The sequence below is a fragment of the Lissotriton vulgaris genome, chromosome 2_1 (genome assembly GCF_964263255.1).
Source record: "Lissotriton vulgaris chromosome 2_1, aLisVul1.2, whole genome shotgun sequence".
Lineage (NCBI taxonomy): Eukaryota > Metazoa > Chordata > Amphibia > Caudata > Salamandridae > Lissotriton > Lissotriton vulgaris.
Window position 1 is genome coordinate 632953628 of NC_141687.1, and position 257685 is coordinate 633211312.

A 257685-nucleotide genomic window follows, 5' to 3' on the forward strand; every position below is an offset into this window, starting at 1 on the left:
GCAAGGGACTCACGTCTGAGCATACCCTGCCACACTTATGGCGGCCAAAAGCGGTACAAAAGGGGGTGGTGATGGACGGAGCATCTGAATCAATCAAACACCAACACCCAGTCAAAAGATCTGGGTTTAATCCATCACCGTTCTTTAGCCCACTCTGCCATCCCAGTTCAGACATGGCTATATGCAAATCAGTCTGACCCTGTGCCTCATGGGAACAGTCCAGCCCGAACTTCCAAGCCATGTCTTCCCTGGACCGGAAACAAGCTTCCGAGGACCGGTTTCTGGCATTCCAGCCGTCTTCAGCCCAGCTTGCTTGAATCCAGTGGCAAAGTGAGCAAGGGACTCACGTCTGAGCATACCCTGCTACACTTATGGCGGCTAAAAGCGGTACAAAAGGGGGTGGTGATGGACGGAGCATCTGAATCAATCAAACACTCACACCCAGTCAAAAGATCTGGGTTTAATCCATCAACGTTCTTTAGCCCACTCTGCCACCCCAGTTCAGACATGGCTATATGCAAATCAGTCTGACCCTGTGCCTCATGGGAACAGTCCAGCCCGAACTGCCAAGCCATGTCTTCCCTGGACTGGGAACAAGCTTCCGAGGACCGGTTTCTGGCATTCCAGCCGTCTTCAGCCCGGCTTGCTTGAATCGAGTGGCAAAGTGAGCAAGGGACTCAAGTCTGAGCATACCCTGCCACACTTATGGCGGCCAAAAGCGGTACAAAAGGGGGTGGTGATGGACGGAGCATCTGAATCAATCAAACACTCACACCCAGTCAAAAGATCTGGGTTTAATCCATCACCGTTCTTTAGCCCACTCTGCCACCCCAGTTCAGACATGGCTACTCACTATGGGACTCACGTCTGAGCATATAGCCATATCTTTTGACTGGGTGTGAGTGTTTGATTGATTCAGATGCTCCGTCCATCACCACCCCCTTTTGTACCGCTTTTGGCCGCCATAAGTGTGGCAGGGTATGCTCAGACGTGAGTCCCTTGCTCACTTTGCCACTGGATTCAAGCAAGCTAGAATATTCCTCGGCCTGCGCAATGGTCTACAAGGGTCTTAAAACGCATAAGAGATCCACTAAGAGGTACATCTAACCAATGAAATCCATCCAGAGCTACAGCCTAATAGTAACTTAAATGCTCTTAAAGCAAGGAAGAAGAGAAAGAGGAAAGGAGATGAGAAAAGGAAGAACGAATCAGAGAAAAGTGAGAGACAGAAAGGAGGAGAGGGACAGAAATCAGTGACGAGAAGAAGAGGATTGGAGAACCAAAGGCAATAAGGCCAGGAAATGAGGATGAAGGAGGACCAAGAAAAGGAGGAACAAGGGACCGAAAAATAAAAGGAGGAAAGGAAAGAAGCACCAGAGAAGAGAAGGAACAAAGGTGATACTGCAGCAATTAAAGGCAATGGAAGTAAGAAGGAAATAGAGAATGCATGCAAGGAACAAGCTCGCACGGCTCGCTCTGAAAGTTAAAAAAAAAAAAAAGTGTGCAGGCTGCAGCAGGAGAGCGAAGCTGAGGGGTGCGCCCGTTAGAGGTGCACATGCGCTGGGGAGAGCTCTTTTTCAAAGCACCTTCTCCTGTTTGTTTCCTATTTCCTTGTGTGCTGCATTTTGCAGTACACATAGAAAGAGAAAAACACCTCCATGGATTATTTTTGTGCAGGAAGGTCTCCCTTACCACACAAAAACAATCCTGCCAACACCATAGGGGTGGCAGAGTGGATGAAAGGATAGGTATGCATCGTATCTCGTAAATATGGTGTATTGCTGTCCTTTCGATTTGGCGTAGGGCAGCACAGAAAAAAGACTTGCAACGCTGCCCTTCGCCAAATCATTGTAAACGAGGCCCCAGTTCTCCTGATTCTACAAACTCTTACAACTGTCCTCTACACAACTAAACCTAGGCATACAGGGTAAGTGAGATAAATATAAGTCCATCCCCCAGGAGGAATGGAATTTGATATGGAAATCGGTCGTCTCCTACAGAATTATCCCAGGACTCTTTCAGAGCAAATTCTGGCTCCTACATAGAATTTTTTGGACCCCCTCACGTCTCGATAAATTAGGCCGCAAAGACGACCCAACTTGCTGGAACTGTATTAAAGGAAAGGGTGACTTAACTCACATGATCTATCGCTGCAGTGCAGTTACCACGTTTTGGGATAGAATATTTAAATTTCTTTCGACGCTATTTGGCTTTTAGGTGAAATGCGAGTTTAACTACATGATTAAAGTTTTTTTCGACCCCTGAGTGGGTTCCACCAATGATGCATTACTTTTAGACATTCTACTAACGGATGCATGTAGGTCTTCAGTTACCAACTGGAAAAATGCTGCTTCCACCTCCTTAAAGTCATGGTTGAACTGGATAGCACATGTGAGAGGGGCAGACAATATCACATGCAACACAACCCATGGACACCACAACAATGACCCTTATGGGTAACTCTTGAATCCTAATTTGCTAACAGTACACCCCCCTGAAGCTTCACTCTTAATCTGCACCTTAGCCCTTCTACTGTGTGTTATTTAAACATTTGTAGATTAGCTTCCTGCTACACTATTCACACAGTGTGCCTACACCCATCTTTTGTCCAGCGAACGGAAATATTTCAAGAAGAATGAGCCATTGTCTTCAAATATTTTCTCATGGAAAGGCATATTGATCTCATATTAAGGTATATATTCAATTCAATTCAATCTTTATTTCGTTGCATTGCAACATAAAAGATAACAATAAAATATACAGTTCATAATAAAATATACAACAATATAACATTCATTATAAGGGCACCCTAGTACTGCATTACTTCTACATTTCATCAAATTTAACACGTTAGCTAGTATTTCATCAATAAAGCACATGATTTATAATTCAGTTTGACACAGTATCAAATAAATATTAAAATATTTTAAAAAGAGTAGAAAAGTTAAAAAAACATTAAACATTAAATTGAGTTTACAACCAGGATTAAAATGCAATGCATTGGCTTTGTTCATGGTTCCGGGGAGTCTGAATAACAACTTTCTTAGTTTAAAAAGAAAGAGATAATTTCCTTCTAACAAAATAAGTGGACAATAGAAGTTTGCTAATGCCGAACACGATTATTTGACTGGTGTCCATACTTAGGATTCTGCCTGCTTCCCTATGGGAAGTAGAGCCAATGTTACGGCACAAGGGGACTATCCACTTTTTTCTGGCTTTGTCATAACTAGGACAAAAAAACAATATGTGGAAAATGTCCTCCCTTTGGTTATTGGTGCACAGGGTGCAATGTTCTTTGTCAGTCTTCCCCCATCTTTTCTCAGTTACTTTTATCCTCAACGTTCCATACCTAAATTTTAGATATAAAGATTTTGCCAGTGGAGGTTGAATTTCATCTAAAAATTGTTCGAATAGAGCCTCATTTTTTGCCATAAGAAATTTTTCAGTAAGGGGGCCATGGGTTCTTGAATACACAGATTCATAATTCACATATGACCAGAAGCTTAATTTAACAATTTTTTTGGAATTTAGGTTTAGAGATTCAGGCTCGTTCCAAAAGTGTGATAATCCGAGCTTGGTAAGCCAGTTTTTTACATGCTTGAACCAAAAGATCTTATTATCTCTATCCAGCTCTAATACTTCCTTCAGCCCATTTCTATAGTCAGATAGTTCCAAGGTTGTCCATAATCTGACTCACATCAGCAATGGTCTCAGTATAGCGTGCTGATCTGTGTGTTTAATGTTAAGATCTAAGAATAGGGGTATCAGGGGGGTGTTGATTGGAACTTTTAATAGTCCCCTGACAAATTTGTTTTCCAGTACTGCAAAAGATTTTTTACATACTGGCCCCCAAATTTCTGCCCCATACAAGGAGGCAGATTGTACTTTGTATCTAAAGAGCTCTATCGCAGGAGTAACTGCTTTATTCACACTTTTGTTGTATCTCTGCGTTATTGGGAAGCAGTTTTGTTTAAACACCAATTTAGATTTTTCCAATTGTGGGCCCCATCCCATTGCAGAGTCCATCAAGACCCCCAGGTAAGTAAAACTGTGCTCGTAATCTAATCTTTGCCCATTTAACATTAAGTTCTTTTTAAAAGTTTCTGGCATTCCAGCCGTCTTCAGCCCGGCTTGCTTGAATCGAGTGGCAAAGTGAGCAAGGGACTCAAGTCTGAGCATACCCTGCCACACTTATGGCGGCCAAAAGCGGTACAAAAGGGGGTGGTGATGGACGGAGCATCTGAATCAATCAAACACTCACACCCAGTCAAAAGATCTGGGTTTAATCCATCACCGTTCTTTAGCCCACTCTGCCACCCCAGTTCAGACATGGCTACTCACTATGGGACTCACGTCTGAGCATATAGCCATATCTTTTGACTGGGTGTGAGTGTTTGATTGATTCAGATGCTCCGTCCATCACCACCCCCTTTTGTACCGCTTTTGGCCGCCATAAGTGTGGCAGGGTATGCTCAGACGTGAGTCCCTTGCTCACTTTGCCACTGGATTCAAGCAAGCTAGAATATTCCTCGGCCTGCGCAATGGTCTACAAGGGTCTTAAAACGCATAAGAGATCCACTAAGAGGTACATCTAACCAATGAAATCCATCCAGAGCTACAGCCTAATAGTAACTTAAATGCTCTTAAAGCAAGGAAGAAGAGAAAGAGGAAAGGAGATGAGAAAAGGAAGAACGAATCAGAGAAAAGTGAGAGACAGAAAGGAGGAGAGGGACAGAAATCAGTGACGAGAAGAAGAGGATTGGAGAACCAAAGGCAATAAGGCCAGGAAATGAGGATGAAGGAGGACCAAGAAAAGGAGGAACAAGGGACCGAAAAATAAAAGGAGGAAAGGAAAGAAGCACCAGAGAAGAGAAGGAACAAAGGTGATACTGCAGCAATTAAAGGCAATGGAAGTAAGAAGGAAATAGAGAATGCATGCAAGGAACAAGCTCGCACGGCTCGCTCTGAAAGTTAAAAAAAAAAAAAAGTGTGCAGGCTGCAGCAGGAGAGCGAAGCTGAGGGGTGCGCCCGTTAGAGGTGCACATGCGCTGGGGAGAGCTCTTTTTCAAAGCACCTTCTCCTGTTTGTTTCCTATTTCCTTGTGTGCTGCATTTTGCAGTACACATAGAAAGAGAAAAACACCTCCATGGATTATTTTTGTGCAGGAAGGTCTCCCTTACCACACAAAAACAATCCTGCCAACACCATAGGGGTGGCAGAGTGGATGAAAGGATAGGTATGCATCGTATCTCGTAAATATGGTGTATTGCTGTCCTTTCGATTTGGCGTAGGGCAGCACAGAAAAAAGACTTGCAACGCTGCCCTTCGCCAAATCATTGTAAACGAGGCCCCAGTTCTCCTGATTCTACAAACTCTTACAACTGTCCTCTACACAACTAAACCTAGGCATACAGGGTAAGTGAGATAAATATAAGTCCATCCCCCAGGAGGAATGGAATTTGATATGGAAATCGGTCGTCTCCTACAGAATTATCCCAGGACTCTTTCAGAGCAAATTCTGGCTCCTACATAGAATTTTTTGGACCCCCTCACGTCTCGATAAATTAGGCCGCAAAGACGACCCAACTTGCTGGAACTGTATTAAAGGAAAGGGTGACTTAACTCACATGATCTATCGCTGCAGTGCAGTTACCACGTTTTGGGATAGAATATTTAAATTTCTTTCGACGCTATTTGGCTTTTAGGTGAAATGCGAGTTTAACTACATGATTAAAGTTTTTTTCGACCCCTGAGTGGGTTCCACCAATGATGCATTACTTTTAGACATTCTACTAACGGATGCATGTAGGTCTTCAGTTACCAACTGGAAAAATGCTGCTTCCACCTCCTTAAAGTCATGGTTGAACTGGATAGCACATGTGAGAGGGGCAGACAATATCACATGCAACACAACCCATGGACACCACAACAATGACCCTTATGGGTAACTCTTGAATCCTAATTTGCTAACAGTACACCCCCCTGAAGCTTCACTCTTAATCTGCACCTTAGCCCTTCTACTGTGTGTTATTTAAACATTTGTAGATTAGCTTCCTGCTACACTATTCACACAGTGTGCCTACACCCATCTTTTGTCCAGCGAACGGAAATATTTCAAGAAGAATGAGCCATTGTCTTCAAATATTTTCTCATGGAAAGGCATATTGATCTCATATTAAGGTATATATTCAATTCAATTCAATCTTTATTTCGTTGCATTGCAACATAAAAGATAACAATAAAATATACAGTTCATAATAAAATATACAACAATATAACATTCATTATAAGGGCACCCTAGTACTGCATTACTTCTACATTTCATCAAATTTAACACGTTAGCTAGTATTTCATCAATAAAGCACATGATTTATAATTCAGTTTGACACAGTATCAAATAAATATTAAAATATTTTAAAAAGAGTAGAAAAGTTAAAAAAACATTAAACATTAAATTGAGTTTACAACCAGAATTAAAATGCAATGCATTGGCTTTGTTCATGGTTCCGGGGAGTCTGAATAACAACTTTCTTAGTTTAAAAAGAAAGAGATAATTTCCTTCTAACAAAATAAGTGGACAATAGAAGTTTGCTAATGCCGAACACGATTATTTGACTGGTGTCCATACTTAGGATTCTGCCTGCTTCCCTATGGGAAGTAGAGCCAATGTTACGGCACAAGGGGACTATCCACTTTTTTCTGGCTTTGTCATAACTAGGACAAAAAAACAATATGTGGAAAATGTCCTCCCTTTGGTTATTGGTGCACAGGGTGCAATGTTCTTTGTCAGTCTTCCCCCATCTTTTCTCAGTTACTTTTATCCTCAACGTTCCATACCTAAATTTTAGATATAAAGATTTTGCCAGTGGAGGTTGAATTTCATCTAAAAATTGTTCGAATAGAGCCTCATTTTTTGCCATAAGAAATTTTTCAGTAAGGGGGCCATGGGTTCTTGAATACACAGATTTATAATTCACATATGACCAGAAGCTTAATTTAACAATTTTTTTGGAATTTAGGTTTAGAGATTCAGGCTCGTTCCAAAAGTGTGATAATCCGAGCTTGGTAAGCCAGTTTTTTACATGCTTGAACCAAAAGATCTTATTATCTCTATCCAGCTCTAATACTTCCTTCAGCCCATTTCTATAGTCAGATAGTTCCAAGGTTGTCCATAATCTGACTCACATCAGCAATGGTCTCAGTATAGCGTGCTGATCTGTGTGTTTAATGTTAAGATCTAAGAATAGGGGTATCAGGGGGGTGTTGATTGGAACTTTTAATAGTCCCCTGACAAATTTGTTTTCCAGTACTGCAAAAGATTTTTTACATACTGGCCCCCAAATTTCTGCCCCATACAAGGAGGCAGATTGTACTTTGTATCTAAAGAGCTCTATCGCAGGAGTAACTGCTTTATTCACACTTTTGTTGTATCTCTGCGTTATTGGGAAGCAGTTTTGTTTAAACACCAATTTAGATTTTTCCAATTGTGGGCCCCATCCCATTGCAGAGTCCATCAAGACCCCCAGGTAAGTAAAACTGTGCTCGTAATCTAATCTTTGCCCATTTAACATTAAGTTCTTTTTAAAAGTTTTATGCGGGTTCAGTGCCATATATTTTGTTTTTTTTATATTGATTTCTAATCCTTTATTGATACAGTACTGTTGGAACCTGTCTAATAGGATCTGTAGGCCACGTGGCGTTTGCGATATTAGGATTGTATCATCCGCGAAGAGGAGGGACGCAACTCGTTCCCCTCCCAGTCGAGGAGAATCATTATCGCAATTTTCCATGTAGGTTGCAATGTCGTTTACATAAAGGGAGAATAGAGTAGGGGCCAGGACACAGCCCTGTCGCACTCCCCTTTTCATCGGGATCGGGTTTGTGAGTTCCCCATTTGGGCCCCATCTAACCTTAGCGTAATTCTCCCGATGCAATCCTATTACAAGTTTTAATAAGTCGCCAGGCAGCCCTTGCCTATTCAGGGTTTCCCAGAGTAGATCTCGTGGAATGAGATCAAATGCTGCTCGCAGGTCAACAAAGGTCACATACAAGTGACCTTTGCGAATGATGACATACTTCCAATACAAGCAGCATAACTTGAATACTTGATCAATAGTACTTGTTTTGCTTCGGAATCCCGCCTGGTATTTAGATAAAATTGACTCCTCCTCCAACCATGAATTTATTCTATTTAGAATATGCCTAGCATATATTTTTTGCGTGATATCTAAAAGGCTAATGGGGCGGTAATTTGCTGGATCACCACGATCCCCTTTTTTAAAAATGGTGATGATTTCTGCGCCATTCCAAGTATCCGGAATGTGCTCACTAGCCGCAACTATGTTAAATAAGTGATTTAAATAGGGTGCCCAGACATCAATATTATACAAATACAGGTCACCAGGGATTCTATCAAGCCCTGGCGCCTTCCCTTTCTTAATTGAGATAATTGCTGCCTCTGTTTCTTGTAAAGTAAACACTACCTGGTGAGTGTTAGCTGGTGGTGTGAGCGGGGGTACATCATTTGCTGCCTCGGTCGGGATTTTGGCTGCATACAATGACGAAAAGTGCTTAACCCAAGTATCTTCATCTAAGTAGACCTCCCTGGAACCTTTCTCTCGTTTATTTTCCTTAGCTGCCAATTCCCAGAATTGTTTCTGGTCCTTGCTTTTAGCGCCTATTAACATATTGAGCCACAATTCCTCATCCCATGAGGATTTAGCTCTTAATATTATTTTGTTATAAGCCTTTCTTTTCTCTCTGACTATTGACGGACTTTCCCCTTTAACAGCGTTAATCAGTGCAGTTTTGGCAAGGCGGCATTCCTTGTTATACCAAGGTTTGCCTACAGATTTTGCACTAGTCCTACCTGCACCTCTTTTAGGTTTTTTAGTAAGGATTTCTAATAATTGGCTGAAGAGGGATTTATGTAAATCAATAAATTCTTTAGGAGTGCAGCTAAGGGGGCAATATTGGTCCAGGGTATCTGCAAAGATGCAATAAATATTAGCTAGTAAATCCTCTTTTTCTAGGACAAATGCCCATTTGACCGCCCTACGATTGTTACTAAGAACAATATTATCAGCAGTGGTTGAGGTTGCTATACTATGACCTCCCTCCATGTTGTCAAGCTCCATAACCATGCTTAATAGAAAACTCATTTCTAAGGGGTAGTGGTCGCTTTCGTATCTTTCTTTGACCTTTAGGTCCACTGTGAAGGGCCAGAGATGAAGGGAGACTATAACATAGTCTATTTTACTCCCGTAATTGCCTCTCTTAAATGTAGGGGCTTTTGGGCTATCTGAAGGCATACGGCCATTACATGCTCTCAGACCGTGTGAGGTCAGGAACCGTGTGATTTGTAGCGCCAATGCTGTACCGGCAACCATACGATTCTCATTCAGGGCAGGTATTGCATTGGCGTTGTCCTCCTCCTCAAACAATATGGCTATCCCTGAGATTGGTTCAAAGTTACAGTTCAAGTCTCCACATAGAATAACACCTGACTCTGATTTTAGTGAATCCATGAGCGACTCCAACTTCCCTATACACATGGATTCCTTGTGGGAAGATTGGGGGCTGTTGTAAACATTGAATAAATAGAACGCCCTATTATCCACTGTTGTTATTTCTAGACAAAGAATGTCTAAAGAGTCGGTGTTGATCATTTTGATAGCTAATTTAATGGAAACATTGACCCATACTAAGAGGCCACCAGATGCACGACCTCTCAAGGAAGGGACAGCCTCTATTTGGTAGGTTTTATAGCCAACCCTGTGCAGTTGTACTGTAGCCCAAGTTTCCTGCAACACACAGATGTCAAAAGTATTTATGTATGCGTTCCAGTCGGGATCATTCAATTTTGCACGCACCCCCGCAGTGTTCCATGAGACGAGTGTAAATAGGGAAGATCACTCATTCGTATCATGGGGCACGGCAGGTACAGCTGCTGTTGGGCTCCTAATCACTTCATCTGGACCTGGAAAATGCTGCTTCCACCTCCTTAAAGTCATGGTTGAACTGGATAGCACATGTGAGAGGGGCAGACAATATCACATGCAACACAACCCATGGACACCACAACAATGACCCTTATGGGTAACTCTTGACTCCTAATTTGCTAACAGTACACCCCCCTGAAGCTTCACTCTTAATCTGCACCTTAGCCCTTCTACTGTGTGTTATTTAAACATTTGTAGATTAGCTTCCTGCTACACTATTCACACAGTGTGCCTACACCCATCTTTTGTCCAGCGAACGGAAATATTTCAAGAAGAATGAGCCATTTTCTTCAAATATTTTCTCATGGAAAGGCATATTGATCTCATGTTAAGGTATATATATTGGATGTATATTTCATAGCTAGTGCTTTAATCCTACACCATGACATTGCTTCACTACCCTGACAGTGTACATGGCTTCCCACAATCCTACTTCACCGATTTTCTTTTGTCATTTATATATTCCCACATGTATGATTTGTTTGGATTATGTAAAATCTCTTTGAAATAAAAAGGAAACTCGTCTGATGTATAGCAAATGTTCTGGCGGAGGTTATAAGCAGCTAAAATATCTATTTCTTAGGGACGTAACAGAATGCTAAGGCATCAAGGGTATTCAAATGTATTGGCTGAGTCCTATTACCGTGAAATATGTGGAGAACCATTTGTGTGAATGACTGGCTTTGATTTCTGTTTACTTTTCACTTCCACATTCTTTTTGTGTACTTCTCTTCTCAGCAGTCTGCTATACAATCTGCAGTAATAGTTATCTAGTAAAATAAATAAAGGCTCAGCTGCACTGAGGCTTATATAATTCACTGACGTTGCTTCCTCATGCTGCGCACCGGTGTTGGGTAGAGTATAAGGTAACTGGCTATTCTCTTTCTGGCAGAACCTGTTTTTCGGTTGGGATCTCCACATTGTGTACAATTTTCTGTCTTAAACCTTATGCTTTTAATTGCATTAAGTGGATAAGGAGTTGCGTATTTGCATATCTTTTTAAGTTGAATAAAGATATCATTTTATGTAGTATAATATATATTATAGCTATAGTTAAGGTACAACCCTCCCAGCCATACATCTCACTTATGCATCCATGAAAACTCCCCCCGCCTTTTGGCCCAACTGCTATGCATATAATATAAATATACAACCCACAATTTTTGTTGGTTTCTAAAAAATAAAACCTACTCCAAATGTTGCCACTAGACACATCCACAAAATAATTTCTTCAACTATTAAATATTGGCTACAAGTTATGCAGGGTTCTTATCATAAATAAATATGCCACAAGCTATTCTGAAAATAAACATAATACACCCACATTCTTGTCGACCTAACTATCACACCTACATACCTACGGGCTAAGGAAATCAAACCTAATCCATTTTATGTGAAAAAAGGTAGAGCATGTGAACGAAGTTTACGTGGGTAAAACTCCTCTGTCACAGCTCCCCAAATATTCCAGACCTGCCAGCTCACACAGTGCCATCATATGTCACACGATTTTGGCTCCCTTCGCATGTGTAGTACACCTGCTGTGCCCCATTGCGGCACTGCAGGCTTCAGCCCGCCATCCTCCGCCAAGTCTCCTGATGCAACGGACTAGCCAGTCAGCAGGGCTCGAGTCGGGGGTACACACAGGTACACGGTGTCCCCCCACTCTTTTCACAGGGTGGACTTGTCCCCCCTGCCAAGAAGCTGGGTCCCACAGAAATATGCTGAACGTGTCCCAGTGTAATTTTCAGTCACGGGGACACGTTCCGCACGTGACGTCATGAGGTCATTTGCATATTGTCAGTCCCCCCACTTCTTTTCATAGGACTGGGGCCCTGCCAGTCCTATGAAGCAGCTACCCACGAAACTGAAACGTCAGTGAGGGAGTCACCCAAGCAGTCTCCCCCTGAGCCTGGAACATTCTATCCCATAGCTCTCTTCTGGGGTACAGTTTAATCCTGGAACAGGCATGTGTAGCCATATGGTGAGCACGCTACTCGGATTCTCATATCCCTTGGTGCCTGCCATCGTCCACTCGCGCACGGTCAGCGCAGTGCTTCCAAAGTGGCGCGCTCTTTCGGTGACACGACCCAACAATGGCTGATGATCAGCAGCTGCCCTCAGCAGCCCAACACCCGCAACCCTCTGCAGCACTGCCCGTATTGCAGCAGTGCAGCGAGCTGATCAACCTGGCGATCATCAGCACCCAACTGGAAGACCTGGATCGGCAGGCTCTACAATTACTTTAATTTCACGCACACGCAAAACAGATGACGCAGTACAAAAATCCCTGCTTTGTAGGTAAGGAGATATACCTACTGTTTCAGAACCTCTCTAACAGAGGTGATGGACATGACTATGACACAGAAGTGGTGGCCCTGAATGCCCCATAAACTAAATCCAGACTATGAACACCTTAAATTGTGACAAGCCAGCCAGCAGAAAGTTGAAACAATTGATGGTTTTCATGCACGCCTGAGGGCTCTGGCTAGTACATGCGTTAACGACGACCAGAACTAGAAGGCCTGTGCACAGCTCATACAAGGTTGTCAGTCCACTGTCCTGCATTGCCTCATCCTTCTCCAGCCAGTGATCAAGTTGGAGGACATTTTGATCCTTGTGCACTCAAAAGAATTGCCCAACAGTCAGGCGGAGGCAATGGTACATGTTCTAGCCCAGCATCCAGCATTCTGCCCCCTAGCAGCCAAGCAAAGCAATGAAAATGAAGGCAGAGGTGGTGGATGTGATCTTCCGCCGACACCCACAAACCCAGGTGCAGAAGCCATTGGCTGCGTCACCAGCCAATCTCACAACTTTGGCCACAAACAACATGCCACTGACACGTGCCCGGCTCAGGGACACTCATGCTCCAAATGTGGTAAGCCCAACCACTTTGCCTGGGTCTGTTGCAGCAGGAACAAAAGAAAAATGACAGCCTGCTTCAAAGCCACATCCGGCCCTGAGAAAATTGTCGCTGGAAGATGTATGGCAATGGGTGGTAGAAACTGCAAGCGCTGGCCGGTGCCATTCATGCGGAGGAGACTAAGTCTGGAGACTAACCAAGTGCTATGTAACGAAAGAAGGTAGTGGTGCCCTGCTTGGCTGCCAAACCACAGAAGACCTGGAGCTGGTGTTCTTTTCCAGAGGCTTCCATGAGGCAGGAGCCCTGAAGGACTTTCTGCAGCTATTCGAAGGACTGGGGTGCTTCAAGGGCACCAAAGTAAAACTCCACTTCAACCCAACGGTGCAGCAAACTGCCCAATGCCACAGGAGGGTGCTGTTTCACCTCCACCCTTTGATGGAAGACAAGCTAAACATATTGGAAAAACAAGTAGTTATTGATAAAGTATTGGGGCCAATGCCGTGGGTCTCTCCCCTAGTGGTTGCACCAAAGCCAAATGTCCATCAGGCTATGTGTGGACATGAGGCTGCCCAATAAGGAGATCCAGCGGGAGAGCCATATAACACCAACCAGGGACGATATTGTTGCTGATCTCAACAGCGCCTGCTGGTTCTCCAAGCTTGAACTAAATGCAGGGTACCACCAACTAAACCCTGAAAGGGTGTGCATACGACTTTCTCTACACATGTCTGACTAAGGAGGTATCAGCGTCTCAACTTTGGCATCACCTCAGCCCTGGAGGTCTTTAAAAATGCTATCCACAGGGCGCTATCTGGACTGGATAGATCACTTAAAATAAGCAATGACATCCTCATCTAATCTGCGACCTTCACAAAGCACTGCAGTAGGTACTCAGCAACACTCCAGAGACTGATGGTTGACCCTACACAAGAACAAATGTTGCTTCTTTGAGCCCACCATTGAGTTTTTGTGGGTATGTCTTCTTGAGTGAAGGACTACGTGTCGATCCATGGAAGACAGTCGCCATCCAGCTTGCCCCCAAATTGCAGACACCAACGGATGTTTTAAGCTTCCTATGGATGGCGACATACTGTGGAAGGTTCATACCAAATATCACACAAGTAATTTAAGAGGCAAAAAGAACAGAAGAACATGCAGTGGAGGCACTGTTGCCAAGCAAACACAGATGAGCCAAGAGGTTGTCTTTGAAGAATGTTTCTTTTATTTCATGTCATTTGCTGGATTTTGCAATACAGCCAAAACGTTTCGCCCGTTTCTGGGCTTCTTCAGGGCATCCAAAAAGTAAAAACTCCTCGATATGTAGTTTCAATTTCAAGAAACTTTATTACTGTTGAAGGCCCAAAAGGCTGTGTTAGAAAGTTAACATTCGCATGCCACTATGTATAAGAGATCCGAAAATGTCAAAATGAGGAGCTGTAGCTTTGTGAAGTAATTCATCAACAAGCTAGAGATGTGGTGCCATCAGCCACATCTATGACCAAACCCGCATTTGGTTCTGGTATCCCATCTACAAGGAATTCTATTGGAGAACGCGTAGGCTGTATTGCAAAATCCAACAAATGACATGAAATGAAAGAAACATTCTTCAAAGACAACCTCTCGGCTCATCTGTGTTTGCTTGGCAACAGTGCCTCCACTACCTGTTCTTCTGTTATCTTTGCCTCTTAAAGTACTTTTGTGCTCTTTAGTTATTTGTGGTTCTAGGTGGTGGTGAACCATTATTTGAGGTGGGCAATTGTGAACTTTCTAATAACTTGTGAATACCCTATGCTACAGGCGATTGTGCGGCATCGGGTTCTCCTAGCCACCACGGTCTGCTTGACTTTTGAAGGTTCATACCAAACCTGGGAACCACCTCTGAGCCAATTCAGGCGCTGACAAAAGCAGATACAATGTGGATATTGACTGAACAGGATCAAAAGACCTTTGAAGAAGTAAAGAAGCCTCTGTTCAGAGATGCAACAATGTGCTACTTCGACCCACAATGCCCCACCAAGCTCGCAGTAGACAACAGCCCTGTAAGTGCCAAGGTAGTGCTCCTCCAAAAACAGACCCCAAGAACATGGGTACTGATCGCATACACCCGCTGAATGTTGTTGGGGACTGAGGCCAGCATTTCTTCCTATACCTATGCGGGTGAGAGTTTACAGTGGTGACAGATCATGTCACTCGAGACCCTGTTTGCAGGCACGTCCAGGAATCCCCTGCTCATGATTGAAAGGTGGGCAGTGCAGCTGCAGTGCTATGATTTTACTGGGGTCCACCAACCTGGTGCTGGCAACCCAGCGGATTTTCTCTTAGGCACCCTCCACGTGAGAAGGCCATAGAAGACCGAGACGATGAAGCAGCCAAAGGGTTTGCGAACATGCTTCTGCAGGCAGCCTGCCCAAAAAAGCTATCTGTAGAAGAGATCAATGAAGCCACCATAGAAGACAGCTGCCTACAGTAGGTAGCTCAGGCACTACAGAGTTACCAATGGAGGAGATTCCTAGAGGGTGTGAAACAGTGGAATTTGGTGGATCGGATGATAAAATTCCAGCTCCGGAGGATCAGCAATGACCTCTCATTAGGCGAGGATGGTGCATTATCGTGCCTCAGGCACTTTGGGAACAGGTTGCGGACCTGGCCCATCAAGGCCACTAAGGAGCAAGGCTACGTGAGAAAGTATGGTTACTGAGGATGGATTCCATGGTAAAGGAGAAAATCAAGGAGTGTCACCCATACCAAATCACTGGCACCCCGCTGGTATGATTCAAACAGAGGAAGCCAGCACTGTGCTGTGGAGCATGCTGTGCCTTAACTTCTGCAACTTCGCAGATGGGCAGCATATGGTGGTGATTATAGACAGCTACTCTTAGTACCCATTGGTGGAGGTGACCCCCTTCTCTGCGTTCTCTAGCCTTAGACCAATCTTGGAAATGGTTTGCCACATTTGAGCCACCCGCATGATTAAGGCTCACACAAATCCCTCATTTCAAATTCAAGAGATCTCAAAGGACTTCTAGTCCCTGGGGACATCCCACAGAAGAATAATGCCTGCAAGCTAATGACGAGGCAGAGCGATTCATGTGAACCCTAAACAAGACCCTAGGCATTGGGCTGTTCCAGAGCAGGGAAGTTGGAATAGTACCTGCACCAGTTTCAGGGAAGCTACCGAAACACTGCTCATAGCACAACATCCCGCCTGCCTATGGCCTTGCTATTCAGAAGATCAGTGAGAGACAGTATCTCAATTGGGACAGGGTGTAAGCCCGAACTCCTGGATGCTGCTGCCAGGCCGCTAATGATTGGGCCAGTCAGACCAGGTGGGCCACCCATCCCAAACGACAGGTGGGGTGCCACAGTGCTTCTATGAGACCAACGTCCTGGATGGAAGTTCAGAACCCCTTTCGAGAGGGGTCAGTGGTGGGTCATGGAGCAGAAAGGCACCATGATCACTGCTGCAAGAGGGCGGGAAGTAGTCGCCTGAAATGCATCTTGATTGAGCAGGTGCCAGTAGGAAACAATCCTGGTAAGGTGATGGAAGGAGGAGAGAATGTGGACTGGGCAGAAGGGCACGATTTGCCCAATCTACCCAACACAGAACTAGCTTTGCTGCGAATGAAGTAGGTCACTCAGGGAGTGCTGGCGGTGGAACAACATCTCCAGACATCCCACCTGCGACGCAAGTGAACAGTAAGGAGGACCTGAGCGGTCGGCTACCCAGCCAACGTTATTATCACCAATGGCACAACCCCGACCAAACTCTTGTTTTCATGACTTTGTTCAATAGGAGAAGGCACTGGTCTGGCGCACTGAAGTACCCATCCCATATATTATGATTACTATTGTTATCACTCTTTTGGTGGTCATGACTAACCACTAACATGGGGAGGGATGTAGTGTACCACTCAGCCCCGATGGGCAGGGTAATATTGTATGCACGCACCTCATGGTTGGCGCAGGTGAGAGTATAAATAAATGGTCCACCACCGATATACTTGGAGACTGTGTGGGCAATGCTTGGCAAGGCCTAGCCCCCCTGTTTTTCCACCAACCGTACCCGAGAGTCAGGGCTGCCGGAACGAGAGGTTGCAACCACACGGTCACCAGGTAAGAAGCCAAAATCACATGGAGGCAATGAAAAGGAGCTGAAACACCACAGTAAACATTGAATTTCTGGCTTGGTTTCTCTGCAGTCATGTCTATTATGAGGTGTGGGAAACTACCTCTGGACATCGGTAACAGCCTCAATGACCCTTTTATTTGTTTTTAGGAAGGGTGGGGGGCTTGGTGAGGGGCCTCTTCTGTAGCTCTCGGCACTAGGCCCTACCCCTTCCAAGGTCCCATCTCCCCCTCACATGGTGAAATTCATTTGTAAATTTGTAGGTATAATTCATTTGTTGAGTTCTAAAGTATCAAACTAAACTCATCAACAAAATCAGTGTGGACTTTTGTCTGTTTGTAGTGTGAACGTGGTCGAGATTCACAGGCTGTGTTATAGTGCCATCTAGTGGTTGGGTCTGGATTTTTTCCAAAAAGAAACACTTTTTAAACCACAGCCTACCAGAAAGCACAGCTGTCTTGTGTAAAATTCTTAATAAAATACGTTGAAATCAAAAAAGACATTTTGGAAGGATTTAGATAGTTGAACTAAGAATACATTCTGCCAGTTGCTTAACATTGGCTTTGTGGATTGTAACTCACATTTTCTGGATTTGTATTTGCTGGTTTTATTTGCTTTAGGCTGTCCAGCAAGAGTTTGTCCCTTCCGGTGCTCAAACATTGTTTACTACATTTTTGCATGAACCTGTTTTCTATAAATAGGTCTTTAACCCCTTAACTGCTGCCGTCGGCCAACGGTCGTCACGAGCACTACCTCCCCAGTGCTGCGCACGACCGTTGGCCAACGGGCCAGCATTCGTTCTTCGAACGTTCAGCACTGGGCGCTGAACGTTCGACGCTCTGATGAGGTTAAATCTTGTTTTTATTTTGTCACATTTGTTGTGCATTCAAAGACAGAGGTCAGATGTCAGGCTGTGTCTTCCAGGGAGCTTGGTGTTTACCTTTCTTTCTCTGACTTCAAAGTGAGAGGATTTATGTGACAATCATGCTGGCTAGTGGGGACCTGCTTGAGGAAGGGTGTACAGATGTTATTTTTTTTCTAACAGACAACTAAATTTAAATGTCTGTAAATGACTTGTGCTAACGATAAAATCAATACATTGGGTGAATACATTTCCACACATCATTTGTGCGCTGTATACTTTTATCAGTAAAACTATATGCGAGTGAAAATGTACTGGTTATTTTAGTTGAAGATGTGTTTTTTGTAATGGCAGTACACTACCACACCATGCATACTACACTCTACTCTGCACCACTCCACAACACTGCACTCTACTCTGCACCACTCCACACTGCATTGTTTTACCCCACACTACTATGCACCACTGCACTCTATACCACTCTGCTCTATGCCACCCTACTCTGCAACACTGCACTCTACGCCAGTTTACTCAAAACCATTGCACTCTACGCCAATCTACTCTGCATCAAATCACTCAATGCCACTCTACTCTGCACCACTCCACTCCACACCACTCTACTGTACACCACTGCATCATACGACAGCATACTCTGCAAAACTGCAGTCTGCCACTAAACTCTATGCCAATAAACTCTAAGCCACTCTAATCTACATCACTGCACTCTAAGACACTCTACTCTACGGCAGTTCACTTTACTTTGAAACAATCTACTCTACCACTGCAGTCTACACCACTCTACACCACTGCACTCTATGCCACTTCACTCAAAACCAATGCTCTCTACGCCACTGCACTTTATGCCAATCTACTCTGCACCACTGAACACCATTATACTCTACGCCATTGCACTCTACGTCACTTTAGTCTGCACCACTGTATGCCACTGCACTCCACACCATTGCACTCTACACCACTGCACTCTACGACACTCTACTCTGCAGCAATGCACTCTTTGCCACTGGACTCTGTGCCACTCTACTCTATGCCAGTATACTCTACCCCACTCTACTATGTACCACTGCACTCTAAACCAGCCCACACACACTCTGCAACACTGCACTCTTTACCACTCCACTCTACCCTGCACCATTCCACTCTATGCCGCTTCACTCTATTCTTAAACTCTCTACTCTATGCCACGCTACTCCACTCTGTGCCACTCAAGACCATTGCAATCAATACTGTGCCACTCTACTCTACCTCTCCGCCAACTCTATGCCACTGTACTCTACCCTTCACCACTCCATTTCACTGTACTCTGAAACAATCTACTCTACGCCACTGCCCTCTATGCAACTCTGCGTCACTCCACTCCATGCTGTGCCACTGTATGCCACTGCACTCTATGCTACGCCACCCTGCTCTAAACCAATGCACCCTATGCTAATTCACTCTACACCATATACTCAGAACCAATGCACCCTAAGCCACTGTACCTATGGCGACTACTATGTACCCCTGCACTTTACACCACTATCCCCTACAACATTCTACTCTATGCCACTGCACACTATGTCACACTGTACCATTGAACTCTACATCACTGCACTCTAAGCCACTCTATTCTACTCTCCACCACTGTACTGTACTTCACTGCTCTCTGCACCACTCTATGCCATTGCACTCGATGGTATTGCACCACTCTACTCTATGCCAATGCAGTCCTTTCTACCCTACTCTCCATCACTCAACTCTACTACCACTGCACTCTAACCTGCACCACTGCGCTCTCAGCCACTAAACTCTCCACCACTCTATTCTGCATCGCTCCAATCTACGCAATGTACTCCTCGGCAATCCACTCTAATCAACTCTACACCACTGTACACTCTGACAATATACTCTATACCACTACACTCTGCCACTTCACTCTACTCTGAAACAATCTACTCTAGGTCACTGAAGTCTACACCTCTCTATTCTACTCTGTGCCACTCCACACTACTCCACTAAATTATTTACCACTCTTTGTGCAACTGCAGTCTACAACAATGCTCTCTACACCACTTTACTGAAAACCAACACACTCTTCGCCAGTGCACTCTATACTAATCTACTCTGCGCCCCTACACTGTACGCCACTGAACACTATGCCACTCAACGCCAGTGCAATCTGTCACTTTACTCCGCACCAGTCTACGCCACTCTACTCTACACCATTGCACTCTACAACATTCTACTCTGCAGCACTGTACTCTCTGCCACTGAATTCTATGCCACTGTACTCTATGCCACTGCACTCTTCACCAGTCCAGTCTAGGTCACTTCACTCTGTACCACTCCACTCCACAACAGTGCACTCTATGCCAATAGACTCTACACCACTTCTCTATACTACTCCACTCTACCGTGCATCACCCCATTCTACACCACTTCACTCTACTCTGAAACAATCTAGTCTACGCCACTGCACTCTACATCAGTATACTCATCAATGCCCACTCCACTCTACGCCACTGCAATCACTGTACTCTGCGCCACATTACTCTATGCCACTGCACTATACTCTGCACCACTCTACTGCACTGTATGCCAATGCACTCTACGTCTCTCTAATCTACTGTGCACCACTACACTCTATGACACTTCACTCTACTCCTGTCTAAGTCACATCACTCTGTAACACTGCATTTTATACCACAACTCTATACCACTCCACTCTACCCTGTACCACTATACCATCTACTCTGAAACAATCTACTATATTCCACTGCACTCTACACCACTGCTGTCTACGCTATGCCTCTGTTCTAAACCATGATTCAGAAAAGGGGGTGGTGATGAACAGAGTGTCTGAATTAAGCAGACCACTCTTACCCAGTTCAAAGATCAGGGCTTGATCCATCACCGTTTTTTAGCTCACTGCACCATCCCAGCTCAGAACTTGGCTATATGCAAATTAGTCTGACCCTGGCCCAGTGCATCATGGGAACAGGGCAGACCAAACTACCAAGCCAATTCTTATACTGGGAAGGAGACAAGCTACCGGGGACCGGTTTCTGGCATTTCAGCCGTCTTCGGCACGGCTTGCTTGAATCCTGATGGTGCAATGAGCTAGGGACTCACATCTGAGTATACCCTTCCACGCTTATGGTGGACAAAAATGATTCAGAAAAGGGGGTGGTGATGAACAGAGTGTCTGAATTAAGCAGACCGCTCTTACCCAGTCCAAAGATCAGGGCTTGATCCATCACCGTTTTTTAGCTCACTGCACCATCCCAGCTCAGAACTTGGCTATATGCAAATTAGTCTGACCCTGGCCCAGTGCATCATGGGAACAGGGCAGACCAAACTACCAAGCCAATTCTTATACTGGGAAGGAGACAAGCTACCGGGGACCGGTTTCTGGCATTTCAGCCGTCTTCGGCCCGACTTGCTTGAATCCTGATGGTGCAATGAGCTAGGGACTCACATCTGAGTATACCCTTCCACGCTTATGGTGGACAAAAATGATTCAGGAAAGGGGGTGGTGATGAACAGAGTGTCTGAATTAAGCAGACCACTCTTACCCAGTCCAAAGATCAGGGCTTGATCCATCACCGTTTTTTAGCTCACTGCACCATCCCAGCTCAGAACTTGGCTATATGCAAATTAGTCTGACCCTGGCCCAGTGCATCATGGGAACAGGGCAGACCAAACTACCAAGCCAATTCTTATACTGGGAAGGAGACAAGCTACCGGGGATCGGTTTCTGGCATTTCAGCCGTCTTCGGCCCGGCTTGCTTGAATCCTGATGGTGTAATGAGCTAGGGACTCACATCTGAGTATACCCTTCCACGCTTATGGTGGACAAAAATGATTCAGAAAAGGGGGTGGTGATGAACAGAGTGTCTGAATTAAGCAGACCACTCTTACCCAGTCCAAAGATCAGGGCTTGATCCATCACCGTTATTTAGCTCACTGCACCATCCCAGCTCAGAACCTGGCTATATGCAAATCAGTCTGTCCCTGGCCCAGTGCATCATGGGAACTGGGCAGACTAAACTACCAAGCCAATTCTTCACCAGAAAGGAGACAAGCTTTCGGGGACCGGTTTCTGGCATTTCAGCCGTCGTCGGCCCGGCTTGCTTGAATCCTGATGGTGCAGTGAGCAAGGGACTCATGTCTGAGTGCCAATCCTAGGACTGAACTTTTAAATACAGTGTGGATTAATCCCGAGCTTAGTACAGGGGCTGTACACTGCACAATGGGAGGCGGTGCAGACGCCTTTTTAGGAACAGTTTCATTAAAAATGTTCCCCCACTATTCAGCATTAAAGGTTGTTATGCTCACTCGCGTACTAAAAATGTGTTATTTGGCACTGACTAAGCCCATTTCACCCTGCACAGTAAGATTTATACCTTGTTTTATTACCTGATCCCATTCTATGCTATTTCTGCACAGCAGAGCAACCGCAGAAACAAAAGGGACCTACGGCCAGATGTACAATCATTCACTTTTTCGAGTCTCAAATTGCGTCGAATTGCGACTTGCAATTTGCAACTCGCAAAAGTGAATGTACAACAGTGTCTAAGGGCCATATGTATCAAGAAAACGATTTGCGATTCTGAATTAGCGATTATTACCGAATCGCTAATTCAGAATCGCAAATCGGGATGTAACAACGCAATCGCAAATTTTTTGCGATTCGGAGAAAATCGCTAAAAATTTGCGCGATGCAAAACAGCGATTCCTTAAACGTAAAAAATCGCAATTTAGCGAGTTCGCAACCAGTATTTCGCAAAATTGCGCGATCGCAGCCCGAAAATCGCTAAATTACGATGTTCCCACGCGAAAGTATAAGAATTGGCTTGGTAGTTTGGTTTGCCCTGTTCCCATCATGCACTGGGACAGGAACAGACTAATTTGCATGTAGCCAGGTTCTGAGCTGGGATGGTGCAGTGAGCTAAAGAATAGTGATGGATCAAGCCCTGATCTTTGGACTGGGTAAGAGTGGTCTGCTTAATTCAGACACTCTGTTCATCACCACCCCCTTTCTGTATCGTTTTTGGCCACTATAGGTGTGGCAGGGTATACTCAGACATGAGTCCCTTACTCACTGCACCATCAGGATTCAAGCAAGCCGGGCCGAGGACGGCTGAAATGCCAGAAACAGGTCCCCGGAAGCTTGTTTCCTTCCCAGTATAAGAATTGGCTTGGTAGTTTGGTTTGCCCTGTTCCCATCATGCACTGGGACAGGAACAGACTAATTTGCATGTAGCCAGGTTCTGAGCTGGGATGGTGCAGTGAGCTAAAGAATGGTGATGGATCAAACCCTGATCTTTGGACTGGGTAAGAGTGGTCTGCTTAATTCAGACACTCTGTTCATCACCACCCCCTTTCTGTATCTGTTCTAAACCATTGCACTCTACGTGAATGCACCCTAACCTCTTTACTCAAAACCAACGCACCCTACGCCACTGCATCTACGCCAACTACTTGCACCACTGCACCAAAGACAACTATACTCTACAAAATTCAACTCTATGCCACTGCACGCTACTTCACTCTACACCAGAGCACTTGATGTCACTGCACTCTATGCCACTCTATTCTACTCTGCCCACCTGTACTTTACGTTACTGCTCTCTGCACCACTCTACAAACCTGGACTCTGATACTCTACTCTGCATGACTGCACTCTACTCTAAAACACTCAATTATTTGCCACTTTCCTGTGCTCTACACCATTACACTATGCATCTGGACTCTACCTTGCAGTACTCCACTATATGACACTTCACTATACGCCACTCTAGTTCACTCTGCACCACTTCACTCCACTCTGAGTCACACCACTCTATGCCACGGCAAAATACTCTGCACTGCTCTACTCTATGCCACTGCACTCTATGCTACTCTATCATAGCACTCTACGCCAATGCACTCTACACCACGTTACTAAAAACCAATGCACTCTAAGCCAATCTACTTTGCTCCACTGTACGTTATGCCACTTCATTGTAGGCCATTCTACTCAACTCTATTTAACTCTGCTCCACTTACATTCTATGAAACTTTACCCCACTCTATTCTATGACACACTAGTCCACTTTATGCTACTCCATTCTATGCCAATCCGCTCCGCTGTACGCCAGTCTACTCTACAACACTCTACTCCACTGTACACAGCACCCTCTACGCAATTCCACTCTACACTCCTCCATGACAGTCTATGCGATTCCTAACTACTCAATTCTGACACTGTGCTCCACTCTACACCACTTAACTCTGCCCCCTTCCATTTTACAACACTAAACTCCCTCCACAATACTGTACGCTACTCCATGATACTCCACTTCACGCCACTCAACTCTACTGTACGTCACTTCATAACACTCCACTGTACTTCACTTTACGATACTCCCCTTAATGCCACTCTCCTTTACCCTACTAACTGTAAGCCATGCTGAACAGCAGCCATTCTGAGGAATTTGGACCGTTTGCGACCGCAGAATTGGGTCTGCCCCATGCACAAACCATATTTTGCGAGTCGGTAACCTATTACAGGCTCACAAAATATTGTTTGCGGCTTGCTATTAGTAAGGGGCATGCCAAGGGGCATTTTACCAACTTCTTCAAGTAGGTGGTAAACCACTCGCAAATGGCAAGGGGTCCCTAGGAGACCCATTTCCCTTTCTGAATGGGTGCAAAAATATTTTTTAAGAGCAGGCAGAGGTGCTAGGGACCACTGCCTGCCCTTAAAAAATGTAACTGAAAAGTTTCATTTTTCTTTTTTAAATGCAGCCCGTTTTCTTCAAGGAAAATGGGCTGCAGTTAAAAAAAAATGCTTTATTTAAAAAGCCGTCACAGAGATGGTGGTCTGTTGACCCCAGCAAGCCACCATCACTGGGAGTGCTAGCCATTCCCAATGCGGTTGCAAATTGTGCTTGCCTCATGAATATTAATGAGACATGCAATTTGCGACCCCATTGGGAATCGCAAACAGTGTCTTCGGGCCATATGTATGTAGCCAAAAATGAGTCGCAAACGCTGCGAATCGGTAAAAAGTAGCGTTTGCGACTCAAAAGTCGCTAATCGCAATGTATGAAGCCAAAAACGCACGCATAGTAAGGAATCGCAAAATAGCGATTCCCAAGCGTAGCAAAAATGCTAAATAGCGATTACAATAGCGATTTCCAAATTAGCGATGAAACCTGTTAGCGAAAATCGCTAAAGTGGAAATCGCAATTTAGAAATCGCAATGGAATGTATCAAACAATCGCAAATAGCGAAATACTCAAAATCGCAAAATAAGGAATCGCAATTACCATCAAGTGGGAGCAGGTGGTAACCAGGTGCAAACTATAAATTGAAGCCCAGAATGCAACACACTCCCTACCACAATGTCCGGCCTGTACATGATAGTGAGGAGGCGAAGAGTGAGAGCTCTGGCGCAGAGGAGGAGACGGCAGGAGAGGATATTCCGGTTGCGCACCACCATCTTTCAACGCACTGAGGAGGATATCTACACTCATTACAGACTGGAGGAAGACAGCATACTTGATTTGATAGAGGAACTCAGGCCCCACCTGGAACACTCCACCCGCAGGACGCAAGCCATACCCACTCACATCCAGGTCCTCTGTTCACTACACCTGCTGGCCTCAGGTAGTTTCCAGGGGGTCATAGCCTCTGCAGGAGGGGTGTCACAAAGTGCCCTGTCGCGCTTTTTCCATGCGTTCCTCGACGCCATGACACATAGGATGCAACATCACATACACTTCCCCAGCACCCCACAGGAACTAGCACAGACCAAGCAGGAATTTTACAACATAGCCCAATTTCCCCACGTCATAGGATGTATAGATGGAACACATGTTGCCATTTCACCCCCCTCAAACATAGAGTATGTATTACGGAACAGGAAATGCTACCACTCACTGAACATACAGATGGTGTGTGATGCCAAAAACATTATCACCGATTTAGTGGCAAAGTACCCTGGAAGCACACATGACGCCTTCATATTCTGACACAGTGGGCTATACCGTAGACTCTCAAGAGGGGAATTCGGAGAGGGATACCTACTAGGTAACAGCACACACTGTCAGCCCACATTTGACATGGCCAGCATGTGCATCACAGTGACTGACCTTTACACATTTCCATCCACAGGGGACAGTGCCTATGCAGTCCGGGATTTCATCCTGACACCCTACCTGAATCCTGCCACTGCTGGGCAGCGGCGCTACAACCGGGCACACATTTCCACAAGAGGCACCATCGAGAGAACATTTGGGATTTTGAAGAGCAGATTCAGATGCATACACAAGAGTGGAGGAGCCGTCCAATACAGCCCTGAGGCGTGCTGCAAAATTGTTGTAGCTTGTGCCATGCTCCACAACATTGCAACCAGGAAAGGGACACCTATGGAGTTGAGTGACTCCGAATCCTCTGACGTGGAGGGACCTGGACCCATACACATGGAAGCTGGCGTAGCTGCTGCTGCAGCTGGCCGACAGAGGCGTGATGAGATCATGCGAAACTACTTCTAGGTGAGTGAAAATGATACACTGACAACTTCTTGCTTTGCAAACGTGTTTACTACCCAATTGCAACAATGTAACACATCCAAAACAAACATGGATGAAGTGTCCAAAACAAAAGCACATGTTTCCATCACAGTGCTACTCAATCAGTCATTAGTGCAGCAAGTGCTACACTGTTGCTGGCACCATAACTCCCCTGTGTGGTATTTGCTTTTTGAAACAGTCCCTATTGTAGTGTGGCAGGCCTGGTGCTCCGGCCACTACGGCGCCTCTCAACAGTGGGTGGTGGTGTGTTTGAGCTCCGCACCGACTGTGAGTCCTCCTCACTGGGGGTAAGCACCCCGGGTCCAGCAGTGCGCAGCGCACGCAGCTCGTCAAGGGTGGCAGTTGACTGCACCACTACAGTGGCTATGTCCTGGATACCATGGGAGAATTCACGCTGTGTCTCTATGGCACGCCTTGCCAGCATATTGATGGAGGAGGACAGGCGATTAATAGCACACGTGTAGTGGTCCATGCGGGCCATTTCTTTGCGCCTGGCTGCGCGTTCCGCTCTCAACTCTGCAGTCAGCTCCTGCACAGCCCCCCCTGATTTCCTCCCGTATTCCTCTATTCCCTGCCCTGATCTCCCTCTGAATGGCCTTCATGTGCTTCGCTTGCAGCCGGTGAACCTGCAGCATGTGCATCTCCAGGCCTGCGAACACAGATTCCTCTTGTTGGACATTGGAGCTGATGGCCGTGCGGGGTCTACGCCTGCCTCTGGACATTGGTCTGGACTCCTGCTGCTGGGGTACTGGTGCATCAGACTGCACATTATCATTTTCATCCTTATCCATAATCCTGAATGGCCTGACGTTCCTCCTACTTTGTCCCTGTGGCCGGTTGAAAGGACTGTCCTCCCCATCTGAATCATGGCCATGGCTGCCTTCTCCAGAGGCTTGGGGTCCTGTCTCAGGTGCAGTGGCTGTGGCCTTCCCACTTGCAGGTGCTGTGGATAGAACAGCACACGTTAATTTTTTTTACATTATATGTGATGTTCAAATACATTTTTCACAGTCTTCCCTGACTTTACTTGTGTCATTCACCTATCCTGACCTGAACATTTGTACTAAGTTAAAATCTGTAGCTACTTTCTACATTACAGTCTATGGTGACTACAACTCCCATAATGCATTTCTGTGTCTGCCTGTGTAAATGCTCTAGCCTGCCATGTGGTTCCCCTAATCCCTAGGTTGCTGCAGGGGGTTGCTGGGGGTGGTTTAGGGTGGGGAGGCATGCTTCTTACCTGGTCTTGCAGCAGGTTGTGCTGAGCTGTCGAGCACTTACACGCCTGCAACACTCTGTGGAGGCAGTGTGGCCTCTACCAGCTCCTCCAGTGGTGTAGAGTCAGGGATGTCGGAGGTTCCCCCACCGGTGACCTGGGACTGCTCCAGTCTGGCAGCCAACTTCTCCTTGGAGCGCTGTCTCAGGTCATACCAGCGCTTCCTCAACACTTCCACTGTCCTGTGGGTGACTCCTAGGGCATTCACTTTGGCTTGGATGCCCTCCCAAATCCTCCTTTTGCTGGCTTCTGGCACCTTGTGGGAACTCCTCCCAAATAATGCCTCATGGTGTCGCACCATTTCGGTGATGAGGGTCTCCAGTTCAGCCTCTGAAAACTTTAGTTTCCTCTTCCTGCCTGCTTCCCCTTCTTGCTGGTCCTGCTGGCTTGCTGGGACATCCTGGTTTCCACCTTCTGCCATTGCTCCTGACTTCCAAACAACACTCTCACACTCTCTGTCTCTGTCCTGAAGCACCTTGGGTAATCACTCACTTCCTGGATGGTGATGTCATCATTATGCATCAGGATTGCGATTGGATGTTTCCAGAAAATCGCTAAATTGCGATTTTTCGCGTGGGAACATCGTAATTTCGCGATTTTCGGGCTGCGATCGCGCAATTTTGCGAAATACTGGTTGCGAACTCGCTAAATTGCGATTTTTTACGTTTAAGGAATCGCTGTTTTGCATCGCGCAAATTTTTTCCGATTTTCTCCGAATCGCAAAAAATTTGCGATTGCGTTGTTACATCCCGATTTGCGATTCTGAATTAGCGATTCAGTAATAATCGCTAATTCAGAATCGCAAATCGTTTTCTTGATACATATGGCCCTTAGACACTGTTGTACATTCACTTTTGCGAGTTGCAAATTGCAAGTCGCAATTCGACGCAATTTGAGACTCGAAAAAGTGAATGATTGTACATCTGTCCGTAGGTCCCTTTTGTTTCTGCGGTTGCTCTGCTGTGCAGAAATAGCATAGAATGGGATCAGGTAATAAAACAAGGTATACATCTTACTGTGCAGGGTGAAATGGGCTTAGTCAGTGCCAAATAACACATTTTTAGTACGCGAGTGAGCATAACAACCTTTAATGCTGAATAGTGGGGGAACATTTTTAATGAAACTGTTCCTAAAAAGGCGTCTGCACCGCCTCCCATTGTGCAGTGTACAGCCCCTGTACTAAGCTCGGGATTAATCCACACTGTATTTAAAAGTTCAGTCCTAGGATTGGCACTCAGACATGAGTCCCTTGCTCACTGCACCATCAGGATTCAAGCAAGCCGGGCCGACGACGGCTGAAATGCCAGAAACCGGTCCCCGAAAGCTTGTCTCCTTTCTGGTGAAGAATTGGCTTGGTAGTTTAGTCTGCCCAGTTCCCATGATGCACTGGGCCAGGGACAGACTGATTTGCATATAGCCAGGTTCTGAGCTGGGATGGTGCAGTGAGCTAAATAACGGTGATGGATCAAGCCCTGATCTTTGGACTGGGTAAGAGTGGACTGCTTAATTCAGACACTCTGTTCATCACCATCCCCTTTCTGAATCGAATACTCAGACATGAGTCCCTTGCTCACTGCACCATCAGGATTCAAGCAAGCCGGGCCGACGACGGCTGAAATGCCAGAAACCGGTCCCCGAAAGCTTGTCTCCTTTCTGGTGAAGAATTGGCTTGGTAGTTTAGTCTGCCCTGTTCCCATGATGCACTGGGCCAGGGACAGACTGATTTGCATATAGCCAGGTTCTGAGCTGGGATGGTGCAGGGAGCTTAATAACGGTGATGGATCAAGCCCTGATATTTGGACTGGGTAAGAGTGGTCTGCTTAATTCAGACACTCTGTTCATCACCACCCCCTTTCTGAATCGCTAGGATTGGCACACAGCAGTCCTGGGCCTTTAAGATTTATACAATATCTATATTTGGAGTCGCATGTTTAAACTGTCTGCCCCAGACATCGAGCACTATAAATAACGTTTTTTCGTTCTGCAGCTTATATCCTCAGATTGTTTGCTGTCTCATAATACCTTCTCCCACAATACCTCTAAAACCCAGCATGAAAAAGAGTCTGACTTCTCATAGATTCTTCTCTTCTTTCTTCAGTGTCCCTTTCCTTACGTTACATCCTCTGCATGCTTTATATTTTGATAATAGCCTCCTCTTAGTCTCATGCCTTAATCTCTTTTATTGTAAAACTGCAAATAGCTCAAACCTAATTTCACAGATCACAACCTCTTCTCCTTTAAAACTCTATCCCCGCAACCTGAAAATACCCAATACCCACCAGTATATTTATCTCATCATTTGACTAAAACCACATATCAGTAACTAATGTTCACACCAAAATGGTATTAATTTTAATGTAGAAAATACAAAAAAGTATCTGTGGGTCTTATGAATCACTTGGCCCCTAGGTGTCCTATACACAAGCCTAAATAGCTGAAGACTTCAGTTTTGGTGCCAACATTTCTGAGTCAGAAAAAGCAGGATTTGGCAGCCACTAAGGTCAATTCACCACTAGGGTAACTTCGTTGCCTGGCCCCAGGCAAAAATACAACATTGAACTCACTCACTTTTTTGCTTCTCAAAATCATCCAGTGGGACAAGACTCTGAAAGACCAGATATCTTCACTGTAACACTCTCTAGAAGCCACCTTCTTTGCAGCAAAAACCTTTGAGCAGGACAAACCTGAAAGTCTTTCCCATCGAGAATAAGTCCCAACGTTTCTTTCTGCTAGGAATGTCACTCTTTGCTCCAACACTGCTACACCTCCCCAGGGGAGGCGTAACGAGAAGAAATAGGTTTATTTCTCCTAATTTTTACTCCGACTATGTATGCTGCATTCTGTAACACACACAGAAAGAGGAAATGCCTTAGGAGATTGTTTTTTGTTCACAAATGTGCCCTTTCCTGTACAAAAGCAACCCAGCTTTTACACAGTCAGACTTGCACCATGGTTCAAGATCGCCTGTGTAGGTGTTAGGCAGTTCATTGCGCCAGTGCCGGTAAAAGGCAGGAACGTGCCGTTTAATGTTAAGTATGGTGCATTCCTGCCCTTTCCCTATCACGCAGAGCAGCAGGATGTCTTGCTGCGCTGTGTGATATAATAATTCCTCTAAGCGCCTCATTTACAAGTCCCCTGCGCCGCAGGAACCTCACTTTTAGTACACTGCAGGGCCATATCTACAAGGCCACGTAAAGGCACCCTGCCTGGCTTTTCAAGGGCTTGTAGATATGGACTGAGGCAACGCAGCGCAAGTTGCTGCGTTGCCTTACCCTGCGTCAGGGAGGCGTGCCACGGGCATTATGGTGGGTGTTCACACGTAACACCCATGGGATTCGACACATTCCCAGATTTACGAGATTTGGTAAACCTGGGATCAAAAGCCTGCGGATCTACAGGGGTGGCATAGGAGAGGCACAACGAGGAGAAATGGCAAAACCAAATGATGCAAAGTGATTCAATAGCTGTAAAACTGCAATTTTTCAAGGACTGTCAAGGGATAGGTAATAGCCAAAACAAGAAAATAGCCAAAGCAAGAAAATACTGAAAACAAAAAGAACACAATCTGAAGTTTCTACATGATAAGCGATCCAAGACAGTAGCAGGACTGAAGAAAGCAGTCAAAAACCCAGTTAAAGAGCACAAAGCGAGCTAAGGTAGGAGCTAGTTTTTTGATTTCAGATCTCTGACAGAAACCATCAGAGCAGGCTGCTTTGTCACCCTGATCACGTAAGTTCTATTCCAGGAATGGCTTTGAACCTCAAACAATTCTAGGACTCCTTGGAGAGACTACCTTTTGCATGAAGGAGGAATCGTAGAAGGAACTATTATTGAGTTACTATTGATCTTCGCAGAGGCCCAAGTGAGGGTAAGGATATCAGCAATTGTATGTTTATTGGAATCGGCTGCTCATCGACTCATTCTTACTTAGTTTCCTCAGTGGTTGAAATTCCAGAGCCTTCGATGGCTCCTGAGACCCACTGGGTGCCAATGATAAAAGATTAAAAAAATAAAATAGAACAAAAATGACATCTCAGAACATCCGCCCATCGTACTATGATTCCTCCTCCATAGGTGACCGTCAACAAACATCAGCCACCACAGGGCGCCATTAGTAAGACCGACCTGCGTCTTTCTAATACAGCATTCTTACGACAATACTGAAAGGAGTGTGTTAATCTAGAGCAGATCAGTTCTCATATGAAAGATTAACCTATCCCCATAGATTCTTTGGCCTATTAAACAGAAGGAAAGCATGACGTTTTATACATATATTACCTCTCATAATTCTGAGCTCGGCTGGCTCCTGAAGGAACGTCTGATTCCAGCCGCTTACATGGAATTGATCATTTGTTTTAATTGCCACTTCTGTTTTACAATGTCTTTACAGAAGTCAGTTATCACGATGAGATGCTCATTTTTCACTCTCTTCCCTCCTCAGCTAATTCTACTGTGTGCATTAAGGGTAGGTACTGCACGCGATCTACCATAAACATCTTTAGTCACAATACCTGATCCCTTATTTCAAGCCATAAACCATCAAGGTATTGCGAAGATTCTGGTTCGAAAATTTAGCATATGCTGAAATACAATCTTAATATGCTGTACCAGTAACTAGGCAGCCTTTTTCAGTTTTGGCTTTGCCCTCTGAGCTGCTTGAAAGCATTTCTCCTTCCTGAAAGAAAGGATCAAATCATAGACGTCTGAGAGAGGAGGTTCATTTTCAGATGACCACCTGGAGCTCTTCGAAACAGACACCTGACTTGGCTGGGACAACTTAATTGGCACTTGACATTCAGACAAGGGATAGAACTATTCCCGTACGTCATTTATTAGGCTGCAAATTGACGAAAATCTAGAACGTACGTGCTTAAAGCCCGCATTTATCTCTCTGGAGTTACTATACTTGTAATTCACACCATCCAAGGAATTAATTTTCTTGTAAAAAAGATGCAGAAATTGTGTGATATATGGAACTTGGCTGAAATGTTATTTCACTTTCGGCCAATGGCCTTTCAAACCGGATATCACATATTAATACAGATAAGCAAACAATGAAATAGTATACTCTACTTCAATCAACAGTAAAGGTCGTTCTGCCAAAGGAGTGAGGGAGTTTGAGGAGGCGAGGTCTTTGGATGAGGATTTAAGAATAGTGTCAGATGCATGGAGCATGAAAGGATAACACTTTTAATAGTCACAGATGGAAAAAGTGACTAGGGGGTATCAACTGATGCTCATGACTTTTGATTTATTTCCACATACAAACAAAAATTAATCCATAACCTGCAATTTATCTGGGTTGGTCCTGAACGGGTTTCTTTCGCAGTCACATTCCACTGTATTGAGCTGAACCTGTAATGTGGTTTGTGTCCAAACCTGGAGGATGGATTCAGAGGCATAGAAGATAAGAGGGATCTTTATTCTGGGGAGGTCTTAAAGGATTACCAGTATCTACGTCTTCGTCACCAATGAATAAATTAAAAAGGAGTGGTGCCACGAATCCACCTGACTCGACTCACCAGTTGTTGATGACCAATTCGTTTCTTGCGCTGCTGATGCCCGATGTAACTAGTGCTTTGAGTAAGAGTAGAGGCTCTTTATGGTTCTCTAAAGTGGTGTATATAGTTTTACTAAAAGTACTGCCTTTTGATAAGGTTAAAGGCCTGTGAGAAGATCAAGAATGTGGAGAACTCATAGACTAAATAGAATAGACTAAAGATCAGAGTTCTTTAAATAAGACATAACTGCAGAGTTCTCGTATGAAATTTGCAGTCACTGAGTTGAGTCACTACCTGCTGCTTTTTTAGCAATCAATCAAGAACATCTCTTTTAAAATGGGGTTTAGCCTGAGCATGTGAAGACTTCCCCATGTTGTTGCCTGAGCTCACTAGGAGCCCTAATGGAAAAGGAGCAGTGCCCCTTCATAGAGTTTCTCTTCATGACCAGCAATTGCTGACCGCATTTAAGTAGGAGGTGGATAACATCCAAGCCTTAATTCCTGAAGGAATGCCAATAGACTAGTCGAGAATTACCACACAAAGGGCCTCTAAAGGAACATTTTATCCTACTTAAAACGTAAAGCTCCCAAAAGGCCAGTCTTACACACTATTTGTGCGTTTGGTAGCATACAGGAGGAGCATTTAGTAGTTAAGGGTTAGAACCCTAACTCACCCGAAGGTTACATGCTTCATCATAGGGCTCCCTCCTCACACAAGGATTGCAGGAGTTGTAGCCCATACAAGGTACCTTGTGGTCCTTGTGTGAGGAGGGAGCCCTATGATGAAGCAGGTCACCTTCTCGTGATTGAGGTTTCTCTCCCCTAACAGCTAAAGCTCCTCCTGATTACTACCAAACGTACATATAGTGTGTAAGACAATACACTACTAGAACCCCTGTTAAAGTTATGTTCTCCATTACTGACACTCAACTCTGGGTTTTTGTAAACAGAGTCAGTTCCACTCAGAGCCTCCGTTTACCAACTTTCCTATTTCCTACACCTATCACAAATGGTATTAGTTTCAGTGCTATTAGAGTATTCTTCGATGAGGTTAATATCTCCATGCTTGGTTTATTAACCCCTTCGGTGCGTTGGACGCACCAGTGCTCATGTGCGTAGGACGGCCCCCGGAGTCCTCGCACAGGGCATTTGAAATTCCTCTGGTGCAGGCACCAGAGGGATATCTCCATTCCACCTAACAGCCTCAGGAGCTGGGGAAGAGCTTCCCCAGCTCTCGATGCGGTGTGTGTGGTTTCCCTGAAATGACGATCAGTGCGCATATCACGCTGACATCATTTCAGTGAAAACAAAACTGAAATGTGCAGAGAGGCTCATTTCAGTTTCGCTTTATACGTGCTCAGGAGGCAGAAAGCCCACTAGATGCTAGTGATTTTTTACCCACTGCAATTAGGGGTGGGGGCTGCCCAAGATGGGCATGCCAATGCCCACCCCACAAATCTCACAGTCTTTCTGCCTCCCCCGCCTCGGAGGTAGATAGGGCATTAGCCCCTGATCGGCCCGGGGGAAGGGGGACAAAAGCCCACTAGGCAGTAGGGATTGTTTTTTTTTTTTAATACGAAGAGGTGGAGGCTGCCCAAAATGGGCATGCCAATGCCTCTACACCCCCCCCAAAAATTGTCACAGCTTTTATGCCTCCCCCGGGAGGTAGATGGGGGCAATAGTCCCTAATATGCCCCCGGGGGGGGGGGGGGAGAGGCAGAAAGCCCACTAGGAGCCAGGGATTTTGTTATTTTATTTATACGTAGGGGCGCTTGGCTGGCGGTGTGTGTGGATGGCTCTTGGCTGGCGGTGTGCGTGGATGGTGCTTGGCTGGCGGTGTGCGTGGATGGCGCTTGGCTGGCGGTGTGTGTGGATGGCTGTGTGCCTGTACTGACTCTTGGTTGGTGGTGCATTATCGGTCTCGGGTTCAGCGGCTACCTAAGGAAACCTACCAAACCCACACATTTCTGAAAACAAGACACTCAGGGGAGTCCATGGAGGTATGGCTTGTGTGGACCCACCAACGTTTCCCTACCCTGAATCCCCTGCAAACCTCTAACTAGCTAAACAAATCAACATTTTCCCAAATTTCCTTGTGGGAAAGTTGTGGGATCACAGGGCTAACACAAATTTCCTACCACCCAGCATTTCACCTGGTCTCCCGATAAAAATGGTATCTCACTTGTGTTGGTGGGCCAAGTACTCGTGACAGGCAAGGGCCCAAAATGTATTGAGGAGATATCAAAATTACCTATCACAAAACGATCTGGTTTTGCAAGGGGAGTCACCTAGGATTTTATCCCTGGGCTCGGCAGCCATCTGGAGAAACCTACAGAGCCCACGCATTTCTTAAAAACTAGACACCCTGGGTAGTCCAGGGAGGTATGGCTTGCGTGGACCCACCAAGGTTTTCCTACCCAGATTCCCCTGCAAACCTCAAATTTAGCTGAAAAGGGCAAATTTTTCTCAAATTTCTGTGTGGGTAAGTTGGGGGATGACCGGGCTGATACACATTTTCTACCATCCAGCGTTCCTACAGGTCTCTCAATAAAAATGATACCTCACTTGTGTGGGTGGCTCAAGTACCCGCAACAGGAAAGGGCCCTAAACGTATTGAGGAGACATCAAAATTACCTATCATAAAATGACCTGGTTTTGCAAAGGGCGTCACCTGGGTTTTTGGCCTAGTGTTCAGAAATGTGTGGGTGGGGCAAGGGCCTGTAACTGGGAAGAGCCCAAAACATAGGGATTAAGGGTATAGCACAGCGAATTCTAAGCGCTATATCTTTTAAAAAATAAGTTTTAGCCAATTCTGCATTGGACACCCACACAAGTGAGGTATCATTTTACTCGGGAGACTAAGGGGAAGGCTGTGTGGTACTTCATTTGTGCTGGCATGGTGACTGCACACAAAAATATGTGGAATATGTTTTTTCTTCAGCCAAAGTTGAGAATTCTGGGTAGGAAAACTTTGGGGGGTCCACGCAAGCCATACCTCCCTGGACTCCCCCATGTGTCTAGTTTTCAAAAATGTGTGGTTTTGGTAGGTTTCCCTAGATGGCCACTGAGCCCGGGGCCAAAAACCCAGGTGACCCCTCATGCAAAACCAGGTAGTTTTGTGATAGGTCATTTTGATGTCTCTTCAACACGTGTTGGGCCCTTGCCTGTACCGGGTACTTGGGCCACCCACACAAGTGAGGTACCATTTTTATAGGAAGACCTGGGGAATCCGGGGAGGGTGGAATTTTGTGGATCCACACAGATTCTAGAACGTTCCATCACTGGAATGTGAGGAAAATGTTTCTTTTTTTTTTTTTTTTTTACAAAGTTTGAGGTTTGCAGGGGAATCTGGGTAACAGGACCTTGTGAGATTAACACAAGTCACCCCTCCTGGATTCCCCTGGGTGTCTAGTGTTCAAAAATGTGTAGGTGTGCTAGGTTTTCCAGGGTGCCGGCAGAGCTAGGGTTCAAAATCTACAGCTAGGCACAAAAAGGGTCAGTTTTCACTACAAAAATGTGGTGTGTCCACGTTGCGTTTTGGGCCATTTCCTATTGCGGACGCTTGGCCTACTCACTCAAGGGATGTACAATTTTTAATCGAAAGACTTTGGGGAATGCAGGGTTTGTGGAATTTAGTGGACCCACGCAGAATCCAGAACTTTCCATCACAGAAATGTGAGGAAAATGTGTTTTCTTTTCTTTTTTTTTTTACAAAGTTTGGGGTTTGCAAGGGATTCTGGGTAACAGAACCTGGTGAGAGCCACAAAAGTTACACCTACTGGATTCCTCTGGGTGTCTAGTTTTCAACAATGTATAGGTGTGCTATGTTTCCCTAGGTACCGGCAGAGCTATGGTTCAAAATCCACAGCTAGGCACTTTACAAAAAAAGGGTCAGTTTTCACGGTAAAAATGTGGGGTGTCTATGTTGCGTTTTGGGCCATTTCCTGTCACAGGCACTAGGTCTACCCACACAAGTGAGGTATCATTTTTATCGGAAGACTTTGGGTAATGTGGGATGGGTTGAATTTTGTGGATGCACGCAGATTCTAGAACTTTCCATCACAGAAATGTGAGGAAAATGTGTTTTCTTTTTTGTTTTGTTTTACAAAGTTTGAGGTTTGCAAGGGATTCTGGGTAACAGAACCTGGTGAGAGCCACAAAAGTCACCCCCTACTGGATTTCAAAAATGTATAGGTGTGCTAGGTTTCCCTAGGTGCCGGCTGAGCTAGGGTTCAAAAGCCACAGCTAGGCACTCTGCAAAAAATGGGACAGTTTTCACTGTAAAAATGTGGTGTGTCCACATTGGGTTTTGGGCAGTTTCCCGTCATGAGCACTAGCCCTACCCACACAAGTGAGGTACCTTTTTTATCGGGAGACTTAGGGAAACTCAGAATTGTAGAGCAACTGTTATTACCTATTGATTTTCTATGCATTTCTGCCTTCCAAATGTAAGACAATGTGTGAAAAATAAGACACTGAATAATGTCCTACAATTCACAGGGTAGTATCGGTAACCACAATTTCGGAGATGTGCAAATAGCTACTGTTTCTAAGCTCTATATTTTGGTCCCATTTCGGAAATACATAGGTTTCTTTGATACCTATTTTTCACTCCAATTATTTGCTATATACCCAGTACGCAATAAAAAACACTGCAAGACGCTGCTGAGTTATTGGCTCTGGGTTCCTCGGGTTCTTGGTGAACCTACAAGTCCTATAAATCCCCACAACCAGAAGGGTCCAGCGGATGTAACAGTATATTGCCTTCAAACATGTCATACTTACAAGAAGGTACAGGTGAAAACGTTGGCACAAATGGCTGTCTTTTCAACTCATTTTCAAATTTTCTGATTTTCAATTGTTAGTTTCTATAAAACAAACCTTGAAGGATCTACACAAATGACCCCTTGATAAATTCAGAATTGTATCTACTTTTCAAAATGTATAGCTTTCTGGGATCCATCATTGCTTTCACACCAATTTCTACCACTAACTGGAAGGAGGTTGAAAGTACAAAAAGTAACAAAAATAGGCTATGTCCCAGTAAAATGCCCTAACTGTGTACAACGTTTTGGTTTTCTGATACAAGTCTGCTTGTCCCTGAAAGCTGGGAAGATGATGATTTCAGCATCACAAACCCTTTGTTGATACTATTGCAGGAGATAAACCAGACCCTTTCCTCAGCAGCACATTTTCCCCATTCCATCCCCTCAAAACCCCCAAATTTACATGTATTTTGCCTTATTGCTCGGTCCCCTCCAGAGGAATCCCCAAACCGAGAGTACCTTTAAAATCCCTATGATGTTGGAAGAAAAGGGCGCAAATTTGGCATGGACCTTATGTGGACAAAAAGTTACAGGGGCCGGAGTACAAACTACAACAAATAGCCAAAAACAAGGCTTAGCACATGCTGGGGAAAGGGGGGGGGGGGGGGGGGGTGGCGGCGGGGCAAGGGAGCTAGGCCGTACAGAAAAGGGTTAATACATGTGTTCCCTGCAAGGAAAACATTACATTCTTGGATAACTTGTAAATACTATGAGCAAAAGGTACTTGCTCAATGCAGTTTTGAAGAGCCACTATTATAAGTAGTAAATATAGGCAGGCCTTGCAGTTTTTATTTAGAATAGATTTATTTCTCAATTTAATGACACATTTTGCAAAGTGAGACATTTAAAATAAAAGGGTAAACAATCAACAATTACATGTAAAAATTACAAAAATAAGAGATGTATACTGTTGGCAGAATTAATATTAGCTAAGAAAATGGTATGAGACTGAGTAGGTAATTCTTGGTTCACATTCCAGATGCTATTCCAACACTAGGTCCACAAGATTTCATGTGACCTTATGCTCATTGTTTGGCTGGCATACTTTGTAATATCTGTGGGAAGTGCTCATTCATTTATGTGCACCAACCATCTTTTTTCAGTTATGCTGAAGTGCAGTTCAGAAATTACACTGCATCTTGAAATTGACCTGAATTATATAGGTACCAATTTTACAGTTTTTCTGCCTGTAGATGCACAAGATAAGTCAACATACATCAGCAAGTTGGCCCACATGCTTCTTACAGCCACTGTGACTTGCCACTCATAAATTTGTATCCCGACAAGATCAACTCAGCTTTTATCCTGCCAGTCAATAAACTGATGCCTATTAAAATAGGACACAGTAAAACTTGTCTTTAAAATGCTTAGAAATGTCAAAAACCTACATTATTTATAAAGCACAAAATAATATAAAATTACCATTATGATGCCACATTTGTTGTCTTATATTTTAATGACATCTTTTGGTGTCACACTTTCTTAGCTTCTTTATGTAAAACATGTGCATAGTTACTGGCACCTTAGGTTTCTACGGGTGGAGCAACTGATATTTTTTTCATTTTATTAGATTGCCCAGTTTTGTAGCAACTATTATTTTGTTAGTCAATTTTTTCAACATTATGTCTTTGATAAACCAAGGAAAAACAGCCTTTACAACGTGGAAAATACCACGCAGTACCTTTACCACACAGGTTTTTTTACCACGCATTGAGAGAGAGAGAGAGAGGTGAAGAGAGACAGACAAAGGGAGAGAAAGAGAGAGAGAGAGAGAGAGAGAGAGAGAGAGTGTATATTTAAGGTTCTAGGTATAGGATTGGGTTGGGATTGTAGGTTTAGGGTTGGATAGGGATTTAGGGACAAGGAGGGCTATAGGGCCGTAAGAGTATTTTTAGGATCATAGGGTGGGTAAGGGTATTGGGTGGCAAAGAAGTTTTTAGGGTTTAGGGGTGGGTTAGAGTATTTTATTGGAAAAGGAGTTTTTGGAGTTTAGGAGCGGGTAAGGAAATTGGGTGGTAAGCGTATTTTTAGTGTTAGGGTGGGTAGGGGTATTGTGTGGTAATGGTTTTTTGGGGATAGTCACTGGCATAATAAAACTTGAGGGCCTCCCCCCTCCCGAACCAGTCAGGAGCTTTAAGGCCAGGAGCTCCACCGCCCATCCACAGTGCCGGAGAGGGCCCCCTGGAGGTTGGGGCTCCCAGCAATGCGGGAGCAATTATTATGCCTCTGAGTTGGGAGTGGGTAGGGGTATTGGGTGGTAAGGGTATGTTTAGGGGTGGGTAGGAGTATTCGGCAGCAAGGGTATTTTTAGAGTTTTGGGGTGGGTAAATATATTGGGAGATTTTAGGATTTAGATGTGGGTAAATGTATTGGGTGGTAAGGGTATTTTTTTGCGTATAGGGGTGGGTAAAGGTACTGGGTGCAAGTGTGTTTTTAGGGGTTTGAGGGTGGTTAGGGTTATTGGGTTGTAAGGGCATTTTAAAAAGCTGTATATCTTTTACCTAATTAAAAAACATATATATATATAATCTGACCAAGGTCACAGTTCGTGTCCGAAACGTGTCTGAGGCTGGACCTTTTCACTTTGGAATAAAGCACGAATATTGGCAACAGCTATACACCGAGTCCGTGGTCCTGTGTGTGCGTGCTTGCACGGGGATACTGCTAGTGGAGATATTCGTTGGTTTGGAAATAGATTATATATATATATATATATATATATACACACAACTGTTATACGACCAAGACAAATTACCGAGTGGTCACGATCTAATAATAAACTGCTTGTCCACCTTTGTTCCTGCGCTGTGTTGGAGACCGGCTCTTAAGGAGAATGACAGGTTTTGGGCGTGATAAATATATATATATATATATATATATATATATATATATATATATATATATACATAATAATATTACCTTGAATAGACTTTCAATGCATGGTTAAAAAATTGCCGGGTAACAAATGTGTGGTAAAGGCATGCATGGTTTTTCACCACGTTGTAATGTCATACAACCAAATCAGAGTAGGCATCTGATTGCTACTGAATCTACATCTTTGCACTTCCCAGCAGCCATTCCCTTTTCTGATCCCAGTGGTCAGCATAGTTTTTACCAGTTCTGCAAATATGGTCCAAAGCTTATTAAATCTTGAAATAAAAAAAAATCCCATCTCGCTTAACTGAATGCCTTGTCGATATCCAGAGAATGTACCACCAGATTCTCTTAACTCTCTCCTGACACTTTCAAAATGTCATAAACGTTGTTGAACACATCACACTTGAAAAAGGTCAGGGGGAGGCTGAATACATTTTTTTCTAACTTACGCAATGAGAATTCTCGGTTCTATTAAGCATATGGAGGCGAGGATTATGCGTCTCTATCTTTACTGCATATTTTTAACAGCAGCCAAATACAGTTAAGAAAATAAACTATATTTCCAATTAACACTACAATCACATCAAGATCGCATGCTTCAATCACCATGAAGCCAGTACTTTAAGACTCAACACCACAATTTTGGATCCTCTTTCTTTGCCCATATAATGGAAAAACCAACATTTCAGAAAAAAGAACCATACTATGTTGTAACTGCATCCAGTCCACAACCTAAAAAGGAGTGCTAATTGACCTCCAACACAACATGTTAACTCCAACAGCCACATGATCCAGGACAGAACATGCCCTCTTAGGCGATCAAATTATACAAACCATCAAACAAGCGAAATTAGGGGCCCCCTCAGATCCATGTCCCCCTAAAATATTCCACTACTGTCCAGAAGAGGTCAGCGCTCAACTAAAAGATCTGTTCTTTGGAATCATACACCTGGGGAAGTTCCCCGTAGCTTGGAAAACAGCTTCCGTTCTTCCCTTGCTAAAAAAAAACCATCTGGATCCCCGATGATCCCAATAGTTATCGGCCCATCTCCAGAATTCCTTTTTTCTCTAAGGTTCTGGAGAAAATACTCAATATCCAGCTTTCCACCTTCATCACCACAAACAATCTGCTAGACCACTCTCAGAATGGATTCAGAGAAGGCCACGGGACTGAATCTGCCTTAATCACCGCAAGTGAAGAGCTTAGGAAATCTCTTGACGGAGGCGGGAAGGTCGCCTTGATATTATTAGACTTATCGGCGGCCTTCGATACCGTCAAACATAACATACTAATTGCGAGACTGACAGAGCTGGGTGTACACATTTCGGCTACAACGCTACTGTCATCTTATCTCTCTGAAAGATCTTTCAGAGTAGAAGTAGACGGAACAAGCTCACAAACCTTGAATCTTCATTGTGAGTACTGCAAGGCTCTTCCTTGAGCCCCACGCTCTTTAATGTTTACGTGGCCCCTCTGACCCCATTGATCAGACAGTTTGGGTTCTCAGTAATCAGCTATGCAGATGACACACAAATCGTAGTGTCAATCACCAACAACGAAGACGAGGTGGAAGAATGCTTCAACATCTGTGTGTCCCACGTCAACAACTGGATGCAATCCAATTGCCTAAAATTAAACGTCAGCAAAACAGAAGTCCTACTGCTGGGTACCAATTTCTAGGTTGGTCTCCGAAATTTTGGCCCACTGAGTTGGGCGAATACCCCCCACCAGTTTCCAAGGTCAAAAATCTAGGGGTGATTTTCGACTGTCGGCTAACCTTCGATAGCCAGATCAACTGCCTTAAAACTGATCCGAAAGATTCGGTCCTTTATCCCCCTAGATGCCCTGAAACCCGTGGTAACTGCCCTTGCAATCTCCAGGCTGGATTATGGTAAAGCTCTTTACCTAGGGATCCAAACTCAACATCTGAGTAAGCTCCAACACCTGCAGAATGCAGCAGCTAGACTGATCCGGAACATTCCCAGGCACTAATCAGTGTCCCAACGGCTAGCAGCTTTTCACTGGCTGCCGGTTCCGGGAAAGAATCGTAGTTAAGGCACTCTGTATTACGTTTAAGGCACTCCAAGGAAGAGGTCCCGCCTACCTGACCTCTAGAATAAAGTATTATGTCCCGTCCAGGAGCCTCAGATCTGCACAACTGAAGCTTCTCCAAGCACCTAGGTTTAAGCAGGTACGTTGGGGAGGAAGGAGTTTTCTGCTAAGAGCGGCAAAACTCTAGAATCTCCTACCTTTTTTAATCAAAAACAGCTCGAATCTTACCTCATTCAGAAAATCACTACAAACCTTGGTATTCCGAGCAGACCTTTAACTCGCCAGCACCCATCCTGACATGACCTTTTAGTTCTCAGCGCCAAGACGCCTCCGGGCATTCGTTGCGCTTTATAAATTTAAAAAGCAAATCAAATCAAATCAATCTCTTGCGGGTGGCAAGCGACACATCAGAAAGGATTGGACCCATCACCAGTCCATCGTCATTAACCGGCAAAAGCCTGGAACCGTCTTGCTTCAAGTATGCTTCTCCTAGTTTCCTGCAGATGAAAAACAACATGCCATAAACTCTGTACCCTCAGAATACATATACCATTAAGGAGGGTGGGCAAAACATAACAATGTAAGCAGATTGTTTAATCTTACAATAGCTACAAATAAAATCAATGAACATCCATATACAAACATGCCGGGTGGGCTAATCCTCACCTCTGTGTCCTTAATAGAATTGAACATTTTTACTCCGTAAGCTAAAAAAACTTCTATTCTCTGTCAGGTCGGGAGGCTCCGATTATGTTCCTTTAAAGCTGTGCTACCACCACTACTGACGCAACATCTTCAATAAGCTTACAATAAAACATCTTGAAAGTGGATGTGTTGGACCACTTGGCTGCTTTCATGAGGTCATCCAGAAAGGAGACCAAGGCAAATGACTTAGACGCCATCGCTCCCCTAGATGAGTGAGCACCGAAAACAGAAGTATCTATACATGCCTCTGACTAAGATCAGTGCATACATCTGGCTAAGGTGGCCTTTGTAAAGTGATCAGCAGTTGACTCCTAGGGTCTAATCTAAATTCGCTAGTACATGCTTCCTATGCTTTGAGACATTGAACAACACAACATTTTATGTTATTTGAAAAAGCCAGATATGAATCGAATTTGGAATTTGATTTTGTTACGCTAGAAACAGAAAAGAAAACCCTTTTTGGGGAAAAAACTCAAATAGAAAGATCAAGAGCTCGAATATCCAAAACTCTTTTGAATGAAACCAAGGAGAGTAGCATTGTGAGCTTAGCAGAAAGTTATTTGTGAGAAATAGACTTATTATCTGGGCAATTGTCAAGAAAAATGAGAACTACATTTAAGTCCCATAAGACTTAATACTGTGGTTGTCGAGGTTTGGACATCTTAATACCTCACACGAGTTTGCAAACCACCGGATGTTCGCCGACAGGTTTACCGTCAACAGTGAGATGACCAGCTGAAATTGCAGACCTGAAGTTATTTATTGGCCTGTATGCCAACCCAGAGGTTACAAAGGAAGATAAGAAATTGATCACTAGGCAACAATCCACCCTCAATGGATCAGCACTCCATTTGTTGCACCAACCCACACCACCTTCTCCATGCCAAAGCATAACATTTGTGGGTGCCAACAAACCAGGCTCATTTGATTTAGAAAGCAGCCTGCTGCAAAATGCCAGCCAAACTCCATCTCTCCCTCAAACATTCCATGCAATTAGCAATAAATGCTCCGACAGGATCAACAGGTGAGGTTGTCCCACTATCTCCTTGAGAAGAGGCCAAATCATTCAATTTCGGGTCCATAGGCATCAGAATGGATTGTCTGCATTCCCTAGAAATAGCACACTTAACATTCACTAATTGACAAACAGCATGTTGGGCCCAACTCACTAAAACATCTGGGCCTACGAGAGTATCGAAATCCTGAGCCTAATATGCAAGCTCAAGGTTTTTAGTCAAGGGACCTGACATATCTAGGAGTTTGTCTTGGCAGTTGTACCATGCTCTGTCTTCACTCTTTCTCGGGGTCTCTAGAATCTTTTTTGTAAACGTGACCATCGTAGGGTCTCCCTTCGGAGTCTCAGTCCTTGTAGCGATGTGCGCGCAGCTACCATGCATTTAAACTGAACTCCATGTTTCGCTGAGTCCATGGGCCATTTGCGCTCATGCGTGTATACAGCCCTCATGGAAACAGAAAAAGGAATTAAGCCCTTCTCAAAGGACCAGCATGTCCCACTCCCTAGTCCCACTCCACAATGAAACGGTGAATTCAATGTTGAGAGACAGTTTACAGGAGATGAAATGCACTCCCTCTGGAAGGCAATGGAGGTTAACATATGGCCAATAGCTCATTAAAGAGGCCTGCATTATAGGCATTTAGACATACACAAACCCTCAGTAGGATGCCTTAGAACAGGTGCAACAAAAGCCACCAGGACTCTCAAATAATATAAATTCGTATCATGGCCCCGAAAAATACACTCATAAGAATCATCACACTGAAAAGGTACTTAATGGCTGTGCAGCAGCAAAAAAGAGGATCCGAAATGGTAGTATCGACTCTTAAAGGACTGGCTTCATGACGATTGGAACATGAGATGCTGACGTGATCATACTGTTAATGAAAATGTAGTTTGAGTTTGCTTGACTGTAATTGGCTGCTGTTGAAAATATGCAGCAAAGATTGGGAAGCATAATGGGAGCCTCCGGTCCGAACACAAAATACAAACTAATCTGTGTACTTTTATGTAGCTAAGCATTGTTTCACAGGCAGTTGCAAAAGCTACATTCTCATCTTTCAAAAATATAATATAATTTGTGTCCATTTTTTAAAAACAAAATAGCATTTGGAAGTTAGTTAACATAAAGAGGATAAATTAACTTTCAACCCTGCATTCTTTTCAGTAGGTCTATTTTGTTTTATAGGTTTGTCTTAAGTGTCTCCTGGCTTCAGTGTTTGATGATCCACCGCTGTTGGAAGAGCAGACGGTCTCACATTTGAATCTGTGATAGCTTGGTAAAGATGATGATTGCTGTTCTTTTGAGGCATGTTCTTGAAGTATATTAACATAGTACAAGATCTATTCGATAAAACATTTCTGGAGAAACATGGCGGTCCGGTCACAGTTAGTCACAGCGGCCAAACAGATCTGTCTTGCTGCTTTAAAGCCCGCTGCAGTGCTCAAGCATATTTAGCGCCGTTCTCTAGTTTTCAGCCAGATCCCCCTGTCAGGGTAAGTATCTAGAGATTTAGAGATGTTTCTGCATCCTAGCTTGTAGTATTGAATCCTCTGGGTTTCAAGTTTGTTGTGACATTTGGAATTTCTTTTCATTTTTTTTTCCTCTCTCCAGTGTGTATTCTTCTGTGCTCATTGAGATTATCTTTCCTATTAAAGCTTTTATGGCAGTCACTACATGTATATGGTTTTTCACCTGTATGTGTCCTCTGATGCCTATTGAGATCACCCTTCAGACTGAAACTTTTCTCACAATATGGACATGCGTACGGTCTTTCTCGTGGTTTCAACGCTGCCTGTGTTTTCCTCAATCTAAGAAACTCTGATTGCTGATTAAAGTGCTTTTCGTACCCAGTACTTATGTATGGGCTCTGGTTTTGTGGGTTCTCGTGAAGGCCTGCCGTAAACATTACATTGCTCATATTCCGCTCACAGCTGTTTTTATTTGAGTCCCCAACTTTGTTGATGACATGATGTAAATCCACATGCGGTGCATTACTGATACCCACTTCCCATGAGGCACTTTTTGTGGCTTCCAGACTTTCCTGTGGCCACAGCTGGTTTGCAGAACATATTGCCTTTTCAGGGCTCTGGAGCACCTTTGGGTTTGTTTTTCTTAATGGTGCTTTAAGAGGCTGTGCTTTTTGTGTGCAAAGAGCAGAATTAAGATCTTTACTTTGTTTCTTTATGTTTTCGCCACCTGTAGATGTAAATGACATTTTTCTAGTTAGCCTTTTAATGCACACATAACAAAAATCAATATAATAACAATGAGCATTTATGCAGTGCACACTCAAATTAATTGTATCTTGTTGGGTTGAAAACTGTGACCATTTAATTGAAGCAGGGGGATGAAAAACAGTGGATTCTAACTTGCCGTTTTCTAGTTGCACTCTGATCTACATGTTGGGTACATCAATCCGATGAGGTAAATTTCTTCTAATCCACATAGATAATACAATATTTCCGAAAATAAATCTGAATGGAGTGAGAATAAAAGGGAAACACTTTTCTGTGCACATTATTAAAAAAGGAAGTCTCTTTTCTAAACTTGCATACATTCATATCAAAATACATTTAAAAAAACTGATAGGTTTGGCTTTAGGATATATAGATATATATATATATATATATATATATATATATATATCTATATATCCTAAAGCCAAACCTATCAGTTGATATATATATATATATATATATATACACACACACACCACACACACATACACATACACACACATACAGTGTACCACATCCCTCTCATACAGCCCAACTCGCCACTCATGCACACAGAAAAACATTGCAAACACAAGCACTCTGGTACACACAGGCATGCAAACAACAAATGATTGCATGAGCGTGTGGGTGAATGCTTAACAGAGGCACAAGTGTGGTTGGGTCTTGACCAATGAGTACACCACACAAGTCAAGTCATGAAGCTTTATGCGGTGCATAAAAAATGACCATAAAAGCACAAAACACATACATGGTATAATAATTACAGTGATTTACAGGATGGGGAGACTACCAAAATATAGTAGACACAAAGGTTTAAAAACACATACTTTTCCTGGCCTTAATAGATTGAATTAAAAACATAGCAGTTAAAAAACAGACATCGACATGTTGCAGGTTAAAAATAAGACTGAATGACTGTGCGTACACCATATTTAAGAAACATAGGTTTTAAATAGATTGTACGGAAATTCATATATAGTTTACAGATCAAAAGAAAGTGCAAAGTGCTTTGTTTGGCTACACCATCACACATACATGGCCCCTGCGGATATTTCTTAAGAGTTGGCAGAGCTACTAAGTGATGTGCTACACCAAACCTCAGCCTGGTTAGCACAAACTTGTGTGATGGCTTTGTCACCCATATTAAATAAATTGGAAAACCTTCAACAATAGTCTAACTATTGTAAAATGTGACAGTAGATAAGGATCTGTTAGCAACAGCTCACTTTCTCACAGAGAAGGCCAAAAACTTGGATTTCAGCTCATATTTTGAAATTAAGGCCGCTGCGCCAGGATCAACCAAGACATTTAAATTAAAAATCTCAGATAAACAGCTGATGACATATTTTAACCAGGGTATATTAGAATATTTATCCAACGAGAGACAGCACTCTATGATCGATCTGGTAAAAGATTTTTCCTCCTGGAGCTAGATTGACCGCCAAGTCATAAGTGGCCTCAGGGATAATTGATCGATCAGGAAATGAGTGTCCATTTCCCGATGGATTAACTCGGTAGAAGCAGAAGTTGGCAACGACAGGAGCTTTTTTAAAAAGGAATTTTCCTCCTGCTGCAACTTATGGTCACGTCTATGTCCCCAGGCACCAGGCCCATAGAGTGCGATACTGACGCACCTGGCTTGATAGATCTTAAGCATGTCTCTGGTACATCGGTCCCCGACCTTGTTGGCAAATCTAAAAACACCGTAGGCATTTTTTGCCATTTTAATACGGATGTTTTTAAATTTGTTGGACCATGATCTATCTTTGGAGAAGGTTATATCAAGATAACAAAATGTATCCACCTGATGCACCTTATCTTTATGAATAAAAAAACAGTTTGAAGCTTTACTTTCAGCCCCACAGGTCATGGTGAACGTTTTCCCCTTGTTAATAATTAATTTTCTATCACTGATAAAGGTAGAAAATCTATTAATCAGGCGCTGTAATCCTAACGGTGTTCTAGAGAGCAGGACAGCGTCATCGGCGTATAATAACACCGGCACAGGAGCTCCATTTATCTCGGGGGCATCCGCTTTAACACTTTTTAAAATTTCATCGATTCCGTTAATAAATAAAATGAAAAGGAGGGGGGCCAGTACACAGCCCTGCCTAATCCCTCTTTTAACTCCAAATTTTGGGGTGCATTCACCATTGGTGCCAAAACACACACAAGTTTTTAATTTCCTGTACAGCCTAGCCAGAAAGTAGATTATGCCCTCTGGTTCTCCTAGCTGTAACATGGTTGGCCATAGAATAGAGTGGTTAACCATGTCAAAAGCACTACTTAGGTCTGCGAAGCAGAGGTAAATTGAGCCAGATTTTGCTTCAGTGTATTTCCCGATCAATAAATCAAGGTTTTAACACTGATCGAGTGTACCCCGGCCCTTTCTAAATCCATACTGACTATCGGCAAGGATACCCTCATGCTCGGCCCATTCCTCTAACCTCGCTAACTTAACTCTACTCATAATCTTGACTTAGGAGTCAAGAAGAGAGATCGGACGGTAATTTCTCACCTTAGACCTACTGCCCTTTTTTATGTATCAGGATAATAATTGATTCCCCCCATGTTTCAGGGGCCTCGGTACATACTGCAGCATTAAAAACAATAGCCAAAAGAGGGCTCCACATCTCCAGCGCTACTTTATAGACGTCGATGGGCACTCCATCGGGTCCCTGGGCTCCCCCCCCTTACTTGCCCGTATGCCAAGTTCCACCTCACTAACTGTGATATCCAGGGGTAGAACTTCCCACCTTCTTTGGTCGGTATCCAAACAGCTGTTGGAATCAAAAATATTTGAAAAATGGGCTATCCAACCATCGCTCGGGACATTAGAAGTTAACTCTGGCAGATTTTCATCCTTAAGAAAAGGAGAGTTCACAGTAGCCCAAAACAGAGTACTATTGGAGCACTCGGCCGCCTGGTTGAGAGAATCCCACACCAACTGCTGTAGCTCACTCTTCCTCTGTTTTAAGGCACACTTATATTCTCGTCTTGATTTTATTACAGAGTCAGTGTTCCCTGGGTTTTTTGGCAAGGGCATGTTTTAATTCAGTTAAAAGCCTAGTACATGAGTGGTCAAACCAGGCCGGTTCATTTTTACGCTGACCCCCTTTAGGTTTAGTGAACCTGGCATCAATAGATTTATTAATATCATTAAAAGCAGATAAAACTGTTTATGGTCGGTAATGTTGTCAAGTATGAGAGTAATATCTCCCATACAATCCCTGACAATAGAGCCAATTAATTCAGTAGCTTTTTCCCCTACCCATCTTAAACGGACTCAGTTTGGTCTATGGGGTTCCAGATTAGAAACTGTAGTACCCACGGTAACAAAATGTTCACCCCAGAAAGTAGTTTCCAAGATAATACAATTGAGGTCACTTAGGGTAGATGATTCAATCCTAGGGAGAGCACAACAGGATGTAATATTAGAAGAAACAATCACATGATCAATAACTGAGCTGGTGTACCGGTTCTTAAAAGTAGGGATAATTTGACCATTTTCATCTTTTGGAAACCCCAAAATTTCCAGATCATAACATCCCAAGAAATTATTTAGAGCCTCTCCATATCGGTTATGTCCGAAATGTAGATCATCCAAACCGGTATCATTAATAGACCCACACACTTTCCCTGGTGGCAGTTCACATAATGGGGTATTAAAGTCACCAACCCAGATAAAATCAAATGAAACATTTACATCTGGGATTAGATTTTCGACAGTGCTAGCCAGGTTATTAACAACAACTACTGCCCTGGAGCTATCGAAAATATTATTGTAATAATTTACCAGAAGAATATTATGGTCTCGCCCCTCTAGTAACCAGAGAATCTGGGCATATGCTCCCACAGTTATATACTTTTTTACTGTAATCGGGCGGTGGATAGATACTAAAATCAGGAGACCACCTTTGGCTCTTCCTGGCCCAGTCCCCTGCGCCGGCAAATTATAAGAAACAAACCCCTCGTAATTAACTTCTTCCCTACACCATGTTCACTAGAAACAGTGGATGTCATAGCTATTAATAAAATTCAACCAGCCCAGGGCATTCCCCTTAGATTTCAGTCCTGCAACGTTCCAACTAGTAATAATTATCCCATTACCCCCTGTACTAGGCCGATCCGATGGCAAGGTTACATTGGGTCTATCGATTTCCCCTAGATTTCCAATAGGCAGGCCCTCACAATCATTTATCTGGTTGGAATTCTCCAGCCTAGTTACCATAGAGACTGTAGGACTTTCGATTATTCCAATTACCGGGGTATTAATATCCTCACAAATGGGGGATGGACTATCCAAGATAAGTCAATCATTAGAATCCAAGCTATTTAAAGCATGAAATCGATTGTGTAGTGGAATGGTTAAACCTGGCCTAGAAAAAGGTGGGAATGGCTTCGGCTGGTTAATATCTTTAGGTGGTGCATTACTGAGGTGGCTATAAAAAAAGCCGAGCGGGCGTGCACACACACTGTTGTCAGTAAACGGTAGGGAAGCTGCTCTAAGCAAAACTGTAGCAACGTGTTGGGGGTGCTTAAAATTGATAATGACCCAGTGCCCCATACTGTTCTTTCTAGAGTTACCAATCCAGTTAACCCTTCTGGTAGTTAATATATCATTGGATTCTTACTAATAACAAAACGATGGATGAGGGCTAGAGGGATGTTTAAAGACCTTGCCTAAGTATTATCCCCAGGGGAACTAATACATACAACAAAGACAACTTAGGGGTCTAGGTTAGAAATCTTTTAGTGATTTCTTGAAATTATCCTAATGTCTCAGAGTACACTGGGAAAGGCAAATTATATTATACCAACAAACCATATCACCAGAATGTGCAACACCCGTGATTGCCAGACAACAGCAATGAGGATTCCCATCAATGTCTTGTGATGATCAATATTATCATTTGGTAATCCTACCAGGGTATTGTGTCTCTTGATCATTGAGACAACCTGCATACCCCGTTAGTTGGCTCGGGGTAATTTTATTTGTTTGCATTTGTAAGGCGCACAGCTACCCAACAAAGGGTTTCCCGGCGCAAAGAACAGTAAATTTGTTTACACTGCGATCACCGTATTGCACTGTTCTTGTTTTTAAACAGGAAGGGGCTCACGCCTAATAAAACAGTTGTTGTTAAGTTCCCTATCCTTTTTTAATCACCACTTATACTTTTTGCACTGCACTTTCCCATTATATCAACATCATGTGGTAAAACCGAGTGATTGCGGGTCATTACCCCGAGCCAACTAACGGGGTATGCAGGTTGTCTCAATGGGGCACAGTCTGGGGGGAGATTAATAAAGCGTCTCCTCCTCACTTCCGTCCACCCCACTTTGTTCTCAACTACTGTGGATACTAGGTTTCCCTGGCTCACTTGGTTTCCCTGGCTCACTGTGGGTGGTTGATCTGGTATAACTGTTTGGTTAACCCTAGTCCCCCCCTCAGGTGGTATTACTACTTCCTTACTTACATTATTCCCAACCTTTGTGACCTTATTGGTTTCGGCCAGGTTAATATGAGTCTTCAAAAGGCCACCCAATCTAGTTATTTCATTAGGAACCTGATCAAATTTGGCTACTAGGGATTAGATAATCGTTTCAAATTTAGCTTCAATAATGCTAACCAACAAGTCAAATTGTTCAGGGTTCAATGTAGTCATCCCATCCTTTTCTAAGGCATCATTTTCCCCCACTAGATCACTAGATTTTTTGGGGGTATATCCACTCTTTTAGTTTTCCTATTGTCCTCCCGTTTGTTGGGTAACTTCCTACAGGCCCTTACTACTCTACGTACAGGGGAAGGTTGTTGTGAGGTGTCGGAGAGATCATCCAACACAACCGGACTTTGTATTCGGGATACTGGTATTTCATTATTAATTTCATTATTAATTGTAGCCTGGCTACCTTGATTACAGCTATTGTCTAGCGCTGGTATATCTAGAGAGGTAGACACATTAGAGGGGGAAGCGGGGGGACTACCCCGACTTAATGAAAGTCCCGGTCATTATTAATCTTATTTACTACTTTAACTAGGTAGTTATCCATCGTGGCTGTCGCTGAGGGAGTTTTCGCAGATCGAAGTTTAGACACAATTAAAGCTTAGTATAGAACCTGCAAAACAAGTATTTAAAACACCGTGGCTTTCACAAATCACTCACATTAAAATTAAAATACGAAAATGGCAACACAATACCCTTAAAATGTAGCGTAATAGTCGCACAATAATGGGGGTAAGTCTAATCCGCAGCTACCAGGGTCCGTGGCCCAGCCCAGCCTCGTTCAGCCCCGGACTGCCACAGACTGCCCCGCCCTTGTGCCGGGCTTCTCCCGGGACGCTCCCGCGACGCGGGTAGAGAGGCTGTTATTTATGTGCCTCCTGGCGCTCTTTTGCGGTAGGCGGCTTCCGGCCGCGATGAGAGCTGGGAACTGTAGTCCCCACCAGTCCAAGCTCTCCTCCACACAGCGGCCGCACAGGTCTGATGAAATGCGGAGGCGGGAGGTGAGCAAGGGCAAGGACGAGGCAGCAGGACCACGGAGGAAAAAGGGGAACAGGCGCAAGTTTGTAAATGCCCCCACAGGTATGCAATTTACAAAAGGGGGTGGTGATGAACAGAGTGTCTGAATTGAGCAGACCACTCTTACCCAGTCCAAAGATCAGGGCTTGATCCATCACCGTTATTTATCTCACTGCCCCATCCCAGCTCAGAACCTGGCTATATGCAAATCAGTCTGTCCCTGGCCCAGTGCATCATGGGAACAGGGCAGACTAAACTACCAAGCCAATTCTTTACCAGAAAGGAGACAAGCTACCGGGGACCGGTTTCTGGCATTTCAGCCTCTTCGGCCCGGCTTGATTGAATCCTGATGGAGCAGTGAGAAAGGGACTCATGTCTGAGTATACCCTGCCACACCTATAGTGGCCAAAATCGATTTACAAAAGGGGGTGGTGATGAACAGAGTGTCTGAATTGAGCAGACCACTCTTACCCAGTCCAAAGATCAGGGCTTGATCCATCACCGTTATTTATCTCACTGCCCCATCCCAGCTCAGAACCTGGCTATATGCAAATCAGTCTGTCCCTGGCCCAGTGCATCATGGGAACAGGGCAGACTAAACTACCAAGCCAATTCTTTACCAGAAAGGAGACAAGCTACCGGGGACCGGTTTCTGGCATTTCAGCCTCTTCGGCCCGGCTTGATTGAATCCTGATGGAGCAGTGAGAAAGGGACTCATGTCTGAGTATACCCTGCCACACCTATAGTGGCCAAAATCGATTTACAAAAGGGGGTGGTGATGAACAGAGTGTCTGAATTGAGCAGACCACTCTTACCCAGTCCAAAGATCAGGGCTTGATCCATCACCGTTATTTATCTCACTGCCCCATCCCAGCTCAGAACCTGGCTATATGCAAATCAGTCTGTCCCTGGCCCAGTGCATCATGGGAACAGGGCAGACTAAACTACCAAGCCAATTCTTTACCAGAAAGGAGACAAGCTACCGGGGACCGGTTTCTGGCATTTCAGCCTCTTCGGCCCGGCTTGATTGAATCCTGATGGAGCAGTGAGAAAGGGACTCATGTCTGAGTATACCCTGCCACACCTATAGTGGCCAAAATCGATTTACAAAAGGGGGTGGTGATGAACAGAGTGTCTGAATTGAGCAGACCACTCTTACCCAGTCCAAAGATCAGGGCTTGATCCATCACCGTTATTTATCTCACTGCCCCATCCCAGCTCAGAACCTGGCTATATGCAAATCAGTCTGTCCCTGGCCCAGTGCATCATGGGAACAGGGCAGACTAAACTACCAAGCCAATTCTTTACCAGAAAGGAGACAAGCTACCGGGGACCGGTTTCTGGCATTTCAGCCTCTTCGGCCCGGCTTGATTGAATCCTGATGGAGCAGTGAGAAAGGGACTCATGTCTGAGTATACCCTGCCACACCTATAGTGGCCAAAATCGATTTACAAAAGGGGGTGGTGATGAACAGAGTGTCTGAATTGAGCAGACCACTCTTACCCAGTCCAAAGATCAGGGCTTGATCCATCACCGTTATTTATCTCACTGCCCCATCCCAGCTCAGAACCTGGCTATATGCAAATCAGTCTGTCCCTGGCCCAGTGCATCATGGGAACAGGGCAGACTAAACTACCAAGCCAATTCTTTACCAGAAAGGAGACAAGCTACCGGGGACCGGTTTCTGGCATTTCAGCCTCTTCGGCCCGGCTTGATTGAATCCTGATGGAGCAGTGAGAAAGGGACTCATGTCTGAGTATACCCTGCCACACCTATAGTGGCCAAAATCGATTTACAAAAGGGGGTGGTGATGAACAGAGTGTCTGAATTGAGCAGACCACTCTTACCCAGTCCAAAGATCAGGGCTTGATCCATCACCGTTATTTATCTCACTGCCCCATCCCAGCTCAGAACCTGGCTATATGCAAATCAGTCTGTCCCTGGCCCAGTGCATCATGGGAACAGGGCAGACTAAACTACCAAGCCAATTCTTTACCAGAAAGGAGACAAGCTACCGGGGACCGGTTTCTGGCATTTCAGCCTCTTCGGCCCGGCTTGATTGAATCCTGATGGAGCAGTGAGAAAGGGACTCATGTCTGAGTATACCCTGCCACACCTATAGTGGCCAAAATCGATTTACAAAAGGGGGTGGTGATGAACAGAGTGTCTGAATTGAGCAGACCACTCTTACCCAGTCCAAAGATCAGGGCTTGATCCATCACCGTTATTTATCTCACTGCCCCATCCCAGCTCAGAACCTGGCTATATGCAAATCAGTCTGTCCCTGGCCCAGTGCATCATGGGAACAGGGCAGACTAAACTACCAAGCCAATTCTTTACCAGAAAGGAGACAAGCTACCGGGGACCGGTTTCTGGCATTTCAGCCTCTTCGGCCCGGCTTGATTGAATCCTGATGGAGCAGTGAGAAAGGGACTCATGTCTGAGTATACCCTGCCACACCTATAGTGGCCAAAATCGATTTACAAAAGGGGGTGGTGATGAACAGAGTGTCTGAATTGAGCAGACCACTCTTACCCAGTCCAAAGATCAGGGCTTGATCCATCACCGTTATTTATCTCACTGCCCCATCCCAGCTCAGAACCTGGCTATATGCAAATCAGTCTGTCCCTGGCCCAGTGCATCATGGGAACAGGGCAGACTAAACTACCAAGCCAATTCTTTACCAGAAAGGAGACAAGCTACCGGGGACCGGTTTCTGGCATTTCAGCCTCTTCGGCCCGGCTTGATTGAATCCTGATGGAGCAGTGAGAAAGGGACTCATGTCTGAGTATACCCTGCCACACCTATAGTGGCCAAAATCGATTTACAAAAGGGGGTGGTGATGAACAGAGTGTCTGAATTGAGCAGACCACTCTTACCCAGTCCAAAGATCAGGGCTTGATCCATCACCGTTATTTATCTCACTGCCCCATCCCAGCTCAGAACCTGGCTATATGCAAATCAGTCTGTCCCTGGCCCAGTGCATCATGGGAACAGGGCAGACTAAACTACCAAGCCAATTCTTTACCAGAAAGGAGACAAGCTACCGGGGACCGGTTTCTGGCATTTCAGCCTCTTCGGCCCGGCTTGATTGAATCCTGATGGAGCAGTGAGAAAGGGACTCATGTCTGAGTATACCCTGCCACACCTATAGTGGCCAAAATCGATTTACAAAAGGGGGTGGTGATGAACAGAGTGTCTGAATTGAGCAGACCACTCTTACCCAGTCCAAAGATCAGGGCTTGATCCATCACCGTTATTTATCTCACTGCCCCATCCCAGCTCAGAACCTGGCTATATGCAAATCAGTCTGTCCCTGGCCCAGTGCATCATGGGAACAGGGCAGACTAAACTACCAAGCCAATTCTTTACCAGAAAGGAGACAAGCTACCGGGGACCGGTTTCTGGCATTTCAGCCTCTTCGGCCCGGCTTGATTGAATCCTGATGGAGCAGTGAGAAAGGGACTCATGTCTGAGTATACCCTGCCACACCTATAGTGGCCAAAATCGATTTACAAAAGGGGTTCTGTAGTTTGGTTTGTCCTGTTCCCATCATGCACTGGGACAGGAACAGACTAATTTGCATACAGTCAGGTTCTGAAACTGGGATGGTGCAGTGAGCTAAAAAACGGTGTTGGATCTAGCCCTGATCTTCTGACTGGGTGAGAGCTTTCTGTTTAATTCAGAGACTCTGTCCCTCACCACCCCTTTTTGTAAATATTTTTGTCCACCCACAGGTATGCAGGCAGCTCCGGTAAGCGTACACCACACATTTGGTGTTTATAGTGCTGATAATTTGGCCTATTTTTCCTTCTTCCAAATTTTTTTCGTGTTTCTACAATTTGTATTGCAACACCGCACAATGCAAAGTAAACTTGCCATTTTTTGTCGAAGCAAGATTTTGAACAAAACCAATCACTGTGTGAACAGTGCCAACATAAAACAAATTCCTTCCATGTGATGGAGGATATACAATTTGAAAAAAAAAATATACACCTCTTATTTAAATCAGGCAACAGTAAAAACCACACAGCCAAGTGCAGCTTCTTGTGAGTTACCTTTCACTGAATGTGACGCAACGACCAGTTGAAACCTGTAGTATTCTGAATTTAGCTTTAAAGGAAATCTGACACAGAAACAGAGGAGGGCCTGATTTATATATTGGTGGTGAACATACTCTGTCATAATGGGGAAGGAGTAGCCTTACTGCCAATAGAATGGTCCGCTCGCCGAATTTTAATGCAGCGAGACGATCATTCCGCAATGGCAGAGGCTACATCATATACTCCATGGCCAACCTTCTCAGACAGCGTGATGGAGTAAGGGCTGTCGCAGAAATGGCTATATGTCCACCTGCCCATTTTAGATGGGTGGACATACAGCCATTTTTACTGCATGTTCCCTCCAGGAAAACCACAGCATGTAAGGGGCAATAAAAATGTAAAATTCCTACCTTGCCATGGGTGAGGACTCCCATGGCAAAAGGGGTATTGTTTTTTTATTAAAAAAAAAAAAACACTTTGGGGTTTTGTTTTTCAAAATTAAATTTAACGTTTTGAAACTTTACTGTACGGATCCCTCATGTTTGATGGAGGTGTACGGCAAAGTTTCAATATATTGTCACAGTGGTCCTGATAAACGGTAGAATTGTCCGTCAGGCTGAAAAACATTTCTAAATTTGGCAGGCGGGTACTCAGTGAGGGCGATAGAGTAATTTACTCCATCCGCCACATAATAAATCAGTCCCATAATATTTTTCTCATTTAATGTCAGTAAAACGAATGCAGAAAGCATTGTAGTGTCATGCCAGAATTTTCTGAATTTGTTATGAGATATATATATATATATATACACACAAATGTAATTGCCAATACATAATACCCATATTCATGATTGTCATCACATTTCAATAGGAAGGAAGAAGCGTCTCAGTCCAGTGCGTTGATGATCAAAGATCGAGCATCTGCTTATGGATAAGCCCCAACAAGAGAACTGGCAAACGCAGTGGACAAAGCAATCCATGAGGCGAACTCAGCACCTTTGGCTATGCCTGGCCAGAGCAGTCCTAGTTGTGGAGAACACAATACATTGACAGTGGTAATGACCTATGTACGATGAATATTTCACTCCTGTTTACTAACCGTTTGGACTGTTGATGCTTTCTACCCTCTCACTGTCCTCATAATCCATAGAGTAGGTGTCGACCTCTTTCTTTATGCGTAATGAAACAACCATAGGAACAGTTTTGTGTCCTGTAAGTGAAAGTAAAGTGTAACAATATTACATATAACATTCAAACACAGAAGGTTCAGCAGGGATTATTACGTCTGTTAAAAATAGGAAAGATAGGTATGATAATATGCCTAAACATTCGACAGAGGTATCGTCATAGTCAGCTGGGGGCCAAATGCTTGATCAGTCTGCAAAGGTTTATAAAACATCTCCACAAGAAGGTATCAAGGTACAAGTGAAATCTTTTGACAATATACTTGTTCTTTGAAATACTGAATAACGAAACAATAGACGCCATACCCAAGGAAGTCTGGATCTTTAGGTACACATCAGTGGCATAGCCTTTCAGAAGGCTTTAAGTAATGATAATAAATTATCAGGCACTGGGCGCCTTATTTAAAGAAATGAAACATTATGGTAAGGTGCCTGTGCTTAATTACTGTGCCTTGTTTTTTTTCTTTTAATTTCTTGTGAAAAAGCGTGTTAACTAATGTTCTTTTAGACATCCCCAAATTACCTTATACTGCCTAGTAACTTTTGGCTTGATTACAACAGCCTATGTGTGTTCTCTTTGAATGTTATGATGCTGACAGAGTTGACCAGGACTCAAATCTTTTTATTGGTTTATTTTCACTGCATACGTCACCTCATCTAGCTATCCGCTCCTTACAGACTTCCCAGCTGGGCCCTGTCTATGCTCACTGCTGTTGTCACTTCATGGATCCCTTCGCCTCACCCTATTGCCCCTTCCTGTGTCATGCCGTCTGGGTGGTCTTACTGGTGCTACTCTCACAGCAAATTAGTATTCAGCATAGCACTGAGGAGGACAAATAGAAGATAGGCGGAAAGTATGATTTAATCTTACCCACAGCTCAATAATTGTGGTAGAGTTCAAAGCATCATTTTTTGTCCACTATGCCACTTTAGACAGACTGGATATAAGCAAATCATGTTTGGTCCTGCTCCAAAAGTCCAACTTGAACTGCTAGGTCAGGACCACTACCAATGGGAACACAAACAACGCCAGTTTCGGCCTCGTTAGGCTCTATCATGGACATGTGGTTGGATTCCAGTGACTGTACTGAATGCTCCAAGTGTGACGGGTATTCCCAGATGTGGGTTGGATTCCAGTGACTGTACTGAATGCTCCAAGTGTGACGGGTATTCCCAGATGTGGGTTGGATTCCAGTGACTGTACTGAATGCTCCAAGTGTGACGGGTATTCCCAGATGTGGGCGTCGTACCTGCTTAACCACTCAACCTATACCTCACCGAGGTCTGTGGTTGCTTGTGGTTCTTGTCTGGAAGGGACCTGGCTGGGAGTTCTTTCCTGGACAATACTGATATGGCCTGGTCTCTAGTCAGAGAGGAACTATCCTGAGTGAAAAGCTAAGGACTGGACTATATTCTGAGAGATCGCTAGTGACAGAGATTCATTAAAGTGTACCTATCACCACTTTGTTGTTGGTAACTGCAGTTTAGAATAGACAGGAAAAATGTCTTGCAGGAAATTTATAATTCCCAAATAATCACAAGCCAATTTACTTCTATTGATCACCAAAGCATGGACTAGGGAGATAAAACTAGCGCAGTGAATGTTTAGGCGCCAATGCTAACGAAAGAAGGTGCAGACGCTGTCCAATGCCAGCTTCATGGCAACTTTGAAATATTTCTAGGATACCTGAGCTGGGACTCTTGTTTGCTTCTTTTCTTTTTTCATTAGGATGACTCGTCAAATTCAAGTTAAAGTCTTCTTTCCTCAAACCGGATTCAGTGTTGAGAAGTGAAAATCCTGGTGAGCAAGAAGAAACAGGACAGATTAATCACAGAACAAATCTTCCACTCCTGGAGCAGACTGTAGAAAATAAATTTTCCTTGGTGAGGAAAATCCAGGGAACCCACTGGTGAGGAGGGGAACCATGAAGGCAAGGGTTACAGACACCATCATGAAGGGCTTTGTGGTAGAATACAGACCTAAGGTGTGCGACTAAAGCAGTCATCAGTATGTTATGTACTTTTGTATACATAAAAATTTGCAAATGCTAACCCTCACTGACATCCTCTAGAGCCCCAGGGGTTCGTATCTTGTTGTATCTTGCTATTTCGTTTTGATCCCTGTCCCTTTAATGCCTGCATTCCTTTTAGATCTTTATGGCCTTTGGTGTTCTCTCTCTCTGCTGGGACTGGCAGTTGCTTGCTAGCCTGGAGAGGGACACCAGCTGATGTTAGTAGCTTGAAATAAATAACCTATTTACCACCTCTTTTATGTGGTCGTTGTAACTTCCTCAACACAACATTTTGGCGATGGAAGTCTAGCAAGCGTTGATGAAGAAGCTACTGTAAGGTGACTAAGCAGCTGGTGGAGAGAACTGCGCGTGCAACGAGAATTGTAAGGGTTTATTACTATGCCCAATTGGTAGTTAGTGTGACCAATGGAAATTTTGTCGAGACTGGGAAAAGCGAAGTATTGACCAAAGACTTGCCGCAAGAAAAGGAAGGAAAAGTAACTTCACTACAGAAGAGCCACAGGAAATGAACAACACCGTGTGAGAGCCACAGGAAATGAACAACACCGTGTGAGTACTGTTTACTCATTTTGCAAGCTGTAGTGTGTACGATGGTGCCAAGTTGCTTTAAGGGACACTCGGAAAAAAAGGAAGTATTTTGGTTTTTGGCCGTGTCTCTTACCAGCACGCACGAGGAGGAGTGTGCGACATTTGAAGGCCAGCAACGAATCTTCTGAGAACGCGGCAGAAAGGGAGGCTGCCATTGTTGCTTCGGTGGCGCGCATGACTAATCTCAAGCTCACCACGACTCACGCAGCGTGTTGACGTTGCGCGTTGACGTGCCGGCTGCCATATTTCCGCTTATTGAGTAACAAACGGTTGCTTGGTAACGCAGAGGAGCGCAGGAGAAGGCACAAGCCCTGAGAAAAAAAAATTAATAAAGCTGCAACGGTACGTGAGTAATTGGGATATTGAAACAAACAGTGCAACTTGTGGTGTAAGGGGATTACCGATTTAAAATCGGATAAGAGAAATTTTAATGTTTTTGGTCACGAGGAACATTTTGGGCAAAGAACACTTGTTGGTGTACAAAGGACAGTTCAGGTAGTCAAAGTACTATAAGTGGTGCAGCGAAGCAGAGGAAAGACTCACTGTGGTGGTACTACTTGTGTGTACAGGGAGTTGTGTTGAGACACAATTCACGTGTGGATACAGCGATGGAGAACAATAGTGTAGTTATGCCACCATTGTTCTTACAACAGAGTGGAGACCCTCCTATCGAATGGGAGGAGTGGATCGAGGTATTCGAAAATTATATTGAGGCGATTGATGGAAAAGACTTCAGCGCAGCAAGGAAAAAAGCGCTATTACTGAGTACTTTGGGGAAAGAAGGTCAGCATGCCTTCAAATTTTTGTCTCAGGGGACAAATGCAGAAGGGAGAGCTATTACAAACGTGTTTTTGGAAGCTAAAGCACGCTTAAAGAAAAGGTACTTGAAAGAAGTGAACATAGTAATGGCTAGACACAAGTTCTACATGCAGCCTCAGCGACAAGGGGAGAGTGTGGATCAATTTGTGACTCACCTCCGTGAGCTGTCATTGAAATGCAACTTTGAAAACATCAGGGATGAGATGATCAAGGACCAGCTCATCGTCCAATGTGGGAACAAGAAGATGCAAGAGAAGCTGTGGGCGGAGAAGAATCCCAGTTTGCAAAATGCCATTGACATTGCAAAGATTGTAGAAGAATCTGGTGCATGTATGAAGGAGATGGAACGAAAGGATGGTTTAAAAGAGAACGTGTCGTGTGTGGAAGTTGTTGAGGAAGTGGGAGCAGTTGGTGGAAAGAAATCCTATGAGAAGGGGAAAAGTCACTTGGAAGGAAAACATTTAATGTTAGTAACAATAGTGACTCGTATAGGGGTAGAGACAAGATGTGCTCAAGGTGTGGAAGCACCTACCATACTTCAGAATATAAAAAATGCTTTGCCATAGATAAGGATTGTTTGAAGTGTGGAAAGCGTGGACACTTTTCAAGAATGTGTAAATTTGCGAATAAAGGGAGGGATGCAGTTGTACAACGGGAACAACAGAAGTAGCAACTGTTGATAGTGTAGAAGGTGCAAATAAGATTTTGGTGGTGAGTGATGAAGAGTTGGATATGAATCCTAGAAGGAGGGTGAGACCGAAGGCAGTGTTTGAGATTGATGGTGTGATTGTTGAGTTGATGGTGGATTCGGGGTCCTTTTGGACAATCATTCCAATGTGTTTGTTTAGTGTGAATTGGCCGAAGGTTGTGCTTGAGGCAAAGGATATCAATCCTGGCGAGTTCCGGGGTGAAAGAATAGTGATTTTGGGGTTCATGTCTGCTGTCATTTCGTTCAGAGGAAGATCTGTGAGAGGTAAGGTATATGTGGCACAGTCTGGTCCAGCAATATTGGGGTGGGGACACCAGTATGATCTCCACATTGTTATGAACCCGAGGGCTGTGGATCAAGTGATGGTAGTGGACGAGGTGACTACTCTTTCTATTGTTGATGGGATGCCGGAGTTGTTTAAAGAAACGATTGGTGAGTTGAAAGGATATGTGCATAGGATCATGTTAAAGCCTGATGCTGTTCCCTTACAACACAAGGTCAGGAAGGTACCTATTATAGCCAGGGCTGAGGTTAAGAGAATGTTGAGTGAAATGTTGGAACAAGGAGTCATTGAGCAGATTGAGACTTCATCTTGGATTTCGCCAGTCGTGATTACGACCAAATGCGACTGCAAATACAGGTTCTGTGTGGATTTACGCACACTTAATTGTAACATTGTTGTGGATGGGTTTCCTCTTCCCAATATTAACGAGTTGGTGCTGTTGTTGAAAGGTGGTAGGTTTTTTTCAAAGCTTGACTTACGGAGTGCCTACCACCAGATCAGACTACATGAGGAGTCAAAGCATTTGACCGCATTTATCACGTCAGAGGGCATCTTCCAATTTACCAGGATGCCGTTTGGGTTGGCGTCGGCAGCAGGAGTATTCCAGCATATGATGGGTTCGGTGTTGAGTGGGGTGGAAAATGTTGTGCATTTTCAAGATGACGTATTATTGTTTGGCAAAACAAAGGAAGAGCATGATGTAATCTTGAAGACGGTCCTAAATAAGATGGAGTTGGCTTGTTTGACTTTGAGGAAGGATTAATGTAAGTTTGCGGTGGAGGAGGTGGAGTACCTTGGTTGCACTTTGTCCGCTGATGGTGTGAGGCCGAAGCGTGATTTGTTGGAATCAATACGGAAGACGCCGACACCAGGTGATAGAGATCAGTTGAGATCATTTCTCGGTCTCAGAGTATTACGCGAAATTTGTTCGGAATTTTGCGGACAAGACGGAGAAAATAAGGTTACTACTTAGGAAAGGTTGCAAGTTTAGTTGGGGTGAGGAACAGGAGAGTGCATTTGTGGGAATAAAAAAGATGTGAAGCTGGCATTTTAACACCGTTTGATACACAAAAAGAGTCTGTTTTGACTGTTGATGCAAGCGGTGTTGGCTTGGGTGCTGTGCTTGCACAGGTTCATTCTTCAGGTATGAAAACTGTTGCGTTCGCATCCAGGTCCCTCACTGTTTCAGAGAGGAATTACTCCATAATTGAGAAGGAGGCTCTGGCCGCTGCTTGGGGGTGTGCATATTTCAGGATGTATCTGTGGGGTTCTCTTTTCAGAATACAGACTGACCACAAACCCTTAGTTAGGATATTGTCCCCTGGTGGAGCAGGGAAAGGGTCTGCGAGATTGGCAAGGTTGGCTGCGAAACTCCAAGAGTATTTGTACAAAGTGGAGTATATTCCGGGTTGGAAGAACAATTTGGCAGATAGTTTGTCTAGACTTCCGTTACCCTGGCAAGAGGTTGATCGTACAGGCGTTGAGTCATCTTTGAGTGAAGGCTCTGTAGCGCCAGTGGGTGATGATGTGGAGTTTTTTTCAGGTGCAATTGGAAAGGAGAAGTGGGATGAATGCATGGCTACTGATGATGTGTTGAAGAAGGTGAAGGAGTTGATTGTTGGTGGGTCAAGGCGTGAGAGCACTCTTGACTGTGCTGTCAGACCATTCTTGAAGGTGCTAGATGAACTGTCTATTCTGGATCATGACAAGAATATAATAATGAAGGATGACAAGTTTATTCCCCCACAGGATTTGAGGTTCACTTTATTCAAGCTGGCACACGAAGGTCATCTGGGCCAGTCACTGACTAAAAAGAGATTGAGAGAGTGTTTTTGGTGGCCGTCAATGGATCAACATATTTCCGATTGGGTCAAGAGATGTTCTGAGTGTCTGGAAAGTGAGAAGAGGCTAAAACTGGGCAGTCAGATAACTCATGGGTCTATTGAGGATCCTCTTGCTCCTTGGTATTCTGTTTGCATGGATTTTGTTGGTCCATTCAATGGTCTTAATGAGGATTTGAGATTTGCCCTTGTCCTGATTGATTTTTATTCTAGGTGGTTAGTGGTAAAGTTCTGCAGGGAAATAACCACTAGGCTGACGATTCAGTTGTTATCTGAGATTTTTAGGGAGGAAGGGTTTCCTTTGAAGCTCATTACAGATAATGGGACTCAGTTAACTTCTGAGGAAATGAGAAAGTTCCTTTGTGCGTGTGGAATTGTGCATTCTAGGACGAGTTTTTACAACCCACAGGGCAATGGAATGGTTGAGAGGGCGAACCGCATGGTGAAAGGGGCAATCCAAATGGCTATGGAGACTGGTAGCTCTGTGAGAAGCATGGTGGAAGAGTTGGTCTGGGCGTACCGCACGACTGTAAATTATTCTTCTGGTATGGTTCCTTTTGCTGTTATGAGAGGTCGTTGTGCTGGCACAAAGTTGCTTCCTGCGTGGATGAAGGAGTGTATGAGTTTGGGTAATCCAGAAGGTGTAAAGGGTGCCGTGAAGTCCAGACAGGATTTTTCTCATAACATCAGGGTCAATGATCTTGTAAAAGTCAAGCCTGGACGGATTTCGGGTGGTTTGACCAAGTTTAGGGGACCATACAGGGTCAAGACAGTCCATGAAAGGTATGTTGTTTTGGATAATGGTGAACACTGGAACCTCAGAAGAGTTGCTCTTTACAAGAGACATACTGAGGTGGGTGCTGGTGACAAGGTTCAATCTGATGGGGGTTCCAGTGATGTGTGTGATGGTGGGAAAGCGGGGGACGGTGCGTGTGGTTCCTCGACCAGGACTAGGAGACCTCCATCATATTTGAGGGATTACTTTTGTGATGATCCTTAGTTTTTTTTCTTTTATTCAGTTTCTTTTCTTTTCTTTCTTTCTTTCTTTTCTTTATGGTGAAGGAATGAGGATATGTTGTATCTTGCTAATTCGTTTTGATCCCTGTCCCTTTAATGCCAGCATTCCTTTTAGATCTTTATTGCCTTTGGTGTTCTCTCTCTCTGCTGGGACTGGAAAGTTGCTTGCTAGCCTGGAGAGGGACACCAGCTGATGTTAGTAGCTTGAAATAAATGACCTATTTACCACCTCTTTTATGTGGTTGTTGTAACTTCCTCAACACAACATATCTCTAGGTGGAACTCAAGAGATACTCGATATTAAAATGGATGATGGCATGAATGGATGCCCTGCCCTAAGACTGACAAGGCCAAAGGGCCATAATTGACTTCCAATCCTGCATGATCCAAAAATTCCTCATCCGTAGGTGCTAACAGATCTTTGCAGGAGATGGGAGATCCCAAACATTAAGGGATCGGATGGCTACTTTCAGATCTTTGACAGAGTAGGGCAATCAAATCTGCTTTTTTTATTATTAGTTATGGTTGAGGCAAAGGAAACCTTGGGTTGTTGGGATATTCTCACAGGGATGCTCCTGCTTTTGCAAGAGTGCCAGGAAGTTACCTGGTGTACGCTGAGCTCGACATTACCAAATGTAGATATATACATACAAATACGGCTGCAAGAGAAGCACAGCATAAACAATATTTTTGCATAGGCATCTGGAAGCCTTTCAACATACTCCTTTAAAAGAAGATGCCAGTAAGTCTGTATTGGAACTTTTCCATAGGATTCGAAAAAATCAAGACAATCAGAACTAGTTGGCCTAAGGATGGATTACACATATATTACTGTAGGGATGCAAGACGCACCACCTGTTTCCTTAGTTGGGAAACAGTGATGTTCAATGCAGAAATCTTTTCAATATATTGCAATGCTAAGCTGGAAATTACTCGATACTCACCCATCGGACTGTGGATTTCTTTTCCTTGATTGCTGGCCTGGTGGTCCACAGTCAAATTATTTTCCTCCTCTTTTATGCGAAATGAAACAATTGAAGTGGAAATGGAATCCTCTGGTATTAAAATAAAAATTGAAGAATATTACAGCCAAGTGAGAGATGATTCGTATAGCATGGGCGGTAGTAGTGTAAGCTCCCTTCAGACACACAAGAGGTGCTGCAGAGCAGCCATGCAAGATTCCCACAAGTGCAAGATCCACTACTTCAGACACATAGCAGATTCAGTGTGTGGATCAGGAAAGAAAGGCCCCTTCACTTACAGGACAGGTTGAACACAGAAAAGCAATGCAAAATTCCCTGACGCACAGAACAATAACACTACAGGTAGCAAAACTCAGGTAAACGTACAGTAAAGCAGCGGTATTGCAAAGTCACTCCTTCAGCAACCAGCTCGTGCCCACTTCCCTCATACAAAAAAGTGTTTTCAGCACATGCAGTGGCAATTTAAGTCTTTCTTACAACATAGAACATATACGTAACAGTCAGCAGCACTGCAAGCTTCCCTTCCATACATAACACGGCCCTTCACAGGCTTTAGCAGTGCCCACCACCGGCACAAAGAGCAGGTAGCATTAGCAGGAGGGGGGCAGGCTTTTCTCACAGCAGGGAATGGGTATGGTACAACCATCAGCAGTGAAAACTTTTTTCTCATTCTCTCTCTCTTGGTTATATAGCAGCAGTGTAATCGCTTACACAGGTAACAGGCACAACACATGCTACAACAATGTAGACTTCCCTCACACACACAAACGTTACAACATGGGGAGACTGACTCTCCCCTCTGACCCTTCACCAAGTTTAAGCTCAAAAGGCTAGGGAGGGGAGATGAGGCGACGATCGGACTGTCACTGGAGCCGTAAGGTAAATACGTCAAAATGTTTGAAAGAGGCAGTGCAACAAAGCACTTTCAAACAAATCAGCAATCCTGGCACATGGGAAATTATACATACTTTCTATTCCAGACTTTTCTACTACCAAACAACTCAATCGGGCAGAAAACATTATACACGTACATTAATAGGTAGTTAAAGAACTGGCCATATTACAGTAACAGCTGCAGGTGAACAGCTAACACTTAAATTTAACAAAATGTTTGATGATTGAGTGTACTCTTTAGATTTAAAATAGTCCTTGGTGTTCTGCAATAGAAACAATTCCTAGAATGAGGAATAATACACCAAAGACCCAATAGATCATTGGTACTCGCAAACATTTTCCAATGGGACAAAAAGAATGGTCTGTGGTGTGAATGAGGGCCGCATTGTTGCCAGCAGAATTGGGTCGGGGAGTGAAACATGTACATGGTGTGGATAGTGAGCTGTGGAGTTACTTTGAGAGATTCATTCCGTACTTGCCTCTAAATTAGGTTTCTAGAAGATTTTACAATACCTTGTAATGCTGTATCTAAGTTGTTATCTCTCTACCGCACACTGCGGTAAGCTTTCTCCGATTGCTGTTGCTCCCTTTCATAAATTAAGTAAAAAAAGACACTTATCTGTAAACATTATGAATGCTGAGCAATGGGCCTAGTTAAGGTAGCGAGTGCTATCAAAAGTGCTTGACAAACAAACCACAAGGTGGGCAATTTTTTAAGGTGGGCAGATACAGACATCCAACCTACACTGCCAGACATGGTACAGTGGGTTTGTTTTAATCATGGCACTAGGAGACTTGACGTTCAATCCAGGCTATATCACTTTGTCAAAGTATGCTGCTTGTGAACTCTGCAAGTCTGGCCAGGTTCCACAACACAGTGCCATTTCCTTGGTCAGAACTACTCACATCTGTCATTGTTTAATGAGCAAGATGGAAACTGAGGAACAAAAATAAATGTTTTTTTTATTTAATCTCAGACTTTTCTCTTACAGTGAAAGGAATACATTAAACTAAACACTGGTAGCAAGTATGTGATGAGGAAAGAGGACTGTAATCACAACAATCATTTGATTTTATGCACGGGTTAAAAGAACACCCAGCCTCAAAGCCCACTCACTAAAATGTGGTGTGGGGGAAATGTATGGTCCTCGAAACAAGTAGACCTGCAATGAGGTGTTGATACTCCTGCTTCATCAGAGTGTTTGCTCATTAAAGGAGGCTGGCTAATTATATGGTGCACACTTATTTAACCCCTTACATGTGGCCGCGATTCTGTTGCTGTGCAGCAAAATCGCGAGTGGGCGGGTTCATGACAGCCCCCAGCCGTCATCAGCACACGAGCACCGCGGTGCATGACGGACGGGGGCCGTCATCAGCATGCAAGGGGTTAAGTGAAGCACTTTGCACTAATCCAGGCAACTCGTATGGTGATTTTAGTGATCTTAGACAACCATTGAAAGCCCTCTAAATGGTAGCTATGGAGAACAGCCTTCAGGCTTATCCAGAAGGAGTGTTAAGCAGCTTGTTTTACCAGTTCTAATCATATAATATAGGTTAAACGAAAAAGAACCACACAGTATACATATAAAAATATGTTTATTTATTACACAACACTTCCTAACACATTGGTATATCTCCTACCCGGAGATATAAACACAAATACACAATAATACTTCAATTATAAACAGGTAAGTAAGCACAAAATACAGTAGTATCCAGGGGGAGACCTTACTATAAACTAAAAAAGTGGAATGCAAATTGAGACCGAAGTAGGGACTTGGACCAGGAGACTCAGAGGAGCTGGGGATACTAAGAACCAGCCAATGTAAGTACCCAGGAACCCCACGGAGGCCGTGTGCAGAATGGAAACACAGCCGCGTTTCCAATAGAAGTCAACAGGAAAGTTGTGGTTGCAGTTTTGGAGAAGAAGGATCCTTCCCAGTGGATCCTGAAGAAACCCCGGGGAAGAGGGAAGGTTGGAGAGTCACCCCACCCGTAAATACCCCAGGAGCATGGATACCTACACCAGAGAAGCTGGGTGAATAGGTGCGTAGTGACGTCGGAAGCCGTCGTAGAACACAATGGAGGACTTCAGGAAAGATGGAGAGGACTGTCAAAGAGTCCAGTGGACTTCAAGGGTGACTTCTTGAAGTGAAGAACCTGCAAATAGAGAGGACAGAGTCTATGCCACTCGGAGATGACCAGGAAGCACGGAAGAGTAATGCCCAACAATGTTGGATGGTTTAGGAGAGTTGACGCTGCAGCTGCAGCTGTAGGTAACAGCCAACGCTGAGGAAGACCAGAAGCCGTGCATGAGATGTCCCACATCAGAAGTCGGGAAACAGGGTGTCTGTGTCTGGCAGGAGCACCAACAAGCCTTGGCAGCTGCACAGGAGTGGAAAGCGAAGAAGGAGAATCGTTGGGACCAGCAAGGTCAAAGGGACTCACCACAAGCAGGAGAGTCAGAGCAGGCCCTGAGCAAGCAGTGGAGTCCACTGGAGCAGGAGAAGACCCTCAGGCCGAAGGCACATGAGTTGCAAGAGGACCTCGAGCAGCTCACCAAAGATGAAGCCCAACAATGCAGAGAATAAGTGAGGATGCTGATCTTAGGAAGAGATGCTGGAGGCTGGAGATTCTTGTAGGCCGAAGATCTCTGGAGTGCAGAGCCAACAAGCCTTGGCAACGGTAAGTGGATGCGGTGCATAGGGGTTCAGTCCCAGCGGTTCTGACCACTGATACTGGCCTCAAAATTGCAGATAGGACAGATCAGGCCTCGAGGGAGTTGCTGAACCACCACCTGTGTTGCTGAGCCTTTCGAACTCCCTGGGACATCAGGATCAGCACACCCGTCAGCTTCATTGCGGTGCCTGCAGATGCAGGAGAGTGACTCCTTCACTCCAAGGGAGATTACTTTGGGTGCCCTTGATGCCCACAGGTCTGTTGATGACCCTGGAAGAAGACACTTGCAGAACAGCGAGACCAGGAGCAGCAGGAGTTTTCCTTGATGCAGTCTCGGTTCCAGGTAAAGTCCAGCAAAGTCCAAGTATCCAGATGGTCGAAGAGTGAAGCCCTTAAATACCCTCGGGGTGAAAATTGCAAAAAACACAGTTGATGGACAGAATGTAGAACAATGTCATACATTCACCCCAGTACAAGGATCTGGGCCTAAATCCATCGTTTTTTTGCACTCCACACCACGCTGGGTTAGACACTGGCTATATGCAAATCAGCTCTGACCCTGTGCCTCATGGGAACAGTCCAGTCCGAACTACCAAGCCATGTCTTCCCCAGACCGGAATCAAGCATCCAATGACCGGTTTCTGGCTATCAGCCTTCATCAGCCTGGATAGCTTGACTCGAGTGGTGTGGAGAGCCTGGGACTCACGTCTGAGTATACCCAGCACACTCGGGGTGAAAATTGCAAAAAACACAGTTGATAGACAGAATGTAGAACAATGTCATACATTCACCCCAGAACAAGGATCTGGGCCTAAATCCATCGTTTTTTGCACTCCATACCACCCTGGGTTAGACACTGGCTATATGCAAATCAGCTCTGACCCTGTGCCTCATGGGAACAGTCCAGTCCGAACTACCAAGCCATGTCTTTCCCAGACCGGAATCAAGCATCCAAGGACCGGTTTCTGGCTATCAGCCTTCATCAGCCTGGATAGCTTGACTCCAGTGGTATGGAGAGCCTGGGACTCACGTCTGAGTATACCCAGCACACTCGGGGTGAAAATTGCAAAAAACACAGTTAATGGACAGAATGTAGAACAATGTCATACATTCACCCCAGTAGAAGGATCTGGGCCTAAATCCATCGTTTTTTGCACTCCACACCACCCTGGGTTAGACACTGGCTTTATGCAAATCAGCTCTGACCCTGTGCCTCATGGGAACAGTCCAGTCCGAACTACCAAGCCATGTCTTTCCCAGACCGGAATCAAGCATCCAAGGACCGGTTTCTGGCTATCAGCCTTCATCAGCCTGGATAGCTTGACTTCAGTGGTGTGGAGAGCCTGGGACTCACGTCTGAGTATGGAGAGCCTGGGACTCACGTCTGAGTATACCCAGCACACTCGAGGTGAAAATTGCACAAAACACAGTTGATGGACAGAATGTAGAACAATGTCATACATTCACCCCAGAACAAGGATCTGGGCCTAAATCCATAGGTTTTTTGCACTCCACACCACCCTGGGTTAGACACTGGCTATATGCAAATCAGCTCTGACCCTGTGCCTTATGGGAACAATCCAGTCCGAACTGGGGTGAATGTATGACATTGTTCTGCATTCTGTCCATCAATTGTGGTGTTTGCATTTGTCACCCCGAATGGGATAGGTATGCTCAGACGTGAGTCCCATGCACTCCACACCACTGGATTCAAGCAAGCCAGGCTGAAGACGGCTGGAATGCCAGAAACCGGTCCTCGGAAGCTTGTTTCCGGTCCAGGGAAGGCATGGCTTGGCAGTTCGGGCTGGACTGTTCCCATGAGGCACAGGGTCAGACTGATTTGCATATGGCCATGTCTGAACGGAGGTGGTGTGGAGTGCAAAAAAACGATGGATTTAGGCCCAGATCTCTGTACTGGGGTGAATTTATGACATTGTTCTGCATTCTTTCCATCAATTGTGGTGTTTGCATTTGTCACCCCGAGTGGGATGGGTATGCTCAGACGTGAGTCCCATGCACTCCACACCACTGGATTCAAGCAAGCCGGGCTGAAGACGGCTGGAATGCCAGAAACCGGTCCTCGGAAGCTTGTTTCCGGTCCAGGGAAGGCATGGCTAGGCAGTTCAGGCTGGACTGTTCCCATGAGGCACAGGGTCAGACTGATTTGCATATGGCCATGTCTGAACTGGGGTGGTGTGGAGTGCAAAAAAACGATGGATTTAGGCCCAGATCTCTGTACTGGGGTGAATGTATGACATTGTTCTGCATTCTGTCTATCAATTGTGGTGTTTGCATTTGTCACCGCGAGTGGGATGGGTATGCTCGGACGTGAGTCCCATGCACTCCACACCACTGGATTCAAGCAAGCCAGGCTGAAGACGGCTGGAATGCCAGAAACCGGTCCTCGGAAGCTTGTTTCCGGTCCAGGGAAGACATGGCTTGGCAGTTCGGGCTGGACTGTTCACATGAGGCATAGGGTCAGACTGATTTGCATATGGCCATGTCTGAACTGGGGTGGTGTGGAGTGCAAAAAAACGATGGATTTAGGCCCAGATCTCTGTACTGGGGTGAATGTATGACATTGTTCTGCATTCTGTCCATCAGTTGTGGTGTTTGCATTTGTCACCCCGAGTGGGATGGGTATGCTCAGACGTGAGTCCCATGCACTCCACACCACTGGATTCAAGCAAGCCGGGCTGAAGACGGCTGGAATGCCAGAAACCGGTCCTCGGAAGCTTGTTTACGGTCCAGGGAAGGCATGGCTTGGCAGTTCGGGCTGGACTTTTCCCATGAGGCACAGGGTCAGACTGATTTGCATATGGCCATGTCTGAACTGGGGTGGTGTGGAGTGCAAAAAAACGATGGATTTAGGCCCAGATCTCTGTACTGGGATGAATGTATGACATTGTTCTGCATTCTGTCCATCAATTGTGGTGTTTGCTTAAATACCTTAGCAAAGGGGTTAGGATGACTCAGGGGTCCCTCCCAGAGGACGGGCTGGACAGAGGGGATGATACTTCCATGTGCTTTGTCCAGTTTTGCGCCAGAGTGGGGGCCAAAGTCTCCCTGAATTGGCTAAAACCAGAGTATGCAAGGAGGGCACAAAATGTGCCCTTCAAAGCAGTCTGGTGTCGCTGGCAAGTGCCCCCACCCAAGCCCAACACACTAAGTCCTGCCTGGAAGTTGGTCACACCTCCCTGTCACAGGAAGCTACTGTTCTACCTTACCCTGCTCGAGCTCAGATCAGCAGCAGGAGGGCAGAATTGTGTCTGGGGTATACAGCAGCTCTAGCTTGCTGGCAGACCCTGAAAGGCTGTTACCAGGAGTACTGGAGGATTCCCGGAGGAGCCCCCCCCAGTGCATGGAATCATACCTCCAACACCAGTAGCGGTGTTGGGGTATGATTCCAACGCACAAGTTACTACTTGTGTAACGATATATCTATAAGAGACATTAGTTAGTGATAGATTCCTTACCTTAGATTCCTTACCTTAGAATATCCCCAGGCGTTAGACTGGATCCGGAAAGTTTTGCGTAGCAGTACCCTTGCGCGTCGGTAGGCGTCGTCTGCGGCTCCGCGTCCGTCGTCGGCGTCGTGGGCGCCGTGATGACGTCGTCGGAGTACTTAGACGCCGCCTCCGCGTGCTGACGTCAGTTGTAGCCACAGCTTTTCCGCGCCAGAAGCGCAGAGCCATGACAAAAACCGACACTGGTGCCAAGAAACTAGGGCCCTGAAAGGGGATGACCTTAACCCTCGATATCGGTTCGCAGAACGGGGAGGATGGGTGGGTCGGTAAGGAATCTATCACTAACTAATGTCTCTTACAGATATATCGTTACACAAGTAGTAACTTGTGCATCTGAAAGAGACACGTTAGTGATAGATTCCTTACCTTAGAATAGATACCCCAGCAATACCATCCCCGTGGTGGTGGGTCTGCGAACCAATATTTACACCAGAAAGTCCTGGAGAACGGAACGGCCGAAGTAGCCGTCCCTCCGGACTTGACTGTCCAGGCAGTAGTGCCGCGCAAACGTATGCAACGAGGCCCACGTAGCTGCCTGGCAAATGTCCTGCAAGGGCACACCTCAGCCCAAGGCAGTTGTAGTGGCCGTGGCTCGAGTGGAATGAGCCCTCAGCCCAACGGGGGGTTCCTTCTTAGCCAAGGAGTAACACGCCTGGATGCACATGATAATCCATCTAGAGATGGTCCGTTTGTGCACCGCTTTCCCTTTCTTAGCGCCCGCGTACCCAACAAAGAGTTGATCATCCACCCGGAACTGGCGTGTGCGATCCAGATAGAACGAGAGCGCACGTTTTGGGTCCAGACGGTGGAGCCTCTCCTCCTCTCTCGAGGGGTGCGGAGGCGGAAAGAAGGTGGGCAATGTGATGGACTGCCCAATGTGGAAGGCCGTGACCACCTTAGGCAAGAAGGAGGGCCTAGTCCTCAAAACAACCTTGTCCGGATGGACTGAAAGGAAAGGAGGCTTACAAGAGAGAGCCTGGAGCTCACTCACTCTCCTGGCAGAGGTGATGGCTACCAGGAAGGCAGTCTTCAAAGAAAGAAGGCGAAGAGGACAGTTGTGAAGTGGCTCAAAGGGAGCGCACATCAGAAATGTTAGAACCAGGTTCAAGTCCCACTGAGGCATCACGAAGGGAACAGGAGGAAAGGTATGAGTGATGCCCTTCAGGAATCGATTTACGATAGGGGACTTGAACAAAGAAGGCTGGTCAGGCAGCCTCAGAAAGGCTGAAAGAGCCGAAAGATAGCCCTTGATAGTGCCCAGAGCAGAGCCCTGCTGGGCAAGAGAAAGAAGGAAGTGAAGAACCTCAGAGAGAGGGGCATTGAGGGGATCCACAGCCTTTGCTGTGCACCATGCCACAAATCTGTTCCACCTGCAGGCGTATACCGTCTTTGTGGAGGGACGCCTGGCTGCCAGAATGATGTTGCAAACCTCAGGAGGCAAGTCAAATGGCCTCAACTGTCGCCGCTCAATCTCCAAGCATGGAGGTGGAGACTGGACAGGTTTGGGTGGAGGACCGTTCCCTGCTGCTGCGACAGAAGGTCCTCCTGAAGAGGCAGACGAACCGGGGGATCGACTGACATACTGAGTAGCTCGGGATACCAGTACCTTCGTGCCCAGTCCGGAGGCCACAAGGATGACTTGTGCCCGGTCGTGCTTGATCTTCTGCAGCACTCTGGGCAGAAGAGGTATAGGCGGAAAGGCGTACAACAGACCGCAGCTCCACTCGCGACGAAAAGCGTCTCCGAGCGAGTGCCGCCTTGGAAATTCCAACGCGCAGAACTGATGCCATTGCGCGTTCTCTTCGGTGGCGAATAGATCTAACCAAGGCTCTCCCCATCGCAGAAAGAGGCCTTGCGCCACGTCCGAGTTCAGACGCCATTCGTGATCCATCGAGCACCGACGGCTGAGTTCGTCCGCCCTGGCGTTCAGAGAACCTGCCAGGTGTTGAACCACCAGAGTCACGCCCTGATGTTCCAGCCATTGCCAGAGACGCAGAGCCTCCTGGCAAAGGGTCCACGACCCCATTCCGCCCTGTTTGTTGCAGTACCACATGGCGGTGGTGTTGTCCGTGAACACCTGCACTGCACTCCCTCGGACAGACGGGAGGAATGCTTTCAGTGCCAGATGAATCGCCCGCAGCTCCAACAGATTCATATGGAGCCGGGACTCCGCCGGAGACCAGAGTCCTCTGATCTCCGCCTCTCCCAAGTGGCCTCCCCAGCCCTGGAGGGACACGTCCGTCACAACTACGTGCTCTGGTTGGGGAAGGGAGAGGGATCTGCCGTTTACCCAATCGCGGTCCGTGAGCCACCACTGCAGCTGTCTCGCAGTGCCCTCCGAGATCAGGACATGGTCGGACAGGTTGCCCCGGTGCTGGGCCCACTGAAACTTCAGGTCCCACTGCATAGCCCGCATCCGCCACCGTGCGAGATGCACCAGAACGATGCAGGAGGCCATCAGCCCCAGAAGCCGCAGCGTCAACCTGACCGAAACCCGGGATAACGGCCCGAAGATCGGAATCAGAGCCTGTATATCCCGAACCCGCTGTTCGGGCGGGTAAACCCGAAACTGCGCCGAGTCGAGAACCGCTCCGATGAAAAGGAGCTTCTGAGGGGGGCACAGGTGTGACTTCGGCACATTGATGGAAAATCCCAGCCGGTGCAGGAGATCCGCCGTAGTCTGGAGGTGGCTGACGACTGCCTGGGGCGAGCCCGCCTTCAACAACCAGTCGTCTAGGTAGGTGAAGACTAAGACCCCTAACCTGCGCAGATGAGCTGCGACCACTGCCATCACCTTCGTGAACACCCGTGGGGTGCTGGTAAGGCCGAAGGGGAGCACGGTGAACTGAAAGTGCTCGAGGCCTACCGTAAACCGCAGGTAATGCCGGTGGGCCGGCAGGACGGGGATGTGGAAATATGCGTCCTGCAAGTCCAACGCTACCATCCAGTCTCCTTGGTCTAGGGCAGCCAAGACCTGAGCCAGAGTCAGCATTTTGAACTTCTCCTTCCGGAGGAAGCCGTTGACGTTCCTCAGATCCAAGATAGGGCATAGGCCCCCTTTGCCCTTCTTGGGTACCAGGAAGTAGTGGGAGTAGCAACCACGTCCTACTTCTGGCCCAGGAACGCGCTCGATGGCCCCCTTGGCCAAGAGGGCCGAAACTTCCTCCTGCAGGAGCCGCAAGTAATCCCCCGATACGCGGTGGTGTTGCGGTGGCATGGCTTGAGGGGGCGTCTCGAAGGGGAGGGAGTAGCCCCTTCGGACGATCTGCAGCACCCACCTGTCCGAAGTGACTGTGCGCCAGTGAGAGTGGTGATGGCGAACCCTGCCTCCCACTGGCGTCACGTGGGCCGAAAAGCACGGACTAGGAGGGTTTAGAGGCGGATGCTGCGGTGGCAGGTGTGGACTGGCTCCGCTTGTTTCCCCGACCGCCTCCACGGCGGTTTCCGCGGCCGCCGCCACGCTGGACGACAGTTTGCGGCGAGTGGCTGGCGGCACATGTTGGGGCGCCCCTTCCTTGGCCACGAAAGAAGCGAAAGGCACCCATTTGCTGGCGCGGGGCCGAGAGGCCCAAGGACTTGGCCGTAGCCCTGGAGTCCTTAAAGCGCTCAAGCGCGTGGTCTGCCTTGTCGCCAAAGAGGCGACGGCCATCGAACGGCATGTCCATGAGTGTATTTTGGACGTCTGCCGAGAAGTTGGCGGATCTTAGCCAGGCGTGGCGTCGTATCGCCACCGTCGTAGCCATCGCTCTGCCCAGCGAGTCAGTAGTATCCAGTCCACACCTGATTGAATACTTTGCTGCGTCCCGGCCCTCCACTAGGGCTTGGCCGAGTTTGGCCCGTACCTCCAACGGACACTCTGGCAGCACTTCCGCCACCGTTTCCCACAGAGAGTGGGTGTAACGACCCAAGAGGCATGCGGTGTTGGAAGACCGCAGTCCCAAGCTAAGGGACGAGAATACCTTCTTGCCATAGGCCTCGTACCTCTTAAACTCCCTGTCCGGCGGGGCCGTCGGGAAGGCGGTCTGGGAGTTAGAGGCCTGGATAACCAAGCTCTCTGGGGTGGGGTGGGTGGACAGGAAACATGGGTCGCCCGGGGCCGGGCGGTGGTGTCTGGCCACGTTCCTATCTACAGGCGAACCTGTAGCGGGCCTGGACCAAGTGCCCAAAAGAACGTCCGTCAAGGCCTCATTAAATGGCAGCAGAAGCTCCATGGAGCATGACTGCGGCTTAAGGACCTCAGTGAGGAGGTTAGTCCTCACGGCCGCGACGGGGAGCTCAAGGCCCAAGGCCTTAGCAGCCCTCATCAACACCACACCATAAGTAGCACCCTCCTCCGAAGCCACGGTAGGAGGAGAGACAAATCCAGTGTCTGGAGAGGTGTCCAGGCCACTGGCCTCCCCAAGGTCTCCTGTCCAGTCCATGTTAGACTGACACTCCCTGGTCAGAGGGTCCTCAGACCCCTCCCAATTCTCCTCTTCCCCCATCTCCTGAGATTCAGGGTCGTAAGTGAATGGGGTCGGCTCATAGAAAGTAAAATCCCCAAACGGCGTAGAGAGCGGCGCCGATAGGCGTCGTCCCGACGTCGGAACCGATTGAGAGGAGGCATCGGGGACGGCGCCGCCCGAGGACGACGCCGGAGGGGACACCACACGGACCGACGCCGGGGGGGTCGTACCGTCCACCGGTGACGATCCATCGAGGAGGGTCCAGCGGCGCCCTGCGGCGCCGGGCCCGAAGGCGCCGACAACGCCGGGGCCGCTGTACCCTGCGGCGCCGGGCCCGAGGGCACCGGCGGTGTCGGGCCCAAAGGCGCCGGCGGCGTCGAGGCCGAAGCACCCGACGGCATCGGGGTCGTAGCCCCCGACCCACTAGGGCCCCCAAATGGGTTCACTGGGCCCGAAGGCGCCGCGGAACCCGTCGGAGGAGAAAGGGACCTCATGGCCATGAGGAAACGCTCGATCTCCTCCGGCGTCGCGTTCAGCCCAGGGGCCGAACGCGGCGCCCGCGACTCCCGAGGAGCCGCGTGGGCGGTGTCACCCGAACCCCCGGCCGCATCGCGCGAGCGTCGGGGGGAGTCAGAAGAGCGATGATGTCTCTTCGACTTCTTATGCTTCTTACCTGACGACTTGGACCCGGAGGAGTGGCGCCGACTCCCGGAGCTGTGACGGCTCCGCCCCCGCGACCTGTCCCTCGACCTCCCGTGGGACCGGGACCTCACACGGCGTGGGGCCGACTGGCGGATTTCGAGTCGCCTGCGGGACCGCTCCCGCCTGGCCTTCCTCGAAAGGGCTCGACAGTCGGAGCAGGCCTCGTCGTCATGGTCAACGCCCAAACACATCAGGCACAAGCGGTGGGGATCCGTGACCGACATGGTACGGTCGCACTCGTCGCAATGCTTGAATCTGGGCATCCCTAACGGCACCGTCGGAGTCGTAAAGACTTCGAAATGGATCAAAAGATCACAAAAGTTTAGTCAAAAAGTGACTAGGGAACTGCTCTTTCCAGATCTGCGCTGGCTGGCACGGAAAAAAGAAGAACTGACGTCATATTCAATATGTTGAGAAACAAGGTCTCTCGGGGGCTAACAACAGTACTGTAAGCTGTACACATTGATTGCTTACCTGAACCGGGACCAGTTCTGGTGTCTAGTTCTTCAGTCTCAAAGTGATCATTCAGAATTGCAGTTGACGCTGCATCCTTCCTCAAACAATTATCAGTATTAAGAAATGGGAATTCTAAAGAAAAGGTAAAAAACAAGGAACATTTTAAGGTGAGCCCAGTAAGTCAAAACCACACATGACACAACTGGAAAAAAGTATCAGGCGGTTTGAAGTACAGTCTGATTTGTATTGAACTGAAATGCCTAATTGGAGGTAACTAATCAACACCCTCTGATTTTCTCTGTTTCTCTGACGTACTGCAAGAATTACATTGTTGGCCCACCTAGTTGGTAGCTTGATGTGGTTTAGCATTTCAAAGGATTTCATTGCAACATAATCCTTAATTGTCATGACCTTTCCCAAGAGGCCATACCACAGAAAAAACAGCCCTCTACCTTGCACCCTTCTCCCCTCTGCCTTGCACCCTTCTCCTTTCTGCCTTGCATCCTTCTCCCCTCTGCCTTGCACCCTTCTCCTCTCCGCCTTGCACCCATCTCCTCTCCGCCTTGCACCCTTCTCCTCTCTACCTTGCACCCTTCTCCCATCTGCCTTGCATCCTTCTCGGCCCCCCCTTCCCCACCCCCTACCCCCGCAGACGCCCACATGGTGCTTCTAACAAGAGTGCTTACCTGAGGGCACAATTTTGCTGCCTCATCCCTTCTCATATGAGCTTTGCCCTGGAGAATGCTCTCTCTGGGGGCCCCCAGCCCCCAGCCCCCAGCCCCCCGTCCTTGTCAGGGTCCCGAGCAGTGCTCTGTGCTGCCTCCTGCTCTCTGGGACCCCAGCCCCCCTCTCTCCTAGTCAGGGTCCCTGCTCTGTGCTGCCTCCTGCTCTCTGGGTCCCCCAGCCCCCCCCTCTCCTTGTCAGGGTCCCTGCTCTGTGTTACCTTTTGCTCTCTGGGGCCCCCAGCCCCCCCTCCTCCCCCCTCTACTTGTCAGGGTCTTTGCTCTGTGCTGCCTCCTGCTCTCTGTGGCCCCCAGCACCCCCTTTCTCTCCTTGTCAGGGTCCCTGCTCTGTGCTACCTCCTGCTCTCTGGGGCCCCCAGCCCCCCTCTCCCCCCCCCCTCTGTCCTAGTCAGGGTCCCTGCTCTGTGCTACCTCCTGCTCTCTGGGGCCTCCAGCCCCCCCGTCAGGGTCCCTGCTCTGTGCTGCCTCAGAGGAGCAGTGGAGTGCTGTCTCTGGGGCCCCCCACCCTTGTCCTGGGCCTCTGACTGGAGAGAAACAATGTTGATACTTTGTTTCACTTCAGTCAGAGGGAGGGGCGGGGGGCTCAGAGCAGGCTGCAGACAGCCTGCACCTGCTACAGAGGGAGAGAGGCTTGCTTCAGCGCAAGCCTCTCACAGCTATCAGAAGAGCTGATGAGGGCCGGGGGTGGGGGGGCCCCTTCATTAACAGAGGAGAGTGGGCCCCCCTCGCACCGCGGGGCCTGCGGGGGCGTTTGTTACGCCCCTGATCGGAAAAGCTTTTCTCGTGAGGTGAGGTGAAGGGAAGCTGGGGCAATGAACAGTGTCTGGAAGTGACAGGCCTTCCCCGTGTTTGTAGAGCACACGCTCGCAGAATAATTAAAGGTGAGGATCTTTGGTGAGGAACGTAAAGGTTCTTCATGTGCGCTGTGTTTTTATTATTTTTTTAAATTAAATTTATGGTTGAAGGACAAACAAGACAGCGCATCTTATCTTCGGAAAAATCCTTTTGGTGTGCATCTCATTGCAGGCTTTCACAGAGTCTGATGTTTCCTGTGGTTATGGAGTCAGTGCTGTGACGTATTAGAGGAAAGGCTCTTGTAATCGTGTGAGAATCCTGCTGGCTGCTTTTAGCATCACAAGCCTGCAAATTTTACAATTTTATTAACGTTTTAAGTTTAAACAAAGCTAACGTGTATCTGCTTAGCCCCAGCTAGTCAACTTTAATCTGGCACTGTTCTTTGATTTTCGGAAATTGTTGGAGTAGTTTTCATTCACTTTGCTTATGTGCCTTTGATTTTACGTTCAATTTCAACATGGCAGTCTCATCCATAGTAATTCCTCTGTCCATCCTTGCCCAGCCAGGTCAACCGTCCATGCCATGAGAGGAGTGGTTTGACCTTTTTGAAAACTATATTGTTGTTCAAGATTGGCTTGAGTTTTCACCTGAAAGGAAAAAATCACTCCTTCTCGGAACAATAAGAAAAGAGGCACATCGCGTTTACAAGTATCTACCTCGGATGCTCGGGAGTAACAATCCACCTGTTGAAGATGTTTTCTCAGAAGCCAAGCAACGCCTTGAGAAAGATTTGCTAAAAAAGAAAACATTTTGTTATCACGTTACAAATTGTATACCAGACCACAAAAGGCAGACGAGTCCATGGATGAGTTTGTCTCCGTTTTGTGCGAATTTTTCATTAAGTGCAAATTTGGTCGAATGGCAGATGAACTCATTAGAGATCAGTTGATTGTTAACTGCCAGGCGCAAGAACAACTTTGGGCTGCAAAAAACCCCACTTTGAAGGATGCCATCTCTATTGCCAAAGTGGTTGAGGAGTCCGAGCGGTCCATGCTCGCCATGAGCAAGAAAGACTGTGCAATGGATGATGTGGCGGATGTTGAGAAAAAGGATATTACAAAGAAGTTTACAACTGACAAGTCTAATCCAAGGCTCCTGAGAGGTGCAAAGTCCAGGGGCTGCTTTAGGTGTGGCAGTTCATTCCATGCGAGTGATTCCAAGTAGTGTTTTGCGACCAAACAAGACTGCAGGAAGTGTGGACGCAAGGGACACTATGCCCGGATGTGCAAAGCTTCAGACAGGTCCATAGTTGCTGTTGCTGAGGACTGAAGCACAGACTGGGATGGAGAAGAACGGGTGTTAATGGTTCTTCCCTGTGGCAGTGCTGAAGGGAAAAAACGCCGATCAAAGGCTGTTTTCGGAATCCTGGGAAAACAAGTGGATCTGATTGTGGTCTGTGGTTCCCTCTACACCATCATACCGAAGTGGTTGTGGAAAAAAGTGGCCAGAGGTTACTCTCCTGCCTTGGCACATCAACCCAAGAGGGTACCAGGGCGAGTCTATTGATGTGCTTGGCTTCTTCACTACTCCCATCGTTTTCAAGTCAAGACAAGTGGAGTGTAAGGTTTATGTTGCGGAGGATGGGCCCCCCATCCTGGTTTGGGGGCATCAATTTGTCCTTCACATCGTCATCGATCCCCATGCTGAAGGTCAAGTCTTGTGCTTGGCAGACTCTTCCAAAGAAGTTTTGAGAGAGATGGATGAGGTTTTTGGAAGATGGCTAGGCGAATGCAGGGGTATACCCATAAAATCATCTTAAAGGAAGGTACCAGCCCAATCAAGCAAGAGTTGAGGAGGGTCTCTGTCATTGTGAGGGGTGAAGTAAAAAAAAATGTTGAATGACATGCTCAGAGATGGGGTCATAGAACCGTTTGAGGCGAGTGAATGGGTCTATCCGGTGGTCATCACCAAGAAGAATGATGGCAAGCTCAGGTTCTGTGTGGACCTTCACAGTTTGAACCAGCATGTTGTTACTGATGCTATTCTCCTTCCCAACATTAATGTGCAATTACCTTTGCTTAAGGGTGGTAAGTACTTTTCAAAACTTGATTTGAAAAGTGCTTATCACCAAATAAAGTTACATGATGAATCCAAAGACCTGTCCTGAGGACGTGTGCCCCATACCTCCATGCTACCCACGAGCGGTTGGATTGGCGCATGCACCCTATGGCTAGTAGGCCTGGACAGATGCAGTGAATTATTTTACCATTGATGGTTCCAACGGTGAACATACTGAACAGCAGAACCACTTGTTCAGTATAATACACCGTCGTTACTGTGCATTATCTTTCACATGCGCATGTACCTCATTTTACCTCACTTTGTTGCAGTAGCTGTATGTTCGACCCTGATGAATTATGTTTTAAGTATATGATATGCTAGCAATAAGTACAATTTTAGATTGTGTATAATTGAATGTGACTTTGAAGAATAAGGCAAGAAATCCTTTTTTTAAATATAAAATAAAAACAATACTTTTGTATGAATTTTGCTATGGTATTTTTAAATCTTATTAGTTACTGTTTAGAATCGAGATATTTCTAATTTGTTGGGCCAAGGGAAACCTCTCTTTTTCGACCCTGATGAAGGCCATGACACTCTGATAGGTCCTTAGGTCCTTAGGCCGAAACATGTTGGTCACACACTAATACAGAAGCCTCTAATGATGGCAGCTGTAATGTCAGTTACTTGTTTTTAATCCGGTCACAAGGTAGCAGATTAAAGTTGATACTTAGCTAACCTTGCAGCCAGTTTTAACCACCTACACTCTAGCACTGCACCTCGTATAACGCACACCATGCACACACAGGGTTTTAGTTCAACCTGCCTCGTCTACATTAAAATATCCCTGTTCTCCTCCTTCGCAGCGAGGGGGTTGTAGCCCGCGTAGAGACTAGGTCTTCTACGCGAGGAGACACCCCTATAATGAAAATGACACCTCTGGTGTGTGGGGGGAATCATCCTTAAAGGGATTCCCGTTCAGTACATGGTAGATCATATTTTGTTGCATCCCAAACCGCATTTTGTTGGACCCGTGGCCTCTTTTTTGTGTTTCAGAATCCAAAGTCCTCACAACGTTTATCACCATGGAGGGCGCATTTAAATTTAAAAGACTGCCTTCTGGGCTGTCTTCCGCTGCCAGTTTTTTTCAGCGAGGCCCTTGGGTTTTTGTTAAGGAAGGGGTGTTCCTTTGCCTGGGGTGATACTCAACAGTTTGCTTTTGACCTTATTAGGAAGGACATTTGTGAAGCTGGTGTTCTTGCACACTTTGACACCAACCTGTCTACTTTTCTTATTGTTGATGTCAGTGCTTGTGGACTGGGTGCTGTCCTGCATCAAGTCCATGCCGGGCTTGAGAGAACTGTGGCGTTTGCCTTCCGCTCCTTGAGTATGAGTGTAAATATTCGGTCATCAAGCGTGAAGTGCTGGCAGCTGCTTGGTCTGTCAAACATTTCAGGACCTTTTTGTGGGGCCTTGATATTTGCAATGCATCGACCACAAGCCCTTGGTTAAAGTGTTAAGTCCAGGAGAAGCCAGTAAAGGTTCAGCAGATTAGCCATCCTTATAACTCCCACTCAATAGGGCCCCCAGAGAAATGGTTGATGAGATGGTTTGGGTGCATCGCACCACTGTGCATAGTGTGACTGGTATTTCCCCGTTTGAGAAAATGCGTGGAAGGAAGCCTGGCACCAAACTCTTACCCATCAGGCTTTTTTCTCCTAAGTAAACAGCTACTAAGGGTTTTAGTGGCAGTCCTAACGCAAAGGGTGTATTCGCTGGTGACTGGGTAAAAATCAAACACGAATACCCAGCAAGGGGCTGTCCAAGTTCTGGGGGCCCTATAGAGTGAAGCAAGCTTTCAACAACTATGTCTTGATTGACAATGGCAACAAGTGGAGCAAGCGCAAGGTTGCATTGTATTGCAATGGAGGTGACTAGGGAGCAAAAGCAACTGGGCCCCTCAGCAGTAGTTCTGACAACAGTGCCATTGGGTTCTGGCTTATGAGCGATGCTGACCTCAGGGTCAACAATTCGGCTGGGAGTTGCGAGGCTGGCTCTGGGAGTAGCTCAGGCGTTGCTCCCAGATTGCTTCCTTGTAGTTCTTCCCCTCCTTTGGGGCCTGAGTTTTCCCCACCCTTGACCGGTCACGCAGACCGCCTTGCTATTTGGCTGATTACGTACTCACCTGATATTTTTCAACTTACTCATGATTTGTGTCTCTACTTCCTGTATTACTTTTCCTTCCATTCATTCACTGTTTTGTATCTTTGTTGTCTTTTGGGTAGAAGGGAGGGGGGGTGTTGAAACAGGCATAGTTCTTTCCTTGGGCTTGGCTGCATCCAGCCTCATGCTCTTTCCTTATGGAATATTCACAAGCGATGCTCCGTTACTGCCATGAAGAGCTTGTTGGAATAAAGCTTATATACACTCTGTGTCAGTGTCATTTCTACAAGCTGCTGCTGGAGACGCGTACTTTGATATTATGGTGATATATGTTTAGGTAAAGCACACTTGGCGTAGGATGTTTTCAGGGAGAAGAGCAACACGCACCTACGATGTAGAAATACCATCTATAGTCTAAGTTATGTGGCCTGCTGACAAAACCCAGAGATCTTCTATTATATAATAATACTTCTTCTTACCAAGGGTAGGGAGGTTAGGAACTATAGTCATTTCTCCATTATCTTTATATGATGAAATCTCCCTTTATAATATATGGCCTACCTGCAATGCTAACTATATTAGTGTTAGGCGTTTTTCTGCTTGTTGTGGCCAGTATACTGGATTTTAGCGCACAATGGTTAAAATAAACTATATTTGTGTCTTGGTCAGTTCTTATTGTGGACAAGTATGAGTGTGTGAGTGAAATGGTGTGTCTTGTTACCGCGATTCCGGAGAGATCCGGAAGCGTTGTGTGCTGAAGCGTCTAATCAATTGCTTCTTCGGGAGTGTGTAGGGAGAAAGTGAGACACTATAGCTAGTCGGTTCTGGGCACTAAGGTGGTGGAAGGCTTAGACCCTATACACTGAGGTCCCATAATCCTGCGCATAGTTCTGTGCATGTGCAGAATCCCTGCAACACTTTCAGTATCCCCAGCATCATCTCCTCTTTCGAGCTTGAAGACTTTGTTAACACAGAATCAGATCTGCCCATATTTCATTGCCTTTTTTCTCTTCCTCATACATCCCTTAAATCTCTATCATCTCATTGAATGATGCTGCCATAAGAGGATATGTGAAACCCTCTGGTTAGGGGATGGGTGATCAGCACCTTACATGCTGCAGAAGATTTCTTTGTTTGCACCGAAAAAGCATCAAGCTGTAGCTGTCTCAGGTTTAAAAAAAATACATGATTTGTGTAAACTGAACATGTTCCCCCGTAGAGAACAGAGCTTTAGCAGGCTCTGCCAATCCCGAAAAACCAACAGAGATCATGACAAACAGCGCACAATCTTTCTGTTTTTGAAATTAAAGAGTTTTTGCTGTAAACTTACTACATGTGTAACTTTTATTTCTTGAATATGCTTCTAAAGCACACTCTGGTCCTGGATATGATTTAGGGGTCGCCAGTGGTAACAGCTGTGACCTCTGCCGTGCCCTTGCGTCCTCTAGCACTGCATTTGCGACCCTTGGCTTCAGAGGTGGCAAAATAAGTGCCAGGAACACAGTCAGCTTGTCCTTATGGACGGCTCTTGATTTTCTCTTATTTTTTTAGGACACTCATCGTTAATTATATTACATTTTTCACTGTTAGTATAATAAAAATGGAGTGAGTACAATTAGCTGGCACATGACCTTCTCTGGCAGCTGTGCTAAGTAAAACATGCTTATAAATGTATGCAGTGTACATCCTTGCGGGCGAGTGTTTACATGAGAAAGAGTGTGAATGTTTGTTTATGTGTAAACGTGTGTGCGAGTGAAAGTGAAGGTCAAAGGGGGTGTTATGTCACTAGCGCTACCCCTGGCATTTTAGTGAATTGACGTCCATGACACTGGTTATGCACTTAGTGCTGATCTATACATTGACACTGCCAACGTATGTGTTTCAACATTATACAAGACCATAGCTTTGACAGAAAACATATGGAGAGGAAAAAAATCGGTTCCTGACATTCAAACTGCATTTTTTACCCTTTGCTCAGATGATAAACTGGACCTGATGGAGAAAAGGAAATCTTCTGGACTCCTGCTAAGAGTAAGTTCATGGAGAGTCCTACATGAATTAGTCCCCATAACAGCTCAGCTAATGTACAATTTGGTAAACTCCTCTTTTAAAATCGATTTAGAGTACAATATAGCTGAAAAAGCAAAAAGTATCTATCCACGCTCAAAATTAGTTACATTTTCTGCCTATTTCAAATCTACGAAACTTGGATGAATTATTAGAAAAATGCTGTAGCAAAAAAAAAAAAAAAATGATAAAAGCACAAATTGTGATCCATCACTACCAGGCTGGGTTATGACCAGAGCCTGAAAGGGCTATGTATTGGAGACTTTGACTGACAGCCTAGGTACAGCAGTGGATTCAGGTGGAATCTGTGCAATAATCTTCTTACACTCTTCTACAGCATTTCAACCCAGTAACAATACATTTATCCATTATGTCTAACTGATGTTGGTCTTATTCACAAGAAGTAGGTGTACCTCGTAAGGTGATCTTATAAATCTGATAGGTCTCCAGCCAACCTCACCTTCTGATGGAGATTCCTGATCTGAGGTGTCTTTTGAAGGTATCTAAAAATCTGCCTTTTTTCTGGTGATTAAGACCTTTGGTATATTTCTTTGGGATACCAACTTGAAACCTGATTGTGTCCCAATAAAGATGTTTCCTTTCCCCACAGATAACAGGACACCTCCTAAGTCAATTACTCTGTGAGGCCACTTTTACAGTTGAACCTTCTCTTTCTAGAACGAAAAACATAAACTTCCTCCTGAGCTGCTCCATCAAAACCTAATTACAGTGGCGTCATCCTCAAATCTAATCTCTAATGTCAACTCCCAACTAGGTGCACTGCACTACTTCACACTACAAGGCAACATTTACATCCACACACCCTTGAAAACAAGCATCCAGTGCCCAGAATTTAGCCTGCACTGAAGTACTCTCAAGAACTTGCAGACATAATATGATACAATCTCAGACAAACATTAGGCTGAAAAACTGGGCTCCAAAAAGACCTTACAAAACTAAACATTGTTAGCTCCATTAGTAGAAACCTTGTGTCATCAGCTAAAAAATAACTAGTCATTTGCCATCCATGATAATTCACATGGAAGGAGAGCACTCATCAAAGATGCAACACTTGGTTGAGACAGCCTAAATTCCACATCATTTCAAGACGTGGAATACAAACCATTGAATGCATACCAAAACTAACAATGCTGCCAGCATACTGACATCAATGGTACAATTTCACAGTACTGCTAATCCAGCCTTCACACCTCACCACACTGGACAGTCTTCAACTCACTCACTCTTACAGGCCTCCAAAACCTGCCCATGCCACCTCATGCATAATCATCATCAGGCCCTCTTCAACCATGAACCCCTCGCCGGAGACACAGTCACACATCTCCTGAACACAGAAAATGGTTTTCTCGCATCACACAGTAACGAAGATTGGACAGATTCTAACACCCCTACTAAAATTAACACAGTTGACCCGTTTGGTTATTTACAATTGACTAATATATCATTCATGGGCAAGTTAATCAAAAAGCAGTTCTAGATTAGATTAATGAAAACAAAAATCTATGTTTTAAGACACCATCCGTGTTAATGGCAGCAGCAACTGCTTAATCTTAGTCCTCTGGATTTGGAGAGCAACTTAAAGACCAGCCTATGGCAGTGGTCTTCAATGAGTAGGGAATGCCGAGTGCAGATGTTGCAAGGCCTCACATTTTTTTAACAAGCATTGAAAATGCAATAGGTCGCGCCCTTGTTTAAGTTAAAGCAATTCTATTTGTAATTAGGTGGTTTTTTAGCTTTGATTTTTTTAGTGTTTTTCAAACTTCCAGGTACATAACATGCATATATATATATATATATATATATATATATATATATATATATATATATATATATATATATATATATATATATATATATACACATATATATATATTCACAAACGCGTTTCGGGTTTCTCCCTTCTTCAGTGTGTTCACAACATGTGAACTGAGGCAGCGTTTATTTAAAACCACGAGTAACAGATGCGAAAGTGAGGTAGGACTACTCAACATCGCTATGTGGTGAGCGCCATCTTGTAATGTACAAAAGCCTCAATATACAAATAAATTATATATACACATCGATATTTACACAATATACAAATATATTTACATTATCCAAACTTGCATGATATTAATGCAACAGTCGGCTTGCATGCACTTTACTTGTTCAAGATCTAGCCGTGGATCGGCAAATGGCGATTCCTATGCCTGGAAGCGCCTAATGACCTCAAAAATAACGCTGTGTTATCGGCACATCGCTCATGTTACACAGTTACAAAAGAACACATATTTTTGGACATGTCTAAAGGAAGGCTGTAAGACTGGAATGTCCTAGCTCCCTATGTGAACTGCCAGTTCCTCCCCGCTGTTCAGACCTTTAGGACTCTTGGTTTGTAAATCTATTATGAATCTAGATTCCAATCTTCTAAGTTTCAGTACCCGGTCTCCTCCTCTCACATGCTGGGGTACATAGTCTAGTCCAAAGTATTGGAGTAGATCTCTATTGCTTTGATGTTTGATGGCAAAATGTCTTGCCACCGGGTAGCTCATGTCCTTGTTTACAATTGCCAGCATGTGTTCCAGGATTCTTACTTTGACACAATGGTTCGTGCTACCTATATATTTTAGTTTACAGGGGCAATTGCAAGTGGAAAATGCAAGGCCTGTGCATTTGGTAAGAGAGTTTTGGGCTATGAGGTTCCGGGACGGAAAGAACGGAAAACCATAAGTAAGTTCATAACATCTCAAACAACACATGTAGTTTATTTTCTAACTTGCTAAGAGTGTGTAGTAGAGAGTAGTAGAGTGAGTAGTAGAGTGAATAGTACAGTAGTAGAGAGTGTGTAGTAGAGAGAGAAGTAGAAAGTATGTAGTAGACAGTGTGTAGTAGGCAGTGTGTAGTAGAGAGTGAGAAGTAGAGAGTGAGAAGTAGAGAGTGAGAAGTAGAGAATAGTAGAGAGTGTGTAGTTGAGAGTAGTAGAGTGTGTAGTAGAGAATGTATAGTGGAGAGTGAGTAGTAGAGAATAGTAGAGTAGTAGAGAGTGTGTAGGAGTGTGTAGAAGAGAATAGTAGAGAGTAGCGAGTGTGTAGAAGAGAGTAGTAGAGAATATGTAGTAGAAAGAAAACATAACGTAGCGCTAAATAAAGCATACCTTTGCATCCCTGCGCTCCGCCATCTAACACTGGCTGTTCCTACTTGAAGACAGCTTTAACCTCTTCTGCGGCCACTTCCTTTCCTCGTAAACCACCACAGACTTTCAAATGTAAATTCCTCTGAGACGTGTCAATAGTGCAAGCTGTTGTTTACTCTCAGCTTTGCAAATATTACAAATTACGAGAAACTTCCATTTACTCTTATGCTAAGGCAGCTCAAACGTCTTCTCCCTTGGTCTAAATTAAGGAACTGCAGGGCATAAGTGATCATTAAATATGGCTCACTTATCCTGTCACTCGAGTGTGTCTAAAGGTCGCCAGCACATCCCTTTTTAAAGTAATTGAACAAATAAATAAATAACTCTTGATACAGGCACACGGCTGATTGAGCACCTTTTAATTACCAGCCCATAAATACGGCTTCTCATTGGCTCGGCGGGTGCCTTTGATTTTGGATAATGCGGACTGCTGACTCGGCCAAACTATTTTCCAATAAGGCGCGGGCAGCAGGGCAGGGGACAGGCCGGGGACCTCAGAGAGCATATCTGACAAAGTACCTATCGATCTTGGGCGCAGGCATGCTGCTCGCAGCATTAAAAGGACCGCTTGATTACTCTCATTCCGCTATGGACCTGTAACAATTAGGCAGATGTAATATTTTCTTGTATACACTAAAATCAATGGGTTTCCATGCTCAAGTGAAGCGGCGTGGTGAGGGATAAGCCGAGGGCCCGCGGAGGTCAGACCTCGTATCAGTCTCGCCCTGGTTAGAGCTCCTGTCACAGCACGGTGTGCATTCAAGTTGCACAAATAAATGCGCGTGTATGCATACAAATGACACACATCGTTAGAGACCGTGCAACAGGAAGCTGGGACCTAACACCAAATACCTACCAGGAACATGAGATGCAGAGACACCGGAGTGAAAATTGAGAGATGTTCTGAAGGTGGCTCTGAAAGGGCAGTAGGGCACAAGCCAGGCTAGTGCTTAGTGGAACAATGAAACACAAAGAGATACCATTTTGAAAATACAGCAACGCTGTAATAAAGAATGAATCTAAGAATGGAGCCACACACAGAAACCCAACAATTAACTAAGCAAGCATTCGCCAGGCAGCCACGGTCTATTTTTGCATCTTGCTTTCACTTTAAAGTGAAAGCCAGATGCAAAAATAAACACGCCGCGGAGCTTGTCTTTATGGGGCCATGTGTTTAAAACACATGGGCCCATAAAGATAAGATTCCTTTTGCAACGGGAGTAAGTCAAGTGAGCCCGTCCAAGTGGGACAGCTCAAAGAGAGAAAAGAATATGTCAGATAGAGCTCTTTCCAATGGCTGGCCACTGTGACGCCGGCCAATGGGAAAGAGGGGCGGGGCTTAAAGCCAGTTACCGAAACCTCCTGATAACACTAAATCTCACCAGCGAGACTGCGCATGTGCGCAGCTCTAGGCTTTGACCTAAAAACCTGGTGTTCACATTCCTGCAGTGTTGATGCAGATGCTACAAACTCCGCTTTGTGTTGATAAACAGAGCAGAAGTAAACAAAACAAAAGGGGAGCACCACCCCACCCCAATCTACACTGCAGTCCTTACGTATTCCAGAGGAGATGTCAAGGTTACACCAGCTGGTCATCATGTAAAAATATGACCTTGTCTCTTCATACACTGCCCAACACATCAGAGTTGTGAAAATCATTTTAGGAGCTCCCCTAGTAAAGGGAAATCACTTACCCAGAAAAAGTGCAGACATTTTGTTTGATTTCAAAAGAAGAAGGGGAAAACAGGTATTTAGTAATGTCTTCAATAAACACACAAGCTAAATGAAGCATGCCCATTCAATTGTACTTAAAGTATTTAAGAAAGAATACCAAACAACAATTTTGTTGCACTTAATAATATTGCCACTCCACTCAGTATCGTTCATTTACCTAGGTCCAAGGAATTAAGTCCTGTAAGAATTCAATTGGCTTGCTGGAGCTAGTAAGGGGATCAACCGGATACAAAGGAAACTGAGGAGGGGTTGTAGATCTCTGATGCACTAAGTGAGGAAATATGGGAGCAGTGAAGCTCTCCTCAGTTGGGTGATAGTCTTAACCAAGAGAGGAGTTTTGAGGGTGAAGTTGAGTGTTTGTGAGAGTTTCCAGAGTGAATGCAAGGGACAGCAAAGAACTTATCAGAGTAGGTAAGGATCCCTCAAGAGGTTTAATGACCACTTTGCACCGGACCAGAAGGGGGAGCCTCGGATGGCCTGAGTGCATAGTGAAGTATCTAAATATCATATTTGATGTTCTGTGTTAGACTTTAGCCCTCAACAAATAACTTGAATTTCAACAAGCTATGTATGCAGTAGTCATGAAACACTGTTAAAACAGTGTCTAGGGTTATGTCATTTGGAGGAAAGATGCATACATTGTTTTCTATAAGGAGGCTCTAAAGACTAAAGTCTAAATTACCCTGCCCTGAGGTACACTTACTTGACCGTTTGAAAAGTTGGCTGGACGGAATGTTAAAACCTTGCAGGAGGACAAAGAGGGTGCTAAAGGCACTGTCTTGAAAACTGTGTTCCACTGTTGAAGCACAGCAAGATTGCATCAATTTACTCCATTCACTACCCATCCCATATCCTGGTCAGATGTCAACATGTCCATCAATCAAAACGTTTAGAAAATAATACCATCTGCTGCAACACCAAAAAACAGTGGACATCGCCCCCACAATACATACGTTTTTTTCCAGGCATAGTTATGTTTGCAGGTCTCTGCAAATAGCAAAGAAATATCCCAACAACCTCAGATTTCCAACATCCATTCAAATATATATATTGTTTCAGAAAGGCATTGCCCAGAAAGGTTGTCTTATTGTTAACAAATATATACTTTTATTGCAAATTTGTAAAGGTCCAACATCATGACATTCGTTCCTTCCTTCACTATTGCAGTTCTCAAAATACTGAAATCTTCAAATTAAAACATCATATGGCCGGGATGCCTATCACCCCCTCCCAACACAATCCCCAAGGATGGGAAGACGGATGCAGTTCTGAACTTTTGGAAGGCGGGAGGGAGTTACCCTCCCGGCCGTATTTATTAAAATATGAAACAAAATGAAAACATAAAATTAACAGTTTCATATCATGTACAATTTTCATTTATACATACGATGCAGTCACGTTTATTGGCTAACCTTAACAAATCTCTAATACAAAGGTTATCCTAGCCGAGTCTAAACATCCTGCAAATGCATACTTTCTAAAAAATTGTACATCCTATCATTACGGGCCAACGGCAAGGTCGTAACCGGTGTCAGATCCCTACTACCAGAACTCCCCCCTCACGGTGTGAGGGGCGGGCGCACAGAGGACTGTACCTCTGTGCCAACTTCCAATTTCCCTTGTCTTAGCGGGGGCCCCTTATTTAACTCGACGCCATCTTAATGGTCGTCCGAGGACTCGTGTGAGGTGTCTAGAAGGTAGCGTGGACCCCCCTCCCACCCCACACTGCTCATCACATCCGCCGTCGCGGATATCTTTGGCCCCGGGAAATTCCTAGGAGGGGCATCGAGCCGCCTCCTCCCCTGGGAGGGGCCTATGACCGCCTTCCCTTCGGCGACCCCATACTTAGTGGGTGCCGCCTCCCCGTGTGAGGGGCCAATGGCCGCCTCCCCCCGGGCGCTCCCATCCATAATGGGTGGCGCCCTTCCTCTAGGGATCTTGAAATTACTGCTCACCGATCATGACCTTACCGCCCGACCAAAAATAAATACGACGTTTTTGAACCTAATGAAGAGAGTGATAAAAGCGGTTAAAGTGAACATTGTAATATTGATCCTCTTATCTACACATGCAACACATTGTCAATTAGACTGTGATACTCCGCTAAACTGAGTGAAAAACATGTTATGAAGCAAGTCATTTTATTGCCGTTCAAACTTGACATCTTTATTACATGCAAAAACCTTGGAGAAAAAAGACACTATCAAAGCAAATCAACTTCATTGCACTACTAACGTTGCCATAAGGGGCTGGTGGGTGGGTCAAAATTGCTCCTTGTTCCGTCGAGGGCTCACGTGCAACGAGAGGGTGCAGCTTCCAAGCACAGGAACAAGAGGATGCTTCTTTGGATCGTTGCTCCTTTTATTCCTCTTCGGGAGGGCGTGTACCCTCCTCTGGTACGCCTACGGGGCGTGGCCAACGGTGTAGGTGTCTAGGACCACCCTTCTTGGGCGGGAAAAGGCGTGCCCCGGCTACGCCGCTTCGGGCATACCAGCCGAGACACGCCCCCCGCCCCAAAAATGGTTTCCCGGGGGGATCCGGGCCCCCTACCATACGTTCGGGGGGACCGAGTGGTCGCCCCTTTCCATATGGCCGGGATGCCTATCACCCCCTCCCAACACAATCCCCAAGGATGGGAAGACGGATGCAGTTCTGAACTTTTGGAAGGCGGGAGGGAGTTACCCTCCCGGCCGTATTTATTAAAATATGAAACAAAATTAAAACATAAAATTAACAGTTTCATATCATGTACAATTTTCATATATACATACGATGCAGTCACGTTTATTGGCTAACCTTAACAAATCACTAATACAAAGGTTATCCTAGCCGAGTCTAAACATCCTGCAAATGCATACTTTCTAAAAAAATTGTACATCCTATCATTACGGGCCAACGGCAAGGTCGTAACCGGTGTCAGATCCCTACTACCAGAACTCCCCCCTCACGGTGTAAGGGGCGGGCGCACAGAGGACTGTACCTCTGTGCCAACTTCCAATTTCCCTCGTCTTAGCGGGGGCCCCTTATTTAACTCGACGCTATCTTAATGGTCGTCCGAGGACTCGTGTGAGGTGTCTAGAAGGTAGCGTGGACCCCCCTCCCACCCCACACTGCTCATCACATCCGCCGTCGCAGATATCTTTGGCCCCGGGAAATTCCTAGGAGGGGCATCGAGCCGCCTCTTCCCCTGCGAGGGGCCTATGACCGCCTTCCCTTCGGCGACCCCATACTTAGTGGGTGCCACCTCCCCATGTGAGGGGCCAATGGCCGCCTCCCCCCGGGCGCTCCCATCCATAATGGGTGGCGCCCTTCCTCTAGGGATCTTGAAATTACTGCTCACCGATCATGACCTTACCACCACAGGCCGGATAGTTGACCGGCTATCCGGACCCCCCACTCCTACTAAAGGTCATGCTTACACAAACCCCTTAACCATGCTATGAAGTCTCCTATGAGTAAGACATTCCCTTCCCGGGACAGATGAACCCCATCTTCGAGATACATGTGATCCCCCCGAATACATCCATGCGGAATACTGTGCAACTGTGCTGAACGACACAATCTACCAAGCTTGTTATTTACTTTCTTTACTGAATGATTCAAAGCCGACACAGAGAGGGCCCCCCGCCACACCTTCCTTGGAATCATGTGTGACCATGCTATCATGCACCCCGGAATCCTCTTTGCCAACCAGCTAACAGTGGATAGAACCCGCTCGAGGAGTACTCGCCGACCGAGCGCCACCAAATCATTGCCTCCCAGATGCACTATGATTATAGACGGCGGTGACCTTGTCCGCCCTAAGAGTCCCTCGACAAAACATTGAAACTGGTCAATACAGAGCCCGCCCCTTCCGTGGAAGGTCACCCTGTACCCGTATTCCCCAGCTGCGTGAATCATTTCACCTGCTTTGAATAAGTCCGCGGCACGCCTCACGTATGAGTGGCCCACGACCCACACCACTCTTTCCTCAGCCGGTGGTCTTTGACCGCTGGTCCCCAGGTGTTGGGTCGACTGCACAGTCTGCCCCGCCTCGCAAGCTCGCAAAACTGTAAACCAAACAAAAGACAAGAAGCGCGAGTGCATGACATTAGCTTCACAACATGTGCAACCGCACATACCTTTTATAACAGTTCGAGGACCATCGTCCCAATTGTTTCACCATTTCCACACTCTGACCCCTGGCTGTAGCTTCTGTAGTAGCCCCTATCCTGAAGGAATGGGTCCCAAAATCGCTCGGGTCCAAGCCCGCTGCCGCGATTGCCAACGTTAACACCCGCTGAAACTGAAACCTTGTCAGTGGGGTGGCGTAGGTGTGTCTCAGCAAGCTTCCCCCCCATGCTACCGCCCTTTGCGCCAGATATTCCTCAACGCACTGCACCGGGCACATGGGGGACCCTCGCATGCGCTGGACAAGAATACTGTCCCCCATCGCACCCTGATCGGTTTTAGACCTGACTATTATGATTACCATTGAATCACCCTTGATCTGAACGTGTTCCCGACACAGGCCTCCCCCCATATCCTTCTTATTTCTTGCCACCAGCTCGCTCACCCGCATAGCCCCATGGAATGCTAATGCGAAAGCGGCCCGGAATAGCACTGCTTCGGACTGGGAGGAACATATCGCGGGGAGCACCGACATCAACAGGGACAATCTCTCTAACCCAATCGGGCGCCTCTCGTCTACTCTATGACCCTCGAGGCGTTGCCCCCTCGCAGTGCCTTCTTTACCAAAAAGGACGATGTAGGGTCCCTGATGCCATACGCCTGCGCCATGAATGCAATGGCGGCCCGGTGCCTATTGGCCGTTGCTGCTGATCGGCCTGCCTTGTGGAGTGCTACTAAAAACTTCAGTACATACTCCTCCTGTCCCCACTTATCCCCTCCTAACGTTCAGTCTCATGCACAGTAGTACAATTTCCTTTAATAATCTCAAAATCCACATGCAGCGTGCTGCCTGGTTATTTATGCATTCAACCACGGTCATGTTATCGGACCAAAACACCACTGAACGATCACGGAAATTGTCCGGCCATGCCTTCAGGGCCACCCAAATGGGGAACAACTCAAGAAACCCAATGTTACCTGTGAGCCCACTGGCGTGCCACCACGTCGGCCATGTTTGCGCCGACCATCGATTACCAAAGATGGCGCCAAATCCTACGCTCCCTGCCGAGTCGGTCCACAAACCCAGCTCTTCCGAGGATGCTGGTGGTTTGCTCCATACCACTCGACCGTTGAAATCCGCCAGAAATGCCAACCATATGCGCATATCCTGGCGAACCTCTGCAGACAGTCTCGTGCGGTGGTGTCCTTCTTTGAGACCGACCATGGCTTGTGCAATAGAGCGGGAAAAGGGGCGGGCCATTGGTATCACTCTGAGGGCAAAGTTAAGCTGGCCCACCGCTTGTTGCAACTGATGGAGGGTTACCTTTTCTTTGCTAATGCACAATTCTAGTGAGGCCCTAAATTTCATTACTTTGTCCCTGGGCAAACGGAAGCATCCCTCCACTGAATCGAGCTCAATTCCAAGAAACTCGAGTGAAGTAGACGGCCCCACCGTTTTCCCCGGTGCCAATGGCACGCCGAACCGTTTCATGAGATTTCAAAATTCCAGCAAAGCCTGTGCACATTCCGTGTCACCGGCTGGCCCCAAGAACAAGAAATCATCTAGGTAGTGCATAACCTGTGAATAGCCCGTAGCTCTGGTGAACCCCATTGCAGAAAACAGCTGAATTTCTCAAAATAAGCACAAGAGATGGAGCAACCCATTGGCATACATCTATCCATGTAATAGCGTCCTTGAAACACAAAACCTAACAGACGCTGATCCTGAGGGTGTACCGGGAGCAACCGGAATGCTGATTCAATATCCGATTTAGCCATCAGCGCTCCGGGCCCCAGGCGATTCAACATGGCGACGGCCTCATCAAAGGATGCGTACCGCACCGAACAGACTCCTGGATCAATCGCATCGTTTACCGAAAGACCCCTAGGAGCCGACAAGTTATGAATTAACCTAAACTCACCTGGGTCCTTCTTGGGGACTACTCCCAATGGTGAACAAATGAAATTAGGAACTGGCGGGTGCCTATATGGGCCGGCGACCCGGCCCCGGGCAACTTCCTTCGCAATCTTGCTTTCTACTACCATCAGGTGCTGCTGAACGGACAGTTGATTTTTACACAGTGAGTCCCCCCGAAAATCCCCCGCCGGGATGCGGAAATCATACGAGAAGCCGTCCCGTAACACCCCAGCGGAGACATGATCAGGGTATTCGTTTAGCCAGGGGATCATTGCCATGATATCTACGGGGGTAAGTAGTGGTACCCCTTGGCCGATATTAGACCTGTTTGGCACCTCCTCTACCCCCGGTATCCCCATTCTTGGCTCTGCACGAACTCTCAGGGTGTGAAGATTTTCCGCATCCTGCACACTCATGCCTGAACTTACATGTCCCGTGTGGCCTCGTGCACTTGCCTCTGTTAAAATTCCAGCAAACCCCTTTCCTACCCCCATTCCCACCACTCCTGGGTTGGTGATCACCAGCGGGGTTTGCTCGAAAGGGCGCCGCCGATTGATGGCGGGAAGGCGCCGACCCATACTCGCCAAGCGAGGACGACTTCGTCGTGCCCGGCAGGAGCTGCTTCTGCCAAGAGACGGAGTCGAGACAGTCCCACGTCAGAGACGAATCGTGCTCCTTGGCCTTACGAAACTTACTGTCATAACCCCTCCATTGATCGCCCTCATATGTTTCATAGAAATCCATTATGCGTGTCTGATAACAGGCCAATTCAGACAAAATCTCTGGCTTACGTTCACCCATAATAGCAGTAAACATCCCAAAGGCCTTGGCCCAATTAGAGATCGTCTCATCTACCCTGAAGCCCGCCATTTTTGCGCGCCACACACTCGGATGCAACAAATCCTTCTGAGCCTTAACATACTCAATCTCGTGATGGTCAGTCAGGAGCGAAAACATATTTACATATTTATCAGCCCAAATCATTTCTTTCGTGGCCAGTGGAATATGCTGAACTACTTTCTCCCTTCTTGAGGGAAAAGACCCCCCATTTGCCATTGGCAATGGCTGCTTACCAGACTCCATAGCTGGTCCTGCTGATTTTCCACCGCCAGCCGCTGGTTCTTCTGAGGGAATCTGTGAGGGGACAAGAGAGAGATTCGCCTTCGCAGCATCTCGCGATTGCCGCAACTGCTTCATTAGCAACCTAGCCTCTTTGGCCGTGTCTCCGGGTGCCGCTGCACCCTCGGTATTCTTTCCAAGCCATGCGGCCAACTGGGCGGCCAACTCCGGAGGCATTTCCTCCTCGCTGGTGGGCGTAACTACAACCGGAATCGGTTGGCCTGCATCCGGGATCGGTACCGGGGCCTCGACTGGACTAACTGGGCTTGCCGGGGGTGACTCGGGAACTGGGGCCTCCCCCCCTGCCGCCCTATTCCTGGCCCTTTTACCTCTCCCTGTGGGGACTACTCCCGGCAATGCAGGTCCGATAACCTTCTTCGGTCTGCCCGTATTGTTCATTGCCGCCATCTGCTTTTTCATGCCCGCCATATCTTTCATCAGCATGCGGAGCATCTGCTCCGTCCCTGCCTTCTTTCCGGCCTTCTTGCCAGCCATCGTCGTCGGACACTCGACCCTTGCTGCTTAGCTGCTCGACGAGGTCCTGGATCCGGAGGCCCAAAGTCGCTGGAAGAGAAGGCTCCTGGAAGAGAAACACAAAAATTACAAGTTCTCAAAATTGCTCCTTGTTCCGTCGAGGGCTCACGTGCAACGAGAGGGTGCAGCTTCCAAGCACAGGAACAAGAGGATGCTTCTTTGGATCGTTGCTCCTTTTATTCCTCTTCGGGAGGGCGTGTACCCTCCTCTGGTACACCTACGGGGCGTGGCCAACGGTGTAGGTGTCTAGGACCACCCTTCTTGGGCGGGAAAAGGCGCGCCCCGGCTACGCCGCTTCGGGCATACCAGCCGAGACACGCCCCCCCGCCCCAAAAATGGTTTCCCGGGGGGATCCGGGCCCCCTACCATACGTTCGGGGGGACCGAGTGGTCGCCCCTTTCCATTCACCTTTACGAAGTTACAATAAAAAGATATATATGTGAATATTAAGACAAGTTCTGACCATGCATTTCTGAGACAATATGTATGTTTGAATAGATGTTGGATTTCATAGGTTGCCAGGGTATTTGTTTGCTATTTCTAGTGTTTTCCCTGCCCTAGGAACCGCATCAAAGCAGGAGGTCCCTTTTCACTTATTTGCAAGTCTCTGAAAGCTGTAACACCCTAGATTTTCCTGGATCTTTACTTTTCACAAAAGCCCAGGGTCGAAGTTTTACATGGCTGCTTACTGACCTCAGAACTGAATACTGCGGCTGATGATAGGCCTACCCAAACAAGAGGGTTATTATTTTTACTGGGAGACATAGTGTTATGCCGGGTGGCAGGTATTTGTTGCTCCCCACAGATTCCTGAACTTTCCCTTACAGAAATGTCGGAATTTTCTGTGATTTCATACAAAGTTTGATCAGCAGTTTGGCTACTGCAAAGTAGCAGGTTGCAGGCAAAAACCACAACCCCCCGAACTCCTTGACGTCTCTAGTTTTTAGAAGTGTCTGGGACTGTTAGTTTTCTTTGGGTGCCGCCTGCATCTAGTCCAAAAATAGGCGACAATAACCACAACAAAAGTCGGCCTTGGCCAAACGCTGTTTCCCATCTTCACATAATCAGGCTGTTAGGCCTCTTCAGTCCTGTGTGATAGACTGATTTATACATTTGCAGAAATGCAGAATGACAGGATATTTGTTATTATCAATTACATTTCTCTATAGGCTTGGCTTCCAATTATAAGTCAGTGTGCACAAAACATATATTTTTAAAAAACACATTCAAAAGCATATGGCTCTGTGGGTAAACTAAAACTTAAAGTGGTTTAACCTCCAACCCTAAATTCAGACTCTTGGGTAAATTTCAAAATACATAACTTTCCATCATACACATTTTGTATTCATCATTTTTTCTTTAGGACGTGATGCATGATAGTTACACATGGAAAAACCATTACAACCAAAAGTTCAGTTTTGGGCTGTAGGTATTGTAGGACTTTTGGCAATGTCGAACACCTATATGTTTATGACTGCAAGAGTCTCAGTCAGTCAAAATATCTTTATTAGGCTGACTTGTAGCCATAAAAGAATGCATCATAAAGGAAAAACATTTAAAACATGAGTTAAAAATATATATGATTACAGACAATGGGTAAAATACTACAAAGCAGTAATAATTCATAATCGGGATATAGTAAGAATGATTCAATAAATTTATATATCTATGAAATGGCATGAACAACTAAAAATAGTGTGTAATAAACTACATGAGGGACCCTCGTCCCGTGGGCCATAAAATCCAGAAATAAATCATTTATACAAGACAAAGAAGATAATTTCGCAACATCATTACGCAAACGAACAGCTGCAGAAATATATCTATATATATCATTAAACAGATCAATTCATTTAAAAGCTGAAGATGATCTAGAGCTGGCCGGCACTTTCTAAAATGTAAAAACTTTAGAAGAGGAATGATAATCTCAAGCCTTGGCTTGGTGTAGAAGAACAAGAAATGAAGCGTACTCTGCGTGGACTTGGAGTTGCAAGGGCACAAATCCAGTTTAGCATCACAATAAACTTTACGGGGATAAGAAACCAAAAAGTGCGAGATGCCAAACCTGAATATTTTAGTGTGACTGAAATAAAAAGAGAGATAAGGCTCAACATCTGGAGCACGTACTAGGAGCGTGTGTTCCAAGACTTTTTTATTTTGCCAACTCTAGGTGCTCCCTGGATAGCTTTAGACAAGTCAGGAGATCCTTTTTCAATTTAGTTTTTGGGGTCTTAGCAATATTAGCTGGATTATAAAAACAGTCCACTAGCCCCAAAGTCTCTAACTGTTAGGTGTCGCCTAGCGAACGCAGCGCATGTGCTGCTTTTCCTTGGCGAGAATCTATGGTCGTTGCTTTCGTTCGCGAAGGGAGACAAACTATGTGCGTGCCTGCCGCCGGACAGGCGACGTGCACGCGCATGGCGTCTCCCACCACGCGCTTGATTTATTACGGCTCGGCCGCCCGCTCCCTCCCTGCACGCACGCTGTTTGCCTGCTTACGGTTAACTTGTTTTTAACCCTGCTGCAGAAACGTACTTTAGCTTCGGTCTATATCTTGAAAGGGAAAACAAGCAGCTTGACATAACTCATGCAGCATTGCTTGTTGAACGGAGCATTCGTTCACCCCCTTCTCTGGGGCCAGCACTTCTGTGTTCATTCTTTCTCTGCCTCAAAATACATTTTTTTTGCACGTGGACTGTGCTTTCTGTCAGTAATTAGTATGTGAACCTGCTTGTATTGGCTGGCACGCCTCTAGAACGCAGGCATGCACTCTGCCTGCTTTCCATTGCCCTAAATCCGATTTTAGAAAGTGTGGATAGTATTGGAAGTTCTAGAACACCCCCCAGGGGAACGTTTGTCAGTGTCCTGTAATCTTCACCCTCTCCTTTCCGCTCTGGAAAGCATGGTCAATTTACTCCAGCACAAAACTGATCAATCCCCCGCCCCACGCCCCAATGTTAGCCAGAGCAGTGGTAGGGTGTGGGGCTTTCGTCACTGGAAATTGTTTTTGTCCCTATATATGAAAAAATGCACTTGCACACAGTCTTATTCCCACTGTGCTTAGTTTTTCACTATGGAGAACTCTTGTATGGTGGGAATTGGAGCTGCTTAGAAGCCCCATTACCTTAACTTGAATATACCCGGAAATCTGCATGTGGCACTGCCTTCCCGGCGTGCCCCTGTGGAATATTTTGTGCCTAGAAAAAAGGCGGGAACAATATGCTGAGATGGAGACATCTATCTGTGCCTTAACTTTTCCTACTTTTTCGTGATTCAGTCTCAAGTCAAGTCAAGTCATAAAATTTGTATAGCGCACTACATACCCAGAGGGTTTCAAGGCGCTTAGGGAGGGGAGGAGGATTATTTGTCAAATATCCACGTTTTAAGCTGCTTTCTGAACGCTAGGTGATTCTGGGTGAGGCGAAGGTAGGCGGGGAGTGAGTTCCATGTTTTGGCAGCCAAGTATGAAAAGGATCTGCCTCCCATGGTGGTCTTGTTGATGCGAGGTACAGTGGCGAAGGCTTGGCTGGAAGAGCGAAGTTGGCGGGAGGGGGTGTAGAAGGACAGTCGAGAGTTGAGGCAATCTGGACCGATGTCGTAGAGTGATTTGTGTGCGTGGGTAAGCAGTCGGAAAGTGATCCTCTTATTGACGGGTAGCCAGTGGAGGTCTTTAAGGTGACCAGAGATGTGTTCGTTTCGTGGGATGTCTAATATGAGTCTGGCTGAGGCGTTTTGGATTCGTTGTAGTTTCTTCTGGAGTTTAGCGGTGGTACCTGCGTAGAGGGTGTTTCCGTAGTCCAGTCGGCTCGTGACTAGAGCGTGGGTGACTGTTTTCCTTGTTTCGGAGGGGATCCAGCGAAATGTTTTTCTGAGCATGCGAAGAATGTTAAAGCAGGAAGAGGATACGGCGTTGACTTGTCTGTTCATTGAGAGTGAAGAATCCAGGATGACGCCAAGGTTCCGTGCGTGGTCTGTCGGGATGGGTGCTTTTCCGAGGGCTTCCGGCCACCAGGAGTCGTCCCATGCAGAGGGGGATGAACCTAAGATGAGCACTTCTGTTTTGTCTGAGTTCAGTTTCAGACGGCTTTGTTTCATCCATTCTGCGACTTCTTTCATTCCTTCGTGTAAGTTAGTTTTGGCGGTGCTGGGGTCCTTGGTGAGAGAAAGGATTAGTTGAGTGTCATCCGCGTAAGAGATGATGTTGAGGTTGTGTTGGCGGGCGATGGTCGCGAGGGGGCTCATGTATATGTTGAAGAGGGTGGGACTGAGTGAGGATCCTTGAGGTACGCCGCAGATGATTTCAGAGGCTTCGGACTTGAATGGTGGGAGGCGGACTCTCTGGGTTCTTCCTGTGAGGAACGAGGTGATCCATTCCAGTGCCTTTCCTTGAATTCCGATGTTTCTGAGGCGTTGTAAAAGGGTGCTGTGGCAGACTGTGTCGAAGGCTGCAGAGAGGTCGAGGAGGATGAGGGCGACTGTGTCTCCATTGTCCAGTAGAGTTCGAATGTCGTCTGTTGCTGCGATGAGGGCGGTCTCAGTGCTGTGTTTGGCTCGGAAGCCAGATTGTGAGGGGGTCGAGTGATTTGTTGGTTTCGAGGAAGGTGGCGAGCTGGTTGTTGACGGCTTTTTCGATGACTTTGGCCGGGAATGGAAGAAGCGAGATGGGGCGGTAGTTTTTGAGTTCGGTGGGGTCTGCTGTTGGTTTTTTCAGAAGGGCGGTGAGTTCAGCGTGTTTCCAGTCTTCCGGGAAGGTGGCGGAGTTGAGGGAGCAGTTGATGACGTCTCGGAGGTGCGGAGCTATGACAGAGTCTGCTTTGTTGAAGATGTGGTGAGGGCATGGGTCTGTGGGGGATCCAGAGTGGATGGAATTCATCAGGCGGATGGTGTCCTCCGTGGAGATTGGGTTCCAGGCGTTAAGGGTGTTTACGGGGGGAAGATGGTCAGCAGATGGTAGGGTGGGTTGGCTTCCGGGTTGGTTGTCAAAGCTGTTGTGGATGTCAGCAATCTTGTTGTGGAAAAAAGAGGCTAGGGAGTCGCAGAGGGTTTGAGAGGGGGTGATGTCGTTGGAGTTGGCCGAGGGGTTGGAAAATTCCTTGACGATGTTGAAAAGTTCCTTGCTGTTGTGGGCGTTGTTGTCAAGTCGATCCTTGAATGCTGTTTTCTTGGCTTTTCGGATCAGTTGGTGGTATGTACGGGTGGCGCTTTTGAAGGCGTCCTTGTTGGTGGATGGGTCTTTTTTCCAGGCCTTTTCAAGGGAGCGGCAGAGTTTCTTGGACTTCTTGAGATCATCGTTGAACCATGAGGCCTTCTTGTTGCCAAGTTTGTGTTGACGTTTTTTCAGTGGTGCTAAGGTGTCGGCGGTGTTGGATAGCCAAAGGGTGAGGTTGGAGGCGGCTTCGTTGGCGTTAGAAGAGAGGGCTGGGGAGGTTTGAAGGAGCGATGTGGAGATCTGATCCGTGGTGATTTTGTTCCAGTTTCTTTGTAGAGTTGGTTGGAGGTGGATGATGGGTTTCGGCTTGTTGTAGGTGAAGTGAACGCAGCTGTGGTCAGTCCAGATGAGATCCGTAGTGTGGCTGAAGGAGACATGGTTGCTGGAGGTGAAAATGGGGTCGAGTGTGTGACCTGCGATGTGGGTGGGGGAAGTGACCAGTTGTTTAAGTCCGAGGTTGGCGAGGTTGTCTAAGAGGGTGCCGGTGTTGCGGTCGTTGATCTTTTCAAGGTGGAAGTTGAGGTCTCCCAGAAGGATGTAGTCTTTGGAGGGGAGCGCGTGAGGGGTGATGAAGTCCGTGATGTCTTCACTGAATTTTGCGCGGGGTCCTGGTGGTCTGTAGAGGAGGGTGCCTCTAAGAGTTGTCTTGGGGTCGATGTGGATCTGGAAGTGGAGGTGTTCGGAGTTAGCGAGGTTGGCGTCGGAGCTGGTAGAGATGCGGATGGATTTCTTATGGACGATAGCGATTCCTCCTCCTGTATGGTCGGTGCGGTCCTTGCGTGTGATCTTATAGTCATCAGGGATAGCGATGGCGATGTCAGGGGCGGAGGAGGCGTTCATCCATGTTTCCGTTAGGAAGGCGATGTCTGGAGAGATGGTGTCTAGTAGGTTCCATAGGTCGATGGCGTGTCTGTGGACCGAGCGGGTGTTGAGCAGGATGCATTGTAGGTGGTTGGGGTCGGATATCTGTTGTGTGTTCGTAGATGAGGAGTTGTTCTTGTTCTTGGTGACGTCGAACTTGCAGGAGTAGCAGGAGAAGGGTCCATGGGTGTGTCCAGGAGCGGCTTGGACGCAGATGGGGGAGCGGCCGGGGTTGAGGGCTAGGAGGGTGGTGGCATCGTAAGTAATGCGGGGGAGGTGGGAGGTACGAGGAACAGGGGGTCTGGCGCTGGGCGCGGTCCAGGCGCGGACGGGCGTAGACGGGCTTACCTTTGGCGCACCTTCGGCGCGAATGGGGCGCGGTCGCTGCGCGTGAACGCTGCGCGCAAGAGCAACTGTCATATGTAGATAGTGAGAGGGGAGGGGCGAGGGAGGGTGAGCTGGGAAGGGGCGGAGACTCGGGGCGGAGACTCGGGCAGGGCCGACAACAATAATACTAACAACAAAATGGCCGGCGGGACGGAGCAAACAAACAGGCAAAGTAATGCAAAGTGCAGAAGTCAGTGAAGCCAACACAGCGAGGGCACAAATATCTCTGCAACTACTTAGCAGGCGAGGTGAAGCAGCGTTCTAAAGGCACATTAACTTACAGAGATAACAATCTTGCAATGTCAGTAGGTTACGTGATTTAAATCGATGTTTGCAATTAAAGCGTGCAGTGAAAGATGAAATGACAAATTAGCAGCGCTGTATACAAACAAATGGAGCGCTCCTACAATGCGAGCTAATTAAATAAACAAATCTGTTTGTTTGAGTTGGTTTTGTTTGCCCCTCTGTTTCTTAGGACATTGTTCACCCTCTTTCAGTGTTTTTCTGATATCTATTTTTCGGTGTTTCATTGTGGTGTTGTTTACTCAGCTGTGTTTGTGTTGTATTGTTTTGTTCTCAGAGAGTTTCAATTTGTATTGTTTGTTGCCCGTGTTTCAGTATGTTATGCATTACTCCCTCTGCTTGTTCTTTTTAAGTCAGCACGGGGGGTAACAGATCAAAGACCTGTCAGGAGTACTTAAGACATATGTTATTAGATCAAAAGATTACATATCCGAATCCGAAACTAATGTTCTCCACGGGGTCCCCACAAGGAGATGTTTTTGAAAACATTTAGCACAAAGTCATCATTATCAAATAATGTCTTAAAAGATCAATTTTCGTCAATGCAGCACAAAATTCCACATATTTCATGAAATACTTTCATGAAGCAACTGATGCTTATTACAGGGATGGGTGTCTGGTTGGAATGGTCTGCGCCACATGTGGGCCCAGACATGCATAGTTCAAAGAGAGAGAGCAATGTTTGAGGTCATTCTGATTTGTCGAAGGCTGTCCTAAGGGCTCATATTATGGATGCGCCACACAAAGTTCTAATTCAGGGACTCCTCTTGAGAACTAGTCCATCCCCACAAAGGGCTGGCATTATGCATCGAGTAAATCAGGTAGATTTTATGCGCTTAGCAGAAGTCAAACTTCTTCAATATGCAGATGTAACTAGATGGTTGTAAGCAGTTGTTACCAACCTGCACTTTCACTTTTTTGGATTAAACCGTGGATAACTCCAGGGGGCCCAATATGTGTACAGGAAGGCTGCATCCTTACCAGATTTTCAGGATAAATACTGACTATGTCGATAAATTCCCTTTTAGGCTAATTGTATGCACATTTTCCCCATTTGGGTTGCCAGTAAACCTGGTGTGCATTCTACCCTCTTATACCAACGTTGTTCACCCCTGTATTTGAGCATTCACCTACTCATGATCAGTTTGGGAGTAAAGAAATAAAAAGAAATAACTAAAAGAAAACAGATTGAATAAGAGGAAAAATTAAAAAAAATATCTGTTTATTTAGTAAATCATTTTAGTCTGTACACCCTTTTATAGTTGCAAGTTTTTGAGTAATTTTTATCAGTAGCTCAGAATGTGCATCTTGACAGGTAATATCCGTCCATATGATGCTTGTTCGTTCTGCCTCTACTTTTGCTTTGCTCCCTCACTGTCCCTCCTCACTGCCTCCTGTTATCTCTTTTTCTTCTGTTATTGCTCTCTTTCTTTCGCTCGTTTCCATGAGCCACTGGCGCTCTCTTGTCCTCCTCTCCCTTTATCGCCCGCTCTCTTTCTTTTTGTTTTTCCTTCTGTATTTCTTGTTCTCGTTTTCTCATTCCCTCCGGTATCAGCCCCTTGTTTTTCATGACGGCGGCTCCTTACTCTAATGCTATCCTTATCAGCAAAGCAGCCTTCACGTCAATTTAGGAAATTATATTCAACCCTACCTGACAGAGCCTTATTTAATAATTTAAATCAACAGCTGAGTTCCTTTAATTTCAGATGCATGTGTCCTCTTTCTCCGCTCTTTGCCTCCTTTTTTGTCAACCACATACAGGGCAACAGTATCTTCAGCGCCTTCCTATATTTTTAATGATTGAAACAAGGCTGAGCTTTTGAACATAGCTAGCCATTTTGACATCTTGGGCCCCATCTATCGTTTGTGGTCACATCCATGAGGTCCGAGGTAAAGTCCTTGTCCTTCTCCGGGCAGTAAACACATGGATGAGGTTTTATCATCATTGTCACCTTCCTGGATTATTATACTTTAACATGTCTCTGCATGATATTTTTTGTGCTTCCCACGCTGCAATAACAGCATGCCTGAGCTACATTTAGGGCCCTCTAACATCAATATTTTGGCACTGCATCTGTACAGTTTTCTTCCTTTTTTTGAACAGGTTTGTTACATTAGTGCTCACTTATTCTCTTTTATTCACAAACTTTGGTGTTTCACTCTTATATAATTTATCACGGTGACTGTGGAAGTTACTCTCGGCACCACACACCGACTGGTTTCCAATGGCTTCTTTCTGACTCTTGAAACAAGAATTTGCAATGCAATAGGTCTCGCATTTACACTAGTTTGAGCTAGTGGCAATGTAAATGACAATACCTTTCATTAATGTTTTGGTTTTTAAAACATAAATAAAACGCATTGTCATTTACAATGCCAATAGCTCAAGCTTGCCTAAATGCTAGACCGATTGCATTGCAAATGCTTGTCTTTTTATGTAGCTGAGCCAAGGTATCTTCAACATGTAGTAAAGTTTAAAACAATCTAAAATAATGGTGCAGTTAAGAGTTGGCTCTTCCTTCACCCAAATTGAGTGCCACAGTAAAATTCGTGCAATTTGTACGCAAAAAGACAAAGGGGTCAAACTAAGTTCACTATGACAGACAATGGTGGGAAGAATATTGGGAACTGTCAACAAACGTCTCATAAAGTTGTTCTCAACTGTTTGAATTCACTCAGGATTGCAAAAGCCCCATACTCGAGCCCCATACAAAGTAACAGAGCACGAGCGGGTCTTGGAAATGTTAATTATTGTGTTAATTGTTCTTGAGCCTAACTTCTTTGGGTACCTGAATATCGCCTGCAGATTTTGATTGAAACTACTGACTCTTGTTTCGATTAGATGGTGCCAGGTACTCTTCTGATCGAAAGGGATTCCCAGGAACGAGAAAGTAGGGACATAGGATAACTTTTAATTTTTGATAAAACAGGATTTTAAAATGGTTGGGGATTTACCAACCACCATGGCGAAAGATTTCTCTATGTTATTCCTTAAACCCAGTTCATTCATAAAATCATTAAACCTGGCCACTTACTTTTGTAGGTCCACACTGGTTCTAGACATTAGGACACAGTCATCGGCATAAAGTAATGCCGGGAGATTTCTGGTACCTATCTTGGGGGCATCGACATTCCCATGGTTAATATAGCTTTCTAAATCATTGGTATACAGACAAAATAAAAAGGGGGCAAGGATGCAGCCTTGAAGAACCCCATGATTCATTTTGATGGGAGCAGAGAGTTTCCCACCCACACCGTATCTTACCCGCCAGGTCACATCTTGATGCATTTCGGCTAAAAAGTGGAATGGTTCAATGCCCAGATCCAGCATTTTTTCCCATAATCTCCCTCTCTGCACCCAGTCAAAAGCTAACGTAAGGTTCATAAACCCGAGATAGAGTGATCCAAGCTTAGCTATCGAGTACTTGCTTATGACCAGGTCTAGATTAAGGCATTGTTCGATGGTTCCCAGGCCCCTCCTGAAACCGTATTGTACTTCTGAGAACTTCCCGCTTTCAGTTACCCAGGTCTCCAACCGTTCTATTATGACCCCACCCACCAATGTACATGTACTGTCAAATAATGAGATGGGCCGATAACATTTTGGGTCCGACCTATCCCCATTTTTAAAAATGGGGACTATTATCACAGAACCCCATGATTTGGGGGGCCCTGGAATGCTATACAACTTAAAATATTGGTCAGAAAAGGAAGCCATAGAGCGGGATTGGCCAAAAACAAGTCGGCGGAAACACCATCAGGGTCAGGTGCCTAAATCTTTACTGTTTGGTTTAATGCCCTATCAACTTCGTTGAGCGTTGGGTGAACCAGGTCTAAGGTCCCATAATTTAGAGTGGGGCACTACTCGCCATTAACACTATATAAACTGGAGAAGTGCTGTACCCAGACATCAGGCATAATTGTGACATCAATACTGCTATTAAGGGAGCTTTGGAAGAAGTCAGAGTTGACAGTTTTCCAAAAGAGTCTGGGATATTTATTTTGACATGCATTATGCAGTTGTTCCCAGGCCTCTTTTCTTATATCCAGTTTATGTCTCCCTAAAGCACTTTTGTAATTGCTTCGAAGATGTTTTACCGCTAAGTTATCCTGAGTTTTTTTTTCCAGTGCCTTCACAAGATTATTATGAGATTGTGAACAGTCACTGTTAAACCATTTACGTTGCTTCTGGGGTCTTGATAAATTATCACTTTGTAAAGGAGCATTAATAGTTTCAGTTATCACGTCAAAGGCCTTTAACATGGATGGGGAATTTACACTTTCATCCCGACACTCTAAAATTTGTCTCAAATTAGTGGTCAGAATTCGTTGGAGGATGGAATCTGGATCAACAGTAGACCACCTACGCAATAATCCCTTATTTTTGTAATGAATTATGGGGCATAGTTTATTTCTCCCTGAAGTAGTGGCAGTGAATTTCTAAATAAATGGGCAATGGGAAGTGGTCACTAAAACAAATCTTAACTTTGGAAAAAGCCACGGATTGGGGTTTAAAATATTCAGATAGTACAATGAAATCTATTAGAGTGCCTTGACCTCTGCCCATAAAGTAAAAAGATCCGGGGCTAGTGGTTGAATAAGATCTACTGTGAGAAAAAGAGAGAATTTTGTAAGTAGTGACTTAAAAATGTTCCCACATGGGTTATGATAAAAAACGGCAACCACCATCCCTAGACCCATCTGGTAAACACGCTTTGATAGTGGACATAACTTACAATTAAAGTCACCCCCCAGGGAACAATAAAGTGTGTGTTTAGCTCCTGAATATGACTACTCAATGAATTCCCCAAGTCTTCAGCAATGGCAGTATTATTGAGAATAAAATTATTATGATAAAAATTGACAACGACCAGGGTGACATTCTGTTCAAAAAGAATATTAATAATTTGAAAATGTGGTGAATGGAGCTAGGTCTTGCCTACTCTGTCTGAAAGTGTTGTTGCTACCAAAGTTAATAAGCCGCCCTTAAGATGGCCGCCCAGAGCTGCATTGGCCAGAGTGATGGGGGCATAGCCGTTAATATAAGTTGGCTCTCTCACCCCAGTTTATTGGAGGCATATGATACTATAGTCTTTTAAGAAATCAAGCCATGTTTTAGATTTCAGCTTGTTTGACAAGCCAGCAATATTCCAAAATAGGCTGCCATGAACAATTGTACTATTATGACTGAGAGGTGCTCCCTCGTTGCATGTATGAGCAATTATCTCACTGTCGCCCGAGAATACTGAACTATAGAAGGAAACAGTAAGTGTTGAGCCTGCTCGGTTGGTGAAGTATTATTAGATTCCACCAATACTATCCTAGCTGAATTAGAAAGGACAGGGCTACCTGCATGGGCCGTATCGTTAAGCACTGGTTTGACAAACCCACCAGTGCTACCTTCTGCATTTATCTTGTCTTGGTCACAATTAATAGTCAAAGCAGTTCCCAGCGCCCTATAATGGAGACAATCCACATGATCAAGAGTGGAAAAACGATTAAAGGTTGGAATACCAAAATTGTGCAAAGCATTACAGGTTATACGATGCGACTTCTGCTCTATGACTTCCCATTATACACATTTTTTTTTCAACATTTTTTCTTTAGGACTTGATGCATGATAGTTACACATGGAAAAAACATTAGAAGCAATAGTTTAGTTTTTGGCTGTAGGTATTGAAGGACTTTGGGCAATGTCAAACACCTATATGTTTATGACTGCAAGAGTCTGATGAACGTAACAGTATATTAGTTTTATACATTGGCCTTCAGTGCACAGATGAAAACCATGGTGCCCGTTTCTCTTTTTCCTATTTACTTTCACTGATTTTCGATGTAATCATTCTCATGCCAGTTTGTGTTACAAATTGCAAGCATGTAGAAACTTAATTGTGTCACTCTTTTTCTTGATGTCATTTTGAGGGGAAAAACACCCACATTTATTTCCATATTTGGCAAAAAGACGAACGTTTACCACATTTTGGCTATTTACTCAACCCCGCCAAGGGAAATCGCAAACTCCTGACACCTTTACAATACTCAACATTATTGGAAAAAAAACTATGTACATTTAGACTGGATATCATTTTTTGGAAAAAGGTTATGTAGGAATACCACACACTGGTCGAAATTAAAAAAACAGAAAGGGCTCAGCACCTCTGGGGGAGAGGGGCCCTCAGCCCTTATGCACTTTAAGTCAAAGTAAACCGAATCAATTGTACTTATTTCAACAAACTTGTAACTCTTCTTAAATACAATTGTTATTACATGATTTATTTTCCGAGGTTCTGTTTAATAGGTGATGTTCTTGTAGGGGCTGCCATATAATTAACATCACAACTTGTTTTACTTAATAGTATTTTATCTCTTCTTGAATCATAACAGTGCAAGCAACCCTCCAATTTCTCACCTGTGTTGATGCAATCATTTCTTTCTTGTACAGAAACTTCTCGCAGATTTCTTAGATGTACATTTTCGTTTTGGTTTGTCTCATATATTGCACCCAGATTGGTAACTGTATCACCTGCTATAGAAAGACAATAGGTCAAGAGTTAGTGTTTCACATGCAACGCGTTTATACTGTGTTTAACTTCATACACTCTTTTAAGAAATTCCATTTTGATTCCATTTAAACTTCTTAACTTTTTTTTGCATTTATAGGGGTAATCTTATGTCGGCATTTTAGATTTGTGCTATGGTAGAATTAGTCTGGAGAATAAAGTATGTTAAATGAGTGTTTAGAATTTAGTGCCAGTGAAGCGCAAAACACATATGGGTAATACAAATAGCACTAAAAAGCAAACAACTTAGGCACCATCCCACAAAATGACGTTAATGGGCGGTTATCATGTTTGGTTCCGAATGCTGTCACAAATGTGTCTCTGAGTCCTGTGTAAAAACACATCCTGAGCCAATAACCTGCCTCCCAAACAGGTGGATAAACAGCAGCTACCAGTGGCGGCCACCACAACACAAAGGTGGGGTGGGGAGTAGGGGGGGGGGGGACGGGCAAAGGTTTAAAGGGTGGGGGAGTAAGACGGGGAAGGAAAAATAATCATTTTTAAAAAGTATCTTTTCCTCGCAGCCTCCGACGGCCGCCTCTGAGAAAGCAGAGGCTGCTCAGACTATCCAGATGCTGCTCTCCTGCTAGAAGAGCAACACCAGGATTGGTCTGAGCGACCTGGTCTGCGGCTCAGACACTTGCCTGTGAGCCTGCGGCATTTCTTCAACTCGGCTGTGAACACAGCTGGGATGGAGAAATATAAGTGGGCATGTATGTTTGGCCAGCTTAAGACAGCCGACTTCGGAGTATCGCCACGTGCCTGTCATGGCCTGGCCCTGCCCCGTCCTGCATGCATAACTGAGCCGGCCCAAAAAAAATAAAAAAAAATAATGATATTGTTTCATTAGCATTTTATTTTTCTGTGACGGACTTTGACGAGTGGGTCGAAGCTCCTCCACCATAGTAGAGCCCCGGCAGCTACAGACACCAGAGGGGTAAAAGACAAAAACAGAAAGCACAGGCACGTTTGACGCACAACTAAAAACAAGAGATGGAAAGAAACAAAAGGGGAGAGACCAGGGTTAAATTTTAACAAGAGAAAATGCTGACAATCAACGAAACAGACAGAAACAAGCATTTGCAATGCAACAGGTCTCGCATTAATTACGTTTGAGCTATTGGCATTGCTAAATATTGCAACACCAATTGCAACAAAAGTCTATAAATTGTAGGCCAAAAAAAATTTGTATTTATTTTTGTAGCAATGGTGGCATGCTGTGCTTTAGATGAATATGTTTAAAAGTAAAGTGTGCCATACTGCAATTGCTACAATAGTTAATTGTGGATGCGTTAACAATTGATGTGTGCACTGTTGGCTGGTGGTGTGTGTGCGCGCCTGGTGAAAGCGTGCAAAGACGGCTTGTGGTGTGTATGTGCCTGGTGAAATCATGCACTGATGGCTGGTGGTGTGTATGTGCCTGGTGTAAGCGTGCACTGACGGCTGGTGGTGTGTGCCTGGTGGAAGCGTGCACTGACGGCTGGTTAGTTTGTGCCCGATGAAAGCGTGCACAGACAGCAGGTGGTGTTTGTGCCCGGTGAAAGCGTGCACTGACGATTGATGGAGTTTGTGCCTGGTGAAAGTGTGCACTGACGGTGTGGTTGTGTGTGTGTGGTTGTGTATGTGTGTGGTTGTGTATGTGTGTGGTTGTGTGTGTGTGTGTGTGGTTGTGTGTGTGATTGTGTGTGTGATTGTGTGTATGGTTGTGTGGCTGTGTGTGTGTGTGGTTGTGTGGTTATGGTTGTGTGTGTGTGTGTGGATGTGTGTGCTTGTGTGTGTGTGTGTATGTGGTTGTGTGTATGTGGTTGTGCGTGTGGTTGTGTGTATGTGTGGTTGTGTGTGAGGTTGTGTGTGTGAGGTTGTGTGTGTGTGTGTGTGTGGTTGTGTGTGTGTGGTTGTGTGTGTGTGGTTGTGTGTGTGTGTGGGGTTGTGTGTGTGTTGGGTTGTGTGTGTGTGGGGTTGTGTGTGTGTGGTTGTGTGTGTGTGTGTGTGTGTGTGTGTGTGTGTGTGTGTGGTTGTGTGTGTTTGGTTGGGTGTGGTTGTGTGTTCTCCACAATGACATATTTCCCTAAACAAGCACCAGGAGTGGGTGCTGCCGCTTACCAGCGCACACAACCCTCTCAAAGGACAGTCTGGGCTAGTGGGAGGCCTCCAGGAGAGAGACAATGTTTGGGTCTAAAAAAAGTCAAGTCTTAAAATACGCAGAAAAAAATTGAGAGCTTGTACCACTAAATAATATACTCCCACTGTGCCTGATCGCTATATGCCTATATAATTAAATGTGTGTAGTACATTCCTTTACAAAATCACTTGTGAGATGCGCTCTTCCAATTGCTTTAATTGAAGCTGACCTGTCCGTCTGTCCGCTGGCCCTTTAGATTGAGGTCACTTTCAAGTCAGCCCCAGATGTTCAACAGCAGGAAGATGGCGGGAGTGTGTTGAAGCGAACTGAAGGTTGTCATCCATTATGACCTGCAGAACTTACAATGAGGTATAATAGTACACCAGGAAAGGGGGGGGCGATCCCCGCCTAATCAGCATGTCCCTAGGTAGAAGAGCGACACAAAATAACAGCCTAGTAGGAATGAGGGTCTCACAATGGGAATAAAATTCCCATGCTTGTAAAGATAGGTTGCCTAAAAAGTCAGTAGTGGCGGAAATCGTAATGCATTTCCTTAAAAGAAAATGATATCCTTTAGCCTTCTCCACTATAGACAGAGGAAGTGGAATGATGCGAGTCCTATGCAACAGCATTTACCACATAATTATGGATTTCACACATTCATAATCTGCTGCATAATTTGCAGACTTTACCAAAACGTTGTTTCTAGCTCAGACAGATGAAAAGTTACTAAAAATGCAGCAACGTATTCCAGCACAGTGGGATGCAAGGCCCTTGCCAAAGTGGACTGGTCCCCTTTCAATTGCCTATGTTGTTTTTGACTGTTAATACTGTTAGTGATGAGGTGGAACACTTGCCCAGACAGTTTTAACATGTGTAAAAAAGACAAAATAATGCAGTAATGCTGTTACAAAATGCACCGCTTTACAATGCATAATTTGTCCTTTCTTGCTGAATAATGTAGTTAACCCTAATGCAAAATGTGATACTCCCCTGTTGCATAATTCTAGTGGCTCTGACTACTAGACTGCATTGTATAACGACAGCATTCATGCATGTGATTTATGCATCAATAAAATGCATCCAGTCTGCAACGAAAACAAGAGAGTGAGAGTGTGTGTGTTTTTTCATTTTGTACTTGGCCCTGTACACCTGCTTATGAACAGTTTTGCACCAGAGCATTTGAAAAATGGTGCTTCTGCGAATCGCATAATTTGCACGGCCCATTTACGTCACAAGCAAATTGACCACTGGCAAGAATGAGTAATTATGGCCAGGCTTAAGCATAACGTTCACATGGGGTGCATTACTGAAATTCAACTGAATGTTTGCGAACTGACCTCAGATTATTTTTTCTTGTAAAGCAAAGTGATTGAAGGAAATTCTATATGCTAGCAATCAGCACTGAGATCTTTTACGAGGATAAAGGTTAAATGTCCATTTTTATTGCAATCATGCAGAGTTTATTTTTTCTTTTGAGAAATCTGGATGGATTAGATTTAAAGCACACCTGCCAACTGGTCCCGAGCCATGCGTGACACCTGGAGTCACTTCTGGACTGTACCTCTGTGTGGTGTAAAATCGCCCTCGCGGCGGATTACAAATGTTGGTATATGTGAAGGCACATCAAATGTTGTTGGAAGCACACTGAGCTGGTCAAAGAAGTGCCAGACAAATGTATATTCCAGCTCTGCATACCAGAGCACATACAATTGAAAAAAAAAAAATATATATATATATATATTTATATATCAGTCGCGGCTGGTGACATTTGAAATAGGCGGGGCGTAAAATTGGCGGTGGAGAAAAGTCCATACAGGAACAACTCAAAGGGCCTACTCGCAGTCAGAGTGTTCAGATTTTATAATGAACACTATGCTTCTCGTGGGTCAAACTCAAACACCAGTGTGCAAGTGTAAAACAGCACAATTGAAATATATTTTACGATTCCACGCTCTGTGGGGGGTACATTCACATTTTACCCAGCTGACTGTACCACATCTCGCAGTCAGAGTTAGTATCGCGCATTGCCATGCACTTGATTTAAATTATGGGTTTTAAAAAATACTCTTCAAAAACGTCAAAAGAAGCAGCAGTCTGCCGCACCTCATTGGCAAGGGACGCTGCTTCTAACTGGACAATAATAACAGACTCGGACTGACTGCCTCATAATAATAAAAATAAATATAAAAAAAACTTACCTTGGCTTGGCTTCCCGCTCTGGCTCTCGACTCGAGTCCTGTCCCGAAGGCCGAGACTGCAGACTCCCGCGCGCCATCCTGGATTTTTTTGAATGCCTCGTCACCAGAGCCGTCACTGAAGGCTGCAGGCAGCCTTCCTCCCCTCCATGGCAGCCGGCGCTGATTGGTTCGGCCGCTGCCCTAAACACGTCATTTCTCCTTGTCTGCATGCTGCAGAACGGAGAGTGGGAGGAGGCTTGGGGGAGCGGCTTGCCCACTGTTGCTAATACTGTCTGTTTGGACAGCCTCTCAGTGGGCAAGCCACTCCCCCAAGCCACTCCCCCCTGCCCTGAGGCTCTAGGAAGTTTGCTGACTGCTTTCTCGCCGTGCGAGAAGGGCAGGCAGAAACAAATGGTAGTTATAAATAAATAACTACCATTTGTTTCTGCCTTCTTCTCGCACGGCGAGAAAGCAGGGGGGGGCGGCGCCCAAACGCCCAAACGCCCCCATGGTAAAACCGCCACTGATATATATATATATATATATATATATATATATATTTGCCAATTGGGGACTCCAAGTCCCAACATGCAATTGTACTATACATGAACTACGAACTGCGCAAATGAAGTTAAAAGCGCCAATTGGAATCACCTATGCACAACTGAGCTGCCCATGAGGAAGAGGCTGTGTCCTTGAAACGCGTCGGCAAATATCTCCTTACCTGAAATGAAGTTGCCGGTTTTCCGTTTTGAATAAAGCTGTTGGCTTAAACTGCTGGGAGTGCATTCTTTAAGCTTTCGGGCATTTGGACTGCAATATATATATATATATATATATATATATATATATATATATCACAACAACGCATTCCGAAGAAAACGAACAAAGCTGATACGCCAGTCACTTGTAAGTTTAGACAAGGTTAATTTATTCTTCAATCCATTTCAGCATTATCACAGAAAAAACCAAAGTGTTTCGGTAGCTCCTTCTACCTTGTTCACGGTTGCCAGACCTCTGTTTGCTGATTATTTATAAAAAAGGAGATCCCACCCACAGAAGGCACGTGCTTACTCTGGTTCCTGTTACCATGTGAGGGATTCTGGGATTTGTAGTTCATGTCACACAGCTCCCTTTCACATCTATTTACATTTAAATCGTGATTGTTATAACTTAATTTTAACATTTCATTTCATGCACAATAAGTTACATTGAGTGATTACAGTGTACTTTCTGTTTTGGTCGTTCACTCACAAGAAATGGTTTGATTGTGTTAGGGATATGTGCGTGCAATCCTTTTTACGCTAAACATTTCCTTACTGCCCTCTAGTGGGCCTTCGTGATCATTTTGTCTCTTCATAAGTTGGTGTCTTCTCCATAATAGAATATATTGATATGTGGGTTAGGGATAGAAAATTTAGGAGTTTATTGAGAAGTTCATCTTAAGTTTTTTTATATATGTATGTACAGTTCTTCCGACTGATTCAGTCCAAAAGGAGTCCTTGTGCGAAAGTTCTAAATGTGACGCAACTCTTTTTGTCGTAACAGTTTTTCGCGATGGCCACCTCTTTCTGATAGTGACATTGTTTCCAATCCGAAGAATTTGAGCAGTTTCCAGTTTTTTTTAATTCGCAAATTGTGCTCCCTATGTAACGGAGTTGGCAAGGACATTCTATCATGTAGATGGTATATTGACTCTTACGTGTTATCAGTTCTCTTATTTTCCAGACTTTTTTGTTTGCCATCGTTATTTCTTTTGTTGGCTTTGCAATTTCACACACTTTGCAGTTGTAACATTTTGTGAATCCTGTTGTTTTGAACCATATGGTTTTTTTCTTTTTTTGGTGATGAAGTGACTATGCACTAATTGATCCTTTATGTTTTTTGCTCTCCTGTATGTTACGACTGGATGTTCTCCCATTTTCTGTCCTATTATTGGATCTAGTTGCAGAATTTTCCAATGTTTTCTCAAGATTTGTGTTATCTTTTTTGATTCTTCACTGTAATCAAGGATTAATCTGATCGGTTCTTCTGGGGTTTTTTCTTCCTTTTTACATCATTCTGACCTTTGTTTCTGGTTGGCCTCTCCCAACATTTATCAATCATTTTTTTTGTTTTCTTTGGAATCCGTTGTTGTGATAGAGAGCGGTTTGGTTCAACCGCAAAAGCCACACACCCATAGAGAAAGCACCACAAACGGGAGGCAAAGGAACCAACTCGTTGTATATATATAGCAGATTTATATAGCGCAACTCGAACCAAAGGCATTGGAGCGGTTTACATGAGCGCCAGTTTCTTTATACAAGGACACATTATTTTTTGGTAAACACAGGGAGATTAAATGATTTGCCCAGAATCCTAGCATGTGGAGCCGACACCGGGGCTCAAACTCAATTCCCCAGCTCCAAAGTCGTCAGCTCTAGCCGAACAGGAAACGAAAACAGTCTCAAAAGAATAACAAGAATGTTAAAAGCACCTGTTGGAGGCTGCCAACAGTATGGGGTTGTGGGGGCATGGGTGGGTTAAAGCAGTCCACCCACAGTCACCTGCAGCCCAGTCCACCTGGAGAGTGCCATAGAGGGAGAATGGTGAGTCCCCCACTAAGGTGTGGAGTGAGAGGGCGTGGCACAGAGCATCGCTGTTTAAGTGGGTTAAGTTGGGAGTTGCATGAATTAAGGACCCTGCAATAGTGTCACTTTCACGGAGTAAGTGCGTTAATGTAGTGTGCGTCACCTGCCTACAAACGGTGTGAGAGACTAGTGATTATGGCTGGAGTCGGTAGTGCAGTATTTCTGGTAATGCCCTGCCAGATTCCACAAAGGGTTGAGGCTAATGTGGAGAGCAGGAAGTACAATTGCGGAAATGGTGGTAGAGAGTGCAAACCGGTTTTAGAGGTCGTAAGTGAGAGGTGGGAAAGTTAAACAAAGAAAGAAAAAGTAGCTAATAAGAACAAGCATTTGCAATGCAATAGGTCTCGCATTTATGAGAGTTTGAGCTATTGGCATTGTGAATGACAATGCCTTTTATTTTTGTGTTGTTTTTAAAACAGATAAAATAAAAGGCTTTGTCATTTTCAATGCCAATAGTTTAAACTCTCGCAAATGCGAGTCCTATTGCATTGCAAATGCTTGTTTTTCCTCTTTCTGCAGCTGAATCCAGAAAAACACCAGTTGGAGAGCGCTTGGAATTCAGCACTTTGTTGTGGGGCTGAGTTCGCCTATCTCTAGTGTAAAGTTGTTTCTGTCTTTCGGGTCTATATACATTTATTTTATGTAAACAAACCAGCCTGACGGTGGAACCCTCTAATCCACAGCACCTGAACTGCTATCCCTCTAGTATTCTAGCCCCTCTGTACTTATTGGGGTCTGTGTGCACACTGAAAGGCACCCATCATCACAGTGCAAGCCCCCATGGGATCATAACATTTTAAAACATAAGCACAGGTGCACCACATGTCAATTTCAAAAACAGAAAAACTATTATGTAATCTGTATACAACATGAATATTCTTCAACGTTTTTCTTTTATTCCAATTTCTATTGCTTTTAAAACCAGGTCATAAACCACAATTTTGACAATGATACAGCCAACGCGTTTCGTCCTTATAAAGGACTTCTTCAGGGCACTGATAATTTGAATAGGTCAGTCTCAGCAAAAAGAATGTCAGTAAATAGCCTCATCAGCAGTCTATATGTCGTTCCACATCTAAAACACGGTCATTCAATACCAAGTGTTTAGACAAAGTTCCCCATAGTCATGAAAAACAAGAATATATAAGAATCAAGGATGCCGGGTAGGTCCGATGATGGAGCACGGATGACTACTCGAAATAGTACGTAAAAAGGATCACGCCTGAACTGGTCGAAACTGCGTTTAAATATCAGCCAATAAGCAGATTCCTTATAATGGACAGAATATACCAAAGATACAAGTAGGGCCCCAAGAAAATGGTACATGTATGTGCATGGATCTTGCGATTCTATGTGCTCAAAGTCAATACTGGCTGCCGGTATTAGGCTGTCATCATATCTCCAATGGCTGACATCTCACGTCGAAAAGGACGTCCTTTTCGCCGTGAGATGTCGGCTGTTGAACTTTGAGCACATAAAATATATTTCAAGTGACACAGATTGGGTCTGCTTCTCATTTTGTTGGGGCTAATGATACGGTGCTGTATGTAATTCAACAGGGTAATAACAATTAGGCTTGCAAGATCCATGCTCATACGTGCGCCCTTTCATTGGGGTCCTACTTGTATCTTTGGTATATTCCCTCCATTATAAGGAATCTGCATATTGGCTGTTATTTATACACAGTATCGACCAATTCAGGCGTGAACTATCCTTCTGCTATCATTCCAAATCCAAATAACTGACTAACCTATCTACCTACCACTTAAAATGTACCTGCATGTTTCACTATACTAATTCAACACTAATCCTCTATGGGTCTCGGAGTAACGTGCTACTCGCCGAAAAAGACCTTCGAAGCCTCGTCAGGGGTAGTAAGCGCTATATAAATGAAATTACAATACAATACGCTCAAATTGGAATTTTTAATCTAGGATTTGCAAGAAGATCCCACCTAAAGATGAATACATTTTCTCACAATTTATAGTATTCTCCCCCAGTTTCCAGCACGTCCTACTCTCTTTTTGCACACAATTTTTAAGAAAGGTTTTCACAGTATAGTTATGTAAAACATTTAGGTTTCTTTATAAGGCAATGGGAGTTAAAGCCAATAAAGAAAAGTAATCTGCATATAAAAGCTTATTTTGGAGGAAAATTATTAATTTTGTGCTCTAGTTTACAAAAGCTTGCATTGTTGTTTGTGCACCAGATTACAATAGTTTTGCTTGGAGTTTGTGCACCAGATTGCGATAGCTTTGCATAGGGTTTTGTGAACCAGATTACAAAAGTTTCCATCAGTGTTTTTACTGTAGATTGAATAGGTTTTCATAGGTGTTTCTAAATCACTTTTAATAGGTTTTCTTTCTCAAACAGTTTTCTCTATGCAATTTTTGTACCCTGATGCCAAGATGTGCATGGGCTGACTAGCTCAGAATCTACACCGGAAGCATACCCTTCCAAAACAGAATCATATGCCTAGACACATTCTTAAACATTCCACCCACTGTGTGTGTGATGCACACTGCTGCACACCTTCATTGAGTGGAATGTTTGGAGAAATGAAAGCATTTTACCTCGTTAGTGCTTGCATCAAGGAGGGGTTATTTTTTGACCCAACACCTGGGCCTAGATGTATGTACGATTCGCAAGGGCTGAAATTCACCGAATTGCAGCCTTTGCGAATCGTAAACGGTCTTTTTGCATGTTTTGAGATGCATTAAAAAAAATCGCAAAATAAAGAATCGCAAAAATTTGCGATTCCTTATTTTGCTATAGCATTTAAGGAATCACAATTTTGCGATTCTTTAAATGCTATATATGAAACTTTTAAATTTTGCGATTTTGGGTTAAGAAATCGCAAATTACCACCAACTTGAAGTTCGTGGTAATTTGCGAAATCTTAAAATAATCCCAAATGTTGCATTTTTAAAGGTGGCTTATGACGCACATACATGCCCATAGGGCATGTATGTGCGCCATATGCACACAAATGCTGATTTCAGGGGTACAGCAGGGTGTCCTTGAGACACCCCTGCACCCTTGAAATCATTCTCATTTTGCGATTAGCAAATTGCGAATCGCAAAATGAGATGTATTTCACAATAATTCCTATGGGCCTCCTGGCCCATAGGAATGACTGGAAAATTATTCCTTATTTGCGAATTCGCAACTTGCGAATTCGCAAATAAAGAATATTAAGAAATCGCAAAAAATTGCGATTTTAAACATACATCCCATTTTGCGATTTCTAAATAGCGATTCGTTAAAAATCGCTATTAAGAAATCGCAAATAGGAACGATGATACATCTAGGCCCTGGTCTGTTATCTTACTAGATCAGACTTTGGTGTGAAAAACTATGGGGGCTTGCGCTAATCTGCCCAAATTACACCCAAGTAACTCCCACTTGATGTAAAGTGGTGCAAAGTGGCACAAAATGTAATTTGCAGTGAGAAAATTGAACCTTTGTAGTGCAAAATATGACATCCGCTTGCAAGAGTTTGCATTGTTCAGCAGCGCTTTGTGCGACTTTGCCCTGGCACTAAGCCTTGGTAACTCTGGTCCCAGGCCTCTGTTGAGCATGCTGGGGTGTCAAAGTTGAAAAGAAGCTGTTTTTATGAGCAATGTCGTTAAAGCAGGACTCCACTCTCTTTACCACAAGGCAGCTTGGAAAGCGGGGCCCTGGGCAACTAGCCACGCCTTAAAATGTCACTGCAATAATATAACCTTGTTTAGATTACAACATATTTTTCAGCAGGGAACTCGTGACTTAAAATGTGGTCAACTTCGTATCTCCTTCTATTTTCCAATATTTATTTTAAATATTCCTCCTAGTTCGGGTAAGAAAAGAAGGCGGAGCCGCAGCTCTGTTAAAGCCACCAGGGACCCTAAGCAAGCAGGGGCCCCACATGTTTAAAAAGAGCCTTCACACCACCTACAAGGACTCAGGACTCGTCAGCTTTTTCCAAAAAAGGCTGCCTTTCAGATGTGGTGATGCAGGGGGTTCCTAGCGGAAAGAGACACAGCTCAGGGCTCAAATGTAAAAGAGATTAACTTAGGGTATGGCGTAGGGTCTCGTGCATAACATGCACCGATGCGCACTGGTTGTAAGCAAATGTTCTGAACACATGGAAAACAGTAAATACTGCACCTCTGACATAACGCAGACCTGCGTCTGAGCTCGTGCTGGGTACATGATGAATTTACAAGCATTACACAAGCGTGCAAAACATCGCCCACCTACTGCGCTACGCCTTTAATGGACTCAGCCTTTCATCATGTAAAGGTCGGTAAAAACAGACCCCTGAATGGCACAAAATTGAAAAAATTACCCGTAAATACGCAACAATGCTAATCCGGGATCAAGTGTTTGGCATATTGCGGAAAAAGCAATATCGTAAATCGCGAGTGACGCAAACAGGCGCTTGCGTTTGCTTTGTAACCGTGAGCCTGTCATTGCATGTTTAGCGAAATTAAAGAGTGTTTACACAACACGGCATAATCTTGGGCACTATGCGTAATAATCACAATGCGAATCCTGGAACCTATGCAAGATTATGCCGGTGTAAAGGACTTTTTTCTGAGCTCAGAGGAAGAACTTTCTACTATAAACTACAACTCCTCCTATAGCATCTTGGAGTAGTTCTAGATGTCATGATCTAAAAACCACCAGCGAAAAATAAACATTAAACTGCCTACGGCTGGACATTCGCAGTGCGCGGAGCTACATGTGTAAAAATCATCAACAACAACAAAAAACACCCTTCCTCTCTCAAGGGACGAGGACGTGAGTTATCTTTAAACTTCCATGAAAACATTTCAGGAACCAAGGTTTAAAGAATGGGTCTGTGTGAAAATGGAGGGTTCCTAAGAGGCACTGTGCTTTACAGTGTTTAAATGTATAAAAAGGTGGGTGGCAACTAGGTAAATAAACGAGTAAATAAAGTGCTTTATGAGCCTGTTAAACATCGTTAAACAGTGACAAGTCTATATGCCCGTTTCTGAATTATTTTATTTATAAGGCAAGTTTTGTCTTACGTGTATTAAAACCAGTGCATCATATGCTAGCTCTGAGGCTACTGAAACAATTTACCAATGGCCCACTGAGGCTAGGGGGCAAGTAAAGCAGCAGCGCCTGGAAGGGTGTTCCTGCTGGGCAGCGCTGCCAGATTGCGGCAGAAACGAGCTCATTTTGTGCTCGGTTTCACCACCGGCGCAAGACCTGTGCCAAAGGAGGAGAGGTGGTATCATGAAACAAGCATAATATCACTGAAGGAAATTGCAGTACTCACGTTTGCTTGTATATTGTCTGTGCCTCTAGTGATAAGATTTTTTAGAATTCTGCTCTCTTTTTAGATCCCTTTTTGTGCATCATAGCCAACGCTTCAACAAGTTTGCTGAGTTACAACACAGTGAATAAAGCAATTTATAATAAAGTGAAACCACTCAAGTAAGATATTACAAACCACAGAACATGCAGTACATCACTGTTGGAAAGCAACACTCTCTGCTTCATTAAAGAAAAGCGGTAAGATAGGTCAAATATTCAGAATCATTTTTATATCCATTTGCAACATGTGTTTTCAGCTCTTCACACTCCACTGTGAACGCTTTCCCCTTTAGTTTAGAACAAAAGCCAGTAATAAAGGAAATATGTTTGCTATTGGATTTGGAGCTATCCTCGCGAAAAAGAAGCCTGCCATTCTTGCCATGCAGTAGGGCAAATGAAAAGACTCATTGGGCTCTGTTTGCCCGTAGCGCTCCTAAAACGTTAACATTTTATTGGCTAGATTTTCACCCTGGGAAATAAACTGGGGCCAGGTTACCACTGAGGCCATTTAAGTTAACGAACTGAATAAAAAAAGAACGAAATTAGCTCATACAGCAGTGCAAAGGTCACTAGAAGGCACCTAGTGTGTTTTGACACATACGGGGCACCGTAAGGCGTCACAGAGAAAGTGCCAGCAACTCAATGGGCCATTTAAACATTCGGCAGTTCAGCCATAAATAAGTGGCACTTTATGAAGCTCCTGGTGACAATAAGATAATATTGCTCTGATAAGAGCCACTTGCAAAGAGCTGCTCTGGAAATCCTCAATAAAGGGGCAATTCCAAGATACAAAGACACAAAAGCAAACAACGTTTGTCTTTGTACAGCAGAACGAAGATGAACTGGTTGTTAACCAAGACAAGAGGAGTTCTCAAGAAGAATTCACGGAAATGCTTCAGGATACGTGCGAAAACACTCTGCCAACATTGCACCTCACTGCCAGCTTTCTGGCCCATCATCCCCTCATGAGAAGAGATTAGCGGGTGCCTGGAAGTCAAACAGGGGGATGTGCTCTCGGTGAGAAAGCAGTTTCAGGAAAATTAGCGATCACTGTCGACAGGTCTCGCAGGTGGCCTTCCGAAACGAAAACGTGACCACATCCATGTTCCCTACTCCTTCGGCACAGCCATGTGCTAACTGATTTAATGTGTGCATCGCATCGTCGAGCACGACAATGACCAGTACTGCACCTGTTTCGACATCGGCACGCAAGGGCAAGTATTTCCAGGAACATTTTGAATTTTACATCTTTAACACTCAGGCGGCTTCTCTGAGTAAATCCTGCTTCTGCCACCGTACGTACGGTGAGAGCAAAGTGTATAAAACGCTGGATTTTCTAACACTTCTCTAGTTTTAAAATATACTCAGCTTATTCCCACCTCTTTAGAATCACTACAGCAATAAACTGAGGCTCCTGTGGCTTGCACAGTGTCTGCCGCCGCCTTGATTCTCTAGTGAACGCCACAGGAATGGATGGTGTGGTGTGTGCATTACCACAATGAATGCTTACTTTCAATAGCATTTCTATTTTACTCACCAGATTAGATGTTTTTTTAAGCTCAGAATAGAACTGAAGAAGAGGCTCGGCTCCCAAAATACGGTGCTGGCTACGTACGTGCGCGTGAGAGGGAGAACGTAAGAGGCGGATGTGCTTGCAGATTCCCAACTGAGCCACTAGAGGGGGCCGAACCACAGTGCGTCACATCCCCCTCTTTCTGGAGTGGAGGGAGCAGGCTCGGGTGCGATTATTGCCGCTTTGCACTTTTGGTCGACTTTCCAAACCACCCACGAAACCCTCCTCTCTCACCCAGCCACCGGTACAAGGTCTTGTGAAAAAGGAGGGTCAGCGTTCTAACCTTTGGAGCCCATATGCGATTATGCCTCGCAAAATATTTTAAACAAGCTGAGGATCGCCGGGTGCTAAACAGCGCGGTGGGAGTGCACAAGACGAGACGCGGAAAGAACCCGGTAAGTGGGGGGGGGGAGGGGAGGAGGAGCAGAGAGGGAGGGGATGTCTGTGTGTGCCTGTGTGTGTGTGTGTGCCTGCCTGTGTGTGTGCCTGCCTGTGTGTGTGTATGTGCGCATGTGTGTGTGAACAGCATGCCATCTCTTGTCTCACTGTAAGCAGTGAAACTGAATGCTGGTTTGCCTGCGGGACAGGAGATGTGCGCTCGTGCCTGTACGTGCGCGTTCACGTTCCTGAATCGCCGCGTGTGCACCCCTCTACGTCCCTTGAAGAGGAACTCAATCACAATAGGTCGAGAGAGCTCGACCTAAAAAGCATTTGCAAATCTACTTCATTCGTCTGTGCTATGTTCCATTCACCCTAGCAACCCAGAACGACGAAAAAGAAACTAGGCAAGGGATGAGGGAGGGTGTCCAAACATTTACAGATGTCTATAGGTCTTGGTTTTGCCACGGAGAGCGAGACCTGGTGACCTGGGTTGGAAAGTGGCGAGGAGTTGAATGGGAGGTGCCGACATTGAGATGGGGCTGAGTGCAGGGTGGGGGCTATGCTCTGCAGTATTTGGAGGAGAGTTTGCAGTGGGAGAGATTGTTTGTAGTGTTGAAGTGTGATACGGTAGGCATGGTTTTAATGAAAGGTAAATGATGCGATGTATAGTATGACCAGAAACAACTAAATGGTGTTTTTAGGTCGAGCAGACCTTACTCTCAATGCGTGAGCATTGAGAGTGTCTGCTTCAGACCTTTTGTCAGCGTTTTAGAAGGAATGTGAGACGGAGCTCAAGCACGAGCGTCGCCGTCTCAGATTCCTTCTCGAGTGCGCGCACAGCACCACGCATGCGCATACACAGACACACAAGCGCCCATGCACGCACCCATCACGCATGCGCATACACAGACACACAAGCGCCCATGCACGCACCCATACATACAGAGAACCCACCCCTGCCGTCGCATACACACACTGCATACACACACGCTCCCCCCCCTTACCTCACCAGAGACACACACACAAGCGCACATACACACACGCACGCATGCATACAGAGACACCCCCGCCGTCGCACACACACGCGCGCGCACACATCCCCCTCACACCCCACTCACCAGGTTCTTCTTGTGTCCCTCGGCAGCCAGCGTGTCATTCAGGTTAACAGGCGGGGGCCGCGGGTCTCTCCACGAGCACGGGAGCCCCGCTAGCTAACATGGAAATCCTCCGGCGGGCACAGGAGCGCCTGCTTCCTGTTTTTGTCTGGCCCCGCCCCCGTCCCAACAAAAGTTGCCTGGCTTCCTGTTAAAGCCGGGCTGTGGCGGTGAGTTTGCCTGTTTTCTGCCACTGTTCGTCTCAAAACTCACGTGAGGAAAAACACGTTTTAATTGGAATATTTGATTCTTGCATTATGCTTGCTTTTTGAAAGAATCATTAATTAACAGTGGTAAATGCCATCCACGGCAGCCACGCTTCATGTTTCAGCACGGCAGCCGCACGCATAACTTTACTTTCATTTCCTCTGAAAAATTTAATGTTTCCAGTTCTGAGTGCCTTTGATGAGCATGATAGCTGTGAGCATCGCGACCGCCTCATGGAGATTTGGTCACAAATAACATGGTTTGTCTGGAGAAATGCTTGGATTAGCTCTTTCTGTGTAGAATGTTTTTCGTGTTTGTGGCCATAGCATTGACTCTTTATCTGGTGTGAACTTCATCTGATCCCAGGCGGTTTATTACCTCCATGATTACGTGGTACATTCTTCCTCTGGTTGCTGGAATATACCCGTTACCATGCTCAAAGCTTTTCATTTCCCCCCAGCCATGCTGACTTGTTGGCTTCTGCTATGTGTGGTACACACGGATTCACATACATTAGTTAACATTTGCTGTAATGTTTCATGCCATTAACATGCATTTATTTTTCTAAGCTAATTTTCCATTACAACAATTTTTGTTGCAGGATAACATTTAGACCCTTTCTTGGTACCACATCAAGGATGGGTAGATGCAACACTGGTTGCCTGACAACATTTGCACCCTTTCTTAATACTGCAGTGAAGATGGATAGACGCAGCAGTGCTCATCCATATTGGAACTCCGCTGTCACATGATACAACCCCCTTGATCTGTTTATTGTGTTGATAACCGATTTAAAATAAAGTTTAAAGGGAGCTTGTTTTTGTAGTCACGCCTGGCGGGTCTCGTATGCACTGGAGGTGTGGGGCACTGGGACGTGAGGGGCGGATAAACCGAGCCTGCTTTTTTTTTTTTAACAACTCCCATTTTCTTTTATGGCCGTCAGTTTGACCTCAACAATCGAGGTCCCACAAGCTGTCTTTCAGACGCGGTGATTTCTGCCGTCTAACAGCATCTCGACTACTTCCGGGGCACAGCAGAGGGTGCATAGTGTATCAGAGCACATTTAATCACCAAAATCTAAAAAATCCAGACCTTTATTGTGATCTTGGAGACGCTGGTGTAGACTTGGCCTTTGGGCTATCGAAATCGATTAGGGAGGTAATAAAATACGGGTTTTGGGACAATTGTCCTTTGAAACCTTTTAATAGCAAATAACACACATAGCTAAAAACAATATAAAAATATCAGATGTCAAATGCTTAATAAAAAGTAGAAAGCGGCCAATTTCCTCTGCCACATCAAAATAACGCATTTTGTATGTTAATGCCCTAACCGGCCCTGGGTTTAGCAGAGTGCCTTTTTGCCTTAATTGAAAGAAGACCCACCCCTTCTTAGCTTCTCTTTCTAGATCTGCAGCAGAACTCCTATTCAGAATTACATAATTGGAGACTGAAACATGTAAAGCCTTGGCAGACATGAACCACCAGCCCCCTCCATTCTTTACTCAATTTCCTGCCTCCTCTCTTCAGTTAGATGCTACATTTGCTGACTTTTTTCCACAGCTTGGACCCAAGGGGGCACTTCAGTGAAATTATTGTAATGCTTGTTCTTTTTTATTTATTTTTATTCTTCACTCATCCCAGCCCTGTGCCTAACACTCGTTTTAAAAAGTCTCTGACTCTTGGACAGCTGATAGCGACCTTTGATACAGCGCATCGCAGACTCCCACTCATCTCCAGGCGCGCCAAACAGGTGTCTGTGTTACCCGACTCAATGGTTCTCGATTCTTTGGCGTCAGAAAGATGTGACGCTAGTTTTAGTCTACAAGTCCCAGGCAAATGTCTCGGGTAATCGATTTAGTCCACTCAGCTATCCTAGAATATATTTCTCTCTCTCTCTCACGCTCTTGGTCACTCCCATATCATCCTCCTCTTGCATCCCCCCCCTTATTTAGTTTCACTTCCTTTCTAACAATACTATAAAATCTCCTCTCCTCTATCTCCTGACTCTCCCCTCCCCTCAGTCTCTCCACTCTCCCCTCTCCCCTCCTCTCTCCCCTTTCTCCCCTCTCCTCACTCTCCCCTCTCACCACTCTCCCCTCCCTCTCTCACCTCCCTCTCACTTCAATCTCCCCTCTCCTCACTATCCTCACTCTCCCCACTCTCTCCTCTCACACCACTCTCTCCTCTCTCTCCACTCTTCCTATATTTCTGTCTCACTCTCTCCTGCCCCTTCACTGTCTTGGCCTCTCCACTCTTCCTCTATTTCTGTCTCACTCTCTCCTGCCCCTTCACTGTCTTGGCCTCTCCACTCTTCCTCTATTTCTGTCTCACTCTCTCCTGCCCCTTCACTGCCTTGGCCTCTCCACTCTTCCTCTATTTCTCTCACTCTCTCCTGTCCCTTCACTGTCTTGGCCTCTCCACTCTTCCTCTATTTCTGTCTCACTCTCTCCTGCCCCTTCACTGTCTTGGCCTCTCCACTCTTCCTCTGTTTCCGTTTCACTCTCTCCTGCCCCTTCACTGTCTTAGCTTCTCCACTCTTCCTCAGTTTCCGTTTCACTCTCTCCTGCCCCTTCACTGTATTGGCCTCTCCACTCTTCCTCTATTTCTGTCTCACTCTCTCCTGCCCCTTCACTGTATTGGCCTCTCCACTCTTCCTCAGTTTCCGTCTCACTCTCTCCTGCCCCTTCACTGTCTTGGCCTCTCCACTCTTCCTCAGTTTCCGTCTCACTCTCTCCTGCCCTTTCACTGTCTTTGCCTCTCCACTCTTCCTCTATTTCTGTCTCACTCTCTCCTGCCCCTTCGCTGTCTTGGCCTCTCCACTCTTCCTCAGTTTCCATTTCACTCTCTCCTGCCCCTTCGCTGTCTTGGCCTCTCCACTCTTCCTCAGTTTCCGCCTCACTCTCTCCTGCCCTTTCACTGTCTTGGCCTCTCCACTCTTCCTCAGTTTCCGCCTCACTCTCTCCTGCCCCTTCACTGTCTTGGCCTCTCCACTCTTCTTCAATTTCCTTCTCACTCTCTCCCGCCCCTTCACTGTCTCACTCTCTCCTGCCCCTTCACTCTCTTGGCCTCTCCACTCTTCCTCAGTTTCCGTTTCACTCTCTCCTGCCCCTTCACTGTCCTGGCCTCTCCACTCTTCCTCTATTTCTGTCTCACTCTCTCCTGCCCCTTCACTGTCTTGGCCTCTCCACTCTTCCTCTATTTCTGTCTCACTCTCTCCTGCCCCTTCACTGTCCTGGCCTCTCCACTCTTCCTCTATTTCTGTCTCACTCTCTCCTGCCCCTTTACTGTCTTGGCCTCTCCACTCTTCCTCTATTTCTGTCTCACTCTCTCCTGCCCCTTCACTCTCTTGGCCTCTCCACTCTTCCTCTATTTCTGTCTCACTCTCTCCTGCCCCTTCACTCTCTTGGCCTCTCCACTCTTCCTCACTTTCCGTTTCACTCTCTCCTGCCCCTTCATTGTCCTGGCCTCTCCACTCTTCCTCTATTTCTGTCTCATTCTCTCCTGCCCCTTCACTGTCTTGGCCTCTCCACTCTTCCTCTATTTCTGTCTCACTCTCTCCTGCCCCTTCACTGTCTTGGCCTCTCCACTCTTCCTCAGTTTCCGTTTCACTCTCTCCTGCCCCTTCACTGTCCTGGCCTCTCCACTCATCCTCTATTTCTGTTTCACTCTCTCCTGCCCGTTCACTGTCTTGGCCTCTCCACTCTTCCTCTATTTCTGTCTCACTCTCTCCTGCCCCTTCACTGTCTTGGCCTCTCCACTCTTCCTCTATTTCTGTCTCACTCTCTCCTGCCCCTTCACTGTCTAGGCCTCGCCACTCTTCCTCCGTTTCCGCCTCACTCTCTCCTGCCCCTTCACTGTCTTGGGCTCGCCACTCTATCTCTATTTCTGTCTCACTCTCTCCTGCCCCTTCACTGTCTTGGCCTCTCCACTCTTCCTCAGTTTCCGTCTCACTCTCTCCTGCCCCTTCACTGTCTTGGCCTCTCCACTCTTCCTCAGTTTCCGTCTCTCTCTCCTGCCCTTTCACTGTCTTGGCCTCTCCACTCTTCCTCTATTTCTGTCTCACTCTCTCCTGCCCCTTCACTGTCTTGGCCTCTCCACTCTTCCTCTGTTTCCGTTTCACTCTCTCCTGCCCCTTCACTGTCTTAGCTTCTCCACTCTTCCTCAGTTTCCGTTTCACTCTCTCCTGCCCCTTCACTGTATTGGCCTCTCCACTCTTCCTCTATTTCTGTCTCACTCTCTCCTGCCCCTTCACTGTATTGGCCTCTCCACTCTTCCTCAGTTTCCGTCTCACTCTCTCCTGCCCCTTCACTGTCTTGGCCTCTCCACTCTTCCTCAGTTTCCGTCTCACTCTCTCCTGCCCTTTCACTGTCTTTGCCTCTCCACTCTTCCTCTATTTCTGTCTCACTCTCTCCTGCCCCTTCGCTGTCTTGGCCTCTCCACTCTTCCTCAGTTTCCGCCTCACTCTCTCCTGCCCTTTCACTGTCTTGGCCTCTCCACTCTTCCTCAGTTTCCGCCTCACTCTCTCCTGCCCCTTCACTGTCTTGGCCTCTCCACTCTTCTTCAATTTCCTTCTCACTCTCTCCCGCCCCTTCACTGTCTCACTCTCTCCTGCCCCTTCACTCTCTTGGCCTCTCCACTCTTCCTCAGTTTCCGTTTCACTCTCTCCTGCCCCTTCACTGTCCTGGCCTCTCCACTCTTCCTCTATTTCTGTCTCACTCTCTCCTGCCCCTTCACTGTCTTGGCCTCTCCACTCTTCCTCTATTTCTGTCTCACTCTCTCCTGCCCCTTCACTGTCCTGGCCTCTCCACTCTTCCTCTATTTCTGTCTCACTCTCTCCTGCCCCTTTACTGTCTTGGCCTCTCCACTCTTCCTCTATTTCTGTCTCACTCTCTCCTGCCCCTTCACTCTCTTGGCCTCTCCACTCTTCCTCTATTTCTGTCTCACTCTCTCCTGCCCCTTCACTCTCTTGGCCTCTCCACTCTTCCTCACTTTCCGTTTCACTCTCTCCTGCCCCTTCATTGTCCTGGCCTCTCCACTCTTCCTCTATTTCTGTCTCATTCTCTCCTGCCCCTTCACTGTCTTGGCCTCTCCACTCTTCCTCTATTTCTGTCTCACACTCTCCTGCCCCTTCACTGTCTTGGCCTCTCCACTCTTCCTCAGTTTCCGTTTCACTCTCTCCTGCCCCTTCACTGTCCTGGCCTCTCCACTCATCCTCTATTTCTGTTTCACTCTCTCCTGCCCGTTCACTGTCTTGGCCTCTCCACTCTTCCTCTATTTCTGTCTCACTCTCTCCTGCCCCTTCACTGTCTTGGCCTCTCCACTCTTCCTCTATTTCTGTCTCACTCTCTCCTGCCCCTTCACTGTCTAGGCCTCGCCACTCTTCCTCCGTTTCCGCCTCACTCTCTCCTGCCCCTTCACTGTCTTGGGCTCGCCACTCTATCTCTATTTCTGTCTCACTCTCTCCTGCCCCTTCACTGTCTTGGCCTCTCCACTCTTCCTCAGTTTCCGTCTCACTCTCTCCTGCCCCTTCACTGTCTTGGCCTCTCCACTCTTCCTCAGTTTCCGTCTCTCTCTCCTGCCCTTTCACTGTCTTGGCCTCTCCACTCTTCCTCTATTTCTGTCTCACTCTCTCCTGCCCCTTCGCTGTCTTGGCCTCTCCACTCTTCCTCAGTTTCCGCCTCACTCTCTCCTGCCCCTTCACTGTCTTGGCCTCTCCACTCTTCCTCAGTTTCTGCCTCACTCTCTCCTGCCCCTTCACTGTATTGGCTTCTCCTCTTTTCCTCTAATTCAGTCTCACTCTCTCCTGCCCCTTCACTGTCTTGCTTCTGTTTATTGTATTTGCACAAATCTAATATCTTGGTCTATTCCTTTTCAATAATCAGGCATTTTTGTTTATTAGGTGTTTATGTTTTTGATTGGTTTATTTATAGGCACTTTCTATCTATCTATCGCCCTCACTCTATTTATCTATCGCACTCACTCTATCTATCTATCGCCCTCACTCGATCTATCGCCCTCACTCTATCTATCGCACTCATTCGGCACCACCACTCAGGGGCACCACAGCATCAATCTGTGCAACCATTCAACAACAACTGGTTCAAATATGTTCTCTCAATGTCTCAAACTTTATTACAAATGTCACAAAAAGATGTTAATATTTAACTTCTGTTCTTGGATTTTCGTCACAATAAAATACACTTAACACAATCTTCACAAAAGTTATTTACAAAAGTTTAAGCTATTGCTATTATTAATTACAATAACTTTTATTTAAGTATTAATTATTAAAAAAAAATTAAAAGCCATTGTTATTTGTAATAGTAATACATCTAAGTCACGTAAATACAACACTAATTGCATTACAAATGCTATAGGTGTCACATTTGCGAAAGTTATAACTATTGGCATTGTAAATGACAAAGCTATTAATTTAGCTATTTTCAAAACCAACACAGAAATAAAAAATTGTCATTTACAATACCAATAGCTCAAAATTTCCTAATGCGAGACCTATTGCATTGCAAATGCTTGTTATAAGTGCTGTCTCAATAGTGCAGGATGTTGAACGTGACAGAGGGCTGTATCATGCCATACATCATAATCACAGCAAATGTATGAGACCTGATTATATTTTTATGAAGCTTACACGAGGCACGGTGTCCTATTGGAAACTACCACAATGAACAGCCGGGAATGAGCAGAGCTTCGTGAGTTAGTGAACTTCGGCGCCCTAGAGGCAGAGAAACGCACGCTACAGCCGCCACCTCTGCAGTCCCTCGGGAGTGTAGGAAGCATCAGTGGTAGTCCCCCGCCTCGCCGGGCTGCCATTAATTGAAACTAAGAAGGGCAAATAAAGTCTTGCAGCTGCCATTGCCTGTTATTCACATGTAAAACAAGCATTGGCTGCGGGCCGTGAAAGAGACACGGCTGGGCAGCCGTGAAAGTGAAAGTGTGGCCGCGAGACGCGCTCTGTGGAGGGGGAGGGGCAAGCAATAAAAAAGCAGATGGCGCCAGTGAATGCGCGTGTTAAGAGATATTAAAACAAGAGCTTAAGAGAAATGACAAGACCAGATTTACTTCAAGATGCGGTGTAATTAAAATTATACATGACTTCTGGATTTGCTCAACTGTGAAAAATCAGACTTCGCACATAGCCATCTGGTGAGGAAAGAAGACGAAGAACTGAAGCGCAGCGTCCCTTAAATGGCCACCGTGCTGTTAGAATAAAAGTCGTGTGGCTGTGTCGCGGCGGGGGAGAGCGGAGAAGCGAGAGGAAAGACAGATGGTGCATGGTGCAGGATTGATTAAAGCTGACGAGAAGGGAGCAAAGGAGCTAGATGGCAGCTCGGGGAGTGGCTTCCTTTGAAGTCTGATGCCGAGGCATGGTGTGGGATGTGGCTGGTGATGTGCACGCGCCTGGCTCACATGAACTGTACCCGATCCGCAGCAGTTTGGGTAGACTTTTGAGAGCCTTACTATAATCTCGACAAACATCCATTACTAAAGCAATGCTGTAGGTCGAGACCTAAAAAAAGGTGAATACCAGTACAACTTGCCTGATTTTATTAGTTACTTGTGGACGGTTATCCCTGGGAGCTAAGGGGCTATCACACTTCAACACAAGAAATCTTTAAAAACTTGGATATACGGACTCCCAGAATCCAAATGCAAAACTTTGGTCTGATTATACTCAAACGTTCCAAACACAGCTGAAACATCATACTACTGGTCAGCAATGAAGATAAAAGCGCCAGGATGCTCCCTGGAGTGACAGAGCGCTATATAAAAACCACAAAACATCAAACATCAAACATCAAACTCGGATGCCATTGATGTTCCAATGGTAGTTGCTGTTTTGCCTGAGGAAGGAGCCATTGTGTCTCTGACATTTTAGATAAATCGGAATAGTAAAGCTATTGAGCTCAAATCACTCAATGTTAGTAAGGAAGGATCCATGGATTAGTTCAATAGAAGAACAATCCCCTAACTGTATGCTCACCGAAACCCCAACTCATATCCCAATGTACATACATTTTCCTTGACTGAAGCCAACTTGAGATATCAGATTGTGTGAGGCAAGGAAATTGCATGACCAACATTACGGTTTTAGAGGTAGTTGTTATGACATTGTATTTGTGCATAGTTTACAACTTAGTTACTGTTTGATCACCCGAAATGCAAGGTAAACATCTCCCTTACTTGAGGAACAATTTGTTCCATCCCATCTTTGGATGGCAGTTTGGTCCATGCTGCATTGGTCTTCTTTGTCTTTGGCTCGCAATGAAAAGACTGAGGCAGCAATAAGAGGACCTGTTATTGAAAGAAACAAAAAGCAAAACATTAATCTACTGCTCCTTCTACGATAAACCAACATTTCAGAGAGCTAGCATCAAACTAAGAACCCGATTTATTTTCTAGCGGGTGGCCTGGAGATAGAGTACATTACTCCGTCAATCTGACGAAGGTGGCGTCTACCAAATTTAGAAATGCCCACCAAGCTGGCAGTCATTTCTAAACCATTGGCAGGAACTGCCGTCACGACGGTTCCCATCATTGCTGTTTACAGTTTAGTGCACAGCTCCATCAGTATGATGGAGCTGTGCACCATACTGTTTCCCAAAGTGGGATTTTCTTTTTGAAAATAAAAATAAAATGCTTGCCATGGAAGTCATCTCCCTTGGCGAGGGGAGCATTTTAGCAGTTCTCACAGCCTCTAACAGCAAGCACTTTCCTGGTGGTGACGGGCAGTGAAAACAGGATCTTTCATTCTTCCCATGTAATTTTAGGTGGACGGAATTAAAGGTCTGCCTCCGATGGTCCTTACTCCGTAGGGTCTTTGGATTGGTTTAAGCACTGGCGGAGACAGGGTAGTCTCCGCCGTGATTAAACTTAAGGCCTGTCGCATATAAACCTGGCGGGCAGACCACGGTCTTGGCGGTATAGATACTCAGTCGTCGTTGCAAAGGAGAATCTATACCGCCATGATTAAAAATCAGACCCCAAATGTGGAATGACAGAGCACAACTTCCAAGCAGATCGTTTGGTACTATGCAGAGACACAGGGTAGTGAAACTACATGCACAAATGTAGGCTGCAAGCCAACAGTAGCACTGTAATATATTTAGAGAAACAAAGTGCACAAGTTCATCGCCAAGGCTAAGGAAAAAATAAAGATTAAATACATCTCAAAAATAGCAAATGACAAATCTCAAAACTAGCAATGTCATTCCATCAGACACAATAAAGAACAAGAAACAGTGATCAATATGGTTTTCAGGGTGTGAAATTGTATTTGACCAGACAAGTAAAATAAAAGATGTTACAAGCCAGAAGCTGGTAAAAAGGTGTGAAATTACTCTTAGGAACATTTTTAGAGCCATTAAATTTTTACATTGATAATTTAAATGTCCTAAACTTTATCCTACAAATCTAACAGCAAAAAGGTTTGTTTTTATTCAGTACCATGCTTTGCTTTATTGCCTAGTTTTCAGCTCGCAAAATGTGACCTATTCCCACTAAAGAGAATCCAAGTGAAGTTTCTTCCCATGTTATTCAAATCTGCAAATCAAAATGATCCAGCTGTCAATAACTTGTATTGCACTAAGTGAATTTATGATGTCAGGTGGTAGACTGCATTGGCAATTCATCCAAAAACTAATTTCAGCGCGACCATGCTAAAAGGACAACTGTCATCAATCTACCAAGCTACAATTTATATTTATTTCAGAAGCTTACAGGATTATTTAGCTATTACAGGAATACCTATATTAAAGGTAATGATAATTTGTTTGGTTTTGTATGAAATGCACATTGTAAATCATTTTGCTTCTAACAAATAAATAAATACAAACAACTTATCACGGAAAAAAGCAAATTTTATAGTGCCCAAATCAATCTTGCACATGACTCTACGAAACAACTCTTTCAGGTAGTCACGCGTCTCTCCGGTCAAGCGACAACTACCCCCATCACAGCTACTCAAGAGCTCTGTGATTCCTTGGCGAATCACTTTCAAAGGAAAGTGACTGACATCTTTACTCATTTCAAGGCTCACATAACCAGTACTGAACATCCATCTTCCACCCCTAAGGATCATAAGCTCCGGGCCCGGGCAGGTTCTACCCCGCCTGACTTAACCCCTCATCGCTCCTTCCAGAACTTTACTCAGGTTCCGTCAGAACTGGTATCTCACTTACTATGTACCACCAACTCTGGCTCACCGGAAGATCCATGCCCCCCTTCCATTCTCAAAAACTTTCCAGATATCATAGGTCCAAAACTTACGGAAATATTTGATGCCATGTTTTCCTCCAATATCTTTCCTTCCATCTGGAAGAGAGCAACTATCAAACCGCTCATCAAAAAAAGTTCTTTAGATCCCTCTATAGTTGCCAACTATCGCCCTATAGCCTGCCTCCCTCTCCCCGCCAAAATTGTGGAAAAGATTATGAATACTCAAATCTCAGATTTCATAGATCAGAACAACTGTCTGGATAATTCACAATTTGGTTTCCGGAAGGGACATGGAACTGAAACCGCGCTTATTAAAGCGACAGATGAAATTAGGATGACACTTGATGGTGGAGGATCGGCAGTGCTTATCTTGTTGGACCTGTCTGCCGCTTTTGACACGGTCAATCATTCTATCTTGATCGACAGTGTCACAGCGGCAGGGATCACAAATGGTGCTAAGGATCTTATCTCCTCTTTTCTTACTGACCGAGTGCAATCCGTCGCCTTCGGCAATTTCAACTCACCTCCTTTTACTCTTCCCTGTGGTGTCCCCCAGGGATCTTCGCTAAGTCCGACACTATTTAACACCTATGTGTCGGACTTGGCGAGGGTCATAAAATCCCACCACCTGGCGGTGACATCCTACGCTGATGACCCCCAGATTGTCTTGGCTATTAACAAAAATGGAGATGAAGTTGCTTCCAATTTTAATCAGGGAATGGTAGCAATAAGTGACTGGATGTCCACAAATTGCTTGAAGCTTAACTCCGATAAAACGGAGGTGATGGGGTTTGGTAATCTTTCCCCAGCCTGGTCACCCACCTGGTGGCCTGCCGCCCTGGGACCACCTCCGTCCCCAGTGACCAAGGCAAGAAATCTGGGAGTTTTACTGGACACCAAACTCACTCTTATGCACCATGCCAATGCGGTAGTATCATCCTCTTTTTACACCGTGAGAATGATCAAAAAACTCCTCCCTTATCTTCCCATGAGCATGGCCAGAACACTGGTCAGTGCACTAGTGATATCTCGCATTGACTACTGTAACGCGCTCTTAGTCAATGCTCAGGAAGGAGTCATAAAAAAGCTACAGTTGGTGCAGAATGCTGCAGCCAGACTGATCACGGCCACCCCCAAGTATACCCCTATCTCTGGCACTATTAAACAACTTCATTGGTTGCCAGTAAAGAAGAGAGTTAAATTTAAAGCACTCTGCATTGCGTATAAGGCAATTCATTCTCAAGGATGCATTCCTGTCAGATGCCTCCGCTCTTCCACTGCCGGTCTTGTGCAGGTCCCAAGGACTAAGAAGGTCTCTTGGGGCGACAGGTCCTTTATAGTGAGCACCACCAAACTCTGGAATAGTCTTCCAAGCCAGATCAAAACCTGTACTTACCTTCTTTCTTTCCGCAAACAGATAAAGACCTTGCTTTTCAAACAATAATTACTCATGGATAGTACAGTGGACATTCAGCGCCGAGACACCCTCGGGTATTTAAAGTTCAAGTTCAAGTTTAACATTTGTATAGCGCACTACTCACCCAGAGGGTCTCAAGGCGCTTGAGGGAAGGGGGTATTTTATTTGTGCGCTTAACAAATCTCCTAAATAAAAAAAATAAAAAATACAATTCAGTAGCCTAAAGTGTCACCTGCTGGAAAGAGAAAGCGAATTTCAGTGTATCTGCAATACTAATTACTTGATATCGAAAGTATGACCATATGACCCTTTTAAGAACATTTATAAAGATGCAATACAGACATTTTGCAGGAAGTAACCATAACTTAAGATGTGTGTGGCATGTAAGACTGTTTGGCCCAAACAACAGCCTTGTGCCCAGGAAGAGGCAGAAAGCCCACCAATTCCACGTTAGCATATTCAATACACAACCACAAATGCCAGCACAGTGCATCTTGAAAACTACGGTTCTCACAGAAGACCATCCTAAAGTAGAAGTCGCTGATGTAAAGTACAATATTCTCATTCAACCCCTGGCCGCCTATGAGAACTGCAAGTCTTTGTTTTCAGAATGAACATTGAGTCAATAAATGCCAAAGGGTTGCTATATATGTACTTAACACCTTGGCTGCTTGAGATGATCTTCTGCTGTGCTGGGCCATAACAGAAATGGGTGTGCTCATGACGAGCTGAGCTCGTCATGAGCACGGAAGGGGTTAAGAACCAAACAATGGCGTGATGGAGCAAGCCCGGTGTTTTTAGCTCACACTCTCCTGCCCCTCAAGTTCTCTAAATGACACTGTAGACTATCTTGCCTGTCCACTGCTGATAACTTTTTAACATTCATCCTACAAGTCTCTGCCGTCTCAGATAGCAGGAGCTACTGTACCTCTGCTGATGGCACAAGTAAGCATTTCTCGTAGTTGTAAGAGAGAAGATAACAATCAATCAATCAATCAATCAATCAATCAATCATAGCATTTATAAAGCTCACTACTTACCTGTGAGGGTCTCAAGGCGCTGGGGGTACAGGAAAGCTGCTACTGCTCGAAAAGCTAGGTCTTGAGGAGTCTTCTGAAGGACAGAAGGTCTTGGGACTGCCGTAGATGGATGAGGAGGGTGTTCCAGGTCTTGGCTGCGAGGTGGGAGAACTATCTCCCGCCGGCGGTTGCTCTTTGGATGCGGGAGACTGTGGAAAGGGCGAGGTTGGCGGAGGGGGGATCTGGCGGGTGGGGGTGTAGAAGCTGAGTCGTCTGTTGAGGTACGCTGGTCTGGTGTTGTGGAGTGCCTTGTGTGCGTGGGCCAGTTTGAAGGTTATCCTCTTGTTGACGGGGAGCCAGTGCAGGTCTCTCAGGTGGAGTGTGATGTGGCTGCCGCGAGGGATGTCGAGGTTCAGGCGTGCAGAGATGTTCTGGATGCGTCAAAGCCGTTTCAGGAGTTTGGCCGAGGCTCCTGCGTAGAGGGCATTTCCGTAGTCCAACCTGCTGCTGAAGAGGGCCTGGGTGACCGACCGTTCTTTCGGTGGGGATCCACTTGTAGATCCTGCGGAGCATGCGGAGGGTGTTGAAGCAGCAGGAAGAGACGGCGTTGACCTGCTTAGTCATGAAAAGGGCGGAGTTGAGCATAACCCCTAGGTTGCATGCGTGGTCGGTGGGTGTTGGAGCCGTTCCCAGTGCGGTTGGCCACCCAAAGGCGTCCCAGGCCGAGGGGGTGGGACCGAGGATGAGGACCTCCGTCTCGTCTGAGTTCAGCTTCAGCCGGCTGTTCCTCATCCATTTGGCGACGGCCCTCATTCCTTCGTGGAGGTTGGTTTTGGCAGTGTGGGGGTCCCTGGTAAAAGAGAGGATCAGCTGGGTGTCATCGGCATAGGAGATGATGTTGAGGTCGTGCAGTCTGGCGACGTGGGCGAGCGGTGCCATGTAGATGCTAAACAGCGTTGGGCTGAGGGATTAACCGCTTGGGCAGGCCGCAGATGATCTCGGTGGCTGCGGAGCAGAAGGGGGGGGGGGGGAGGCGGACGCTCTGTGTTCTGCCGGAGATTAAGGAGGTGGTCCAGTCCAGGACCTTCTCTTGGATCCTGGCATTGTGGAGGCGTGTCCGTAGTCTGCTGTGGAAGACCATGCCGAAGGCGGCTGACAGGTCCAGAATCATGAGGGCCGCAGTTTCTTGGTTGTCTAGCAGGGTCCTGATGTCATCGGTGGCGGCATGTGTTCTACAGTAAACAGCCAAGAAATCAAATAGACATCCTTGCACGGAATGCCCTGGAAAAATAATTGGTTCAGGACAGTGCGTAAATGACTACCCATGTCCATTTAACTAACCAGGATACAGTGAAGGAATTTTCCTAATATTTTATATTGAGTAAAATACACAATGACAATGAGGGAATGACTGCCTACCTCGCATCTTATTGTAATTGCCAGCAACTGTTAAGTTACGCTTCTCTCTACAGCCAACATTTGATGAGTTATGAAAAAAACACACTACCAATGATTCTAACGTTGTACAGCTCATCGGCCTAACTGACATATGTTGTGGTTCCAGTATGAACATTTATTAAGGCTTTTGACATGTTGACATAATAGTAAGATTATAATTTTGCTTAAGTCGCCTTGTGAACCATTTCCACAACTTGACTTGGAAAGTGCTAGGCGAAAAAAAAATTGTGATTTCAGGTCTGCCCAGTATGGCAAAAGCACAGCCTGGAAAAAAAAACGCGGGCCGCAAATATAACCAATCTAAATTCCTAAGAAGTCCCCGTTTTTAAATTTCAGGTGCCTCCTTGTGAGATGCTATATGCGAGGTCTATCGAAATAAAAATATTTCACTGCATTTTGGTAAAAAGTTGGATTTGTAATAATATATTCATTATAGCCACCAATTGAAAGGAAAATAACTTTTTGCAAACTTGCATGATTGACCTGTGAATCACAGGCATCATAAAATAGAAAGCTGTCAGCCATACCCGCAAAGATGCATGAAATTAGAGTCCCCTCTGGTGCAGGTAAATAAGGTTGAAAATGGGAAATGCAGACAGAGCACAAAGTGGAGCAGTGGCCAGAAATGTTTTACATTTCCACAACTTGGGTGTATGAACAGGAGTGTGCACAATAGGTCAAAAGTGACCAACTCTAAATGACCAACAAGTCTGTTAAGGCATAGGCGAATTTATTGAAATCTCAGGCACCACCAGGTGAAAACGCATGTAAAGTCTATGAAACTTTAAAATAAGTACATAAGCATGACTTTGGTTACTTCATTTGAATTACCACTAAAGTCAGTAACCGAGTGAAAATGAAATACATGAAACAAAAACTTGGTGTATTCGCCATAAAACTTGGGATCATCCATTGGGAGGCTACCTTTTTTGTTTTCAATACTAAGAAATTAAGTGGGTTTTGATAAAGGCAAATACGCATAATGCGGAGAGCCCTTAAATGTGTACAAGCAGATGGTTAGCGCTTTAAGCCCCTATGAAAGATGGCTGTGGAGGTGCGCCAACTGAGAAAATAGAAATGGTAATAGCTTTGTTTGCTGAATTCAAAGCAGATACTGTAGAAAATTAGAAATATTGATGTACATAAGCAACGTTCATTTCCCTTTTCCCACTCCTCTCCCTGCATGCACCATGAATACCGCAAAGCATTGACTGCATTTACTCTGCCAGCAAAGGCCTGTACCCATGTGTACATGACAGCCATTCTAAGCACCCTGGCCCCCTTTCTTTTCCTGCTCATTACACCAGCTTCCCTTCTGCGCGTATCTGAACCCCCCCCCTCTCTCTCCCACATGCATGGATTAGTGAAACCCTCTCCCTCTGTGCGACCCTGCCCTGAAAGGCAGCCCTTCTGCTTGACCCACGCAAACCCCCCCATTCACTCTTGAAGAGGTCACCTTCGCCCCAGCTGACATAGCCCTCCCCAGCTGTACCTGACTACCACCGCTCTCTCATGCATGAGTCATAAGATCTTTCTCTCTCTGTGTGCGACTCTGTCCCTGTGCACACCCTGGCTCCCCCTTCCCCTTCTCCCTCCACATGGGCAAGTCATAAACCTCCTTCCGCAAGATCCTGTCCTTGGTAGTCACGGCCGCGCCTGACCAACACCTCCTTTTCTTCCATGAATGCCCCTCTGTTGACAAGCCCTCCCTCCGCACTCGAGTGTCCACGCGGCATGAATACCACTCCTTTGATGACCCCTTCCCCCGAGTCCGACTGACCACACATGTCCGAGGCCATCGTCTAAGCCAGGAGATACCATTTACTGCCCTTTTTGTATGAAGTCACTCCTCTTCAAAGGACCCACTATTGATCCTGGCCACCCCACCCCCTGGGCTATGATCAGGCGCACACATTCTAAACAGTTGACGGAACACTCAGCTGCGTGATTGCCCTCCCCTCTTATCAGCGAGTCAAGGGTCCCTATTGTGAACACATGTGGGGTAGGATTGACACGAGGATTATGGGGATGTCTTTTCTTTGTTTTACAATGCTGTGATTGTAATGCCAAGTGTTTTGTAAGGTATAAAAGACGGAGTCTCAGCTCACTTGTTAGAGCACCTCCCGATGACACCTTGTTTCGTGTCTGAAATGACTGGCTCTCCTCATGAGAAATAAACTCTGTTCTTTGATTCCGGCTTCCGGCGCCCGTCTCTTTATTTGGTAATTATTCTGAATGGGAACTAAGAGGCGTCTTGCGCCAGCAGCCCGGGCATCGATACTAGTATGGGCTCTCTTTTTCCACAATTGGCGTCCCAACGCGGGGTCCATCAGTGACATAGGGTCCAGTGAGAGAGATCCAGACGATGAGGTGAACATCTAAATGATCGGAGTATACCTGCCTTGAGAGGGCCCTCGTCCGGCTGCCGATTGAATGAACTTCACCAATTCCGAACGGACCTCTCTCGAGTGACCTACTGTCCTGACTGGAATCCCACAGGATTGCCGCGGTAAAATCATGGAGTAAGAGAACGATCGGGCGCTGGAAGGAGGAAGGCGAAGAACTGCCCACACGGTCCGGTCCGGGTAAGGTCGCGTAAATGCGACAAATTGTGAATTGATTGTTTGGTTTGGATAATACTAGTATTACTCTTTTGATTGGTACCTCTGGAGATTCACCGTCTGCAAACGGAGAAACAACAGGCTCTCCCTTTGCAAGCAGTGAAGGATAGGTAACGCAGACTTTTGTCCCCATTGTAATCCGTCGTGCCTATCTTCCTCCCCCACTGTTGTCCCGAACTGCCGTTCGTGGATTATTGTCTGGAGATTCTTTGTCTGCAAACAGGGAAGAACAAGGTCTCTCTTTGCAGGTAGAGAAAGAGTGGGTAACGCAAACTTTTCGTACCCACTTATTCTCCCCACTGATTGTTTGATTGACCGAACACTGGTTGTTCGGTATTGGTTCTTTTGAGGTATTCACCGCCTGCAAACAACGGAGAATAGAAATATTCTGTCTAGTCTTTGCCCGCCGTGATAAGATAGGTAGTGCAGACTTTTGTCCCCGTTGTAATCCGTCATGCCTATCTTCTCCCCATTGGTTGGTAGCCTGTTTAGCCCGGACCGCTTATTAGAGTCGAACCATCCAGCTCCACTGGAGGGCACATCTAATAAGGACCTGTTCATTAAAGTGTGGACTAGTCGCTATAGCTTATAATAGGTTATGGCATAAAAATAAAAGAAAAGGAGTTGAGCGAAATCAGTAGGCCACTGAGGAGTTATCAACTTCGCTAAAAATAAAATAAGAAACGTTAGAAATAACCCGTAATAAGAAACATAAAAATGGCGAGGGAAGACAAGCTTGACACCAAGGCAAGCCACGAGGTAGCTAGGTTCCGTTGCCTATTCCTGCCCTAAACATGTCTGCCTCATTGCCCACCACGCCCAAATAACGGTCACATGAAATAGAAACAAATCAACAGGTACCTACCCCCATTCCGGAAACTCCCGAAGTGCCACAGGTCCGCGGTTACGCCCATCCGGTAGGCGAGGCATCGAGGCATGCGGGACTCGCCTGGCCGCAGTCGGAAGGGGAGGCTGTGGGGCAGACGGCCCAGAAAACAGTGATGGCCTCTCCTTCTCTCCTCTTCTGCTGCCCTGCAGGCCACGGGGGGGGGCTGTCTTGCCTCAGCCACCGACCACCCCCCCCTCTGTCTCTCGCCTGGACCGGCCCACGAAGAAGGCCGAAGCCAAAAACAAGAACGGCGGCGCTTACATGTAGTCCCGCCACATGCCGACGCCGGGATAGTTACAGGTAGTCCCGCCACATTTCAAATTCCTGGAGAGTTGGAGGTAGTCCCGCCACATGTCAAAAAGGGGGGGGGGGGCTGTCTTGCCTCAGCCACCGACCCCCCCCCCCATCTTCAATAGCCGGCACGGCCAATATCGAAACGGCGGAGCCGAGGATCGGCGAGGGGTCGCTGGAAGGGGGAGGTGGCGCGAACGAGCCTCCCCCACCTCCCTCCAGGTGGAGGCTTCCAGCGACACCCCAACGCTCTTACTTAAAGAGGGTCCACATCGAAAAGCGGTCTTTTGCCCGGGGCGGGCACATGCCCCATACCGTCTCTCCTCAACCTTGAAGATTCTATGAGAGCCGGGGGGCCCCCGACCCCTCTGCATGGGTGCCCCCGTCCCCCTCGCTGGGACCCGCGACATCGACACACTCCTGCCGGCGCCAGCCTCAGTTTGGAAATGGCTAAAACACAGCCAAAGTACAGACTTGTTCAGTTCCGGTGGAACACCAGAATGACCCGGTAGGAAAATTGTTGTTGCCCTCCCCACTCTTTGACTGATGGTCCATTTGTTAGACTGTTACCACATTGCGAAAAAGTTTTTGAACTGTCAACGGAAGGTTCTGGTCCGACCATGAGTCATTGGAGACATTCTGACTATACCGGAACATGCCTGACCTCGCCCAAAATGGCGCCGATACACGAAACGAAAACTTTCGAACTCCCTGTTCACCTGGATTGCTCGAATAAGTGATGCTCTGAGATATGTATGCATTTTTGTACAATGAAAGTCGATAAGATGGATAGTGATTATGTGCTTAGAGAAGAAAGCAATACAGATATTGATCATGTGTTTTGACAATGAACTGATTTAGGGTGGGTACTTATTATGAATGGGAACAATGAATTGGTGTAATTTAGACAGTGAACGAGCATCTGGATAATGAATTAATTTAATATGACTGAATCCTTGACATGCATCATGCTTGCTCTGTAGTAAAGTTTTATACGATTTTATTGCACTGCCGCACTTTATGCAATGAACTGCCACCAACTTCGTTCTTCTTATGTACATTTCCAATCTGCTCCGTGGCCGGTCCACTGGGTTGTAGGCCTGTATTTATACACTAGCACTTTTTATTAAAGGTATTTTTGAAAACGAAAGCATAGTTGTAGCGGTTGCATTAATGAGTTTTGAATGTATTACTACTGTGAGCAACGAGAAAGTATGATGAAGGCTGAAGGTTAAAAAGGACCCGATATTTAGCAGCCACATTATGTGTCACAGGCAGCCGGAAAAGTGTTTTAGAAGCCTTAAAGCGACACCACAGAAATGCCACCTGACCGCCACCCTTGCACCCAACCAAAAGGGGTTACGACCAAGTAACTCATGTAGATACGCAGATCGTCAGTGATTATCTATCTGACATTTCTGGTCCCTCTAGGCTTAAACGCTGAGATGGCAAAGAAATGCACTACGTGGAGATAGGTCGAGTATGTGGTAGGTAAAAACATTTCCGGATTACTGCATGCTGATGTGGTTTGAATGCTGCCCCCCACCCCCTTCTTTCTCCTCCCTTCTGCAGGTCACGTCGGAACGTCGGCTGAAGTATGGGAGGACGATGACTGAACCACCGACGAGAAAGGCAAGAAGGGAATATGAGCATGGTCCTTATGACAATAGGTTTTTAAAACAGACTTAGACTTGACATGACTGTATCTCCTCAGAACATAGCGACTGGGAGGATGGACTGACATAGAGACTTGACGGGTACTGTATGACGAAAAAATTGGCTCGAAATAACACGTTAGAGAATGTAACTAGACGTTTGACTAGGTAGGGAAAGGACAAAAGAAAACGTGCACGGGTAAGGGTTACCAAGACTGCACCCATCGGGGAGGTTAGAAATGTTGCTGATGTTCAAAATGTACTGCCCCCCCTTCTCACACTCTTATAGATCTAGCCAAGCTGTCCGACTGTTCTCCCGATCAATACTTACCGTTGCCTCAGCCTGAAGAACTTCCGACCAAAGGAAGGAACTGGAGAATGGTTTAAACTCCAACCATGGGTAAATAGCGCGACCAGGTTCATTTCTGATCGACTAACCAAGGTGTAAGTATTGGCAATTGAGAACGCTCGAAAAGATAACAGGCGAGAGGGAAAAGGGAGGGAAAGGTAGAAAGAGCTAAGCACGTAGGTAAATAGGATAGTAAAAAGATAAATAGGATATATAAAATAAAAAAAAAATATATATAGATCTTGTTGGCCAACTATTGCTTTCTGTTTTTGTTGTGAATGTCTTATATATGTAATACACCTACTGTCTTCCTTCGTCTGAGTTTGTGTGTGTGTGTACTGTAGGGGTTTGTGTTCTTTCTTTGTTTACGTCTCTCCGTTACCTGACCCCCTACTGTTCTGTGTTATGAACGCACTAAATGACCTATTTTTGTACATGTCTCTCTCTCTATCTGTCTCTCTCTCTCTCTCTCTCTCTCTCTCTCTCTATCTGTCTCTCTCTCTCTCTCTCTCTCTCTCTCTCTCTCTATCTCTCTCTCTACATGTCATGCGTGTACCAAATGGCTCGTTTAGATTGCGGACAACTCTCACTCTATGAGAGTCTCCTTATTTCATCTTCCTTCTTATGGTAAAATCGTGCCTCACAGGCACCAGTCTGATTGGGTAATTATTGAACGCGAAGGCGTTCAGCGAAATTGACCGAAAACTAAAATGATTGTATATCGCCATGTTACTACCTCTCCTTTCTGTAAAATGAATGTACTCGAATTGGCTGAGAAAGAAAGGACAGGTAAGACGACTAAGGTCCCCCAATCCGGCCTTTATAGGGGAACTGTATGTCAATGGCACCTTATTTTTCTGTTCATCAGAGACGAACGCCAACGTCCAGCTTGACCCCCAATGCCCAGATTGCCCCACTCCCTTTGCACCCAAGCGCGAGCGCCCGAAGCATCCCCGCCCCATTTGATAGACCCCAGCTGCTGTCCCGGGTATAAACATGATGACCATGAGTAACTGTCGTCCCTCGAGAAAAACTTGTTTTACCTGACTCTCGATGATAGCGCCCCCGCCCTGTTCGAAAAGGTTAGCCAGCCTTGAAGGGAAATGTTCCGAAATGTTGAAATTGATGAAATACGCAGTTGATGGGAATATTATTTCTATAAAATTATGTCATGAATAGACGATGAATACCCTTGGCATGAACACAGTAGAAATGTTGACATATGCATTGCTTGGTAATAGACCTCTGTCTGTGGTCGATGAGCGTATCTCCCAAGTGCGTAGGAATGAGGGAGGAATTCATCTGCATAAATGACTTCTTCTATCAGTTTTCTAAAACTTGTTTTGTACCTATTCAAAGATCTGCGATCACCGGAGGAGAAGGGTCGGACGTGCCTGACTACAGACCTTGAGATACATGCGACCTCGACCAAAGGTGGAGCTGCAGAGCGACAAGATACGGGACGAGACAGCAATTTCAAACGTGGAAAATGAAAAATGACGGGCTGCCCTGAAGCCCTCCGTCTGCTAAACCCACGTGTGCCTGGAGTCTCCGTCCCCCTTCTTTGGGCCCGATTGATGGGCCTGCTTGCTTGTTATCCTTTGCTCCCCTGGTCCCTTTTGTGTATCCCAGGAACTCCGACCCAACTCCACTCTCTCTCCTATCGACTATTTGAACGACACACACCCTCTTTTCCCCGTGACTTGTTGCCAAAAGGAAGAACTGCATTCAAATGGGAATAGGGTGTTGCCACAGAAATATAGGTGCCGAGCATAAGGCGCCGCCAAACGGATTGTTTAGGAAACAGGACTGTGGTCTAACAGCAGAGGACTGACCGCACCCTGCGACTTGTAGGGATAAATCCGAGCTGGACCCATGGCTCCACCGCCGGTGCTCAACAGCGCCAACAAAAGGTCACGGACTAGAGCCTACCAGTGATGGCTCACTACTAAAAAGACACTGTGACGAAGAGATCTTGTGTATTGAACTGAATTCCGCCCTCAACTACTTGGTCAAAATGCTCACTGGCCACATTTTTTAGTCAGAAACATTTATGCTATGTAATGCTTTGAAATAACAGGAACTCGACAAATGCAATCTCCTATGTGCTGCATTCTGCCAAACACATCAACTGTCCATGATTATATGCCCTATGTTAGTATTGACAAATGCTAATTCTTTGACGGCACCTGTTTATATGTACCTTCATCGATTACGAAAATGAACATTGCTATGTAAAAAGGGGCGACTGTAGAAAATTAGAAATATTGATGTACATAAGCAACGTTCATTTCCCTTTTCCCACTCCTCTCCCTGCATGCACCATGAATACCGCAAAGCATTGACTGCATTTACTCTGCCAGCAAAGGCCTGTACCCATGCGTACATGACAGCCACTCTAAGCACCCTGGCCCCCTTTCTTTTCCTGCTCATTACACCAGCTTCCCTTCTGCGCGTATCTGAACCCCCCCTCTCTCTCCCACATGCATGGATTAGTGAAACCCTCTCCCTCTGTGCGACCCTGCCCTGAAAGGCAGCCCTTCTGCTTGACCCACGCAAACCCCCCCATTCACTCTTGAAGAGGTCACCTTCGCCCCAGCTGACATAGCCCTCCCCAGCTGTACCTGACTACCACCGCTCTCTCATGCATGAGTCATAAGATCTTTCTCTCTCTGTGTGCGACTCTGTCCCTGTGCACACCCTGGCTCCCCCTTCCCCTTCTCCCTCACATGGGCAAGTCATAAACCTCCTTCCGCAAGATCCTGTCCTTGGTAGTCACGGCCGCGCCTGACCAACACCTCCTTTTCTTCCATGAATGCCCCTCTGTTGACAAGCCCTCCCTCCGCACTCGAGTGTCCACGCGGCATGAATACCACTCCTTTGATGACCCCTTCCCCCGAGTCCGACTGACCACACATGTCCGAGGCCATCGTCTAAGCCAGGAGATACCATTTACTGCCCTTTTTGTATGAAGTCACTCCTCTTCAAAGGACCCACTATTGATCCTGGCCACCCCACCCCCTGGGCTATGATCAGGCGCACACATTCTAAACAGTTGACGGAACACTCAGCTGCGTGATTGCCCTCCCCTCTTATCAGCGAGTCAAGGGTCCCTATTGTGAACACATGTGGGGTAGGATTGACACGAGGATTATGGGGATGTCTTTTCTTTGTTTTACAATGCTGTGATTGTAATGCCAAGTGTTTTGTAAGGTATAAAAGACGGAGTCTCAGCTCACTTGTTAGAGCACCTCCCGATGACACCTTGTTTCGTGTCTGAAATGACTGGCTCTCCTCATGAGAAATAAACTCTGTTCTTTGATTCCGGCTTCCGGCGCCCGTCTCTTTATTTGGTAATTATTCTGAATGGGAACTAAGAGGCGTCTTGCGCCAGCAGCCCGGGCATCGATACTAGTATGGGCTCTCTTTTTCCACAATACTACACTTTGCATCAATGTAGTGACTGCACAACAATGATTTTTGGAGCCATGGTAGCGATAAAATGTAGTAAGGCTGACAAAACAACATTTACTAATAGCAATATCACTGTTGTACAGCAAGTCATCAGTGACTGAAACCCTAGTCTGTGGGCCACAAACATTTCTAGAAAGACTGCCATTGTCTGAGGAAAAACATTTCTAAAGATCAGCCTGATTAAAAAAAACACAGAAACAAAAAACAGACAAATGTGTTTCCAAAAAATGAAAAGAATGGATCTTAGCCAGAAACCAAAGCACAGCTACATCAAGCTTATAAAAAGGTATTTAACTGTCTAGGAAGTGAGCGAAGAGGAAGTCAGAGGTGAGAGGTCAGTAAAAAGTATATCTACGTCACAGCTAGGGGCCACATAAAGCCCATGCAGGGATGCCCTTCTTTCAGACATGGACCCAGACTGTGTAGGAGTGACTATGACAAAAGAGGTACACATTGTTAGTAACCTGCCAGACACATGCACATGTAATTTGTTCACCAGAACATCTACATATTATACTGGACCATTATTTAGTGGATCAATGACACAGAATCTTATTTGTCATTCGAAGTCAAGGTCTGCTTAAAATTACTTTTGTATTTTTATTTCTCGACCTTGAACCCATATAATTTTCTATTTTTCATCTAGTGGTTGTGATACTACAATTCTTTATAACACCCCCCAAAAAGCTACATTAAAACTATCTGTACTTTAAACATTAATATATAATACAATTATTAACACTAAAAAAAAATCATAAAATGTTGCTATAAAGATAAAAATTGCATTGTTACCCAATGAGATCAAGGCCTGGTGAATTTCCTTCATCACATTTGTATAAAGTTCCTCCTGCCATTCATGTAAAAGGCTCCACTCCTCTTCAGAGAAATAGGCGGCAACATCATGGAATCTACTTGGAATCTGAAAGTACAATATCAAGACACGCTCAGAAACCATGTCAAGTAAAATGCAGAACAAACTACTCGCTGGTGTTGTATCTATACATGTACAACATCCTGCCTTATAGGTAAAAATATTGCAGCATCAGCTATGTCAACAACTGGGAAGACAGGGACCAGCGTGCCCTTGTGCATTGGCTAGGCCAGCCAAGCATACATTGAATTTCCTTGGACTTTACTTTCAGGTTTCTTTTCCTCATCAGTTAATGAATATTGCACACTCATGTATGCTCAAAAGAGTATGTGACCAGTGGGAGATGCGAGTAAGGTGGCCATGGTGAGGTTGACAAACTAAGAATGGAGAAATGCTACTGAGAGGAAATTGTTCTTCCTCTTAAGTCCTCTTTCCCTATGGTTTTAATTTATTTTGCAGTCAGAACATATGTCAAGATTTTTAGGATTTTCCAATGATTTTTTAAAAAGAGTTGACCCGTAAGAGCATCTTTTTGTACATGTTTAACAGGCAGCTTCCTTGTTTAAAGTTGGGAAAAAACATAGGCGCAAAAACTCTCTGATACAAATAATGTTTCCATTGAAGATTATCTAAGTTTTTGCGGTCTATTATGGCATTAGTGCAACAAATGGCAAATAGATTTTGATTGTAATCAAAAGAGGGGCACTGTTCCGGCAGAGGGGTACAGTATGTCACCCACTCGCTAGGAGGAAAAAATGAGGGAGTAAGGAAGAGGGGGAGAGAAGAAAAGTGTAGAGACTCCTACGTGTTAGCAGCCACTTATGAGAGGGGAGAACTAGTCTTGCCTCTTGTTGCTCTCACACACACCGCAAAATGTCATGCTTCATCATCAGATGTTTGCTCCTCATCGGGCCGGCGCTGCAATGCCCTATGGTTCCCCCGAAGGGTCACTTTGGCAGAGATCTTTTTAGAGAACAGCGGTTTGATGCATGCAGGTGTTTGGGTGGGTCCTCTTGGATGGGGTGTAATGTGTGTACCACTCCCAATGAAGATTAGACCTATTCAACCTAGTGCGGACTCATTCAGGAAAGGCAGGACACACATCAACCCCCTCCATCCCTCCGCTCCCCTCCCCGGCGGCTCTCTGAGAGAATGCATCTCCCCAGCCCCTGTCACTCAAAACCAAACAGTCCATACACAAACAGGCAGAAGCACACAGAATGGTTAAAAAAGAAAATGCCTACTTTCTAAAAGTGGGATTTTCAATCCCACAATTTAAAAAACATCTTTAGTAAAAGATGAGTTATTAAATTCTGAGTCCAGAGAGCCTAAACTTTATTTTCCTATCTTATCCCTATGGGAAGATATGCTTGTAAAATGTTGCAAGGCATGTATTTAAGCATGTATTTCACTATCAGGACATGTCACACACACCAGGACATGTCCTATCTTTCACATACACTGCACCCTGCCCACAGGGGCACCATGGGCCTACCTTAGGGGTGGGTAACATGAAAGAAAAGGGAAGGTTAGGGACTGGCAAGTGGGTGGACTTGCCAAGTCGACATGGCAGTTAACAACTGCGCACAGACACTGCCATGGCAGGTCTGAGTTACCGTGTCAGAACTACTCATGTGGGTGGCACAATCAGTGCTGTAGGCCCACTAGTAGTATTTGATTTACCAGCCCAGGCACACTCAGTGTACTTTACTAGGGACTGACCAGTAAATCAAATTTGCCAATCAGGGAAAACCAATCATAATAACAATTTACACAGACAGCATATGCACTTTAGCACTGATCAGCAGTGGTATAGTGCTCAGTGTCCTAAAGCCACCAACAACAGGTCAGGAACAAGCATTGGCATAGCCAATAGGTCTTGCTTTTGGGACCTTATAAGCATTTAGTTATGCAGCACAATATCCTTGGTGCTACAACATCAACTGTTACATGGCCAAACACTTATAAGGTCCCAAAGGTGAGACCTTTTGGCTATGCCAATGCTTTTGTTTATATGGCTGTTTGACTTCCGAGTACCTTGTGAAGGGAGCCTGCGGTCTCTTAAGTTACAGTTGGAGAATCACAGGAAAGTTATGCTGTTCTTTAGTGTATGACAGCAGAGGTTTCAATTCCTGCTGCCTTCGCCCCAGACCCTAAAGGAGCCCAATATGTGTCAATCATGGAAGCTGAACAATTAAGCAGAGCGGTGGGGCTGTGGCAGGCTCCTGTGAAACATTAAGGAAAAAAGAACACATGGTGGTTTTACAATTCTGATTTGGCCGTGGGGGGCGGGGCTGCCTTGGGGTGCCTAGGCCTCCTGGCCCCTCTAGAATTGGGCCTGGTGAGCGCTGTCAATAAAAACATTATATGGCCCTAAGGGATGCAAAATTGTAGTCCTATTTCTATGTTTGTGGAGTGTTCCGGTTTTTGGTTTTCAAAATCTGATCACCCTAGAGAAGTATTTCTAACGAGAGAAATCGTTTTTGTGTTGTATAAGGTTGCTTGCAACTTCAGTAGTCACAAAGGTCACCATTTTTATGAGGATGTGGCCAAGTGAAAAACCTATGTACCATGAAATATTTTGTACAGAGGCTGCAAAACACACACACACTTGTGCAACTTCGCAGAACTAAACGGAGGGTCAGAGCCCCTGATGGAATAGCCATACAACAGATGGGATGCACGTTGGTCACGTCAATCAGAGCCTGTATTCACTTAGGATTGACTCACGCCAAGCCCCCGGGGTCAATAATTGCTTTGCTATGATGAGTGGTGTTTTGTGGGAGATCTGGTGACAGCATGACCTCCCCCTGGCCCGCTCGAGTGTTTGCTGCCCCGGCTGCCACCTCTGCTGGAGGCTGAATGCTGAGGCCGGCGAGTCATCTTATGCACACTGGAACAAAGTGGCTGAGGGAGGGAATCTGTGAACCGCTGGCCTGGCATCAAGGGCTCTCACGGGAGGGCAGGGAAGAGGATGCTGTGAGAGGATGTGCCGGAGTGAGCACAAGAGGAAGAAGGCTGAGTGAGGGAGGAGACCGCGCCGCTGATCGGAAAAGAACAAAAGTGAAAGCTCATTAAAAAAAGAAAGAAGAAGAAGAAGATGGCCCCTGCGAGCACACCTGATCGCTACTGCACCGCTGATCGAAAAAGAACAAAAGTGAAAGCTCATTAGAAAGAAAAACAGATGTCCCCTGGGCGCACCCCTGCTCGCTCCCGCAAGATGGATGCCGCCACATGCACAAGTGTGTGGAAAAGAGCTGACCAATTTCTAAAGGTCATCTCCTAGATCAGCGCAGGCGCGCTGCGCTAGGCTAGACCTAAAAAATAGGAGGAAGAAGCAAATAGTTTGGGGGATCATCCTGCATAAAGGGCCAAGTGCAACAACCCCTTTGGTCAACATAGTCATATTCCACTGACTAAATATCATATCTTACTATGATGACACTCTGCTCATCCTCTCTCTCTCTGAAGATCCTGCCAACACAAGAACTAACTTTCGCAGGTGAATGAAGAGTGTTGTCAACTGGATGAAGAACAACGGCCTAAAGCTCAACACGGTCAAAAAGGAAGTGCTGATCTTCGGCAACAACACCACCCTTTGGAACAACTCCTGGCGGTCCTGGGAACTGGGACCATAACCTAAACCGACCGACAACGCCAGAAACCTCAGCCTAATCCTGGACAGCAAGTTGACCATGAAGTCCCAGATCAATGCAGTCTCCTCTGCCTGCTTTCCCACACTTCACATGTACTACAAGTCTTCAAATGGCTCCCCCTGAACATCAGTTGTACCAGTACTCAGGCTCTGATCATCAACCGTTTACACTATGGCAATGCTCTCTATGCTGGGATCACCAAGCACCTTCTTCAGAGAGTGCAGACCATACAGAACTCCACTGCCAGACTCGCCCCTGACATCCTCAGCCAGACGCACACCACCTCCCACATTAGAAGACTCCACTGGATCCCTATACGGAAGTGATGCCAATTCAAGCTGATGATCCAGGCCTACAAAGCAGTGCACAACCAAGGACCAGCCTACATCCACCACCGTCTGAACTTCCATTATCCTAATAGACAACTACGCTCTGACTTCCTCTCACTCGCCAACACCCCTCCCACCTACCAAAGCATCAGAAGAGGACACTCCTTCTCCTACCTCGCATCGAAACCTGGAACGACCTCCCTCTGCAGCTACGGCCATCCACCTCTCTACTGGAATTCCGAAGAGCACTTAAGACCTGGATGTTCGATTGAGTCACCTGATCCATCATGACCATCAAGTGCCTGGATACACTCTCGAGTGATTAGTTGTGCCATATAAATCCACTAATTAAATGATTGATTGAAGTACCTTCAGGAAAAGGAGAGGACTTTCCGCCCAGTCCCAATACTCAATGACACCAAAATAAGAGAGTCTATCTTAGTTCCTCCCGTCCGTTTAGATACAACACTGCTGTGGTATTGTCTGTTCAGATAACCATATGAGGACTGACGTCCTTCTTGAACTATATCAATGACTGGAACATTCAGATAGTTCTGATCAGTTTGATGACCTCAGGACGTGGCCTAACGGCTAGAGTAGTCGACCTCAGCACTGGGGAACCAATGTTAAAACTCTGCAGGGACGCTCGATATCCTGTGATTCTGGGCAAATTACTTAATCTTCCCGTGCCCCAAAAAAATTAATATGTCAGTCTGTAATGCAACTGGTGCTCATGTAAAGCGCTATGATACCTTCTTGTCTAGTTTGCACTCTATTAAAAAAAATTAAAGAATATATAAAACTCAGACGGCTATCTTCCCAGGTACTCATTGTTAAACAATGTCCTCTGGAGCTGCCATCTGTTGTGATTACCATCTCTGGAAGGGAATGTACGGGTAATCCTTTGTTTAACCCCTTCCATGCTCATGACCAGGTCAACTCGTCATGGGTGTTACCTGCGCTGTGCTTATGACGAGTTGACCTTGTCATGAATAATGGGATTCATAGAATGTCAGCACAGGAGGGGAAAACCCCCTAGCAGCCAAGGTGTTAAGGGACTTGGCTTCAACCACCATTGCAGATGTCCTCTGATCACACTTGTCACTGGAATCTCCTCCCACTCCTTTGAAGAAGGTCTCCAATATATGGTAGGTGCAACACAAGCAATCTTAAATGAAGTCTTGCCCATGGTACTAAGAATACACAATACACCATGTATCCCTGAGCCTTTAGCCACAACCTTGCTGATGCTTAACAGAATAACAAAGAGGTCACCAGGCTTCAATAAATATTCTGTCCTGGAAAAGCTCGAGCTTGCACTCCTCCATGTTGATCAGCAGCCCACAATGTTCAAGACAGCCTTTCACTACATTTCATCCTTCCAATGACTGCACCTTTGACTAAGAACGGTGGAGCCAGTTATCTAGGTACAGAAAGATATTCCTGCTCTACAGATGTTAAAGCGTCACCAAAGTAGCCATCATTTGAGTAAATACTCTTGGGGCGTACTTGATCCCAATGGCAATACCGGATGTCTGCTGGTGATGGGAATCTGAAAGTAGGCATCCATTACATCCATCGTGATTAGGAAACAATTCTTTAGAATCAAGGGAATTATCTTCTGTAACATTTCCACCTTAAATGGAATTCTCTTTATCCATGTGTTGCAGTCCTCTTAAGTCGGTTATCAATCTGAACTGTCCTGCGTGCTTAGGGGCCAAGAATATGATCTTACACTCCCTCTTCTCCTTTCCTATCCTAGAACCGGGATGACCACCTTCTATTAGATTGTGAAGTGCCGCCCTTAATGCCTTTTGCTGATCATATTTCGAGGCAGTCGAATAGGAATGGTCAAAATCTCTAACGGAGTGCAAAATTATATTCGATATCCTTCTCTAACCACTTGGTGAACCCCCACATCCAAAGTAAATTTCTCCCATAATGCTTGGAAAGTTCTTATGTTTCCTCCCACTGGCTGGACTAAGCTCTCCTCTGCATTGTAAGGAACTCTGGTGTTAGAAATGGGATCCCTGGCTGGCCAGGGCTTGCGCCAAAGTCAGTCAGAGACCACCACTCCCAGGTCAGGGCAAGGGAGTTACACGCCAAGATAACCCCTGCTCACCCTCTAGGTAACGTGGCGCGAGCAGCAAGGCTAAACTTGGAGGCGATGTGAGTTAAGTGTTTGCGCACGTCCCCAGCAACAACACCCAAGGCACCACAAAGGAAACTCCACACAAGGTTATATGTAAAAATAGTCTTTGTATTACACCAAAACACATTAGATGAAAACACACACTTTACAATGTGCCAACAGGCACGGGCAGAATTTACAGGGGATATGTACAAGACAAGGCCACATGGACCACTGTCAGGAATCAGCACTTTTAGAACTTAGCACTAGGTAGAATTAGCACTTAGAACATAGAATATAAATCACTGTAGCACAAAATAGAACATAAAGCACACAACCAGTAATCACTGGTAACCGGTAAGTACCACCTACGCAATCCTAACCACCTTAGGAACAGGTCACACAGGGAACCGGGACCTCACTAGCACCCCCGTACTAGCAAGAAAACACCTAATTATCACAATACCTGTAGGGGTATAAGCACATAACACATGATGCATAACATACATTCAGCGGTGTAAGGAAAGAAAACACATTATGCATCAACAACACATTCAGAGGTGTAAGAACAAGGCACATGACGTATAAAAACACATTCAGAGGTGCAGCAAAAGAACAATTGCGCAGAATTCACATTAGTCACCACCTGTGACTGTCCCTAGGCCAACTGGCCTTGTTGGGGCTAGGACGCCCTGTGTCCCAAAGTCAGGGGCCTAAACGTAGCAGTTGCCCACAAAGTGCTGGGCAACTGGTGAAAACAATGGTGGGAACAACGTTGGAGCCTTCCAGGCTCTGGCCAAAGCAAATGACTGGCCCCTTTGAGCCTCGCTGGGCTCTCCGCAAACAATTGCGGGCTGTGAGCCTCAGGGCTCTGCACAACAAAATGCCCTCAAGAGCCTCTCAGTGAAGAAATGCCCCCTGAGCCTTTCAGGCTCGAGCACTAAAGGCGGCCGTTGTTGGAGTCCCTCCTCGGGGGACTCAAATGCAAAGTGAGGCCCCACGACCTCAAACACAAAGGCCCTCGCACTGGAGGGGAGGGGCGGGCACCGGCAATGTGCCCCGACGCCCTCCTCTTCCAGACTGGATCCCGGACCCCACTCACCGGGTCGTAGGCGTCCTCTTTGCTCCCTCCTCTGCCGGTTCCTCTCCTGGGCGGCGGTAGGGGAAGCCTTCTCTCCTGGGCTGCGGGGCTCTCCCGTCACTCGGGGAGCTTCGCGGCCGGACTTCTCCTGTGCTCCGGTGTGGAGCGGACGATGCGATGGGTCCTGCAGTGCCTCCTGCCTATCAGACAGGCGGTCAATTACAGCGCGAGTCGCCCGGCGAGCCTCCCGCGGCCTTAGCCAATGGCGGCGCGGCTCCCCGGGTGACGTCAGCGGCTGCACTCTCTCGGTCCCGGTGCTTGCGGCGGTGATTCGGGGCAAAGGCCGGGTGGGCACCGGCTCTTCTCTCTCTCCCCGGGGCTCTCCCTTCACATGGGAGCCCCGGCAGGCAGCTTCTGGCTTACTCTTCTGATGCAGGAGCACGGGTGGGCTCCCGTCAGCTTCCTGTTGTCCCGCTCGTCTCGCCCCCAGCCTGCCTGACTTCCGGTTCGGCGGCGGCAGGGGCAATCTCGGGCACAATCCGGGGTGAGCACCCGCTCAACAACCACAGCGGCAAGGTCCCTGGCAGCGCTAAATGTAGGGTGGGCACCTGCCTGGAACACAAAGCGCTCCCAAGCGCTAGCAGGACGATATAAAGCGCTTTTAAGCGCTAGAGGCAAAAGTAAAGCGCTCTCAAGCACTATAAAGGCAATCAAGCGCTCCCAGGCGCTAGGGGTCAAAGTACAGCGCTCCCAAGCGCTGGGGACAAGGACAAAGCTTCAGCCAGGTCTGGAGGCAGGCAGGGGGGCAAGGCTGGGCCCAGAGCCAGCTCACTGGGACCCCAGGCAGGGAGACACTCCAAGTGGCGGTCCTCCTGGCCCCAGCAACAGCAGCAGCCCCCTCAGGATCCTGGAACAGAACAACTTGCAAGGGGACACAGCCCCTTTTTATACTAATAAACCCTTTGTCTGTAGGTGCAGGCTGGGGGAGAAACCAGTCGCAGCTGGTTTTGGAGCACCCTTGATGGGCTCAACCACCCCTTTAATTCACTGGCAGGGCTAGGGTCATTAGACGCATCACAGGGGGCGGAGCCAGCATTTTGTGGGGAAAGCCCAGCCCCATTCAGGACACAGGTGCACTCTTCCCCAGCCATCAGCATGCTAATCTCCACACTCACCACTGGGCAGACCCATCATGACTCATGGAGCCTGGCATCCCAGCCAGCTCCAGCCAATCACACGCCAGACACATTTTACACTAATATGCCAACTCCTAGAAGTGGCACTTCCGCACAAGACACAATCATTCCACATACATCATTGCGAAGCATTCAATCACACGAGTTCGCACATACCAAACTCGAGAATGCACACCTCACGCATCAGGAACTACCAGGGACACAGACATTACCCATGCATTCCTATGGGAGGGCAGGCCAACCTTACTCCACGCACTCAAGAGTGCGCACGCACTTTCCACTGGGACACAGTGAAAGTGCGCAGAAACCAAAAATCACTACCACCAATTCACATTCACAAAGCAAAAAGTTTAGGGGTGAACCTGCCAGAAGGGCCAAGTCCAACAACTGGTTTCTGGACAGACACACCAATTATCTTTTTGGTGACCTCGATTCTTGTTTACATTGACTCTTTGCCTCTTCGCAAATGAAAGCTGTTGCTGCTGTTGACATGTCCTTACAGGTTGGCAAAAAAGAGCCAGGAACCCCAAGGTTCTGTCGAAATGATAAGGAAAGTATCTTCTTCTTGAACATCCTTTGTAACTTTTCCTCCAAATCAGGACCACGTTCGTTTACTAAAAATAGCATATGTAAAGCCACAGATTTTTATCCTGCATCTGTGTGTCACTCATTTAGATAAAGATGTCTTTTGGCGGAAATGGTTGCCACTTCTGCCAGGGCCATTACCCTTACTATGTCAAATGAGATATCAGGTAGAAATCCCACCTGCTTCTCCAATGCTTCCAGAAGCAAGGAATACACTGGTTCCCGCGTGAACAGCCTTAAAAAGACTTCTGAAGTCAGTAATCATTAAGTTTGAGGTAGAAGCTCCATATATTCCAGCACACATTGCGGTATGAGCACTTGCATACGACTACTTTAGTGCAGAGTCAGCCTTCGTATCAGTGTGGTGTTTTAAAATACTTCCTCTGCCATTGAAGAGAGGCTTGATCAAACTGGGCACAGAAGTATCCACCAATAGTGCCTCATGCATGGTTTTCTTTGTATCCTCACAGGGATACAACCTGGACATAAATCTGGGCACATTAATTTTGTCCTGACACTTCCACTCCATTTTCACCACATCATAACCATGATGATGTACTGGAAGCCCCAAAGATATTGGTTGTTGGAATTGTCTCAAAATTTATTTATTTATTTATTTATTTAATGGTTTTGTAAAGCGCGTAGTAACTCAAAGAGCATCCCAGCGCTGACCTGCTTCTCCAGGGGTTTCTGCCGTCTGATGAAATTATGTTTGGGGGAAAAGGGAGGTTTTAAGGGATTTTCTGAACTGGAGATAGTTCGGTTCAGTCCTGAGTCTTCGTGGAAGATGGTTCCAATGTTTGGCCGTGTGAACCGAGAAACGACGGCCGCCAGTCTTGGCTTTTTTGACTCTGGGAGTCGCGATGAGATTTTCTGTACTGGATCGAAGATCTCTGTCCGCTTTGTAGGGAATTAGGATTTCTTTGAGAAGAGGGGGGCCGTTGTTGTTGAGGGTTTTATGGGCCAAGCAGAGGGCTTTGAAGACGACCCTTTCCCTCACTGGGAGCCAGTGAAGGGATTTGAGAGCCGGTTTGGCGGAGGATCTTCCTGGTGTTCCCGTGAGTAGGCGGGCAGCGGCGTTTTGGACCTTTTGCAGAGTGTTTAGGGTGGCTTCAGGAGCTCCCAGGTAGATGGCGTTACAGTAATCTAATCTTGCTAGGATTAGACCCTGAACGAGGAGCCTTCTTGCGGTGTCGGGGAGCAGGGGGAAGATCTTCCTGCAGGCTCTGAGTAACCCGAAACATGTTCCTGCTGTCTTTTTAGCCTGGGTCTTAAAGCTCATGTCCTTTTCGATCCACACACCAAGGCTCTTGACCTCTTCCTTGGGTGCGGGAGGGTCACCTAGGCAGCTAGGCCAAAGGTGAGTTGGCAGAGATGGCTCCTTGTGGCCCATCAGGAGTATCTCAGTCTTGGACCCGTTTAGTTTCAGCGAGGAGAGATTCATCCATCGATGGACTTCCGACAAGCAGCTGTGGAGGTCAGAAGGGGCGTGGTGGGGGTGTGAGAGGGTTACGATCAACTGAGTGTAGTGGCTCAGTAGAGGTGCTAGGTAATTCTTCTATTGGAAAACCCATATTCTGTCTTATTCTTGTCATAATCTTGGTAACATCTTCCTATTAATGTATTTTCTTTTTTGTTCCGAATGAATTACCTCTGCACTCTTCTGTTCCAGAGCTGGAGATGACAGAATATTGGTCATAGGCATCGGCTTAGGAGCGTTCAAACCAGACATGGTTTCCAGAAAAATCCTTTTTATCTTGTCGTACAATGAACATTCTTCCTGTCTAGGCTTCTTGCTCCTAGAAGGGGGAAGGACTGGAGGAGGAAGTATCAGAGAAGCTCCTCTTCCTACAATGTTTGCCTATAATCCATCACAGAAACAGCTAACGTTTAAATACCTTGCCTGAGTATAACTGCAATAATGTGTCAATGTCCCACAGCTTCTATTAAATACACTGCATGAGCTGGCACTCAAAAACATTGCACCTGCATGCCTTCCAAAATCCTATAAAGATTCCTTCTGCATGCATGGTCCATTCTCTACTGCACATGCGTTAACTTCTCTTTTGCTTTGTCCATTTCCCACGCAGGCAAAACATCACAAAACCAGCCTCAAGCCCGGGCTTAGACCCGCCTCCGCCACCAGGTCAGTCTTGTGGTCGGCTGCCTCAATCATGTGGTACCACTTACCTGACCCGTGCCCCTTACAGGCAATCAACTTCGGTTGGGGTATTCTTCCAGGGGGGGGAATGAGGTCAAGTTCCACAGCCTCCCTTCGCTATGCGCCTTCGCGCAATAACCACTCCACGCTGTTTTTAAGCTTAAATGCCACTTATTAGGACCAGGCTGCACAAACCAAGTACATCAATTAACCATAACAATCCCCAACATCAACCTTTTCATCCACTCACTCCCTTCACGTAGCTCCCAACTCGCTTCTCTTTCCACTCCATGACCCTTTCAGTTCTTCATCCACTTCTTCACTTCTCTTCAAGCATCCTCTCATGTATCACCGGCCATTGCATTCATGCATCCCGCACCCCCTCCCCATGATTCTCCCCCTCCTCCCCCGCCGAGGGATGGGTGTGCCAGTCAGTGACTCCCCCACCCCTCCAAAGTACCGCCAACCCCTGCAACCTGTCCTAAACTGGCTCCGGGCTCACACACAACCGGGGATTGAAGTGGGGGAGATCTATAGCATGCCAATGCTTTTTTAAATCTAACAAACTTTTTGTTAATTAAAACACAACCGTCCCTATACGGTTGATGCTGATCTTCAGGTGCCTCTGGAGGAAAGTGACGGGAGGAGCGGGATTTCTGTGCTGTGATGCCAAGGGAGAGACAGAACGTTACAAAAAAGGGGAAAAACAAGCCTTCTCACCAGCATGCCTGCTACCTGAAAGAAATGTAGAAGTGTGCATTGCTTTATCATTAAATGTAGTGGCTGGTTGGGAGATAATCTAGGCTTTAACTGATAGAATCACTTGAGGTTTCATGGTGCCAAGATGTATTGTTGTTAAGAGGTAATGTAAGGAAGTTGCCATATGAGTTCTGGAGTACGTCCTTTTAAAGTAGAAACAAAAAATATTTGCAGTATACTCATTCAAAGGACCACCCAAAAGCACCGTGAAGCCATACTAATTGCAGACTGTGCGCTTGACAAATGTTCATCTCCCCTTGCTCGTTACCTTCGTATTTAGTCGTTAATATTACTTCCCCCGTTCAGCTTGGTGTAGTCCGAATGCACACTCACCTTATCTAGACGCTGGGACATTTCACCGCGCATTCCGATTTATTGTGGCTATGACAACTCAGAGGGGTAGCTTCAGGAAAGTTCCGGGAGAGTACAGAACATTGGAACGTAGAGAAACAGCTCCCTTGTAAAAACAGAAGGAACAAAACCTGGCCAAAGCAGCAGCAAATTGCAATCCCTTACAGAACCCGGAACACCATAGACATGTCAGGGAGACACTAATACACAGAGCACGCGCACAGTGAAAACTTTATGCATGATATATGGCGCTAACAGCGCCAACATGCGTAAACAGAAAATGTCACACCACGGCATATGCGCACACCCCATGCAGCTACTGAGCATGCGCAGTGCGCACTCTTCGTTAGTCTCTAGGCTAACTTTTGGTAATCATTTTACATCTGAATCGTCACAGGGCATGCGCAGTGAAGAGACACGAAAAAGACGCACGATTACTCTGACTCCAAGCGATATTTCCAGCAAAAATAGTGTGAAACCATGTATTGGTTGCTAGTTTTTAACAACATAATCCAAGAAACAGAACAGAATCAGTGCGCAGAACGCAGCATGCCCTCAAGGAAAATACCATCCGTTGAAAACACAGTGTTGACAATGAAAATACAATATTTCATTATTTTATGCTGTGTAAACCATCGCATTGCGACCTCGTGCATACAAATTCGTTACATAGGTGAGTTAGAGGTGAAGGTTTGTAGCATGACAGACTGAGTTGTGGTGGAGTTTTTGTACTCACTGTCTGAAGCATCGAAATACAGAAATCTAAACAAGATTAATTCAAAACAGAATCACGGAAGTAATGCAAGTGGTGCTCATGTAAAGCTCTCTGATAGCTTCGGGTGGGTCCAGTTCGCGCTCTATAAAAACTGCAAAAAAACAAGAGATTTAAAGGAACAAGCATTTGCAATGCAATAGGTCTTGCATTAGGAAAGTTTGAGCTATTCGTATTGTAAATGACAATTTTTTAGGTTTCGCCTGGGGCCGGAGCTCCTAGTTAGGTTTCGCCTGGGGCCGGTGCTCCTAGCTCCGCCCAGGAGAAATCTCATGTCCCTACAGTGTGGGGCTTAGTCCCGCCCTCTGTTCCATTGGCTAGCTCCATAAATGGAGGATAGCCATTGGAACAGAGATCTGTCCGTCATGGCCGGACCAGATTCGTGGGCGTTCCTGCAATTTTTTCCCTCTGCACCCTTTTCGCATCGGGCGATGGGCGGAGTTTCGTTTTTTTGGTGTTTGTTTTCGTCATTATGCCGACCACGGCCGCCGGAAGAAGTCCAGGTGAGTGCCCGTTCCCGCTGCTTCTGCGGGTCATGCACTGTACACAGAAATGATTTCCCCAGGGTTCCAGCATTGAACTTGCAAAAAGCTATAGCTGCACTTCCTACTCTGAAAACAAACACCTCTCTAGCACTGGTACTGTATGTGCTCTCCCGCTGCGCCTATTGCACTACAGCTGCACGGTGCACTATCCGACATTGCTGTATGTATCGATGTCTTGCATTAATGTTGTCTGTACCACGTGTGCTCAGGTGTGTATCCCATCTGTGAGAGCGCACTGTGGAGCTTTATCAAGATAATCAGTGTCGCTACCCTGAGCCTGCTCAGTACGCACGTCGCAGCTGCGTATCGAGCTATTCAATTGTGCGTGCGAACGACGTCTCTGCGCATGCCCTCTAGATAAGTGTTTGGAATGTAGCGCACGCGCACTAGGATGTTATTGGCCCTAACACACAGTGAGTGCTGTAAGGAAGGTCTTTGTCTGGGTGAGACTAAGTATCAATACTTTTCCTATATCCAGGTCTGTGACCCTTTGCCGAAGGTCGCTGAAGAGAAGGCTCATACGCTGCAGTGCAGAGGGATGTCTGGGCTGGGGTCAGCTGAGGTGAGTAAATTGCCTCTGCAAGGCGGGAGGCTCACCAGCATCTCGGATTAACCTCCAAGAAAAAGAGCATACATTGGAAGGATTTCTAGGCCACACGAAAGACACCGGAATAAGGATTATTTTAAGAAAAAGCTGCTGAAACTAGATAAACAGACGAGCAAATCTGACTCAAAAGTGACTCGCCCCCTCTACACTAGGGATAGTTGACGTATGTGGCGCCGAACGTAATCGGTGTTGCTAACTTGAAGGTCAGCAAAGAGTTTGATTTCTCCTCTGACCTAACAGTCCATGATTAAACCTGTGTTTCAGAAGGAAAGAAAGGTTAGTATCGGTAATGGACACCCAAACCACACTAGAATGTATTCTTTATTTATTGGAGGAGTGTTATAAAGCGCTAATATGTGTCCCCAAACTGTCACGTCAGAGTTCCATAGAAGGTGAGAAGTAAGAAAGGAGGGAGAGAAGGGCACCCACCAACGAAGGATGAGCTCTATGAAAGGTGACTGTCAGGGTAATAACTCGGATGAACTTAATCCGCTTTTAACGGGTTACGTCTAAGACTCAGAGGTGGCCGAGGTGACTTATAATAGTTCAATATTAATTTAGGCTGTGTTTAAGCACTAGGAGGGACGTTGAAAGCTCCATGAAAATGCAGGGTTTGAAGTATTTACTAATTTAATATAATTGTATTGGTTTAATTAACAATTATAAGAACAAATATGTAATTATATAGGGCACTTGCTTCCACAACTCTGTAGCTGAACATATCTGAAATGAGCAGATGACTCTATCGTCCAATTCAAATGCACTCGTTTTCAAAATTTTTGAAGGATGAACAACTGAGCGAATGGACCGGGATACAATTATTTGGCCTTCGTGTTAGTGGCAAATCACTGCAGAAGTTTTATTAACTCACCTACCCAAGTTAACAGAATATATAAAAATAATTCTCTGTTCACATTCCAGGATGCTTTAGGAAAATTGTAACACTGTCTTTGTATTAATACATATTTTGAATGTGTGAGTCCATTCCAGGAAGATGTGAATGGTCATAGGGTGACAAGGGATAGCCAGATTATTAAATATTACATGAAATGCATGGAGTCTTGATTTTTCTTCTCTGCCGCTTTCATGCGTGCAAGAGCTGATCTACAGTATCAAAGTTCAAGGCGCATAGATGTGAAACAAATGTCACCTGCACAAATGGGTAATTAGTATCTAAACAAACACATCCAGAAGGTAAATTTACCACTGAGAGGTAAAAAATATAGCCAGGCAAAACATTTTTTAATTGCTGTGAGACGGGCTCTCATGCAGAAAAAAAATCTTCATCATTTCCCGTTTAGCGAGAACCCACGAACAATGTTTCACACTGCACAGATGGCTATAGCTTCACAATTTTTCTAATCAGTTGAGGAACTATCTTACTTTTTACTGTAAATGCTATAACCTTTGGGAAGTATTTTTTTCTAACATAGAGTTGCTCACATAACAATTACTGCCAGTGGTAATTTGCCTCCAGGTGGGGTTCATTTTAAGTTTGGGGCATTTTTGTAATGAATTGTACTTACTGTTTGTTAGTGATTTCACCAATGTATGTATTCCACCGGCTTTACATTTATAATCCTGACATAAGCTGACAACTCTGCGCCACAAACTCAACATGCTGCAGTGCTGACCATGCACCAAGTGTACCATAGCTGGCAGATGCTTCTCCAGCCAGTCCGCATACTCTAGGGGCCAGATGTACGACCCTTACATTTTGCAATTCACAAATTGCCTCGCTTTGCGACTCGCAAAATTCAATTTACAGCAGTGTCTCAGACACTGTTATCGATTCCTAATGGGGTCCCAAATTTCCTTCCTCATTAATATTCATAAGGCAGGTGCTATTTCCTACCCCATTAGGAATGGCTAGCACGCCCAGGTATGGTGGCCTGCTGGGGTCAGCAGACCACTTATGTCTGTGACTGCTTTTTAAATAAAGCAGTTTAAAAAAAAAATGCAAACGGGATGCATTTAAAAAAGGAAAATTAAATGTTTCTGTTTCATTTTCAGGTTTCGCCTGATGCCGAAGCTCCTAGCTCCGCCCAGGAGAAATCTTATGTCCTACAGTGTGTCGCTTAGTCCCGCCCTCTGTTCCATTGGCTAGCTCCATAAATGGAGGCTAGCCATTGGAACAGAGATCTGTCCGTCATGACCGGACCAGATTCGTGGGCGTTCCTGCATTTTTTTCCCTCTCCACCCTTTTTGCATCGTCATCGGGCGGTGGGCGGAGTTTCGTTTTTTTTTTTTTGGTGTTTGTTTTCGTCATTATGCCGACCACGGCCGCCGGAAGAAGTCCAGGTGAGTGCCCATTCCCGCTGCTTCTGGTGGTCATGCACTGTACACAGAAATGTTTTCCCCAGGGTTCCAGCATTGAACTTGCAAAAAGCCATAGCTGCACTTCCTACTCTAAAAACAAACACCTCTCTAGCACTGGTACTGTATGTGCTCTCCCGCTGCGCCTATTGCACTACAGCTGCACGGTGCAGGCAAATGCCCCCTCTAAAGCCCATGCAGGCCCGCACTGCACTCCGAAACGCTCCATGTGCTGCGCTTGCACTGTGCTCCGAGAAGTTTGCTCGGGGCTCATGCACTGTACAGATAGGTTTGATCTGCCTGCAGTGGACACATATGTTTCTCTGTAGCTCCCGTAGGCCCTCGGGTCTCGCTTTGATGGGGGAGGATGCTTTCTTGGCTGCGTTGCCTCCCCGAAGCCCTGGGGCCTCGGCTGCTGCAGGAGTGAAACACAGGCGGCCTCTTGCATCAGATAGCGGCGGGAGGCAAGCACGCTGCTCTGCACGCGGGACTGCCGATGTCAGCTGAGTCCGCAGGACCCACCTGGAGTCTGGGCCCAGCTGCCTCCAGTGACCTGAATCTTGACCCGCTTGTGGCACGTACCAAGTAAGAAAGGGGGGGAGAGGGGGGCTATTAATGAGATTTGGAGATAAAAGAAGACATAGCACACCCTACGCGATGAAGAACTGTTAAGAGTCCTACAAGCAGAAATTTCTGCCAAATATAAGGGACACAAAGGCCCAGCGACATGCACTTTCTCACAGTAGACAGCTCTTTAGAAATGCCACTTTGTAGAGAGAGAGCGCAAGAGAGATATCAAGTTTTGACATTTTTAAAGGAACTATAACTCATTAGCATATTAGAATCACAGAAACTAATACCAGGTTAAATTCGACAGGACTATCAGCACTATCTTTTAAATGCTAAAAACATCAACTTTGTAATTAAATAGGCACCAAAAGCTCACTAAAGGAGTCACGTAGCTTTCACAGGCAGTGGAACAGCCCTCCTCCCCATCAATTGGGGTCGGTCTGATAACGTGAGAGTTCAACCAAAGCTCAGAATGTGCGAGTCGAGTATGACATGAGGTGTCTGAATACAAACTCTAGAGTGGGTTTTATTGGAAGCAGGGGCTCTCAGCTCTGTGCACCTGCACCTACTGTATGCAATAGGGAGCGCCATCTCGTCTCAGCTCAGAAACCATATCAATGCTTTTACAGTATTATTTCATAATACTCCTTTTACTGTACGCACTCTACTTTATGATAAGTATTGCAATTGTGGCAATTCATTTCTCTTGCATGAGAAAGAAGACTGCTCAATAAAATAACACCTTTTATTGAAAACGCCTGTCTCTCTATTTCTCTGCACTCTGCTGAAACTAAGCATGCACGATTGACTGGGGTGAAATAGCTATCTATTGCTTTCACACGACTCTGGAGATATACTCCTTATTCTGGAGGGAGCAAAGTTGTCATGTTTATGCGGTTGTCAGAAACTAATCCCTTCTTGTCTAATCAGGGAAGTTAACTCCTCACTGTTCATTCGAGAAAGGTTCTAGTGACCTCTGAGCTAGCTGGCATACCTAATTAAGTCTAACATATTCAGTAGAGACCTAGTCGACCTCAGTCCTACGTCTAAACTACCGTTTATGTTATTCCAATACGCAGAGCCTATTGGGAATATAGGAACTACACTACAGTGGTACTGTGATAGTAGTAATAGTGAGTGTACACCGTAACATTCTCGTTTTTTTAATAATAAAGCATAAAACATGCATGTACTATTTAAATGTATTTAGCATTTTGTTAAAAAAATATTTAAACACAATCTTGGTGTAAGCTATACTGTGCAGTATTATTCAAATGATGTACTGTAGAAGCTAGAATTATGTGCTAACTACTATGTTTTGCGCAGCAACTACATGAAATGTTATGAATACGCAGTAGAAAATATCTCGCGTGCAAGGTAAACAAAGTACGTCTAAACAAAATTTATGAAACTGGTAAATAGATGCAAAGCAAGTAAATCTTGTGAAGTTATGAAAACAGTAATTAAACTACTTTGTATTGTCCTGAAAAACTTTATTGAGACATATTTGAAGGACAAAAAGCATTGCGTGTGTGAATGGCAAAGCAACAATAACAAAGCAATGCATATATAGTGTGTCCCTTACGTTAGTTTGTTCGTGTAAATTAGTATAAAGTGCAACTGATAAGATTAAATAATAGAGCGAATTGGCACGGGGTCCTACTGTGTTAGCAGTAATGGCGGGGATACAGCAGAAGGGTACAGTGTTGTGATGTGATAGCAGTGATGGCGAGGGTAGAGGAGAGGGGCACGGTGTAGTAGTGTGATAGTAGTGATAGCGAGTATACAGCAAAGGGGCACGGTGGGGTACTGTGATGGTAGTGATGTTAGGGGTAGAGCCAATCAAAGCTTTAACGTATATTTATGGCAGGCACCGCAAAAGGAGTGCTTTTAGCAAAAAAGAACCGCAATTTCTCCAAACATAATACAGACCAAATTTATAAACGTTAACACAATTTCACTATAAGCCTGTGCGGTTTTTATTTGGTCCACACTATTGCCACGCGAGTTTCTTAGCAGTGGCTTATACGTCACTCCTTGTAATATCAGCTGAGTATCTGTGGCAGACGTAACTACCATGTTTTGCGCAGCAACCACATGAAATGTTATGAATAAGCAGTTGAAAATATTGCGCGTGCAAGGTAAACAAAGTACGTCTAAACAAAGTTTATGAAACTGGTAAATAGATGCAAAGCAAGTAAATCGTGTGAAGTTACGAAAACAGTAATTAAGCTACGGTGTATTGTCCGGAAACCTTTATTGAGACATATTTTAAGGACAAAAAGACATTGCGTGTGTGAGTGGCAAAGCAACAATAACAAAGCAATGCATATATAGTGTGTCCCTCACGTTAGTTTGTTTGTGTAAATTAGTATAAAGTGTACCTGATAAGATTAAATAGTAGAGCGAATTGGCACGGGGTCCTACTGTGTTAGCAGTAATGGCGGGGATACAGCAGAAGGGCACAGTGTTGTGATGTGCTAGCAGTGATGGTGAGGGTAGTGGATAGGGGCACGGGGTAGTGGTGTGATAGTAGTGATAGCGAGTATACAGCAAAGGGGCACAGTGGGGTACTGTGATAGCAGTGATGCTAGGGGTAGAGCCAATCATAGCTTTAACATATATTTACGGCAGGCACCGCAAAAGGAGTACTTTTAGCAAAAAAGAACCGCAATATCTCCAAACATATTACAGAACAAATTTATAAACGTTAACACAATTTCACTACAAGCCTGTGCGGTTTTTATTTGGTACACGCTATTGGCAAGCAAGTTTGTTAGCAGTGGCTGATACGTCACTCCTTGTAATATCAGCTGGGTATCTGTGGCAGATGGGGGCTTTGGAAGATGGGGAGAGCCACTGGTGTCCTCGTTTGCTTGTACAACACGGTGGGGGTTAGGCATGGCGCTAGTGGGGGGTCGGTTCTGGGCGGACGAGGTGCAGGAGGGGGATGGATATTGTGCCTGCAGCTGCAGAGTTTGATGTTGGTCTTGGTGCACAGGGAGGGCGCGCCTTGAAGGACACCACAAGCACTAGCAATACCGACAACACTATAAATTTGCTAAATGTATTAATAAAGTAGACAAAATGATGCTTTAACATATCACATGTACACTATTGGGAGTTGTAAACACCACAATTGTTAAACAACAAAGCAGAAAGCTAATTAACGCGGCTTAGCGCCAGGCGCCAGCTAAACACGTGCTGATGTTTAACACTACTAGATGCTAGCACCTCTTTATGAGCGCGTTCACAAGTTAACTACTACGGCAGGCACCGCAAAGCAGCAGTCTTAGCAACCACAGAGCACATTAATCTCCCTATTTGTACATGCAAGTGTTGTTATAATACAGAGCTATGAGTAGAGCAAAGGGGCACGATGTCATGGTGTAATAGTAGTGATAGTGGAGGTACAGCGGAGAGCACGGTGTTGTAGTGTAATAGCCGTGATGGTGGGGGTAGAGCGAAGAGGCACGGTGTTGTAGTGTAATAGAAGTGATAACGGGGACACAGCAGAGGGGCACGTGGTCCTAGTGTGATAGCAGTGACAGTGGGAATACAGGGGAGGGACATGGTGTTGTAGTATAATAATAGTAATGACCTGAGTAGAGCTGAGGGGCATGGTGTAGTAGTGTGATAGCAGTGATGGCAAGGATACAGAGGAGGGGCACAGTGTGGTACTGTGATAGTAGTAATAGTGAGTGTACACCTTAACATTTCTCATTTATTTAATAATAAAGCATAAAACATGCACGTACTATTTATATGTATTTAGCATCTTGTTAAAAAATATTTGAACACAATCTTGGTGTAAGCTGAGAGATGTGGCATAACAGAACGCTTGGTAGTGCCGCCACTGCTGCTCGGGGTATCGGCGAGATTTGTGTAAGTAAATGGAGAGGGAGGGAGAGAGTTGGAAGAGAGAGTGAAAGAGGCAGAAACGTGGAGAGGAAAAGAAAGAGCGAAGGGAGAGCGTGCAAAAGGAGACTGGGTCATGAAAAGGATAGGAAAGAGGAGAAGGATGTAAGCGCGAGTGTTACATTGTGCTTTTAACATATAATTTAAAGCTCGGACACTGTTGTAGAAGCAGCCGAGGGCAAGAGACTGCCTGCTGGTAAAAAAGAGCCTGTTAATGAGGGAAAGAGAAGGATGTAAGCGCGAGCCTTTGAAGTCTGTTGCGAGGCAAATGGTGGTTTGTGACGTGGCTGGGGGGGCGTGGGAGCGGAAGGGATTACTTTGAAGTCTGATGCCGAGCGTCGGGGAGCAAATGGCAAGCGCGTGCACGGAGCACATGCACTGTGCGTAATCCGCCTGCCAAAGCCCTCTTGGTAAGCTTTCCTGAGGCACCTCTATATGCCTCGAGCTGCAATGCGCAAGCGCATTGGCTGGTCGAGACCTAAAAAGTGTGCTGAGCTCAAATTAAGCCCCTGGACAACAACTCAAACGTATAAATAATACAGTTGAATTCATAGGTTGAAAGCGAGTAGCAGAACGATCAAGCCCTTGAGCCAGAAATCGACATATACATACAGCCACAGCAAGGAGACACAGTCCACATACAGGCACTGCTTAATTTGTCCCAGTGGTTTCCGGTCCTCGGCACTAGCGCTTAGGGGTCCATTAGGATGGCGGGTGGATCGCCACCGCCGGTATGGTGGTTGCGATCTGCCCTCCAAAACACCCCGCCGAATGGCCTTTTACCCCCGCCACATTAGTATGACGGGGGTACTGCGGCAGACAGAAAGACAATCCGCTGCTTTTCTGCCAGCCGGCAATCGCCACGGTTGCCTACTGGGCGGAAAAGGCCTGCAATCTGGTGGAGGTGCCTTGCAGGCCCTGCCGTCCATATTACGATGTGGCGGTGTAATGCCTTTCCATGGCGGAGACTCCTCTATGGAAAGGCATGTGATGTTTCCTTTGGGGGCCTGTTGCAGGCCCCCAGGGATGTGGGTGGGGTAGGGGGCTGCACTTGGGGGTACTCAGGGTACCCCCCAACATTGGCATACACAAGGTGGCAGACACCGCGCGGTGCCTGTCACGTTGTGCATGCCAATGCACAACACATGTATTGCATTGTGGCGGGTGCTGCTTACAGCACCACCTGCCACAATGCAATATATTCGGGATGCGACCACGAGGCAGGGGAACCGCGGGACATCCAACTCTTTATTTATAATGCGGCCAAACAAAAAGCGTCAGTGACCGCCAGCCAACAGTCAACAAACCAGCAAGGCCCATGACACAGGTGTGCCCCGGGAGCCCTGAGTGGGGAGCGGAGAACTCTCCCGTTCGTACCGTACGGGCCCTCAAGCAGGAGTCCGGCGGGCTGGGCATCAGCATCAAGGGCGGGTGCGAGAACCGCTGCACCAGGAGCAAGGGATCCCGCCACGGCCCCCCTTGAAGCTGAGCACTGCGGACAGAGCTGCAACCTCCAGGGAAGCCTGCTCCATGAGCCGCTAGCGCAGGGCAGCTGCAGCGATTGGCGGCAAATGGCGTGCCGAGAGGGGCATGTGGGGAGCAGAAGCCCGTCAGCCGCCTAGTGTCGAACCCGCCACCCAACAACAGCGGCTCCCCCGGCCCGCTCTGAAGCGGAGCGTGGGCTCCCCGCACCCCCGGAGGCCAGAGCAGCACCAGAGGCTCCTCTCCACACCAGGGATTTATGGTTCTCCCGGACCTGCAGGATCACCATGCAGCCCCCGCCGAGAAAGGTGAGCCCTGGCCGCGCTCCCTGACTGCCCCACGTCTGTTGCAGCCCCCGCAATTCTGGGCCAGTAGAGAGGGCCCGTACGGAGCGGCCCTCGGAGCACACACACCCCTCCGCAAAACAAAGCAGTGGGGCCGTGAAAACACCAGATGCAGGCAGCAGCCCTGCAGCCACATTCGAATTAAAGAAACTACGCCACGGACTCTCCTGGACTTCTTCACTTTTTCTTTTGTCCTGGCCGCCATTTTGCTGCTGCTCTCGGCCACTTTTCTCTGGACCCTGACCCACCATCTTGCCCATTCCCTCTTTCTTTAACCCATATCCCTCGTTTCCCCTTGACGATCCTCAAATGTTTCTTCCATTTTCTGATTTGCCTTTTCTCCATACCCGTGTATCACTCCCACCCTCCCTTGGTGCTGTGACTGCATCCCCCCTCCGACCCCACTTAATGGAACTCTGCTTTTCTGTATATAGAGATAACTCTAATCACTACTATATGCAGTAGACCTTTGTACTCTCTACCATTCCTATGTGACTCTTAGAGTATATCCATTCATATCCCTTCCTTATATATATAGAGATAACTCTAATCACTAGTATATGCAGTAGACCTTTGTACTCTCTACCATTCCTTGAGTGACTTCACTATTTGTACATTTGCAATTTTTCTTTCTGTTTGTATCTCTTCCTTGTGTGTATCTTTTATGTAACCCATGTAATCCTTAGTCTTTATGTTTTGCAACTGGTTCTTATGTAAAGCGCTCTGACACTTTTGGCTAAAATTAGCGCTATATTAAATCGCATTAAATAAACAAACAAATAAATAAATAAATAAAATTATCAGCACCGGGGCTTGTGAAAGTCTGCCACCAGGTGGCACTGTCTGGCTAATTTAGAGATGACCACAACAACAGTCAATTATTAATTCAATATATATTAAAAATGAGCATTACGTGCTGCTCAAGCATTTTTATAGTTGTGGGGGCTTGGAATATCCGAATAGTCCGAATTGTCACACGTGTGTGAGTGTGATGGTTAGTAGTTGTGTTGTTACTATCATTGGCAGAATGGCAGGGGCCATGTGTGGTGCAACCAGCAGTGGCCTCCTGACGAGAGCCCTTGCACTTATTTTTGTTTACAAACTAAGCACTGCATACAGACATGGGTTCACAGGCATGGAACCCTTATACTTAAGCCAAGCAATGCTTCAGTTCCTACCTGCTTCTACCAGAGACGTCCCTGATGGGATGCAGCCATGCCAAGTGCCACACATCTTGTGTTGCATTATAGGTTATGGTAAAGCTTACTGTCAGGCAATGCTGTCAAGTGAGCATATAAAAATGGCCGACAGGGTATATACACATAGGCAGATTAAAAACTTGGCAGCTATGCATTTTATAGTGAGACTTGGTTGGACAAGGGTAATTTGTGGAGCAGATTTGAGACGTGTGGCCTAGTTGGTTTCAACCCTATCTGAGGCACAGGACCTAATCCCCTAGTAGCGAGAGGCAGTCACTTATAGGGATCTACCTTCCTCTAATGGGGTCTCTCTCTCTCTCTCTCTCACCACCAAGAGCACTACACATCTTTCAGATGGCTGTAGAAGTTTAGATGGCTGTAGAAGTTTAAAAGGTCCAACTATATCTGCCAAGATTTTCCAGAACTTCCATAGGGGACAGAGGTGCCTGTCGTATCTTCTTACTCTTTTTAGCCTATGCACACAACAAACATAATTTAACAATTTCCTCAACCACCCTATTGATGAAAGTCCAGTAGTTCTGTTCTCTCAAACTCATTTTAGTCAAATTCCTTCCAAGGTCATCATCATGTGCTAGGTTCCCCAATTTTCCCTCACATCCTCTGGTCGAATTATCCTGTCGCCTCTTCCTATCTCATCTTTTACAAAACCTAACCCATCTTTAACAGAACCAAACTTTCTGTCAGCATCAGTGAGACCCTTTATATTACATCAAACCTTACCTAAATATTCCTTGACTTTCTTATACAACAAATTACTTTTTTACTTCTTTCCACTCCTCTTTCTTCAAGGCATCACAATTGACCCATAACACCTTCAACACTTCTTCGTCATGATCACTAATTATGACCAGTAATTTGCAGAGGCGATCAGCGTCCTTATTCTTGGAACCTGTCAAGTTCTGAACTTCAGAGTTAAACTCTGTGACCCCGTCCAACCATCTTCTAATTCTATGAGTGGCACGTTCACCACCCTTACAAGGAAACATATGCACGAATGGTTTGTGATCAATTCCAACAATGAAAGGTGAGCCCCGTAAATAAAACTTGAAATGTTGTATTGCGAGCATAAGCACCTTTTGTTCAAACACTGAATTACTGAATATGTAGAATACTGCTTTATTGTATGAATCTTGCTCAAAAACTGGTGTGAAGCGCTCCGATACCCTCGGGTTAGGCTAGCGCTATATAAACCTCCTTAATAAATAAATATAACAAATAAATAAATAATGCATTTCTGCTCCCTCTGTGCCCATGAAGTTAAAGCCACCACATTTTTCTCACCCTTTTTTGCCTGAACCAAAATAGCTCTTAGGCCCTTTAGGCTAGCATCAGTTGTGAAAATTGTCTTCTTGTGCACATAAAAATGTCCAAAAGTGAAAATTTTACTCATCTGAAACTTCACTTGTTCAAATGCTTTGGAACATTCTAGGGCCATACAAATGTCTCTCATTTATTCAGAAGCAGTCTTATTTGGTGAACCAACAAAACATAATTCTGTATTAATTTTGAATATTATTTGGTTAAACGAGGAAGAATTATGATTTTTTTTTAGGTGTGGGCACTTTTAACATTGTCTGTCAAATATGGCCCAAGAATGTTAGAATAGCAACCCTTAACTGACATTTCTTTTCTTTTCACTGTTAAACCCCCATTCAGCATCTTCATTAACCCTTCTGACTAAACTTTGCCATGGTCAAAGATATTCTTCCCACAGACCAAAATAGCATCCTGTAATAATAGGATCTGGTGGTTCCTCTCAGACACTTTTCTCCTTACATGCTGGAAACAAGCTGCCACTGAGGCCAAACCAAACAGCATACAAATAAAATGGTAAGTAGACAGCAGTGCCACAAATGACGTAAGATATCTCGATTCTTCACTCAGCAAAACCATATGGTATGAGGAGGAAAGGTCCATTATACCTAAAACCTGAGCTCCATTTAACATCAACAATTCTTCTGCAATATTTGTCAAGATTTGCCTGTTTACCAAGATACTCTTATTAAGGTTGTGAAGGTGCGCGAAGGTCCAGACACATGCAGATGTTCTTCCCCTCATCCTTGAGTGCCAGAACAACTCAGGCACGTCACTCGGATGATTCCATCTTCTCAATCACTACCCACCTTTTGATTTTTTTCTGACTCTAGCTTCAGTGTTCCATAATCAGGTGAGGAACCCTCTGAACCATGTGAAGTAGAGGTTCAGCTCCACTTTTGAATCCAATTCTATGTCGAAAACATTTTTTATAACAGTCCCAGTTAACTGCTAAAAACCTCAGAGAAAAGGTCAACTATATCTCCATCTTCACTTATGCGAGCAATCATCATTACTTAGTCAGATGCACTGGGACTAAAGGTGATGCCTAGTTTGCATTGATGACGCCAACCAAAGAGACTATCAAATCTTTTTGCTACGTAGACTTTCCTGATAGTTGCCCTTCCCTTAAAAGCCATCTTCATAGCCACATTCTCTATCAGATTCACCAAAGACCCCCATATGCTACAGGATTTATATCCGGTTCACACAACACATTCTCATATTCTCCAAAAATCTTGTTCCCATTCTGATACCCTATGAGGTTGTTCAGCGATTCAGAGTCTGTCAGTACAGGCACCTCCTTTCCACCTAGCACCTACCATGATCTTACACTATGGTATTTTAGTATGAATGAATGAATGAAAATAGATTTATTGAGTGCAACTAAACACAAAGGCATCAAGGCGCTAAAGATGGTAAAACTGTTTGGTCAGAAGGAGTGGGAGCAGGTTATTGGTAAGTTTCCTGAAAGAGCCAGGTCTTAAGTGCTTTGTGAAAAATGGCATGGGAAGTAAGCTCCTTGAGGTCATAAGGTAGAGTGTTCCAGAGTCTGGGGGCGAGAGCTCGTAAGGCCCTTCCGCCAAATGCCACACTGAAGTGCACCTCACTAAGCATCAGTAATTTGCAACACAATTGTATTTAACCCATCTTCCATATCCTGAACTTGGACAACACTACTTCCTTTAGTATTTTCCCTGTCCTAAAAGTTTTGCACACTCTGGCATAGTGACCCTATTTCCACCATTACAAGTATACATTTTCGCATAGTAACTTGGGTTGTTGAAGCCATTGTTGCTACTGCCACACCTGTAACACTTACATTTATTGAAAATGTGCTGTTTTGACTGTGTCCATTGCCTCATCATTTGTTGGTTTCTTGTTGACTGCTGTCTCTCACTCTCCCTATTTTAGCCAAATTCTTTTCATCATTTCTCATTTCTTTAACCCACTGTGTGGCGCGTTCTGTAATCTCAATCAATGAGGTAGAATCTTTTAAATAGGAGTTTTGCCATTAATTTTTCCTGCACCCTTGGGTTATTGTGCACCAATCCAACAAGTCTCTTGTGAGTGAATAAGCTAGTTTACCAAACTCACACACCCTGCCAGGTTCCTCAATCCAGTACAAAAGGGGGTGGTGATGGACGGAGCATCTGAATCAATCTAACACTCACACCCAGTCAAAAGATCTGGGTTTAATCCATCACCGTTCTTTAGCCCACTCTGCCACCCCAGTTCAGACATGGCTATATGCAAAACAGTCTGACCCTGTGCCTCATGGGAGCAGTCCAGCCCGAATTGCCAAGCCATGTCTTCCCTGGACCGGAAACAAGCTTCCGAGGACCGGTTTCTGGCATTCCAGCCGTCTTTAGCCCGGCTTGCTTGAATCCAGTGGCAAAGTGAGCAAGGGACTCACGTCTGAGCATACCCTGCCACACTTATGGCGGCCAAGAGCGGTACAAAAGCGGGTGGTGATGGACGGAGCATTTGAATCAATCAAACACTCACACCCAGTCAAAAGATCTGGGTTTAATCCATCACCGTTCTTTAGACCACTCTGCCACCCCAGTTCAGACATGGCTATGTGCAAATCAGTCTGACCCTGTGCCTCATGGGAACAGTCCAGCCCAAACTGCCAAGCCATGTCTTCCCTGGACCGGAAACAAGCTTCCGAGGACCGGTTTCTGGCATTCCAGCCGTCTTCAGCCCGACTTGCTTGAATCCAGTGGCAAAGTGAGCAAGGGACTCACGTCTGAGCATACCCTGCCACACTTATGGCGGCCAAGAGCGGTACAATTTCCACCCCGAGTGTGCTGGGTATACTCAGACGTGAGTCCCAGGCTTTCCACACCACTGAAGTCAAGCTATCCAGGCTGATGAAGGCTGATAGCCAGAAACCGGTCCTTGGATGCTTGATTCCGGTCTGGGAAAGACATGGCTTGGTAGTTCGGACTGGACTGTTCCCATGAGGCACAGGGTCAGAGCTGATATGCATATAGCCAGTGTCTAACCCAGGGTGGTGTGGAGTGCAAAAAAACGATGGATTTAGGCCCAAATCCTTGTACTGGGGTGAATGTATGACATTGTTCTACATTCTGTCCATCAACTGTGTTTTTTGCAATTTTCATCCCGTGTGTGGTGGGTATACTCAGACGTGAGTCCCAGGGTCTCCACACCACTGGAGTCAAGCTATCCAGGCTGATGAAGGCTGATATCCAGAAACCGGTCCTTGGATGCTTGATTCCGGTCTGGGAAAGACATGGCTTGGTAGTTCGGACTGTACTGTTTCCATGAGGCACAGGGTCAGAGCTGATTTGCATATAGCCAGTGTCTAACCCAGGGTGGTGTGGAGTGCAGAAAAACGATGGATTTAGGCCCAGATCCTTGTACTGGGGTGAATGTATGACATTGTTCTACATTCTGTCCATCAACTGTGTTTTTTGCAATTTTCACCCCGAGTGTGCTAGGTATACTCAGACGTGAGTCCCAGGCTCTCCACACCACTGGAGTCAAGCGATCCAGGCTGATGAAGGCTGATAGCCAGAAACCGGTCCTTGGATGCTTGATTCCGGTCTGGGAAAGACATGGCTTGGTAGTTCGGACTGGACTGTGCCCATGAGGCACAAGGTCAGAGCTGATTTGCATATAGCCAGTGTCTAACCCAGGGTGGTGTGGAGTGCAAAAAAACGATGGATTTAGGCCCAGATCCTTGTACTGGGGTGAATGTATGACATTGTTCAACGTTCTGTCCATCAACTGTGTTTTTGCAATTTTCACCCCGAGTGTGCTGGGTATACTCAGACGTGAGTCCCAGGCTCTCCACACCACTTGAGTCAAGCTATCCAGGCTGATGAAGGCTGATAGCCAGAAACCGGTCCTTGGATGCTTGATTCCGGTCTGGGAAAGACATGGTTTGGTAGTTCGGACTGGACTGTTCCCATGAGGCACAAGGTCAGAGCTGATTTGCATATAGCCAGTGTCTAACCCAGGGTGGTGTGGAGTGCAAAAAAATGATGGATTTAGGCCCAGATCCTTGTACTGGGGTGAATGTATGACATTGTTCTACATTCTGTCCATCAACTGTGTTTTTTGCAATTTTCACCTCAATCCAGTCACTTAGTTTGCAGTCTTCTCTGTTTCCCTTTTGCAGCTATGCAAAAAAAGGTGTCTCTCCATCACAACGTTAATTTGGGTCACTTGGTTCATTTTCCTCCTTGTCCAGAGGGATTTCTTACAGACTTAAAATATGCTCCTGCTTTCTCTTCGGAGGTTGCGCATTAATATGCCTTTTTTCTCACTGGGGCTTTTTTTAGCAACCAATGGCAATTAAAAATGAATCAAAATGTTTTCCCCACCTTTTCGAAGGTAGAAGTTGGTCGCCTGCATCTGAGAGAAAGGGTGAAGGTTGGGGCATACTAGCTTCTGCGATCCTTAAATTATAGAGCTACAAAGTGAGCCAACAAAATATTCACTAGCACAATATATTATAAATGTAATATTATCGGTATATTATAAACAATATAAAATAAATATTTTAATAGGAAATTAACAAAACAAGATAAGATACTAAGTTAAAATGATTGAGTAGAAGTGTGGTGTTCCGGCTTTGTATAGATCAAATAATAATGGAATCCCTCTTTTTTTCAGTGAAAATGTCTGGCTTAACAAGACAAAATGTGTTATTTATGTTTCCTTTTTATCATAAGATGTTTCAATTTAATATTGAGTTTCAGAGTTGTTTAACCCCTTCCATGCTGATGACGAACCCCAGCCGTCATGCACTACGGTGCTCGTGTGCTGATGACGGCTGGGGTTCGTCACGGCCTGCCCCTGTTCGTGCTGTTTACAGCACACTAGGGGAATCGCGGCCGCATGGAAAGGGTTAAGGAAGCATGTTTGACAAATCTTAGGGCCTGATTTAGAACTCGGTGGACAGGTTACTTCGTCACAACAGTGATGGATCTCCCATCCGCCGACATATAAATCCCATTACATCCAATGGGATTTATATTTCCGCTGACAAGATATCTGTCAGTATTGTGATGTGGTAACCCGTCCACCGAGATTAAATCAGGCCCTTATTAGCTCTATACTTAAAAAGTAAACAAATATGGCATCATGGAGATTTGAATTTTCATGCGTGAAGTCAGTTGTGTTGCTTAGTCGACATGCTTCGCCAACTTGCAATGTTTACTGGCTGAGTGCTTGTCTACAACTCTGAGACATTTCAATGTGTGTTAAAGATGTCTGAGATCTGATTGATGGGTGCTGATGAGAAAGGTAGCTCGTGCTGGTCCTTCAAACGATTTTGATGAAGGTAGGCATGGTCTAAGATGTTCAAATGTTCACAACCAACAGCGGCCACCAACAGTATGGGACCACTGTTAGTTGGGCCAACAGTACAGTACCCATGTTGGTTAAAATGATGAAAAGTAAGCATGTTGCTTCTTATAATTCTTCTTGGTGGTAACATCTTCTAACCTGGTTCTCGATCAGTGAATTGTGGCACAATATATGCCTTCTGTACGATGTTGGTTGATGCCATCTCCTGGGATGTCCCAAGTGGTGATTGTGTGCTTTTCCTCCACTGCCCGTGGAGCGCATTATTCACCACATGTTGCGACCACTGCAATAATACTACAGTTGTCTTTAAAAGTTTCCAAGGTTTAATAAACACACTCTCCAGTTCTCCCTCGCTCGCTACCTGAAACGGGATCTCCTTATTCCAAGATAAGAGGCCATGACATCAATGTCTTCCGAAACAATCGCAACACACACACTTCCGGTTAAACTTTTCATGGGATGTACCAACATCTCTTAGCAAGACTGCTCTATTGTTAATATTGACTTGTTTTTAGGTCGAGCAGACCTACCTTCAATGCGTAAGCATTGATGGTGTCTGCTTTAGACCTATTGTGACCCGTATTTAGGAATGAAGACACGAGTCAGACGCGCGCTTCTCTTAGTCAGTTTTGACCTCGGGAGCGCGCGTCTGAGCCGCGCTTGCGCAGACGAACTCCCAGCCCCTGCTTTCGCTTTGCTCTCCTCGCATGCATTAACGGTGCACAGACACAGCCAGCCCCCACCCCTCTGCATGCACGCACACACACACACACACACAGGCGCGCGCACACATACACAGGCTGCCGCCTCCCCACCCCCCTGCACACACACAGACACGCACGCATACACACGCCGCCGCAGCCCTCTACCCTAAAGCACTCACAACAATGACAATAGCGTCTCGCACACAATACTACCGATCTCCTACCCTCCAGGACGGCCACTTGGGACAAGCGCCTCGCCATTCATGTCCCTCCGCCCCTTGAGGATGCAGCCCCGCCTACAATCTCTACCGTACTGCACCCTTTCCTGTACGTCCCAGCTCCGCCTCGACTCATGCAGGGCCCCCTTACTAATATTTGGCAAGCATTTATATTGAATGCACTTTAACCGGTGCGATCTCCTCACCTCGCACCTCTCGTACTTCGCGGCCACAGGCAGCAGCACCGTAGAGCCACATCGCTGGCAATGCACGCCCTTACTGTTCTTGCCATCGGCAGACACGTGCAGCCTTGAAGTCACTGACTGCTTGGACGAAAGCAACCGCACGTGAAAACAAGACGGAACAAGCTCCGCCCAGACAGCGTCAACAGGCGAGGTCGTAACAGAGGCGTGCTTGGTGACGAATGCGGAAGAAAAAGGGCACGTAGAGTTAGGGTAAAGTAAAGATGGGCGAGTCAACAATATTGTAAGTACTGAAGGGCAGAGGGTGCCGCAGAGCAGGATTGAGGTGCAGCGGCACAGCGGTGATTTTTAGGCCTCCCCAGTGTAGCACGAGTAATGCGGGGAATGACAGTGGAAAGCCCGCACAGCTCTGTTTGCGTCCTGGTGCTAGAATAGACCGGGATGCTGCAGGGTAATGCCGAGGTGCACCATCAGAGCTGTGTTTGCGGTTCAGTGCTGGAGTGTCATGGAGCACAGTTATCTCAAACATATACATCAATGTTATTCGGCGCTACATCCACTATAGACTTCTGTCACGCTGAAAGCAAACATTTCTAAATCATTAGGTATGCAACTTCTGCTTTCACAGTTTACTGCAGACTGGGATCTTGTGTAAAAATGATCGCATTATCCAGGAACGGAGGCTTCTCCATCGGCTACCTGTAAGAGATGGTACCTTTGGAATCGAACTGCCTTACACTGACCCAGTACCTCTAACCCTGGGATGCCCAATTCAAGCCCACAAGGGTTTTTAGAATAACCACACACTATGTAAATGATTTTTACTATAGCGATCGCTTTCTGTGCTGCTTGTTTTTTTTTTATCCATTTCACTGCTGCTCCGCTGAAATGCCTCCCTGACAGCAGATGTCTGCTCAGTCAGTGCAGAGAACAAGGGGCGGCTCGGGTTTCTGTTGCCGGTAGAAAGCCAGGACACCTCCCCGGGTTTCCTTTCACGGGTAATACCTTGTTGCTGCTTCCAGGGGACAGGAATAATTGGGGGAGTGCACCTCAGAGGATCGCATCTCACAGATGATATCAACGCCTGATTTTTGATTATAGGAACAAATCAATGTAAGTGGCCCGTGTGAGTGCAGGGCTGATGGAATCAAGGCTGCACACGGAAGTTGGGACTTCCGTCTCTCGTGGCTGGCGTGTGCACTTATCCTGTACGTGCACCGTGTACGTGGAGTGGCAGGTGTGTACAATGCTGTCTTCCAGCACACGCCCGCTCAGTATATTTGCAGTTTACACTGAGTGAAATTCATATAAATAATTTTTTGTGTTCGTGGCATTCGCAGTGTTCACTCGTGTATTCTGTGCAGAGGCAGTCCACAAGAGGTGAACAGTGTGTGTGGTGCGATGGTGAATATTACACCGACTCAACGGGTTCACAGTTTGTAGGGATTGAAGGAGGCATTAAGACAGTGACTTATTGCACACACATTCATGGCTTTCACAGTGCAGGGTAATCAGTGCATTCATGCAGTACATTGGGAGTCAGATGCGAGTTAAGCGGTATATCTAAGTCTATCTTTGCATTCACAGTGTACCTGGAGTGCGTAGTGATTGGTTCTGTCACCTTCCACAGTTCGGCTAAGTACATTCGCAGTGCACATAGACGTAAAGGTGTATTTGGTGTTATCACTCGGACTACACTTCCTCCTTGAAGTTAGACGTGGAGTGCAAGGGGTGTGCATTGCACAAATTTTCAGTGACTTACCCGTGCAATTCACACTGCATTCAATACATCTCAATTGTACATACCGGGAATGGTGCATTCCTGCATCTCCTAGTACCTAGTGCCTATATTTGGAGTGTACACAGAGTGATGGTTGTATGTAATGCATACATTCCTGGTGTTGGCATGGCACACACATTAAGTTATGCGCTCTCTTCATTCAGAACGCACTTGGATATAACTTATTTAGCTCTATAATTGTAGGTATATCTCGTCAATGGAAGTGCAGTTTACATCATCAAAAGAGTTTTATGTTATGCTGTCACAAATGTAAGTTGTAATCAATCATTGAAAATGTATGTTTCTAGTAATCCATCATGTTCTTTCGCGTGTCGATTGTAATATCAATACATCTAAGTCACGTAAATACAACAAATATTGCATTACAAATGCTATAGGTGTCACATTTGCGAAAGTTAAAAGCATTGACATTGTAAATGACAAAGCTATTAATTTCGCTATTTTCAAAAACAACACATAAATAAAAAAATTGTCATTTACAAGGCCAATAGCTCAAACTTTCCTAATGCGAGACCTATTGCATTGCAAATGCTTGTTATATAATGCTTTCTACCACGGTTCTGCCATTTCTAAGTGCAGGAAATGACACATTACTATTAGCCAATTTAATGTATTCAGTTTGCCAGAAATGGAGGGGTTAAGGCCTAGTTTAACCTCACTTGGATGCAAATTTTGAACATGCTCAGCGTGTCTAATGTCAGCAGAGAGAGTTTAACTCAACAAACCCTATTACCTGCTACAGGAGTTTCTCCTTCAGCAGGCCACCGATCTGATTCTGTCCGCTTCACCCCACATGCTTAAGATTCCAGCCATACGTAATGCTCATTATTGCAGGTATTGCTGGAGTATTAAAAAAATGTACAATTTGGTACAATTTAAAAAAAATATATATTTATTTATTACCGTTTAGGCTTAGTGTACAGGTTCCACATTACTTGTATAATAGATTTACCGCTGTTCATGTAAGAGTCCATAGTTTGGTATATCGGATATTTCTTATACATATCATAACATTTACTTGACACATCTCAACCTGTTAATTTTGGCCCTGACATATCCCCAGAAAACAGTTATAACTGACATCCACAATCTACAATATGCAATGCCTCCGGTACCATTATCTTATATACAGTTGTGTATATTCATTCATGTTTGCAAGGATATCAAGTATTGCATAAGCGGGCCCCAGAAGTCTTTGGGTCGGGAGGCCTCTGGTATTTCCTCCGCATAAGTTTCTAGTTGTTCCTTACAGTATGTCATGTCTGTGATCCAATGTTAACTCTCTGGTGCCCATCTACTCCCCCACCACAAAGCTATTTGTCTTTTAGCTATTAATAGTGCCACAACCAAAAATGTGCGTCTTCTAGTCTGTTTGATTTTGTATATCCTCAATAGGCAGACTTGGGGCAGATTAGGTATCTGTTCAGCCAACATGGCTGTAAGGGTACCGGTCACTGTTTTGCCAGTATGATTGGCGCTGTGAACATGCCCTGCGTTGCATTTAGGGCATCTGTCATCCTCCCTGAGACCATATTTGTGTAGTTGCGCCGGCGTATAATATATTTATTGTAAGAATTTGAAGTGTATAATTCGCAAATTGCAATTTGATGTAAGCATTTGTGTTAGTGCACAACTATATTCCCAATCCTAGTGCATCCTCCCATCTCTGTAGAGATTGTTCTTGTTCTCTAAATTACTCACACTGGGCCGCATTATAGAGGTTTGTTACTAGACGTTGGCGTGTGGGTGACGTCAAGACGGTTTGGAGCGTGTTATGCGTCGGTGGTTTGTTAGGGAATGTGGGATAGAGTTCCTTCACTGCCATTTACAGATGAAGGTAAGCGAATATCTTTAAGAGTGTGTGATGTGCGGGTAGAGAGGCGTCGGTGTGTGTTATGAATTGCCCATTTGGGAACATGTTTCGCATGACATGTAAGCCCATTTCTCCTAGCAATTTTAGCATGTTTTTTTCTTGCGTCACAGTTATGTGCGGGTGGTGATGCATGGGCAGTGTTGGTGCATATATTGGGGAGTTTATGTGCTCTTTTTGCCTGCATGTGCCACGTCGTTGATGTGCAGAAAACTGGTTTTGTTTCCCCTCTCTGGGTGTTTCGTCTTGGCTTCAAGATTTAAGTGACCAGGGGGGTAGGGTGTACGCTTTTGTACTCTACTGCTATATGGGGTATATGTCCATGGGGATGTAGCCAATAGTGTACATGCTGTGCCTGCGTGCAGTAATAATAAAGTTGCAAATCCGGTGCGCCAAATCCCCCTTGTGTGTATGGACGAGATGGTTCCTTCCATCCTACTCTTGTCTGCTTGACTGCCCATGTTAGCTTGGTCATATAGGTACGTAGCTTTGCAAAGAACTGTTGTGTGAGCCTCACTGGTATATTTGTAAATAAATAAAGGAATCGTGGGAGTACTACCATTTTCTGTATTGCTATCCTGTTGGCTAGCGATAGAGGCAGCCTGCTCCACCTGTTTATTTGGTCTTCTAGTTTTGTCATGACTTTGCCATAGTTTTCACGTATTACTAGCTCCGGGTCCCAGTGAATCCATATCCCCAGGTATTTCACGGGTTCCGTCTGCCATTGGAAGGGATAATCTAGCGGGGGTTGTATCGTAGCAGGAGTGAGTGGGATCACCATGGACTTAGTCCAATTTATACTGAGACCTGAGTAATGTTCAAAGTGGATATATTCTCTGATTAATTTGTTTAAGTTTTCTGTTGGATGCTGTGTGTATAAGACCATGTCATCAGCGTAAAGTGATATACTCACTGGTCGAAGTAGAAGCTGCAATGCTGTGTCTGCATGGTTTTGCCAGATTTTACAGGCTAGTGTTTCAAGTGCTAGGGAGAATAGCAATGCTGAAAGTGGGCATCCCTGCCTTGTTACTCTATATATACGAATAGGGTTAGATGTGCTGCCATTCACCCTTAGTCTTGCTCACCATTCCCTGTTTAGTAGTATTATCCAGTGTAGGAACGGTACAGGGAACCCCATCCTCCGTAACACTGTAAACATGAGGGGCCATTCCATAGAATCGAAAGTTTACGCTGCGTCTAGCAGGGCCGCAGCTGCTTGTAATTCTGGGTTCAGGTGATGGAACTTTGCAAATATGGTTTGCAGATTTTGAGTTGTTGACCTTGTTGGAAAGAAACCAGATTGATCCGGTAAGACCAGTTTTTGCATTAGGGGTTTAGGCCACAGTGCAATGATTTTAGCCAATATTTTGGCGTCTATATTAATTAATGATAACAGGCGATAAGACTCTCAGCTAGTGGGATCTTCATCGGGCTTAACAAGTGTGATTAACAATGCTTTTCGTAATGAGGGTGGTAGTATACTCTCTTCATAGGGCTTTGTAGTCCATCACAGTGAGGTGAGGTATTAATAAATCTCTATATTCTTTATAAAACTCCCCAGGTAACCCATCCATTCCTGGGGCTTTATTGTTTGGAAGGGAACTTATCGCCTCTTTTAGCTTATCCTCTGTTAGAGGATGACTGAAGTATTCTCGGTGTTCATCAGACAGCCAGGCTAGGGCAACGTCATCTAGGTATTTATCTATCTCCAGTGCAGTAGTGTCCGTCCTTGTGGAATATAATTGTGTGTAATATTACGAGAAACATCCAATAATGGATTGGGTATCATATTGTGGCACACCTTGTGTGTCTAGAATTTGTGTTATGTGGGATGTTGTGTGGACATGACATATTCTACTGGATAGTACGCGACCTGGTTATCCACCCTCGCCGTAGTTTTGTGCCGTGCATCTGCGTGATATGTACTTCACCTCGCTTTCTGCAAATTCATGGTAAGTATTTAGTTTGTTTCTAATTTCTGCTAGTATCGTGGGATTTAATTACCTTTTCTACCTTGGAAAGCTGTTGCTGGATATCTTTCAATATTCCTTCGTGTTTACCTATGCTGAATCCACAGATTGTAACTTTGAAAGCTTCCCATAATATTTTAGCGCTATCTACTGATCCCTCATTACATTCAAAGTAGTCAGTAATGGCCTGCCTTAATTCCGTCCTAACCATCTGACCCAGCATCGCCATCGGTTTAAGTCTCCAGGTAAACTGTCTACGAGTGTGTGTGGGGAGTGCAAATTTTTAGCGGACCAGTGTGTGATCTGATAGTGTTTTAGGCATATGTTCTATAGATGTTGTACATGTACTAATATCACAGGTGGCGATCTAAAAGTCTATTCTAGACCAGGTGTTATGAGTTGTAGAGATGCAGGTTCCCTCTCTATGTCCTTGATGTCACATGCGCCTGATATCTACCATTTCCCATTCCTCCAGTCCTTCTTTAAGCACTTTAGCAGCCTGTTTTCCATATGTGGCATTTATCTACTGCGGGGTCTATGCATGTATTAAAATCTCCTCCCCAAAGAATAGCTGCTGGTGTCATTGTACGTAATGTGGCCCAAATTTGTGCAAAAAGAGACACTTTGTCTGTGTTTGGACCATATGCGTTGACAAGAGTCAAGATAGTTTCTCCAAAGATGCCTTGGATTATGATGTATCGCCCTTTATCGTCAGTGGTAGAGCTGAGCAGTGTAAATGGTATCCCGCGCTTAATTAGGATTAGTACTCCGCTGGCATATGTAAAGTAGGAGTAAGCTATACAGAACGATGTCCAGCGTGTGCCCACTCTACCCTCTGTAACTTAAGTAAGGTGGGTTTCTTGAATGCAGGCTACATTCACTTTATGGCTATCTAGATAAGCAAAAATGTTTCTGATTTTCTGCGGGTTATGTAGGCCTCTCAGGTTCCAGGTCATGAATGTCAAGGATCTAGTGCTGCGTGTCATAGTGTCCAATATGTATCTTGATTCCTGAGTAGACAATTTTGCTTTTGTGTGGACTCAATACTCCTGGTGCATTTGGTCCCTGCAACCACGCCCAAGCATATTTTCAAACTTTACTCCCTGCCCTCCCTCCACCCACACCACTTTCCCCATTATAGCGGAGACATTCCCATAATGATTGCCACATTCCCTCAACCCTCCCCACAGTTCCCCAAAATAAACATAAACTTGGTGTGGTGCACACATGTGGGTGTGAGCTGCTAGCCGAATACCACGGTGAGAATACACACGGGGGCGCTGTAGGAAAACTAATTTACACTTGCGTCTAACCTACAAATTATATTCTAACTTATCGAAAATCAGTCAGTATCCTAGTAACATTCTAGCATGGACTTATACATTTCCCAAACAGTGTCTATGCACTATGGTTCTAATTTAGCCAGGTATATAGCCATTCAAGATGAGCTTTACTTATCTGCATTTGCCAGTTCTCTTGTTCCTATATTGTCTCATTTTCAAGGGTATTTTCAATCTACACATATCGTGATTTTAGTCTTTTCGTCGGTTCCTGAAGCTTGGTCTTGGTCGTCTGGGCCTCCTTGTGGTGATCTCCGCCGCTGGTTCTGGGAACCTCTTTTTTGCAAGTATTGAATTACCGCCTTGGGGTCATTGAAGATTGTGGTCCGTGATACGCAGCCGAGCTGGGTAGAGCATTGCGTAAGGAATACTTTGTTCTTGTAATTTCTTTTTCGCCATCAGAAATTTCTTTTGCGCTTCTTGAACCTGAGGTGTGAAGTCAGGGTAAATGGAAATTTCCGTTTCTTCGTGTCTAAGATTCCCCAAGCCTTACGAAGCACTACATCACGGTCCCTGTAATTTAGTACTTTTCCGTGGTCTGTCCCCCGGTGGGGAGGAGGGGCCAGAGACGTGTGTGCGCGCTCTATTATATAAACGTCTGAGAATGGTCTCTCTGCCCAAGAGGTGGTTTATTAGTAAAGTTTCTACGTATCATTCCATGTTCCCTGTATTAGTCGACTCTGCTATCCCCATTATCCTCAGATTATTACGGCGAGAGCACGCTTCTAAGTCCTCTGCCTTTGCTAGGAGAGCTGAGAGAGTTTTTTTCCATTTTCCTTTGCTTGGCATCCATCTGTTGCTGTGTGTCTTCTGCTTCCGATATCCTTCGCTCCGCCATGTCTATTCTTTCTGTATGTTTGTCTAGGCGTTCTGACATGCGATCTACCCTGTATGTCAACGCATCTATTTTGCCATCTCTGTTCGACAGGGTAGACTGTATTGTTGTTAGAATAATTTTTCGATCACCACTTAGTTCAGTATCTGCTGTGGTTGTAACCGTTTCTGTGGCGTTTTGATCTTCTGAGCATGACTCAGGTGTTTTTTTGTGCTCAAAGTGGAGCTTGGATTGTGTTCTGTCTGTTTTCCCCATAATGCGATCAAAAGTCGGATGAGATCCTTCTGCCAGTTGTATAATGTGGTGATGCGCGCTACTGGGTTCCTGTGGTGTATAGCTCTGCAAAGCAGTGTTTAGGTGGATCAGTCGTGGCTTGGTTTAACTGGACCTCTCTCTGTTGATTAGAGCCCAATGGTCCTTTGTGGCAGTTTGACAGCGTATCTTTTGTTTTGAAAGTGTTGTCACTTGCACAAATCTATTTTCATCTATGTCCAATTTCTGGGTTGCACAATTTATTCAGGTGGCGGTGCTGGGCGGATGAGGAGAGCTGCGTTTCGGATTTGGATGTCAAATGTGCATTCTCTCTGCCTCTCACACACTATATAGATTGGCACCTTTCTCTATCTGTATCTTCAGTCAAATTGATTTCGAGCAGGGCGGTGCAGGACTTAGTTTTACTGCTCTATTGGGTCCGCGATGCCGTTTTGCCAACTTACTTGCTTCGCTTAGTCTGAGGCCCACCACAGAGTTTCCTGCCCTTGTGCAGTTTGTTTTTGGGTATTGTATTCTGCCTCTAAGACTGAGGGATCCACCCAGGTGCCACTCGCTCTGCAATCTGCGTCTCCACTTTCACACCTGGTAGGTCACGGTATTCCACCCTTGTCTGCCCTGGTGTTTTTTCTTTGTGAAAACAGGCCTGTGTGCGCAGTCGTGAATTCTTGCCTTTCCAACTGGCTTAATCCGCTTACCGCTGGTATGAGTGTTGCAAATCTTTGCTAGTGGTAGCAGGCCCCGGTAGTCTGGAGCTCGTCTCGGCCTGGTTTCTTGCATATGCACAGGCCGTAGCTTTGGCCGGGTGCTCGATCCCAGCCTGTGATGGTGTTCCCCCGCTGTGGCATGTCCTTGGGGAGCATCAACTCCAATTTAGTTATTCTTGCTCGTGGCAAAGTGGTCATTGCACGCAGGGAACAGCGCCGCCTCAAGTCCTCCCACACCTTCTACACGAGGCCGCGGCCCAGATATGCTGTCTGTGCTCTCGTGCATGTGCCCTAGGCCTCACCTCGTCAGCTCAGCTTCGGCGGCTTTATCTGTTCGTTCGTTGCGATCTGGTTGGTAATTGACGGATTTTCAGAGCGCCGTAGTCTTCCGACACATTTATCTGTGGTCAGATTACAAAAATTCAGGCTTATGATGGAGGATACATTTAGGATAGTTTGACCGACCAAAGGAGCTCGCTCAAAGCACGGCCATCTTCAGGGGTGACTAGCTCCGCCCTGAACAATTTGGTACCATTTTTAAAACCTATTTTTGCATTCAGAATCTTTGAAATACATAAGAAAGTGTTAGCCGTGCTGGCTAACCTTGTTTGCTTTGTGCAACATAGGATGTAATACAATTGTGTCAAGTTCTGCATTTGAGCCCTAGTCCAGCCTTGTTGGTCCCATGTATTTAATTGACTAGCACATTACACATCTGTTTTAGAAAACTTAAAAAAAGATCAGATTTCTAGGATCCTGAAAAACATTTAAAAGAGAAAATAATGAGTAATCAGGTCCTATCAAAATAGGCAATAGAGAAGGAGCGAAAAGGCCTAAGGGAAAGAAAGGGGAAACAGCCCCGTTTCCCTTCTGGACAAGGTCCAAGAAGAAAGAAAACATAGGGAACTAAATACTCTATTTTTCAACATATCAGACAGACCACTATCTGAATTATAAATAAAATGACTCATGCATAAGGCCCATAAAGCCCCTTAAAACAAAATGTGCATCTTGGCTTTGCCAATGCGCATCTTTACAAACAAACATAATGGCATAATGTTCAAAACTCTATAAAAGTGTTCTCTTCTTGGGTGTGTTGTCAAGCTTTTCCTGACTGACCACAGCAGGCGAATCCATGCCTGATTGCTGACTTGAACTTTACTGAGTTCTTTAATTTTTTTTTTTTTCAAAAACCTTTATAGACAAACATAGTTATACAGTATCAAGCATGCAGACACTCCGAGTCAGCTGTCACCAGTTACAATAAATATATCGGATGAGTCAATTACACAGCACTTTAGCCGACAACCCGAGGGCCCGGCGGCAATTAAACAGACATGTCAGAGCAATACGTTGAACCGCAGCAGAAATGAGGTCTTTTTTCTTTTATGTTTTTTAAAAGTCAAACAAACCAAGAGACAAGGAAAAAGAAATAACTATGGAGGCTAGACATAAAGCTTATACACAAGTGATCCTTCTGGAGAGGGAGTACTGCACCCAAGGTTGTTACCCAGCAACAATTGAAGCTGGAAGCTGTAGGGAAAGCGAGGCGGGAGGGGCAAGGGGGAAGAGAGCCAGCAAGCAATATATGAACAAAAATCAAGACCAGAAGGAACATCATGCTAAGGGGAGTGCAACACCTCCGGTAGAGGTACAAAAGGGGGAGTACAGATCTCTCCACAATACTGGTTCTACTGATTCCATACCCTCCCCCACTTCTTGGGCCTGCCCTGAGCGATGTAGACTGTTTTTTCGCGAAACATGCACCAGTCCATGTTCCTGGACCAGGCCGACAGACTGGGTGCCCTCGCTGATCCCCACAGTTGTGCAATGTCACGTTTGGCGACCATATTACCCAGGGTGGGCCACTGTGTCTGAGCCACGTTGTAATCATTGGGCTCCCACACATTCAGGAGACACCTTCGGGCCTCAGGCAATATTGAAACACCCGTCACTCCTTCCATAACGCCATGCACACGATTCCAAAAGGACACCACCGCTGGACATTCCCACAAAATATGTAGGAAAGTACCCACCATTCCACACCCACGCTTACACAAGTCATCCGAAGCATATCCCACACATAACAATCGAGGGCCAGTCACATACACTCGGTGTAGGATTTTCAGTTGCACCAGTCGCAGGCGGGCCGGGATCGCCACCTCCTTCGGGGAGGATATCGCTGCCTGCCAATCCTCATCTTCAAGTTCCAATCCATCTCTGGTCCAGGCTGCACGGAGCTGTAAAAGAAGGTCTGCTCGGTCATTTATCAGCTTATTATATATAAGAGAAATCGTACTGTCCGGGACATGGCCGTCGAGCACTCTGTACTCCAGGGGTGAGGATTCCGGAACAAGAGTGCCGGTCGGGACGACCGAGCAGATGGCATGTCGGACCTGCAGGTACCGGAAGTATTCTCGATCGCTAAGTTTATATTCAAGCTCCTCAAAAGTCTTTATCCTGTCTTTCCGCCAAAGATCCCCCACCTTGCTGATGCCAATGAGGTCCCATTTCTCAAAGCCCTTGGTGGTCCACAAATTGCCTAACCTCTCGGAAACGTAGAGTGGAGTCGCTCTAGTGACGATGTCTGACCATCCCATAGCAGGGTTAGCGTTGCACCAGATCCGCACCGCAACCTTAGTGGACCCCGTAAACCCCGTATCTGACCGTTTAGAATAAAGTGCTCTATAGTAATCCCCACCCGGTAGCAACCATTTATCCATAGCAAAAGCCGGGTTAGAAGCTGGGCAGTACATTGCATGGATAAGCGAGCTCAACTGAGAGGCCTAATATCGGGCAACGCTATACCGCCATCATACCAGGGCAGCGTGAGCTTAGCCAAGGAAATCCGGGGACGTCCGGTCCACAACAATTTCCTTTGGAGGCTCTCAATTTCATGGAAGTAGCTAGTAGGCACGAGATCCAGAGTGTTTTGAAGTGCATATAAAAATCATGGGAGAGACATCATTTTGAAAAGGGCTGCCCTGCCCACCAGGGACAGCGGCAGTCTGCCCCAGGCCTTCACATCTGCCTTTAAACGAAGAAGCGGGGGGAGCAAGTTGCGCTGATACCTGATTGCAGGATCACGCGAAACATATATACCTAAATACTTGAACCCAGAAGGCGAAATTTGTATTGGACAATTGCGTGGTACGGGTGGTGCATCGTCTGTAAGTGAGTAGCTACAGGACTTACTCCAGTTGATCACTAAACCAGAGTTTCTACCAAAGGAACTAAGGACGTCAAACAGCACCCCCAGAGATTTCTGGGGGGAGGTGAGGTACAGAAGGATGTCGTCCGCATACAGTGAGATGCGGTCTTCAAAGTCGGGGGTCCACCTGATACCCCTGAGTGATGGCTCCCATCGCAACCAAGCGGCCAAGGGCTCCAAAGCCAAGGCAAAGAGCAGCGTACCCCTCCCTAGGACAAAAGAAGCCGACACTCTAACATTAACGACCACCTGGGCCAGGGGCTCTTCATATAGTAGCCGGACCCAGCCAATGAATGCCGGCCCGAAGCCAAACTTCGCCAATGCCGCCCATAGGTACGGCCATTCCACTGTGTCAAATGCCATGGTGGCATCCAGAGAAACCAAAATGGCCGGCTCACGTAGCGTCTCTGCCCTCGCCAGCACGCCGTTGAGACGGCGTAAATTCAACGCGGTATTGCGGGTCGGGATAAAACCAGACTGATCTGGGTGTACCAAGTCTCCTATCACTTTAATCAAACGCATTGCCAATTATTTTGCCAGGATCTTGGGTTCCGCATTAAGAAGTGAAATGGGTCTATAGGAGGTACACAACTCACGGGGTTTTCCTTCTTTGTGTATTACTACGATAGACGCCAATCTCTGATCTCGGGGGAGCCTACCCTTCTCCCTAGACTCTAAGAAAATCGAGTGAAGATACGGCGCCATTTTGTTTGGACACAACTTGTACAGCTTGATGGGTATGCCGTTCGGGCCTGTAGCTTTACCAGAGCGAATGGAGCGAATAGCGAGCGCTACTTCATCGGTGGAAAGGTCCGCCTCCATAAGCTCTCTGTCAGATTCAGACAAGCAAGGCAAAGCGATACCCCTGAGCAAAAGATGCGAGTCCTCCTCCGGCTAGTCTGAGACCGGCGGGTACACCTCTCGGAAATGGCAAGCAAACTCCTCCACGATCTCTAGTGAATCCGTCACACGTACACCATCCACCCTCTCAACAGCCGGCACCACTCGATTCAGTCTCTCTTTCTTGTCCAGCCAAGCTATCAACTTCCCCGCCTTGTCGCCCACATCATACAGACGGCCCTGTTGCTCTCGACTCATAGCTTTCGCGGCATTCGTAACCAAGGGTTTATAGTTAGACTGTTTCAGTTGCAAAACATGTAGCTTATCTCGCGTGACCCCAGACTCAAGATCCGCCTCCATAGCTACAATATCAGACTCCACTCGCTCAACCTCTTCATTATGGCGTTTCTTAGAACCGGCGATCAGCGATAGCGTCTGACCCCGTACTACAGTTTTAAAGGCTTCCCACAGGGACACAGACGAAGACACTGACCCCTCATTTTCAGCAAAGTAATGGTCAATGGCCTTAACCACCCCAGCCCTGGTCTCCGGGACACGGAGATGCCAGGGATTGATCGGGGCGACCCGGCCCCCAGAGTCCAGATGAAGATTTATGTGGATCCATAGCGGGGAGTGATCCGAGATGCCTCTGGGCAAACGTCGGACCTCTCTTTCCGTTGTTGCCTGGGCTGCAGGCACGAGGATGTAATCAAGTCTAGCCAAGCTCCCATGAACCCCAGAATGGAAAGTGTATTGAGCCTGCCCAGGGTGAAGCATCCGCCAACAATCAACCATACCAAACGTTTCCAAGAAGCTACCCAGGCAGGATTGCGACGGTGTGAGAGCCCCGGTAGGATAACGATCTTCCAAGCCGTTAACCACAGAGTTGAAGTCTTTTCCGACCACCAAGATCCCCTCAGGAAGCCCAAGCACCAGTTTCCCCAGGTCGACAAACGAGGCGGTCTGTAGCCCAAGGGCAACGTATATTGAAAGGATAGCGATCGCCCGCCCCTCCCACCTACCAACTATGTGCGCTTATCGTCCCCTATCGTCCAATATCGTATCATCGATCTCCAAGGGAACGGAACTTCGAACCATAACACCAGCCCCCCTGGAGCCCGAGGTTAACCCAGAGTGTGCAACCAACCGGTAACCCCTGCGATTCATAGCGTGGAACGTGTTCCCCACCAAGTGCGTTTCTTGCAATAATACAATATCCGGGGGAATGGCATTTCAAATATTGAAGTACAATCCCCCGTTTTATCTTGTCCCCCAAGCCGTTGACATTCCAACTCAAGACTCTCAGCCCCCTACCCCCATCCCTTGAGCAGAGGCAGGGTCCCCCAAACCCCATGAAGGAAACACAGATCAAACTATGCAACAATACGAAGCCTCGGAAACAATTCAAACAGAAATTAAGAACCCACCCCCTCCCCCAAAATGCCCCGTGCAAACAACCCCCCACCCTGCACCCCTGCGAGAGTATAAAAAACCACCCCAAGTTGCAGTGTGCCTGTCGCCCTACCCAAGAAAACTAGTCTATAAGAAGAAAAGGAAATACCCCAGGAGGAGGAAAACGTCCCAAACTCCCCGCCGCCCCAGGGTTTGTCCATAAGAGTGTCATTGACCCAAGAAAATTACAATCCACTGCAACACGGTACGGTGGTTACACACGCCAGTGTCCTTACTCCTCCTGATCCCGTTGGCTTCCCTCTGCACCTCTGGAGTGTTCTGCATTGTCCCGTTGCGTAGATAACGTGTCCAACCAGTCACTGACCACCTCCGGCATATCAAAAAACTTCACACGCTTATTATGTTCAATACGCAATCAGGCGGGGAAGAGCATGGCATACTTCATGCCCAGGTCTCTCAGTCTACGCTTCACCCCAGTAAATCCAAGTCTCTGTTTCTGCACCGATTGAGTAAAGTCGGGGTAGAAGCTGATAGACGCATTTTCAAATTTGGTGGGGCCATTGGTCCTCGAGGCCTGTAAAATGGCGTCCCTGTCCCTGAAATTAAAGATCCTCGTGATGATGGGTCGTGGTGTAGCCCCCTGCTTGCGCCTTCCGTCCGGAACTCTGTGGGCACGCTCCACCGCAAAAAAGTTACTGAGGCCCTTGGGGGCGAGATGGTTGAGGATCAGATCTTCAACGAGGAGATCCGTCGATTGATTGGCTGAGGACTCCGGAACTCCGACGATGCGGACATTATTGCGCCTAGCGCGACTTTCAAAATCCTCAAGCCGGCGGGCAAATTGTTCACTCGAGTTCCGAAGGGTCCGGACCACTGTCTGGAGATCGGTGACGTCGGGGGTGAGACTGGCAGCTTTGATATCCAGGGACTTGACTCTCTCGTTAGTCTTGGCCAAGTCCGCCCTAATCAAGCTAACATCCACAGCCACAGTGTCGATCTTGGCGGCCAGAGTTTCATATTGCTGGCCCATAGATGACTTTATACTCGCAATGGCGCCCATCACATCTCGGAGAGTCGGCTCCTCCGTTTCGGGGGGGCCACCACCAAGGTCTTCAGGGGTTTTGCCTGTTCCACTAGGTGAGCCCTTGTTGCGCACAAATCGGTCCATAATGGTGGTTTGAGTAATGCCACCACGAGTCGAGTTCTTGATTGACCGCTTGTCGCTGTCGGACTTGCCCTCCATCTTGGGCTGAGCGCCCCTTGGGGGCTTCTGGGACCTGGTGAAAATGGTCCCCCCATGAGGAAAACAGCGAGAAATCAAGGTGTTGGGCGCCGGTGAAGAGCAATCAAGCGAGTGTGCAGACGGGCCAGCTGGATCAAGGGGCAGTCATCCCCAGCCGTCTTAGACAGGAAAAGCGAAACCGAAAGTAGACCCCGGGTAGTCGTCCCCTTCCATACGCCATTGTTGTTCAATTACTTTCGGGGTGTTTCGGATGCCCAAGTCCTGGGATGACTCACGGTGTAGGCCTCCAGGTTCAGGAGAGAGTAATTCAGCTGTCCGGCGTCCGATTCGAATTCTGAAAAGGGCCAAATAGGTCAGGAGATTCTCAGCTACAATAACCCATAGTCAGAAACAGGATCCGTGACAGGATAGATGTTGGAGGCGGCAAGGGTTTCGGGAGCTCACAGCTCACGCGACCATCTTGGATGCGCGCTAAGCTCCTCCTCCCTTTAATTGTTTTTTGTACTTTAACTGAGCTTTGCGCTCTGATTTATTTCTAATCAATTTCTGTATGACTAAAATTCAAAATAAGCCTTCAAGGTTTAAGATTTTCCTATGTGTCATTCTTGTAGAGTCAAATGTGTTCTACTTGCTGAATTGAAATTGTCATTTAAAACGTTCTCACTTAGGCACAGATTCAGAGGGAAGCATCAAAATCTTTATAGGAATTGCACTGCTGCCGGTTCATCAGTCACACAAAGGGTAAGAGATTTAGGGTGACGTCACTGCGCTCCCACCTGCTTCTCCCAAACCCAAGTGTGCAATACTCACTGGGGTAAAAAGGCATCAATGGTTTTGCACGAGTTATGGACTCGTCAGCCGAGTATATATTGGTTCCAAAACCAGTACTGGGCTGCTTGTGTTCAAGTTCAGGGAGAACCTGGCTTGGCAGTTTGGGAAGGTCTGTTCCGATTAGAGCAGGGTCAATACTGATTTGTATATAGCTAGGTTCAAACTGAGGTAATGTAAATTTAATGTATAAGTGTTTTTATACAGCGCAACTATCACTCCAAGGAGCATCTTGGCGCTGATGGGGAAAACCAGAGGTGGAAACGGAGCTGGTTTGCTGCTACTGACAGAAAAATAGGCGTTCAGATAAGAGTTTTGCAAAGGATGTCTGGTGCGCTAAAAATCCAGGTTTTAAGTGCCTTCCTAAATAGAGACTCAGATGCATTCTGGTGAGGTTGAGGTGGAAGTTTATTCCATGCCTTTGAGCCTATGACTGCGAGTTATTTTCCTCTCTTCGACACCAATCTGAAAGTCGGAATGATCAGCAGATTGGCGTTAGATGGTCTTAGGTTACGGGAGGTAACGTAGCGCTTAAAGCCAATTCAATGGTATTAGGGGCCTAGTGAGTGAAAAGCCCTGAAAGTAATGATAAGGACCTTAAACAGAACACGTTTGTGAATTGGCAGCCAGTGCAAGATATCTAATGCCGCAGAGGCAGATGATCTCCTGGGCCACTTCAGTGCCAGCCGTGCAGCCGCATGCTGGACCATCTGGAGCTTGTGCATAACTGCTTTGTTTGTTCCTGCATATAGGCTATTGCAATAGTCCAGACTAGATGTGATAAGGGCAACATCAACAGTTTGCCTGGCTGAGTAGGGAAGCAAGTCGAAGAGTTTCTTTAGACTTTATATAATGTGGAAGCATGTACCAGCAACTGCCAGGGATTGCTGTTTGAAGCATAGGGTGTTATCAAATTTTATTCCTAAATTCCTAGCTGCGTTTATTGTATTATGGGAGGTAGGGGGGGGGGGGGGGGAGTGGTATTTTCTGGCCACCAAAGTTTAGGTGCGAAAAGGTTTTGTTGGACAAATGGCAGGATTTCATTTTTTCCCGAATTAAACCTCAGATGGTTGTTATTCATCCATTTAAAGTTTGCTGTGAGGCATTTTAAGAGATTTTCTTCCGCCTCGATCGTATCATTGTCCAGGACCAAGATAAGCTGTGTATCGTCCGCATATGAGATGGTGTTAATATTGAAGGACGATATTAGCTTGATCAAAGGGGACATATGTACATTGAAAAGGATCGGGCTAAGGCTCGATCCCTGAGGTACCCCTGATATGAGTGCTTTTTCTTGTGACTTGTATTGTCCTAGTGTGATCACTTGGCAGCGATCTTGCAGAAAGTTCTTAATCCACTCTAGGATACTGCCAGATATGCCTGATGATGCTAGACGGTCCAAAAGAATGACATGTGAGACCGTGTCAAAAGCTGCCAACAGGTCCAATAGCACCAGGACTGCTTTCTTTCCCTGATCCAGGGCTGCTCTTAAGGTTTATGTTAAATGTAAATGTACAGGAATTTATATAGCGCAAATCACCGAGCGGTTTCTAAGCGCTTGCTTAGGGAACCCGTCCTGGTATTCCCCTGTGAGATAACCCCGGCAGGGTATCTGCAAGGTGAAAGCCAGGCATCCCACCGCGAGGGGCCGTTGTGGAGATTAAGCAAGCTATTGCCCAGAGTCGCAGAGTGTGAACCCATGAATGGAGTAGGCACCGGAGCGAGAATTGTCGAGTCCATGGACATTTTAGGACTCAAGACCCCGCCGAGCCGGGAATTGAACCCTGGTCCCGGGCTGACCTCTGCTTCCAGGTCTGCCTCCTCTAACCAGTGAGCCACACTTCTCCATACAGTATACAGTATACAGTAGGGCGGATTCTGTCAAGTGTTAGGCTCTAAAACCTGATTGATTAGAGTGCCATACATTTGTTTCCTCTAGGAAAGTAGTGAGTTGACTATTAACACATTTTTCAGTCAGCTTACACAGACTAGGGAAGAGCGAGATGGGACGTAGGTTAGAGAGAGTCGTAGGATCGTCCAGTTGTTTTTTGTAAGAGGTTTTACTGCAGCGAGTTTCCATTCCATTGGGATCTTAGCTGTAAGAAGCGAGGAATTTATTATATTATTAATAATGGGGTTTATAATATCAATGAGGGCGTGTAGTAGAGTAGGGGGGCAGGGATCGAAAGGAGAGCCTGATTTGATGGACAAGATCGCCAGACGTGATTCCTCCGTTGTTATGGGCTGGAAAGTTATCATACAAGCTGTGTCTGTGCCTGCAGAAGATCCCCTATTTCTGGCGGAGGGAGTACGAGAGGGAAAGCCTTTTAAGAGTGTCAAAACTTTTTCTTCAAAATAATCTGCTAAATTATTACAGAGGCTCTGAGAAGGAGGAAACTCTTGGAGTAAACTATTCGGATTTGTAAACAGATTAACTGTTTTAAAGATCTCTTTTTGTTTGTTATTGGTGGTTTTAATGGCCTCAGTGTAATATGTTTTTTTTGGAGGTTTTGATCAAGGCATGATATTTTCTGCGTGCAGTTTGTAGATGTTAAACTCATTTTTATCGTAATTCCGGCGCCATCTGCGTTCTAACGCCCTAACATGGCCTTGCAGTTCTTTTAGTGATTGTGAAAACCATGGAGCAGAGGGTTTCTTTTTAGATGGTCTGTAAGGTGAAATTGTGGGTGCCAACCGGTCTCTTAGTTCTTGCTTTCATTGCCCAAAAAGCTGGTTGTCAATTATAGGGTCTCTAACCATGTTGGGTCTATTCATTTGGGCTTTTGGAAGAAGGTCTGGAAGCCCTATTAGTGCCTACCAAATGGCTTTATCCTGTTGTAGGATTTTTATCTTCTCCTTAATAGGGGGTCTGTCCTTCATCAGGATCTCAAATGGAATTAGTTTATGGTGGCATTGTGTGTGAAATAACTATGGATTGGGATGCAGCTCGATTAATTACCAGTGGAAGATATATTCAAGCATTCCATCCATTACTTTTTGTATACTTTAGTGTGTCAGCCAAAGAAAAAATAGGGCAAATATGACACGATGAGTGATCCATGATGCCCGTTTGATATGATATTAGTCATAAATACGTACTATCAGTAAATATGAAAATCTGTGAAAGTGCTTTCTTTAATTCCATTTTCTCATTAATTTAGCGATGATGTACTTGGAGATCTTTTTACAGTCAATAAGCTTGTTCACCTAAGCTTATCGTATGGTCTGAGAATGTGATATGTTTTTGTATATTGTTTGAAATGTAGTTTAGGGGGTTTTGAAAAAAAAAAAAAAATCAGATTTGTCAAAAAGGCGCTAGATCTCCGCAGGGCCGGACTGGCTACCGGGCATTTTGGCATTCTGCAGAGCTGGGGGCTGGTTTCGTTGATGGGGACCTGCGTGTGCAGAACGAAATTCGTTTTGCATTGTTGATTTCGAAGCACACACAGGTCTCCATTTACGGAATTAGCCCCCACCGCAGTGACATCAGCCCCCAGCTCTGCAGAATGCCAAAATTCCCGGAAGCCAGTCCGGCCCTGGATCTCCGTTTATTATGCAAATGCATTCAAATTGCATTTGGCATGCCTGTGTTTCTACAAGTTACCACATTAAAGATAAGCATCTTGGCTTTGCCAATGCACATTTTGTTGTAAGGGGCTTTTTTGGCATTATGCATGTGTGTTCTAATTTGAGCGGGGCAAGGCAACACATTAACAGGAAGAGCAGAGGGGTGGGTATGGCTCTAAGAGCTTGTGCTAAAGCCGATGTGAATTATGCAACAAACATAATAGCATAATGTGACAGGGTCTTCACAATTTAAAAAAGTGCCTTTCTTTAAACACACAGAAGTATTTCACTGTAGAACGGAGGTCTTCAAAAATGTTTGCTCTCAGCCCTCCTAAGTAAAATATTTAAAGTCCGGCTCTTCTCCAAAACTGTATGACAAGGACTGGGAGAGTGGAAGGGACATGGCTAAGTGCAAGGCCTGGGGCTTATGAGATCATTTCAAGAGTACTTTTCTATAGCTAATAAACCACACTAGATATGAGACTTATAAAACAGAAAATGCATCAAACAAAAACAGTTATTGACCCAAAGTTACTGCTCTCCATAATTAGGGTGATATGAGCCGCTGCCCGCACTTCTGGACCCAATGCAACTGCACCTGCTGCACTAATGAAAACTGAAGCCCTAAGTAGCAAACTGCCTCCTCTCCCTCTTTCACCCCTTCCCCATCGTGCATGACCATCAGTCCAGTCTTGAAACAGTCTCTCTGTCCCTTTCAGAAGGAAAATGTGGTCCCACATTTTGTCTTCCATTTCTGCAAAAGGGCACTGTTGGACCCGTCCTCGTGGCGTGGTCCTCGCTGGTCTCCGCAGCTCCAGAACTACGGGTGGAACTGATTCCCTTCCACCCAGACCTGTAAATGACACTCCTACCCCGGACCTGAGACGATCCCCAGACCGCGTGCCGGCACCCGTGCACATGATCATCAGACTCCATGTTTGGCCACCCCGGCCGGCCGGCCGGCCGCCTTCTTTCCTTTCGGCAGCCCCTGGCCACTCCTGGCTACAGCTAAGCGTGCGCGCCCGGCGCGCCCAGATCCGCCCGGGGGGTGGATGACTCGCCAAGTATCCGAAACCAAGACTTCCATCACACCTCCGGCTCCTTCGGAGGAACTGGTTCCCCTCACACCTCTGAACTATCCCTGGGGGGTTGGTTTCAATCGCACCTTGGGCCTCCTGGTGAGCTGGCTCCAGGCCCTGATGGGCGTCTGGAATTCCCTGGATGCATGGTCCAAAAGCATCAAAGACACAGCCGCCTGACATTCAGGCGCCTGGCCCTCGGACCTCCGGCCTCCTGCCTCTGAGGGTCCGGACATCAAAGAGCTCCTGGACTATAAGACAGCCTGCCTTCCATCTAGCCGGCAGTTGTATCTTGGACAAGAAAGCCCTGCTGATCTGATCGCGGCTGACCTTGAGGAGAACAGACTCTGATCCACCGAGCCCTGCTGACGTCGTCGCGGCTCATCCTTGAAACTAAAGGAACTGAACCACCGGAGCCCTGCTGACGCTGTCGCGGCTCCCTCTCGAAGAGTAAGACCTGAACCACCGGAGCCCTGCTGACGCTGTCGCGGCTCCCTCTCAAAGCGCAAGACCTGAATCATCGGAGCCCTGCTGACACTGTCGCGGCTCCACCTGCCTACGAGTATGACGGAGTACTCCTGACCAAGCCCTGCTGACCTCGTCGCGGCTTGACGAACTCTCTGGTCCGGCTGGACCATCGACGCTACCCTCACGATCATCTTGAACCAGAAGTGAGTAGGACAGCAAGTCCCAACGCCAGCCCCCGTACCCCCCAGTTTGAGGAATGAGAACTGTGCGCAGGGTGCGTGGCGTGCCAGCCGGCATCCTAAGACTGTCCCGCTTCCCCGATCCCTCGTTACGAGACTTTCGCGATCCCTCGATCGCTGTGTATTGCTCCCTACTTTTAATCTTGATAAAGTCTTTTCTGATAAAGAATCACGGTGTGGTGTCCGTTCATAAGTGTGGTGCGTCGACAGTGTGTACGATCAGTCCTCCCCGGCGGGGACTCCCCCTCGGTAAGACTCGGCAGTAATTGTGGGAGAGGAGGTTCCAGGTGGTTAGGAGAGTCCTCTTGACCCCTGGGGTCACCGCCTACCAACATTGGTGGCAGCGACGCGATACGAACCTACGTTTAAAGACTGACACACTACCTGAACCCACACGCAGCAAACGCACAAGAAAAGAAGAGCAACAATGACGACTACAGAATCTGGTGTAAAGACAACCTTCGACAAGGACCTCCTGGAAGACTACACACATAGAGAGCTGAAGCAGTTCTGCAGAGAACTGAGTATCCCAAGTACCGGACTAAGTACTAAGGAAGATTTCCAGAAAGCGATAACCGCTTGGGTAGAGTCCGGAGAACCTCTTCCCCCGATCGAAGACGAGGGAGGGAGGCCACAGACCGAACCCGGTACACCGGCCGGTGAGAGAATCCAGCAACAGACCCGGAGCCCAGCAACTGGGAGAGATCGGTCATCAGAGGAGATGGCCGATCGAGAACGTGACCGAAGCCACGAGCTTGAACTGGCGCGCCTCAAATTGGAGGGCGAACTCAAACTCGCAGAAAAGAAGTTGGCGGTGGAGCAGTTGCGGCTCCAGGGAGAGCTAGAGGAGAAGAAGGCCCAGAGGGAGCATGAAGGTCGGAAACTTCAGCTCGAGCACGAGCGCAGCCTCAAAGAACTCGAATTGAAAGCCAGAAAAGAAGCAACCGGATCACCGGGACTTGGAGAGCAGGTGATCCCCAAAGAAACAAAGGTGCATATCCCCAAGGACGTTGTAAAGGAATTTTACAAAGGGGACGACATCCAGCAGTGGTTCAAAGCATACGAGGTGGCCATGTCCGCTCACCGGGTCCCCGAGAAGGACTGGGGGGCCGGCCTGTGGAGCCGCTTCCTCAGCGAGGGGAGAGACACCCTGCTGGACCCACCATCCGCGCACCGTCCGCGCACATGAACGCCTACCCCCACATGAAAGACGCTCTCCTATTTCGCTACGGCCTCACGCCGGAAATGTATCGCCAGCGGTTTAGGGAGTGCAAAAAGATTCCGGGCACTACCTGGGTAGACTATGTGAACTACTACACCCGGGCCCTAGATGGGTGGATCAAGGGCAGCAATGTGACCACCTTCGAAGGCCTAGTCGACCTAGTGGCTTACGAGCACCTGTACGCCAATTGCTTTGTGGAACTAAGACAACATCTCCTGGACAGCAAGCTCGCCAACCCACAGAAACTGGCTGTGGAAGCCAATCGATGGGTGGCCACCCGAGTCCAGAAGGGGCCCGGGGGAGACCCCCCACGGAACAACCAAGGTTCTTCTCGCCAGCCAGGTTGGGGAGGTCGAGGCAAGCAGCAAGGTTCCCAGTCAGGGCCCCAGCGTAGTCCCCCCAGAAACCAGACCCCACGCTCTCCTTCCACGACAAGAGCCGCCCGAGTGCAGGACCCCCGGGGCTCCGCCCCAGCTCCACGTGCTTCAAGTGTCAGCAACCCGGGCACTATGCCGGTGACCCCCGCTGTCCCCTGACACCTAAATCCACTCCCGCTGGTCCCTCCACTAGACAGATATCCTCAGTGGCCTTAGAAGAGGAAGTGATAGAAGAACAGGGGGAGTGGGAGCCCGCAGCCATGGTCTTAGCCTCCCTGGGGAATAGCGAGATGATCCCAGGAGATTACCTGCCCGACAACACAGAAAAATACCGCCAAACAGTGAAGGTTAACGGGCGCAGCATAGGAGCCCTTCGAGACACAGGAGCCAGCATCACGTCTGTTAGGTACACGCTAGTTCCTGAGTCCATGATCATCCCCCCACACCTCCTGTAGGGTGATAGCAGCCGATAATTCTGTCCGCACCTGCAGGATAGCCCAGGTCCTGTTTGAGTGGGAGGGGGTTTCGGGCGATCTGCGGGTAGCGGTCCGCACGGACATGCCTGTAGACTGCCTCCTGGGGAATGACTTAGAGAGTTCCCCGTGGAAAGAGGTAGAGAGAAGGACCCATTTAGCAATGCTAGGACTGCCCCAATGGGCCTGTGTGAGCACCCGAGCCATGACCGCCAGAATGTCCAACCCCGGGAACGAAGGGCCCGAGTTCCCCAGTTCAGCCCCTGATGTCCCCGAGGGTGGCGAGCACCCCACGGTCCTCGACCAGCCCCCCATCGAAGAAAACGCATCCGACGAAGGTCCCCTCGGACCCACTGTCGAACCAGTCCCGACCCTAGCAGATTCCCCGAGTTGGCCCAGTGGCTCCAAGAGGGAGGACCGTCCCGAGAGGAGTTCTGCCAAGAGCAGACCTCCTGCCCTGCCCTAGAGGGGCTCCGGCGACAGGCCGCAGCCCAGGCTGCTGGAGACCAGTCCGGCTCCCATTACCTTTACTGGGAAAACGGCCTACTGTACAGTGAGCAGAAGACCGCTGAACTAGGGTCAGCCCGCGTGCTGGTGGTACCCCTACGTTTCCGCGGACTCCTCCTCAACCTGGCCCACGATGTGCCCCTGGCGGGACATCTGGGCCAAGATAAGACCTTCCAACGACTAGTGGCCCATTTCTACTGGCCCCACATGCGGGCCAATATGGAACACCACTGTAAGTCCTGCCCCACGTGTCAGGCTAGCGGCAAAAGCGGAGGCAAGCATAAGGCTCCCCTCCAGCCCTTCCCCGTTGTCAGTACCCCCTTTGAGAGGGTGGGAATCGACATTGTCGGACCTCTGGACCCCCGGACCTCCTTAGGCCACCGGTTCATTCTGGTTCTGGTCGATCACGCCACCCGATACCCCAAAGCCATCCCCCTCCGGACCGTGACGGCCCCAGTCTTCGGCCGGGCCCTCATGGGGATCTTCTCCCGGGTGGGATTCCCCCGGGAAGTGGTAAGCGACCGAGGCACCAACTTTATCTCCCGGTACATGAAGTCCCTCTGGCAACAGTGTGGGGTGTCATACCGGTTCACCACCCCCTACCATCCCCAGGGTAACGGCCTGGTTGAGCGGTTCAACCGCACCCTGAAAGGGATGATCATGGGTCTCGAGGAGCCCTTGCGACGCAAGTGGGACGTCCTCCTACCCTGCCTCCTGTTCGCCTACCGAGAGGTACCCCAGAAATTCTTGGGGTTCAGCCCTTTCGAGCTGCTCTATGGGCACCCCGTCCGGGGTCCCCTCAGCCTAGTCAAGGAAGGCTGGGAGATAGCCCCCCCGAGCACACCCCCGACATGTTCTCCTGGCCCTCTGAAACCAGACGCGGAAGTTTCGCGAACTGGCCGAAGCCAACCTGGAGGCCAGCCAAGAGGAGATGAAACGCTGGTACAACCAGAATGCCACTCTGGTCGAGTTTCAACCAGGCCAACAGGTTTGGGTCATGCTCCCAGTGGAACCTTGTGCCTTGCAGGACAAGTGGACTGGACCCTTTAAGGTGATAGAGCGCAAGAGCCAGGTCACCTACCTCGTGGAGGCTTGACGAACTCTCTGGTCCGGCTGGACCATCGACGCTACCCTTACGATCATCTTGAACCAGAAGTAAGTAGGACAGCAAGTCCCAACGCCAGCCCCCGTACCCCCCAGTTCGAGGATTGAGAACTGTGCGCAGGGTGCGTGGCGTGCCAGCCGGCATCCTAAGACTGTCCCGCTTCCCCGATCCCTCGTTACGAGACTTTCGCGATCCCTCGATCGCTGTGTATTGCTCCCTACTTTTAATCTCGATAAAGTCTTTTCTGATAAAGAATCACGGTGTGGTGTCCGTTCATAAGTGTGGTGCGTCGACAGTGTGTACGATCAGTCCTCCCCAGCGGGGACTCCCCCTCGGTAATACTCGGCAGTAATTGTGGGAGAGGAGGTTCCAGGTGGTTAGGAGAGTCCTCTTGACCCCTGGGGTCACCGCCTTCCAACAGGCACTCGATCCTAATGCTAGATTTGAAAATAAAATCTCATGTCCCTATTTTAAAGTGAGACAGTCATAATTGGGAAAGTGGTCCCTCAGACCTCTGGGCTTCAGTGCTGCGGCATCTACTTTACTAACGATAGCTGCTGCATTGAAAAGAGTGCTACCTCCTCTGCCCTTTATTCAAAACATGGCCTCCCATCATTCCACATCCCCCTCTCTACCATCTCTCTGGGACCAAACAAAGATGTTTCCCCTGCTTTAATTCACCCCTCCCATGGACCATTGCTCTGAAGCCCTAAGGAACACTGGCAGAGCAAGTGCGCAGTGGGCCCTAAAGCAAGCAAGGAAGGATAGTAAAACAGCCACAATTGGGGTTTGTTTGGCTTCTCATACGGCCTGGAGTCACTCTGCCTGCAGCACCTGATACTTTCCGTCCTTTTGTGTTAAAAGCAGCAAGGGTGACCTGGGCTCTTTTGCTATCAAAGAAAATGCCCCCCCCCCTCACTCAAGGCATCCATAATTGAGGAGCAGTTGCCACTTACACATCTGGAAGCAGTTCCTGCTGTACAAATGGATGTCTGTCTTTTTTGTTGTTGTTAAAAAGCCCACTTATACGGTCCTCTTCATTGCGGTATCGCTCTGAGTAAGCTGTATCTAGCCATTTGTAAATAGAAAGTTAGCCCCCGCAGAGCGCTCTCTTTTCTGGGCCATCTCTTTGACAATATCCATGAATTTCATTCCTTTCCTCTCTCTCCTGGACCATTACTTTGAGCATCCAGGAGTTGAGATTGTCAGAGATCTGCACCTGAATGTGCCCCTACTGGCCTCCTACATTCCACTTCTGGATTAACCTTTTACAAAAACAATGGCCCCTGTATAGTTAATCCTGACATTGAGGTGCCACTGCCTCAGAGCGTAGCTCGAGGTGGTTGTGCTGGGGGTGAAAAAACAAACAAGCCTTCTTACCAGCAGTTAATTGATTGGGTCACTTAAAGCCAGGTCCACTGAGATTATGAGATTTTGTAGCAGCAGCATATTCTGCATAGTTATGGGTTTATCGCATTTGCTACATAACATATCATCTACTGCATTGTTAGCATATTTTAACGAAGAATTGGATTCTAGCTCAAACAGATCAAAAGTTTCTAAAAGCATGGTGACTTGTTCAGGAGCAGTGGAAAGCCCTTCACCATGGCTGACTGGTCATCTTTCAGTTGCTTGCTTATAGCGGTATTTGGGTGTTAAACGTATACAAATGAGGTGAATTTTTTCCCCCGACAGTGGTACCATTAGTAACAAGCATTTACAATGCAACGGTTTCGCCTTTGGAAAACTTTGAGCTATTGGCATTGTTAATGACAAACTTTTTATTTATGTGTTGGTTTTGAAAACAGATAAATAAATGGCATTGTCATTTACAATGGCAATAGCTTAATCTCTCGCAAATGCGATTTGTATTGCAACTATTTCAGTTATCATTTTGCACTACGATGAAAACTGGCTTGTGCATTTACTCCTGCAGAAGAGTATCAAGAGGAGAGTCAGCAGGCGTCCCTGTAGGGGGTAGTGTATTCAAGACTGGGCAATACAATACATGCTCCCTTCCCAACTCACTTGGTCTCGAACGCCCAGTCATACACTGCACCACCATACATAGCGACACAAATCTGGACATACATTAAAACGAAAAACCGCCTGTTTGTCTATAGTTGATTGTACTCGGTGGCCTTGAGAGAGGAGGCAGAACTGTGGTGAAACTGCTGGGTTTGTGTGTACGAGGGAGGAGAGGAGTCGTATTTGTGACAGAACTTCTGGGTGTGGGCGAAGGAGCTGGGAAGACCTGGCACAAGAGTGGAGGAACGGCAGGGCGCACTGGGGTGCGAAAAGCTGCGCAGTGCGCAGCTTTCACTTAGGCAAAACCTAAAAACTAGGAAACAGTTGTTTACCATGAGGTAAGTCTGGGAAATGTTTGTGAGGGGAGATGAAGTAATTGATAGTGCAGGACAGTGTGTGGGGTGCGATCTGAGGGAGAAGATGAGGTTGAGTAGGTAGACTGACCTGATCATGGACAAAGGTCAGCGCATCAAGGGTCATTTGAAAGAGTTGAGGTGCTCCTGGTTGCAGATTCTTACCACCTGCATAAATGGGTAGAAAGTTTGAGGTCATGAATGGATAGCATTATCCAAGACAAAGGGTAAATGGGATGAAGGGGACATTGAGAGTTGTAATGGAGTGGGAAATGCCAGCTCAGATTAACAAGGGAAACACAAATAGGACATTGATCAAAATATGAAGATAATAATCTAAAACGCAGCTTCCTCAAATAAACAAGCATTAGCAAAGTCTGGCTTGCATGTGCAAATACTAAGATGGTTCCATCCATGTACTCAAGCATCTATTTGTCCACTAAATCAATAATTCTTGCATTTGGTCATCGGTCTGCTTACACTCACACACACACACACACACACACACACACACACCCTACTTACTCCCTTTCATTTATCAGCTAGACCTATTGGATTTGCCTCTAGTTTGTGAGGGGTGTGAAAGTGCTTCCAATAGTGTGCGACTGCTGGTCGGTTAGGGGTGAGAGTGCTGTCTATGGTGTGGAAATGCCACTCATTAGGAGGGTGTGGGTGCTATTGGTTGTGGCACTGATAGTCTGTGAAGGGTGTGTTGTCAGTGTGAGACTGCTAATGGGAGAGTGCTGAGAGTAGTGTCAGACTGCTACCCTGTCGATGTATGAGCGCTATTGTTCGTACTTGACTTCTGTTGGGAGGGATGTTGGTATTTTCGTTATTTAAGGCTTTTTGCATATCCATCAAAAGAGCTATATACATGGTTTTTGTATTGTATATATCTTCAACAATGAAGAGTCTTATTCTTGAAACAACTCAACAGCAACAATACCTAAGCAGACTCCTCTTCCTCCTCTTGTAAGCCTTGGTATGCTTTCTAAAATGAGGTTGCCCAAACATTTTTGAGGGAGAGGGGTTTTGAGAGCCCTTGCAGAGTGGCAGCTGGCAGGCTCACCCCAAACAACTGCCCCTCAACACAAATCACTGATCCGAACACCATAAGCATAAACAGTTTTCTTTACTAGTATCACCAAGCCCCAGTTTGCACCAGAGAACAGTCTCATCATCCACTCCTCAGGCCCAGTATCACTTAGCATTCAACCTTTGCTCCAAGACTGCCTCCAGCCTCACATGAATAGCTCCACACCACTATTCAGCATCTGCCCACCCTGTTCAACACTAGCCTACTGTACAAGCGCTATAGTCACTGCATCTTCCATGCATGCTTAGTACACATGAGGTGCAAAGTGTCCTTCGTGCTCAGGGTGCGTGCATGTACAGCACAGTGAGCTTGAGGGAAGCCACTGGAATGCCACATGGCAAGATTACCAACTGTACGTGCTGAAGAGCACATGCATGCATGCTTGCACCAATAAATGTCGTACCCATGCAGCATAACGCAATTACCCACCCCCCCTTACTATAGGGAAAGTCCAGCAGTTGAAGAAACCATTCATAATGTGATTTACGCTACAGGAAAGCAGGAAACACACCACAACATCTATACAACTTAATAGGTTTGAGATCCCAGTTACAGATAGCTTCAGCTGGTTTTGGCAAGACCTTTTGTTTCCAATACATATCATACAACATCCATGACATCAGGTCTTAGTCAGGTGGGAGGACTCCCTATCCGTCAAATCAAAAATGGATGTATTTTAGCTGCCTGACGCCAAAAATTGCCTGTGTTTCAATGTTAGCCAATAGGCAAAATACATTAGCCAGATTTGGTTTCACTGTATCCCTCTTTCCGGCTTTGAAATGTTGCGACGTGTGCATACACTTAGAGTGGGCTTTTAGGTCAGACCCTTGTTCACCATTGGATGACTTTCTTGAGCATTTTAGTCTTACAGTGTTCTGACTGTACCCTTCCGCGTCATACTTGAGGTCCTTATTTGTTTTTTTTTTTTTTTTTTTTTTTTTTGATTTAAAAGATTTTTATTGAAAAATAAAAGTTGAATATACATATACATAGGCAGTTGTTCATAGTACATTTGTTGTCTCTTTCCCTTAGAGAGAGAGGGAGAGGGGGTGAGAAAAAAAAAGAAGAGAGAGGGGGGGGGGGGGGTTGAGTGGTGTGTCTTCCTCAAGTGTTCAAGTGTTCGTCAAGACGTTCCCACATTAGCTCTTTGGGGGTGTGTTCTTTCGAGAGGTTGCCTGTGATGTTGTCTGCTCCTCTTAGGAAGGTGACCCAGTTGATCCATGTCTTGAAGTTTGCTTTTGCCGTGCTTTTCCAGTTCGTTAAGATTATCTTGAGGCCAGCTGTTAGAAGCAGGTCTAGTAGGTCTCTTTCCTCCCTGTTGTTTAGATCTGTCGTTACGTGCCCCGTTGCCAGGGTTGAATAGTTGATGGTTAAGTCTGTTTTGAACATGCCGTTTATGAATGCATTTATTTGGCTCCAGAACTTCTTGACTTTGATGCATCCAAAGATGAGGTGTTCGAGTGTGCCCTCTTCTTTTTGGCAGTTCCAGCAGTCGCTTGATTCTGCTATGCCGCTTTTGTGGAGTCTGGATGGGGTCCAGTACGCTCTGTGGAGTAGCCAGTACTTTGTTTGTGCCAGTTGCGGGGTGATCTTGTTTTTTGTGGCTGAGCTCCACATTTGCGCCTGTTCCTTTTCGTTTAGCTGTCTGCCTAGGAGCGTTGTCCATGAGTTTGTTGTCTTCTTGTTTAGTGACATGGTGGCTGGGGCAATTAGTTTGTAGATCTTCGCTGTCTGGTGGCCTGCCGAGTTTAGCATTTGCACGTACTTGACGATGCCTGGCTCCTCTCGGGTTAGGTTTGCTTTGGTTATTGCAGTTCTTATCTTTAGGAATGTATATAGCTCTCTGTTGGGGAGGTTGTATAGTTGTTGTAGGTTTGCGAAGGTTAGCTGCCTCCCCTTAGTTTCCATTTGTTTGGGGAAGTTGATTCCTTTTTTGATCCATGTGTCGTCGTTCATTGTTGCTCCTTGATATGAAATTTTGCGTTGAGCCAGATGGATTCCCATGTTGTGCCCCTCAGTTTCTGTGTCATACGCCTGTCTACTGTCATCAGTGCTTCTCTGGTGTGCTTTAGTATCCTGTTTGACCATAGGGGGTGTTTGTTTGCAGTCAGTATTGCTGTTGGGTGCAGGCCTTCCAGGAGTTCTCTCTCCAGTTCTAACCACACTGGCTTGTACTGTTGCGTTTCGTCAATCCACGCGAATCCTTGCTTGGCTAGGCAGGCCGTCTGGTAGGTTTTGAAGTTTGTCAGGTTTAGGCCTCCTAGTTCCTTCGCTAGCCTCAATTTGGGTAGGCCTATACGTGGTTTTTTGTTTTTCCATAGGAAGGTGTTTATCATGCTGTCTAGTTTTTTGTGGAAGTTGTCCGTCATCGGGAGCGGCAGCATGCTTAACGTGTAGTCTATTGCGGGAGTGATCATCATTTTGATCGTCTCGATCCTTCCCCACCAGCTGATGTATTTGGGCGACCACAGCTCTAGTCTATCTTTAATTTTCTTCAGCAGTGAGTCTTCGTTGTGTTGTATTGTGGCCGTTAGGTCCCTCCCAAACAGCAGGCCTAGGTACTTGAGAGGGCTTGTTTGCCAGGCTAGGCCGGAATCTCCTAGTACCGATTTAGTGGTGTGGACGTTCATTGGCTTGCACTCCGATTTGTCCTTGTTGAGTTTGTATCCGGATACATCTGCGTATTCCCCTATTGTCTCCATTAGCGCTGTTATTGATGTCAATGGGTTGGTAGTTGTGATGAGGATGTCATCGGCATATGCTGCGAGTTTCACTGTTTTGCCTCCGATCTTGACACCTTTTATCTCTTCATTGTCTCTTATTTTTGCAAGGAGTGGTTCTAGTGCCAGTAGGAAGAGGCCTGGTGACAGTGGGCATCCTTGCCTGGTCCCTCTCCCTAGTAGGAGTGGTTCAGATGTGCTTCCGTTCACTACTATTTTAGCTCTTGGTTTGTTGTATAGGGCCATTGTCATTGCTATGTATTTTTCTCCTAGTCCGAATTTTGTCATGCAGTTCCTTAGGAAGGGCCACGAGACTCTGTCAAAGGCCTTCTCCGCATCCAGTGCTATCATGACAGCCTGATCGTTGCTCTGTGTTGTGTGGTTGATTAGGTGGCATAGCAACCTTGTGTTGTCTTGTGACAGCCTGTGTTTGATGTATCCCACTTGTGAGCTGTGTATGATGCTTGGTAGGATTCTGTTTAGTCTGTTAGCGAGCACTTTTGCATAGATTTTGCAGTCCACGTTTATGAGCGATATGGGTCTGTAGTTTTTCGGGAATTGGGGGTCCTTCCCATCCTTGGGTATTATTGTGATGTTGGCCTCCCGCATGGTGTTTGTCATCTCACCTTTTTGTATGCAGGCGGTGTATGTGTCTGCTAGTATTCCCTTGATTTGTGGGGCGTAGGTCTTGTAGAACCTGGTGGAGTACCCGTCTGGCCCTGGTGCTTTGTTGTTTTTTAGCTGGTTGATTGCGGTTTCTATTTCTTCTTCCGTTATGTCAGCCTCTAGGGGGGCTTTCTCTTCCTCCTTGAGCTTCGGTAGATTGACTTTTTTGAGGAATGAGCTGCCACCGTCTTCGCTCAGTTTTTTGTCCTCAGAATATAGTTCTTGGTAGAAGTCTCTGAAGGCCTCTAGTATGCCCTTGTTTGTTGTTTGCGGTTTGTTGTTTTTGTCTGTTATTGCTGCTATCGTGTGTTGTCTTTGCTTCCCCTTGAGGTAGGACGCTAGCTGTTTCCCCGCTTTGTTTGCCCTGCACAGGTTTATTGACTTAAATTTTGTTAGCCACGAACCTGCTCGTTCACTCAGGATTTTATTCAGTTCGTACTTTTTTTTCGTGAGCGTTGTGAGTGTGTTCTTGTCGGTCAGGTTAGCACGGTGGCCCCTCTCCAGTGCTGCTATTTCCTCTTCTAGCTCTGAGATCTTTTTGTTCCTGCTTCTGTTCATCCTTGATTTGATATTTATCAGCTTGCCTCTCAGTGTTGCTTTGAGCGCTTCCCAGATGGTGTCTTTCCCCACTTCGCCGTTGTCATTGTCTTCCAGGTAGTTCTTGAGTGCCTCCTCTACTTCTTTAACATTCTCTTTGTTCTGTAGGATGTCGTCGTTTAGTCTCCACCTTCTGGTCGGGCTCTCGTTGTGTTTGCCATTGAGGGTGAGGGATATGTGTGCGCGATCAGAGACGGTTATTGGGGCTATCTCCGTATTCTCAATTAGGTGCGTGTGGTTGTTGGACATCAGTATGTAGTCTATCCTGGGGGTACCGGAGGAGGAAAACGATGCCCCAGGGGGGTGCGCCAGGATGCTGGAGGACATAATCCCCCAGCTAACAGGCCTCACCTTTGAGAGACCGCTCGAGCTCGTCAAAGCATACCGCATCCCAGCAAGAAAACAATCGAACAGTAATACCCCTAGACCAATAATATGCAAACCACTACGAGAGAACCACACAGAGGCAATCTTCGCAGTAGCCAGGAAAGGCAAGCCAATGTCGATCAACGGGAAGAAAGTAACAATCACGCAGGACCTATCAAAGCTGACGGTGGAAGTGAGGAAAGGTCCTTATTTGTTTGTTACTGAGCACTCTATTGAAGTGCGTGACCCTCCTTTCTTCCGCCCCTTTTAGTCTCTGTATTGATAGTCTTCTCATTGCTTCTGTCCCCACTTCCTGACCTGCACCCTGTCCTTCTGAGTGAGTTAAAAAAATGTATAGGACAGTCCAGTGGCTTCAAAGAAAGGACCAGCTTTTTTCCCCACATGCACTTTTTTTCCATTTGTAATATTTAAATGGATCATTCTATTCTCCGTAAGAATGGCCACATATCATGATGTATATGCATCGTGATGCCCAAGCATGCATCACAATTCACCCTCGACCATTTTTGAATGGGTTTCCTTTAATAGTAAACCCATCCCAAGACTGGCATCTATGATTGTGCCTTTTGTTCACATGCCATTGGCAACAAGCTCTGGCAAACCAAATAGGTTGGTCTTTCATGGATGAGATATATTGGATATGATAACACTTGTTTTGTAATTGCATGGACCCCCGTCTCTACCCAGCCCTAAAAAGGATACCCTTTTTAGTTATTAACCATTATCTAAGCACTAACCATGTGAGCGATTTTGTTTAATGGTGGACTCCCACAGTTCAACTAATCCCTTACCTTTCTCCTCGATTGTTTAAATGACGTGAATTCCGGGCAAAGAGGTGTTAACTCCAGAGGCACTAGTGCGATCTACGTCATATAAGGCCTTTTTCATGACTCCAACCGAGAAGGAGCACCTTCCACACCACAGTGGAGTAAAGATGTGCCTTGACATCCACGGGCATCCGATAATATCAAATGCACTAGAACAGCTAAAATAATTGTTAGGAATATGTAACAAATTGCAAACGGCCTCCTTGTACAATGGCATCCCTCACACGTACATAGCAGGGGACAAATGCGACCAGGGTATTATTAACACCGAACATATTCGACAGGAAAGACGTTCACGCTGCCAAGTTCAGCCTTATGTGCTAATGTTCCCATCAGAGTGATTTGGGAAATGGAGCTATTTATAGAAGCCAGCCTGCATCTCTAGACCCGAGCAGACGCTGCGCTGTAGTCTGCCTTCTTCCTTCCACTAATCTATGCGCATCTACTGGAACGGGACAGCGGATTGCAAACAAACAAACGCGACAAAAATGAAAATACAAGGATGTATTTATTTATGGATTTCGTTCTGCGCTATTTGTTCTGTAACTGGGGCCCCATGCACCAGCCCAGTGCATGGTCCAATATTTTAAAACAACATTCGGAGGGGTGTTCTCATTTAAACGTACAACGGCACGCATACATTATTAGCAACTCAAAAAGAATAAAAAAATAACCAGTAGATAGTTTTGATGAACACTAGCAGCTCATCAGAGTGATTCCAAGTCGTGTTAGTTTCGGCTCGGCTTTGCCAGTATAGATTAGGGGGCCTGGCAAGCCAGACTGAGAGCTACCCCACAGGAAACAGTGCGGTCTATGTGCTGGGGCCTGTCCTCTGCATACAGCACGGCAAGCAAGCCCGAGCAATGCTGGCCTTACTCAGTAGCACCGGTGGAGCACAGCTTCGGAGCCATTCAGGAATATTAATGAGGCAGATTTTAGGACCTATATATGTGCATTTTTCGATGGGACCCCTTAGTACCTCGGCTGCATCTCATAACAAGGGCCAGGTCTCAAACAAATGAGCAGCCACGAGCGCTGATAAGACACGGGCTGACACGGCTAGGCTACCAATATTAATGTATGCTTTCTTTTGCCTGCGACAGAACCCGGGCCCGAGTGAAATAAACTACATAATGCACGCATCCCCAACCCAGGAAGGAGGCAGTAGGACATAAATACCGGTTGTGACAGTGCGAGCCCCAAGCTAAACGTTAGCTCTAACGTGGCTTTAAGTCAACCCAATGGACCAACTACTTATACGCCGGGCAAGGAGTCAGGCACACATACCAATCTCAACAATGGTGCTGAGTTAAAACGTCATCAGAAGGATGAAAGGAATAGCCAGCCCTGCTGAAACCTCAACCCAAACCTGAAAATTGCAGAAAGCAAAGTTATTGAGGGAGTCACTGCATCTCATGAGGCCAGCAAGTCAAAGTTACCGTCGAGGATGGCAGGCAGCCTGACTACATGGTAATAAGAAACTAAAACAGACTCGGATGGCTAGTACTACAGCCTGAACACACTTCAACTTTACCACCATGCCAATCAAGGGTTTGCCACCCGCCTCACGAGTCCTCCACAGACTTTGAGACAAGCATGGCAGCGTTTTGGATTTAAAAATATCGGTCTTTCTAAATCAATATTTACACAGGTCAATTAGATTTATTTTGAACACTGATTGAAAACAAATTATTATATCTTTGAAAAAGGAAGGCAAAAGTGGCAGTACTAACCGATACGATTTTTCATAAAAAATCATACGTACGAAGTAAGGGGATATAATTGGTTAGCACACAGACTGCCAGTGAATCTGGGAGGGGGAACGGGGAGGAGCGGACTCACCCAGCTGGTCCTGCTGATCTTTTATCTTGATGTTTCTCATTCTGTGTGAGCAGCCTTTTGCGTTGTGCCTAAGATAACGCCAGCCGGGGAAAGCAGAGCCCATTGGTCCTGCAGAGAGCGGCCAGCCAGCTCGAACTCGAAGAAAGAAGTAGCGAGACTCTTCCGATTGCCTGTACCCCCCACTGCAATCGGTTCTCCTTAACTCCGTGATGTGAAGGTCACAGGCTCAGGCGGCAGCACTCTCACTCGGCCCGGCCAAGCTCCCTGCTCGGAAATAATTATTCGCTGGCAGCCATAAAATGATTCTGCCCCACAGTGCGGAGGGCCAGGCCGTGCAGCGTGTGCGATGATCAGCGGTTGCAAGCAGCTGAGCCCCATGATTCTGGCGCCCCCGCGGCGCTAACCATTTTCAGCCGGTCTCCACCTCCAATTTCATACAATTTAACAGTGGTTTTATCTGCCTTCATGCACTGTACCGGAAACACTCTTTCTGCAGTCAGCACTGCGGTAGTCCTAGATGTCATCCAAAAAAGTCTCTTCAAACAGCTACACTTACGTTTGCACTCAAAAACAAGGAACAAGTCAGGTCCCGGGCCGGCAGCCAATTACAGCGCGGCCCGGGGAATGACGTCACAGGGGTGTCCCGGGCCGGCAGTAGGCAGCCAACCACAGCGCGGCCCGGGACACACGGCAACGAGGGGGGCGGGACTTAAAAAAACACTGAGAAACGCCCCCGAATCGCGTTCCGACGGGGAAATAGTGACTGAAGGCCAATTTCTTCCAATGGCTAGCCTCCATTTATGGAGCTAGCCAATGAAAGAAGGGGCGGGTTCAAGTCCCCCTTAGTGTAAACAAAAGTTTTCGATCTGGGCGGGGCCCTTCGTGCCCCTCGCCAGGTCGAAACCTAAAAATGACAAAATAATGAAGTTATACTAACTACATATTGTGGTGCGTTACGCTACACAATTGACCTTTTCTTGCTGTATAATTTTGGCACCCCTGCTGCATAATTTTGTCCTATTCTGCAGCATAATTCCAGTGGCCCTGCTTAAAGCTTCATGGTAACAAATATGTATTCTCATTGAGAGGTAATGTAAGGGTGGTGGAGTGATTGATAAGCTTATAATAATGTTTGCTGCATGTACAGTCTGATTACTTATTGCTAAAAAACGATATTTTGGAAGAACTTAGTTTGCAATAATGGCTAACATATTCACAGTGCTTTCTGTCTCATTGTCTCTATTAATACTAAGGTCGCTAATCCCTATTGCGCCAACAAGGGTTCAATTATGTGCCTCTCAGGTTTCACACACACAGACACGCAGTGATGGGATTTACCAACTGAGTTTTCATAACCTACAAGAGTAAATTTACCACTGGATAGCTTACCTAGCACTTATTTTTCAATTAAGATGTTTGCACATTATTTTATATGCAGTCATCAGACAGTGGAAAAATAAAATACTTAGGGCCTTATTATGAGTTTGGTGGTGTGGTGTGGGAGCGGGACCACCCCGCTTCCGCATCGCCAAACCCATGTGCAAACGGCCCGTCAGATTAGGAGTTTTCTCCTGTCTGGCAGGCAGTTCTTTGGTGTTCCCAGGATGGTGCCTCATAGGCACCACAATGGGAGCATCGAAGGCAGTACCTGCACAGCATGGACTGCTACAGTTCATGCCATGTAGGTACCGGTGTGCATGCACACAGAAGGGCACATTTTGTGCCCCCTGTGTGCATCCACAAGGCGTGTTTCTTCACTGCCACGCTTTTCATGACGGTCGCACTGCTATGAAAAGTGTGGCAGTGAGGAAAGTTGCAAAATGCCGCCGCACCACCAATAGGGATCTCTGATCCCTGGCGGTTGCGGTGGTCCCAAGGTGGCCCAACCTTCCTGGTTGTAATGGAGTAGTCGGAAGACCGCCACCACTGCATCCTGGTCTACCAGATTCGTAATAAAAGCCCTTATGACTATTTTGTTATTTTATTTTTAGCCACCTCTTTGACCCTGCCACCACAAAAGTCTACCCGCCTTCCCCAAGGCACTTTGGATCACAGTTCTGGTTCTTGTTAATGCACTTCAAGGACTGCGTATAAATGAAGACAGCCTGGAAATGTGCCAAATAAACATGGCTGTGTTACCAAGGCATCTTCATTTACATGTACTTGTAGCGGCAATTGTAACCCTGGGAAACTATCCACGGACTCTCAAGGGGGTACGCCCAACAGGTTGAAGATCTCTGCCTTAGAACATCAGATTCTTTGAAAAGTATTAAAAATAAGAGTTTTTAAACATAAACTAAGAAGCATTCCTGCCCCGAAACCCCACCCTTGCAATAATGTCTCTATTGAACTAAGAGGCAAGTCAGTCGTCATGTGCAACCTATGTTGCTGTGATTCTAATTATTCTTGGGTTAACATAGTAGTCTGTTAAATCAAACCCTAGAAAGGTTTGTGTACAGTACACATCCTGAACTCACGTATTTGAAGGTGCTCTCATAAGTGACAATAAACATAAAGGAGGCTCGGTAAAATAAAGTATTTTCCTAAAATGACACAATTTGGTCACACAGGGTATTGATCCCAGATTTTCCAGATTCAACATGTGCAATTCAGCCCCTAGACAGGTATCTCTTTCTGATAACGAAGGTTAATGATTAGTCTTTAATTCTTAGAGGATGAGATTGGAGCATGGGTGACATGCAGAATCCACATTGTATTTTTGTCAGTTTTACATAGTGGTAACCTTGCCCAAGGACAAAAGAGCACTTTACAATAGACAGAGACTATGGTACAGTTTTATTTTGGGTGCAGGGAGATTTGCTCAGATTCACAGGATGCTGAGCGGAAGCCAGGATTTACACCTGATTCCCCATGTTGCAGGGGCTGCAGCTGTGGCTACCAGGACACATTTTCCAAGAAAGCTTGGCTTGACTCATTTTGGATTTGAGATAGCAAGAGGACCTCAAGCTGAGTCAGAGGAAGGCATCTGGCTGGAGCCTGGCTCCAGCTTTCAGTGGCTGGCCCATCTTTCATTTTAATATATATGTACGTGTGTGACTGGCACACAATTCTGGACTAAAAAAAGCACAGTGTAGCGAAAAGCAGATCCAAAAGGAATGTTTATTGAATACAATGCATGTATATGTGACACAATCATACATAGCCATCAGACATTATTAAACTTTACAGCCTGGATACTTTTCCTCACTGAGACCTGCCTCAACAACACTTCTCATACTTCTTTTGATCTTCTGCTCCCCACTGACTATTCCATTCCCAGGAATGATAGAGAAGATCAAGTTGGGGGAGGTGAAGCAGTTATCTTCAGGAACTCCCTTCATCTCAAAGCTTTTCCCAGAAACTCTTTCCGCTCTTTCGAATGCCTTTCTCTGCAACTTCAAATACAGCAAAACTCCCTTGGCAGGTTTCATACCGTCTATCACCCGCCTCGTGACAGTTCCACCTTCACAGAGGAATTCACTGACTTTGTGAGCGACCAATACTCGCAAAGCAACAAACAGATTTTTATTGGACACTTTAATCTTCACTGGGGCAATCTGGAAGATTCAGTAGATAGCAGGATTGCCACTTTTCTCTTAGGAAATGATCTTGTTCAACATAACACAAAACTCTAAGGGCTCCATTCTTGACCTTGTTATCTCCAAAGTAGATATGCTAACTGCTGTTGATCCTATACTAGTAGACTGGTCTGGCCACTTCCTCATCCCCTTCTCTCTTCACCTATCTCATTCTGTTACTCTCGGCCAACCAAAAAGATCACTACCTTTTTCTGCAACATCAAAAACATCGATCTGGACATTTTGTGCACCACAGCTATGAGCTCTCTTCCAATCTTAGACCCCTTCTCTGATGTCAATGACCTGACCCCCCAATGTCTCACCAGTCTATCAGCTGTAATTCATTATGTTGCTCCACTGCAAAGTAAAAAAAAAAGACCTACTCCACTCCTTCTGCTCCGTGGTTCAATTAATTCCTCTACGAAGAAATAAAACACTTGAGGAAGCTTGAGAAACTATGGAGACATTCTCCTTCTACTACCAATCTATCCAATCTCCGCCTCGCAAGATCTCGTTGTGGAAAAACACATCTTCTGTGAAAAAGCGATGCACTTCAGAACCCTCGTAGATTCTGCCAAAAAACAGCCCTAAAATGTTATTTGACCTTATCAAAAGCACCAACATCTCTCCCTCTCCCACCATATTTGACAACCCCCAAGATAGCGGCAGAATTTGCAGTATTCTTTGATAGAAAAGTAAAATCACTTGTGGATCAGGTTACCCATCCTACCCCCAACCCTGAGATCCGCAAATCCCTAGTCCTGTGGTACAACTTTCACATAATCACCAAAATTGCACTCTTTGAAAGCATTCTAGAAACGGAACCATCTAACCATTCTATTGGCCTCATCCTCAATGACGATGCCATTGACTTTTACACCCAGATACTCTCCTACTAAACCAGTCTGATAAACCTATTCCTCAACCAAGGCTCCCCTCCTGCTGCCCTTAAAACAGGACAGGTTACGCCACTTCTTAAGATACCCTCTGATGATGCAAAAGATCTCAATAACTTTTGCCCTATCACCAACTTCCCTTTTTCTGCTAACATTACAGAAAGGTGTGTGGCGAAGCAACGTTCCCAACATATCAAGGCCAACTCCCTCCTTGACACTGTTAATCACAACACTCTTTTGAACACTTTAAAGCTAAGAATGGGGTTTGAAGGCAAAGTGCTAAAATGATTCGAATCTTTCCTCTCAGGCAGATCCCAGACTATCAAAATAGCTAATCGTCTCTCCACTTCAATGGCTTTTGGACAAGGCATCCCCCAAGGCTCGATCCTCGCACCCACACTGTTCAACCTTTCCATTGAAGCTACTGGGTAATCTAAAAAAATCTGAGAATCATTAGCACCTATATGCGTATGACACACAAATCTACCTAAAGTTATTTTTCACTCAAGACATTTCAATCCTCAACACCACTCTCAACTCCATCCACCACTGGCTGTCGACTCATCAACTAATACTGAATCCTCCCAAAACATAATTTATTTTCCTTGCAAACTCAATATCCCCTCCTCCTATCCAATCTGGGATGAACAATCTGAACATTCTCAACAACAAGCCTATCATTGTTGACAGTGCCAAATCTCTAGGCGTCATCCTAGACAAAAGGCTCAATTTACAGTACTATATCAATACCTTCCCCAAGAATGCACGCAACCAACTGCACTTTCTCTGGGGGGTTCGGTGCTTCTTTCCTGAACAAGACCTAAAAACCTTGGTCCAATCATTGGTTCTTTCCAGATTGGACTACAGCAACTCTCTCCTTGCTGGCCTCCCCAAATCCCACCTTTTCCCTCTAAAATCTATCCTTCACTCAGCAGCTCGCTACGTATGTGGGGCTAAAAGAAATGATCACATCACACCCATACTGTTGTCTCTTCGCTGGATTCCCATCGAAGCAAGGTCAATTTACTAGACTGCCTGTATCACCCACAGTCTTGCACACCTCCTCCACCTTACGCTATTTGGATCATAAGCTCAAAATCTCAGGAGGCTCTAAATCTTCAAGCAATGCAGAAAACTTACTGCTCGAAACTCCTGCCTTCAAAAAGGAAAGATTTATGGCTCAATCCTTCTCTTGTAATGCAGCCAGAATCTGGAACTCACTCCCTCCATCCCTCCAAACTACCACCTCTTTCCAGACCTTCAAAATAGATGTTAAAACTCTCCTCCTCCAAAGGCACTTCCTGGAATAATTCAACCCATTTCTTTTTTTTTAAACAGATTTTATTGGCATTTATCATTCAGCACAATACAGTTACATTATCCTCTGGGCAGTAAACATCCACAATTCCCCCTGTAGGATTAGTCGCAATGTGTTCAGGTGCTGCCCTTATTCAACCCATTTCTTGACCATTACGGCCATCTAGCACTCACATGAGGTCAACTTTGTAATATGCATTTTACTCCTGTTGTAATCTAATGCTGACACCTTTCATTTTTTACAATATAAATATTCAAATATTCAAATTGTAACTGCATATATGTAACTTGTTAACATGCTCAGCCTATATTTTGTAGCTTTATAACTGTATATATGTAACTTGTTAGCGTGTTTAGTATATCTTGTGTGCGATACCTGGGGGCATATTATCAAGGGGGTTTATCTCCGCTTTTTTGGCTTTAAAAGCCAAGAAAGCGGAGATAAAATTATCTCCCTATTACCTAGCTGTCGCTAACACCAGTTAGCGACAGCTAGTAGGAGATAGCGACCATCTTGGGCCCCACTTTGCATGTCAGTGATATTTATCACTAATGACATGCAAAGTGGGCGTGCCAAGATGTTAGCGACTGAAAACAGTCGCTAACATTGCTATCTCCTATTACCAACTTTTGGAGATATTCGCGCTAAGCGCGAATATCTCCAAAAGCTAACACCTGCCCTGAGCAGTTCTTAGCCATGTTATCCAATGGGAGGTGGATAACATGGCTAAGAGCATTAGCTCGCTAATGCATGAATATCGCTGACTTTTGAGCGATATTCATGCATTGCGGCTGATTTTTATCGCATTTGCGATAAACCTTGGTAATACCAAGGTTTATCTGCGATAAAAATCGCCGCAGCTCAGCGTTATTTTTTCACGCTAACCAAGCAATAGCGATAATTATCGCTATTGCTTGGTAATATGCCCATCGTTTCTTTTGTGAAACACTCTGACACCTTTGGATAAAGTTTGCGCTATATAAAACTGCATTAAAAATAGCCAACATGTGACGATTAAATGAATTTTAGTTGTAAAATTGGCCCTCGTAGAGGAGAACTATAGGAGGTGGAATGATATATCAAACATTCAAGTGAAGTGAGATTGTAGTAGTTCTTGGGGAGGTGGTAAAGCCCAATTTAAAGTTTGCACTGTGTCCTGCCAGCTCGAATCTGCTCTCTTACTCTGATCACATGGTTGCTGCTAATCCCGTAAATCAGTACGTGGGTGTATTGTCTCTTTTAAGAATCTAGCAGAAGGTGGCGCTCTTAGACCGCTCTCTTACCCCCAACATTCTTGGAAGTACAGTCTTTGCAAATAAAAATACAATACAATATTACAAGAAAAACTTAATTCACCCGCTTAAACTGTAGAAATGTAGCTAACACTTGCAGACAACAGGGCGTTTTCTATCACACTCATTTTGTGAGGCATTGTGAGATACAAATACAGCGCCCGATGTCAGAAAATTAGACCCAATCACTGGACGCAAAGCATGTCTGACAAGGGTTCAACTTGGATTTGCTATCCACAAATTCACTAAAAATATAGCATTTTAAAGGTTATTTGTCTGTCCAATGCTACCATCTTGTGGCCATTATAGGTGCTTGTTTCTCTAATTTGACGTTTACTGATATCATTTGGTCAAACAGCTGTGAACATTAAAATATAAAATATTACAATCCTTTCTTTTATATTCTTTATTAACTCGATGCAGATATTGCCTTACAGGTGTTTTTGTTCAATAAATTATATTGTATTTGAATACTCGCTAACCCTCGGTAATACGACGAAGTGTAGAACAAAAGGATTGATTTGAACATTGTCAATGAACGAATATTCCACAACATACATATTCATGACAGCGTAATAAGAAATATGTTTCTTCGTAATGGTTTCAAATCTCAGACCTTGGATACTTCAAAGTGGAAATAGACACTGCTTAGTTAAAATACAGACTAAATAAGTAAATTATATGAATTATCCGAAGGCAAAAGCACATCAATGTACGTTGCAATGTGTTTAAAAATGGTTGATTAAAGAAGGTGTGCACAGGCACGTACTTCTCAGATGAAAACTCTCCCCATAGTCACAAGCCAACACTTCCCCTACTGTTGCACTCACTGGAGTTAGAATAGTAATTTTTACTCCTACACTATCCAACACTAACCCTACTGTTGCACTCACTGGAGTTAGAATAGTAATTTTTACCCCTACACTATCCAACACTAACCCTACTGTTGTACTCACTAGAGTTAGAATAGTAATTATTACCCCTATACTAGCCAACACTTACCTTAAATACGATGTAATGGTATGCATTGTAATGATATGCGTTGCAAAGGTATAATGTGATGTAATGGAATGCGTTGTAAAGGTAGTTTCTGAAAATGCGATGCAATGGCATGCAATGTAAAAGAATGCATTGTAAAGGATGTTGCGATGTAAAAACTGCATTGTAAAGGCATGCATTGTAAATGTATGCGTTTTAACGTAATACATTCACTCATCTGTGAACCCTAAAAACCACTCACCACCCCTAGGCTCCACCCATTTCTGAACCCTAAAAACCCATTTCTATGATGAACGCCAACAATTTTGCTCATCCTAATTTTTGTCTCTTGAAACATAACTACGTCTTCTTTAGTTTAAAGAGGTAGTCCATGTTTCTTTCTTTTTAACAGGATAGTTCATGCCGTTGTGTTTAAGGGTATAATATTCAAGTTATTTTTTGTTGTGGCCATCATTATTTACAAGCATTTTCGAAAAAGAATGGGTTGGTTTAAGCCTTACTTCTAATGCACGGGAGAGTATGTACCTTAAATAGATGTGTTTGTGCTGGCCTCATGCCTGAGAGGTAGAAAGGATAATCTGAAAAACAGAGCTATAAAAACAAAACATATTCGCACAAAATCCCCAGTTCCCAGCCTCCCATCCCTACATTCCCCAAAGTATGCCTCATAGGAATGGCGAGGGAGGGAGCCAACTCAGTCCCATATGTGTAAACCGTCAAAGAAACATCAACTTGTTCAGAGCAAGCATAAACTCATATGTGCAAAATTAAACTCAGATCTATAACCTAAACCAGAACAAACACAAACTACGTCTCTTCTACTTATATGCAACACAAAAGGCCAGATCCATAATGTGTCTTCACCATTTTGATAAAAAGGTGTAGGCTGTAAAACTAGCATTGTGAGGGCTGTCAGCCTATTATTTAGGGTAAAATTTGAATGTGAAATAAAGTTACTGAAAATGGGGTCTCTTGGATTTATTGTTTAAACATTGGCCAGAACAGTAACGGTTGGACGGCTGTTAGAAAAAACTGTTATTGCTGCAAAAGATGACATCTACGTTAGAATATGTAGCAATTGTTAAAAAAATGGCGGAATTAGTTATGCAGCTGTATGACCTGTTATGTAGGGTATGACATTTCCAAGAGAAATTTAGCAACATCTTTTATTTAGAGATTAAGTTGTACCTACATTTTAGTTTTAGATCTGAATTTTCATCTCTGTACACTCCTTGAACTCTATCTAGGACCTGGAAAATAAAATTGTATGTTCATACTTTTTAGCTTCACCCTGAAGGTTTTAAAGCTCTTTGTTATGTCTACTATTGATATGGAATGGTCTTAAGAAATGAAACCTTTAGAGTCTTTCCAATTTATATGATTGTTTTTCTTTATGTATTCAAAACTCCTTTCAGTATGTTGGTATTGTAAGGGTTTACAGATGATTGGTCTAGGGTTTCTTTTATTCTTCAGTTTTTGAGGTGGAACCTGTTGTGTTATTTCTATTTCTAGCTCTTTTTTGAAGCGGATGCTGGTTACTTGTGGGGTCCATTTTTTCAGGAATGTAATGTACAAACCTGCAGAGTCTTCTGTTTCCTCTCGAATTCGGAAGACTCTAAAGTTCCCTCTGCAATTCCTATCCCTCAAATCCAGAATTTCTCCTTGCTGGAGTGTTTTTTTTGTGACATTGGTGGCAAGGTCTTTTTTATTTTAATTTCAGAGTCATCAAGGGTGCTGGTTCTGTCCTCAGCTTCAGCGATTTTACTATTTGTCTCATATCTGCTCTTATAGCCAATATTTATAGTTGCATGAAATCAGTGTTGATTGTCATTGATTTGGCAAGGTCATGTACTTCTGCTAGTTTTTTTTAAGATCATATCCATTGTATTGTTAAAATTTGTTTTCCTTTGATTGGCAAATCAGATTTGGGCGGTTCCACCTTGGATCATTTAAGATTGGTTACAGTCTCTTTTTCAGGCATATTGGATTCGTGGGGTAAAGACAAATGCGGTATCGCTAGGTATATTGTGACCTTATTGTACTTAGGTTCAGTTAATTCTGCTGTGATAAATATTTCTTTTGTATGTTCATGCGTTGCCTTAATGTGAACATATACTGCATACTGGTCCCTTGAAAATGTACCAAAATAGCCCAAATGTGTGCTAGGTTGATGTGACTTGGAATCAAGAGTATTTATGTCTATTGATCACTGACCAGCCTGCCTAGTATATGGTTAATTAGTTATCATGCAGACAACTTACCCGAGTCCATCAGGGCAAGTCATATCCTATCATAGTGTATCATAAGTTAATCAATTGCTCTTAATTGGTCAACTTGGTGTTATGTGCCATGTTTAAACCACATACACAATTGCAAGGTGTATTGCTAATGTTGAGCTCCTTATGTTTCAGTCTCAAGAAGAACATGTGAGTAAATGATGTGCCATTACAACTACCAAGTATACCAAAAAGTGAAACTAAAAAAGCAGAGAAAGTTATTATGCCATTTTGAAGCAGGTTACCATTCAGTTGTGAGTGGTTAGAAGCAATCATTTTTTTCCTGAAAATATTGGTTAGTATAATAAGGCAAGTTTGCCAATAGATGCTAGTCAGGGAATTAAATTCAGTTTCTAAAATTGTATTTGATGAAGACAGAAAGTAAGCTTGCTTTAATCAAACACTTGTATAGTGCGTCTGCCATTTTGTGATGTGACGTATCCAGTACAAAGAAATTTGTACTCATTGTGCAGACATGCAAGTTCCATGTAGGCGAGTACATTATTTAGATTAAGCCACAGAACGTAATGGGATTCTGCAGGTCTTGTTGATCTGTGAGTCAAGTGTCATAAGGGGGTACTTTGTTCCCAGTAAGGGAAAGTTGTGGATCCATTACTTGAGAAGGACTCCCATCCCTCTCAACTAATAATCCACTTTCTTACGGTATACATATATATGGCTAACGTAAAATAAAGAAGATTTTGAAAATACCACAATTGATGTCGGCTCTGTTTGTTGTGTTAATACTGCCAAATCTCAAGGTAATATACTGTGGACATTTCAATGCTGTCTATGAGTAAGGAGCAGGCTGCTCCGAAAAGCATCAGGCCAAGAACGAATTTGGAGTTTTAATGCTGGTTTTCAGAAAATAAAGGATTCAATGAGTCATCTGTTTGTTGAGGGCGTCCTCAATGTGGGGCAAAGTTGGAGGACATGTAAATATTCGCCATTCGCCATTACGGACCTTCCCTGTGTTTCGAGGCTGGCCGGTTTGCAGCCGACATCGAGGATGCGATACTGAGCTTAACCCAGAAGGAGTTGATTAAATGCCAGCTCCCCGCAGTCAAGGATTGGAAAGCTCTGAGAACCATTTTGTATCCAGAGGAGTGTCAGTAGTCTAAAGGAGTCGGAGGATGCCAATGGATCATACAGTGATCCTATGTGGTAAGCCCAGTTCAGCGCGTTATTTTGTGATATTAGCGGGTGACAGGGATAAGGGACTCAGGTCCGTCCGACATCGGTCAGGAGTCGTAACCGACCGACCTGCTGTCGTCGGTGACAGCCCTACTAGTACGATGTGACCGAACAGGGAACCCAATTCACAGAACTAACTTAAGACAAATTCCTAAACTTACTACCATTTTCGTATTCACAGAAGGCACTTACTCATTTTGGTATTCACAGAAGACACTTACTCATTTCGGTATTCACAGAAGTTAGGAGTCCTAACTTTAGGACTCCTAAATGCCTTCTGTGAATACCAAAAGTCTTAAAGTTAGGATTTTTCTCAGTTTAGGAGTAGTAACGTTAGGACTCCTAACTTTAGGACTCCTAAATGCCTTCTGTGAATACCTAAATTCTTAAAATTGGGATTTTTCTCAGTTTAGTAGTAGTAAAGTTAGGACTCCTAACTTTAGGACTCCTAAATGCCTTCTGTGAATGCCGAAAGTCTTAAAACTAGGATTTTTCTCAGTTTAGGAGTCCTAAAGTTAGGACTCCTAACTTTACTACTACTAAACTGAGAAAAATCCTAATTTTAAGACTTTCGGTATTCACAGACTGCATTTAGGAGTCCTAAAGTTAGGACTCCTAACTTCTGTGAATACCGAAATGAGTAAGTGCCTTATGTAAATACCAACATGAGTAAGTGCCTTCTGTGAATACCAAAATGGTAGTAAATTTAGGATTTTGTCTTAAATTAGTTCTATGAATCGGGCCCAGGGTTCGGTCGCACTCGAATACTTCACAATGCAAGCATGCTTGCATTGTGAAAAGCAGGGGTGCAGTTCATCCCCGAGGTGCCTGCCACCGGGTGCAGGGATCCACAGAGGGGCACCATTTGGCAGCCTTGCACCCATGGGGGCTCTTCTGGGGCCCCCAAAGACAGTTTCCGTCTGCCTTTTCATGCCGGAAAAACTGGCACGAAAAGGCAGTGAAAAACTGCCATCGTACTCCCTCTATCGCAAAGAGGCGGCCGGAGAATACTGAGGGATTTCCGGATGGCGGACGGGCTCTCCAAGCAGAATGGCTCGGTCGGAAAGGAATCCGGGTGACACATTCTGGTTCGGTCGGAAGGGCTCCGACCATCGTTCAGAGCCCTTCCGACCAAAATCGGAATCAGCCCCCTAATAAGAATTGGCCCATAGTTAAAACTGACCTAAGTATTTCACAACTGTTGCCAGATCTCCCCCCGATAACCTTCAGACAGATTTCCTCAATGAAGATTGCCCTAGTTAGAACTAATCCAGAGATTGACACTACTAGCACCTGGCTTTCCAAAAGAGCTGTTTTTTTTCAAATGCAGCTCTTGTAGAGCCGTAAGTTCAGCTCTAACACGTCCGAATATTTTAATGCCTTTCAATCTTCCGGGCCCGCCACTCCACAGAATCAGCCCTCCTTTTTTCGACTGAGGCACTGAGGAAGCACGTGGACGCCGGGCATGTGGCGGCACTAGTGCTCCTGGACCTCAGCGCAGCCTTCGACACTGTAGCACATCATACGTTGCTACAGTGTCTGAAGAAAGGAGGGGTGACAGGCATGGCCTGTTTATGGCTGGAATCTTTTCTTACCAACCGTAGCTTCTCGGTGGAGCAAGGAGGAGCACGCTCCGACACCTTTGACCTCGGTCAAGGAGTGCCTCAGGGATCAAGCCTCAGTCCAACCCTTTTCAATTTATATGTCACCCCCGTGGCTACTACTGCGGAACGCTATGGGGTGGAAGTAGTGACATACGCAGACGACACCCAGCTGGTGGTCGCTCTGACCCAACCTGCTGAACAAGCCGCCGCGAACTTCTCATCATGCCTCCAGGAGCTGGCTGGATGGATGGCGAAGAACTGCCTCCGTCTTAACGGAGACAAGACTGAGGTGCTGATTGTAGGAAAACCCCCCTCAGTCTGGTCATCTGCCTGGTGGCCGCAGACCTTGGGGCCCCTCCCTACCCCCAGTGATCAGGTCAAGAATCTTGGAGTATGGGTGGACTCAAAGCTTGACTACGACTACCACACCAGACGGGTAGCTGGTACGTGCTTTTCGATTCTACGGAAACTCCGCAAGACCCTGGACCTGCTCCCAGAATCCTCAAGGAAGACCCTGGTCCACGCTCTTGTCACGTCGAGACTGGACTACGGCAATGCCCTGTATCTAGGCGCCAACGCCACTAGTCGGCGTCGACTGCAGACAATCCAGAATGCTGCCGCTCGCCTGGTCCTCCGGCTGCCCAGAAGAGCCGCCTCTAAAAAATCTCTACAAACACTACATTGGCTTCCGATCAATGAAAGGATCGACTTCAAGGTCCTATGTATTGGTCACAGGATCGTACATGGCAAGGGCCCGGCCTTCCTTCGGAACCTTCTCTGCCCCTATACGCCCACCCGACAACTCCGTTCATTAGGAGCAGGCCTTCTCGCGGTCCCCAGACACAAGAAAGCCAGAATAGGAGGTAGATCCTTTCGTACTTTGGCGGCACACAAATGGAACTCTCTCCCCCTGAGCTTAAGAGTGGAAACATCGGAGCTCATCTTCCGCAGGAAACTTAAAACATTCCTCTTTCCTAAAGATTAGCCCGTCTTGTCTGACTGACGGAGCAACTAGCTCTTCTGACAGCGCGGGGACACACTGACAGTGTAACCAGGCGCTATACAAATTCAGAAATAAATAAAAATAAATAAATAAAATATTCCCACCAAGATCAGAGGATTGTTCACTTGCCAAACTGACCATGCGGTCTATGTTCTTGAGTGCTCCTGTCGGATAAAATATGTAGGCAGCATTAAGTTACAAGTCTTTACCCGCATTCTCCAGCATCTACGTGCTATAGTTAATTTAAATTCCAGTTATCCAGTGGCACGTCATTTCAAATCGGTACATCAGAATAATCTAAATGACCAGAGCTATTTTGTGATAAATGCGATACCTAAATTGATCAGAGGAGGTAACAGGGAAAAGAAAATACGACAACTGGAGTCATAATATATCGTGTTACTTGACACAAAGATGCCCAATGGTCTAAATACAGGGGAGGACCTACACAATTTCTTATAATATCCTGATCCACATTTTGGCATGTTCATGTAGAGTTATGTTTAGAGCATTTGAGTGGTGATATGCATGTGTTTGTTTTTAACCATTATTTTGACCTGATTTTTAACCTTGTTTTTACCTTGTTTTACCGGCTGGTTTTACTGGGTTTTTTGCTAGGTTTTTAATGACGGTTTTAAATTGCATGGTATTCACTATTTTTTACTCTATAGTATCTTTATTCAGTGTCTGACTGCATGATGGATAAAAGTTAAGTGCGGGCCCTGCTGCTCTTCAATCATGCAATATGCTTTTTGCACTTGTACTTTATGTACCCCAGTTTCAACTGACAAACAGAGGTGATAAGATTTCCCATTGCACTGTTAGTACATGTGGTACTAACCAATGGGGGCATAACATGATAATTTGCTGCTTACTTGCTGTATTTTGCACATTTTTCATAAATGTATTTTATGGGTTTTAAATTACACGTGCTATATAATTTTAGCTCCCATTCATTGTGCAATCTAGTATTATGTTTCGAACAATAATTGTATATGGACATTAGAATCAGTTTTCCGTTTGAGTCATTTCGGCACATCATCAGTTAAATTTCCCTATTGCAATAGAGGGAGCTAGCCATGGTCTCCCAAAAAGAAGTTTTCTTATATTTTATCAATTATCCTTAGTCTGTTATGAGTTGAAAAGCAGGCAACGGATGACGTTTTTGCATTTGCACATCTTTATTCATTGTTATTTGCTCGTCAGTCTGGAATACCATGATACAATACTGAAATTGTTGTATGTTTTACAATTTTGCCGACCTATTGTTGAATTTTATCACTGGATAAATACAGAATTGTTATTTTTGTGAGTCTGTAATAAAATGGTCAAGCAGGGGGATGTTGTGTTTTTGTCAGTATTCACTACCTCTTTGTAAATACTATATATTCATTCAATTTATTTTAGTAATATTTATTTTACTTAAGGTTGCATATCTAAGTATGTTTTCTAGTTTTATTGTACTTTGTGTGGACTGATCGGAACCTGTTTTTCGTCACTATAAATTGTCACTATTCGCCCCAGCGTGTCATGTGATCAAGGCCGTGGAGACAACCTGTCCCCTGAGTTTCCAACAGAGACTTCAAGTGATAGCCAAGTTAAATGGACAGGAAATTCAAAGTCAAGCCCGCTCCCGGTCAGTGTCATACAGTCTCCAAATATATATACATGGGAAACGGCATTAACCACACGGGATAAGCCACGCCGCTTGCCTTGACGTATATTCCTGAATCATCCAGAATTGTGGTTAAGGCAGTCAGCAGTCAGCGGTCTAGTTCCAGAGACCAAATGGGTGGGGAGAGGAAGAGGAAGGATTTGGAGAGGAAGGACCAGGATGAGGCTTGGTCAGTAGGGCTTGGGGAGGAGTGGAGTATTTTTTAGTAGGGAGGGGGGAGTTTTTGGGGGGTAGTTTTTGGGGAGGTAGTTTAGGGCTCAAGGCGGGGGAAAGGGGCAGTTTTCAGGGCTGGGGGCAGGAGTTGGTGTAGTTTTTTAGCCTGAGGGCCGTTTTAGGGCTAAAGGTGGGGGGGGGCAAGCCTTGGCGTAATTTTTTGGTCTGGTCCGTTTTAGAGCTCATTACAGGGGGTGGGGTTGTGGTAGTTTTTTGGGCTGAGGCCCTTTTATGGCTTAGGGGGAGGGGAAATGGGCCTGGGTAGTTTTTGGGACTTGGGCCATTTTAGGAATCAGGCCGGGGTACAGGGTTTGGGGTAGGTTTTTAGGCTGGGGTTGTGTGTATTGCAGGGCAAGGGCCGGTCTTTAGGGCTCAGGGCAGGGCGTCTGGCTAGTGTTTTTGGACAAGATGGATAGATTTCAGTTCCCAGGCTAGTTTTTAGGGCTCAGGGCAGGGGTGTTTTGGAGTGTGATCTTTACCACATATGCCTTCTCCCGTCATGCCTCTATTATGACATTTTTTGTAAAGGCACATGTCGTAAAGACGTGCTGGTGGTTGATACAGCGTGGTGTAGGTATGCGTTATTGAGGCATGTGTTTTTCTATCATACAACCGAATATATACAGCAGCACTTCTGCACTTCCTGAAGAAGGAGGTGCCAGTTTTAGTCAACATTACAATACTGTAATAATATTCAAATCTATAACAACTATTAAAAGAAAAATATGAGTAGTAACTTTAAACTTTTTTCTTTAAAAAACATTTATTTGTCAACATTACAAAAGTACAACACCAACTATATTATCAACCTATATCAACAATTAAACAACAAACAAAACAACAAGCTTTACTAACTTATAATGTCTTCATCACATTAACATGAGCAGCCCGCTGTAGCTACACCACCTCAGCCACCTCAGCCTGGCAAAAAGTCTTTTGTATGGCAGTTTTTTGGCTTGACGCCAGCTAGCAAAAAATTCTAAGCAAAGTTTTTCATGTGTACAGTTTTTTAAAAAGAGTTCACAAAGGCTAGCTCATATCCTTTCACATCTTTTCAACCTAGATACACTGTGCCTCCTCAGGTACTCACTGCTGAACAAGACAATAATCGTGCTTGTCTTAACGAAGCTCATTGTTGCTGCTTTGTAGACCTACACAGCACAAGCTTGTGCAAGATCACAAATGGCCCCCAATGCAATACAAACATTATCATTATCCAATTAATAGTTTTCTCCTCAATTTCCACAAAGTAATTATTTCCTGTTTTTCAAAAGTGAACAAGACTTCTTTTTCTTCTCTAAATATTTTCTCACATGGTGGTTTTCTTGGTCACAACTTCTGTTTTCCATTTTCTCCTACAAATAGAGAAAATAACCAAAATATGTCAAAGTTACATACTAGCCAAGAAATCATAACAGTCATAATATATTCTGTAAAGTTTTATATGGTTCACTGACAGAACATTGATGCTAAAAACATTGATGTTCTGAGTATCAAAAAAATAATATCGACTACAAAAATATTGACCCCAATACCTTAACAGGTAAGTACAAAAATATTGAATCAAAAATAGCGAAGTTAAAACAATAAGAAATATCATTTAAAAGAATATAAATCAAATAAAATGATATATGTTAAATATATAAAATATTAATATAATCTTTAACAAAATTAATTAAATGTAATATATATTTTAACTAAATATAACAAATAAACTTAATTTAAGAAATATAAGCACACAAACATAATAATGTATACATATATTTACTTTAAAATAATGTATTAACTATTATCTTTATTTAATTTGTAAACTTTTAAATTATATAAAAATAAAATATATACATATATCAATATTTTAAAATAAAAAAATAACCTTTCTATAATTAATGAAAACATTTAACTATTAAAAAAAATTAAAACATACATTTTGCAATACAATAAATACAACAGTAAGGAAAAGGTTGGATAGCGGAATAATTGAATTTATTATTCCCACTCCAGTAAGTGCAACAGTAGGGATAGTGTTGGATAGCCGAGGGGTAGAAAATACTATTGCCACTCCAGTGAGTGCAACAGTAGGGAGAGTGCTGGATAGCAGAGGGGTACAAATTGCTATTCCCACTCCAGTGAGTGCAACAGTAGGGAAAGGTTTGGATAGCGGAGGGGTAAAAATTACTATTCCCACTCCAGTGAGTGCAACAGTAGGAAAAGTGCTAGGTAGCGGAGGGGTAAAAATTATTATTCCCACTCCAGTGAGTGCAACAGGAGGGAAAGTGCTGGATAACAGAACGGTAAAAATTACTATTTCCACTCCTGCAAGTACAACAGTAGGGAAAGTGCTTGATAGCGGAGGGGTAAAAATTACTATTCCCACTCCAGTGAGTGCAACAGTAGGAAAAGTGCTAGGTAGCGGAGGGGTAAAAATTATTATTCCCACTCCACTGAGTGCAACAGGAGGGAAAGTGCTGGATAACAGAACGGTAAAAATTACTATTTCCACTCCAGCAAGTACAACAGTAGGGAAAGTGCTTGATAGCGGAGGGGTAAACATTACTATTCCCACTCCAGTGAGTGCAACAGTAGGGAAAGTGTTGGATAGCGGAGGGGTAAAAATTACTATTCCCACTTCAGTGAGTGCAACAGTAGAAAATGTGTTGGATAGCAGAGAAACAAAAATGACTAATAACATTTAAATAATTGAAAAAATGTAAATAATCTTAAAAATAAATAAACAATAGTTTAAAAATATCAAAATAAATATATTAAATATTACAATTAAATTTAATAATTACATATAACAAAAAGATACAAATATTATCTAATATAAAGTAATAAATACATTTATAAACAATTTTTATTTAAATAAGCAAATATAAACAAACACACAAATATTTAAAACATAAATGTATTTATTTTATTTCCTACCCTATAACACCATACCAATACTATTTTATTTAAATTTATTTCCATAATTAACATAATTAATAATGTAATAAAAAATATTATTAATACAAATAACTATTAAATATGAATTGAATACATATTCTTTAACACTATAATATGCACAACACACACCTAAAATGAATTACACAATTACCATAATTAATTACTAATTCATGAATTAAATTAATTAACAACAAATTATTAATTAATTAATTAAAAATAAATGACTTCCCACCCTTCCCACCATTTACTCCTATAAACACCACTACACACACCTAACATTAATTACACCCTTACCATCCTTAATTACTAATTATTAATTAAAATTAATTAACAATTTATTTATAATTTATCAATTAAAAATAAATTAATTCCCACCCTTCTCACCATTTTACCTATAAACACCACAACACACACCTTAAATTAATTACACAATAAACATAATGAATTGCTAATTATTTAATTAATAACTAATTATTAAATAATTAATAATTTACACATTTAACACTATAACATCTCAATTCAACAATTTTTAATAAATAAAAATAATCAATACATTTTATATTATTAAATTACCTCCCACCCTATTCCCCTATAAACCCACAACCCGCAACTAAAAACGCAAAATTCTAAGATTTGAATAAAAATATGAACAATTCTTATACAAAAAATACATACATCACACACAAATAAAATATATACTAAAATACATAACATTAAAAAAAATCTATATTTTTACATCTATATTTTTGCAAACGATATTAAACACTTCGATATTTTTGAAAATCAATATTACTTACCTAAAATCAATATTCTTGACCAAGAGAACTTGATGACCCACGGTATGTTTGACGCGATATTTGTGCAATTCGATATTTTTTAACTTGATATTCTGTCTTTGCAACATTTTCTATAACTTTCAAACACAATCGCATATTTATATCTAGTGTACCGCTAACTTTTTATTCTTTTCACAAGAAAAAATCCACACCATCACCCAGTGCATTTTTTTTCACCAATATATTAGAACATGTCATCAAACCTGATTTCATAAAAGTTTATAAAGTAACATAGCGGGTCATTTAGATGACGGGCGGACTTTGTCCGCCCGCCATCCTATCGGATAACGGGACCGTCCGCCTTAAGGGTGGGGGTCCCGTGGGGGGAATTAGAATTAGGATGCACTGTGGCGGGCGCATCCTGTATTTTTAACATTGCGGCGGGCGGTGCTGAATGCACCGCCCTCTGCAATGTTAAAAATACAAGTTGTGCATTTCAAAGCACAATGTGACAGGCACCGCGCGGTGCCCCTGCCACATTGTCCTTTGAAATGCAGATGCACCCCCCACCCTCCCCGGAGTCCTTGGGGGCCTGCAACGGGCCCCCAAAGTAGACTCCGCATGCCTTTCCGTGGCAGAAAGGCATTGGAAAATGCTCATAATGCTCATGGTAATATGGTTGGGGTGTCTTATAGACACCGCCATATGGCAGGGGGTCATTCCAGCAAGGATGGCGGGCGGATCGCCCCCGCCAGGCCGGCGGGCGATACCGCCGGCCTGGCGGGTGCGATCCGCCCACCATCCTAATGGGCCCCATAGTCATCTTGAGACACATTTGTTAACACTGAGCACAGTGTTTCAGTCTAGAAATAGCAATATCTCAGTCAAACATCTCATAGGGCTCAAGTATATGTACAGTGAGGTTCATAAAAACACTAGGGCTTGTATGAACACGTTCTACATTCTTTGTTTTATAATTTGAGAAAAACTGCCTACTTTACTTACAAATACATATAGTTAGAACACTTCATTTTTCAACACAATCTGTAAACCTTGCTTACATCTCTCTACATTATAATGTGTACCATTCAAATGCCATATTAACACATCTACACCTCTATAAACAGCTTTCCACTCAGTAAACATGGAGTAGAATACGTCTATCAACAGTAGGGCACTTACACTCCTCAACAAAGTTCATAAAGTATAATATTATTTACCTGAACTTGGAGATTTTTCTTAAATTAAGCTGAAGACACCAGTCTCTTTCAGTTCCAAATTAAGTCACATCTGCTGAGCACAACTCAAAGAGACTTCCTTCTCCAAAGCACCAAAGGCCATCTGAGCCATCTCTAATGCTGTACCCAGTCACATCACAGCATTTCTTCAACCATGTCATAAGAATTTTAATTATTGGTTGAAACTTGGCCCTTTTTTCTACTTCTTTCCATACGATCTCACAAGACTCTTGTGGGATGGTAAAACACCTTGTGGCAGGGCCAGTAATTTTCCATGTGTGTCCTGCAAGAGACTTGTGGGATCGCATGAGCTTTGGGCGGCAAGCATCTCTCCCTGAAGCTTGCACTCTACTCTCATGAGACTCTGGTGGGATTGCAACATAATTGTAGGGAAATAGTAGTACATGGGAAGCACTAGCCTCTCCACTAAAAACCCTCTGTTGGATAATCAATGTGCATACTGGAGAATGAAGAGCGACTACCCTCTTCTTTTAAATCTTTCTCTCAAATAGCAACTATGCATAGTAAGGCGTGTGCAGGACTGGCCTCTCCAGTGAGATCCATCTCTTGCATAACAGGTATACCTAGTAGGGTGTTTTGTGGGACTGGCCTCTCCTGTCAGACCTCTCTCTCAGATAGCAGGTGTGCATAGTAGCCAGTGAGGAGGGACCAACCTCTCCTTTCAGACCTCTCTCTCAAATGAGTGGTGTGTGTAGTAGAGAGTGGATAAGAACTGCTCTTTCCTCTCAGCCCTCTCTCTGAGATGATGCATGTGTGTAGTAGTGAATGGAAAGGGCCTGCCCTTTTCTCTCAGACCTCTCTCAGAATAAGAGTGTGCATAGTAGGGAGTAGGAAGGAACTGACCTCTCCTTTCAGACTTCTCTCTCAGATGATGGTTGTGCATAGTAATGTGTGTGGAGGGACTGACCTCTCTGCTGAGATCTCTTTGTGTAATTACTGGTGTGCATGGTAGGATTGGGGGAGCATCTGGGCTCTCCTTTCAGACCTCTCTCTCGGATGAAGGATGTGCACAGTAAGGTGTGTGGATGAGCTAATGCGCATCGCAACATTTACTTATCACAGTACTTACCTGTTACACACTTCTTCTCAAAAACAAGCACCACACTAGGAATTCCTACTAATAGAGTTTTTTGACAACTTATCTACTCCTTTTTACTAATTACGATCCTGCAAGAGTGCCACGAGGTCTTAAAAATTAGTTAAAAATAATGTACATTTACTTTCCTCACAGTAATTATCCCACAGACACCTCCTCTCTAAATCAAGGGGAACAGCCTGCGTTTCTGCTACTCCTTTATATAGCTTCTTTACTACATTCCACAACACTCCCAATTTTTCACAGTAAACGGTAATGGCAGCCAAATAATTTCTAACATTCCAACAGCCAGCCAATCAGAGTGCTTGTGGGACTCGCTGGAGCCTCACGCTCCCTCGAGAGTGTGAAAGCTCACAGGAAATACAGGCCTCTTGACCAATCACGGCGTTTCATTTTTTATTTTGGTGAGGCTTGCACGACTCTCTCGAGCCCAAATGGGAAAATATACAATTACTTTTCACCCTTAATTTCTCAAAAACTACTGAATGGATTTACGCCCAATCACAAAAAGCACAATCTGTAGACCAAGATCTAGCTTACTGACGAATTCTGTTCAGCAGTTTTTGCTGTAGCCCTGCCTAAAGAAGTCTATGGAAAATGCATGGGGATTTTTTGTTTAGGGAGCCCCCTTTTTTCTTGACCCCTGCTTGACCGATCACCTTGAAACGATCCAGGAAGGAACTGAAATGGATGAACCTTTTTTTGGGAAAGATCCGTGAAGATTGGTCAAACGGAGTGAAAGTTATTTGCAAACCAAAAAATGCTATGACTATGAAAGAGCAATCCATACTATAACTACCTAGTGGTAACCTCCAGTAGAGAGCTTACTGTTTAAAAACAGTAAGGGGCTGATTTCGATGTTGGACGGACTCAGGTCCGTCCGACATCGGTCAGGAGCCATAACCGACCGACCTGCTGTTGTTGGTTACGGCCCTGCTAGTACGATGCGACCGAACAGGATTCGGTCGCACTCGTATACTTCACAATGCAAGCATGCATTCCGAGCTGAATGCATGCTTGCATTGTGAAAAGGAGGGGTGCAGTTCATCCCTGCACCCTGTGACCGGCACCCCAAGGTGTCTGCCACTGGGTGCAGGGATCCACAGAGGGGTACCATAGGTGCCCCCATGCGACCCTTTGGCAGCCTCACACCCTTGGGGGGCCTACTGAGGGCTCCCAAAGGCAGTTTCCGACTGCCTTTTTGTGCCGGAAAAACCATCACGAAAAGGCAGTGAAAAACTGCCATTGTACTCCCTCAGTCACAAAGAGGCGGCCGGAGGAGTACTGAGGGATTTCCGGATGGCAGACGGGATCTCCGAGCCTGTCGTCCGTAATCCAGAAATCCGAGTCGGATTCCTTTCCGACAGAGCCCATCAGAACGGCTCGGTCGGAAAGGAATCCAGGTGACACATTCCGGTTCGGTCAAGAGGGCTCCGAGCATCGTTCGGAGCCCTTCCGACCGAAATCGCAATCGGCCCCAAGTGTTGTCCCACATGGGGCTTGAAGAAACTAAGGAGGCAAACATGTGCCAATTATAGAACCTAAAAATAAAGCAAAGCGAGCACCCCTCGTAGCGACGTTTTCTACACTGGCACTACCTTAACCTGATTTGTTTTATTTTTAGGTTCTATAATTGGCACATGTTTGCGGTAAGCTCTCCTTTGAACTTTCCATCACAATATTCACATACCAAACAGTTTTTGTTTACCATTATCCACTCTAGGGGCATGCTAATCTAGTCTACTCAGAACATTCCTCCAAGCGCAATACTACACCTACCTGTCCTTGTTAAGGCTAGATCATCACACCAGCTCACCTGGACATTATTTCACTTGCCTTTAAATCAGATTACACATGACCAGTTCATTCCTTGCTATAGTACTTAACTATTGCCCATCGCGTGCTTATAAGCAATCACTTACCTCCTCAGGTCTTGCAGTTTCTGTATGATCTCCCTTCTATATCACTGGATTTTAATTATCTGGATTTTAAACTCCCCATTTCCTAATATTTCCCTTTCCCCCTTCTTCCCATACATCAACAGGTATCAGTCTAAGGCATACATGCTCATGTCCCGATGATGATTCCGGTACTCCGTTTGTAAAGGATTGAAACGTCTGTGACTTTTTCACACCTTGACACTTTCATGTGAAATACTTAATTAATTGTGCTATGGTGTTTGTTTTCATATTTGAGTGACAATTTATCAACTCTTTCTCAAGCACTTAGAATTGCCCGAGCATCTTCTTTTTAATTATCCCAGTGTTTGCGTTTCGACGTATTGTTTTTTTTTTAAATTTCTAAAATATTAAAGTACTTTTGTCCGGATTGATAATGTAATATAGATCTCATTGTATTTCTATATTTATTCTCTCCCCTAATTCCTATTGTAAGGGACCACTGTTCATACATAACATTACAACTATGTCAACTCAGTATTTGTTTATTGTGATATTTTTGTGGTCAGTATTTTGTTATAGAACTGATGTTTATTTGACGTAGCTTTCCACTTTCTTCAGCTCGCATCCCACCATTGAGTTTCCCCAGTTTTAATGTTTTTGGGCCATATGTAGGTAAATGGCATTTACCGAATCGTAAATACCGAATTTTACAGATTCGGTATTTACAATTCGGTAAATGCCATGTAGGTAATAATTCTTTATATATTACCGAATCGGTAATATTCGGTAATTACCGAATCGGTAAATACCGATTCGGTAATTTTACCGATTTGTCAAGGGGGACAGGGTGTCACTTTGACACCCTGTTGCACCCCTGATTCTAGCTTGTGTGCAATGTGACACACACACATGTATATGTGCCACTTGGCACAGGTGTACATGCACAGATGTGCATGTACACAGAAATTCGTTATTTACCATGCCATTGTATTTCATGGTAAATAACGAATTTCTAATGGCCTATGGCACTGTTTGGTGCCACCTATATCCTAAATGTCCGATTCTGTACAGTTACTGATTCGGTAATTTACCGATTCGGTAAAATTACCGATTCGGTAAATATACAGAATCGGTAATTTTCAGGCCCCCTACATCTGGAAGTACAAATACCGGTCGGTAACGGCCGAAATCGGCCATTACCGACCGGTATTTTGCCACCTACATATGGCCCTTTGCCCCTTTCATTTCTCTCAGGGGCAGGGCTTTCCCATAGTTCCCTCTCCCTTTTTATTCTTGTTCTATCTAAGCGCCTCCGGGTATTTGTTGCCTTTTTCTTTCTTAGCTCAGGTCCAGCTACTCTTCTTGGCACCCTGAGGCTATCCAGTTTTGTCAGATTGCTATCCAGGTTTGTCAGATGCTGATGACAGTAAGTTCCATTGATAAGCAGTAGTGACTGGTGGTATCGAAGAGTGGTGGGATGGGGGTGGGGTGGTAAGGTGTCGGGGACAAAATAAAAAAAATAATTTAAAAAACATACCTGCAACAGTCCGAGTTGCGCTCTTCTCTTTTAGCAGGCTCCGAGTCTTCACTGTGGCCAATCCTGGCGCTGCTCTTATGACATGAGAGTGGCGAAAGGATTGGCCTGAGCGCCGAGGATTTGCTCTCCCGGGGAAACTGGGAGCCTGTGCCTGTGCCTGTTGTGTCATTTGTTCTTTTGCTGTCTCCAACCCAGCAAACGCAGCTGGGTTGGAAACAGCTTCAGTGCGCATGACGGTTTGGCCGGCGTGGAATGGCCGGCCAAACCATCATGCGCTCTGATCACAGAGCACTACACCTCCTCCTGCGCCTGTCATCCCCCATGGCCTGCCCCCAAAGACTCAGCAGGAAAGGAAAAATAAAATGATAACAAAACGTGTTTATTATCATGTAATTTTTTCTTTCCTGACGTTTTGAGTCAGCTGGCAAGGGGGGCGACGCTCCTAAGCCATAGTGCAGAAGGTACGGCTGCTGATGACTAGTAATCATATTTGCCCCCTTATGCTATTGTTCTCACTGTGGTGGGTACATGATACTCATTCTAAGTGTAATTACTTCTTATAGCAGGTCCTGTAGTCCTTGAAATCCATTACCTACCTGTGCTTGGGTAGAATCCTTGGTCCCTGAAGCTCAATTTCTTACCTATGGATGAGACAGATTCATCAGAGGAAGATTCCCATCCAATGTTTCTCTCTTAAACTGTTCCCTGTTTTCCTTTGTTCCTACAGTGCACACTGTTACACTGATACATTCAGATAGAGATTCCCGAATGACAGGGACATTGCACGCGTGCATCCACTACGATGGAACCTGACAAAGCCTCAGGGATTCAAACACATAGAAGCACACTGACAGGAACTTGCAGTTCTCCTGCCACTACAGCTGCAGTGTCCAAACCTAACCAGAGGCTTGGGCATCTCAGGGCCCAGTAACAGGAGAGATCTAAGGGTATAATGGCCCCAGAACGGGAGGTGGAGAATTGCATGATCCTCTCACATAAGCGCAAGGGTACCATGAATGACTCTTCTCCATGAGACCCCAGTAACATGTCACACGAAAATGCACCAGTGGCATAAAAGTATGCCACCTCTGGGCTTCAGTGAATTTACATTAACAACATGAGTGACTTTAACTGCATCACTGCAGCGGCTTTTCCCGCTGTGTGCGGCATTTTTCAAATTACCGCGTTAAATGACGAGCTCAGCTCGTCATCAGCACACGGCAGGTAAGCCTGATGACGAGCTGAGCTAGTCATCAGCATCGAAGTGGTTAAAAACATGACTTCACAGCTGGTATTGCATCTCTGTAATGCTGTGGACAAAAGCTGCAACTAGCACATTTCAAAGAAAACTGTCTTTGACATGCTGAAAATCCTGCTTCCAACATTATGTTATGCTATGTTAGGTAATTTCTATTTTTAGGGCTCGCATATCACCCGTTTGGGTATTCACGTGCCATAGAAGAAGGTACACAGGACTATCTGGAGGCCTAACAACAGTGGCGGCAGGCATGGATCAGGGTTGGCGGCGCGGGGAGGAGGGGGTAAAAAAAGATTTATATTTCACTTACCTCCTCGCCGCGTCCTCCTTGCCATGTCCTTCTCATCGCATCTCGCCTCCTTGTCCCTCCGGCTGGAACAGGAAGCACCCAAGAAGCACCTAGGCCCCCCTGAGCCAATCATGACACTGCAATGCAGTATTGTGATTAGTCTGAGAGGGACTGGGGCCTGGCCATGTTCCTCACCTAGGCTGTGAGTGCACATGAAAGTTTGGCTGGCTGGCTCCCCCACTTAGGAAGTGAAAACCCCAACTCCCCTGCTCTGTCAGCAGAGCAGCCCACCCCGCAATGCTGCTGTAAACAGGAAAAAATAAAATTACAATAACTTTGAGTTATCCTTTTGCTTTTCGTAATTTTTTTTTTAATTTTACAGAGCTTTATATTGCGCAAACCTGCCCCGAATCGGGTATCGAAGCGCTTTGCATAGCACCAGTTGCATTACATGAGGACACATTCATTTTTGTTAGGGACAGGGAGATTAAGTGATTTGCCCAGAATCACAGAATGTTCAGTGTCATTGCCGAGACTCAAACCCAGTTCCCCAGATTTGATGTCGACCACCCTAGCCGTTAGACCAACTCCTCCCCCCTGCTAAAAAGCAGAAGGGTGACGCTCCTCCGCCTTAGCGGAGGAGCCGCCGCTTCCTCACAGAAGAGCCATTTTTTTAGTTTCTTCCAGAATCCAAGGACAGATCTGCCACCCCTGCAGGGCTTGGGGTGAGGTAGGAGATTGCCTGACCTCTGGCTCTGGCCCAGGGTAGAGATGTGGGTGAGGAGCAGCTGACTAAATAGAGGTCTTTTGCTGGAGTGTGGAAGAAGATGTGGTTGTTGAGGTTTGCTGTGCATTGCTTGTGTAGTGCTTTGTAAGTGTGTGTGAAGAGTTTAAAAAGTACACATCTGTGGATTGGTTTCCGGTGAAGGAGTTTGAGGTATTTGGATATGTGCGTGTAGTATATAAGTCTTGTGACTGCATTCTGTAAATCTTTGAACCTTTTGGCAACTTGGAAAGTGATGCCAACATAGTGGGCAATTCTATTGTAGAGCCTGCTGGTGATGAGGCCCTGCATGATGGTTCTGCAGGTGTCCAGAAGGAGCCATTTGAATATTTTTCTGAGTAGTTTGAATACGTCCAAGCTACCATGTTCACTTGTTTTACCACAGAGATAACTGCTGTTGGTCACTCTACCCAGGTTCCTGGCTGTGCTGTATGGGCGAGGAGTCAGGCCTAGCTTAGTGGGTGACCAACCCAGGAACCAGAAAGAGGTATCTTTGCAGAAGAGGATCATCTCTCTTTTGTCGCTGTTGAGCTTGAGTCAGTTCCTTTTCATCCAGTCTGCTACTCAGGACATACATCCAACAAAGTTGGCTTGGGCGGTGGGGATATCTTCTGATAGAGAGAGAGGATGAGCTGTGTAGTGTTAAATTAACAAGCAGGATTTTACCAACATGGTATATTTCTGAAAGTGCAAAGACAGTTCTAGGAATGAAGCCTGGCTAATCCTCCAACCCCTCCTCCAGGGATTGTGATAGGTTTCCACTGGCAAGTGCCGTGCTTGGATTAAAAGATAAATGGACCCTTTTGGGGCTCTTTCAAACATCACAGAACCTATCCTGCGGGAGGCGCTCTCACAGGATTACAAAAAGAAGTGACTGATTGGAACGATCCTTACACTTACCTGAAGATTGAGAGAGGAAGAGGGAATCATGGACATTAGCGGCCCACATCAGGTACAGACAAGAAATTTTAAAGGCTCCATGTTCATGACAAAAGTTATGACAAAACGAAATGCTAAAGGTTATAGGAATATCATGATTGAGCTGGTCTTAATCACCATCAACTGACTTCTACTAGCTGGTCCATTCATCAAAAAGCGGAGCATCTTGATGTTTTGTTTTCCCTATAATAGCTTAAAGGATTTATGAAATGTATATGATGTACAGAATATAGGATTTAGGTTAATAAGGTACCACGCTATCCGGCAGCTTGCCTTCCTTCTCACTGATTCGGGAGCGGTGTCATGTGTGAATGTGTGACTCGCGGTGCTATGGGCCCCACTGATGAGTAGAAATGATTTGCTCCCGAGTTTAGTGGGATCAGTGTTGAGGGTTGTTGGGAAGTTTTGCTGTATCAGAAGCACCTTTGTGTATGGATGTACTTCTGTGAAAGGGAAAATTGCCTTCACTCAGATTGAAGTTAACCATTAGCTGAAGAGAGCTGACTCACAGCCCCATGGAGTTTGCTGTAGAGAGAAGATAAAAATATAAATGACAAAAGCAGGGCAATGGATAAAAAGAGCTAGGTGAAAGCCTTTATAAGTATATGACATATATCATTTTACCAAATTCAAAAGCTATGACTATCACCAGACCCAAAAAGACTCCATTCTCCCACAGCAGTCCTTCAGCCTCTTCAATATCAGCTTGTGTACACAAGGCTGTCTGAGTTAGTCCCTTTGAGTGGGCTGAGAGAGAAGTCCGATAGCCAAAAAAGGAAGATAAAAGTTTGTTTACATTTCACAACATTTTTATGAGGGTGACTACCCCTATAGCCTTACTGCTGTTACCTACAGGGTAATAACAGCTATTTATCCCCCATTGTTAAACGCTCTTGCCTATGGCGTAGGCCCATAGCTAGGGTGAGGATATTTAGCAGCTAGTTTTTTGCATGTGCGGGCAATAATGCTTAATTAGTACCTTGGACCATTGGTTGTGGCACTGAAAACAAAGTTGATCAGGGACAATAATATCTGACATATTCCAATGGTTGTCTTTCTGTTTCTCTCTGTTTAATTTGGAAGATTATATCTGCAGAATGATAGAATGCTGAAAAAATACTAAACCTCTTCTAACATGGGCTAACAAGTCATACAAAGCCTTCTACTTCATTAGAGGCCTGAACCGCACTCGGGTAAGAGGCATTTGCCAACTAGTCAAGGCCTCTATATTAGTCCTTCATATGAAAGAGATAGCATGGTTAGAAGAATAAAGGCAGAATCTGTAGAGATAAAGGAAACACACTTAAAACACCCTCGGGCCTGATTTAAGAGTTTGGCAAACAGTTTACTTCATGATAAACGTGACAAAGTACCCTCTCTGCCAAATTCTGGGTCTGCCCGCCCTATTGTAAGTCGGCAGACTGTCAGCTATCTGTTGGCGGCGCCCCCATTGCCTCCTCAACTGAAAGCTTACTCCAGCAGCTTGACGGAAAAATGGCGGTTGGAGTAGGGGCATCACCCTGCCTAAGAAACAGAAAAAATAAAATGATAACCTCCAAACCCAGGGAAAGAAACTCACTGACTAGAGGGATCCTTCGTTATTTCTGTTTCAAAAACAAACTACCATGTGGGAGTTTGTTTTTGAACAATTAAAATAATGACCCACACACCCATGAAAAAAACTGCCTGGGTGCGGAGCACATTAGTCAAATGTTTTTTCAAAATCCCACTTTGGGACTTTATTTTCAAAAAACAAAACATTTGAGGGGGAGCCATCAAAACCGACCACAGCTGTCCATCAAACTTTTGGTACCTTCAGAGGAACCTCTGTGACAGCTGTTCCCTTGAAGGGACAGAGATCACAGCTTGGCCTCTGTGACCTCTAACTATGGTGGTCCCCTGTCCGTCAGAGTAGCAGACATAGGGGCCCATTAGGATGGCGGGCGGATTGCCCCCGCCAGGCTGGCGGGGGAACCGCGGTGGATGGAAAGACCGTCCGCCGCTTTTCCGCCCCGGTCGCCTTGCGGCCGGGGCGGAAAAGGTTTAATATGGTGGCGGTGCCTATGAGACACCGCCAGCCATATTAGCATGGGCTTAGTTAGATGCCACGCCGCCACGGAAAGGCATGCGGAGACACCCTGCGGGGGCCTGTTGCGGGCCCCCAGGGACTCTGGGGGTGTGGGGGTGCACATGGGGCTACCTATTGTACCCCCCAGCATTACAAAGTACAATGCGGCAGGCACCGCACAGGGCCTGTCACGTTGTGCTTTGTAATGCATTGCATGTATCTTCAGCATTGCGGCGGGCGGTGCATTCAGCACCGCCGCCACAATGCTAAAGATCCAGGATGCGCCCGGACTGTGGCGGGCGCATCCTAATGCCCCCAACGGGACCCCCGCCCTAATGGCGGGTGGTCCCTAGACACGACAGGATGACGGGCGGACAAAGTCCGCCCGCCATCCTAATGGGTCCCCAAATGTCCTCCGCCACCCTGACGCACAGAGTAAATACCGCTGTGCTACAAATCAGGCTCTTAAGGAACTGTTGCAAAAACATATTAGAATCATTTAAATGTAAATCAAAGTTACAAGGGCTGTGCCTCATGTAATGGCGGAGGTCACAGCTTGACTGTAATAAGGAAATTAGAGATGGGCTTTTCTACTGGGATTGCAGGCTCACTTGTATTATGTTTAATTATAAAGGGCCAAATCCTTGAGGCCGACAGTGTTCAATAGCAGGCGTTCAGCAGTGGGTTTACCTTTAGAGGCAGCAGTTGACGATGAACCACAATGGTTCAATGCAAACCTTTGGGTCCAACACATAGTGGATACATTCGCGATAAAACCTTTGGAGCTCCAGGCCACGATGACTACAAAAACACCTGAAACTACAAGAGCTAGGGTCAAGGAAAGCAAATCCTCTTCCAGTCCCAGAGCCATATCTAATGGCAAGGCGGGCTTGGACCAATCAATCTGGTCAATTGACGATCAACAAATATGCTCTATAATAAAGAAAGGCAAGCAAGAGAGTGCACCGGGGCCAAATGGCATCCTGCAGGCGATCTATAAAGAGGATCCTGAATTCTGGGCACGCAAATTTAATCTTCTATTCCAGTCCATTAGCAACTCTGGTCGGGTGCCTGAAAGTTGGAGGGGTGCTATCATCAACCTCATCTATAAAGGCGGAGATCGCAAAAATCTATCAAACTACCGCTTAATTGTCCTGATTGATGCAGAGGCAAAATACTATGCATCCCTGGTGCTAGCCGATCTGGTACAGTGGACTGATATGAATAGCAAGGTCCCGTTAAACCAGACAGGGTTTCGTCGCGGAACTGGCACAATGGCTAATGCAATGGCGCTGTGCTTGATTGGCGAAAGCAGTCTACTTAACCATCGGGAACTATATACCTGCTTTGTCGACTTTAAAGCGGCATTCGACCATGTTAATAGGAATTTGCTATGGGCCAAACTGAAAAAGCAGGGCCTGCCGGAGTGAATCCTAACGCCGATCATTGACCTGTATAGCAACACCAGGATGCAGGTAAAAATCAACAATGGGCAAAGGATAACAAGGAAGATACACACCTTTCATGGGTTGAAGCACGGTTGTGTGCTGGCTCCCCACCTCTTCAATTTATTTATGGCCGATTTAACACCAAGGCTCGATTTGGTCAATGCCCACCCGCCACGGCTGGGGACGCTTTGTGTAACTCACCTATCTTTCGCCGATGATGTGGTCCTGTTAAGCCAAACTCGAATAGGCCTGCATCGGCTACTTCATGAGCTGACCCGCTACACAAAACAGAATATGATAGAAATAAACTGCGCGAAAACAAAAACCATGGTCATAACCCGACGCCACAAACCGCCACAAACATTTACTATAGACAATGTCAAACTTGAAGCGGTGGGAAGTTAAAAGTATCTCGGGATACTGCTGGATAAGCCTCTTAACTTCCAGGCACAATTCAACAGCATGGAAAAGAAGGGCACGGCCCTAATGCACGCTTTCACGAGCTTAGCTACCGAACTCAAAGGTCCTTTGGTCTCGCAACTGCTAACAATAATGAAAGCTAAACTTATTCCAACGATAGCTTACGGGAGCATATTGCACCATGGCAAGAGTGCACAACTTTTGGATAAGGTGCAAATGAGAATTTACAAGCGCATCTTTGCGCTACCAAGTAAAGCATCCTCGGCCCAGGTAAGACTGGAACTGGGCCTAAAATCTCAAGTGCTACTGAGGAAGTATGAGACCATAAAATTCTGGTATAATGTCTGGATGCACCAAGAGATCATGCTCTATCGTGCTATGTGGGAAACCATCATCAAATGTCCAAATTCAAACTATGCCAAGGACCTCAAAATCTCATTGGAATCAACAAATCTGGTTGAACTCTGGAAAACCAAGCTCCAAGTACCTTTATTCAAACAGGTGGTCAGGAAGGCAGCCATCAAACACTCATTTTTGGATGACAAAATATCTTTCAGTCTCAGGTCACATGCTTGGATGACTATCCAATCATACAAAAAACTAGTGCCGGCGCACTACCTGGACCTGACCTTTTCGCCTTATATCAAACATAAATATCTTAATATAAGGCTGGGTAGTTTGCCAACCAATGCTGAGCGTCCTAAGTGGAAGTCCCAAGAAAGTGAAGGGTGGGGGCTATGCGGTGCAGCAAGGCAAGACTTTACCCACCTGATTTACATCTGCCCGGCTCTCATACAGGAACGTCGGAATTGGTTGAAAGCCAAGTTCAAGCAGTTTGGAACACGTACCTGTAGGTCTGCGATTATGCAAACATTATGTACCACAGACCCCCAATTCATTTGCAGATCAATCAAATTTATCGAACATTTTGAGAAAAAGCAAAGATCATTGGCAAAATCTTGACCATGGACATTGTTTTACCCCAGAAAGACATTTGTTTTTTACTACCAATTTTAAATTCTATTACTCTCACATCAGTGTGTTTTTAGTATATTATCATATCTGTATTTTTGTAATGGTTTTAATTAACTATACAATAAAGTTTCTTCTTCTTCTGCCTTTTAAGTTCAATGCTAGAAGTTCAACAGCATAGATCCAACAGGAAGAATTCTACAGCAGGGTTCAGAGTAAGGGTTTAGCACAGGAGTTGAACAAAATGGCTCTCAATGGATAAGTGGGCAGCAACGTGGCTACTGTTGGGTGTGAGAACATCTCATTGCGCAGTACTCAGCACAGGTCAGTCCGATCATCAGTCAGATTTCTCCCTTGGTATACGACTCTTCTCAGCTTTAGAGGTGGTATGGGTATGAATTTCCAAGGCCCCTTGCAAATCAGGTCTTTCCATTTTCTACCACCAGCTTTACATATTAATATTTTTTTACTGTGCCGGGCAGCGGAAGAGAGCACAGCTCTCAAAAGAAGGCAAGTGTTTAGATGGTCTATTTGAATGGTGTTCTTGGGGGTGGGGTCACTAGCTGATCTCCATGGCAGATGATAGAATAGGGAGAGGGGTCACCACCTATAAGGGTGGGCCCCCAAGGCCTCCCCACTAGAGGCACTACACTGCACCTCTCTGGCAGGTACTGGTGTTTTAGGAGTTCACTCTGGCCAGACTGTCACACTCTTACAATTGGCTCTTTTGGGGGACACACGAGCTCCGTTTGAGATATTAGAGCAGAAATCACATCCCTCTGCAATGTGGTGGAGCGCTCTACTCCAATAGCCCAAATGCTGATGGTAGTCTATGGCAAGGTTCCGCATCACTTCGCAGTATGAGTGTGGGACCTGCAACACAGCTAATAACCACAGAAGGAGACAACAGAGAAGGATGTGGGGTAGGACTAAGAGTAGGAATAAGTGAAAGAAAAGTAAAAAGGTGCAAAGTTATGTAATGGCATCTGTTGCTGGGTCATTTTACCTCAGAAAACACACTTCTAAAATGCAAAGGGGCCTATTTATGAGAAGTGTTGCATCGCTGCAACACTTCTCAGTGAACCCTCCTTGCGACACCATCGACGCGCCATATTTACTGTATGACGCATCATGTCGTAAGGAATCACAGATACGTCAGTACTACTGACGTGTCTGTCGGCGCAAAACTGACACATTGCTGGAGTTGTGCCCTAAGTGTGACGCAACTCCAGCAATGTTCCTTTCAAATGGGGCAAGTCCCATGTGAAAGTGCCTGCGTTAGTCTTACGACTGCCAAGAGGCAGGCGTAAGGTTTTCACGCAATGGCATCTTAGAAGTGGCGCACTAAAATCTTATAGATTTCAATGTGCCACTTCTGCAATACTTTGTTGCGACGGAATGCCCACCCTGCATACATTATACCTGCTGCAGGTATAGTGTAGCACAGGGGATTACCGAGCGACGCATCTGCCTAGATGTGTCACTTTGTAAATAGGGTGCAACAAGGCTCATATTTTACGCTGCTGCTGCTTCACAAAAAGTGACGCAACGGTGGGGCAAAAGTGACGCAGGGGCTCATAAATAAGCCCCAAGGACCCTCATTTATGAGAAGTGCTGCATCGCTGCATGAAAGCAGCAATGCCACACTTCTCAGTGCACCCTCCTTGCAACATGATGGATGCGTCATATTTACTGTATGATGCATCATGTTGCAAGGAATGATAGATACGTCAGTAATACTGACTTATCTGTTGTTGCAAAAGTGGTGCATTGCTGGGGTGTGTCTGAAAACAGATACAACTTCAGCGAAGTGACATTTCACATGGGGCAAGCCCCATGTGAAAGGGCATGCATCACCCTTACGCCTGCCTTGAGGTAGGTGTAAGGTTTTGACGCATTGACGTCCTAGAAGTGGTGCCGTGAAATCTTATAGATTTCAATGCGCCACTCCTATTACCCTTTCTTGCGGGGGAATGTCCACCCTGCATACATTATACCTGACACAGGTATAATGTAGCACAGGGGTTTGCGAAGTGACGCATCTGCCTAGATATAAGGAGTTCAACAACCGGATCTTAATGGTACAAGTTCAACAGCTTGTGTTCAATAGGAGGCATTTAGAAGTACAGGTTTAAATAGTGTAGACAGGAGTAGTAATCAAAAGGACTTATTTAACCATCATAACTCCAACAATAGAGCATGAATCTTGTGAGTTCAACAGTAGAGGTTACATTTTAGGGGTCCAACAATAGGGTTCAGCGGCAGGTGGGTCTCAGCCGTAGGCATGAAATAGTATGGGTTCAACAGGAGTGTGTGACGATAGCGGCAGCGGCAGAACAAGCAGATGTATTGGATATTGATGGCAGTAAGGGGAAGAAACAAGGCTCCCCTCAAGTTAAAAAAACAGTGCAGCAGGGCTCCAATAAAGGAAACCTGGATAGTGTGGGCACTATTCCAATATCGGATATATTTCAAAAGCTTACCAAGACTAAAGACTTAAAAGAACAAAAGGAAGACAACATACTGGCTGTCCCTGCCACTCCTACTACCCCTGCTCCCCCCGATACCCTTGCTGTTGCTGGTAATGAGGTGGCGTCTCTGGCTACGGCTGCAGTGGAAGAACCCGCTGAGCAACCAAGTACAGTAGTAATGGGGGTAGTTGAAGACCCATTGGAGTTGACAGTGGGAGCTCAGCTGGGGGGTGGTGATTCAAGTCAACCTGGCTTAGAAAAAATTCTGGAGGATAACACTGGGGGGAGTAGCTGCAGCAAAAAAGAGGCATTGAGTGAGGCATTTTTCTCAGTATCTGAAGGTGGGGAATGGTCGGAGGACGGTGAAGAAAGCTCGGGACAGGAAACCAGTGACATAGAGACTGGTAGCGATTTGGAACCCGAGGAAAGCAGTCCTCCCAACACAGCAGTAAAAATGGTGGGGAAAGCTAAAGGTTCTAATCAAAGAAAAGATGTATTACAACTAAATGCCTCAGCAGATAGCCCAGAA

General features: G+C 45.6%; 1 pseudogene across 1 annotated transcript; it reads right to left on the minus strand.

Annotated features, from left to right (window-relative positions):
• Positions 1-46104: 46104 nt before the first annotated feature.
• LOC147730909 (uncharacterized) lies at positions 46105-165712 on the minus strand (annotated as a pseudogene). Its single transcript, XR_015308407.1, has 9 exons — positions 165490-165712; positions 153180-153306; positions 137181-137291; positions 113251-113367; positions 79663-79776; positions 66903-67013; positions 60356-60466; positions 58584-58694; positions 46105-46880 (listed from the first exon to the last, which is right to left on the minus strand). The product of XR_015308407.1 is annotated as an uncharacterized LOC147730909 (transcript).
• Between the last annotated feature and the right edge of the window lie 91973 nt (positions 165713-257685).